Below are 247500 nucleotides of genomic sequence, written 5' to 3'. Positions count from 1 at the left end.
CGATCCTGAGTGTTGGCGGTTCATATGACATTTAGGCAGCGATCATTCCGTATAAATCAGTCCAAATGCAAAAAAGCAGTGACTGTGCAGCTGGCAGATTGGCAGCGCCGCTTCTGTCAGTCGACCCAGGGCAGCTTTGGCCTCAGCGGAATAATGCGCAAATCACTGAAGCAGCCCTGAGCACCTACGATCTTGGACTGGGCAAAATGACAAAAATGATTCCCATTTTCTATTCCTCACAATGAACAATCACAATTTTCCATTTGACTTGATTTTAATTAAATATATACATATATATATATATATATATATATATATATATAAGCTTAATATATTTTTTTCCTGAACATACAATTTAAAAAATAAAATAATTTTAATGTTCATTATTTTTATTTTATTATTATTGTAATTATTTTATGAATGTTATGATTATTTGTATATTTTTTATAATTTATTTTTATTATTATTGTTATTATTATGATTACTATTATCATTATTTCTTTTTACAATAGTATGTCATTTTCAGCACAAATGAATTGTAGTTCTAAGTAATATCTTACGATTATTCAAGACGCATCCAAGTTTGTCCTTGAGTAATTTTCTGTATCGATATTTTCCAAAGTAGTTTCAATTAGTACGTGGCTGTTGTACTGTCCAAATGGACTGTTAGGATATCACTGCGAGTATGTCCTGTACTTCAGAGCGTGTATAGACTCTTGTTCTTTTCTTTCCTGGAGTATTTTGAGTCTGTTGAGGACAGTGGACAAAAGCCTCGGCTGCTGATAACGCCCTCATCAAATCTCCATTTAATATGTCTCGAAAGAGCCGCTGTGCATGAAGAAGAAATAGAAGAACGAACAGTGAGATAAAAATGAATGAATAGAAATTGCCGGTTTTTAATACACTTTGTAATGTCTCATAATTCCCCCAGTGCGATTTCGCCGAAGAGGAACACTATTTAATAAGCCAGGCAATTGTGCGATTGGCCTAATGTGAAATTAAAATTCAGCAGCGCGAACCAATGCAGCACAAAAGACGTCCTGGAGACGCAATAGCTCCGAGTGAAGGCTCTTTGGAACGACTGGCGTGGAGCGAAGTGCGAGGTGGAGTGGACGTATCGTGGGGGCCGTCGGGGGCCAATAACCCGCCTCGAGTCCAAAGGAACATAAAGGAATTCTGTCTCGATTTATGGATTCATCAAATTAGAATTGGGCGATATGTCGCACAGAAAAGCCTTGATCACTGTTTACATTTTATCCCAATTTGTGCTCTAAAGAAAAGCTGGAGCCATTAATTGGAATAATTGTGACTATTACTACAACAATGTTATTTTTTTATATATATATATATCCCAAAAAACATTTAAAAAACTACTACTACTACTACTACTACTACTACTACTACTACTACTACTACTACTACTACTACTACTAACCTACTAACCACCACCACTACTTACCACCACTACTTACCACCACCACTACTTACCACCACTACTTACCACCACCACTACTTACCACCACTACTTACCACCACCACTACTTACCACCACTACTACTACTACTACTACTACTACTACTACTTACCACCACCACTACTACTACTACTACTACTACTAACCACTACTACTACTTACTTAGGTAAAAAAAAACATAAAAAATGTACTGTTTATTCATAAGTATTAACTATCTAGAAGCTCTCAAACACAATTTGAACCTTTATTTGGTTAAAAATGTGTTTAAAAATATCTATGTGCAATAGAAATAACAGTTTGACTAGTCACAGCACAATGTGGCTGACCAGTCGACCACTATACAGTATATTTCCACTCACACTACAGTGACATCTGACCAGATCCACCTGTTACTCACTCATGACTCATGAGGCCAAACCCATAAAAAACACTGCATCACAACATAACAGGGTGGTCCCGATACTGGGATATATGCAAACACTTCATCACAATGTTCAGATATTGTGAAGCAGGAGGATCAAAACTCAAAATTTAATCCAACGCCTTTTTCTTTTTCACTCTGCGCTAATGCTAAAAGCAAGAACTGCATCCAATTAAAATCCCGGTCCACTCCTGCTGTTACATATTCTATCTGCGAGTTCCAAAGCAAACACATTCATCAAGCAAACACCGCACTACATTCTCCTGAAGGATCTGTATTCGAGAGCTGCAGCTGTTTACGGTCGCAGCTTGAATACCGTATTTTCCAGAGTATAAGTCGCACCAGCCAAAAAAAAGCATAATAGAAAAGAAAAAAACATATATAAGTTCCACTGGAGTATGAAATGCGGTTGCAAGTGTGAAAATAACAAATAATATCACATATAAATCGCTCCGGAGTATAAGTATAAGTATAAATATAAGTATAAGATGCACCCCGATCAAAACTATGAAAAAAGACTCATAGTCCGGAAAATACGGTACAGAATTCGGAGGCTCTGCAGACACAAAAGTAATGACGGGAAAAAAAAGAAAATTCCCGTTTGCTTTTCGGTGCTTTTTCATTTAGCCTTTAGAGTAAACGGAGACAGAGCTTTAACGTCAGAGACTTCCCAACGACGGCGCTAACGCAGACGCCGTTAATCCTGCGTAATCGGTGTCGTTTTTATCTGCACACTGCGGTATCGGACGCCAAGTATCGGATCGGCCCCGGCTGCATCGCGTATTTCGACCGCGCCCTAGATTGTAGATGATTTGCTTTTATTCTCGTTAGCCGAAGTAACGACGTGACGAAGGAACAGATGTTATCGTTTTATTGTTCAGCTTCAAAAAAGGAAGAGAAAAGAAAGAGATTGTACTCGGGGACATCGTGATCCGCCAAGACGCGCCGAGGCCAAGTGTCAGATCGGATCCAAAAAAACAACAAAAAAAATAAAAACGGTATCGGAACAACGCTAATTATCACTGCAAGAGCATTTTGTGGCAGGGATCAGATCACAAATTCCAGTTTAGCGCCATTTTTTTCCCACAACCGTACACAGGCCCTGCCATTTTTCCAATCACCTATTAGAAAATCTGGAATCTATTTTTTGCACTTGATTATTTTCTCTCCGCTACATATTCTTGCTTTCAATAAATGCATACATTCTGTCTTTCAAATGTCCAAATAAACTCCTAATTAGACCTGTCGCTACTTCGATGCTTCGCTTTCATTGTTGTTACTTCCGTTATTTGAAAAGCAGGATAGCAATGAAAATACAAATTAGCGAGCGTAATGGGAGCGATAAAAAGGAAAGATCAATGGTTTTAAACGTTCACTTTCACAAAAAGGAAATGAGGTAATACTGAGGGACATCGTTATCCGCCAAAGACCCAATCAACCGCACGCTGGAACGACTCTGTGGGCTCTGTATCCGTCGATAATGAATTAAAAGCAATGTTTTCCGCAGCCTAATATACGGTTAATAAGCAACGGTCGGGCCAGATTTCTGTTTGATGACCGATTGGATCATGGTTGGTAAATATTGAGAGTAAAAGTGCTGCGTTGATGAGAATGTGTATAAATGTCCTTTAAATATTTACTGGTACTATTTTTTTGTGATTCTGGACTGAAAGTGAACGTCCGCGTCACGTGCTTTAGGTGAACTGGTACAGATGGTCGCGTCCCGCCATCGATCCAGACGCGATCCCAGACTGCGGCCGCTCGATAGTGGCCTTTGCCTTGACAGATTTTCGATGTCGGTGCAAAAAAGCTGTCACTGTATCCGACACGAGTTTGACAAATAATGAGCCCCAAAACACTAAAGTTATAAGATATTCATGGGTTTTTGTTCAAGTCTTTTCTTCGGGGCTCTGGCAGGCGAAGTTGAAGGTGCGCAAGTGACTTTTACTGCTGCACGACTTGGCTTTGCTTCGCCCGAAATGTCACGCAGCCTGGCATTAAGTGCACCCGTCGCCATAGAGACAAGTGGGCGACGCAGCCAGAACGTGTTAGAGTCGGACGAGAATGAATGTACGATGAAAGGTGAAACTTTTTGGCCACTTGCTTTTACCGTATTTTCCGGACTATAAGTCGCACCTTTTTTCATAGTTTTGGCCGGGGTGTGACTTATACTTATATTTATACTTATATTTATAGTTATATACTCCGGAGCGACTAGTATGTGATATTTATTATTTTTACACTTGCAACTGCATTTCATATTCCAGTGCGACTTATATATGTTTTTTTCTTCTCTATTTATATACCGACTTCTACCTTTTACAGTTTGAAAATTGGTTAATACAGCTGCAAGAGAAGTGAAAGACGACATTTTTCTATTATAAATTCCTCACATTCAGAGACGGTTTTGGGGTCACTTTATAATGACTCGCATTATTATAAATATTCACATCTTTTTTGCTATCGCTTCCTCACTCCTTTCTGAAGCTGAACTTTTTTTACTTTCTTTGCCAAACGCAGCATGGTTATTTAAAATGACCCTGTCTGTTCTCCCTGTGAGCGTGCAGGCTTTTGATTCCCTGTCCCTGTCGCTATCGTTACCCGGGAGACGCAAGCTCAGGTGCTCGTGACGTTCACATAAAGTCCTCCTGCCCCGCCCCCGTCCCGCAGAGAGAGAGGGAGCCGTGTTCGTCAGAGGTCGCTCTCCTTACGCAATCAAATCATCCTCACAATATAATCAAACTATTACTTTTTACAGTACTTACATTACTTTACAAACTCTTCCCTCGTCAAAAACAAACCCAGAGTTACATTTAGCTTGATTTGCGCTAGTTTGACGAGTCCTCTCCGCCCCGAGCCTCAGAAAACACTTCCAACTTTGCGATGTCAAAGGTGGAAATACAGGTTGCCATAGCATTTCCACCGTCCATTACGACTCAGTTACTATGATGTCGGGGGTAAGCTAGCTTTTGTTTAATTCCCCTCGGTAATACCCTCTGCTGCCAGTGGATAGAGCGCTAACGCCGATCCCGATGAGGGAACGCCTGAATGACATAAAGTAACGTGTGCTTTTCCACGTATACATTATTTTAAATTCTAAAACAGAAGTCGCCAAAGTAAAGTTATGATGTTTAAACAGAGCATAATATGTGTCCTTTAAACTTTAAAGGACACATATTATCAATTAAAGTTTAAAGGACACATTATGCGCTTTGAAGTTTAAAGGGTTTATATTCACAGCAGAAAGGAGGAAGCACAGGGCTGAATTATCTTGAGATTTAGTTGTGAAATGTGAGTTTGATCTGCCTTTTTACAGATAAAGACAGTAGTTGTGTGTTTAAATATGTAACTGCATGATCTCCTGTAATCTTGTTGTCTTTGGTACAGGGAGTTATGTTCTTTTATCTGTCCAACCGACGCACAGCAGAACATGTCTTTATTGGACCAAGAATTAATTAAAGGCTAAAGAATATGCATGCACGTTAGGAACAGCATTTACCCCGCAAGTTATCTTTATTATCATTGCGAGTCTTGAACCTTTGCTAAACTAAGTGCTTTGTGGATATACGAATACTGGTATTAGTTCCAAGATATCGGTTTAGCCAATGTCCCGTCTTGGCCACTAAGATTATGTGTTGACCGGCTGATGTTGACCCAGAATGTCTCATACACTTTGAACCTTTATTTACACAAAGCTGTTCCGTAGCTATTTAAAAGACTGCATAATGTTTCCGTAGCGTAACCGGATCGATCTAGCTGTACGTTTATTGTGTCCCAGTTGATATCGGGTGTTTGCAGATACTTAAACCCAAAGTATCTACATTGGAATAGGAACAGAGGGATCCAAATCGGTGCATCCCTAACCGGACTGGCAGCCACACACAGCCCGTCGGTCCGCCCCGGGGCAGGCGCGGCACGGCACGGACACCAACTCGTGAAAAGCAAGCAGCGTGTGAAACCGTTCGTAACTTTGAGCGTCCGGCAAAGCGATACGCGCGAGACGTTTTCATTTACATTTCTTTCATTTGGTCTTTGTCGTCACTGTTGTTGTTCGTGTCGGTGGTTTATTGACGCGTAACTTGCCCTTTGCGGCTGAACTGTAGGTAGTTTAGAGGGTCCGATGAACAAAGAAGGGACCCGTATCTCCGATGATGGATTTTACCCCTGGGAAAATCAATGTGGGCCAGATGCATTGAAGGTGTATGGAAAGAGAAGGCCCAGTAAATTAAATGGTATAGCGAGCGATTGCGCGGCGTTATTGGGTGGAGGATTCCCCTGGAGGGCTTTGGGGTGGTCCTGTGATAGAACTAGTGACTTATGGGCTTGGCAGTCGATTAGCTTCTTTGTATTGACTCGGCTGATATTCCAATGGACTCGGCCCGGAGAGAGCGAGCGAGCGAGGAAGGTAAAAAAAACAAAATGCACTGATTGCATTGACTTGCTGTGGACCTAATCTCGCTCGTTTCACACGGATTAAAGCAAAGAACGATATCAACAAAAGCCACAAAGTGATTACGTGTAAACCCCCCCCCGTAATGTGCGCCGCAAGTTAGCGTTAGCGGTGAAAATGGCTATTTGGAGATAAGAGGACAATCTAATGGGAATTTAGCAAGTTAATCTTTCTATTTGGTTTACGGTTTATAATGTATTAAGATGCTGAGGTTTCCCCACACTAAACATTTGCAATTTTAATGTTAAAAGCTTTATTAAAAGAGGAAATATTATGCAAATCAAATGTTATTGAGCTTTTAATCTTGAGTGCCTCCTCATTATTAGTTTATACAAAGTTGTCGGTGTAATCCCTCATTCGTCCAGGCGTGTTCCATAGTAGAAAAAGCTTCAGTTGTAGTCATCTGGACTCAGTTAGAAAAAATAGACGTTTCGACTCTCATCCAAGAGTCATTGTCAATAACAGAATTTAGGTCGCGAACTCCGATATTTATACTATTCCGTGGTAAGTCCAGCCCATTGGGCGGAGCCTTCCTGAAGTAGAAAGAGTTGTTTGTTTCAACAGAAACTTACCCTCTTGGTATCTACCGAGCCTATTCAACCCTTTAATGGGCTATTAGTCTCCCCTTTGTCTTTGTGAGACCCTGGCTCACCCACCTTGAGTACCTGATTAGCATCTAAATGTCCTGGTACTGGTCCTCTACCTCTCCAGGGGTTCAGGATCCCATTGTAGACTACAGGAAGATTGAATCTTAGCCCTCCATTCCTGTTTAAAGAAGGTCTTTCTTTTTTAACAAAAATAGCTTCCTTGACTCCTCTTTCAAACCATCTTTTCTCCCTGCTTAAAATCTTCACCTCACCGTCTTCAAACGAGTGATTAGAGGCTTCAAGATGCAGATGCACGGCGCTCTGTGGTCCTGAACTTGTATTTCTTCTGTGCTGATAGAGCCTCTTGTGTAGAGGCTGTTTTGTCTCACCTATGTAACGTTCTTTACAGCTTTCTTCACTGCATTGGATCGAATAAACTACATTGCTCTGTTTTTGAGTCGGCAACTTGTCTTTAGGGTGAACCAGTTTTTGTCTTAAAGTGTTTCCTGGTTTAAAATAAACAGGGACTTCGTGTTGTCTAAAAATTCTCTGCAGTTTTTCCGACAGGCCAGAGACATAAGGGATAGAAACACCCTTCCTTCTCTGTTCAGTTTCCCTTTTGTCCTGCTTCTTGGTTCTCTTCACTCTGTTGACAGCCCAAGCGGGGTAACCACAGGCAGAGGGCATTTCGGACATGTTTTTCCTCTTTCTATCGAAGTTCTCGACCTAAATTCTTTTATTGACAATGACTCTTGGATGAGAGTCGAAACGTCTATTTTTTCTAACTGAGTCCAGATGACTACAACTGAAGCTTTTTCTACTTTATACAAAGTTGTATTTTGATTCCTGCTTGATAGATGTATTGTCCTTCAACTTAGGCTCCTACCCCCCACCCCCTATCCCCGCTCACATCCCTGTACTTATGTGGAATTATTTTTTGTTTAATTACAATGCCGAGTGACACATCAAAAGTCGTTTTTGTAAATGACAATCCACTGCTCGTTACGGTGAAATGTCGCTCTGAAGAGGCGGAGCTGATTAGTTCTGCAGTTTTGAACAGGAAGTCAACGGAACTGTTTCTATTAAGCCATTTTAGATCAATATTAAGGATTACACTGACTAAAATGTAAAACACAGTAAGGATCTACTTAAAGCAGAACTAGGTAACATTTTCATCTAATTTAACGTTTTTATAAGTCCCTGCGATGGTTAACGATATATTTTCGGGGCGTTTGAAGTGTCCGCCGTCGCCCCCTGCTGTCTCTGGGTGGAAAACCAGCCTTGTAACATTAGCCAACTCTGCTGAGAAACCCTCGCTCTTTCTTTCTTTTCTTTTTTAAATGAAAAACCATGTGTTGTGTCAAGGGAGCTGCAGGGGGATCTCTATTGTCAAAGTTTCTTAGTTCTGCTGTAAGCTATTGTTCAATACTAAATTCAGGGGTAAAAACACATATGTCTCCTCCTTGTTTGCCTTTAGCCCTGCAGTCAACTCTCCAGCCTGTGACTCTGGAAATCAAGATGGAGGAGAGCACCAAGATCTCCGTGATGCTGACCCCGGAGTCTGAAGCGTCGTCTTTGGAGTTGGTCACTCTCTCTCCCCCTCAAAACTCCCCCTCGTATCAGCTCTCCGAGACGGCCTCAGACACCAGCGCCCCCGAAGGCCAAGAGATGGAAGAAGCCACGGATCCGAGCGGCCAAGGCGAGTCGTCGAGCGTCACCGAGGAGTCACAACCGGACGAGGAAAGCAAGAAGAGCAAATTGCATCTCCACTGTCCCGTCTGTAAAGTCACCGTCAACTCGGCCTCGCAACTGGAAGCACACAACAGCGGTACGTTCCCATGTTGAGCTTTTTCCATCATTTTGGATACATTTTCTTTATTGATTCAGCTTTTTATACAGGTCCACTCAACACAGATTTCCAGTATTTTGTTGCTGATAATGATATTTTTCAATACATTGTAATGGCCCACAGATTGACACAAATATAACTCTTCTATTAAAAAAAAAATGTATGTGTGACTATATTTTTATGATAATTATGTACAAATACAACCACCTCTTTAGGTGTGATTCCTTTTCTTTATTTTCACTCACATATAAAGCCTGGGGGGGGGGCACAAATTGAATGTCATGGATTTTTTTTCAATATTGGACCTTTGCCAATAATAGAAAAATCTCCCCCCAAAATGACCAAAATCACCGACACCAACATATTGTCCAATGAAATGTGTTATTTAGGCGGCTGCTCTTTTTACATTACATCATTTATACCAAGTTTATGTTACACTCACCACAACAGTTCACAAGAAACAATCATTTGGGATTAGATTCCCAACTTTTCTGGTCTCAGCCATAACTCGGAGGTCATTCTTAGTCTTGTTTTATTGTCATTTTCTTTAAAACATTCACTATGGAATTATTGGAAACGAGGAGCATCAGGAACAAAAATGACTACAAACCAAGACAAACTTTTAAGTTAGCTACTTTAGTCAAGACTGTAGCCTACCCAATTTACCTGTCTTAAAAACAGAAAAAGAAGCTGTAATTTTCTAATGCGTTCCTAATTAGTCACCGTGATGAGTTTATGAGTTGTGCAGTTACGCCACTGCTAACAACAACCAGCTAGCATGCTAATAGCGCACACCAGTGTTACTTCCTGGTTCAAGGATGATACTAAAATGCTATAGCTATATGAAAAACACACGCTCTATTAGAAGCACTGTGTGTAATTTTTGGGATGAAATGGCATTGGTATCGTAAAAAATACAAAAAAATTGGCTAATTTTTATACTGACAGTGGAGGGCGATTATGCTACAGAAACAAAAGTAGGCAAAAGAAAATACGGCTGTGCAATTATACAAAGCTAATCCTCTCGTTGTCAAGCATATGGTTGGGAGCATCAGACTTTGAAGGGAGAAATGTAAAGATTTTTTTCATGTTAAATGGCTCTATGTATGAATTTATTTTTCCCATATTGCCTTTCTCTTCAAAAAGACTTTCTCTAGAAAAGATTTTTGAACAAACTAAAGCCATATATGTATTTGACACGCTGTGCAGCGTAGTTCCGATCCAATTCCACCCCCAGATGAACCCCTCTTGCTGCTGTCGTCCTCAGGTACAAAGCACAAGCTGATGCTGGAGGGTCAGAGCGTGCTGCCGCGGCGGAGGGGCAAAGTGGCGTCCGCTCGGGCCGGCTGCAAGAGCAAGCGGCTGGGCACCAAGGGCAGCGTGGGCGTCCCCAGCAAGAACTACCAGTGCGAGGTCTGCGAGATCTCCGTCAACTCGGAAACACAGCTCAGCCAGGTGAGAGGACGCCGGTCTGATGTCCCGCAGCAAACTGACGGACACCTTTGCATCTGTAGCGCCAATTTTTATACAAACGGCATTGTAATTCAGTTATTTAGTCAAGTTATTGTTTTTTTATTACATTTAGATTTTAGGTCAATATTGCGGATTATTATTATTAATTAATGAAAGGCATTTTACTTTTTCACCTTGTTGAACATCTTTCTAAATCCCTGTGATGGTTAACTGTGTATTTTCGGGGCGTTTGAAGTGTCCGCCGTCGCCCCCTGCTGTCTCTGGGTGGAAAACCAGCCTAGCGACATTTGCCAACTCTCCTGAGAAACCCTGGCTTGTTTTTTCTTTTTAATGAAACATTTAATAAAGCCAATTGTAAAGCCAACAATGGTATTTGTATAAAAAAATATATACAAACAGCATTATAATTTAGTTATTTAGTCTAGTAATTGTTTTTTATATTACATTTACATTTTAGATAAATATTGCCAATTACACATAATAATATGTACAATACAGGAGGATTTACTTAAGCAGAACTAAGTAACATTTTCACCTTGTTGAACGTCTTTGTAAGTCCCTGTGATGGTTTAATATGTGTTTTCGGGGCGTTTGAAGTTCCCGCCGTCGCCCCCTGCTGTCTCTGGGTGGAAAACCAGCCTAGCGACATTTGCCAACTCTCCTGAGAAACCCTGGCTTGATTTTTTTTATTTTTTTTTATTTTTTAAAGAAACAACATTTAATTAAAGCCGCAAGCGGCATCCAACGGCCCTCGCGGGGCGCCGGCCTTCCGACTCTGCGCTTTCGACTTGATAAAGATGGCGCCCTTATTGTGTGTTGAATTAAAAAAGAACTTGACAGACGGCGACACATTGGACATGGCAAATCCAGTGCAAATGAACACAAATGTCGGTCAAATGTGCGGGTCCGCCACACAGAGACCGTAGCACCTAGAATCAAAATATGGATAAGTTTTGATGCCCCGCTTGTGTAGATGGTTTTCCCCAAATATGAGCTTGATCGGGCAATCGCCCTAGGAGGAGTTCGTTAAAGTGTGAAGCGTAAAAATGTGGTGATTTGAGCGATTCTACGATTTTCCCATAAGGATAACATGGGATGTTTCTGTCATCGCTACGGTTACGCCGTACAAAATATGACTTTGGCTCTCATACTTGTATGATCAGGATGGCAAATTAGAATTTTGTTCAAAATATCATGTCATTTGGAAAAACTCTATTGTTTATAGGCCACTCTGAAGGCCAAATAGTCAGAATTCTGGGAAACGTTTGCGGCTCCGTCGCACAGAGACCGTAAAAGTTATCCTTAAAATTTGGATAACTTTAGATGCCCCACTTGTCTAGAGGACGTACACCGATTTTGAAGTCGGTGGGCAAAACGCACTAGGAGGAGTTTGTTAAAGTGTGAAACATAAAAATGTGGATATTTGAGACATTTTGTGGTTTTCCCATAGGATAACATGGGAGGTTTCTGTCATCGCTACGACTACGCCGTAAAAATTAAGGCATTTGTCTGATAAGCTTTTTTTATCGGGACGGCAAAATAGAATTTTGGGTAAAGTTTAGAACATTTTGGTAAAACAAATTTTTGACCTTCAATGTTAATTTAAAGGTCACACTGTAGGGGGCGCTATCGCGCCCATTTCAATTTTGTCATCCTAAACTGGTCCAAACTAGAAAGTTTAACAACTGATTCAAATTAGGTCCTAATCGGACTGGTTTTGATCAAATGGGAGCAATTTTTAGATCTGCAATATTCCAAAATAAGTTGTCCAACTTTGCGGCTGCGCCGCACACAGACCGTAAAAGGTAACTCAAAAAATTGGATAACTTTAGATGCCCCACTTGTCCAGAGGACGTCCGCCGATTTTGAAGTCGGTGGGCAAAACGCCCTAGGAGGAGTTCGTCAAAGTTTCACGTGAACAAAATGGCTAACACAGCGTGTTTTCATTTTCAAAGGAAGATGGCGGCCATAGGGTAAGTCTGGGGGCGTGGCCACAATAATATATTTTTTTTGTCCTCACGAGAGGAATGCGTGTCCCTAATTTCGTAGCTTTACGCCCAAGTTGACCTCGGGGCGTCTCCCATAGGCGCAATGTATTTTGACTTTTGTCGGTGGCGCTGTCGCGCCATTTTTTAACGAAAAAAAAAATGGCCCAGAAAAAATCAAATTTTTCGCCGATTCAGAATTTTGGGCAAAGTTTGGTGAGTTTTTGAGCATGTTCAGGGGGTCAAATTAGAGCTCAAAAAGCAGAAGAACAAGAAAAATAATAATAAAAATAATAATATTTTTAGCAAAAACAATATAGCCGTTTCCACTATAACAACAAATTATACATCGTTTGAAAGCTCTAAGCCTTCCCGATGCCGCCATGGGGTGGAATCATCATTACGAGCGCTTACGCGCTTACGGGATGCCCCGCCCACTCCCCATAGACTTCCATTGATTTGAGCAGATACAAGCATGGCCCATGCCTGCGGCATGGATTTTCGCGTACGGGACGATGCCAGGAGGGTTTTTGGAGGAATGCAGCGCTTCGTGCTGCTGTTGTCAACAATTAGTGAATGGGCTACGCCCATTCACTAATTGTTGACTATTTCTGTCATAGCAGGAGTAAGTATGCATGATCCATGCCTTCGGCATGGGCTAGTTCACTGTACTTGCCAGGGGCGACGGGGCACCAAACATGCGGGCTGCGCCCGCATGTTTGGTCAGACAGTTGCAACGCTGCCTTTGGCAGCGTTGCGGGAGCAATAGGCCCTCCGCCCTGCTGGGGCTCGGGCCTAAATAATAATATTTTTAGCAAAAACAATATAGCCGTTTCCACTATAACAACAAATTATACATCGTTTGAAAGCTCTAAGCCTTCCCGATGCCGCCATGGGGTGGAATCATCATTACGAGCGCTTACGCGCTCGTTACTCCCTATTCCGTCGGGATGCCCCGCCCACTCCCCATAGACTTCCATTGATTTGAGCAGATTCAAGCATGGCCCATGCCTGCGGCATGGACTCTCGCGTACGGGACGATGCCAGGAGGGTTTTTGGAGGAATGCAGCGCTTTTTCTGTCATAGCAGGAGTAAGTATGCATGATCTATGCCTTCGGCATGGGCTAGTTCACTGTATTTGCCAGGGGCGACGGGGTACGGGGTCAGACAGTTGCAATAGGGAGCAATAGGCCCTCCGCCCTGCTGGGGCTCGGGCCTAATAAAGCCAATTTTCATTAAAACTAAGTTATTTAGTCAATTTTTTTTTTTATTGCGCATATAATTACAATGACAATTTACTGCATGTTCTCCCTTCTCTCCCATCCCCATTTCACACAATGAATATTTCTAACAAAGCCTACAGGCCAAAAATCCTTTAAAGAAAGAACGAAAGAGATATGCCAAGACCTAAAATTGTATATAAAGGCACAAACTCGCTGTGTCATTGTTTGTTTCTTCACAAACGTGTCTTCTTCATCGGTACACAGCCTAAAGTGCTATTGTCATGTATTTTATTATGTAAGCACCAGAACACGTTTGAGTGACACATGACAGCTTTTCTGCAGCTGAGTGATGCTCTTACTGCACAAACAGAGCAGCCACGCAGAGATGCTCACAATAACGGTGCACTTATCAGACAGAGGCACTTATCAGGCCACAAACGTCGCCTTGAAAACAGCTCTGCCTTACAAAAGCCGTGATAAAATGTAGCTAGAGCGACATGAACAATGACCAAAAGATGTGGGAAGCAGAGACTGAGCAGAGGGTTTTTGTTTGTGTTTGGCTAAATGTACAAATGTTTAGATTATATATTCCTAAATGTGGCCTCTCGCAGTTTTCAATTTAATTTTAATAATTATTTTTTGTTATGTTCTGCTTTTTGTTTAAATTTGTAAAAATATATTCAATATTAGATTTTTTTACCATACACTTTTTAAACTATAGACTGTAATAACTAGACTGTATTAAATAAACTAAGGAATTATTAATTGGTTGATAGTCATTTGGTTGAACAACATTTTTATTAGTCAACATTTTTTATTTAGTTTAAAAGGATTTCTACGGAGCAGAAGAAAAAATTTGAAGAAATGAAGTGAGTTAGTTGACGATTTGGGAGTGAATCATGAGTTTAATCTATTTATATATATATCCAACAAACTATTAGTACTTTTCTGTATACATAGTGTACTTTGGGTTCAATACGTATATTAACAGATATTTCATTGTTTTGCCACACCCCCTTTTAGTCGACTAATCGGTCAATCGGGCGTGTCTTTAGTCAACCAACACTAACCATTTTTGTTTACTTTTTTTTCTTTTCTTCATAAATCACTCAATAATTAAAGAAATACAGAAAGTGCGGAGCAGAAGTGCTTTGATCTTTCAGGAGGGACACAGGATAAACATGCTGGAGTGTATTTTATTCTTAATGAAAATACACTTTTGATCCCTTTGATCTCTATAACATGTTCTGAAATGCGCCTGATTAATATTCCTTTTAGCGATTCACGTCAGTGCAACGCAAAGTCAATCACAGATCTGTTGCCATTTTTATCATCATCATCATCATCATCATCATCATCATCATCATCATCATCATCATTATTATTATCAGTTTTACCCCAAATCACTAAATCCATTGAATTCTTCTTCCTCTGTGTCACTTCTAAACAACTCCACAAACTCCAGAGGTAGAGGAAGTGCAGATTCTTCTTCTGCGTCGCTTAGAGCCTAGAGCGCCCTCTTGTGGTTGCCAGTGTGAAAATAATCAACATGTGAAATGCGGTTGCCAGTGTGAAAATAACGAATAGTATCACATATACGTCGCTCTGGAGTGTAAGTCACACCCCAAAACTATGAAAAAAGGTATGACTTATAGTCCGGAAAATACGGTAAATAGCTTCTTCCCCTGCCTGAAGCTCTCTCTCACACACTTTTACTCCAGCACAAGGTTTCAAACACTGCCATTTCGCCAAAATGTTTCAATGGTTTAACATTTGAACAGTTCGTCTGCACACGAGCCCCATTAGTTGAGGACCAGAAACCAAGCGTGGCCGTTTTCACACCTCGAGATGACTTTCCCCGGCTCGAGCAAACACAGAAGACTCGCCGGCGTGCCATTGTCCGTGACTTCATCAATCACGGAGCCAATATTTGGATCTCAATGGCCTTTCTTTTTCCGAGCTTCACCTTGATGAACGAATGTCTCTCGAATCAACGACCTTTTTCCCGCCGCATGAAAGGACATTAATGGCCGCTGTGTGCGAGTGCGGCGAACACTCGAGCCGCAGCCGTTTCCATGCGCGTGATAACGACGCGATCAGCTGTTAAAACGGACCGCAAAGCCTCGTGGGTTTAGATTTGTGGTTGCATCGCTGCCAAACCCTGTACGCAAAGTCGTTTCTTTTCACATTGATCATTGTACATTCAGTATAGTATGATAAAAAGGGATATTTGGAAAGTTGGCTGGAAAGAAGTGGGAAATTAGCCCAAGCCGGTCAAATTATTATGATATTATGTTATATTTTATGCCCTCAGAGGGGGGAATGAAAGCGAGGCACAAGGGTTGGGATTAGAAATTGACAGATTAACCATTTCTAGACTATAATTGAAGTTTAATATCACTGAATGCGCCTTTTCATAATCGATCCGTCTGGTTTATTGGTTTATTTTGTGTTTTTAAACACTCAAATTCGCCTCAGATTGTATTATTCTCTCACTCCGCAAGTAAGAGGAACGTTACCTCAAAATACCAGTGTTACTCGAGTAAACGTACAAAGTAGTCAACCAAGAAATAGAGAGTAAAAAGAGTCAAAGTATTTGGGCGAAACTTCGACTGTATTTATAATTTGCAGTTAATGTAATTGGAAGGAGAATTATTGGTAACACTCTCGAGAATAATGCATAGATACAAGGCATTTATAAATGTTTGTCAATCATTAACTAATCACTGACAAAAATAAACTAATAATGTATAAAAATGTAACATTATTCTCTAATCATGAACAAAAATGGACTGATCATTAACTATAAGGCAATGATACAAAGCATTTATGAATGTTTAGTAATAAATAACTAATCAGTGAACAAAGATAAACTAATTATTACCATGAACTAGCTCTAATCTTAATCCTAACCCTAAAGGATTATTACATTTGTAGTTTGGTTGTCAATCATTAATGCGTATTTATAAATGTGTTGTGTTTGTGCCTTATTCTATAGTGATGCAGAAATATTAAATAATGCACAAAATCTGTTATTTTAAAAAAAATTAAATAGAAAAGACCACAAAAATTAAACAGAGAAACGTAATCATATCAGAAGGAACGTTAAAAACAAAACAAAAAACGTAAACGTGTGCGGAAAGAAAGTCACTCAAATAAATATAACTGAATAAATGTACTAAGCTCTGTACTGGTCCTGGTCTAGTCCTGGTTTAGTCCTGGTTTAGTCCTGGTTTAGTCCTGGTTTAGTCCTGGTCTAGTCCTGGTTTAGTCCTGGTTTAGTCCTGGTTTAGTCCTGGTCTAGTCCTGGTCTAGTCCTGGTTTAGTCCTGGTCTAGTCCTGGTTTAGTCCTGGTCTAGTCCTGGTTTAGTCCTGGTCTAGTCCTGGTTTAGTCCTGGTTTAGTCCTGGTCTAGTCCTGGTCTAGTCCTGGTTTAGTCCTGGTTTAGTCCTGGTCTAGTCCTGGTCTAGTCCTGGTTTAGTCCTGGTTTAGTCCTGGTTTAGTCCTGGTCTAGTCCTGGTCTAGTCCTGGTTTAGTCCTGGTCTAGTCCTGGTCTAGTCCTGGTCTAGTCCTGGTTTAGTCCTGGTCTAGTCCTGGTCTAGTCCTGGTCTAGTCCTGGTCTAGTCCTGATCTAGTCCTGGTTTAGTCCTAGTTTAATCCTGGTTTAGTCCTGGTCTAGTCCTGGTCTAGTCCTGGTCTAGTCCTGGTCTAGTCCTGATCTAGTCCTGGTTTAGTCCTGGTTTAGTCCTGGTCTAGTCCTGGTCTAGTCCTGATCTAGTCCTGGTTTAGTCCTAGTTTAATCCTGGTTTAGTCCTAGTTTAATCCTGGTCTAGTCCTGGTCTAGTCCTGGTTTAGTCCTGGTCTAGTCCTGGTCTAGTCCTGTTCTAGTCCTGGTCTAGTCCTGGTCTTGTCCTGGTCTAGTCCTGGTCTAGTCCTGGTCTAGTCCTGGTCTAGTCCTGGTCTAGTCCTGGTTTAGTCCTAGTTTAATCCTGGTCTAGTCCTGGTCTAGTCCTGGTTTAGTCCTGGTCTAGTCCTGGTCTAGTCCTGTTCTAGTCCTGGTCTAGTCCTGGTCTAGTCCTGGTCTAGTCCTGGTCTAGTCCTGGTCTAGTCCTGGTCTAGTCCTGGTCTAGTCCTGGTCTAGTCCTGGTCTAGTCCTGGTCTAGTCCTAATATCGGTGTGATGTGATGCAAATGTGAAAGGCAGAACTGGAATGGAGCCGCTCACTATAACTCTGCATTTCAAGAAGCGTGACACACGGTTTTGCCTAATTTTTGGTGTTTGACTGTTTCAAACAAACAGAGGAAATCTGCGCGACGCACAAACTTGTTATTTGAGGCAGCCGGAGTGGAAAAAAAGCCCCAAACAAAAGCCAACGCTAATATAACGCTATTGCAACGCTCCTCAGTCACTCCCAGCGCCATTATTAATTCAGCAGATAAGATTTGAAGCGTTCCCACGGCGCTTCAAACCGATCCTCGCCATCTAATCACTGATGTTGTTTTTTCCGCTCGGCAGCACATGAACAGCAGACGGCACAAGGATCGGCTGGCCGGAAAACCGCCCAAACCCAAATTCACCCCGCACAGCAAGACCCCGCCCGGCTCCAGCTTAGCGGTAAGTCGGCGTAAAGACCACGGCGCAAATAAACAGCGCGCGCACGCAACGGGGGGAAGACAAATAAAACGTAATTGGCTTTTCCCCCGAAGCGGACGAGGCGCTCGAACGCACCGCGCGCACGTCCCAAATTGGAACGCATTCGGCTCAGCTTGTGAGCTAATGCATTTTTAAACAGCGGTTTCTGTTTATCCGCCGCTAAGTGATTTAACCCCGCGGAGTCCGAGTGCGTTTGTCCCGGTTTTGGGCCCGACTGCAGACGCGTGGCTCAAGTTCAGTCCTTTGAATGTAACTATTTTGCCTTTTGATCACATTTAAAAAAAACAGCCTTTTCAGAATTCATAATTGTGGAAAAGTACGACGGCTCGAAGAGGACGGATCAAAGCAACGTTAGAATGCGGAATTCAAAGACGACTTCAAACGCGATCTCACGAAATACAGACTTTTACTTATTTAAATGATCTTTTTTTGTTTCTGTGTTTTGATCAGCTTAAAGGTACGCTCTGTAACTTTTCTGGGGGAGGGTCTTTGCCTGGAATGTTCTACAGGACGACGGGTTTAAGGCCTAAACTCAGCTGTCAAGATTATTAGACCATAATCGATGATTGTGATTATTCTTAACAATATAATCGTAAAGGCAAAACAATTATAATCACAAAATTTTTTAGAAGATTTTTTAATTTAATTTATAGAAAAGTGAAGATTTTTAAAAATAAAATTCTGTATTTTTTTAGTTCAATTAAAAGAAATATGACCATTTTAGAAGCAAATTTAAGTCCTTTCTGTTCACTCTTTCATCATAAAGTTAAGTGCTTTTTTATCTTACCGTTTATGTCGAATTCCTCATTTAGATTGATTTCATGAAGAAAGTCACATATTGATCTCCTCCTTCTTCTGGAGGAGAAGGACAGAACATTTGGGATTTTATTGTTGTTCCCTTTGCAATGTTCATAATCGCAATGTTTATTCACACAATCAAATTCTAAACGTGACATCCGTACTTGCTCGTAACCATGGAGATATGTAAGTTTAATGCCATATCGTGGTACATTCCAGGCACCGGAAGAGTTTGCACCCTTTTAATTAAATGTCCAGCTGAACACGTTCATGAGCGCGAGTCAACATCAACGACTGCAAAAATTAATAAAAATAATCGTGAATAGTTGACTTTTAAAGAAGAGCTGTTGTACTTTTTACTATACAGTTTAACACACGATAGCGGTGGTGTTTAAAAATGACTCCGATATGCTAGAATCTCTTGTTTAAATACAATTAAATACAAGAAGAAACACTCTTGATGTGTTTAAACGCTCCTAAAAGTCGTCATACAGACTCTAAATCACACAAAAATACCTAATAATATTATCAAAAAGAGCAAAAGAGAATAAACACTTAGTCATTGTCCACAGTAACAGACTTTACTCATGAATATTCTCTATTCTATTATTCTAGAAAGTTTCCAGCACCATATTTCAGCCTTCAAAGTACAATAGAAATAGTCCCTTAAAAAAAAAAAAAAACATTTCTGCCTCGTCGATTACTGAAATAATTGTTAGCTGCTGCCCAAACCGGTCTTCTTTAGCTGCCGTGAGTGTTGTCATGGCGGCGCGCTGGTCCGGCTGTCACAAAGGTTAACCTCACAGTAAAGTCCCCCTCGCCCTGGGCCCCGAGACAGGTCTGGAACTGTCTGAATCAGCACTCAGGACTAATCTCTTCTCCGCACCTGTCATAACTCTCTCTCTTTTCCATCGCTCCCGGCAGCAGAGCGTGAGGTGGAGTGGCTATGCGGGCGTGGCTGTGTCTGCCATGAAGAAAGCTTACGGCCAGTTCACCCTCAACTCGCTCTCATCGCAGGTCAGTGTCTGTGGGGAGAGACCGGGGGACTTCTTTTGTGTCGTTTTGACTTAAAGTGTCAGGTTGGACCACTCATTGAACTAAAATGTAAAATAAGACAAATATATGTTTTATTTTTATTTTGTATTTTATTTTGTATTTTATTTATTTTAATATTCGTATTTTATTCATTTTATTCATTTTATTCATTTTATTCATTTTATTCATTTTATTCATTTTATTCATTTTATTCATTTTATTCATTTTATTCATTTTATTCATTTATTTATTTTTATTTTATTTTTTTAATTTATTTTATTTCATTTTTATTTATGTGTTTGTTTGTTTATTCTTTTTTTTTCCTTTCTTTTTACATTTTGCAACAAAGAAAAATTAGAATAGCAAATTTTTTAGGTCCATAATTTGACTTCCTGTTTGGATCAAAACAAACTCTTTTGCAGATTTAGTTTTCACACCTCGACAGCAGATAATTTAATTGGAAGTCGCTTGTAACCGGTCTGAACATGTATTTATAATCAATTTACTTGAATATAATAAACATGCCAGAGAGAGAGAGAGAGAGAGAGAGAGATTTGCGGAATCTAAAAGACTGTGAACTCATTATTGTCCTCTCTTTCCTTCTCCGTCCCCCTCTCCCCTGTCTATCCCTCCCCTCTCTCCCTCTCTCCCCTCTCCCCCTCTCTCCTTCTCTTTCCTCTCTTTCCCCTCTCTCCCCTCTCCCCCTCTCTCTCCTCTCTCCCCCTCTCTCTCCTCTCTCCCTCTCTCTCTCTCTCCCCCTCTCTCTCTCTCTCTCTCTCCCTGCCTCCTCTCTCCCTCCCTCCTCTCTCCCTCTTTCTCTCTCTCCAGACCAAACTGGCGTTGCAGAAGCACCTGACCAAGAGCCTGAGCACGTCCAGTTTCCTGCACAGCCCGCTCTCCCCGTCGGCTCTGTGCACCATGGCGACCACCAACCCGCTGGCCCTGCGTCACCCCATGGGCACCGCCGCCTTCTACCAGACGCCCTTCCTCAGCCCCGCCCTGTTCAGACCCGCCCCGGGACCTCTGCGCGCCGCCCACACGCCCATCATCTTCTCTCCCTATTAAGACGACTGGCCTCAGCTCCACGTGTTTCCACTGCGCGGCGCGGCGCGGTTTAGCTTGGCGTGGCGCGGTTTAGCTCGGCGTGGCGCGGTTTAGCTCGGCGTGTCGCGGTTTAGCTCGGCGTGTCGCGGTTTAGCTCGCCGTGGCGCGGTTTAGCTTGGCGTGGCACAGTTTAGCTCAGCGTGGCGCGGTCGAGACACCTAGCCAAACAAGCCAATACCGTAATTAAACGCGTACAACTCAACTTTTAATCAGAATTGTAATTTTAATTTGGGCAGTGTAGATGTATTTACTTCAAAGACACATATCATGCATTAGTCGTTGACCTTTAAACCTCGGCTTTGGCTTCTCGCTCCGTCGTCAGGATTGGTGTTACCACTCCATCTAGTGGCAGCAGGGGGAAATAACAAGCTACACCTGCTCGTACAAGCACACGGTTTTAATGAGCGTGATTTGGAGGCGGAAATGCTCCAAACAAGTCGGATTTATAGACTTAAAAGAGCGCGTTAGACCTCAGGATGTCTTTGTGACGTCACGGATCCGAGAAGTCTTAAACCAAGTGTTTTTGTGAGGCTCGGAGCGAGAGACAATGGGACGAACGAAACGAGAAAAAGACACAACTCCAGAGACGTTTATGCCGAGGGAACGACGCTGTCAAATGTGCCTGATTTGTGTCCTTTAACTGCTTTTGATTCGTTTGAATTTCAGTTTAAACCTCGACGTGTTTAATCGGTTCGATGTAGGCACAATTTGATCATCTTCAAGGAATTAGCGCCGGAACAGTGCGTAAAATGTTGTCCAAAAGCACTTTTTTTTACCTCAGATCTGGAGACACAGGTATTGTTTAGTCAAAAATAAAGTAAAATATTCAACAATACTATTCCCGATTTAAATGTCTTTCCAAATCATCGTCGTACGGCCCACATATGTCGTAAACCGCGCCGCGCCTCCGCAGTGGAACCGACCCTTCACCTCTAAACTATGCACCCGCCGTCGACTTTGCGATCACAGCGAGACCTGGACAAGTCGCGACGCTCCGGAGACGACGACCCCGTCAAAATAAGGCCACGACTCCCATCATGCCTTGCTTCCTGCTCCTCGGCGGCGACCGTGTACGGGGATGCGGACTGGGACACAAAGAGGCCAGTTTTATAGCCATGTCACGCCCGTTATTGAACTACGTGTGTAATTTATTAGAGAGGCGACGGTAGAAAACTCTAGATGTACGTTTAGTGTGGTTGCCGCCAAAATAAGGTCCCTTTACTCGATGCTGTGCGGTGATTTTTAGCGTAAAAGGTGATCGGAGCGGTGCGATAGCTCGAGGGTCGTCAAGGCGAAACGTTTCCGCTCGTTGAAGGCCAGTAGTTTTAGGCAATTTATGGTTTATTTTGCTCAGCCTTATGACGCCGTTTCAGTATTGAAAACTATATTAGAGCTTTAATTTTTATGAATAAGCGAAGCCAATTTTTCATTAAAAAAACCCACATCAAAATAAAAGTTTTTGACATACCGATGTCCATGTTTTAGCAATATAGTTGATCAAAATGCACATAAAACAATACCGTATTTTCCGGAGTATAAGTCGCACCAGGTAAAAAATGCATAATAGAGAAGAAAAAAACATATATAAGTCGCACTGGAGTATGAAATGCGGTTGCAAGTGTGAAAATAACAAATAATATCACATATAAGTCGCTCCGGAGTATAAGTATAAGTGTAAATATGAGTATAAGTCACACCCCGACTTTTCACTATGAAAAAAGCTGCGACTTATAGTCCGGAAAATACGGTATGTTTTTTAAGATTTTTTGTCTAAATTTTGATTTTGTGTTGTTTTTGTGCAAATTTTTACACGTTACAAAGTTATAGACAAACAAATATGCCGGTATTCAGGATAAACTTTACCATCAGTGGGCTATTTAACCTTTTAATACTTAATAGTTCTACCTTTTAGGCAATTTCCACGTCGCCAAACCACGCCCTCTAGTGGGTATAATCTCCCCTCGCGTAAAATCCCCAGACGAGCGCAATTTGCTCTCCTGAAACATTTCACCGCTGCCGCTTTTCGTAACACGAGATCTTCTCCGCGCTCGTAACCGTCCGACATATTTTCCTTTTTTTCTCTCTGACTCACAAGCGCCGCTCACATTTTCCTCTCCGGGACGAGGCATTAATTAAAGGCGCGCGAAAAGGTCAACCCGTCATCTCCACTTTGTCTCAATCCGCGAACGTGTCCCTTGGATCGCTCCTGTAACGCGCTCGGTAACGGCGCGCGGAAAAGCCGTGTTTTTTTGGAATACCTGTGGTTTGGAATCAGTGACTGTAAATAAATAAAAGTAAAATTATCATTATTATCATCGGGGTGGCTTCAGAAGGTGACGACGTTCGACCACAGAGACGCACTCGTCGTCGGGACAAAAAAAAAGGATTTCAAGCCATAAGATTAAGTTTAGGAGCGTGGCAACTAGCGTTAGAAGGCGGCCATTTTGGGGATCGCGCGTGTGGATAATGCGCTCAAAAACAGTGGAGGACGCAACTGACAAAAAGTAGTGGCAAAAATGTGGACTAAAAAAGCAACAAAGAAAATCGATTTTGTTACGTTCATAACATTGAAAATACACATATAAACATAACCAAAATGTGTTGCTAATTTGCCTTGTCAATGTTTTTAGTTCCCAAATGCTTTATCCAATAATTTCTATATTTTTTTTACTCACTTCCCTACTTTATTAGATTTTTCCAATTTTAGCTTTTTAAACATTTTATGCTGCCATTAATTTAAATATTTCCTCAAATCGATAATTTCCGGCGTAAAGATGACATCACAACAACCGCTACTTTTTCAATACTCTGATCACTATTACGACTCGAAGCTGTGATTCGGGTTCGCTCGACGGCGGGCGGACGGACTGGCATCTCGTTGTGGGCGGGAACTAAGCACAGTGCCATGGCAACCACATTAAAAAAGCACCTTAAAACTGATTTTTTCTTTTTTCTTCGTACAAAAGCAATGAACATGTGTCGGTGGCTGTGGTGTAGACGTGTACTCTCCAACCCGGTGTTTAGTGACTAATATTTTCTTGAACAATCAGGGTGAGAGTGGTGACCGTTGCCATGACGAAGCTCACGTTTAAAGCAATACGTTTGGCGTTTTACGGTGATTTCGGTGTGTTTCGGTGGCTTCTTTTTGACCTGTTTTTCTCTGAACCTGACCAGCCATCCAGCCACGTAGTCTACAAACGATTATAATGGATTTGTTTTGTGTTTAAGGTGGAAAGAGTGTTGAAAATGTGTACTTAAGTTAAAAATATAAGCGCTAACTGCTGCCAAATCTGTACTTAAGTCATAAGTACGCATGAAAAATACAACTTTTTGATGTTATTTTAAACCCTACAAAACTCATCCAGCTGGGGTAATTAGGTTAGCTTTTTTTTTTTAAATCCCCCACACTCAAAAACGTGGAAAACGACCTCTTGAATCCTGACGTCGTTGGCGTTGGGTTGAATGGCTGGACAGGCTTGTGTTTTGTATACCCCCCCCCCCCCCCTTGTCAGCGTGGTGTAAAATGACGGGTCGCCCTCGTGTCCCCGGGTCGACCCTCTCCAGCGCCGTGATCCGGGGGCCACCGCTGCTCCTAATTTTAGCCGCCTTTCTGTCTCGAAGGGCATCCGCACGACTTTGCTGCCTTTCTCGTTGTGTTCGGAGTGGGGATAAAGGACGCTTTGGAACCTGCTGGGCAAAAGAAAGCGTGTGGGTTTCCTCGCCACATTTTACTATTCTTCTCGCCCCCGTTGACCCGTGAAAAAGATTTTTAAAAAAGGACAAAAAAAAAAAAGGACTCTGCATCAACACCTTCATTGTCACGCCGAAATCGCCACTGTTTCGGAGCCCAATCCTATGCATTTCCATCGTGCGATCTCTCCCGCGTAGTCGTCTGTGATGCAGCAGTGTCACCTGTTGTGCGAACCGTGTAAATGCAAGTCATGTGGTCCTCCTCTCCACGACTCAGTGAACCAGCCAGCCTTCTACTGTTTGGCTCTGTGGCTCAGTGGGAACTTCCCTCAAGCTAATTCTTAATATAATAATGATGCTAGAAGAGGCAGATTATGTGTAGACGTTAGTAACTATAAAGATTTTATTCAAAGTGTTATATGTACCATAGGAAACTGCTATAGTAGAAGAAGAGAGTGTGAAGAGAGTCAAAAACGCTTTGCTTTCTAGTCATTTTCCTCATTATTGTCATTTTTTGTAAGAACATATTTAAAAACTTGAGTTATATGTTGTTGTTTTTTTTTGTGTGTGATTTGTTATTAATCAGATCAAATTCAAGGCCTTTTTTTTTTTTAGGAGTTTCTTGTTGACATTAGCAGGGCCTTCTCAGGGGCGAAAGCTGAACCATGACATTCAGGGTACTCTCCACAACACTGTACACGCCAACGGTCCGACCTTTTACAGTGCTGTGCCATAGAACGGACAAGGAAAGGATTTTGGAAAATAAAGCTTTTAGAACTTGTTGTAATTGTCTTTATTGATGTGTTTATTGACGTGTGGGTCATGTGTGAGCGGGGCGTGCTTTGTGGGGGCCAAACATCACGAGGTAAACCCTTCAATCAAAACGTAAAGTCAGGTTTTGGGTGGATTGGGGTTCAGGAGTTGGAGTTAAAGTTAGTTGTAATTATGGTTTGGATCAATCTCTAGAAAAGAAAAGAATCAATGTAATTCCCCCCAAAGCAGGTGAATGTCTGGTGGCTGAAGATGAAATGCATTTAAAGAACATTCAAGAAATATATAATAACTATATGAGGTCCAGTTTATACATTAGAAGAGAACATTATTTGCTTAAATTTCAGATGTGCTTGTATAAGTTTGAATTCTACTGCATTTATTACCATTTTGTCCTCTGATAAAAGAGAAAGATCAAGGTTTGTCCAGTAAAAAACTAAAAATCTGGATTTTTGCCTGAAGTTTGTCTATTATTATCTCCAAATAATGAGAGAGAAAGAGAGAGATCATTTTCAGTCAAATCAGTTTGTACTCCAGGCTCATAATAAGAAATAAGTTAAGTCTGACAAGTCCTTAAATACATGGTTTTGTGATGTTGGCCTCAGCTTTGAAATAAGAATTGTCAAAGCTCAAATACTGTCCGTCTTTTCCTCCCAACAGCTGCTTTACTACTCTTTATATGTACAAAAAATACTAAATAAATGGGTTTTGACCTTTCCTCTGTGCGCATTGTTACCGCTTACGCTACAGTTGGAGTCGAGGGTTCAGAAACGGCTTCAGTTTGAACTCATTTCAGTCACGCTTTACGGAAAATCAGTCAGAGCGCTAAGGTGACTGTTACTGCTTTTGACCCATCCTTCACCTGGAGCAGCCGGTTCTTGAACGTACTTTTACATTATAGGCTGCACTTCATGTTTCAGGTCAATGGCACATGCAATAATATCACAGTTGTCACGCATTAGAAGTACAATAAGAGTGATGGAAAGTGAAGGCCGGCTGCAAAATACAACTTCTCTATTAGTTATTTTTATCGGCAGTGATGTTTTCTGTTGTGTCTACGCTTTATTTCATGGCACAAATTAAATCCCCTTTTATTTATTGATTTATGTTAACACAGTTTATCGATCTGTTGAGTCACGCCTCTGACAATCACGCCTTTGCTGTGGTTTGAAGTGTGAGGGTGAACACGCCGGGGTCACCGGGTCACTCCAGGCCGACGAGTCACGACACGACGGACCGGGACTCAGGAGTGGAATAGAAAAAAAAAACAGAATGTGGCGAGGAGCAAATATCTGCGTGTGTTTTTCTCCCCGCGCAGATGGCTGGAACCTGCTGCCTTCTCGGCTCCACTCCAGATCTGGCGGAAAAGATGGTGTTGACAACGGATCGTCAGAATAATGCAGCAGCTGTAGTTTGAAGTCCTCTGTGCGCGTCCCAAAGAGGATCTGTCACCGCGAGCAGTGTTTATTCAACAGACTGTGTTTTAAGGGGCGTGGAGGGTCCGTCACCTGCTCGTCTGCGCGCAGGTGTTATATCGCTTTGTCTGGGATGCTGCGACGTGACATGACAAACTGATATTTATTCATTTTTCATATATTTGATTTTATTTTTGATTTTAATTTTTATTTATCTTTTAATATATATTTTTTTTATTTTATGTTTTCATTTTATATTTTTAATCATTTATACAGTTGAGCATTTTGCAAAAACAAAAACTTGAAAAATCTACATTGTCGTCATAGAGATAGATTTAATGCCAAACTGTGGAGCATTCCAAGTACTTAACCTTCATGAAAACGACCCCAGAGCAGTTACATATTGCACCTTCAATGTTGGGAATAATTCCTTGCGCATCAAGTGAAACCAAAAAACTCTGGATTTTTGCCTGAAGTTTGTCTATTATAATCTAATAAACAAATAATGTTAAAAAAGAGAGAGAGAGAGACTTATTTTCAGTCAAATCAGTTTGTTTTTCAGGCTCACAATAAAAAAAAAAAAAGCCAGAAATGAATAAAACTATACTTTGTGTCAATAAATACATGGTTTTGTGATTTTGGCCTCAGCTTTGAAATAAGGATTGTCAAAACTCAAGTACAGTTATTCTAGTTGCATACTTACAATACTTTCACATCGAGTTGCGTTGTATTGTAGTATAGTAATGCATGAAACATTAAAATTCAATGTATTCCTTTGATTTTAAGAAAGTGACTGAATACACTGAATACCACCAAACTGTACCAGACAGTTACTCAATTATTGTGAATGCGTATTTTCCGTACATGTATTAAATTACTTCCCAACACATCTTTAATGAGCTTTTATTTTCCCCTTCGGTTCAGGAGAAGGAACACACTTCATATAATCCAGTAAAGGGTCAATGACAGGTGTTTACGATTTTCCAATTTTGACTTTATTGTGTGTATTTATACCTGTCGTACATATAAATTATAATTTTACACCAATCGAGTCAGTATTTGTGGAGAAAAGTCGAAAAATCTGTTGAAAATGACAGGAAGTGACATCACACTAAGTTTATGCAGAATATACACAAAAATAAATTACTAAACATGAATTCAACAAAATAAAGTCACTCTCATACATCTTAATTCATCAAATCAAAACAATTGTGACGTTAGATGAGTTTTTGCCCCGTGCTTGCTGGGTAATTTCCTAGTGTGATGTCATCAATGTGATGTCATCAATTACAAAAAGGAAGTGAAATCAAAAAGCTAAAAAATGAGCTATTCTGGGACAACATTTTTATAATTTTTCGCACCATTTTAGATATATAAAACCTAACTGCATTTCAGTTCAATGAGTCGTCCGACCTGTAGGGGGCGCTCCTTCTCTGACCTTTAGTGTCCATCCTTCTCCTTCATCTGCCTAAACGTGCAGAGCCCTAAAGGTCCCACAAATCTCCACAGACACCAACAGCACCATATCTGCCCAAAATAAAAGCTCTGCCTCGCACTCTATTCTGAGATGATTGTCCTCGACTGTGACCTTGTTCTTATCTCCTCAATTCACATAATGCACTCTCTCTCCTCTCCACACGTGACGCAAACAGCTCCTCGGCTTTGACTTTACATATAGTTTGCCTTAATTGAGAAAACATCACAAAATATGTTTAATTTACAATGTGTGCGAAGGGGAAAAGATACATCTACCTGCTGTTTTTCCTTGAGGTCAGTCGGAGTTTTTGTTAATCCACTGGAGGGACAGGACGACGGTGTGACCTTGCGCTGAAGTGACAGACCAGTTTCCTCCGTGTTATTGATTCGTTTTATCTGTGCGAGGAGGCCAGGCTTATCTGGTGTCAGGAGGAGGCAGAACCTTCAGGCGAGTGTCTGTCAGCGCAATGCGGGGGCACTTTAACGTACCAGTGATGGAGCGCTCATGACCTAATTGGACAGATTTGCATTATTCTCCATCTGCCACGTGGAGCACAGAGGACACCAGAGCCTTACAGGATATTTGGCTTAACAACATTGCGAACTGGGCCTAATTTGGCATGTTTTGTGATGAAACTGTGCCACATATAGTCTAATGTGTGTTTGATGAGATGAGATAACCTTCATTTGTCCCACAATGGGGAAATTTCAGTGTTGCAAAACAGATTAGACAGATAAGGAAATGAAGTATAATATTAAAAACAGATCATTTAGAAAAAAAAATCTCTTATAATCTTCATATCATTCTTATTTACAGCTTTTGTGTGGACAGAAATATTGCACCAGGGATGATTGGTATTATGTCACAGTATTGCACATGATTATGTCACAGTATTGCACATGATTATGTCACAGTATTGCACATAATAATGACAGCATTGCACATGATTATGATAGTATTGCACACAATTATGACGGTATTGCACATGATTATGACGGTATTGCACACGATTATGACATTATGACGGTATTGCACATGATTATGACGGTATTACACATGATTATGACAGTATTGCGCACGATTATGACAGTATTGCGCACGATTAAGACAGTATTACACATGATTATGACAGTATTGCACGTGATTGTGACAGTATTAGACATGATTATGACAGTATGTGCACATGATTGACAGTATTGAACATGATTACGACAGTATTGCACATGATTATGACAGTATTGCACACGATTATAACAGTATTGCACACGATTATGACAGTATTACACATGATTATAACAGTATTACACATGATTATGACAGTATTGCACATGATTATGACAGTATTACACATGGTTATGACAGTATTGCACACAATTATGAAAGTGTTACACATGATTATGACAGTATTGCACACAATTATGACAGTATTTCACATGATTATAACAGTATTACACATGATTATGACAGTATTGCACATGATTATGACAGTATTACACATGGTTATGACAGTATTGCACACAATTATGAAAGTGTTACACATGATTATGACAGTATTGCACACAATTATGACAGTATTTCACATGATTATGACAGTATTACACATGATTATGACAGTGTTACACATGATTATGACAGTATTACACATGATTATGACAGTATTGCACATGATTATGACGGTATTGCACATGATTATGACAGTATTGCACACAATTAAGACGGTATTACACATGATTATGACAGTATTGCACGTGATTGTGACAGTATTACACATGATTATGACAGTATGTGCACATGATTATGACAGTATTGCACACGATTATAACAGTATTGCACACGATCATGACAGTATTACACATGATTATAACAGTATTACACATGATTATGACAGTATTACACATGATTATGACAGTATTGCACATGATTATGATGGTATTGCACATGATTATGACAGTGATTATGACAATATTGCACATGATTAAGACAGTATTGCACATGATTATGACAGTGATTATAACAGTATTGCACATGATTATGACAGTGATAATAACAGTATTGCACATGATTGTGACAGTGATAATGACAGTATTGCACATGATTATGACAGTATTGCACATGATTATGACAGTATTGCACATGATTATGACAGTGATTATGACAGTATTGCACATGATTACGACAGTATTGCACATGATTATGACAGTATTGCACATGATTACGACAGTATTGCACATGATTATGACAGTGATTATGACAGTGATTATGACAGTATTGCACATGATTATGACAGTATTGCACATGATTATGACAGTGATAATGACAGTATTGCACATGATTATGACTGTATTGCACATGATTATGACAGTGATAATGACAGTATTGCACATGATTACGACAGTATTGCACATGATTATGACAGTGATTATGACAGTATTGCACATGATTATGACTGTATTGCACATGATTATGACAGTGATTATGACAGTATTGCACATGATTATGACTGTATTGCACATGATTATGACAGTGATTATGACAGTGATTATGACAGTATTGCACATGATTATGACTGTATTGCACATGATTATGACAGTATTGCACATGATTATGACAGTGATTATGACAGTATTGCACATGATTATGACTGTATTGCACATGATTATGACAGTGATTATGACAGTATTGCACATGATTACGACAGTATTGCACATGATTATGACAGTGATTATGACAGTGATTATGACAGTATTGCACATGATTATGACTGTATTGCACATGATTATGACAGTGATAATGACAGTATTGCACATGATTATGAAAAGCTAATTTCATAATCATGAAAGACACATGTTCAGGGCTAACAGTGTTTGTTGGCGTTTGACACGTATTACAGAGGTGAAGGTGGGAGAAGTCAACATACTCCTGGAGCAAAGACATCACGAGGGACGCGGTCAAAAGCCTTCTTCAGATCCACAAAGCACATGGCCCGGTTGGACAAACTCCCATGAGCCCTCGCTCCCCCGATCGAGAGTAAAGCGCCGGTCCAGTTTCCCACCACCAGAAGGAAAACCACACCTCCAGAATCCGAGGTTCGATTGTCGGTCGGAGTCCCCTCTCCAGTGCCCTTCAAAAGACCCTAGTCCTCGTGGGGTCTTGTGAAATGTTTATTTAGAGGATGTTTGTATATTTAAAGCAAAAGAGAATGAAACATGATTCTTTGATGAAAGCTTTTGAAAACTCATTTATGCTTAACAAATTATAGTCCAATCATAAGTTTGTATTTTATAGTCATGAGGAAATGAGTCATCTGCAGTCGAAGTGGCAGGTTGATGAAGACACGTCACATCAGTGCAGTCCATACACACAGCATAAAGTCACACTGAGGATCATTGAGATACTCTGTAAGTATAAGTACAGGGTGACCAGACGTCCCTGTTTACCCGGGACAGTCCCAGTTTTGAGCCCCGTGTCCCACATCCCAGCAGAGGCATCCAAAACCACTGATTTGTCCCAGTTTTAGACAAGACATGACCCAGTTGTCCTGGTTTTTTGACAGTAAAGAGGGAAATATATTGTTGTTTCTTTAGCTAAAATAGAGAAAATGATTGAAGTCTCTCATAGTATAAACTGACTCGCAACTGAAAGAGGTGTGAATAAGCCGTGAATGCACTTTTTTACCACTCGCTTTGTACAATTTTATCATTACCCCCAGCACAGCCCGGGTTTGTCCCAGCTTTTAATTTGAAAAATCTGGTCACTCTATATTATTAACACAATTAGAACATGTCAAAAGCGCACACGTCACACACAACATAGGATGAAGAGAAACATGACAACCGAACAAAAACACAATCTCCCACACAGGAGCGGCATCTGTGAGGCAGTAGTGATTAGTTCTTGGATCTATTTAGTTCTCATGATGGCTTCTGACATGGACATTAATATGAACATGAGAATATGAATATGAAACTGATTAACGCCAGTAGCAGCTCAGTGTAATAATAGAGCTAAGAAGGTGGTTTTAATTCTGTCCCTCGTTTTGCATCCTCAGAGTTTGTGGGAGACAACGACCTCTGCTGGCTGTTCAACCTTCAACCATAGAATAGAAATGTGCCCTGAATAATCTATATTGTCCTTTAAAAATGCTCCAATGGCCTAAGGAAAAGTACAGATGTAAAATAATACAACGAGCGGCTGTGTTTTTATATTTCAGTCTATTTCTAATACAGTTTAAACACTGCTTACAATAGCCCCTCCCACTAACTGTACTTGTAAAATGTGTGTGTCAAATGAGACCAGACCACGTGTTCAGGAATGTCATTCGTTTAATCGGACGGTAATTCAGTACATTTTCAGGTAACAAATCTCCAGCAGAAACAATAAAAGATTCAAAATTCTGTACAGAAAAAACACAGCACCTTTTCTCACTCCGATTGTACGTGTAGCGTGTACTTTACAGCAAATGAGCACAAGTCTCTCACAGTGCGGAAGTGTGTGACCCGGAATGTTCATTGTTAAGTTATTCAGTTATGATCCCGTCACGTGTTGTGTCAGATTTCACTGTGATCTCAGAATTTCATTTGGACTTCATGTCCAAATGTGCTGCTCTGGTACTTTCAAGTTATGACACAAACATTTTAAAGTGCCTATGACGGGTTTTGACGACTTTCTAATTTTGACTTTTTTGGTGCGTTTATACCTGTTGTACATATAAATGATAGTTTTACACCAATCGAGCAGGTATTTGTGGAGAAAAGTCAAAATGTCAGTAGAAAAATGACAGGAAGGGACATCACACCAGGGACACTCACTCAAGTTTATGCAGAATTTACACAAAGAAACAACTTTTTTGACCCTTTAAATATTAATTCAAAAAAATAAAGTTGCACTCATTTATTTTTAACTGTCAAATAAAGAAATTTGTAACATTAGATGAGTTTTCCCCCAGTGTTTGCTGGGTAATTTCCAAGTGTGATGTCATCAATTACAAACAGGAAGTGAAATTATAAACCTAAATAATGTGCTATTCTGGGATTTTGTTTTTTTTTCTTAATTTGAGCAAAATTCTAAATATATTTATCTTAACTGCATTTTACTTCAATGAGTCGTCCGACCTGTAGGGGGCACTTTAATAAAATTTATGTCAAAGAAGTGGGCGTTCTTTTATGCACGTGGATGAATGGACTTTTCCACCGTTTTTGATTCAGGGAATTGAGTCTAATTTAAAACGTCCAGGTAAATCTTTGATCCCAATTTAATTGTAGTTTAATAATATCTCTAGTACAAATGGCTCACGTTGTTGGCACGGGAACGGACACAGCAGATTCCATGCATATACTTTACAGTTACACGTGACAGATCCGGTGATGGCGTCATATCCAAACGCGGACAAACAGCCAATCAAATGTGTGTAGATTTCGTTGCAGTCGTTGCATTGCACAATTAACTCGTTCGAAGTTCAGTGAATCGACAGGTTTGACAGTTTGAAAAGCCAATGACATAATCTTTCTACGGAATCGCGAAAGTGTAAAGTTAAAAACATAAAAGGTATAGCGAACGTCGTATTTCACTTAAATGCCCTTATTCGTTTTGAAGTGTGCACCGGACTCGCAATCACATTATAAATATTTCTGATATGTAAAGATATTTGAACAGCGACAGTGTTATCGTCCCGCGTAATTACAGTGTTCTTATATACCGTATTTTCCGGACTATAAGTCGCACCGGAGCATAAGTCGCACCAGCAAAAAAAATGCATAATAGAGAAGAAAAAACATATAAGTCGCACTGGAGTATAAATCGCATTTTTGGGGGAAATTTATTAGATAAAATCTAAGACCAAGAACAGACATTTGATCTTAAAATGCAGTTTAAAATAATAACAGATTAGAGAACATGGTGAATAGGTGTACGTATGCTAACGCTAACACCTTCAGCTACATGACGCACAGACAGAACTGTGGTAAGTGTCTGGTATGTTAACGTAACATATGAACAGTTATTCAGATAACTATAGCATAAAGAACATGCTAACAAGTTTACCAAAGCATCAGTTTTACCCCAAATCACTAAATCCACTGAATTCTTCTTCCTCTGTGTCACTTCTAAACAACTCCACAAACTCCAGAGGAAGAGGAAGTGCAGATTCTTCTTCTGCGTCGCTTAGAGCCTAGAGCGCCCTCTTGTGGTTATCAGTGTGAAAATAACGAATAAAATCACATATAAGTCGCACCCGGACAAACTATGAAAAAAGGTACGACTTATAGTCCGGAAAATACGGTAATCCCTTTAAAACGACGCTCACTCTTTCCCTCGCCTCACTGAGACTACGCGTTTCCCTCATCGTTCAGCTGTCGGTGGAGCCGCTCGCTTTGTTCTTATTTCGACTGAGGGGGAAAGTGGACTTGCTCTGAGGTTGTGACATTTTACTGGCCAGGAACACGAACGGGTCGATCAAAGTGCGCCGGTCGACCACGGACACCTCCCACAGGCGGACCTTCTCGTTCTTGGCCCAGTTCTGCGCCACGTTCGCGTCCACCCTCCGTTCCTCCGGCTTGTCCAGCTTGTTTCCCAGCACGACGATCGTCACCTGCGAAGCAAACGGAAGCGTCAACGCGCCGGACCAAGCTCAGCATGCCGCCGCGATGACGGTGAGTAACGAGCGTAATTACAATGCGTCACGTGTAGGGATGTCGACGATGTTTGGCGTTACGATTATTGTGAGGAAAAAACATGGCGATTCAACGATTATTCGCGATTAGTGAGACTGTGACCAAACAACAGTGAAATCTTTCATTTTCCTTCATTTTTGTGGTCTGACGGAGAGCTTCTCAAAGTGTGGGGCGCGTCGGTTTGTCCGTCACGCGTGTTTTGAGCAACGGAAAAACGGCCAGTGCCAATTTGAGTAGTAAAGTAAAGTGAGCTACGGTTAACGGTGAAAACATAGAAAAACCACAGTGCACGTTATGAAAACCCAAACACCCTACAACCGTCAGAGGAACAAGGTTTGTAAAATGAATTAATGTATTATTGAGCTATTTAAAATGTTTATTTTACAAATATATGGAAAACAGTCAAGGTAACATAATCCTTTATTGTCCACACATGGGGAAATTTCATTGTTGCAACGCAGGTAGATACAGAGGAAAAGGACAGATAACTTATAGGAAGTTTAAAAAACACTTGAAGAACAAGAACTCTTATAAACAAAAACTCTTATAAACAAAAACTCTTATAAACAAAAACTCCTATAGACAGAACCTCTCATTTCCTAATAAGGAATGGAAGGGAAAAATAAGATAATTAAATTAAAATAAAACATAAAATAAAATAAAAACAGCTAGCGTAAGACAAGATAATACTACTACTAATAATAATAATGGTAAAATATTTTCATCAGTTATATGCACATGAATGTGACACTATTGCATGGGAGTACGACAGTAATTGCACATGAATATGACAGTACTGCACATGGTGAGATGTGAGTTTAGCCAGGACCCTCCTGTCCCCCACCTCCTGCACCGAGTCCAGAGCACAGCCCAGGACGGAGCTGGACTTCTTGATGACTTTGTCCAGCCTCTTCCTCTCCCTCTCTGTGATGCTGCTGCTCCAGCAGGCCACACCTACAGGAGCTGATGCCACCACAGAGTCGTAGAAGGTCTTCAGGAGTGGCCCTGTCACTCCAAAAGACCTGAATCTCCTCAGGAGGTAGAGCCGACTCTGGCTCTTCCTGTACAGTGCGTCTGTGTTATGAGTCCAGTCCAGTTTGTGGTTCAGATGAACACCCAGGTACTTGTATGAGTCACTCTCTCAATGTCCCGTCCCTGGATGTTCACTGGTGAGGGGGCAGTGGGGTGGCGTCTGCGGAAGTCCACCACCATCTCCTTGGTCTTCCCCGCGTTGATGAGGAGGTGGTTTCGCTGACACCAGTCCACAAAGTCCTACTCCAGTCCTCTGTACTCCGCATCATCGTCGTCCGTGATGAGTCCGATGATGGCAGAGTCATCAGAGAACTTCTGCAGGACACAGCTGTCCATGTCATGTCTGAAGTCTGCAGTGTAGAGGGTGAAGAGAAAGGGCGCGAGGTAATGAGCTAGTAACAGTGATCATACGGACAGAATGTAATTATTCTTTATTAGTTCTTGCCTCGCTCTGACGTTAGTTGAATGACACGGAATGGAAACAATAAAAACTCATTCATCACTTCTTCTTCTTCCTCTTTGGTGCGTAATGGCCGTTGGTATCCAAGTGTTACATTACCGCCACCTACTGACTTCGACTGGACGCTACACTTCCCTTTTAGAATCTAACTTTTGAACTTGCGCTGATTCTGACCGCTCATGTGATGTAATAAAGCAGTGATTACTTTCCGTTTGATACTGGACGGCATCTCTATCACATACAGGGTAGTGTCGGTCCTTGCAGATCCATGAGCAGGAACGCGGGGGAGGAAAGGGCCTGTGCTCGCATGAGGATTGGCCATACTGGACTCAATTGGTCACTGAGTAGGATAGGCAAACATCCGACCGTCTGTGTGGTCACTGTCGGGTGCCAGAGACTGTCGAGCACGTGCTAATTCGCTGTAATGGAAGAGAAAGAACCGGGTTTGCCTTGTGGTTTCGGAATAATGGGCGGGAGTTCAGTCTGCGGAACGTTCTTACATTCCAGTCACAGGGTTTGTGTGAGGCTGTAGTTGCTTCCTTATATAGCACAGGGTTGGGTAGACGTTTATAGAGTTGGGGTTGGAGACTGTGCCGAGGATGAGGAGCAAGAGGATATTCTAACGTACTTTGAACTCATGAGCTTTGAAACACCAAGTAATGGAAGGAGAACATCTTTGGTGAAGCCCTGGACTAAAACTGTGAGGAGACCTTGCTCAACACCCGGTCTGGAGAGACGGGAGATGGCGGAGGAGAGTGGATCGGGGATGGAAGACATTCTGGACGGCGTGGAGGAGCAGCCTTTTCTGCCTGCACGTGCCCGGAAACGTAAAAAGTCCCTTAGCTCGTCCGAGGGTTCTGGGAATGAGCAGCAGGATGAGGCTGAAGCTATTGATATCCGGGGTGAGAGCAGAGACTGTAAGGTGATCATAAAGCTTGCACAGGATAGTGCATCCTTTAAGGAGTGGAATTCAGTGACATTGTCAAAGAGCCTAACTGTAGCTGTGGGAGTGATCAAGAGTGCGAGTGTCCTTAGAGATGGCTCGCTGCTGGTCGTGTGCAAGGACGCGGCTCAGCAACGGAAGGCAATTGGAACTAAACGTCTGGGTGGAAAGGACATTCTTGTGTCTGATGCTGAAAGAAACACGGTCAGAGGAGTTATCGTAGGTGTCCCTACGGCGACGTCTGTGGATGAAGTTAAGGAGAATTTGACTGGAGTTACGGTGGTGGACGCTAGGCGTTTGAAGGTGACCCGGTTTGGGGTAAGATGTGACAGCTTGTCGGTAATGGTAACACTTGAAGGGAGGTGCCTGCCTAGTAAGGTGTTCATTGGGTACATGTGCTATAGCGTCAGGCCATATGTTCCGCCGCCCCTGCGTTGCTTTAAGTGCCAGCGCTTTGGGCATATTGCAGCGGTCTGTAGAGGGAAGCAAAGATGTGGTAAATGTGCAGGAGATCATGAGTATGGGAAGTGTGACGTGGGTGCAAAACTGAAGTGCTGTAACTGTGGGGAAGAACATAGCTCTGCCTACGGGGGATGCAGGTTTAGCAAAAGAGCTGCTGAGGTGCAGAAAATAAAGGTCTCTCAAGATATATCCTATGCAGATGCAGTCAAGAAAGTTTCAAGTAACGAGTTTAGAGTAAATACAGAGAGAGGAGCCAGCGCTGCTCCCAGCCAGGGCGAAATGAGAGAGGCCAGCGTGGCTCCCAAGAAGTGTGAAGGTTTCAAGAGTGGAGGTCCCAAGTGTGCAGGTTCCAGAATTAATGAGAATACCCTGGTTGTGGATAGAGAGGATTTTGTACTCTTTATGGTGGATGTTGTAAACTGTGCTGCTCAGACTCAAAGCAGAACTGAAAGGATCAGGATCATTGCTAAAGCTGCAGGGAGATTCCTTGGAACAAAGGAGCTTGATTGGGCAGATATAGAAAACAGGCTAAAGGCGCTAAATGGGAGTCGGAGTGATGGGGGTCTGCTTTTGGGGAGTCAGAGTGATCAAAGTGACGAGATGGGGGTGGGGGTGGTCTCCTGTCCTCGTCCAGTCTCGTAGACGCACGGCTACCAAGCAGCGACATCAGTGGAAATATTAAAGCCTGTAGAATGAAGCCTAAAGAATAAAGCTGTACGGTGGAAGCACCGAACGTCAAAGAAGGAGAGGAAGATGAAGAAGAGTCTCCCTGGAATAAAGCCGGTTGTTGTCTGAAACAACAACAACTATTCTAGTCACAAAGACATATCATGACCTCATGGGCTTTGTAACACCAAAGCAATGGAAGGAGAACTTTTACGGACTACGACAGAGTCTGAGGAATAAAGTCTGGCGGTAATGCAACACTTGGATGCCAACCGCCATAAAACAACAACAACAACAACAACAACATCTAAAGAATTCGACAAAGTCTGAAGAATAAAGTCAGTCTGAGGAATAAAGTCTGGCGGTAATGCAACACTTGGATGCCAACCGCCATAAAACAACAACAACAACAACAACAACAATAAAGTCTGGCGGTAATGCAACACTTGGATGCCAACCGCCATAAAACAACAACAACAACAACAACTTTCTGTTTGATCCCATAGGCAATGAAACAATCAATGTCTAAAAAGTGAAGTCAAAAGAATGACGTCTAAAGAAAAAAGTCTAAAGAACAAAGTCTAAAGTCTAACTAAAGTAGGTGGCGGTAATGCAATGCTTGGATACCATTCATTCAGTCATTTTCTACCGCTTTTTCCCATTAGAGGTCGCGGTACCAACTTGGATACCAACCGCCATAAAACAGCAAAGAAGAAGAACAACATAAGCGCAGTGGTACGAGTCAGCTCCGTGCTAAAAGCAGTCTGTGTGTGACTGTTGTGGACCCGCAGTGGTGAAAGTGACAAGCAGTAACGTGAGTGCATCTTCTGCTTGATACTTTTGTTATCTCCTGGGGGGGGGCGCGCCAGAAAAGGTTTGAGAACACATACTGTTCCTCAAGTTTGTGACCAGCGTTACAAAATGTTACTCAAATGAAACATCAAGTAAAGTTAAGTGTGGCAAAAGCAGCAAGATAAAATATATTTCTTAACATTTATGTCTAATTTTGGGCTGTATCTTTTACAAAAAATAATTATATTAGCTTCTAAAAGTTTCATGATTATTATATTTAGGTTCTTACAATTATATTGTGACCTGAATAATCACGATTATTGATTAACAAAACAACCTTGACATGAAAATCTACTCAAAATCTACAGTAAGTGAGGCTCAAGCTTGGTTGCTTTTTAAGACGATGCTATAGAATCAAATTAGAATCAAAGTGTGAATAATACATTAACTAGGGCTGGACACTACATCATAAAACTATCATTAAAAATTAACAAAAATGTAACCCATAAAGCAAAGGTTGTCAAGTCTACAATAAAAATATATTTTATCGTGGTGTATCGCAGTAATCGTGGTGTATTGTAGTAATCCTGGTGTATTACAGTAATCGTGGTGTATTACAGTAATCCTGGTGTATTGTAGTAATCGTAGTGTATTGTAGTAATCGTGATGTATTACAGTAATCCTGGTGTATTACAGTAATCCTGGTGTATTGTAGTAATCCTGGTGTATTGTAGTAATCGAGGTGTATTACAGTAATCGTGGTGTATTACAGTAATCGTGGTGTATTGTAGTAATCCTGGTGTATTGTAGTAATCGTGGTGTATTGCAGTAATCCTGGTGTATTACAGTAATCCTGGTGTATTACAGTAATCGTAGTGTATTGTAGTAATCGTGATGTATTTCAGTAACTGTGGTATATTGCTGTAATCGTGGTGTATTGCAGTAATCGTGTATTACAGTAACTGTGGTATATTGCAGTAATCGTGGTGTATTACAGTAATCCTGGTGTATTACAGTAACTGTGGTGTATTACATTAACCGTGGTGTATTACAGTAATATTGGTGTAAGATAAGATAAGATGTCCACACAAGGGGAAATGTTATTGTTACAACACAGTAGAAACAGGAGGAAAGGACAGATTATAGGAAGTTTCAAAAAACACTCTTAATAGAAGAACTCTTATGAACAAAACAAAAAAAACTCTTTAACAAAACTCCTCTCCTATCTTAATAGGGAATGGAGGGGGGGAAATAAAATAAAAAGATAAATATAGCCGCAAGCGGCAATGATCGGCCCTCGCCACGCCGCAAGAGGAGGGGGCGCTAACGCGCCCCAATTGTCCTTTTAGTACGCCTACTGCTGAATCTGTGACGCTGTCACATCTTCTCCCCTTTGTTTTACCATCAAAAAGCAATTTTATTTTGAATTCTTGGCAAAATGTGCGGCTTTGCCGCACAGACACCGTGACTCTTTGAATAAAAATGTGGATTTGATGGTCCACCCCTGAAGATGAGTCTCACCAAATTTCAGGTTAATAGGGCAAACGCCCTGGGAGGAGTTTGTGAAAGTCTAAAGTGTAAACATGTTCTGGCGATTTCCCCATTGGAATAACATGGGAGGTTTTGGTCATCGCTACGGCAAAACCATAACAATATGACATGGGTCTCATTGACTTTTTTGATGGGGATTCTAAAATTGAGTTGTGTGTCAAATTTCATATAATTTCGCAAAACTAAACATTTAACCTCCATATAAAATCTGTAGGGGGCGCTGTGGCTCCAAATTAATTTATTTCACTTCTACTAGGTTTAGGGCAAAGAGTTTAACAACTGATTCTAATTTGACGCAATTCGGACTTTATCTGCGCAAACGGCAGAAATGTTAAATTTGGGAGATTTTTGAAATTCTTGCTACAGTTTGCGGCTTCGCCGCACAGAGACCGTGACGGGTATCAATGTAATTTGAATAACTTTTGATGTCCCACTCCTCAGTAGCATTTTCACCAAATTTCAGCTTTTTAGGGCCAACGCCCTGAGAGGAGTTCGTAAAAGTATTATAGTACTAATAATAAAAGTAGTAATAATATTTTTTACTTCTCTTGTCACCATCTACCTCTGTGCCAAATTTCATGATTCTACAATCAGATTTTTTTTGGGTCATTTCCTAAGAGGAGGAAGAAGAAGAAGAAGAAGAAGAAGAAGAAGAAGAAGAAGAAGAAGAAGAAGAAGAAGAAGAAGAAGAAGAAGAAGAAGAAGAAGAAGAAGAAGAAGAAGAAGAAGAAGAAGAAGAAGAAGAAGAAGAAGAAGAAGAAGAAGAAGAAGAAGAAGAAGAAGAAGAAGAAGAAGAAGAAGAAGAAGAAGAAGAAGAAGAAGAAGAAGAAGGTCAAGAAGGTCAAGAAGAAGAAGTCAAGAAGAAGAAGTCAAGAAGAAGAAGTCAAGAAGAAGAAGTCAAGAAAAAGAAAAAGAAGTCAAGAAAAAGAAGAAGAAGTCAAGAAAAAGAAGAAGAAGTCAAGAAAAAGAAGGAGAAGAAAAAGAAAAAGGAGAAGAAAAAGAAAAAGGAGAAGAAAAAGGAGAAAGAAAAAGGAGAAGGAGAAGAAGAAGAAGAAATGGGAAACAATGTTTCCCATTTTTCTTTTCGGAAAGCGCTCGCGCTTTCCTACCTCATGGTGTGGGTCCCTGGTCACTGACGGGTACTTTCGTTAATTTTGAGTGGGCTCCGCCCACTTTGTGTTTTTGGCCCTCTATACAGTAATAATGTTCAATTTTTGCATTACATGCTTTTGCATTACACGGAACATGCAAGAGATGGGGAACGTATTCGTGAGCTACTTAGGGCAAATGAGTGCTTTATATGGGGATGATGACCGTGCTCGTTTAGTGCGCACTTTTGCACGGGCTTCGCCCGTTTACAACGGTAATGTTCCATTTTCCTACTACTAATTAGTATGCACGGGGCGTGCGTGAGTGAAGGAGTGCGTTAGTGAGTGTTTGGAAGTGGGCGAGCGCATCGCGCTCGATTTCGTGCGCACTACGTGCGCACTTTCGCAGCCGTGCTTTGCACGGCCTTACGAGATTAATAGGCCTCTCGCCAGCTTGTGGCACTCGGGCCTAATAATAAAATAATAATAATAGAATAAAATAAAGTAAAGTAAAAATAGCTAGCATAAGACTAGATAATACTAATAGTAAGTAAGTAAACAAAATGAAAAAAAAATAATGTCTTATTTACATCAGTTATATGCACATGAATATGATGGTATTGCACATGGTTAATTCAGTATTGCACATGATCAGGACTAACAGTGTTTGTTGTAGAGTCTGACAGCAGCAGAAGGAAAGACCTGTGAAACGTCTCCCTCCCACAGCGAGGGTGGATCAGTCTCTCACTGAAGCTGCTCTCCAGAGTGGACAGAGTGTTCTGCAGGGGGCGACACTCATGGTCCAGCATAGATGTGAGTTTAGCCAGGACCCTTCTGTCCCCCACCTCCTGCACCGAGTCCAGAGCACAGCCCAGGACGAAGCTGGACTTCTTGATGACTTTGTCCAGCCTCTTCCTCTCCCTCTCTGTGGTGCTGCTGCTCCAGCAGGCCACACCTACAGGAGCTGATGCCAGCACAGAGTCATAGAAGGTCTTCAGGAGTGGCCCTGTCACTCCAAAAGACCTGAATCTCCTCAGGAGGTAGAGCCGACTCTGGCTCTTCCTGTACAGTGAGTCTGTGTTGTGAGTCCAGTCCAGTTTGTGGTTCAGATGAACACCCAGGTACTTGTATGAGTCACTCTCTCAATGTCCCGTCCCTGGATGTTCACTGGTGAGGGGGCAGTGGGGTGGTGTCTGCGGAAGTCCACCACCATCTCCTTGGTCTTCCCCGCGTTGATGAGGAGGTGGTTCCGCTGACACCAGTCCACAAAGTCCTGCTCCAGTCCTCTGTATTCCGCGTCATCGTCGTCCGTGATGAGTCCGATGATGACAGAGTCGTCAGAGAACTTCTGCAGGACACAGCTGTCCGTGTCATGTCTGAAGTCTGCAGTGTAAAGGGTGAAGAGAAAGGGCGTGAGGACAGTGCCCTGGGGCGCCCCCACACTGCAGGTCCGAGTGTCAGACACACAGTCCCGGGCTCTCACAAACTGGGGTCAGTCTGTGAGGTAGTCCAGGATCCACTCTGCCAGGTCATACTCCACACCAGCCGTCTCCAGCTTGTCCCTCAGGAGCAGCGGCTGATGGTGTTGAAGGCGCTGGAAAGATCAAAGAACAGGATCCTCACAGAGCTGCCAGGCTTCTCCAGGTGAGAGAGAGAGCGGTGCAGCAGGGAGATGACGGCGTCCTCCACTCCGATGCCAGGCCGGTATGCAAACTGCAGCGGGTCCATGGCTGAGCTCACGGTGGAGCGGAGGTGGTCCAGGACTAGCCGCTCCAGTGTCTTCATCAGGTGGGACGTGAGAGCCACTGGCCTGAAGCTGTTGAGGTCTTTGGGGTGCGGTGTCCTGGGCACAGGTACTGCATTGCAGTAACTGTGGTATATTACAGTAATCGTGGTGTATTACAGTAATCCTGGTGTGTTGTAGTAATCCTGGTGTATTACAGTAATTGTGGTGTATTGCAGTAATTGTGGTGTATTACAGTAACTGTGCTGTATTACAGAAATCGTGATGTATTGTATTAATCGTGGTGTATTACAGTAATCGTGGTGTATTACAGTAATATTGGTGTGTTGTAGTAATCCTGGTGTGTTGTAGTAATCCTGATGTATTACAGTAATCGTGGTGTGTTGTAGTAATCCTGGTGTATTACAGTAATCCTGGTGTATTGTAGTAATCATGGTGTATTACAGTAATCGTGGTGTATTACAGTAATATTGGTGTATTGCAGTAATCCTGGTGTATTGTAGTAATCCTGGTGTATTGTAGTGATCATGGTGTAATACAGTAATCGTGGTGTATTGCAGTAACAGTAATCATGGTGTATTGCAGTAATCCTGGTGTATCGCATTAATCGTGGTGTATTACATCAACCGTAGTGTATTACAGTAATCCTGGTGTATTACAGTAATCCTGGTGTATTGCAGTAATTGTGGTGTATTACAGTAGTTGTGGTGTATTACAGTAATCGTGGTGTATTACAGTAGTTGTGGTGTATTACAGTAATCGTGGTGTATTACAGTAGTTGTGGTGTATTACAGTAATCGTGGTGTATTACAGTAGTCGTTGTATATCACAGTAATCGTGGTGTATTGCAGTAATCTCGTGGTGTATTGCAGTAATCGTGGTGTATTACAGTCATCGTGGTGTATTGCAGTCATCGTGGTGTATTGCAGTAATCGTGGTGTATCGCAGTAATCGTGGTGTATTGCAGTAATCGTGGTGTATCGCAGTAATCGTGGTGTATCGCAGTAATCGTGGTGTACAGCAGTAATCGTGGTGTATCACAGTAATCGTGGTGTACAACATTCAAATATAATCCACCGCTGTTACCTCCTTCTTGTCTCTGTGGCGGTCGATGTCCTTTTTTAGCGCCTCCATCCTCTTGAAAGACTCTTTGCTGTCGATGCTATAAACCAGCACGAAGCCGTCTGCAAACGTGTAGTAATGTCGAGGAAACTCCATCCCCTCGCGCAGCCCCCGCGTGTCATAGAAACGGACCTGCTCCCGGGTTCCTCTGTCCGTCTCTATGGAGCCAATGTAGATGTCTTCAAGGGTCTCCATGGGCTCCGAGCCTATAAGCAGTTTACACATTTGTTAAAGACGACGTTGTTTATAAGACTGATTAATCATAAGGTTTGGATTGACAGTTCATTATATTGCAGGCGTATATATACGTATAGTAAACCTGGGGGTAATTCAGCTTTAATAGTGTAGTAATGTTAAAACTGTGCAGTATAAAAGACTATTTAATATTATACACTTTCTACAGGAGATTATGAGAATGTCATACCTGCTACATGATTGTTATAGAGCAGCTGTTCCAACACCGCAGTTTTACCCACTGCAGACTGTCCACACACGACTACTTTACAGCTCTTGCCCATGATGGGATCCTCAGTCACACAAATGAACCTAGAGGGAAAAGAAAATGTAATCATCAAGATGCACCATATTGTTGACCATGTTGCTGTTAGTTTGTTTCATACTTATTAAGTGTAATATGTCTCTTAATGAGGTTAGTGTCACAACAGGATTATACTTAAGATGGGTTCTTTATGGCTCATATGTGGAACACACTTCTCTAGCAATTAAGATCTGCTCCAACTTGACGTGTTTCTAAATCTGGTCTGAAAACATTAATGTTCATCCCCTTATTTGCATTGTTACTGTCTTGCATGATGACCTGCTGCACTTTGGCTTGCTTGTGCATACACTGGTCTTCATAAATAGACCATGTGCCTTAAATATCCCACAGCAAAAAGCGTTTTCTCCTGTTCATATCAAGTAGAAATAAAAGGAAACATGCTAACGTGTCTTAGCAAGGGAAGTAGTTAGCATTAGCGTTGCACAGCCGTAATCAATCATATCACAAATAGGTTCATTCAAACATATTCATCCCGATAGGACTACACTTTATATACTCCGAAACGAGGTCGAATCACGTGCACGACTTAAAGATCGTCCCCGAATGATTGGGGGGGAAATATCCGCGCTTTACCTTCCGAGTGACACTTCCTGTTTACAGTCTTACGTAGTGACGTAACCACTGCAGTCCGAGGCCACGGCCCTCGTCGTTGACGGCAAAATGGCGGCGGAGCAGTGTGATGCTGTGAACATGGACCCGGACTTGGACGTACTCAGCGACGAAGAACTGGAAAGGTGAGGCTTCATTTCAGCCGCGGTGTCAGCGGCGGACACGGACGCGCGGTCAGTCACGTCGGCGGCTCGCGGCGTGACACGTCCTGACACGGTCGTGTTTTTGCCGCATAGTGAGAGCTCGCGCGACGGAGGCGAGCCACCGCTGCTAAGGCTAAATCTGGCCTCAGACTGGAGACGGTGACACGCCAAGTCTTTATCGTTTTTATGTCATTTTAACACGCAAACGACTCCGTACGTGTCGTTTTCCTGCACAAACGCCGTCTGATGGCGTGTGCCGTCCGCGATGTCGTTGCGGTTAAAGCTCGCGCGCGTGTTTCTTTCTGTTTCTGTTCGTGATGCAAACGGTGGACTGGTTCCAAAAAAAGAAAGTCATGGCAGTTTCCCCGGGGCCGGTGTCATATGTTCCTGGCTCTGCTCCGACAGAAGTAACGTGTTCGGTCGGACCACCACCACCGCTGCAGCTGCTGCTGGGGCTCTTTCTATGTTTAGTTCGCCCCCGATGCCCCCTCTCTGCCACTCAACTCAGACACGTGGTTGTCATTGGCAACAACTGTTTTCAAAAATCAGATCGTGGATTGTCCAGTCTCTGGGGTTGTCCGATTATTTACATGACGTGCGTTGACAAGTGCGTTTATGTAGCAAGTAGAAATCTAGACTAGAGTAATCGGATAACATAATATCTGATTTGTTGTGTGTGTGTGTTGACATGTAAACAGTTAATGCAATCAGTAAAAACACCTGGTGACACTCTAAAAACCCACTGATTAACGACACGTAACTGTTTATCCCAAAAGTGATGTGTCATTTTTTAATAGTTTTCCTCGTCAAAACCTGAACAATCAGAAAGAAATCTGATTTTTTTTTTTTAGTTTTAACGGTTTCAATCATCTGAAAAGAGAGAAATCATGATCAGATTTGTTCTGCGGTGTGAGTAATCTGGAGGGTTGTTAAAAAAATTAGCGGCAAAGTCAGAAAAGTACTAAAAAAAAAGTGATAATGGGTAGAAGAACATGTAAACTTGCATCTGAAGTAAACATGCACTAAAATTCTGATTGTTCTGATGATGTTATCCATTTGTACCGGCCACGTAAATGCTCCCAGTGACTTCAGGTTCTATTTAGGAAAGGTGACATTTGGAAAATATGTATCCGTCGACACAACAAGGGCTTTAACACTGGTTGTTTGCATCTCTCACCAGCCTCTTGTTTCTGTTCTTTCACAGGGAGGCTGAGGGTTTCAAAGAGCAAGGGAACGCCTTTTATGTGAAGAAGGACTATGCAGAGGCGTTCAACTTCTACACTAAGGCAATTGGTAATGGATTTAATTTAATTTCTAATATATCCTCTTTTTTTCCTTTTTTTTCTTTTTATTGAACAACAACAATTAAAGGTGCAATGGGAGATTTTTCGGCGATTTGAGAACGCAGGTGGAAGTGCGCATCTGCACTCCCCCGTGCGGACTGATAAAACACACACGTGCGTTTGTTTATTAGCGCGACGGATCGCATCACATCTCTCGTCTCCCGTAGATTTCCGTCTTCTTCTGCGTCAGCTCGAACTGTCTTTCTCCGTCTTCATTTTGTTCCGTACACTGAGGGAACTATATTATGATAGATCAATTCATGCGGAAACGTGCTGCTTTCAGGGGACGAGCCGACGCGGCTGCAGGTGAGCAGTAGGTGCGTTTTATGATTGATACGTGGCAGGAATAATTGGCAGTCCACACCACGAGGAAAAGAGATTCGGATTTTGGCCCAAGAAATCCTCCATTCAACCTTTAACATAACAATACAGTCACAAAACTAATCTAACCACATCTTCACCGCATATTTACACACAAAAAAGACGGCTAAAAAACAATAAACTAAAAAACTAAGTAACATTGATACATCATACATTAAAGGTTGAATGGACGATTTTTTTGGCACAAATCTAAGTCTTATTTCCTCGTGGCGTGGACTGTTGATTAGTCCTGCCACGTATGAATCATAAAACGCAGCTACCGCTCATCTGCAGCCACGTGTAGCTCGTCCCCACATTTCCGCGTGCCTAAGCGCATTGATCTATCATAATATAGTTCCCTCAGTGTACGGAGCAAAATGAAGACGGAGAAAGACAGTTCGAGCTGACTCAGAAGAGACTGAAATCTACGGGAGACGAGAGATGTGATGCGATCCGTTGCGCTAATAAACAAACGCACGTGTGTTGTATCAGTTCACACGGGGGAGTGCGCATGTGCACTTCCGCCTGCGTTCTCAAATCGCCGAAAAATCGTCCATTGCGCCTTTAAAGAAAGAAAGAAATCGAAAACAACACCAGTATTTCAATGTGTTTTAGTAGGCCATATATCTCTTTCCAAAGTGATTTTATTTATTTATGAATACATGTATTATTGTTTTTTTTATTATAATTTACAAAAAAATATTTATTTTTTATTTAACCACAACAACAATTAACATAACAATATAGTAGCTAAACTAAACTAAAATATTCTACCTTCACCACATATTCACACAAAAAAAAAACTAAACTAAAAATTAACTAACATTGATACATCATACATAAAACATTTTTTAAAACAAATAAATGTAAAACAACACGAGTATTTAAATGTGTTTTACTAGGCCATATTTTTCTTTTCAAAATGATTTTATTTATGAAACATGTATTATTTTTATTATTATTAAATCTATATATATTTTATTTATATATGTATTATTTATCCTGTTAAAAATGCTAACAAAACACTTGTAGCTGAGACAAAAGTGTAAAATATTGTTGACGCGTGTAATAATAATCGCTCTTCAACATAAAAAAGTTCACATTTTTTGTATTATTTGCATTTCAATTTAATATACGAGTAATCCTTATTTTTTTGGTGAATCTTGAAATTCCAAGTTTCCATAACAATGTCATTTTGGTTTTAAACGCTGCAGACGTTTCTTCCTTTGTATGAATCGATAGACATTTGTCATTTTGAATAACTTCTCCGTTTCGTTGCAGACATGTGCCCCAAAAACGCGAGTTACTATGGAAACCGGGCGGCCACGTTGATGATGCTGTGTCGATACAGAGAGGCCCTGGAGGACTCACAGCAGGCCGTGCGACTAGACCAAAACTTCACAAAGGCGCGTACAATAACTGCTTTTCTCTGTCTGATTTTTGTCCAGTTAATGAGGCTAATTAAGTGTAGCATCATGTTTGTATCATGACGTATTTGTGATACTTTTCTGGCTGTACTATATTAATTTATTGATTTATTGGTATTATTGTAATTTAAGTGTATTTTTGTGACTGTTTTCTGTCACCACTTTAGTTTAGTGTCACATTTGGACAAAGGAAACTGAAACACACTTGAAACTTAGAGGTTATCAAATGTAATAAACTGGTAATTATTTTAGTGTCTTGATTAGATTTTATTTGTGCCCTAAGTCAAATTGTTTTATTTCCAGTCTTTAAAGAAGCGTGTTTAAACGATACACTTAATGGATTAACGCTTCCTACATCGGTGTTTCTCAGGGACGTGGAGAACTCCTGCGCTGGCCTCATTTTGTGTCTATTTTATACAAATGTTTGACCTCCTTTTGTTAATTCTTAGGTTAGATTTTAGGCCTGGCTTGGGTCTTAATTTAGACCTGGAATAGTCCTTTTATATAGGGCTGGTTTGGAGGCTGTTGGAGACGTTTGAGTGGCACGAATCTTAGCTCCTTGTACTGTATGCGTGCTGTGCTAAAACACCCAGCTAAGCACCAGTTACAGCGTATAAGTACCGTATTATTTGGACTATGTGTTGCACCTTTTTTCCTAGTTTTGGCCAGGGTGCGACTTATACTCCAGAGTGACTTATATGTTCTTTTTTCCTTCTCTATTCATTTTTTTTTTTTTTTTTTGCTGGTGCGACTTATACTCCAAGTCCGACTTATATATGTTTTTTTTCTTCTCTATTATGCATTTTTCTTTGGTTTGTGCGACTTATACACCAGTGCGACTTATAGCCCGGAAAATAAGGTACTAATTCCGTAATATTCTGCTGCGCGTTCTTGCCACAGGGGCATCTGCGCGAGGGCAAGTGCCACCTGTGCCTGGGCAACGCGATGGCGGCGATACGTTGTTTCCAGCGCGTGCTGGAGCTGGAGCTGGAGAACAGCCAGGCGCCGCAGGAGGTGAGTTGGGGAGGGGGGGATGCACCGGCGTACCATCATCAGCATCACCACGACGACTGCCGTCCACCGTCACCCGACCCCAAGCTTCGGCCAGAGTGCGTGACCCGGCGGTTTACGAGGAGATTAAGTAGAGTAGAGTTTTGGCCTCGTTCTAAGCCCACGATAAGGACACGGGTCGAGTCTTTTCTCCCCGATGCAAATCCAGATGAACTGTGCGAGGAATAAAATGATGTAGCCGCAGTTTAATGTGTCGCGTTTCCTGTTAAATTCACTTAATGTAGAATGTTTGGGTCACATGTCTTTGCACAACTTCTAAGCGTTACAATACTTTTTATATTTCATACGTATAATTGGCTATTTCATGATGAGTTTTATTATCAATCAATCAATCAACCTTTATTTATAGAGCCCTTTACAACACATAAAGTGACCAAAGTGCTTCACAATAAAATCAAGGTAATACAAAACTTAAAACTAATTAAAACAAAAAAACTGTACAAAATAAAGTGTCATTACAGAGTGTTAAAAGCCAGTCTGAATGTTTTTAGCCTAGATTTAAAAAGGTTAAATGTCAGGGTTACTATTATAAGGTTTACTGTATTATTTCTGATAAATAAAATCAAATTAAAATTGTGAATTCTTGTTCAAATAATCAGTTAAAATATATAGATTATGTTGACTGTTCTATCAACATTTTGGTTTTATAAAGTGACACAAAAAAAGCAAACAAATGACACATGAATACTGTTTATATATAAAAACGTGCTGTGACTTTTTTCAGATCAAAAACGCAGAATCCATTCTTGAATACGAGCGAATGGCGGAGATCGGGTTTGACAAGAGAGACTTCAGAATGGTAAGTGACATTTCTGTGTGTGTTTATTGTGTGTTGCCGCCGCAGATTCACCATATTTGTCATGTGTGCAGGTCGTGTTCTGCATGGACCGGGCCTTGGCCACGGCCATCGCTTGTCACAGGTTCAAGATCCTGAAGGCCGAATGTTTAGCCTTATTAGGGCGATACCCGGAGGCTCAGTCTGTGGCAAGGTGAGGCAGAAAATATGTGAATATGTGAGCAGTACTACACAAAAGGTGAGAAAGTGTGCGGGAGGTGTATCGAATTATTGTTATTTTAAATCCATTTTTAATTGCAATTGTCATTTTTTGGAGACATTGTGCAAAATTGAAATATTGAGCTAGTTAAAACGATTGAAAATGACCTCCATAAAGTTATATTTCTGCTCTTTTAAAGTCACGTTTATGGTCCATTCATGATTTTGCCGATGCTTGAACCGTAACCGAGACAAATGCAGGCACAGTTTAGCACGTTTCTGGATGCGTTTGTTGAAGTACCACCTGAATATTGTTGAAGACGGTGCAAAAACGTTATAGATACTGTTAACTTTTGTTGTATTTTTGTCCATATGTGGCTTTTGTCCATATGTTTTGGGTTTGTGCATGGTTATAGTCGTTTATATGTTTTTGAGGGACCTTTTTTGAACATGTATGTAGCTTTTCTGCAGTAGGACAATATCAGAGCGGAATATTTAAAGCTTCTGATTGCATTTCAATGGATTTAACTGGCTCAGATGTCGTATGTTGTACGTCAGGGTCACTGTTGTTGAACCGTGTCTTTTTGCCGTTAGACATTCGGCGCACATGTTTGTCGTTGTCACCATTTGGCGTAATGAGTATTTTTGGGGGTCACGCTCGGGGTTTGAACACGTTTTCCTCTTGCTTCCTCCCAGCGACATCTTGCGCATGGACTCCACAAACGCCGACGCCCTTTACGTGCGAGGGCTGTGTTTGTACTACGAGGACTGCATCGACAAAGCCGTGCAGTTCTTCGTCCAGGCGCTGCGCATGGCCCCGGACCACGACAAGGCTCGACTCGCCTGCAGAGTGAGCAAACACACACAAACACACGAAGCAAACTATTTTACCTCTCAGCCCCGTTTCCTCAACTGAAAAGCGCAGATGTCTTATGTTTATGTTGTCACACTTCAGTCTAGTACATTTGTCTATAATAGTAGAAAAAGCTTCAGTTGTAGTCATCTGGACTCAGGACTATTATTTTTTCAAACTGAGTCCAGATGACTACAACTGAAGCTTTTTCTACTATGGAACACGCCTGGACGAATGAGGGATTACACCGACATATTTGTCTATAATAATAATAATGAACATAAACTGGGGAATATGGCAACGAAAAAGAAAGACAGTGGTTAGTTGCGTCTGAAACTATCTTCATAATGAGTCAAATTTATGTTTGATTTGTTTGTACCGTATTTTCCGTAGTATACGTTGCACCAGCCCAAAAATGCATAATAGAGAAGAAAAAAACATTTATAAGTCGCATTTTCAAGTCATTGTGAAAATAATCAACATGTGAAATGCTGTTGCCAATGTGAAAATGACGAAAAATATCGCATACAAGTCACTCCGAAGTCTCACCCCGGCCAAACTATGAAAAAAAAGTGCGACTTATAGTCCAAAAAATACGGTACTTTCAATTTGTTCTAAAGTACTAAAAGTGGCAAAAGTGGATTGAAAGTTGCAATTTCATTTCTCGAACAAATGATTCAAAATGATAAATATCCAGATATCTAATTCTACTTTTGGCTGCTATATATTTGTGCAATTAGTTATTGTTTTGAAAAAAAGAACTGCTGAAGATTAAATAATGACAATGACAATAACAATGTTTCAATAATGGTGTCGTAAAAAGGACTGAACTGAACAAGAATCGTCTGTGACTCCAAAGTCTCATGAGAAATCTGAGGGGAAACATCTTTTAAGTGAACAATCCACTGTTATTTTGATCAGATTTGCAGATTTTGAGTATGATATGATTAAAACGTGTCTCGCCCGCTAAAGTCGACATCGCTCTTTGTCGCAGAACGCCAAAGCACTGAAAGCCAAGAAGGAAGAAGGAAACAAGGCTTTTAAAGAAGGAAGCTACGAAGCGGCCTACGACCTGTACTCGGAGGCCCTCACAATAGACCCCAACAACATCAAAACCAACGCCAAACTGTACTGCAACAGAGCCACGGTGGGGTCGAAGGTGAGTGCGAGATGTGGGAGCGACACGAGGCAAAGCGAAGGCCACAAACGCAAGCTTTCTCCTCAAAGACTGATCGAGCTCTGGGCTTATTCCAGCGTATTTATAGCACCGGCTGTTCATTCAAACTCTTCAAACAAACAAACATAAATACATGGAAAAAGAAACAATATGGGCATTAATGGAAAGCAAAACAACTATATTAACTACATATAAATTGTCTCGTCGTGGAAACCTCTTAATTCTGTTGAGATATTTAGAGATTCTTAAAGCTGCAGTGTCTTAAAGGGCTTATGATGGGTTTTTATGATTTTCCAATTTTGACTTTATTTGGTGTATTTTTACCTGTTGTACATATAAATTATAGTTTTACACCAATCGAGTAGGTATTTGTGGAGAAAAGTTGAAAAATGTGTAGAAAATGACAGGAAATGACATCACACTGGGGACAGTTTTTGCATAATTTACTCAAAATAAACAACTTTTTGACCCTCTAAACATTAATGTAGCAAAATGAAGATGATCTAACATATTTTTATTTGAATTTTTTTATTTGTTAATTACTGAATTTTTTGAATAGTTTTTTCCCAGTGGTTGCTGGGTAATTTCCTAGTGTGATGTCACCAATTACAAACAGGAAGTGAAATTCAAAACCTAAAAAAATTGCTTTCCTGTGACAATTTTTTTTATTTTATAAATTTTTAGCCAAATTCAAAATGTATTCATCTTAACTGCATTTTAGTCCAACGAGTCGTCCAACCTGCAGGGGGCACTTTAAAGGAGTGTCTCAGATCAACACAAACTTTTGAGCACAATCCAAAAGAACTAATTTAGCATTTAATATTTAATACATTAGGGTTCTTGCAATACATATACAGTAGGGTGTGATCATTTTGACTTTTAATATTGTACTGTAATGTGTTTTGCATGCGTTTCCTGTGGAGTTATTGTCTGTGGTGTGTGCGCTTGTGATGTGTTCTGTGTTTTAAATGTGTCACCCTCATGTCCCTTTTCTAAATGAATAAAACATGATTTCTGCCTTTTTTTCCCAGCTGAAGAAACTCGACCAGGCCATAGAAGACTGCTCCAAGGCCATCAAACTGGACGACACCTACATCAAGGCCTATCTGAGGAGAGCGCAGTGGTGAGTCTGTGAGCGGGACGGTTACATGTGTGTGATCGAGACAATAACGCGATGTATAAAGTGATGAATACCGTATTTTCCGGAGTATAAGCCAAAAAATGCATAATGGAGAAGAAAAAAACTTATATAAGTTGCACTCCGGCCAAAACTATGAAAAAAGGTGCCACTTATTGTCCGGAAAATACGGTAATCAAGACAATTGAAAGGATTTATGTGGTTAAGAAGTGGTTAATATTTTAGTAATAAATAGAGTTGAAGTAATTTATTAAAGTCACTGGGAATTGCACTGGATATTTCATAATTAGTCGATGGTTCTTCATTATGATTCCGTTGCCTTTGTGCGTCTTCTGTTGCAGCGCCATGGAAACGGAACAGTACGAAGAAGCGGTCCGAGACTACGAGAAGGTTTACCAGACGGAGAAGACAAAAGGTGAGAATCGAAAGTGCGCTCCGAGGCAAATGACGGAAGAAAAATATCGTGCCTTTTACACAGCGGCGGGAGGTGTATCGAACAATTTTGAATTACTTTGAATGATTACTGTTCTTTGAAATCCATTTTTAATCGCAATTGGTGGAGGCATTGTGCAAAATTGGAATATCGAGCGCGTCGTCTTAAGTTAAAGCGATTTAAAAATGACCCCATAAAATTATATTTCTGCTCTTGTAAAGTTTATGGTTCAGTCATGATTTTGTCGACGTTTGAATCGTAACCGAGACAAATACAGGGACATTTTAGCACGTTTCTTGATGCGTTTGTTGAAGAACCATCTGAATATTGTTGAAGACAATAGAGACAGTAGATACCGTTACATTTGTTGTTGTTTTTGTCGATAAGTGGCTAAGTTTTGGGTTTGTGCACAGTTATAGTCGGTTAAAGTCAATGCTCTCAGAAATATAATGATGTGTGTTTTTGAGGGTCCTTTTTTGAACATGATTATGTATTTAGCTTCTTTTTAGCACTAGGACAAGATCAAGTTTATGTTTGCAACCTTTTAAACTCTATCAGTATACTTTGGAAAGAATAATTGCAGCAAGAAATGCAATATTTGTCCTTTAGAATTTTGAGATACATTTTAGTTTTTATGTTTTTGCTGTTTCGTATTTTTTTTCTAATCCTTTTTCTTGTTATATTTGTTTTGTTATCTATTAGGGATGTCACAAAATCAAATTCTAGTGTTACGATTATTGTGAGGAAAAAACATCAGGATTTAACGATTATTCACGATTATCGAGACTGTGACCGAACAACGGTGAAATCTTTAATTTTCTTGCATTCCCGTGGTCCAAAATGTCACTTTTCCTAAGTTTGTGAGCGGCTTTACGAAAATACACTTTCTAAAACTCAAAATAAACGGCCGGATAAAAAGATTTTTTTTAATTTTGCTTTTGAAATTGTCACGATTATAATTTTTTTGGTTCTTACGATTAGATTATCGCCTGAATAATCACAAATATCAATTTACATAATAATCTTGACATCCCTATGATCTACCGTTTGTACGAGTGTGATGTGTGGCTTTTGTGAGGATTTATTCTAAAATATGTTAAATTTCCTTTAGTTTTGTGTAAATAAATTAATAAAAGAAATCACATGGGTATTACACTTACCGTTTTTTCCGGACTATAAGTCGCACCTTTTTCATAGTTTTGGCCGGGGTGCGACTTATACTTATATTTATTCTTATACTTATACTCTGGAGGACTTATAGTTAAGTGTGAAAATAACAAATAATATCACATATTATGTGATATTATTTGTTATTTTCACACTTGCAACTGCATTTCATACTCCAGAGCGACTTATGTGTTTTTTTCTTCTCTGTTATGCCTTTTTTGGCTGGTGCGATTTATACTCCGGTGCGACTTATAGTCCAGAAAATACGGTAGTTAGTTTTATAGTTTGATTGATAAACTTTCCTTAACAGACGGTTTATTGTTTTGTGGGGCGTGAAAAGCGCTCTATATAAAACAAACGTATTTTCCAAAACTTATAGTCCGGAAAATACGGTATTATCATTATTGGTCAAGTGGTCGTAAAGATGTGCGATTGAAGTGTTTAGTCACCGTTATTTGTTATTTATTCAAACGTTTTACTCTTCTTCTTTTTTGAATCCCTGCAGAACACAAGCATCTCTTGAAAAACGCACAGCTGGAGTTAAAGAAAAGCAAGCGGAAAGATTACTACAAGGTGCTGGGCGTGGAAAAGAACGCCACGGAAGAGGAAATCAAAAAGGCCTATCGCAAACGGGCGCTTTTGCATCACCCAGGTCGGCCAAACCAGCATTTTGAATAGTCTTTTTTATTTAAATCACAAAGTCTGTAAAAGTGTGCGTGCGGTTTGTCAATTTTAGACTTTGGAGGGATTCATCAAGACAGTTTTCGTGTTCAGTTGCGGCAATTCAAATGTTTTACGTGTGAAAGTAGCGGTGGGAGATGCAGAATATGAAAATACTGATATCTCATCAATGTTGGTTCAGAGATGGGCAAAAATTTGAATATTAAGCGTATTTATTGATAAAATGAGGCAGAAACATCTAGTTTAATCTCCCCAACAGCCGTGAAAAGTGATATTTCTGCACGTTTTAGCTGATGCTTTGTTAAAACATTGTCTGATTACAGTTTTTTGCGATAAAATGAAAAAATATTTTGTGCGATATTGACAAAATCCCAAATTGAAAGCCGTTTAAATTTGTTTACAGACCCGTTTTAGCTGATGCTTTGTTAAAACATTGTCTGACTATAGTTTTTTTTTTTTTTGCGATAATATGAAAAATATATATAGCGATATTGACAAAAATGCCCACTTGAAAGCCGTATTCATTCATTTGAACGATTGTGCGCTAAACGAAACGTGCGCTTCCGCCCCCTGCAGACCGCCACAGCAGCGCCACGCCCGAGGTGCAGAAAGAGGAGGAGAAGAAGTTCAAGGAGGTCGGCGAAGCGTTCAGCGTCCTCTCGGACCCAAAGAAGAAGTCCCGGTACGACACGGGGCAGGACCTAGAGGACGACGGGATGAACATGGGAGGTCAGTCAGTTTCACTCATAAACGTGCTGATCCGGGGGACGTTAGAGGCTGCTGCAACGTCCAAGCTCAAAACTGAACTTCTACCGACAAAATATCCCAAGTCAAACTCTTATTTCTAGACTTCATGAAGTAACAGACAAATATTATGCATTATTTGTATTATGACATGCCCTCGAGTATTTTTTCGTTTGGCGTTTCGAGTTTTGGAACCAGAGAAACAACCGCTTTGGATCTCTGCCGTTTTGCACGGGACTAACTGAGTTTGAACGTCGTCTACTGGGCGCAGGGGGAATTACAAGCGGCTGGGAAGTGTTCGGGGAGATGCAATGAAGCGCGCGGTTTGTTACTGATCGGGTTTAGACAGGAGAAGCGCGAGTCTGGCGATGGTTTATGGGAGATTCTCAGCGTCACAGATCGAGAAAACGTCACGGATCGAGAAAAGATTGAGCGGATTTTCCAAACACGATTGAACAAACTGGCGGGGATGAAGCTAAATGCTACTCCAGTGTGTTTTTGATGAGGGAACAGCGTTAGAACATGGTTAAAAGCTCAAAAAGCAAATGGAACTCTTTTGAAGTGGATTCTATAGTGTTTCCGTTGGTCTTCCATCGCTGTCAAACTTAAACCATCAAAAATATTTCACATATTTTGCATTGTTTTGTATTTGCCAATAAGTCTTACCACAAATTTAAAATGATATATACTTCAGTGTCTCCTTAAGTCTTTGCATAAACAGGCAATACTTTTATTACATCAATGCAAATTTGTGAAACGATAAACCTTTTTTTTTAATGATATTTAGTTTAAAATATATACTTTTCTCCACTAGATTTTGACGCCAACAACATCTTCAAGGCGTTCTTCGGCGGCCCCGCTGGATTTAGTTTCGAAGGTGGTTTGTTTTTGTGTCCAACCTATCGATTCTCAAACGCTTTACGGCTTTGTATATGTACGTTTATCGTGTATTCTTCTTTCCTTGCAGCGTCCGGACCAGGCAACTTCTTTTTCCAGTTCGGCTAACGGGATCCGACGCTTCCACGACAAACACTCCGGCAAAACAAAACAAAAAACGACAAACTCACTATTTGTATTTGATATCGGCCTGTTTACAAGTCAGACCCCGTCTCTTTGCCGTGGACTGAATGAATGCGACCCCGTGACCACCACCACCACCACCACCACCTGCTGCGGCCAAAATGATTTAGCGCCCCCTATAGGAACGGCTGGCGATGATGATGATGTTGTCGTCGTCGTCGAAGTCAAAATCCGTTCCGTTCGCTCTTGCTCAAACTTGAATAGCCGCCGTAAACGATCAAGAAGGAGGACGTTTGTGCAGCTAAACTTTCAGACCAGACGATTGAATTCAAGCCTTGTTTTTTGTTGTTGTTTAGACTTTAAAAACCGCAAAGTCCCGATTCACGTTGGGGGGGTTTGCATGAAAGTTACTGGCTCACTTTATGCTTTTTTTTTTTTAAGGCTAATGGACAAACGACACACTCACTGTTCTCAAAGAATGCTGACAGTGCCTCCCCAACAAACAAACAAACAAACAAACAGGAGCGTTAGGACATGTTTTGAGATCGATAAAGCTGAAACTACACTTGAAAAAATCACAAATGTTGGCTTTAAATACAGGCGCAGTTGTGTCGTCGTCAGTCGAATGAAGAATTGTTTAAATTAACACGCTGGGGGGGGGGGAAGGTGCAATGCATTTATTTAAAGTCAATATTTCATTTCTTTGAGCGTAAAAGCACATCGCGCAGGCCGCGCCCCCTTTTCCGCGCAGCGTTTTATGTTTGACGTTGCCATCCACCAATCGCTGCAATGTACATTTTACTGGGTATGTAAAGTGTGGATTTGTGATAGTTTTTTCTCTCGCTCTCTCTTTTTTAATTTTATTTTGTATATTTATTGTAAATTCGCAGCGTACGACGACACTTTATGTTTTTTTGATCGAGATCGCCACGTTGGGCGTTTCGGGCGGCGACCGTCTCCGTCCGGTGTGCGAAATGTAAAGCGATTTTGGAGAAAACGAACAAAAACGAAAACGCGTTACGACAGACGCAGTCGCCTCCCGCGGACGTCGGCGGTTTGGGGTCAAAGCGAGGACGCTGTGGTCATCTTAAGCTCGCCGTTTTCGCTCTTACAGTGGAAACCATCTTCTCTTCACCTTTTAAAAAGTACCTGCCATGTCAATAAAGTTGGCCTCTTCTGGGTTTTCCCCAAAATGCTTCTGTGGATTATTTTTAGACGGCTACAATTCCGTTTGTTCCTTTTACATTAATCATAGTAGTGGTAGAAATAATTGGTAATTGTCTCAATATAACGACAGATGTACAGATTGTTAATTCATTTTTCATTAATATTTGGCACTTTAGAGCCAGGTTTGCATGTCTAACGTTTTATGAGTGTAATGCAGGATGAAATAAAGGTTTTTATCTGTCTAACAATGGGGAAATTCCAGTGTCGCAACAGAACAGAAGTATAATAAGCAGATAACTTGATACAATAATAAGAACACTCTTATTTCCAGCTGTTATATGGGCAGAACATATTGCACCAGGGATGATTGACATATTACAAATATAAATTTAGAAAATAAGAAGGAAAGAAAATAATAGAAAATGTTTTCGTAAATAAAAGTACAATAATTATTGTATGAATAAATCAATACATTTCCTTATGTATCTATTGTGTAGTAAGCATTGGGTACAGTGAAATTCCAGTAGTAGTGTAATACTAGGTGAAATCATGTTGTTTTTTAGACTTTGAAGGATAATTAATTAGTTGATCCTGAAAATGCATTTAATCATTTAATTCTTAAGTATTCAATTTTCTTTAGTTTTATACTGCTGCAGTTACACAGTTTGGCCGCATGAGGCCGCAGCTTCCCCTTTTTCTACTCTGTCTTTGTTTGTTCCGTTGCTAGGAGACCACTGAGCAGAGTTTCATGCTCCTGTTTCTGGTCATTTGTGCAGCTGAAATTCAAACTAAACTGCATAACTCTGTAACTACGAAGCCAAAATGTCGGACACAGATTTAGGCACCGAGGATAAAAGCGCTAAAGGCGTTTTGTTCTCTTTGGTGTCGGACGGAGACTGGATGTTTCACAAGGGAGAGTACAAAAAGGCCATCGACAGCTACATGAAGGTAAACGTTACATATGCAGTCTGCTCCAGCTAAAACGCCACCGTCTAATGTGTGTGTGGTGGTGTTTTTAGACCCTGTCGGTCAAGCCGGACGACAGAAGCTGCTACGTTGGTATCTCCAAATGCCACTTGTTTATGGGGAACCCTGAGATGGCTTTGAGGGAAGCGGAGAATTCACTCAGGGGAGACCGGACATATTTCGAGGTAACGTTAATGTCGTCGTATTATTAGCATATTGATCGTGCTGATTGATGGAACTTTTAGTGTGTTTATTTTAAAGAACGCACAAGAACACGACCAGAGAGCAATGTACAAAACAAAAAACGGTAGAACGGGAGGAAAACAGAAAGCAAAATCAAGGCCACACTAATTTTTTCCTGCCGCCAAATGTATGCTCCAAAGGTATCCATCGATCGTGTCCATGGGAGCAGCCCTAAGGCCCAAATACATCGGTCTGAAGTCAAATGGAACAGCAATGTCAAGTAGTCAACAGCTCTTTTCGGTCCACTATTTCTTAGCAACTGGACAGTCCCAAAACACCTTAAGATGGTTCGCCTCCCACCGACCACAGCCTCTCCAACAGCTAGACTCTCCCTGTAAACCAGGGGTGGGCAAACTACGGCCTGCGGGCCACATTCGGCCCGCCGGGCCTTTCAATCCGCCCTCAGGCATCTGTCTGCACTTGTATCCTTAATAAATATGACTTGAAATGAATTAAACAATAGATTCAATAGCCTATGTTTGACAGAAAAGTGATATTTTATTTGCTATTTAATTTTTGGAATTTTTTTTTTCACACCAATGATTGCGGGCCGGCCCTCCGCTACTTGCCTGGATTCGAATATGGCCCTCGGAGGAAAATAATTGCCCACCCCTGCTGTAAACAACGAATGTCTCACACCTCTCCAACACAATTCTTTGACTTTTAGTTTTCAATCAGGGCTGTGCAATTAATCCAATTTTAATCAAGAAATTCTGACTTTGGAGGAAGAAATGTGACTATTTTGCATCAAAACGGCACTGATTAAACGTCTGTGCCGTCAATGTTCAGGAAGTTTGATATAGAAATTATTATTTTTTTGTGTTTTTAGGAGGATAAAGTCAAAACAAATTGAAAACTGAGTTAAAATACGTAAAAATTGTGGAGTATAGAAGTCACTTAACACCTTTTATCAGTCATTTTTAGTAGAATAGTGTACAGCAAAGAGCATCGAAGTGTGATTTTCCTACGCCAAGTTCTTGTCTAGTTTTCATACTGTGGAGGAGAACTTTAGATGATTAACTTTACACTTCACACGCGCATCAACACTCGCTCTTTGTTTTCCTTTTGCAGGGCTTGTACCGGAAAGCCGAGGCGCTGTATTACATGGGCGAGTTCGAGTTCGCCAAAGTGTGCTACCACCGCGGGCTCAAGATCCGGCCCGAGGTGCAGGAGTTCCGAGTGGGCATCCAGAAAGCCCAGGAGGCCATCGAGAACGCGGCGGGATGTACGTCTGCGCCACAAACGAAAAGCAAACGTCCTCCTCGGCTCTCGAATGAATCCTTTCCGTTATTGTCCGATTTGTCCAGCTCCGGAGTCGGTGAAACTGGAAAACAAAGGAGGCCTCGGCTTTTTCCGGAAGGACGACGAGGTTTGGCACCCGGCGTTACTTGTTCTTTTTCTCGATACACGCTTTTACGAGGCTTCTTTGAGCCGTCCGGTCGCACGTTACTGGTGATGTATAGAATGTTTTAGAAGAACTACGCTGCGAAACGCTCCCAAATGTCGTTGTCGTTCGTGTCGTAGGTGAGGAGGAAGTATCCGGCCACGGCGATTCAACAGATGATGGCGGAAAAGAAAGTGCAAACGACGGCGAAAACGAGAAAAAACGAGAAGAAGCACAAGCAGGTTTTGGGGGAGTTTTACGATGACAAGAAATATCTGGAGGATCTGCTGAAAGATAAAGGTACTGAAGGTCTTCTATTTACACTCGTTCGGGAGTACAAATGGACGGAAGGTTTCGCTTACAGATCTGAGGAAAGTGATCACGAAGAAAGGGCAGAGTCTCGCGGACGTGATCGAAGGCTCCCTCGGTTACCTGGAGACGTGCACCGAGTTCAGGAGCAGCGAGAAGCCCATCGCTCCGCCGAAGGTCCGGAAGCCGCCCAGGTCCAAGTCTGGGTCCAAGTCCGGCTCAGAGCACGTGCGGCTTTTCAGGAAGCGCCTGGACGAGATCGAGTCCGGTAAAGACAATAATGCATAACAAAAGCGGATTAGGGTGTGACTTTGGTGTTTTAACTCTTGTGTTGTTAGCTACAAACTTTACACACCGAGTAGTAGAACATTTTGGGTTTTTCAAGTATCACCGGGTCAAAAACGCGACTATTTTGGGTCTTAACTTGGGCTAAAACGAATCTAAATCAGAACTAAACCCTTGCTACACTAGTTTATAACGCCAAAGGAGGACAAATAATATGTAGATTAAACTGTTTGAAAACACTGATCTAGAGACATTTATTATCAATTAAATACAGTTGAGCAGTTAAAATAATAATACTTTTAGCAGGTGAGTTTTGATCCTGAACATAAATAAAGGACATCAACAATATGTAACCTTTTTTAAGTTATTTTTGAACAATACTACAGGATAGAATACATACAATCAGAAATGTTCCTTCCTCTGTGTAACTGTAGAGGTTTAGATCTAGAGCCCAAAGACCTTTTTATTTTTATTAATTTGTATTTTTTTCCAATTTTTATTTATTTTATTTATTATCATATATATTATTATTATTATTATTATTATTATTATATATTATTATAACACCTGTAATTGGGAAAAGAAGCGTAATGCCCTTCTGCGGCGCATCCCAAGCCGGTTGCGTATTCGTTTGGCCGTTATTTCAGGCCGTAATCGCTGCGTTGTGTATTTTTCTCAGAGTTGGCGTGCGGCGATGCCAAAGCCGCTCTGAAAAAGGCCGAAGACGCCATGAGAGCCGTGCGGGCCTGGCCGGCGAAAGGCGTGGCAGACAGGGACGAGTTTGTACAAATGCTGCACAGGTGCATGGGAAACGCCCGCTACAAACTCGGCGACACGGAAGAAGCGCTGGACCATTATCGCCGCGATCTGGAGCTGGCGACGCAGCGGTGAGACACCAAACACACGGGTCACAATATGGGTCACTACACGGGTCACAACACGGGTCACAACGCGGGTCACAACACGGGTAACAATATGGGTCACCATACGGGTCACAACACGGGTCACAACACGGGTAACAATACAGGTCACCACACGGGTCACAACGCGGGTCACAACACGGGTAACAATACGGGTAACAATATGGGTCACTACACGGGTAACAATACGGGTAACAATATGGGTCACCACACGGGTCACAACACGGGTCACAACACGGGTAACAATACGGGTAACAATACGGGTCACCACACGGGTCACAACATGGAACACCACACGGGTCACCACGCGGGTCACAACGCGGGTCACAACGCGGGTCACAACGCGGGTCACCACGCGGGTCATAACGCGGGTCACCACACGGGTCACAACGCGGGTCACCACACGGGTCACCACACGGGTCACCACACGGGTCACCACACAGGTCACAACGCTGGTCATAACACGGGTAACAATACGGGTAACAATATGGGTCACCACACGGGTCACAACACGGGTCACAACACGGGTAACAATACGGGTAACAATATGGGTCACTACACGGGTCACAACACGGGTAACAATACGGGTAACAATATGGGTCACCACACGGGTCACAACACGGGTAACAATACGGGTAACAATATGGGTCACCACACGGGTCACAACACGGGTCACAACACGGGTAACAATACGGGTAACAATATGGGTCACTACACGGGTCACAACACGGGTAACAATACGGGTAACAATATGGGTCACCACACGGGTCACAACACGGGTAACAATACGGGTAACAATATGGGTCACCACACGGGTCACAACACGGGTCACAACACGGGTCACAACACGGGTAACAATACGGGTAACAATATGGGTCACCACACTGGTCACAACACGGGTCACAACACGGGTAACAATACGGGTAACAATATGGGTCACCACACGGGTCACAACACGGGTAACAATACGGGTAACAATATGGGTCACCACACGGGTCACAACACGGGTAACAATACGGGTAACAATATGGGTCACCACACGGGTCACAACACGGGTCACAACACGGGTAACAATACGGGTAACAATACGGGTCACCACACGGGTCACAACATGGAACACCACACGGGTCACCACGCGGGTCACAACGCGGGTCACAACGCGGGTCACCACGCGGGTCATAACGCGGGTCACCACACGGGTCACAACGCGGGTCACCACACGGGTCACCACCGGGTCACCACACGGGTCACCACCGGGTCACCACACGGGTCACAACGCTGGTCATAACGCGGGTCACAACGCGGGTCACCACATGGGTCACAACGCGGGTCACCACACGTGTCACCACACGGGTCACCACACGGGTCACAACGCGGGTCACCACACGGGTCACCACACGTGTCACCACACGGGTCACAACGGTGGTCACAACGGGGGTCACCACACGGGTCACCACACGGGTCACCACACGGGTCACCACACGGGTCACCACACGGGTCGACGGGCGGTCAGTAACGTCTGTGTTCTATGTCGACAGCAAACATCACGGTGACCGGTCGAGGGCGCTGGACAACATGGGACGCGTGCATGCAGAGGCGGGACACTGGGAACGGGCCATCGAGTGGTGAGGAAATGAGTCACTTTCTTAGGGTTCATCTGAGTAAATGATTGAATATAATATTAATATAATAATATATGCCGAATGCACAGATTATGTTTTGTGTTTGCGAGTGTTTCAGGGCAACTGGTCATTTTATGTATTTGTTGTTTATTTCTGAACCTTTATTTAAGCCGGTGGTAACACACTGAGACCGAGAGCTCTTTTTCAAGGGTGAAAATGTAACGACACACAAAACAAAAACACGTTAACGAGACTTTAAGCTTGCGTTTAAAAGCACAGACACCTTCAGATCTAGAGCGCTCGGTCCCACGGCATGTTTAGGGTCGATGAGTGAAACGAAAACACCTGGAGGAAACCACAGCCTGCAACTCAAACCCATGACCTTCTTACCACGAGGCGCCGACATCTTAGCCCACCATGTTTGTGCACAGATCAAAAATGTAGAAAAGCTTTGATCTTTTTGACCCGCACCTAAAACACGCACCCGGGCCGACTGATACTGAATGCAGATGTATAGATTTTGTCAGAAGTATCAAAAATTTCCACACTAGTGCGAAAATATAAAAACTTTACAGCCAAAGAATGCAGTTTTTTAAATACATTTTGTAATTTTTTTTAAAACTATAAAAGGCATTGTTTATAGTTTAGGGTTACTTTTCATATTAATAATATGATATATGTCCATCCATCCATCCATTTTCTACCGCTTGTTCCCTTTCGGGGTCGCGGGTGACTGGAGCCTATCCCAGTGACTTCGGGCCTTAGGCGGGGTACACCCTGGACAGTGGCCAACTTGTCGCAGGGCCAACACAGAGACACAGACATTACAGACAGTTCGCGCTCACATTCATTCACTAGGGCCAATTTAGAGTCACCAATTTCACTTAACACATGCATGTCTTTGGACGGTGGGAGGAAGCCGGAGAACCCGGAGAGAACCCACGGTAACACGGGGAGAACATGCAGACTCCACCCAGAGAAATCATGTGATGTTGGTCTGGTCCGGGAATCGAATCCATGATCTCCTTCTTGGGAGGCAAGAGCGCTAACCGCCTTTGCCACCGTGCACCCAATATGATATATGTTCTAAACAAAATCGGTTTACTACTTACTACAATGATTACTTTTTTGAACTTGTTGTTCAAACTAAAATGTCTTTATGACAAACGTCACATCACCCAAACATTCTGCATTGATCAATAAAAGTTGAGAAAATGATCCATAAAGCTAGAAAGAACCCTGTGATTATTCTTGATCCTTCTGGATTGTTCTTTCCGTGGAGTCAGGAGAAGCGACTTCCCCTGGTCCACGAGGCGGCCGAGCGAGCCTGGATGTTCTACGAGCTGGGCTGCTGGCACCTGGAGCTGAAACGCTTCCAGGAAGCACGTAAATATGGCCTCCGCTGCGTCGCCGCGGCCGACGACGCGGGGGACGTCCTGTGGCAGATGAATTCAAATGTTCTGGTCGCACAATCTGAAGGTAATCGGCTGTTGTTTATTTCTTTCTTTGTGAAAAAGGTGAGACGTTTTGCCGTGAACGATTTTTCTGTTTGACTCTAGTGAAACTTGGCGACTGCGAGTCCTCGATCCGGCATTTTGAGAAAGCGTTGAGCTACGCCAAAAAACAGGACGATGACTCGGCCACAAACGCTATTAAAGAGGTAAATTATTATTATTAATTCATATTATTAAATTATTTTTAATTTCAATTATGATTATAATTTTATCATTATTATTTCAATTATTTTTTTTAATTATTATTTATTTGTATTATTTTTATCATTTTGTTATTATTATTATTATTATTATTTTATTGTTATTTTAATTTTACTTATTTTTACATTATTATTATTATTTATTTTATCATGATTATTTACATAAAAACAAATTCTGTATATTTTTTATGTTTCCATTTTCATTGTCTCACTAAAAAGCAAAAATATAAAAAATAAATTAATACTACTACTACTAATAATAATAATAATAATAATTAAAAAAAAAACAGGTAAATGCACTTAAACTTTCCTACTTAAAGGCGTAATGGACACAAGAGCATCGCGGCTAGACATGTGTTTGTTTATCAGCGCGACGGATCGCATCGTCTCTCGTCTCCTGTAGATTTCTGTCTCTTCTGAGCTCGAAGTCTTTCTCCGTCTTAATTTTGTCCCGTATACTGAGGGAACTATATTATGATAGATCCATGCGCTTAGACACATGGAAATGTGCTGCTCTCGGGGGACGAGCCGACGAGGCTGCAGGTGAGCGGTAGGTGCATCCTATGATTGATATGATTGACTCAGATTTGGGCCGAAAAAATTGTCCATTACGCCTTTAAAAACACATAAACACTGACATTATTTGTTCATGTTTCGCAGGCCCTGGATGAAGCAAAACGGCGCCTCACACAAAATGACGTCCCTCTATAATAATATAAACATAGCTGGTGTTTTCTTGACATTAAAAGTGTGTGTTTAACTTTTCTGTTCCGTTGTAAGGCTGGACTTTTTTTCTGTGTCGTTGTGGCGTCTGGGAAATAACAGACCAAACCATTGTTATTGGCTCGAGGCATTCCATGGAATGGGACGAGTTTGTTCTTGCCATGTTTCTTATTATTAGGCCCGAGCGCCACAAGCTGGCGAGAGGCCTATTAATCTCGTAAGGCCGTGCAAAGCACGGCTGCGAAAGTGCGCACATAGTGCGCAGGAAATCGAGCGCGAAGCGCTCGCCCACTTCCAAACACTCACTAACGCACTCCTTCACTCACGCACGCCCCGTGCATACTAATTAGTAGTAGGAAAATGGAACATTACCGTTGTAAACGGGCGAAGCCCGTGCAAAAGTGCGCACTAAACGAGCACGGTCGTCATCCCCATATAAAGCACTCATTTGCGCTAAGTAGCTCACGAATACGTTCCCCATCTCTTGCATGTTCCGTGCATATAAGCATGTAATGCAAAAATTGAACATTATTACTGTATAGAGGGCCAAAAACACAAAGTGGGCGGAGCCCACTTAAAATTAACGAAAGTACCCGTCAGTGACCAGGGACCCACACCATGAGGTAGGAAAGCGCGAGCGCTTTCCGAAAATGTATAGTTTATGATATTTGAAAAATAGGAAACATTGTTTTCGCATCGGAATATTATTCTTTCTTTCTTTCTTCTTTCTTTCTTTCTTCTCGGGACCAACCTCCCTATTTTTCACCCAGTGAACATTGACGAAAAGTCACAAAAATTTGCACACCTCTAAAAATCGTGCCTCTCTACATTCTGGCTATTTCCCTTTTCTAAAATAAAAAAAATTGGCGCATCAGGCCCCCAAATGTACCAAAAATGCATTGAGAGATAGGAAATGACCCAAAAAAAATCTGATCGTAGAATCATGAAATTTGGCGCAGAGGTAGATGGTGACAAGAGAAGTAAAAAATATTATTACGGCAACGCCGTCCACCCAACCAAATGTCGGCCATATTGGTTCAAAAATGGCTAAGCATGACTCGGGAGTTTTTCCAAACGTCGTACTTTTACGAACTCCTCCCAGGGCGTTGAAATTTGGTGAAAATGCTACTGAGGAGTGGGACATCAAAAGTTATTCAAATTACATTGATACCTGTCACGGTCTCTGTGCGGCGAAGCCGCAAACTTTAGCTAGAATTTCAGAAATCTCCCAAATTTTACATTTCTGCCGTTTGCGCAGATAAAGTCCGAATTGCGTCAAATTAGAATCAGTTGTTAAACTCTTTGCCCTAAATCTACTTGAAGTGAAATAAATTAATTTGGCGCCACAGCGCCCACTACAGATTTTATATGGAGGTTAAATGTTTAGTTTTGCGAAATTATATGAAATTTGACACACAACTCAATTTTGGCATCCCCATCAAAAAAGTCAATGAGACCCATGTCATAATTGTTATGGTTTTGCCGTAGCGATGACCGAAACCTCCCATGTTATTCCAATGGGGAAATCGCCAGAACCTGTTTACACTTTAGACTTTCACAAACTCCTCCCAGGGCGTTTGCCCTATTAACCTGAAATTTGGTGAGACTCATCTTCAGGGGTGGACCGTCAAAAGGTATCCACATTTTTATTCAAAGAGTCACGGTGTCTGTGCGGCAATGTGCGGCATCTGTGCCGCACATTTTGCCAAGAATTCGAAATAAAATTGCTTTTTGATGGTAAAACAAAGGGGAGATGATGTGACAGCGTCACAGATTCAGCAGTAGGCGTAATAAAAGGACAAGTGGGGCGCGTTAGCGCCCCCTCCTCTTGCGGCGTGGCGGCGGCGGCGTGGCGAGGGCCGATCATTGCCGCTTGCGGCTTTAATTATTATTATTCTTTCATCGTCATTTTGCCACAACTCCGGCATTTTTGACCCCCCGAACATTGATGAATGTCACACATGGGGTCATAGGTCACACATGGGGACATAGACGGCTCGGCCCAAACTCCAATAAAATGGAACTAGTCGCAACAGTGCCGACTAGTTCAAAAAAGAAAAAACATGAAACTCTTAATCTTTGGCCTAGGCACATGACAGTTGGGACAGTGATAGAGCTACCTTTGACTAATTCAAGACTTCATTCTTTTGACTATATTCTTTAGACTTAATTATTTTGACTTTATTCTTTAGACTTTATTCTTTAGACTTTTAATTCTTTAGACTTTATTCTTTAGACTTTATTCTTTAGACTTTATTCTTTCTGGCACATCTCGGGTATTTTTGACCCCCTGAACGACAGAGTCTGAGGACTACGAAACGTCTGAGGAATAAAGTCTGGCGGTAATGCAACACTCGGATGCCAACCGCCATAAAACAACAACAACAACAACAACAACAACATCAATGAAAAGTCGCGGGTCATCGAGGCTCTCTCTCTTTCTCCCTGCTCAGGTCTGCGTTCAGCACAATCTTGCGGAACTACTATTTGAATCGTAAAGAACACAATCATCAACGGTGAATTACTGAGCTTCGTTTGGTATGCGGCAGAACGCAGCAGAAAACATGGACGGGCGGGAAGGCGGTCGCTCTGGAAGCGAGAGCCATCATCATTTAATTCAGTCATTTTATTCTGATACATAAACATAGCGTGTACTTAAGTTTACTGTACACTACTTTTTTATGGCCTGGCACTTCCTCTTCTCTTTACAGCAGTCCTATATCTGTACGGGGAAGATGATTTGCATGTTATTCAGAGGGCTCTTCCAGTTCATTAAGTCTAGAACGTACTTGTATGTAAATGTGCCAAACGCTGACAAACGGCACTGAGACAAAAGCTTATGAAAATGAGTTGAATTTGCAAAGAAGCAGCTACCGTCCAACGCACAACGCCCTGATGCATACAACAAGCTGTGTGCAGTGTCTTGCCAAAGAGCGCCACGGCAGTGCCAACTTATAGCCTCAGAAAGGTTTGGACGCCTGCCTACGAGTACAAGTAATATTACTGTTACTTCTACAAACTGCTTCTAAAAGTGTTGATTACGTTTACCGGCTGTGGGGGAAGTCCTTGTGTTTCCCATGTATTAAGTTCCAAGTCTTTTCACGTCAAGTACAGCTATATACGAGCTGTACTTCCACGTACAGCTTGCTAAATGCTAAATGCTCCTGCTTTAAAAAATGTTTTTGTCACAATGATTCTACTATAAAATCAAGCACTGAAAGAACATCCATCTATCAACTAAAGAAGTGTTTAAAACTAAATACTGTTTTTCTACATAAAGTGCATATGACAGGTTCGACTACACATTTATGTGATACAAATTTAATAAAAATTTTGCCTATTTCCCCCAAGTATCGCACTTTTGGGGATGTTTATTGTAGGTGCATTTGAGTTTAAGCTGCGCCTCGTCTGGAGGATTGACCACAGTGGAAGTTTCCAATGAGAGCGTTTTTTCCAGCAGGCTCCTGAGGACCAACAGAGTTAAACCGCAAACTCTACAGATGATCTGCACTGACCGGAACTGCGCAAATGTATTCATTAAATGTATTAACCTTTAATTAACCAGCTAAGAAACCCATTGAGATCAAGACCTCTGTTACTATGGTAAATGTGGCATAAGCGGAGGTAATGTTATCTAGCAACCATATATAAACCATACTATAAACAATGGCAAAAACCTAAATTGCACAAAAGTTATGATTAGACTAATAAAATGGAATGCCAACCCCTTTATTGTATGAAATAAGTGTTTAACTTTCAGTCGTTTGTAAATTGCCTCTCAATAATGGAATGTCGCTTATTGATGACATCACAGGGCCTCTATAACTCAGTTTTACTTCCTATAATTTTAAACATTTATTTTTCAATGTATCTTTACAAACTGCCACATGACTGATGTAAAACTACGATAAATATTTACGACAGGGACGAGTTCATCAAACAGCGTAATAAACAAAGAAACATGAACACCTGTCATTTAGCACTCCTTGAAATGACAGCATAATATTTGTACAGACCTGGTTAACAAAACAAATGAGCCTTTCACTTCATTACTAATCTATTTTTTGGTGAAATTAGCCTCAGTATTGAAAAGGGAATGCCACTCCATCCCTCCCAACCTGTAGCTTTACTCGTTATATCTACCAAAGAAATTCTGGGCGCATTTTAAATCTGATAATCCTGTTTATTTCCACTTAGAGTAAATCAGACGACAAAACTACCAAGTCTCATCTTCGAAGAGTCCAGCCATTTGACAGTGCCCCAGTTTACTCCAGCTTCAGTTTTGTCCTGTTTTAGAAAAAAAATGCACGAATTCAAAGTTTTTATTCATTTATGTTTTTATTTTTTAACGTCCAAGTCAGTATGAAGGTTATTTTGTGTTTTTATTACGATTTTTTGTTTTACATTGAATTAAATGTTTTTGTTTTTTTACATCGAATTAAAGAGTAAATAAATTCGATGTCAACATTTTTATTAATTCCGTGTAAGAAAAAAAAATCATAATAAAAACACAAAATAACCTTCATAAATCAGTAAATCCCACCTCTGATCGTATGACTCAGGGGTGCAAAAACGCTCACAACACCCCCACGCGCACCGGACTTCCGCCTCTGATTGGGCGTGTCCCCCTCGCTCTCTCTGTTATTAAGCCCTGCCCACTCTACGGCACATTATTTTCTTGCAGAGGAAACGCGCGTGTGGTGGATCTGCCTTGTCACTGCTCGACAAACGCGTGGTGTCACAACTGGTAAGCCCCTTTTGCGTTATTTTTTAGACGACAACGACCTCTTTTACACTCGTTTTAAACCTTTTTGTCCCCGCGTTGGCTCGCCGGTTTTGTGTCACTTTCGGACGCGACGCTAAAATTGGGGTCTAAAACGTGGCATGTGCAATCTAGTGTTTTTTTTTGTTTTGCGCCACTCCCCGCGTGCTTCGGCATCAAACTCCTTCTTTACAACAATGCGCAATTATTAAACACATTTTTTATTTTTTTTTTTACAACACGGCGTGGTGATAAATCAATTAAGGAAACGACGCGTTATTTTGAGTTTTCGAGGCGATAAACGTAAATTAAATTCGCCCTTTTTTTGTCTTCTTAATCCCGTGACAGACTTTTGGTTTCAGTTCATGTTTTGGCCAAATAAATACGCTTTTATTTTTGAATCGATTACTTTCCCCTATTTCGCCGCTGCCCTTTGTTTGCAGATTACCCACAATGCCAGTGCCCCCCCCTTCGCGTTTTTTTTTTTTTTTTATTACGACAGTTTTTTGCCAAGATTCTGCCCCAGTGTTTGGACAGACGCGAGTGGCACTAAAAATACGCAGTTAAAAAAAAAAAAAAACGATCTCACGTGACATTGCAATAATTTACAACATTTTAAACTTAAATATTAACTCTGAGTTGTGTTTTTTGTGGTTGTAAAAGAGCAACTTTGCATTTGATGATAAAGGATTCTGAATTTACATATGTATCACTTCCTCCTTTTTGTGAATTGGGTGCAGACAAGTGGTTTTTAATCTTTATTTGGGATTTGTTTGGACTTTTATTGGAGTTCAGTACGTTTTTTAAAAAGTGTACTTGTTTATGGATGCATCAGTCTAATGGTCCACTCGTACGACAAAATCCTTCTATTGCAGCGTCTTTAATGAAGATCGTCACATTGTCAGTGTTTTGGTTGCGTTTAGACTATTCTCACATCTGCGACTGACTTCTTCTGTTTGTAGGGTGCCTTGTAAATGACACGCGTTCCGCTGGTAAAAGTGGAGTTGTTGGAAGAAATGGCAACTGCCAAAAGGAGAAACTATCGCAATAATTAAACATCACATGGTTCCGTAAAGTTGTGCAACTTTAGATCTAAATCTGTCAGTCTTCCTCACACTGCGGCCGACGTTTACAGTAATCTTATTGAATTATAGCTACAAACTTGAGTAGCACAAAGTTGATAAGAATATGTTGTACATGTGTGTGTGATTTTCAGTTCAGAACTCAAAATAATTTTGACGCTTCAAAAGACATTTTACATTTTTTCAATCAAAATATCAGAATAACCAATTTTAGTCAATGATTCACTTTATTTGAACAAATCTATCTTAAAAGCCTTTTGTTTTCCTATTATCTTTTTTATATGGATTATGCAATAGAAAGTCTCACATGAGTTATCGTCAAATCACGTGACTAGGCGTGTGACTATAAAACGTGTGGAAACAAAATGTTGGCTCTTTTTCTCGTATTAATTCTGCTTTGTTTTGTTTTAGGTGACGGTTTGTGTCTCGACTTGCACGATTAGACAAAATGGACGCCGAGCAGAGTGTGGAAGGAGCCGACTCTCCACAGCAAGAAACCCAAATCCAGAAAGACGTGACCCAAGCGGAGAGCCCGGCCGAGATGGAAACGCCGGCCGCTTCTGCCACAAACGGAGAGCGCGAACATGTTAATGGCCACGCTGAGGATGAAAACGAGGCCGAACAAGCAGAAGGCGACGCCAAAACCGAGGAGACTGTTCCCCAAGAAGATCCAAAAGCAGAGCCGGTGCCAAATGTCCACGATGAGGATGGAGTGGAAGCAGATGCAGGCAAAGAAGCGGAAAATGACCAGATTGAGCCAGAGAAGCCGGTGGAGACGCCAGTAAATGAAACAGCACCTGAGCCGGCCGTGGCGCCAGAACCGGTCGAAACGCCACCGCCAAAAGAAGAGAAAGTGGCTGAGAATGTTGAGGCGCAGAAGGAAAAGGAGCAAATGGCAGAGTTGGTGAAGGGAGGAGAGACTGAGGCGAAGGAGGATGGCAAAATGGAGGATGGGGCTAAGGGCGCTGGAGATGAGAAAAAGAAGAGCGACAATGCTAAAGAGTTGAAAGAAAACTCTGACGCTGTTGAAGTTGAAGTGGCTCCTGCTGCTGCAGCTGCAGAGGTCAAAGAGCAAGAAGAGCCGACCCCTGCCCCCGGCTCTTTAGCGTTCCCCATTTTAGAGCACGACAAAACCAAAGAGGCCTTTACAGCCGCGCGCACCCTGGTGGTCCTCAGAGGTTTACCCGGAAGCGGCAAGTCGTTCCTCGCCCGCGCCATCGCCGATGCCTACCAAGACCAGTGCGCCGTCGTCTCCGCGGACGACCGCAACGCCAAGGCTTTCGACGAGGTGATCGTGGCCAAGTGCGGCGGCGACACGTGCCCGGCGCTCGTGGTGGTGGACGACTTGAATCACACCCAGGATCGGTTGGCTCAGTTGCGGGGGATCGCCAAACAGCACAACCTGGTGGCCGTCTTCCTGGAGCCGCGCACGGAGTGGAGACGGGACGCTGCGCAGCTCGCAAAGAAGACCAAACGGGGGCTCGAGCAGGCCAAGCTGGAGGCGATGAAAAAGGCGCACGAGGAAATGTCGGTTCCTCTGTATTTTGGGTGGTTCCTTTTCTTCACGGTTCAGGACAAGGTCCGGGAGACGTCAAAGAACTTTCTCAAAGCGCTGGAGGTGTTGGAGAGCTTCAAGAAGCACACAAGTGACTGTAAGTAACTGTTTAAACTGTGTGCCATATCAGTCTCTGCCTACAAACATGGTCTAATATTTTACAGTCCACTTTTTGGTACTAGATGATTTATTCAGTGTTAATTGTGCCACTGTTCCTTCAAAAGAGTCTTTGAAATGTATCATTTTATCTTGTTTATAGTCCGTGGTGAGGGGGAGGAGGAGGTAGACCTGGAGCAGTACTTTAAAGCCAAAGGAACCCTTCACTGCACCGCCAAGTTCACAAACTACGGCAAAGCGGAAGGGGCCAAAGAGTACGCCGAGAAACAAGTGAGTGCAACAATAAACCGTGTAAACGACAAACCTGTGACGACGTCTGAAGAGTTTAGACGAATGAGTTTCCTCCAATCTTTTTTTTTTAAAAGCTGGTCAAAGCTGGCCTAATTTTGAAAGTACAATAATAAATGATTGGTGATTTATGAGGCCAGAAGTGTGTTTCCAGTAACCCGACCGGCCTGATTTTCAAAATAAAGAAATCCCGACCTTAAACATTTTATTGCATTTTTACTGGCCTTATGTTTCGAGAGAATCAAAAGCTGCGGGGAGAAAAAAATAATCTGTAGGATCGTAAGAAATTAAAATTGCTGCACTTTTTATTTTTGTTTTACCTACGGGCTCATCCATGTCTGCATAACCTGTGAGGATTTTAGAATATTTAAAAAATGTGTATATATATATATATTTATATTTTTTATAAAATTTCGACCTACCTGAATTTTTCAATGCCTCCGGAAACGCACTATTTTATTTGGCCTGAAGATTGTAAAACTTTCATTATAACCAAAATGTATAGCTCAAGATTTAGTTTATTTGTAGGGCACAATTCATACACAAGACATTTCAAAGTGACTCAAACAGGGAAACAATGCATTAAAATCACAAAGACATGACAGAAAAACCTTCATTTCTATTGATTTCAATTTAACTCTTTCAGACACTCCTGACGCTCTTTCCCATATTTATTTGACATTGCCAGCGTGTCGGGCATCTCCTGGACAGGTGCATCGCTTTTAGATTGATGCTTTCCCGTCCCTAGACGTCAGCGCGCTATCAGCCTCCCAGAGCAGTTTCCCCAGTGGGTCAAATGTAGCAAATTAAAGTAGGACTATGCAAGGGTTCAAATTTTGGTCGAGATGACAAAAGTAAATACTCGGGTCTTAATTGAAGTTGACAGTCGATTGTCAATAAAATCCTGTTTGGAGTAAAACATTTGACTATTTTACTGAAATGGCACTGATTTTTAAACCTCTTTACCATTTTATGAGCAGGCATTGTTTTAGAGTGAGATGATACATTTGTCATTGCTCAGCTCTATAACTGACTACTCTTTTGAATCCTAAGCTTGATAATCTGATCATCATTGAGCTGTGACTTTAACTGGTCCTGGTGCTCTTCTTCAGGTGGTGCAGGATCTGTACGGCTCCGTCTCTGAACTGTCCCTGACCGCCCTCTTTGTCACGCCGCGCACCGTCGGCGCTCGCGTGTCTCTGTCTGACGACCAGCTCCAGCTCTGGCCTGACGACGCAGAGAAGGAGGCCGAGCCCATGGTCCCGGGCGCCAGTGCGTTGCCCCGGGGCAGCCGCGCCCACGTCACCCTGGGCTGCGCTGACCTCATCCAGCCGGTCCAGACGGGCTACGACCTCCTCCAGATCCTCCTGCTCCAGAAAGACGGCCAGCAGGAGCAAGCGGAGATCGACTCTGGCACGGTCACCTACTACGGGGAAGGGAGGTGGTATCTCGCCCTCAAGGAGCCAATCAGTGCCACGGCGTGCTTCTCCAGCACCTACAAGCCCAAAGCGCCGGGCCCGGCCAAAAAGGAGAAGAAAAAGGCTAAATGCACCATTCTCTAGAACCGGGGAAACGACCCGGTCGAGTCTGCGGAAAGGCCAATGCGTTTGTGCAGCGACATCACAAACGCCAAACCATAAAATGTGCCTTTTTGTCAATATTTCGACCCACGATGCCTTTTTCGACCATTTTCAGGCTTGTCGAAACTTCTTTGTCGTTCCCTTGTTCACCTGCAAGTCTTGTGAGCCGCTTTGTTTGTGTATTTGGCACTGCGATTACAACTCTAGTGTAGCTATCTCACTCACAATATTACTCTAATAACCTGTCGGACAAGCCTTTCACGTCACATATTTAGCGCTCTGCGTCGTAGATCGTGTCATGTTACGCTAGTGGTCGAAACGGATCAAGATTTGTGATTTCTGTGGCAGCTTGGGAGGCGAGGGGGGAGTAACCCGCCGGTAGCACTTGGGCCAAAGTTTAAGTTAAAAGTATTCGAAACGGCCTTACGATATTGTAGGACCTTGTTTTGTAAAGTCTTTGCACTGCCTTGTTAAAGGGACATTTTCGATTCCTCGCGTTGCAACATTGAGCACTTATGAAACGCTGCGACGTCTTTAAACTCGGGCGCGTCACACCGTTTTCCACGGCGCTTCAGAAGCCGCGCCGTTTCCCCCGTAGACGATGAAATTGAATGCGTTTTATACTTTCTGAACGCCTCTGCCGCCTCTTACTGTTGTCACTGCTGGAAAAGACGAGGCCTTCTTTGTAGTTCTTATCAATCACTTTTTGCACTTGTTTAGTACACTTCATAATAATAAAAAGAAGTTGCTTTGCTCTACTGACGGCTGTGTGTTTCTTTAAACTTTTGTGTTCGGTTATGTGAGTGTTGTGCGGTAACTGATCAGTATAGGGCTAATTTACTGGTCCAAAACATGCCGTGAGCTGAGAAAAGGTTTAACGACTGAATTTGAGCCGTAATTCCTTAAATGGTGTGTAAATTTTGTGTAGTTGGAAAAACGCTTCACTTCATAATTGTGCTCCTCCACGATCCTCAAACTGCTTCACTTCAGCTTTGTCAGTGTCAAATTTGGCACAAATCTTTTCGTCACGAGACTACTTTATAAGCAAAATGATCGTCAGTTGCAGGCCTAGACCAGTATCAAAAATAAGTTGGGCTTTGAGGTTAAATTTTCTTTAACTTCTTGCTCCTATCGGACAAAAGTGGGAGTCTATTACATAAGTGGGAGACTAATCTTACGTAAAAATGACATTGCAAACTTCTAGAGTAAAATTAAGTGGTTTTTAGTATCCTGTTTTAATAATTGACCCAAAGACGCTGTGTCTGAGTACTTTTGTTTTGATAAAGATACATTTTGATGAGCTGGTTAAGAGGCCTTTATTTTTTTGATAAATCTCAGTGAAACCACAGTTTGCACTTAAATGTTCGTTTTATTTATAACTAGTATTGATTTGCGGAGACTAGAAAACTGACCTATCCAGGCCTTATGTTTTGTACCCATTGGCCAGCAGAGGGCGCCCATCACTTAGTTTGTCATTACCTCAGCTTCTTCAAACCTTTGTGTACATGCTCTAAATATATTTGTACTCGTTTCATCCAAAGTGCACTGAGCTAAATATAACCAAGGACAATGACGCCGTGTGTCCATGAACATGCCACTAAATGACCCAGAAACCATCTTGCTGACCTTTGCACCTGTGTGTGTGTCTGGTGCATGGATCTATTATATTATCTGGTGTGTTTGCTGTGTGTGGTGTGTGCTTTTCTATTGGCTGTGCGCAGATAAACAAAAGCTTTTAACCAATCACAGAAGGCCTGATTACCCCGTGCGCTTTGTACATGGTCAGTTTGGGCATTGATTTATTAAATTATCGTGGTGTTCTGCACGTTTAAATATTTGCAAGTGTTGTTTAATGCAATTTATTTGAAGCAAAGATTTATACTTTTAAATGAACATGTTTTTACTGCACTGCCCAAGGACAATATAATCCCAGTGGGTATGCAACTAATGAATTTATACTGAATAATAAAGTGCACGGTGGCAAAGGCGGTTAAAGCGTCTGCATGTTCTCCCCGTGTTACCGTGGGTTCTCTCCAGGTTCTCCGTCTTCCTCCCACCGTCCAAAGACATGCATGAGTTAGGCAAAATTGGTGACTCTAAATTGGCCCTAGTGAATGACTGTGAGCGTGAACTGTCTGTAATGTCTGTGTCTCTGTGTTGGCCCTGCGACAAGTTGGCCACTGTCCAGGGTGTACCCCGCCTAAGGCCCCAAGTCACTGGGATAGGCTCCAGTCACCCGCGACCCCGAAAGGGAACAAGCGGTAGAAAATGGATGGATGGATGAATAATAATTGTATTCTTCAAAAAATCAAATCATCAGATGTGAATTAATTAAAGGTGACATAAATAAAAACTGAGTAAGTCCCTAGAGAATGATGAAATAAATAAAACATAAAAGATAATGAATATTCCTGTTTATTTTTTATATTATACACTTCCCATAGTAGAATCACCACACTCTTGCCACTCTTGGTTCTGGAATAAAAATTGTCCATAATTGTCCATAACCGAATTTATATAAGAAGACAAAATGGACTCAAATACTATACATTTAGAGCAATGAATATGGTATTTTCATGGAATTAGAATCAAGTTTGGACGACTCTTTGAACTAAAACACAATTAAGATAAATATACTTAGAATGTAAACATTTTTATCACAGAATTGCAATTATTTTTAGGTTTATAATTGCACTTCCTGTTTGTAATCAATGACATCACACTAGGAAATTACCCAGCAAACACTGGGCAAAAACTTGTCTCTTGTCACAATTTTTAAAATTGGACAAATAAAAATATAAGAGAGCAACTTTATTTTGTTCAATTAATTGTTTAGGGAGTCAAACAAGTTCTTGACTCTTGACTGAAAAAGTTTCTTTGTGTAAATTAAGCATACATTTTGACTGAGAATGGGAATGAGTGTCCCTAGTGTGATGTCACATCACACTAAACGACAAACGTTTTCTCCACAAATACCTGCTTGATTGGTGTGAAACTATAATTCATATCTACAACAGGTATAAATACAGCATATAAAGTAAAAATTTGAAAATCGTCAAAACCTGTCATAGGCACTTTAACGGACCCAAGTTTTATTTTTTATTTTTATTGTTTTTTTTTTTTTCATTCACCGTTATTCTTTTTTGTAACATATTTATTATTATTATTATTATTATTATTATTATTATTATTATTATTTTCCTTTTAACGGACACAGCAAGTTTTTTTAATTGTTTTATTTATCTATTTATTTTTGATTCATCGTTATTATTTTATTTATCATATTTTTTATTTTTTTTATTTTCAACGGACACACAGCACGTTTTTTTACAAATTGTTTTATTCGTTTTGATCTATTTATTTTTGATTCATCGTTATTATTTTTTGTATCATTTATTCTTATTTTATTTTTATTAATTTCCTTTTTATTTCCTTTTAACGGACACATAGCAAGTTTATTATTTTTTTATTTTTCATTTTTTAATCTATTTTTGATTCATCGTCATTATTTTTTGTATCATATTTATTTTTATTTATTTATTTATTTATTAGGCCCGAGCGCCACAAGCTGGCGAGAGGCCTATTAATCTCGTAAGGCCGTGCGAAGCACGGCTGCGAAAGTGCGCACATAGTGCGCACGAAATCGAGCGCGAAGCGCTCGCCCACTTCCAAACACTCTCTAACGCACTCCTCCACTCATGCACGCCCCGTGCATACTAATTAGTAGTAGGAAAATGGAACATTACCGTTGTAAACGGGCGAAGCCCGTGCAAAAGTGCGCACTAAACGAGCACGGTCGTCATCCCCATATAAAGCACTCATTTGCGCTAAGTAGCTCACGAATACGTTCCCCATCTCTTGCATGTTCCGTGCATATAAGCATGTAATGCAAAAATTGAACATTATTACTGTATAGAGGGCCAAAAACACAAAGTGGGCGGAGCCCACTCAAAATTAACGAAAGTACCCGTCAGTGACCAGGGACCCACACCATGAGGTAGGAAAGCGCGAGCGCTTTCCGAAAATGTATAGTTTATGATATTTGAAAAATGGGAAACATTGTTTTCGCATCGGAATATTATTATTATTATTATTATTATTATTATTATTATTATTATTATTCTTCTTCTTCTTCTTCTTCTTCTTCTTCTTCTTCTTCTTCTTCTTCTTCTTCTTCTTCTTCTTCTTCTTCTTCTTCTTCTTCTTCTTCTTCTTCTTCTTCTTCTTCTTCTTCTTCTTCTTCTTCTTCTTCTCGGGACCAACCCCCCTATTTTTCACCCAGTGAACTTTGACGAAAAGTCACAAAAATTTACACACCTCTAAAAATCGTGCCTCCTTACATTCTGGCTATCTTCCTTTTCTAAAATTTAAAAAATTGGCGTGTCAGCGCCCTCAAATGTACCAAAAATGCATTAAGATAGAAAATGACCCAAAAAAAATCTTATCGTAGAATCATGAAATTTGGTGCAGAGGTAGATGGTGACAAGAGAAGTAAAATATATTATTACGGCAACGCCGTCTGCCCAACCAAATGTCGGCCATATTGCTTAAAAAATGGCTAAACATGACTTCGGAGTTTATCCAAACGTCGTACTTTTACGAACTCCTCCCAGGGCGTTAGCCCTATTAACCTGAAATTTGGTGAGACTCATCTTCAGGGGTGGACCGTCAAAAGTTATCCACATTTTTATTCAAAGAGTCACTGTGTCTGTGCGGCAAAGCCGCACATTTTGCCAAGAATTCAAAATAAAATTGCTTTTTGATGGTAAAACAAAGGGGAGAAGATGTGACAGCGTCACAGATTCAGCAGTAGATGTAATAAAAGGACAATTGCGGCGTGGCGGCGGTGTGGCGAGGGCTGATCATTGCCGCTTGCGGCTATATTTTATTATTATTAGGCCCGAGCGCCACAAGCTGGCGAGAGGCCTATTAATCTCGTAAGGCCGTGCGAAGCACGGCTGCGAAAGTGCGCACGTAGTGCGCACAAAATCGAGCGCGAAGCGCTCGCCCACTTCCAAACACTCACTAACGCACTCCTCCACTCATGCACGCCCCGTGCATACTAATTAGTTGTAGGAAAATGGAACATTACCGTTGTAAACGGGCGAAGCCCGTGCAAAAGTTCGCACTAAACGAGCACTTTACATTGAAATTTTAAATATGGGAGATTCGCGGTCGTCATCCCCATATAAAGCACTCATTTGCGCTAAGTAGCTCACGAATACGTTCCCCATCTCTTGCATGTTCCGTGCATATAAGCATGTAAGGCAAAAATTGAACATTATTACTGTATAGAGGGCCAAAAACACAAAGTGGGCGGAGCCCACTCAAAATTATCGAAAGTACCCGTCAGTGACCAGGGACCCACACCATGAGGTAGGAAAGCGCGAGCGCTTTCCGAAAATGTATAGTTTATGATATTTGAAAAATGGGAAACATTGTTTTCGCATCGGAATATTATTCTTTCTTTCTTTCTTTCTTCTTCTTCTTCTCGGGACCAACCCCCCTATTTTTCACCCAGTGAACATTGACGAAAAGTCACAAAAATTTGCACGCCTCTAAAAATCGTGCCTCTCTACATTCTGGCTATTTCCCTTTTCTAAAATTAAAAAAATTGGCGCGTCAGCGCCCCCAAATGTACCAAAAATGCATTGAGAGATGGGAAATGACCCAAAAAAAATCTGATCGTAGAATCATGAAATTTGGCGCAGAGGTAGATGGTGACAAGAGAAGTAAAAAATATTATTACGGCAACGCCGTCCGCCCAACCAAATGTCGGCCATATTGCTTCAAAAATGGCTAAACATGACTTCGGAGTTTTTCCAAACGTCGTACTTTTACGAACTCCTCCCAGGGCGTTGGCCCTAAAAAGCTGAAATTTGGTGAAAATGCTACTGAGGAGTGGGACATCAAAAGTTATCCAAATTACATTGATACCTCTCACGGTCTCTGTGCGGTGAAGCCGCAAACTGTAGCTAGAATTTCAGAAATCTCCCATATTTAAAATTTCTGCCGTTTGCGCAGATAAAGTCCGAATTGCGTCAAATTAGAATCAGTTGTTAAACTCTTTGCCCTAAACCTACTTGAAGTGAAATAAATTCATTTGGCGCCACAGCGCCCCCTACAGATTTTATATGGAGGTTAAATGTTTAGTTTTGCGAAATTATATGAAATTTGACACACAACTCAATTTTAGCATCCCCATCAAAAAAGTCAATGACTCATGTCATAATTGTTATGGCGTTGCCGTAACGATGACCGAAACCTTTCATGTTATTCCAATGGGGAAATCGCCAGAACATGTTTACACTTTAGACTTTCACAAACTCCTCCCAGGGCGTCAGCCCTATTAACCTGAAATTTGGTGAGACTCATCTTCAAGACCATCAAAAGTTATCCACATTTTCATTCAAAGAGTCACGGTGTCTGTGCGGCAAAGCCGCACATTTTGCCAAGAATTCAAAATAAAATTGCTTTTTGATGGTAAAACAAAGGGGAGAAGATGTGACAGCGTCACAGATTCAGCAGTAGGCGTAATAAAAGGACAATTGGGGCGCGTTAGCGCCCCCTCCTCTTGCGGCGTGGCGGCGGTGTGGCGGCGGCGTGGCGGCGGCGTGGCGAGGGCCGATCATTGCCGCTTGCGGCTATATTTTCCTTTTAGTTCTTCTTCCGCGACCGGGCATCCAAGTGGGCGGGACCTCCACGTCAGACCAATCGGGAGTGAGCAGACATCAGCCCAGCGTCTCACCAGATCCAGCGCCGGCACAAAACCGCGGACGCGCCGCTCTTCCCCCCGCACCTCCCCTCTGCTCCTCTCCGCGAGACGAGCGGACGAGACCCAGGCCGAAGGACACGCACCGCCGCCCGGTCACGCACACGCACACACCCCGCAGAGCTGTCGGTGAAGCGGAAAGTCACCGTAAACAAGGTAAACAACGTCACGACTGCCACGCGCGTGCAACTTCTGTCTACTGCTTACTTTCTGCGCAAACGCAATAAATGTCTTTACAAACCTCATTCATCTTGTGTCATGTTAAGTATATTTGGAAATGTTTGTTCGCCTTTTAATTTTGATTATTTTTTACCTTGAGTTTATACTTTGATTTTCCTCTCGATTTTGTGACACGTTTCCTCGTCTGACTGGTTTGTGAATGAATGGACATCACCAGGATCAACATGAGTCACTATAAAGCTATTATTGTTTAGTCCTGGTTTAGTCCTGGTTTAGCCCTGGTTTAGTCCTAGATTAGACCTGGTTTAGTCATTTTAGTTGGATTTATTCTTCGTTGGTTTAATTTAATACCTGTTTAGTCCTGGTTTAGTCCTGGGTTTGCCCTGGTTTAGTCCTGGGTTTGCCCTGCTTTAGTCCTGCTTTAGTCTTGCTTTAGTCCTGCTTTAGTCTTGGTTTATCTAGTCCTGGTTTATCTAGTCCTGGTTTATCTAGTCCTGGTTTATCTAGTCTTGGTTTAGTCCTGGTTTATTTAGTCCTGGTTTAGTCCTGGTTTAGTCCTGGTTTAGTCCTGGTTTAGTCCTGGGTTTGCCCTGCTTTAGTCTTGCTTTAGTCCTGGTCTGGACATAATCAATAAAAACACAGGGGGAAAATACCAGTTGGCGACAGATCTAATTGTAAAGGAAATTAATTGTGTTTTTCTTTTTATTTAATTTCCATATTCTGACTTAGAATTTTTACCAAACATTTTAACTATATGAAGTATATATAAAATAAATAGTTCATGTCTATTCGAGCTTCTAATTATCAATGAAACCAGCCTGGTCGTCGTGGTCTTTTTGTCACACCGTTGTTACCCTGTGTGTCATTGTTGACGCAGAAGGTGGAGTTGTTGTGATTTTGGCTCCGCCTCCACAGGGCCATCCGTCTTATCCCGTTTCCAAATGTCACGGCGAAATGTAATGGCTATTAAATGTCATCGATCCAGCTCCAAGTTTTTGACACCTGAAAGTGGATGACAAATAAACACGGGGAGAGAAAAAAAACATACTGTTGCTTGAATTCATTTGAAGTAAGTGTTGTGCTTGTGACTCGTGGTTGTGACTCGGTGTCGTCCGGGATCAATATTAAAGGGTCGTCATGACAGTCCAATTAACTGGACTAAGAAATGGCTCCGTTTGGTGCCAAGGACCGAAAGCTATTTTTAGCCTCGCACCATGAGGCTTTTAGCTTAATGAAGTGCAGCGCGATATGGACTGTAACGAGATTTATTATAGTGACAGACGTAATAGTATTGTGTTATTTTTTTTTTTTTTTTTTATGTAAAGATTAGTTATTAGTTCTGTATCTCAAAATGATGTCACTGCGAGAGGTTAAAGTGTCGGATAAATGTGAAATGACAGCAAATTTACATAGGATTTTTGTGCCTTATTTTTGTAAGTTATCTCTTTTTGGAGCATTTCAAAAAAATTATAAACAATATATTAAAATTTTTTTTAGTAGTTGTTGCAGTTTGTTTTTTTAGTTCTGTATCTCTAAATGTTGTCACTCCGAGAGAAATGTGCCAAATATATTGCTAATTGTATTCATTAAGGTTTAAGTGTCAGATAAATGTGAAACATAGGTTTAAAAAAAAAAAAAAAATTCTTCCCCAAATGACTTCCCATTTTTTTAAATTATAAACAATATACTCAATATTTACACATTTTGGCGTTACTTCAAATCAACATTCACAATTATTATAACACCAAAATTTTGATAATCTGTCCATCTTTGAGTAGTAACAGTAGCAGTAGCAGTAGCAGTAGCAGTAGTAGTAGTAGCAGTAGTAGTAATAGCAGTAGCAGTAGTAGCAGTAGTAGTAATAGCAGTAGCAGTAATAGCAGTAGCAGTAATAGCAGTAGCAGTAATAGCAGTAGCAGTAATAGCAGTAGCAGCAGTAGTAGTAGTAGTAACTGTCATTGAAATACATATTGTTATTGTATTGGGCCGACTACTTTTAAGATCGGTCTTTTAATTAATGAGTTGTTTGTCCCTTGCTGGCTCCTTGTGTAATCAAACACACAATTATAGCTCTTTAACTAATGAACATGGAGTGAAATAAATTGTTTTTGCGTCAGACAAATGCCGTTGCCGGGCTAAACGAGGGAGATATTTCGACTCGGTTGAGTGACCAGTGGATATTTGGCTTTGTTTTGAAAAACGCTGGTCATTATGGATTGGAACAACAGGGTCATTTTATGAATGGGTGTGCGTGTGTGTGTGCGCGTGTGTGTGTGTGTGTGTGCGCGTGCGCGTGTGCGTGCGTGCGTGTGTGTGACTGCTTGGCTCGGGGGTAAAAGGGGAAATGCTGTTATTGCACGGTGGATGAGAAGTACAGAATAAAAACTGAACCGGAGTGAATTAAATATTTAAAATGCTGCTATAGTGTTTTAAAGACGAAGACTATAAAACTATTTTGTTGTTGTTTTTAAGTTTCCGATGAGCTGTATAATTACATTTGCGTATTATGTATTGTTTTTGTTAGATATGACAGATTGGACGACTCATTGAACTAAAATGCAGCTAAGATTTTATATATTTAAGATTTTGCTCAAAATAAAAAAAGATCCTTGAATAGCACATTTTTTAGGTTAATAATTTCACTTCCTGTTTGTAATTGATGACTTCACACTAAGAAATTAATCCTTCACTTTTTTTTTTGAGTGACTTTATTTTGGTGAATTAATGTTTGAAGAGTCAAAGTAGTTTTAATTAGTGTAAATTATGCATTCACTTTGACTGGAGTAAACGTCCCTGGTGTGATGTCACTTCCTGTCATTTCCTACAGATTTTTCAACTTCTCTCATCAAATACCTGCTTGATTGTTGTGAAACTGTAATGTATATGTACAAAATGTATAAATACACCAAATAAAGTCAAAATTAGAAAACTGTAAAAACCTGTTAAAGGCACTTTTAAGTATATTCAAGAACGTTTGTGGGAATACTAAACTGATAGAAGAATCCCCTAGAGGTCAATGTCTGAACTACAGGTTAATACACGGGTCACAGGATAAACTTATGCTACTTAAATGATTGTTGGTGATTTGAAATTGCGATTCGAATACAATAAATTGAACAGACGTGACTTTTACTAAACTGAAACGACTTTAATCTCTGACCATAACGTGGTGTCTGATAACGCTCTAGGTTATTACGACCAGATAAAGTATGCGACGCAGTGTAATGATGTCATGGTGTGACTGGAGGCGAGTCATTCAATCACAATAACACCAAGGTTCTCCATCTGACACACGGTTTTTAAGATTGATCGATAATCGTGATGATTCAGGGCACAATATAATCTTTAAAGACCAAAACATGATTACTGTGACAGTTTTAGAAGCGAAATAAAGTGTTTTTTAGTTCAATATACAGCCCAAAATATAGATCTTAATAATAATAATAATAATAATAATAATAATAATAATAATAATAATAATAATAATAATAATAATAATAATAATAATAAGTCATTTTATTTAATCTGCCTGTTTTTGTCACATTTATCTTTATTTTGTCTTTCAGGAAGGTAATTTTTGTAAAGCCGCTCACAAACTTGATGAATTTAAGATTTCACTGTTGTTTGGTCTTAGTCTAAATAATCGCGACTATCATTTCCCCCCACAATAATAGTAACAATAACATTTGATATCGTGACATCCCTAATTTAGAGGTTTATTCATTTATTTTTTAATTTGGGCCAGGTTTGACTTCTGCATTAAACTATGAACATATTTCATTCAATATAAGTGAAGTAATTGTGTCAAAATGTAGATTCAAATACGTAAATAAAATCTTAAAAGCCATATCCCATAATGCAATAATTTCCAATATTGCGCCAGTCCAAGTATAGTAAAAAATTGTACTCGAGACCTACAGTATTTTACCTTTACTTTCCATGATAGTAACTCACAGTGACAGTAGTGAGTCCAGTCTATGTAAAACGTCACTCCTTGTGACATCTCATAATAACATTTATAGACGGCGCTATATAATCATATTTCCTTCCATATTTCTAATTCTCTCACATTCGTAGTGCAGTGTCGCAGATTTAAATGCAGCACAACCATTGTCACGGCCTTTTACTAATTATTAGAACGGTCATAAAAGCTAAAATGGGTCAAGCTGCTCTAGACTCTGGTGTCGTAAATTTGTATATTAAATTTGCGTATTTTCAATATCAATATGTATAAAATGGGTGCATACTGGTGAATTGTTTCTTTGGATGGGCTTTAATTTGGTTTTTATTTGGCAAATGTATTGTTTCATAGTTGCTGAGTAAAGTCAAAAGCTGGAAAAACGGGATCAAAATCAAATCTCATCATCGTAGTCCGTCTGAAACCAAATACAAGAAAACAAAAAGCAGACCACATACAATTGGACACAATCATTTTAGGATATTGCATTATTGACTTCCACGGGAAAAGACGATGATATCTTCAGTCTTTTTTCGCTGACAGCTTTTCAAAATAAGAGGCCTCAGTCAGACTATGATGAGACTATGTTGACTATATGAGTATGCTCCAATAATATCTGTTTATTGTGTCCATGGCAAGAGTTTTGAGGCCCAGAAGTCACGTCTGCGTTTTCATAAACGGTCACATTTTGTATTGTGTTTTTCTAGCTTCAAGACGCTCAAAGTGCTTTACATTAAGGAACCTCTCACACATTCACTCGCTCACATTCACACATTCACATTCACACACACATCGGATCATAACACGAGCTTTCCTTGCACCTCTAGCTCCTCCCATAACTGAACCCCCTCGGTGTTTCTTTCTCAGGTCAGTCATGTCAGCCAAAGCCATCTCCGAGCAGACGGGAAAGGAGTTCCTCTACAAGTACATCTGCACCTCGGCCGTGGTCCAGAACCGGTTTCGCTTCGCCCAAGTCACGGCTGAGACCGACTTGGATCGCTTGGCCCAGGAGCACCCATGGCTGCTGACCGAGGTGAGGGCGGAGCACACGGCCGGCTGAGACTCGGACCTCCGTGCACGTTTCAAACTAATTACACTGTTGAGAGATGAAGCCAATGCTAGAAGAAGAAACATGTTCTGGACTGGCTTTTTATACATCTAAAAAGAGTTTCCTAATGATATCTAATGATGTATAAATTGATTGAACTTTCCCTAATTTCCTTCCGTCAATATTTTGATTGTTTTGTATTTCAGAAGGTCTCATACTGTATTAATTATTGTATTAAGACCGGTATTTACCTGCACTGTTCTGTTTGGCTCTTCTGCTTGTGGCTTTAGTGTTTCTCTGAGCCGTATGTGAACAGTCTCCTCTTTATGGAGACGATTACTTAGGCAGACAGCAGAGTGGTCTCCCGGTGCTTGTTAGCGGATATCGTTGACCGCACAGCCATTTAGAGCAGCTTTAGCTATAGATGTGTACAGTATACCTAAAGATCCTGTTTAAAATTCTAAGGTATAGTCTAATGTTAGGCTCGCATAGTCATGGTTGTTAGGCAACTGAAGGCTAAAACAGGGCTAAGGCATGGGGTATTGGTACAGAAAAATATAGAAAATAAAGATAATATCAAAGTTCACTGTATGCAACACTGACTCTGAAGTATGATAAACCCAGGAAACCCTTTCTAAATGAACAATATTGTTAATTCATCAGAATCAGAAAAGGTTTATTGCCAATGAACAGAATTAAGATAAGATAAGAGATAAGATAATCCTTTATTGTCCCACATGGGGAAATTTCATTGTTGCAATGCAGGAAGATTCAGAGGTAGATACAGAAGAACAGATCACTTATAGGAAGTCTGAAAAACACTTTCAGTAGAAGATCTCCTATAAATAAAAACTCCCATAGACAAATAAATAAATAAATACATAAATACCATTGCATGTGATCACGACAGTAATTGCACATGAATATGTGTCACAACAGCACATAGATTGCACATGAATTTCACAGTAATTGCACATATGACGGAATTGCACATCAGTATTAGGTTAGGTCAGTATTTCGAGTGTTCAGTACTAACAGTTTTTGTTATAAAGTCTGACAGCAGCAGAAGGAAAGACCTGCGAAACGTCTCCCTCCCACAGCGAGGGTGGATCAGTCTCTCACTGAAGCTGCTCTCCAGAGCGGACAGAGTGTCCTGCAGGGGGCGACACTCATGGTCCAGCATAGATGTGAGTTTAGCCAGGACCCTCCTGTCCCCCACCTCCTGCACCGAGTCCAGAGCACAGCCCAGGACGGAGCTGGACTTCTTGATGACTCTGTCCAGCTTCTTCCTCTCCCTCTCTGTGATGCTGCTGCTCCAGCAGGCCACACCTACAGGAGCTGATGCCACCAGAGTCGTAGAAGGTCTTCAGGAGTGGCCCTGTCACTCCAAAAGACCTGAGTCTCCTCAGGAGGTAGAGCCGACTCTGGCTCTTCCTGTACAGTGAGTCTGTGTTGTGAGTCCAGTCCAGTTTGTGGTTCAGATGAACACCCAGGTACGTGTATTGAGTCACTCTCTCAATGTCCCGTCCCTGGATGTTCACTGGTGAGGGGGCAGTGGGGTGGCGTCTGCGGAAGTCCACCACCATCTCCTTGGTCTTCCCCGCGTTGATGAGGAGGTGGTTCCGCTGACACCAGTCCACAAAGTCCTGCTCCAGTCCTCTGTACTCCGCGTCATCGTCGTCCGTGATGAGTCCGATGATGGCAGAGTCGTCAGAGAACTTCTGCAGGACACAGCTGTCACAAACATAGTAACATAAAACAATGAACAATGATAATAATGACATTACGAGTGTAAGACTGGTGTAAGACTGGTGTAAGACTAAAGCAAGACTAAAGCGGGGGACTAAAGCGGGGACGGGGGGACTCTAAAGCGGCGGGGACTCTAAAGCGGGGGGGACTCTAAAGCGGGGGGGACTCTAAAGCGGAGGGGACTCTAAAGCGGGGGGGACTCTAAAGCGGGGGGGACTAAAGCAGTGGACTAAAGCGGGGACGGGGGGGACTCTAAAGCGGGGGGGACTCTAAAGCGGGGACGGGGGGACTAAAGCGGGGACGGGGGGACTCTAAAGCGGGGGGGACTCTAATGCAGGGGGGGACTCTAAAGCAGGGGGGGACTCTAAAGCAGGGGGGACTCTAAAGCGGGGACGGGGGGGCTAAAGCGGGGACGGGGGACTCTAAAGCGGGTAGGACTCTAAAGCAGGGGGGGACCAAAGTGGGTCTAATTTTCACATACAATACCTCTGCACCACTGGCTAGTTCCGAGCTAATACGGTTACTTCCTTGGCAGGTCTTTTCTTGCATCTCCCTCACCAAATCTTTTAATCTTGGAGGTTGGAGGAGGAGGACGCGGAGGGCAGATACAGCCAGAGATGTGCTGCAGTAGAATTGATTAGAAAATTGCATTAACTTTCACCCTGGGTCCTGTCTTTCCTTTGCGGACTGGCGTGGGCCCAGATACTAATGGCCCCGCCGTCATAAGCTATTCCCTTTATCGGAGCAACAAGACAGAGTTCCAGAGCGGCCAATTTGAGGCAATACAGGCCGTGCGTCATGCAGGGATGAGGGAAGAATCCTCTGAGCATTAGCATGGCTATTGTAACTGGTAATGCCAGAGACGGAGAGAATAAAAGGTGAAAGATATGAAGTATGTGGAGGTGGCGTTATTACTGATTCTATAATGTATAATAATCTGATTTTGTCACATAGACGTACACGGATCTGTACCTACTTTTTATTTATTACTATATTGTGTATATATAATCAATTTATTTAGCAGTGTTGCATAGCCATTTTTTGCACAAATTATAAACAAATCCCCTGCTTGCTATTGTGAACTGCGGCTCTCCAAAGTCTGAGCAGTCAGCCTGGTCCAGCAGCACGTTTTTTTGATCAAACATTTAAACATTTACAGTGATGTGACTTTAAATTGCCCTCCACAGGACGACTCATTGACTTAAAATGCAGTTAAGTTAAATATATTTTTGAATTTCAAATGATAAAAATGTCATTGAGGAATAGGTTTATAATTTTACTTCCTGTTTGTAATTTATATCATGCTAGGAAATTACGCCGCAAAGACTGGACAAAAACTCATCTAATGTCACAATTTTATTTAGTTTAACAAATGCAATTTTTTGTTGACTTTATTTTGTTGAAGTAATGTTTAAAGGGTCAAAAATAGTTGTTGCTTTGTGTAAATTCTGCATAAACTTTGACTGGAATGAGTGTCCCTGGTGTGATGTCACTTCTGTCATTTTCTACAGATTTTTCAACATTTTCTCCACAAATACCTGCTCGATTGGTATAAAACTATAATTTATATGTACAACAGGTATAAACACACCAAATAAAGTCAAATTTAGAAAATCGTAAAAAACCTGTCATAGGCACTTTAATAGATCCATGGATGTACTGTGAGGGAGACGGCGAGTCGAGTATCCTGTCTCCTTTAGTACTTTTAATGGATTTATAAACTCTATAAATATCTAAATCCATCAAAATATAACGATCCAAGAATGTCATAGATGAACTAAATTTGCTGGGCGTTGCAGTGACCATTGGCACTGGTTGATGGAAGGAAAGGAAGGATGGGTCAAATGCAGACGACAAATTTCCCTACGAGGTCAACAAAGGCTAATCCAACCTAATGGCCGACAATGGCATAACATGTCTTCTTAAACTAATAACGTGGTGGTTTTTCCGAGCGTCAAGTACAAATGAGCTGATTAATGCGTGTGGTCCGCAGGGCGTGAAAGGTACTCAGGGTCTCCCCCAGCTCCCTTCAACCACAGAGCAGTAATCGGCAGAGTATGATGAATATTAGTGTCTCCAAATGTCACATTGTACGCTTCCTTTGACGCATAACATGGACCGATTCTTGCTTTAATCAGATTTAAGTAAAGATTGTAATGATCCTTTTTGTTTTGTGTTTGTTTTCCGTCTGACTGGTGAATCTGTCTTTATACATCAGACGTTTTTTTAAGTAAATCTATAGTGAAAATGCTACTCCAGAGTTAATCTATATCTATATGTCGTGTCGCTCTCCTTTTTCAGAAACTGGTGGTGAAGCCGGACCAGCTGATCAAGAGGCGAGGGAAGCTGGGTCTCGTGGGCGTGAACCTGGACCTGAACGGCGTCCGGGACTGGCTCAAGCCCCGCCTCCAGAAGGAAACCACAGTACGTCACCTTCCCCCCATTTTTCATGCCCCCTAAACGACTCCGACTCCCTCTTCCTCCCTCTTCCTCCTCCTCCACCTCGTCTGGTTAAGTGCACTCTTTACCGAACACTTCTTCAATCAATATTATCCCAGCTGCAGTCGACCCCCTCCTGCCGTCCCTGCGCCTCTTTTCTTCTTCTGGTTTTCTGAATTACAACCGCGTTTTGTCTCGAATCTACTGCTCACGTTATTTACCGTCACGTTTTATGATAAGATTTACTGATAAGACACTGTTGTAGCTGAACGTGACGAGCGATGACCCAATCAAATGAGGACTGAACCGGGACGAAGCCTCTGACTCTGGACCCAGTGCTAAACCAGGACTAGACCCTAGACTGGACCTAGACCCAGTGCTAAACCAGGACTAGACCCTAAACTGGACCTAGACCCAGTGCTAAACCAGGACTAGACCCTAGACTGGACCTAGACCCAGTGCTAAACCAGGACTAGACCCTAAACTGGACCTAGACCCAGTGCTAAACCAGGACTAGACCCTAGACTGGACCTAGACCCAGTGCTAAACCAAGACCAGACCCTAGACTGGACCCAGTGCTAAACCAAGACTAGACCCCAGAAATGTTATATTTTCAGTGTTCTCGCTGGGCTGAGGTTGGAGGATGGCGGTGGGACTCTAGACGGGGCTCGATATGGAAAGCCAATATGATCACACTCCGCCGCTTAGGAGCGGCGTATTTTACGACGCTTTTACAAAATAAAGGGGCGCTTTTAACGCCGTGCGCCATCTGACGTTATGCCACACACCGCTCCTATGTGGCGGAGTATGATCATATTTGCTTTCCATATCTTTTGGGTGCTTTCCTGGTGCTTTTTGCGCGCGCCGCCTGCGCGACCTGAACAAACTCAAAATGAAACTCACCCATTTTAATCATCAAAACAGTCAAAATGTCACACGTTTTGCGTAAAAAAAAGTTTCAAAATGGAACAAAAAAGGAACATAATTGTAGCGCGGTTGCAAAATAAATTGGGGAAATTATACCAAAAATTACTCACGGCGATATATCGATACAGCAGCCCACGATATCGAATCACAATATATCGATATTTTGATATTTCGGCCCACCTGTAGTGCCAGAGGGTTTGTGACGGCTGTGAACGAGCTGGATCGATTTCAACGCATACTTTCTCCTTCGGCGGTTTGAACATCGAGTGACGCGGGCGTAAATACTGCGCACATCACGGCGGAGGCAGCTTGTAACCGAACCCGTTGCCGTGACGAAGCAAATGCAGCTCCTGCGTAGACGCTCGTGCCCAGTCAGCACGGCAGATCCATCACCGTGGCACCGGGAAGACGCCTCGCTCTGCACGGCAGCAGAGGAGGGGGCGGGGCCGGTTGATTTTGGTTTGAATAAAGTATATAACGAGGAGGCATGAGTCGCTCGCTGGGATTTATCACGGTCAGAAGTTGTAACGGGGAGAAACAAAATTTGTTTCTCCCCGTTACAACTTCTGACAAATGTTCTACAATGAGATGCAGAACTGTTGCTTACAATGTATTCTTTTGGAACTTATTAATTAATTTACAAAAGTTAGGTTGGACGACTCGTTGAGCTAAAACACAGTTAAGATAAATATATTTTGAATTTAGCTAAAAAATTATGCACATTTTATCCCCGAATAGCAAATTTGTTAAGGTTTATAATTTTACTTCCTGGTTGTTATTGGTGACATCACACTAGGAAACTACCCAGCAACCACTGGGCCAATACTCATCTATTTACACCATTATTCCTTATTTGACAAATTAAAATATCTGCGAGTGAGTTTATAGAGTTTATTTTGTAGAATTAATGTTTAGAGGGTCAAAAAAAAAGTTGTTTCTTTGTGTAAATTCTGCATAAACTGGAATGAGTGTCCCTGGTGTGATGTCACTTCCTGTCATTTTCTACAGGCTTTAATACCTGCTTGATTTGTGCAAAAGTATAATTTGTATGTACAACGGGTATAAATTCACTAAATGAAGTCAAAATTAGACCATCCTAAAAACCTGTCATAGGCCCTTTAATCTTTGCTCTTTGCGCGTCGTGGAGTTTGAACATTTCCTCCATAAAGCAAGTGCAAACACAAGTGATCAAATTTAAAAGAGAACTTGTGGCTTTGGCTGTCATTTTACATCTATTTATGCCGTTTCCTTCCACTTTAAAGCGCGTTTGCCATTCTCATGTCGACTTGTGAGATCGCCATTAGAAGCAGAACAAATTCATGTTTTAGAGAGTCAAAATAGTAGTTTCTCTTGCGTAAATTCTGCATAAACTTCTGGATGGAATGAGTGTCCCTGGTGTGATGTCACTTCCTGTCATTTTGAACTACAGGTATAAATGCTCAAAATAAAGTCAAATTAAAAGGGAGCTTTGACTATCATTTTACATCCACCTCTCTTTCTCTCTCTCTCTCTCTCTCTTTCTCTCTTTCTCTCTCTCTCTCTGTGTCTCTCTCTTTGTCTCTCTCTCTTTGTCTCTCTCTACTTCTCTCGCTTCTCTCTGCCTCTCCTCTCTATCCCTCTCTGCCCCTCTCTCTCTCCCTCTCCCCTCTCTCTGTCTCACTGCTCTTTCTTTCTCTCTCTCTCTCTCCTCCCTCCCTCTCTCTCTGTCTCACTGCTCTCTGTCCTTCTCTCCCTCTCTCCTCCCTCTCTCCTCCCTCTCTCCTCCCTCTCGCCTCCCTCTCTCTCTCGTTACGTTCTGCCTCGTGGCCTTTAAACAGCAACTCTTTCCTAAATGAGCTGAGGACCTGTTTCAGAGAACGGCCCCGAGAGAAACACGGACATTTCAAGTATTTTTTTCTACTTTTCGAAATGTCACAGCGTTTTTTTACGGGCGGCGCTTTGATTTGTGAGTGAATATTATTTCCCCAGACCGTACGCTGTATTTGCAGTGTGTTTTATCATGAATTGGTTTGTGTGTGAAAACAGGAGGAGAACCACTGTTTAAACTATGTCATATTTACTTCATTATTACACATTATCTGTCTGTAAAAAATCTTTGAAATTACAATTAAAAAAACAGTATCTTATATTATGTTTATGCATTTAAATCCACTAAATTCCCCAACTGAAATTATAAGGAGATTAAACTGATATAAAAGCACAAAGCGTACGGCAGATCTTTGGTTTGATTCATTTTTACCGAGAAAGTGTATTTTATTGACTGATCGTTGTTAAAATGGCGCTAGCATAGTTAGCATCTTTCACAAAAGCAAACGGGGTCAAAGTTCAGAAGTTGAGCATAGTTCATACTTGGTATTAGAGATGTTATTAAAGTATTTACATTATTCACATAGTTTTGGGTTATTGTCAAAAAACACTGTAAAAAGGTAAATTAAATACTGTACCAATAAATAAATTAAAGTGAATCAACCAATAAATCAATTAATTAAACTTTTTGGTTTATTGTAAAAAAATAAAAATGTTTTTTTTTAAAAGCATAATATTATAATAACTTGATAAATAATAAGATATAAACAAAAAAGTGAATTAACCAATAAATCAATTAATTACACTTTTTGGTTTAGTGAAATAAAAAGTAAAAAAACACTGCATAAAAATATAATAAATACTGCATGAATAAAATAAAAAAGTATCAACCAATAAATAAATGAATTACAAATTAACTGCATAAAAATGGTTGTTTATGCTAAATAAATGACATAATAAAAACAAAGCAACCCGTCTTTCTGGAGCCCCCCGTCCTCAGCTGCCCCAAAAAGCAATCCACATCAGTCAGGCCCAAGTTGTCACAAACATTTGACTATTTTCTGTTTATTTTCAGGTGGGAAAAGCAAAAGGCATCCTCAAGAACTTCCTCATCGAGCCGTTCGTCGCTCACAAACAGGTAAACGCTCGCCGTCCTCTCGTTACGCCCCTCCCTCTCCTTAAATCATGCCTAAACGACCCCTGTGATTGCCGCCCTAATCAGGAGGAGGAGTTCTACGTGTGCATCTACGCCACGCGCGAGGGGGACCACGTGCTGTTCCACCACGAGGGCGGCGTGGACGTGGGGGACGTGGACGCCAAGGCCAAGAAGCTGCTGATTGGAGTCGACGAGAAAATCAGCGAAGAGTCTGTGAAAGAGGCTCTTCTGACTCACGCCGCCAAAGACAAGAGGGAGTGAGTGCAGCGGCTCTTCAGTACAACAGATATTTGTTTAGAGCGAAGAGGCGGGGCTTACAAACGTGCTGTTTCAATATCGAATCGTGGTCCGATTTTACGCGATTCCAATGAGACCGCAAACATATTTTTGAACAAATAAGAAGCTGTGCAATATATCGCAAAAGTACCGTATTTTCTGGACTATAAGTTGCATAATAGAGAAGAAAAAAACATATAAAAGTCACACTGGAGTATGAAATGTGGTTGCAAGTGTGAAAATAACAAATAATATCACATATAAGTCGCTCCAGAGCATAAGTATAAGTATAAATGGAGGAGTTCTAAGTCGCACCTCGGCCAAAACTATGAAAAAAGATGCGACTTATAGTCCGGAAAATACGGTAATAATAAATATGTCGCAGTAACGCCAAGGTTCTCAATCTGGCAGAAGTGTACAGGTTTGTTTTAAAGGAAAAAGGCCGTTTTTGAATGCGTTATTTCCCTAAACTTCTAAACTATCCTTGTTTTAATCTTAGTTTTGTCAATGTTAAGTTTCGATTTTGACAGAATTTGACGTTTTAGCTTCAAAAGAGCAGAAATTATTGCGTGAACATTGTATTTTAAAGCTCAGAGCGTACAGAATTCAGTCGCAGAGCTTATTTTATCTTCTGTTTTTACTGTAAAATTATCGTATATTTATGGATCAACTCTAAATCTTTTAGTCTGAGTACACCGGGTTTCCTTCCATAAAACAAAGTCCACGTATAGACATTGGTATCGGAAAAGCCGGATTGGTTGGCGTCCCGATACTCAAACACGGTCCCGTGCGAGTGACAGGCGAAGTCGGCCAATCACAGTGAAGTGCGGACAAGCAGATCGCGAGGCATTAGAGATTATTGTACATTTCTTTTCTCAATGACAACATAAACGATGAACTTGCCAACGTAATGAAAAAAAGTTGCATACATTTTATTCTGTTATTAAAACGGTTCAAAACGAGCTAAAAAAGAGTCACAAAGTCGAGTGCAATATTGTCCAAATAAGAGTATTAAGTGATATTCCTGCACTTTTGGGGTTATTTCTATGGCCGACTCAAGTTTTGTGCAATACCTGAACGTAAACCGAGACTTTTACAGACACATTTTGCACATTCAAGAGAAAATTATTGCCTCAGAATAAATCCATTTGACCAAAATGGACGATTGTCACGGAATTTAGCTCACGATTCGACGCGATTGACCATAAACTGCAGATTGTGCGACAGAATAAATCCCCTTTTATACCACCACGGGCTGCTACGAATCACATTTTTTTTCATTCTAGACGGAGATAATAAATCCGCTCCGAAGCTCTGTACGTGTCACACTTTATGCCGCTCTTCCTCTTCCTCTTATTTTATTTATTCAATTGGTTATGGAAAGGTAAACCTGTTTCTTTAGCACGTACACGCACTAAACTTGAGTTAAAAAGACACCGCCCACTTTCTATCCACACGAATATCGACCGCTCTCATCAAAGTCGCCCGTTGTCTCCATTACGTAATTGAACGGGGCCGTCGTGAGAGCGAGTGCGGCGGTATCGCAGTAAACATGAGCGAGTATTTCCATTAGAGAAACGACCGGCTCCTCCTCCTCCCCCCCTCGGCTCCTCCCCCGGTTCCTCCCCTCGCGCTGCATTTGGGTCACGTCCGTTTTTATTCTGACGGATGCGACGTGACCTCCCCCCGGCGTCCATCTCCGGCGCGGTGACGGCTCGGTGCGCAGGCTGACATTGAAGACTACTGTTTATTTTTATCAGTTTTTTATGATGTTTATCGAGATGACAAAATGCCCAGTCGCGTGTTTATTTAGGTCCAGTTTTGTCGAGATGAGACGGAGGAATGGAGGAAGTTCAATACGTTCTGATGACATCTACTGCAACAATCACTTAATTATATAGAGTATAGAGAATATTGATAGATTATGGGATAAATAATGGGTTTGAATCGGAACTGAGCCACGTGCGGGAACAAAACTGAGACTAAAATGAAAGTCAACGAGGACATGAACCGAGATCAAAACCAGAACTAGAAACAAAACTAAAACACTCAAATTTACTATTGTGAGTTCAGTTTATTGCTCTATTGAAAAAACAGAATGTTGCGTTTGAACATGTAATTAGTTAAGGCGGCAACGAGTTAAACAGGTAATCGCAACAAGTCAAGGTTCAACATACAACAATGACTAATCATATTAAATTAAATTTAAATTATTTATTTTTTTAAAGGGCATGCATACAATTTGTTTGAATTTACAAATTGAATAAAATAGATTAAAATTAAATAAAATAATAAAATAGAATAAAATAGTTTTTTATTATTTTAAAATTATAGAATTATATATTAATAGAATAATCGAAAATAGAATGGAATAAAATAGACTGAAATGGTATAAAATAGTATAAAAGGGAATGAACTAGAGCAAAATTTAATAAAATATTAGAATAGAATAGTATAGAATAAAATGGATGAAATAGTATAAAATAGAATGAAATAGAATTAAATGGAGCAAAATAGAATGAAATAAAATAAAATGGAATGAAATAGAATAGAATAAAATTAAATAATAGGCTAAGTTGTATAAAATAGAATAAATTGGAACAAAATAATTAAATATTATAAAATGGAATAGAATTGTCGATTATAGTCATCAAATAATCGTTAACATGCTCTGTACACAGACTCCAAAACATGCCAGGATGTGAGAGCAGAGGTTTGTTACTCAGACAGAGCGTGAATCACTTAGAAATGACACGGGAAATGTGTAAATGTTGTGTTTTTGATGGAAACACTCTTTCGTCTGTGAATAATCTCCACCAGGACGTCCTCAGTTCAGCTCTAACCGGGTCAAATTTAGTAAAAATGTCATATGTCATAAAAATGCCTTCTAAACAAAGAATAAACGCTAGACTAATGGATTACCAGAACAATTGCCGGCTCTAAATTAGAACTAAACCAGGATTTAACAAGGAATAAATTAGAAGAAGTAGATCTTTATGTCACTAATATGTTTTGTTATTCAATCCTATTTGCCATTTCTTGTGTTTTGTGCACCGTGGCTTTTGAAATGGACGTTCTGGGGGGACATTTGGAGAGCGGCTGAGTCACAGAGTGTTTTGGTAGTCGCGGTGGTTTCCCTGGAGACGGGACCGGCCCCCGACACCAGACCTCCGGCTCTGATGAAGTGACAGCGGGGACAGGCAGTGTGCCCCGCTCTCTCCTCCTCCCACTGCTGTTGTGACAGTTGAAGCATGGAGTGTTTTTCATCCTCCTCCGCCGCCGCCGCCCGTCCCGCTCCAGACTAACAGTATCTCAGCTTTTATCACCTGCAGTTTGTCACGCTTTAAATTGGGTACAAAACACCGAGGCACATTACATCGTCCATCTTCTCATCTGCTGCTTGTTTCCTACTGTGTCTTCATTGTGGAGTCTCCAGTGCGTCGCAATGAGAAGTTGTAGTAACACAGAGATACATACAGTATATATATATTCTGGACTAAACCAGGACTCTTTTAGGACTAAATGGGGTCCAAAGATTTGTTCACACTTGTCCTCGTTGGGGCTTGGATTGAGGCCAGTGTTTTCCAGATATAGACTTGATTTAGTCCTGGTCTAATTCAGAATTGGCTCTGAATTTAATCCCATTTTGGATGTGATCTATGTGCAAATGTGAACGCACCGTAAATGGTTACTAAGGGGCGCGGTCACGCTTATCATCCACTTAACTTAATCCACACCAAAGCAGAAGTCCCTGGTCTGGTATGACTGGGCACACATGACGTGCAAGTGAACCGTACGGACAGGACAACTGTGAGCCGATCCCTGTGAGCCGATCCCTGTGAGCCGATCCCAGTGAACCGATCCCAGTGAGCCGATCCCAGTGAGCCGATCCCTGTGAGCCGATCCCTGTGAGCCGATCCCTGTGAGCCGATCCCAGTGGGCCGATCCCAGTGGGCCGATCCCAGTGAGCCGATTCCTGTGAGCCGATCCCTGTGAGCCGATCCCAGTGAGCCGATCCCAGTGAGCCGATCCCAGTGAGCCGATCCCAGTGAGCCGATCCCAGTGAGCCGATCCCAGTGAGCCGATCCCTGTGAGCCTATCCCTGTGGGCCGATCCCAGTGAGCCGATCCCTGTGGGCCGGACTAGGGGCCAGACTAGGGGCCGGACTTGATCTGCCCCTATTATCTCATTTGCTTTGTTAATTGCGTCCTCGATAAATCCAATGATATAATCCCAATCACGTGTGAAGCCTTGTTGTGTATTCAAACTGTAATCAAAGTTTTGACTGTATTTCCTGTTTTCTGTCGCCCAGTGTCTTGGCCAGCTTCATCGTGGGACTCTTTAACCTGTACGACTCCCTGTTCTTCACTTACCTCGAGATCAATCCTCTGGGTACGTTTCTGACCACACAATTGTACTGGGCACACATGAATAAAGACGCCGTCAGACGTTTCATGAATAATTTTGTAATAATAGTGTTGTTGGAACCATGAGTCACGTGTTGATTTAGGTTCATTTTTAACACTGACAGAGACTTAAATTAAATAATTGATGCACACGCTGTTTGATGTACTCACGATGTTATAATTGGGCTGCGGTTCTGGCCTCTGGCAGATGTTCTGAAAATGAGAGAGCGGCTTTTTCCTTTCATCTGAAACCAAACACTTCCTCGTGCACAACAACACTTCCTGCACCTTCAGCACAGCCTTTGGGACCTTCAGTATTTTACTACTTACCAAAGCAAAGTATTTAGTAGGAGTCACGAAGGAATAAGCAATATTCTGAGCAATATTTGTGTTAATAACTTGATTAATGACTAAAATCCACTGATCAATTCCTCCATTCTCACTTCACAGGATTCTAAAAAAATAAAATGATAATAAAAAAGCTGGAGCCAACTAGCATAAAAATACAAGTATGCTATGTTTACATGTTTTATTTGTACATAATTTGTAATATTTGATGGTGATTCATTTTAGGGTATTATTAATCAATATAATTAATCATAGGCTATTTTTTGGCATAATAATAGTGATAATATTTATCTTTTCTTTTTCTTTTTAATTTATTTACTCAAATTAATAGTTAACCCCATTTTTTATTCATGCCTTTATTTTTTTTTATTTTTTAATATTTTGGTATTTTTATTGTTTCATTTTGCACCTTATTGTTAAAGAACGTTCCTTGTTTGTGAGTTTTAGTTTTTGTCAATGGCATTAAACCTTTTTCTGATTCTGAAATACAGTTTATTGACATTCAGAAGTAAACAAAGGAAGTGCGATTTAGCTCATAAACAAACGGTCATTCCATTGGATCCTCTTCCTGTTTCGTTCCTCTCAGTGGTCACAAAGGACAGCGTCTTCGTGCTGGACATGGCGGCAAAGATCGATGCCACGGCCGACTACATCTGCAAGTCCAAATGGGGCGACGTGGAGTTCCCGCCGCCGTTCGGCAGAGAGGCCTATCCCGAGGTGAGACGACATGCGGCGCCTGATGTTTGGAAGTCAGAGTAGTTATTTCCACTTCTTACGCGAGATATGTAACAAGTTTGGACTTATGTGTCTCTCGTATTTCTGCTGAGGCTGAGACGACATAGGCAACACATGTTTTAATATTTTAATGCAATTGTTGAAACTATATTGGCGTTTGAAGTGAAAGTGCTGATATTGTATGTTTTTTTATTTTTTTATTGAATTGTTCTTAAAGCCTATGGACAGGTGTCATTGAAAGGTAATGTACATGTAATTGCTATGTCAATATCGAATAAATAAGGAAATGGAGATAATTTTATCTTTATTTCATCAGGAAATGGGGATGTCACGATATAACATTTTGTATTCTGATTATTGTGAGAAAAAACATCACGATTTAATGATTATTCACGATGACTGAAACAGTAAAATCTTCAATTTTCTTTCATTTCCATCATCTAACTTGTTACTGTTCCTCAAGTTTTGTCCGGCTTTATGAAATTTAACTTTCTGAAAGACAAAATAATGTTAAATGTGACAAAAACAGCCAGATAAAAAAACTAAAACATATTTTAGTCTTTTTCGGACGATAGATTAAACTAAAAAGACTTATTATATTGTATTGTATTTTTTGTTGTTGAGAAAATGAAAGGCTTTTAAGTACGCCTATAGTGTGCAAAATACGGTAGTTTTGGATTTTGCAGTAAAAAAAATATAAAAACACAACATTTTGTGTTAAAATGCTGGAAATGTCAAAGCTCCATACCAGTTTCGATGCCACAATTATAATAAATATCAGTTTTATGACCATGCTAATTCACACTAGCTTTATAATAAACTATTTAACCAATGGCTGACTCTGAAATTCCCTTATTTACCTTTCCAATGACGGTAAAAGCCCTTCTGACCATCTGCGTGTGCCATCAATCTCCTGCACACTTTGCCAATAACTGATTCCACCAGAATATCCCCTCCAGATGTTTGGGCTGGTTGTGGTTGATGTGTTCCGGGTGCGTTCTGGGCTCCAGACCGGCGCCTCTAATTGGGAAGAGGGCAGAGCGGAGATGAGGGACGGCCGGGGACTTCTATTTTACAGGACGCAAACAGCTGCGCCAAACAACAACAACAACAACCCAAAAGAGGGACTGAACGTTCAAATGGGCCGTAAACTAAACAGGAATTCAATATATGGCAGTTTTTAGCTTTACTTGAATAAATCTGATGTTAAAAGTGCCTATGACAGGTTTTTACGATTTTCAAATTTTGACTTAATTTTGTGTTTTTATACCTTTTGTACATATACATTATAGTTTTACACCAATCAAGCAGGTATTTGTGGAGAAAACATTTAAAAATCTGTAGAATAATTACAGGAAGTGACATCACAGCAGGGACACTCATTCCAGTCAAAGTTTAGGCATAATTTACACAAATAAACAATTTTTGACTCTCTAAACGTTAATTGTCAAATAAAAAAAAATAGTTTTGAGTTTTTCCCCAGTGTTTGCTGGGTAATTTCCTTGTGTGATGTCATCAATTACAAACAGGAAGTGAAATTATAAAGCTAAAAATGGTGCTATTCTGTGATAAAATTTGTAAAATTTATTTTATAGAATTCTAAATATGTGATGGGTGATGTCACTTCCTGTCATTTAGTACAGATTTTTCAATGTTTCCTTCTCAAATACCTGCTCGATTGGTGAAACATTATAATTTATGTGTACAACAGGTATAAAACACCAAATGAAGTCCAAATTTGAACATCGAAAAACCCTGTCATAGGCGCTTTTAAGTATGTAAACTCTCGTCTCGTGGCTGATCCGTGGATGTCGTGTCCGTTGCAGGAGGCGTACATCGCCGACCTGGACGCAAAGAGCGGAGCCAGTCTCAAACTCACTTTGCTCAACCCCAGAGGGCGGATCTGGACCATGGTGGCCGGGGGAGGAGCCTCAGTGGTCTACAGGTACACCAGCTAAAGACAAAAAACACAAAACACAAAAGAAAACTCTACTGTGAATATAGTTCAACTGACTGACAGACTGAATGATGTCGACTAGAAGTGGGCAATGTGTCAGATGCTAGATAATATTGTGAATGTTGTTTAGAAGATTAGAATAAAATAATGCTACAAAAAGAGCTGATTAGAGATTATTCTTTTTTTGATTAAACTTTCAAATAAGAGCACACAGTGACATTTCTGCACTTTTGTGATTTAATTTTACAATTTTTAGAATAATTAAACCTTATTATGAAACAGATTTCAGTTGAATTGACATGATATTGTCCAAAGAAAATATTGATAATTAATTTATGTCACAATCGCCCGCTCCTATACCAGACTCTTTTGTGTGTTTTTTTTGTTTTAGTTTTTTGTATTATAAATCTCTAGTCTAAGTTGGCTCAAAATTGAGAAAGATTATTAGGCCCGAGCCCCAGCAGGGCGGAGGGCCTATTGCTCCCGCAACGCTGCCGAAGGCCCTGGCAAGTACAGTGAACTAGCCCATGCCGAAGGCATGGATCATGCATACTTACTCCTGCTATGACAGAAATAGTCAACAATGAGTGAATGGGCGTAGCCCATTCACTCATTGTTGACAACAGCAGCGCGAAGCGCTGCATTCCTCCAAAAACACTCCTGGCATCGTCCCGTATGCGAGAATCCATGCCGCAGGCATGGGCCATGCTTGTATCTGCTCAAATCAATGGAAGTCTATGGGGAGTGGGCGGGGCATCCCGACGGAATAGGGAGTGACAAGCGCGTAAGCGCTCGTAATGATGATTCCACCCCATGGCGGCATGGGGAAGGCTTAGAGCTTTCAAACAATGTATAATTTGTAGTTATAGTGGAAACGGCTATATTGTTTTTGCTAAAAATATTATTATTTTTAGGCCCGAGCCCCAGCAGGGCGGAGGGCCTATTGCTCCCGCAACGCGTTGCAACTGTCTGACCAAACATGCGGGCGCAGCCCGCATGTTTGGTACCCCGTCGCCCCTGGCAAGTACAGTGAACTAGCCCATGCCGAAGGCATGGATCATGCATACTTACTCCTGCTATGACAGAAATAGTCAACAATTAGTGAATGGGCGTAGCCCATTCACTAATTGTTGACAACAGCAGCGCGAAGCGCTGCATTCCTCCAAAAACCCTCCTGGCATCGTCCCGTACGCGAGAATCTATGCCGCAGGCATGGGCCATGCTTGTATCTGCTCAAATCAATGGAAGTCTATGGGGAATGGGCGGGGCATCCCGACGGAATAGGGAGTGACGAGCGCGTAAGCGCTCGTAATGATGATTCCACCCCATGGCGGCATGGGGAAGGCTTAGAGCTTTCAAACGATGTATAATTTGTTGTTATAGTGGAAACGGCTATATTGTTTTTGCTAAAAATATTATTATTAGGCCCGAGCGCCACAAGCTGGCGAGAGGCCTATTAATCTCGTAAGGCCGTGCAAAGCACGGCTGCGAAAGTGCGCACGTAGTGCGCACGAAATCGAGCGCGAAGCGCTCGCCCACTTCCAAACACTCACTAACGCACTCCTCCACTCATGCACGCCCCGTGCATACTAATTAGTTGTAGGAAAATGGAACATTACCGTTGTAAACGGGCGAAGCCCGTGCAAAAGTTCGCACTAAACGAGCACTTTACATTGGGATGACGACCGTTCGCGGTCGTCATCCCCATATAAAGCACTCATTTGCGCTAAGTAGCTCACGAATACGTTCCCCATCTCTTGCATGTTCCGTGCATATAAGCATGTAATGCAAAAATTGAACATTATTACTGTATAGAGGGCCAAAAACACAAAGTGGGCGGAGCCCACTCAAAATTATCGAAAGTACCCGTCAGTGACCAGGGACCCACACCATGAGGTAGGAAAGCGCGAGCGCTTTCCGAAAATGTATAGTTTATGATATTTGAAAAATGGGAAACATTGTTTTCGCATCGGAATATTATTCTTTCTTTCTTTCTTTCTTTCTTTCTTCTTCTTCTCGGGACCAACCCCCCTATTTTTCACCCAGTGAACATTGACGAAAAGTCACAAAAATTTGCACACCTCTAAAAATCGTGCCTCTCTACATTCTGGCTATTTCCCTTTTCTAAAATAAAAAAAATTGGCGCGTCAGCGCCACCAAATGTACCAAAAATGCATTGAGAGATGGGAAATGACCCAAAAAAAATCTGATCGTAGAATCATGAAATTTGGCGCAGAGGTAGATGGTGACAAGAGAAGTAAAAAATATTATTACGGCAACGCCGTCCCCCGAACCAAATGTCGGCCATATTGCTTCAAAAATGGCTAAACATGACTTCGGAGTCTTTCCAAACGTCGTACTTTTACGAACTCCTCCCAGGGCGTTGGCCCTAAAAAGCTGAAATTTGGTGAAAATGCTACTGAGGAGTGGGACATCAAAAGTTATCCAAATTACATTGATACCTCTCACGGTCTCTGTGCGGCGAAGCCGCAAACTGTAACTAAAATTTCAGAAATCTCCCATATTTAAAATTTCTGCCGTTTGCGCAGATAAAGTCCGAATTGCGTCAAATTAGAATCAGTTGTTAAACTCTTTGCCCTAAACCTACTTGAAGTGAAATAAATTCATTTGGCGCCACAGCGCCCCCTACAGATTTTATATGGAGGTTAAATGTTTAGTTTTGCGAAATTATATGAAATTTGACACACAACTCAATTTTAGCATCCCCATCAAAAAAGTCAATGAGACCCATGTCATAATTGTTATGGCGTTGCCGTAACGATGACCGAAACCTCCCATGTTATTCCAATGGGGCCAGAACATGTTTACACTTTAGACTTTCACAAACTCCTCCCAGGGCGTCAGCCCTATTAACCTGAAATTTGGTGAGACTCATCTTCAGGACCATCAAAAGTTATCCACATTTTCATTCAAAGAGTCACGGTGTCTGTGCGGCAAAGCCGCACATTTTGCCAAGAATTCAAAATAAAATTGCTTTTTGATGGTAAAACAAAGGGGAGAACATGTGACAGCGTCACAGATTCAGCAGTAGGCGTGATAAAAGGACAATTGGGGCGCGTTAGCGCCCCCTCCTCTTGCGGCGTGGCGGCGGTGTGGCGGCGGCGTGGCGAGGGCCGATCATTGCCGCTTGCGGCTATATTTTTTATTATTTTTCTTGTTCTTCTGCTTTTTGATCTCTAATTTGACCCCCTGAACATGCTCAAAAACTCACCAAACTTTGCCCAAAATTCAGAATCGGCGAAAAATTAGATTTTTTCTGGGCCATTTTTTTTTTCGTTAAAAAATGGCGCGACAGCGCCACCGACAAAAGTCAAAATACATTGCGCCTATGGGAGACGCCCCGAGGTCAACTTTGGCGTAAAGCTACGAAATTCGGGACACGCATTCCTCTCGTGAGGACCAAAAAAAAATATTATTGTGGCCACGCCCCCAGACTTACCCTATGGCCGCCATCTTCCTTTGAAAATGAAAACAAGCTGAGTTAGCCATTTTGTTTACGTCAAACTTTGACGAACTCCTCCTAGGGCGTTTTGCCCACCGACTTCAAAATCGGCGGACGTCCTCTGGACAAGTGGGGCATCTAAAGTTATCCAATTTTTTGAGATACCTTCTACGGTCAGTGTGCGGCGCAGCCGCAAAGTTGGACAACTTATTTTGGAATATTGCAGATCTAAAAATTGCTCCCATTTGATCAAAACCAGTCCGATTAGGACCAAATTTGAATCAGTTGTTAAACTTTCTAGTTTGGACCAGTTTAGCCTGACAAAATTGAAATGGCCGCGATAGCGCCCCCTACGGAGTGACCTTTAAATTAACATTGAAGGTCAAAAATTAGTTTTACCAAAATTGTCTAAACTTTACCCAAAATTCTATTTTGCCGTCCCAATCACAAAAGCCAATCACAAAAATGCCTAATTTTTTACGGCGTAGTCGTAGCGATGACAGAAACCTCCCGTGTTATCCCTATGGGAAAACCACAAAATCTCTCAAATTACCACATTTTTATGTTTTACACTTTAACGAAGTCCTCCTAGTGCGTTTTGCCCACCAACCTCAAAATCGGTGTACGTCTTCTAGACAAGTGGGGCATCTAAAGTTATCCAAATTTTAAGGATAGCTTTTACGGTCTCTGTGCGACGGAGCCGCAAACGTTTCCCAGAATTCTGACTATTTGGCCTTCAGAGTGGCCTATAAACAATAGAGTTTTTCCAAATGACATGATATTTTGAACAAAATTCTAATTTGCCATCCTGATCATAAAAGTATGACGGTCCCTCTTCTGCCTGAAGAGTGGGTCCAGCTCGACTCAGACGGTCCCTCATCTGCCTGAAGAGTGGGTCCAGTTCGCCTCAGTCGGTCCCTCTTCTGCCTGAAGAGTGGGTCCAGCTCCAGTCTCCTTGTGTCCGTCTGTCCGTCTGTGAGAGTCGGATCTCTCCTTCACTGGAACTCCTCCAGGTTTCTACGGTTTTTTCCCAAAGAGGTTTTTTTTTGTAGTTTTTCCTGGCCGAGAAGGAGAGTCTAAGGACAGAGGACCCTGGGACATCGTCCCTCGCCACCACAGACATTGTCTGACTTCATCGCCACCACAGACATTGTTGATTCATTTCTCCCTGTGGCCCTCAGAGGCAACTGTTGTTGTGATTTTGGGCCTTACAAAAATAAATTGATTTGATTTGATTTGATTATGAGAGCCAAAGTCATATTTTGTACGGCGTAACCGTAGCGTTGACAGAAACATCCCATGTTATCCTTATGGGAAAATCGTAGAATCGCTCAAATCACCACATTTTTACGCTTCACACTTTAACAAACTCCTCCTAGGGCGATAGCCCGATCAAGTTCATATTTGGAGAATATCATCTACACAAGCGGGGCATCAAAACTTACCCATATTTTGATTCTAAGTGCTACGGTCTCTGTGTGGCGGACCCGCAAATATATGTCAGAAATGGGAAAACAGCGAAATCTCTAAAATGACCACATTTTTACGCTTCACACTTTAACAAACTCCTCCTAGGGCGATTGCCCGATCAAGTTCATATTTGGAGAATATCATCTACACAAACAGGGCATCAAAAGTTAGTCATATTTTGATTTTAAGTGGTACGGTCTCTGTGCCGTGGAGCTGCAAATATACTGTCACAAATGGGAAAAACGCCAAATCCTTGAAATGTTCACATTTACGCTTCACACTTTAACAAACTCCTCCGTGGGCAATAGCTCGATCAAGCTTTACTTTGGGAAAAATCATCTACACAAGCGCGGCATCAAAAGTTATCCATATTTTTATTCCAAGTGCTACGGTCTCTGTGCGGCGGCGCAGCAAATTTGACTGACACTTGTGTTCATTTGCACTGGATTGGCCATGTCCAATGTGTCGCCGTCTGTCAAGTTCTTTTTTTATTCAAGACACAATAAGGGCGCCATCTTTATCAAGTCAAAAGCGCAGAGTCGGAAGGCCGGCGGCCCGCGAGGGCCGTTGGATGCCGCTTGCGGCTTTAATTTTTATTATTTTTCTTGTTCTTCTGCTTTTTGAGCTCTAATTTGACCCCCTGAACATGCTCAAAAACTCACCAAACTTTACCCAAAATTCAAAATCTGCGAAAAATTTTGTTTTTTCTGAGCCATTTTTTTTTTTCGTTAAAAAATGGCGCGACAGCGCCACCGACAAAAGTCAAAATACATTGCGCCTATGGGAGACGCCCCGAGGTCAACTTTGTCATAGAGCTACGAAATTCGGGACACGCATTCCTCTCTTGAGGACAAAAAAATATATATTATAGTGGCCACGCCCCCAGACTTACCCTATGCCCGCCATCTTCCTTTGAAAATGAAAACAAGCTGAGTTAGCCCTTTTGTTCACGTCAAACTTTGACGAACTCCTCCTAGGGCGTTTTGCCCACCGACTTCAAAATTGGCGTACGTCCTCTGGACAAGTGGGGCATCTAAAGTTATCCAATTTTTTGAGATACCTTTTACGGTCTGTGTGCGGCGCAGCCGCAAAGTTGGACCACTTATTTTGGGATATTGCTAATCTAAAAATTGCTCCCATTTGATCAAAACGAGTCCGATTAGGACCAAATTTGAATCAGTTGTTAAACTTTCTAGTTTGGACCAGTTTAGCCTGACAAAATTGAAATGGCCGCGATAGCGCCCCCTACGGAGTGACCTTTAAATTAACATTGAAGGTCAAAAATTAGTTTTACCAAAATTGTCTAAACTTTACCCAAAATTCTATTTTGCCGTCCCAATCACAAAAGCCAATCACAAAAATGCCTAATTTTTTACGGCGTAGTCGTAGCGATGACAGAAACCTCACGTGTTATCCCTATGGGAAAACCACAAAATCTCTCAAACATCCACATTTTTATGTTTCACACTTTAACGAACTCCTCCTAGTGCGTTTTGCCCACCAACCTCAAAATCGGTGTACGTCCTCTAGACAAGTGGGGCATCTAAATTTATCCAAATTTTAAGGATAACATTTACGGTTTCTGTGCGACGGAGCCGCAAACGTTTCCCAGAATTCTGACTATTTGGCCTTCAGAGTGGCCTATAAACAATAGAGTTTTTCCAAATGACATGATATTTTGCACAAAATTCTAATTTGCCATCCTGATCATACAAGTATGAGAGCCAAAGTCATATTTTGTACGGCGTAACCGTAGCGATGACAGAAACATCCCATGTTATCCTTATGGGAAAATCGCAGAATCGCTCAAATCACCACATTTTTACGCTTCACACTTTAACAAACTCCTCCTAGGGCGATTGTCCGATCAAGTTCATATTTGGAGAATATCATCTACACAAGCGGGGCATCAAAACTTACCCATATTTTGATTCTAAGTGCTATGGTCTCTGTGTGGCGGACCCGCAAATATATGTCAGAAATGGGAAAACAGCGAAATCTCTAAAATGACCACATTTTTACGCTTCACACTTTAACAAACTCCTCCTAGGGCGTTTTGCCCACCAACCTCAAAATCGGTGTACGTCCTCTAGACAAGTGGGGTATCTAAAGTTATCCAAATTTTAAGGATAACATTTACGGTTTCTGTGCGACGGAGCCGCAAACGTTTCCCAGAATTCTGACTATTTGGCCTTCAGAGTGGCCTATAAACAATAGAGTTTTTCCAAATGACATGATATTTTGCACAAAATTCTAATTTGCCATCCTGATCATACAAGTATGAGAGCCAAAGTCATATTTTGTACGGCGTAACCGTAGCGATGACAGAAACATCCCATGTTATCCTTATGGGAAAATCGCAGAATCGCTCAAATCACCACATTTTTACGCTTCACACTTTAACAAACTCCTCCTAGGGCGATTGTCCGATCAAACTCATATTTGGAGAATATCATCTACACAAGCGGGGCATCAAAAGTTACCCATATTTTGATTCTAAGTGCTACGGTCTCTGTGTGGCGGACCCGCAAATATATGTCACAAATGGGAAAACAGCGAAATCTCTAAAATGACCACATTTTTACGCTTCACACTTTAACGAACTCCTCCTAGGGCGATTGCCCGATCAAGTTCATATTTGGGGAAATCATCTACACAAACGGGGCATCAAAAGTTATCCATATTTTGATTTTAAGTGGTACGGTCTCTGTGCCGTGGAGCTGCAAATATACTGTCACAAATGGGAAAAACGCCAAATCCTTGAAATGTTCACATTTACGCTTCACACTTTAACAAACTCCTCCTAGTGCATTTGGCCCACCGATCTCAAAATCAGTGTACCTCCTCTAGACAAGTGGGGCATCTAAAGTTATTCAAATTTTATTGGATAACATTTACGGTCTCTGTGCAGCTGAGCCGCAGACTTTTCGCAGAATTTGGACTATTTGGCCTTCAGAGTGGCCTATAAACAAGAGTTTTTCCAAATGACATGACATTTTGAAAAAAATTCTAATTTGCCATCCCGATCATAAAAGTATGAGAGCCAAAGTCATATTTTGTACGGCGTAACCGTAGCGATGACAGAAACATCCCATGATATCCTTATGGGAAAATTGTAGAATCGCTCAAATCACCACATTTTTACGCTTCACACTTTAACGAACTCCTCCTAGGGCGATTGTCCGATCAAACTCATATTTGGGGAAAATCATCTACACAAGCGGGGCATCAAAACTTATCCATATTTTGATTTTAAGTGCTACGGTCTCTGTGCTGTGGAGCTGCAAATATACTGTCACAAATGGGAAAAACGCCAAATCCTTGAAATGTTCACATTTATGCTTCACACTTTAATGAACTCCTCTGTGGGCAATAGCTCGATCAAGCTCATATTTTGGGAAAATAATCTACACAAGCGGAGCATCAAAAGTTATCCATATTTTTATTCCAAGTGTCACGGTCTCTGTGCGCTGGAGCTGGACATTTGACCGACATTTGTGTTCATTTGCACTGGTTAAGCACAGCATTGTACATGTCCAATGTGTCGCTGTCTTAGTTCTTAGACAATTGCGTTAGCGCCATCTCTGTAAAATGCAGAGAGCAGAGCCGGAAGGCCGGTTGGATGCCGCTTGCGGCTTTAATTTTATGGTTGCTTCCTTATCTTAAAAAACATGTCCAATTGCTTTAAAAATCCTTATGGCGATATGTTTTATTCCAAAAGCGAAACATGATGATATGTCAAGCCACTTATAGATAAATTTTTGTGTAAATATATGAATTAAATGTTGTATAACTTTGTTTATGTATTTGTCATTGTTGAGCTAACACATCCAAATTTCAATGAACATATGGAGAAAATGTATATAAAGTGTGATGAGGTTAGTTGATGTTGTAGAAGTGGTTCCACTGGTTGGATATAATTAAACTTTATTTCAAATACACTTTTCACAACAACAGAATAGCCCCATTTCGTATGTCAGTAAACCAGGATAGATTTTTTTATGCAGCTTTTAAACTCTGCTTCTCCTGTTTTTTGTATTTATGACATAGTTTGGTGTTATAGAAGCTGTGGTAAATGTTTATCATAGTTGTACTTACGTTAAGCAACAGTTTGTGAAGAAAGTTTGAAAATCAAAAGTTTAAAAAGACAGGAAGTAGAGCTGAATCCCTCTGTGATGTCATCAATGTGCGACGTGCCATTGAACACACTCTTTGCACTTTTCTGACGGTTAAAATGTGCATTCAACAAAATAAAGATGTTGCATGGTATTATTGTCAAATCATAACTGCTGTGTCATGTTTGTATGGATTTTGGCTCTTGTTTACAGTACGGTTGCTCGGTAACAGTTGTGGAATCACCTGTACCATAGCCATATTTGCTGCCCGTGTCCAACCAGGAAGTATGATTATAAACTTTAGAAAAATTGTCTAACGAGGGACAAATGGGCAAAATGTTGAGTGAAATTTGAAATAATTGTGCGTTTTATTGAAATATATCGTCTTGTTTTACCATTTTAGCTGTTTTATTTTGGCGGTATGAGCAGGCCTTTCTCTTGTGTGTGGAATCGTCTGACGTGACAGGCAGACGCACGAGCCGTTACTAATTATTCCCCACAGTTTACGTTGTTTACTTCAGCGCAGATGGTCGGAGACTTTCCTTAAACCTTTTGTAGAAATGTTATTCAGTCGGCACGACAAAAACTGCACAATGCACAAATAAAAAAACATCGGTAAAAACGCATTTACGCTAATATCGTTAATAGTTTTTCTTTGACCCTATTGTCCTTTGGTCGCATTCGCAGCGACACCATCTGCGACCTGGGAGGAGTGGACGAACTCGCCAACTACGGGGAGTATTCCGGAGCGCCCAGCGAACAGCAAACCTACGACTACGCCAAGACCATCCTCTCCCTCATGACCAGGGAGAAGCACAAAGACGGTAGGAGGAGGTCACGCCGCTCCCGACATTTGTGAGAAATACACAAAAATCACACGTGCGTTTGACATCTCGTCCAGGTAAAGTTCTGATCATCGGCGGAAGCATTGCCAACTTCACCAACGTCGCAGCGACATTTAAGGTACTTCATCTACACATTGACTTAAAGTGCCCGTGACAGGTTTTTACGATTGTCTAATTTTGACTTTACTTGGTGTGTTTATACCTGTCGTTGGGAAAATCTGTAGAAAATGACAGGAAGTGACATCACAATAGGAACGCTCAATCCAGTCAAAGTTTATGCATAAATTACACAAAGAAACAACTTTTTTGACTCTCTAAACATGAATTCAACCAAATAAAGCTGCTCTCATGTATTTCTATTTGTCAAATAAAAGTATTCGGTAATACTGGGTGATTTCCTAGTGTGATGTCATCAATCACAAACAGGAAGTGAAATTGTAAACTTAAAAAATGTGCTATTCTGTGATAATATTTTCATAATTTTTAGCAAAAATTCTAAATATATTTATCTTAACGGCATGTTGGTTTAATGTGTCGTCCGACCTGTAGGGGGCACTTTATTGTTAATTATTCATATTTTTGCTAATATACAGTATAATTGACCTCTTATTTGTGCATAGGGGATCGTAAGAGCCATAAGGGACTATCAGCAGCAACTAAAGGAGCACGAGGTCCAGATCTTTGTGCGACGTGGAGGCCCAAACTACCAGGAGGGGCTCCGGGTGATGGGGGAAGTCGGTACGTCCGTCTACGTTTTATTATGTCCCGCCATTTCGCCACCACAATATTATGTCACTATGTCACATTTTAGTGTCACAATTATTGCAAGAAAAAAGCATCACAGTTTGACGATCATTAAAAATCACAAAATAAAAGCAAACGTGACAAAAACGGTCTTGAATAATTCCGATTACCGTACTGCACCAGCCAAAAAATGCATAATAGAGAAGAAAAAAACATATATAAGTCGCACTGGAGTATAAGTCGCAGTTTTGATTTGATAAAATCCAAGACCAAGAACAGACATTTAATCTTGAAATGCAGTTTAAAATAATAACAGATTAGAGAACGTGGTGAATAGGTGTACGTATGCTAACGCTAACACCTTCAGCTACATGAGGCACAGACAGAACTGTGGTAAGTGTCTGGTATGTTAACGTAACATATGAACAGTTATTCAGATAACTATAGCATAAAGAACATGCTAACAAGTTTACCAAAGCATCAGTTTTACCCCAAATCACTAAATCCATTGAATTCTTCTTCCTCTGTGTCACTTCTAAACAACTCCACAAACTCCGGAGGTAGAGGAAGTGCAGATTCTTCTTCTGCGTCGCTTAGAGCCTAGAGCGCCCTCTTGTGGTTGCCAGTGTGAAAATAGCGAACAATATCACATATAAGTCGCTCTGGAGTATAAGTCGCACCCCGGCCAAAACTATGAAAAAAAAGGTGCAACATATAGTCTAAAACATTTTGACATTAGGGTTGTGAAATTACCAAAAACAAAAACCGTGATATTTAAAACTGTAATACATTTCTCAATCCCTCTGTTTTACTGTAATTGACTTATAATTTATCATCTGAATAATAATCTTAATACCAAAATAAGTTTTTAAACAAATTTGGTATGTTTCCGTTTTTCAACGCTCTTGCTATTTTCTTTAAATACTTTATTGGATTTTATTCATGTGTCTCAATATAAAATTTCCCATAAACTTTAAGCCCAGTTTGTATATTTTTCACTCTTTGCGAGACGATAAATCGCTGTATAACGTGGAGTCTGAGCCGGTCCTCTGTTTTGTGTCTAACTGCGCTCCGTCCTTTGTCCTGTGCAGGGAAAACCACAGGGATCCCCATTCACGTGTTTGGCACAGAGACTCACATGACGGCCATCGTTGGCATGGCGCTGGGACATCGACCAATCCCCAACCTGCCCCCGGTCGCCGCCCACACCGCCAACTTCCTGCTCAACACCAGCGGGGCCTCATCGGTAAACGCGCAAGCTCGATGAGACCAGCGATCGCACGGGGTGGTCCGGGGAAGTGTGTTCAAATGGAGTCGGCCATTATGGAGCGTAAAAGAGTGTAAAAATAGGGCTTTGTTTCTAATTAAAACTCTTACAATAAATCACAAACAATACAGTACTGTTGGGAGCACATAATAAGGGTCGTTGGGCTCAATTTAGGACTGAAAGTGAGACTATTTTGGTGCTGATGTGGACTTGGTTTTGTCCCGTTTTTATCCTTGTCAAGTCCTGGTCCAGCCCAGGTTTTGTTTCAGGTTTAGTCCCAGTTTAGTTCATACAAAAACAACTATTTATACAGGAAAAGTACCAGAAGACAGTGTATTTATATGTAAAAATCTCACGATTCGCTCCCAAATCTTCAGCTTTCTCGCCCCATACCTTTCCTATGTCTTTATAATCAAAATAAAATAATGACTTTATCAATGCAAATTTTGGTCGACTAAGAAGCTGTCGACTCATTAATCAATTGAACAACTATAGACCGTAATTACTGAAGTGGACAACCTCATCAACTACTGCTAATTCCATTTTTTTTACTACTTATTATACACTGCAGGAACTAGTACTAGTACTACTACTACTATAACGTTGTAACGACTAGTATTCACTGTAACTGCTAAAAGTACACAAAAGACTGGGTATATATTTATAAATCAGATACTGGAATTTTCAGATAAACCAATAATTAGATCTGATTTTGGCGGTTTCGTGCACAAGAAATGGTTGCATGTATTAGTTAATTTGTGGATTTTCAGAGTGAATTTAATCTTTAATCTTTCAATCTTTAACATGTTCTATTTCATTCATGTCTTTGCCACTTTAAAACTTTAACTTTTGGATTTTTTCTCGATCAATTAAACGACTACAGACAGACAGCCATAGTCATTATCAAAGTGGAAAACCTCAACAACTACTTGCAAATAAAAAATGTTCTTCCACTTATTATATATACGTCTTTGTCACTTGAATACTTTAGCTTTTGCATATATTTTTTTCTTCTGAACAATCGGAAATCCAAAGTCCAGAAATCAAATAATGATCCGGTTTTTGATGAAAATGTGGTGTGAAATGCACGAGAGAAACGCAGTGACTTCTTCTGTGGATAAGTGCAGCGATCTGACCGGCTCCCGTTATCCCCAAGGCTTCCATTAAGATTGTGTAACAGGAAGGCTCTTAACAAAGTGGATGTGTGCACATACTGTACCTACGTCTAACTGAAAGTAGAAATAACATGTGCACTTTGGCCCGCCGTCGTCAGTAGTAATCAAAACACGGTGGATTGAGACCGCTGGGTTTGGTTAAGAATGTATTATGTCATTATATATGTAATGGAATAATGAATCTGTGGTGCGAAGCTTGTATAATTGATTAAAGCCTTGTTTTTTTGGCGGTTAATATCAAAAACTGAATGACTTATTTCCTTTTTCTTCTCGCTGCCAGACCCCAGCATCGAGCAGAACGGCCTCTTTTTCTGAAAATCGAGCCAAAGGTGTCGAGAGACCTTCTGCTGATAAGTCTAAGGCGGCAGGGCCTGTAGGTAAGAAATGAACGAATTGTACGGATCTTCAATATGAGGAGAACAGTGCCCCCTGTACACTAAATACAGACATTGCAATTACGTGGCATTGGTTTAAAAATAATGACACGTAGTTCATGTTTTATTTGCTGTCTGATTTGTGCCGAAGCAAAGGAAACTGAAAGTGATGTTTTTCTCCCATGTTTTTTGTTCTTCATGCATATTTTCGTAGCCAAGGTGACGACGCTCTTCTCCAAGCAGACCAAGTCCATCGTGTGGGGGATGCAGACGCGGGCCGTGCAGGGCATGATGGACTTTGACTACGTCTGCTCCAGGAGCGAGCCCTCCGTCGCAGCCATGGTCTACCCTTTCACGTACGTGTTAATGCAAAACAAACGACGGTTAGGCATGTTAATGTAATCAAAGACATCCTTTTATTGTATATGCACAGTACCGGCAAATGATGGTTGAAAATATTGACTACAGGAGTAAAACGGGCAGATTCATATATTTAAGTCAATTTATGTTTTCACATTTTATGTTCTCATATTATTTATTTTATTTATTTAATTTTATTTATTTTATTTATTTTATTTATTTTATTTATTTTATTTATTTTATTTATTTTATTTATTTTATTTATTTTATTTATTTTATTTATTTTATTTATTTTATTCTTCTACTTATTCTTCTACTTATTCTTCTATTTATTCTACTTATTCTACTTATTCTACTTATTTATTTATTTAGCATAGTTTTTTTATTTAAAGCAAGTTTCTGCTTTATTTTTTCACTTTTCTGATTCTGACCAATAAAAAATCTTAAGATATTCATTCAATCTTCCTCATAAACAAATGTGTATTAAGAGGTTAAAAGCTTTATTATTCAGTATTTATCATTTCATATAATAAATGTAATCTTGTGTTATGTCTAGAAACGCCGCTTTCACAACACTGTCATATTTCAAGCCTTGAAGTTGGGCTGCAAATATTAATCGAAATAATAAATCAAAACTAATGCACTAGAAAATCGCAATCATATTTTTTTTATAAAATAAATAAATTTGATATTAAATCAAATCAAAATGTCAAAAAAGTATACATTTCTGAGTACACGTCATCTGTAAATGTTCAGTCATCATATTTCAACCTTTATCTGGTTAATAATGTATTTTAAAAGTCTCAGTTTACAAAATACATGATAATTTCCTCTGAGTTGTTGACTACTGAAACAATTGTTGTCATTATGTTTCATTTGATCCACCCATTTCAGTTTAAATTCACAAGTTGCTATTTTACTTAAACTATATTATTTGTATGTCTGTTGTTTACAGCGGGGACCACAAGCAGAAGTTTTATTGGGGCCATAAGGAGATCCTGGTCCCCGTGTACAAAAACATGAGCGATGCGATGAAGAAGCATCCCGATGTGGACGTCCTGATCAGCTTTGCCTCGCTGCGTTCAGCCTTCGACAGCACCATGGAAACCATGCAGTACCCTCAGGTGCGTTCTGGGAAACGTATATTATTAAGACAGGTTCTACTCTGACAATGTTCAAATCTAAAAACTGTTTTGTTTAGCTGTGCATATGAAAGGATTCTCTTTGCACTCTTCTCTTTCAAGTCTTCAACTGTTTTGTGATTTCTGTCATGTCTTTGTGATTTTAATGCATTTTTTCGTGTTTTGTGAAGCACTTTGAATTGCCTTGTGTTAGAAAATGAACTCGTCTCGCCTAATTGAGATTCTTTCATGGAGTAGTGAGATTAGATTTGAGATTTACACAATAACGCTTGAGAGAAGACGTGGAACTGCTCATGTTTTTATCTAAAGTAAACAAGTCACAGTGGCACGTGGCATGTGATGAGTCAAAGTAGAATAATCCAGCGCGACGTGTATATTTCCTAAACCCAACATGGAGTGGAGTGGCAAACATACATGACTACGTTAAACTTGTGCTAAACTTGTACAAAAGTGTGTGGAGAGAGTCTGCGGTCTTTGCAACGTGCCTTTTTCCACCGTTCATCTAAGAGCACGTAGAATACAGCCTCTGATGAAACGAGGAGTTCAAGTTTACTCAAGTAGGGCATCTTATTTACTGAAGCAGCTGCTAATACCAATACAGCAAGTGCAAATACTGTTGTTTTTTGTACACACAGACTTATAAAAATAACTGCTATGACCACAGGTACTACAACTGCTGCGTAAAACGTCTACAGTAGTTTAAGTTGCATTATTATGACCATTGATTTAAGTTGTAGTAAAAAGAAGGGACACTCACCAACAGGCCTTAAAAAGAAACAAAAAATAATTCAAAAAGTCCGATAGATGGATTAAGTTGATTCATATTATTACCGTATTTTAAGTCGCGCCAGCCAAAAAATGCATAATAGAGAAGAAAAAAAATATATAAGTTGCACTGGAGTATGAAATGCGGTTGCAAGTGTGAAAATAACAAATAATATCTAAGTATATAAGTATAGATGTAAGTATAAGTCGCACCCCGGCCAAAACTATGAAAAAAGTTGCAAGTTATAGTCCGGTAAATACGGTAGCTTATCTTAATAAACAGTCAAATGTTTTATGTCTGTAGAAGTGTCGTATTAAGCTTTTTTGTGTCTTTTAGATTCACACCATTGCCATTATTGCCGAGGGAATCCCTGAAGCTCACACCAGAAAGATCATCAAAGCGGCGGACGAGAAAGGCGTTACCATCATCGGACCGGCAACGGTAAGTCGTGTATTCACCGTTATCGCACCGTTTCTTCTGCGTTTATTTATTCCTCTGTGTGTGTGTGTGTGTGTGTGTGTTGTGCAGGTGGGCGGCATCAAACCCGGCTGTTTCAAGATCGGGAACACGGGGGGAATGCTGGACAATATCCTGGCGTCCAAACTATACCGTCCCGGGAGCGTGGCGTACGTGTCCCGCTCCGGGGGCATGTCCAACGAGCTCAACAACATCATCTCCAGGACGACGGACGGCGTGTTCGAGGGCGTCGCCATCGGGGGGGACAGGTGGGCGGGGTTACGAGACAAAAATGATGAAAGCGCCAATCTGAAATGGCATAATGAATGAATATGTGCTTGGATTATGTGGTATTTATCTTGATTTAAGTACATTTTGACTGTCTTAAAGTAAGATTTGCCAACGGAACAAGCATTAAATGTATTGTTTTACGGAAAAAAAGAAGAAAAAAAAAAGCATTTCTTACTTGAAATGAGAATAAAATGCTCCTGTTCTTGAAATGAGATGAAACATACTTTTTTTTATTGACAAATCATACTTTAAGACGGTAAAAATGTACTAAAACCCGGATGAAAATTACTTAATTCAAGCTATTTTAATACCGGATCACACTTAAGATTGTCAATTTTTCCAGTGTGTAAAAGCGCAATTATTTTTTTAAATATAAACTTGACCCTAAAGGTTAAAATTATTGTCATTTTACTTTCTTCCCTCTTATTAGTTCGTCTCAATGTAAAGTAGGGCTGAAATAAGTTAATCGCAACTAATTGACTATTGAAATACTTCTGCATTCTACACAAACTATAAAACATGTCAGAGAAGAGTTGTTGTGATTAAAACTGAGCTGTAATTACCCCAAAATGGTAACGAGAAGCTGTTGCCTTTTTTGCTCTAAACAAGTTTATCCCCTTAAAGAATCGTTAGTTTCAGTTCTAATGTAAAGAAACTAGAAGTACAAGTCCATGTTTGCCATTTGTTCTGATTACAGCGCTCTAAGACTTACTGTTTTCATAGATACCCGGGTTCTGTGTTCACGGACCATGTGCTGCGTTACCAAGACACTCCCGGAGTCAAAATGATCGTGGTGCTGGGAGAGGTAAGTCGCACCCACCCGCACTGCCCTCTGCAGGTTGGACGAGTTAAGTGCAGTTAAGCCAAATCTATTTAGAATTTTGCTAAAAAATTATACAAATGTTGTCACAGAATAACACTGGGCAAAAACTCATCTAATGTCATCATTTATTTCAATTTAACAGAGAAAAATACGAGAGTGACTTTATTTTGTTGAATTAATGTTTAGAGAGTTTAAAAAAATGTGTTTCTTTGTGTAAATTATGCATGAACTGTGACTTGTGTGATGTCACTTCTTGTCATTTTCACAGATTTTTCCAAAAATGTCAAAATTTTCTCCACAAATACTTACTCAATTAGTGTAATTTACTATATAGTTGTACGACAGGCATAAATACAGCAAATAAAGGTAAAGTTTGAAAAGCGTAAAAAACCTGTCATAGGCACTTTAAGCTATAAAACTACTACTGTGAAATATGAACGGTAAACTGCAATTTGAAAATGAATAAAGAGCAAGCTAAATCTTCCATATTTTTGCCGTTTAACCGTTGCTTTCCCCCCTCACTTCAGATCGGGGGGACGGAGGAGTACAAGATCTGCCAGGCGATAAAGGACGGCCGCATCACAAAGCCCGTGGTGTGTTGGTGCATCGGGACCTGCGCCACCATGTTCACCTCCGAGGTAAGACGGGGCGAGGAACGAGACGACCGGACACTCGAAACTTGTGCCCTTCTTTGAAATTGCGACTCGTAAACGTAGGTCCAGTTCGGCCACGCGGGCGCCTGTGCCAACCAGGCCTCCGAGACGGCGGTGGCCAAGAACCAGGCGCTGGCCGAGGCCGGAGCGTTCGTGCCCAAGAGCTTCGACGAGCTGGGGGAGCTCATCAAGTGAGTCGGACGCATTGTTATAACACGGTAATAACGCGGTAAAAAGCAGGGAGGGGCTACGTAACCTTAGGACTATGTTTTAGGAGTCAACTTAAAAATAAACAACAAATAAAAAAGAAACAATGGACAAAATGGGACAATTATTCAGAGCTTAATATACTTGACTAAACGGGGACCTATAACGGGGACCTATAACGGGGACCTATAACAGTGACCTATAAAAGTGACCTATAACGGTGACCTATAACAGTGACCTATAAAAGTGACCTATAACGGTGACCTATAACAGTGACCTAACAGGGACCTATAACGGTGACCTATAACAGTGACCTAACAGGGACCTATAACAGTGACCTATAACAGTGACCTATAACGGTGACCTATAACAGTGACCTATAACGGTGACCTATAACAGTGACCTATAACAGTGACCTATAACAGTGACCTAACAGGGACCTATAACAGTGACCTATAACAGTGACCTAACAGGGACCTATAACAGTGACCTATAACGGTGACCTATAACAGTGACCTATAACAGTGACCTATAACAGTGACCTAACAGGGACCTATAACAGTGACCTATAACAGTGACCTATAACGGTGACCTATAACAGTGACCTATAACGGTGACCTATAACAGTGACCTATAACAGTGACCTATAACGGTGACCTATAACAGTGACCTATAACGGTGACCTATAACAGTGACCTATAACAGTGACCTAACAGGGACCTATAACAGTGACCTATAATGGTGACCTATAACGGTGACCTATAACAGTGACCTATAACGGTGACCTATAACAGTGACCTATAACAGTGACCTAACAGGGACCTAGCAGTGACCTAACAGGGACCTATAACGGTGACCTATAACAGTGACCTATAACGGTGACCTATAACAGTGACCTATAACAGTGACCTATAACAGTGACCTATAACGGTGACCTATAACAGTGACCTATAACGGTGACCTATAACAGTGACCTAACAGTGACCTAACAGTGACCTAACAGGGACCTATAACGGTGACCTATAACAGTGACCTATAACAGTGACCTATAACGGTGACCTATAACGGTGACCTATAACAGTGACCTATAACAGTGACCTAACAGGGACCTATAACAGGGACCTATAACAGTGACCTAACAGTGACCTAACAGTGACCTAACAGTGACCTAACAGGGACCTATAACGGTGACCTATAACGGTGACCTATAACAGTGACCTAACAGTGACCTAACAGGGACCTATAACAGTGACCTAACAGGGACCTATAACAGGGACCTATAACAGGGACCTATAACGGGGACCTATAACGGTGACCTATAACGGTGACCTAACAGGGACCTATAACAGTGACCTAACAGGGACCTATAACGGGGACCTATAACGGGGACCTATAACGGGGACCTATAACGGTGACCTATAACGGTGACCTATAACAGTGACCTAACAGGGACATATAACAGTGACCTAACAGGGACTTATAACGGTGACCTATAACAGTGACCTAACAGGGACCTATAACAGGGACCTATAACGGGGACCTATAACGGTGACCTATAACGGTGACCTAACAGGGACCTATAACAGTGACCTAACAGGGACCTATAACGGGGACCTATAACGGGGACCTATAACGGTGACCTATAACAGTGACCTAACAGGGACTTATAACGGTGACTTATAACAGTGACCTAACAGGGACTTATAACGGTGACTTATAACAGTGACCTAACAGGGACTTATAACGGTGACCTATAACAGTGACCTAACAGGGACTTATAACGGTGACCTATAACAGTGACCTAACAGGGACCTATAACAGTGACCTATAACGGTGACCTATAACAGTGACCTATAACAGTGACCTAACAGAGACCTATAACAGTGACCTATAACAGTGACCTAACAGGGACCTATAACAGTGACCTAACAGAGACCTATAACAGAGACCTATAACAGTGACCTATAACAGTGACCTATAACAGTGACCTATAACAGTGACCTAACAGAGACCTATAACAGTGACCTAACAGGGACCTATAACAGTGACCTATAACAGTGACCTATAACGGTGACCTATAACGGTGACCTATAACAGTGACCTATAACAGTGACCTATAACGGTGACCTATAACAGTGACCTAACAGGGACCTATAACGGTGACCTATAACGGTGACCTATAACGGTGACCTATAACAGTGACCTAACAGTGACCTAACAGTGACCTAACAGTGACCTAACAGGGACCTATAACAGGGACCTATAACAGGGACCTATAACGGGGACCTATAACAGTGACCTATAACGGTGACCTATAACAGTGACCTAACAGGGACCTATAACAGGGACCTATAACGGTGACCTAACAGGGACCTATAACAGAGACCTATAACAGTGACCTATAACGGGGACCTATAACAGTGACCTATAACAGTGACCTAACAGGGACCTATAACAGGGACCTATAACGGTGACCTAACAGGGACCTATAACAGAGACCTATAACAGGGACCTATAACGGGGACCTATAACGGTGACCTATAACGGTGACCTAACAGGGACCTATAACGGTGACCTAACAGGGACCTATAACAGAGACCTATAACAGGGACCTATAACGGTGACCTATAACAGTGACCTAACAGTGACCTAACGGGGACCTATAACAGGGACCTATAACGGGGACCTATAACGGGGACCTATAACGGTGACCTATAACAGTGACCTATAACAGTGACCTATAACAGTGACCTAACAGGGACCTATAACGGTGACCTATAACAGTGACCTATAACGGTGACCTATAACAGTGACCTAACAGTGACCTAACGGGGACCTATAACGGGGACCTATAACGGGGACCTATAACGGTGACCTATAACAGTGACCTAACAGTGACCTAACGGGGACCTATAACGGGGACCTATAACGGGGACCTATAACGGTGACCTATAACAGTGACCTAACAGTGACCTAACAGTGACCTAACGGGGACCTATAACGGGGACCTATAACGGGGACCTATAACGGGGACCTATAACGGGGACCTATAACGGGGACCTATAACGGGGACCTATAACAGTGACCTAACAGTGACCTAACAGTGACCTAACGGGGACCTATAACGGGGACCGCTCAAGTGTGAGCAGTTCAGTCCCGACTTTAACGTGGCGTGTGCTTTCGTGTTTAGGTCCGTGTACGACAACCTCGTTGCCAACGGCGTGATCGTCCCGGCCGAAGAGCTGCCCCCCCCCACAGTGCCCATGGACTACTCCTGGGCCAGAGTGAGTATTTCAAAACACAAATCTAAAGCACGATTCAACCCGTCAATCGTTGTTTATACCTCTCTTTGGATTATTTATTGATGATTGACATTATTGATCATACATTTGTTGTTAGATTAGGAACAGAAGTAGAATAATAAATAAATAATAACCGCGAGGGTGGAGAAAAGGCTAAAGCTCATCAACTGTAAAGCTAAATTTACCCTAATTAATCAATGTCATTTTGAAGAATAAACAACTAACCACCAAATGTGCCAAATATTTTTCAGCTATTTCAAAACTCCACTTTACTCTTTAAACGTTTTCAAGGCTTTAACTTCTGCCACCTTTAACCCAGTAATATGTTTACCATATTTTCCGGAGTATAAGTCGCTACGGCCTTTAAGCCAAAAAATGCATAATAGAAAAGCATATATACGTTTTTGGAAACATTTATTTGATAAAATCCAAGACCAAGAACAGACATTTCACCTTGAAATGCAGTTTAAAATAATAACAGATTAGAGAACATGGTGAATAGGTGTACGTATGCTAACGCTAACACCTTCAGCTACATAATGCACAGACAGAACTGTGGTAAGTGTCTGGTATGTTAACGTAACATATGAACAGTTATTCAGATAACTATAGCATAAAGAACATGCTAACAAGTTTAGCAAAGCATCAGTTTTACCCCAAATCACTAAATCCATTGAATTCTTCTTCCTCTGTGTCACTTCTAAACAACTCCACAAACTCCAGAGGAAGAGGAAGTGCAGATTCTTCTTCTGCGTGAGCCTCGAGCGCCCTCTTGTGGTTTCCAGTGTGAAAATGTTCAACATGTGAAATGCGGTTGCCAGTGTGAAAATAACGAATATCACACATAAGTCGCTCAAAACTATAAACGACTCCGGAAAGTACAGTATTTGTTTAAACATGGCAAAAGTTAAATTTTTTGCGCTAAAACTCTACAAACTCATTGTAGATTGTCGTATCCTGTGTCTTTAAAACCTGCACAATCCCGTTTTAGATGTTGAGAGAGGTCCTAGCTCACGGCATTATCTAAACCTTTTGTTGCGCCGGTGGATTTATTGGTTCGGTTTGAATTGGTTGGACTTCAGAGCGTCGTGAACCTTGAATTGTTTCCCGCGCTAACTGCTTCGCCCCGTTCTTTCCGCAGGAGCTCGGTCTAATCCGTAAACCGGCGTCCTTCATGACCAGTATCTGCGACGAGCGAGGTCAGGAGCTGATCTACGCCGGCATGCCCATCACCGAGGTCTTCAAGTCCGAGATCGGACTCGGGGGAACGCTGGGCCTGCTGTGGTTCCAGAGAAGGTCAGTCGCTCGCGGAAATGTGGAAATACAAACAAAAGTGGCCGAAACTTTGCTTTTGTTCTTTTTTTCCTTTTTTTGAATTTACAAATATACAGAACACAAAACAGAACAACCAGAGAGTACAATGAGAAAAAAAATAAGTTGTCACAAGCAGATCATCTACTAAACTTAAATGCATTTCAAATCACTGCATAATTCAATTTAAACATAGGCCCATTTAGTCCAAAGTCTAGTGAATTTGTCCATTTCCAAATTTGGTCTGAAAGTCATTTTTCTTCCATTCCATCCAGTCCAGTCCATGTCATCCATTTCTTTGCGATGGCCTTTTTTCCTGCCACCAGAAGTATACGCTAAAGGTAGCCGTTGATCGTGTGAATGGCAGGAGTTCTGAGGCCCAAAAGCAGTGTTTTATGTGGGATGGAAATGTCGACAACTGTCCGCAGTGCATTATCCGTTTCAGTCCAATAACCCCGGACGATGGGACATGACGCATGATGGTGGTTTGCCTCCTGGCTGCCACACTTTCTCCAACAGTCACGTTTGCTTTTTTCCATCGTCATCAAAACGTTGTCGCATACCCGTAGACAACGAGTAAAACGTTCCCAATTTAACGCATCTTTATGACATTTCTTGATCTTTTACAAACCAGACGCAGCCCTTTTTCACGCCGTTACAATAGTCACAAAATGTATGCGGTTTTATAGTAAAGTCTCATACTACAGCAAGTTTACCAAAGCATCAGTATTACCCATAATCACTAAATCCATTGAATTCTTCTTCCTCTGTGTCACTTCTAAACAACTCCACAAACTCCAGAGGAAGAGGAAGTGCAGATTCTTCTTCTGGGTCGCTCAGAGCCTAGAGCGCCCTCTTGTGGTTGTCACTGTGAAAATAATCTGTGAAAGTCTCATACTACAGCGACATCACTATAACCTAACGTGCGTAACCGTGACAGCGCTGTGACTTGAGTTGTTGTTGTTGCTCAGGTTGCCGCGCTACGCCTGTCAGTTCATCGAGATGTGCCTGATGGTGACGGCGGATCACGGGCCCGCCGTCTCCGGAGCCCACAATACCATCGTCTGCGCTCGGGCCGGAAAAGACCTGATCTCCAGCCTCACCTCTGGACTTCTCACCATCGTAATGACGCGCGGAATCACTTTGCGCTTCATCGTTTTGCAGATAATTGATCCCACATTATCTGCATTTTTAGCGCCTGTGCTCGTTCTTTGTCTATTCAGTTGTCATTTCCATAAAAAAAATGTCTAACCTCTAAGACTCTTTTGTTACTCGATTAGTCCAGTTCTTTTGATTTAGTTTTTGATCCCAAATCACTAAATATATTGAATTCTTCTTCCTCTGTGTCACTTCTAAACAACTCTGCAAACTCCAGAGGTAGAGGAAGTGCAGATTCTTCTTCTGCGTCGCTTAGAGCCTAGAGCGCCCTCTTGTGGTTGCCAGTGTGAAAATAACGAATAATATCACATATAAGTCGCTGCGGAGAATAAGTCGCACCCTGGACAAACTATGAAAAACGGTGCGACTTATAGTCCGTAAAATACGGTAGACACTTTTGTCGTTTCTCTTCTCAGGGCGACCGATTTGGTGGCGCTCTGGACGCGGCGGCGAAACAGTTCAGCAAAGCCTTCGACAGCGGCATGTTACCGATGGAGTTTGTGAACAAGATGAAGAAAGACGGCATGCTGATCATGGGCATCGGACACAGAGTGAAGTCGGTCAGTATCTGGTCAAATGTATGCAAAATCACACTATTAATGATGTAATAATATAGTCTGTAGAAGGAAAACTGCCAAAGATATAATGAAAAGAAATCATAAAAAATAATACAAATATAAATAATAATAATCTTATCGTTTTTGACAGATTAACAATCCCGATATGAGAGTCCAAATCTTGAAGGATTTTGTGAAGCAGCACTTTCCGTCGACACAGCTCCTGGACTACGCCCTCGACGTGGAGAAGATCACTACGTCCAAGGCAAGAGTCGTTACCTCTCACACAACTGCTGTAAATAAATGCATAACCAAATCAATATTAAAGTCGCCGTCTTTGCGTTCTGTATCAGAAACCCAACCTCATCCTGAACGTAGACGGCTTCATTGGTGTGGCTTTCGTGGACTTGCTCCGGACGTGTGGAGGATTCACCAGGTTAGTCTTTTATTTTTGACTAGGTTTGATGTTTTACTGAATATAACAAAAGAAATACAAATTAAATTATGATTATATATATTTTTTTATTAAGTTTGGGATTTATTTACTAATTAAAAACATATTCCCAATTAAATTGTTTTTTATTTTTTATTACGTAAAAAAAAAAGTCTAATTCAAACGATATTAATCCAAATTAAATTATGATTTTCTTTATTTGTTTTTGTTTGTTTTATATTTGAGCAACTAAAATTTCCCTGGTGAATCAGTAAAGTTTGTCCATAAGTCCAAATAAGTGTTTTTTTTTAACCTACAACATTAATGCTAAATGATTTCTTTCCACAGGGATGAAGCGGATGAGTTTGTGGAAATTGGAGCGCTGAATGGCATTTTTGTCCTTGGACGCAGCATGGGCTTCATCGGTAAAATGTCAAACTTGTTATTATCATAAAGGGGAGGTGGCTCTGATCGCTAGGTTACAGTAATCAATGATATTATAACATTTACAGACAGACTTGCCATTATTTATGATTACATCCAATTTGAACATTTCTTCTTGGGCCCAAATCAAATTGAGCTTTTAACTATAAAGCATGATCTCAATACGGTTTAAAAGTATAAAGATTACATTCTCCTGCTGCTATAGCTGGTGTTTTGGACTAATGATTTTGCTCCTGTAGTTCTAGTATTTGCAGAATTTAATTTTGTCATTTATAAAAATGACAAGTTTTCAAGTTCTTTAAGTCCTTTTTTAGACCTGGTTCAGCCCCAATCTAGAGTTAAATTGTTCTTATTTCTATAACTATTTGAGATCTGGCTGTACTTGGAAAGCCAAATGTGTGAAATGTGTCAGAGCCAATGGATTATTATATCTAAATATATAATATATATATATATATATTTTTATATTAATATATAATATATATATATATATATATATATATTTTTATATTAATATATAATATATAATATATATATATTTTTATATATATATATATATATATATTTTTATATATATATATATATATATTTTTTTTATTATATATATTTTTTTATATATATATATATATATTTATATATATATATATATATATATATATAAAAATATATATATATATATATATAAAAATATATATATATATATATATATAAAAATATATATATAAAAATTTTAACAAACACATAAAACAATCAAAAAGGACAATACAGACAGGTGTAGCTTGTACAAATCCTTAATGATATGCTCTCCAAATATCTAAGGTGAAGTGATAAATGTTATTTGTTGTAAAGATTCTCTAGAACAATGCAAAGTTTTGTGTGAAATGACTTGTCATAATCACTGTTTTTCTTGGTCATGTGAACCAGGGCACTACTTGGACCAGAAGCGGCTGAAGCAGGGCTTGTATCGCCACCCGTGGGACGACATTTCGTATGTGCTGCCTGAACACATGTCCATGTAATCTGCCAAAAACGTGTCCCGCCACTGTGAAAAATGAAGTCAATAGAGCAAAAACGCAAACATGTTATTATATTATTGTGTACATATCTTTTTAGGCTTTGCGAGAGTAGATACCGTATGTAATGTAATCTCCGTAATGGAGAAGAATAAAAACATATAAGTTGCACTGGAGTATGAAATGCAGTTGCAAGTGTGAAAAATTACAAATAAAATCACATACAAGTCGCTCCAGAGTATAAGTACAAGTATATAAGTATAAGCCGCCCCCCTGCAAAAACTATGAAAAAAGGTGCGAGTTATAGTCCGAAAAATACGGTATGTTTATTTTGACTACAAGATTATAAGTTGGTGTAAAAGGTACTGAGTGGACCACCACATTGTAGACTTTGTTTTCAGATATATTCCTTGTTTTTTGTGTCTTTTTTTACAGATTTTAATTGATCAGAAATATAACTTTTGTCCATGAGCTTCAAACTTTTAGATGCTGCTTAAAAAATAAATAAATAAATAAATAAAAAAAAAATATGTATATATATATATATATATATATATATATATATATATATATATAATTAGTTCAATCATCTTATTCTAGCTTAAAGGGGAACAGTGTTTGTGTCTTTATCTATAAATAAAGTGTGATGGTCTAAGTACGTAAAACTTTAGTCCAGAAGCTTAAAACATTTAGATGCAAGAATAAAAAGTAAAATGATCTTATTCCATCTGTAAAAGGGAACAGTGTTTTTGTCTTTAATGACCAAGTTTGTTGTCTATAAATCAAACTGTGCAATTCACTTTGTGCCATTTAAAATTATGTTTTTCATCAGATTTGCATATTGAAAAGAACATATAGTTTGTTTGTTTGATTTATTTATAGATGTATAGATATTTAGATTATATTATTAAAAAACTCAAATATATAGTACATTTACTCTGGTATTTTTATTATTATTATTATTATGTATGTCACTAATGGAACTAAAATAATATGTTATCATTTTAATCATGGCAAAACTGGCATTCTGTGTGTAACTGCGCATAAACTTGAAATATGTTGCATTATCATTAATATAAAAAAATGCTGTTATTGTTTCACCCAAATGTCATGTAAAAGGTACTGCAATATTTGTCACGGTGAGACTTAACTTAACTTGGAATTCTTGTTAGTACTTAAACCGTAGTGGCATAAACTCAATGTGCCGTGTGTGGATCGATAAGCGAAGCTACTGTACAGTGTTCTCGCTGAGGGGTTTTGGCATGGCGGGTTGCCATGCTGCGGCGGGCCCCCACCATAACCGCGCTCCGTGCGGCGAGCGCGAAAAGCCCCACGGTGCTTGCACGGTACCCAAAAGATATGGAAAGCCATTATGATCACACTCTGCCACTTAGGAGCGGCGTATAGCGTAAATTACGGCGCTCGTTTACGGCGCACGGCGTTAAAAGCCCCGCTTTATTTTGTCAAAGCGTCGGAAAATACGCAGCGGAGTGTGATCATATTGGCTTTCCATATCGAGCCCCGTGGGCGCAAATTTTTAAAGTACTTTTTGCGAGCGCCACCTACGGCGGTGAGACAATTTGTCCAGCGAGAACACTGCTGTATGTGTGTAACTGATTAAAATAAATAAAATATGCCAAAACACTGCTTATCAAACGTTTGTACCGAGTGTGCCTGTTGTGAAATTTTTGGGGCGGTTATTACACCCGTCTGTGGTGGATTTAAATTTAACTTATGCATCTGGTTAGTTCACATCACACACTCTAGTCTCGTGGTTTCATTGCCAATTACTCATCACACTTTGCATTAATAAGACGCTAAAATGTACCTTAATTCTTCACGAGAAAATGTAAAACTTTTTATTCTAGACTTTGAAATGACTTTGTAAATGGATGGACTGCTCGAGCTAGTTTTGGCGGCATACAATAAATCCACTTTATTCATACTATATATAACAAAACCATAATATAATAGATCCACTAAATTGATACCAAAGTGCTGCACAATGGCTTTCTATGTTTAATGATGGTGCGTCACAACATGTCACTGATTGGAGCGTGACCAGCCAGAGCAGGGCGGCATCTTTTGGGCATGGCGGTGACCAGCCGTAGCATGGCGGCCTGCCATGCCAAAGCCCCTCAGCGAGAACACTGCCGTTGCACGATAGATAGCTTCCTGCGCAGAGATATCTCGATTATGAAGATAAACGCTGCCTGATTTCTTTTAAAGGCCTCTTTTGCATTAAGATTACCTTTACCTTCTTTTTGCGCACAACTTAAGCGCAAACCCATTTCTTTTTCAGACTTGGAAATATATGAAATAATGTACACAACACAAGCCCACGCATCTACAACAAACTGGATATCCATGTTGGCATTCCAGCAAATTAATCCCCTCTCGTAGTTATTAATCCAAACTTCGTTGAGTTCCCTCGCCAAAACTATGTGTGTGTGTCTACCTAAAATGCCGTACACTTGTTTAAAAGTGAACTGCGATAACCCCAAGGAGGCAAACAAATCTTAAGCGCAGTCATAATAACTTTAGCTTGTTCCCTTGTAACAAGTGGGGCAGATTCAGGGTTCAGCTGTTTAATAAACGTATAAGTCGATATCGGGCGGAGAAAATTAAAATGGCACATCTTTTTACCTTTCCTACACATTTTTGAGTGACGTTTGGAATGCTGCTGCACCGAAGTAACTTTTTCCAATAAATTTGGGTCAGAGGGTTGTTTACACGTGACATATTGATCCACAAATTTAACAACCTCCTCTTCAGTGTTGACACCAAGTTTGGGAGCGTTCGCTAAGCAAAAGAGGGCATGGCAATGTGGGCTGCCTCTCTGCTGGAATTCTATGCAATAGAAATAATCTATGACTTTACCGCTGGAATGAGCTGGTGACATAATAACTTTACACAAAAATCGGCGCCAACGGGAGTCAAACATGCGAGCTGCAGTTACAGGGCAGGCCCGTAGCCAGGGGGGGTTTGGGGGTTCGAACGAACTGCCCATTTGGGCCGAAAAGGTCCGTCCATCATGGGCGGAGCCAGGCCCTGGCTTTGGGGCTTGAGCCCCGGATCTCCATCCAAAAGCCCCGGATCTTTTAACCTTTTTTGTTGAACTGATGTATGATTGGCTGCATGTAGAAAGTGGGCGGGAGCGTAGAAAGTGCGCGGTGTTTGCAGCACGTCACGCAATCTGACCAATTTGGCCTTTTCTATCATTTAACTGAGGTTTTGCAAAAAGTGAAGGGCATAAATAAGAGCAGATCGACTGGAAAAAAGAGACATTCAGAACATGTGCTGAAAAACAAAGTTTATCTAACGTAGAAGAGACAATAGCACATGATCGTTCAAACCATGAATTCATTGTGGTTGTCGGTGTAGCAGTGGCTCAGGTTTTATTCATCTACAAAGCTAAAGCAGAGAAACTACAGGACAAACAGCACACTGAGGAAGGTGTCTGCTAAAGGTAAGACTGACTTTTACTTTCAATAAAGATCAGTCTAATTCTAAAACAGCCCTTCATCCTTTAAGGGCTGACTAGCCTAGACAGCAGAGCATCAGCATTAGTGTTGTGAGATCGAGCCCTGTCGGGGGCATGTTTTTCATATTTGTTTTGTCACTGATTGTTTTAAAGAACATCAAGATGTACAATTTCTTGAATAACTAAATGTCACCTCTGCTGTTCTGTTCAACGTTTTTTGGAGGGAGGAGCTCTCTCAGAAGGCAAAAAGTCTGTCTTTGCCTTTGGAGGGTTACTGTCTCTAACTGCACTAAAACCACATCATATTGGCCAGAATGAACCCACTCCCTTTCTTTTTGGGCTAAGCCCCGGATGTTTTGAATGTCTGGCTCCACCTCTTCCGTCTATAGCAGTAACTTTCAATATTTTGTATCGTTTTTCACTTGAGGGACCACAGATATTAGAGGTAGTGAGCCTCACCAGCCAGGAGGACCAATCAGAAGCGAGCACAAAACGAAACTAGGTCATTTTTGCACACGGTTACCGTGTGCAAAAATGACCTAGTTTCGTTTTCTTCCTGAGTTTCGTTTTCGCTAAAACCGGGTTGATACTTGATACTAAAAATACTAAAACGGTCCACCATGACACAAAAAGAACCTCCCCATAGAAATCCTGGCTAAGGGCCTGCAGGGTGACGACGCAAAAGGTCACATCTCTCAGCCCAGTCCAAATCTGCAACCCTCCGGGTACTACCTTCCTGCTTTAAGAGTGTTTTCAGTAGGCTTGGCCACTGGAGATCTGCAAAACTAAACGAACAAAACCACGTCGGAATACCGAGCTGACGAATGCTTGCAAAAAAAGAAAAATTGTGCCAATTGCCAGAAGGGCGGCGTTCCTCTTATAGCCGTCATAAATCGATAACCATTATCAAACTGTAGTAAATTCTGTAAAGTTCCTTCACCTGCAGCAGCAGCAGCATTACCAGAACCCGAATGTCCCTTATGCAAAGCTAGGGACACTTTTGACACAACCTGCTCAACTTCTATCATGTATAATGCCAAAAAGAGACATTTTCTGCAGATTTGCCATCCACATAACACAAAAAAAAACACAACAAAAATTCGGCTCAAGGTTAAACGTGTTTTCCAAGGGGTATGAAACGTATTGCGTCCAAAGGGAAACTCTTTTTGGAAAGCATTTAGCTTAATTTTCTTTATCCTTTAACAAACTTACCGGGCTGTTACCCTCAGCCGAAGCTAAATTTAAAACACCCTCAAAATAGTGGTCAAGAGCCTCCTGAGCAGACATGAAGAATGTGTCCTGGTACATGCAGTGCCGCTGTCGATCATGGAGAAGCTCATCATCCAATTCTGCTTGCTCCTGCTACGTTAACACTCCCGTATCCTTAGCCACTACGTTAACGTCCACTCCCGTGTCCATAGCCACTACGTTAACGTCCACTCCCGTGTCCATAGCCACTACGTTAACGTCCACTCCCGTGTCCATAGCCACTACGTTAACGTCCACTCCCGTGTCCATAGCCACTATGTTAACGTCCACTCCCGTGTCCATAGCCACTATGTTAACGTCCACTCCCGTGTCCATAGCCACTACGTTAACGTCCACTCCCGTGTCCATAGCCACTACGTTAACGTCCACTCCCGTGTCCATAGCCACTACGTTAACGTCCACTCCCGTGTCCATAGCCACTATGTTAACGTCCACTCCCGTGTCCATAGCCACTACGTTAACGTCCACTCCCGTGTCCATAGCCACTACGTTAACGTCCACTCCCGTGTCCATAGCCACTACGTTAACGTCCACTCCCGTGTCCATAGCCACTATGTTAACGTCCACTCCCGTGTCCATAGCCACTATGTTAACGTCCACTCCCGTGTCCATAGCCACTACGTTAACGTCCACTCCCGTGTCCATAGCCACTACGTTAACGTCCACTCCCGTGTCCATAGCCACTACGTTAACGTCCACTCCCGTGTCCATAGCCACTATGTTAACGTCCACTCCCGTGTCCATAGCCACTATGTTAACGTCCACTCCCGTGTCCATAGCCACTACGTTAACGTCCACTCCCGTGTCCATAGCCACTATGTTAACGTCCACTCCCGTGTCCATAGCCACTATGTTAACGTCCACTCCCGTGTCCATAGCCACTATGTTAACGTCCACTCCCGTGTCCATAGCCACTATGTTAACGTCCACTCCCGTGTCCATAGCCACTACGTTAACGTCCACTCCCGTGTCCATAGCCACTATGTTAACGTCCACTCCCGTGTCCATAGCCACTATGTTAACGTCCACTCCCGTGTCCATAGCCACTATGTTAACGTCCACTCCCGTGTCCATAGCCACTACGTTAACGTCCACTCCCGTGTCCATAGCCACTACGTTAACGTCCACTCCCGTGTCCATAGCCACTATGTTAACGTCCACTCCCGTGTCCATAGCCACTATGTTAACGTCCACTCCCGTGTCCATAGCCACTACGTTAACGTCCACTCCCGTGTCCATAGCCACTATGTTAACGTCCACTCCCGTGTCCATAGCCACTATGTTAACGTCCACTCCCGTGTCCATAGCCACTATGTTAACGTCCACTCCCGTGTCCATAGCCACTACGTTAACGTCCACTCCCGTGTCCATAGCCACTACGTTAACGTCCACTCCCGTGTCCATAGCCACTATGTTAACGTCCACTCCCGTGTCCATAGCCACTATGTTAACGTCCACTCCCGTGTCCATAGCCACTACGTTAACGTCCACTCCCGTGTCCATAGCCACTATGTTAACGTCCACTCCCGTGTCCATAGCCACTACGTTAACGTCCACTCCCGTGTCCATAGCCACTATGTTAACGTCCACTCCCGTGTCCATAGCCACTATGTTAACGTCCACTCCCGTGTCCATAGCCACTACGTTAACGTCCACTCCCGTGTCCATAGCCACTACGTTAACGTCCACTCCCGTGTCCATAGCCACTATGTTAACGTCCACTCCCGTGTCCATAGCCACTACGTTAACGTCCACTCCCGTGTCCATAGCCACTATGTTAACGTCCACTCCCGTGTCCATAGCCACTATGTTAACGTCCACTCCCGTGTCCATAGCCACTACGTTAACGTCCACTCCCGTGTCCATAGCCACTACGTTAACGTCCACTCCCGTGTCCATAGCCACTATGTTAACGTCCACTCCCGTGTCCATAGCCACTACGTTAACGTCCACTCCCGTGTCCATAGCCACTACGTTAACGTCCACTCCCGTGTCCATAGCCACTACGTTAACGTCCACTCCCGTGTCCATAGCCACTATGTTAACGTCCACTCCCGTGTCCATAGCCACTATGTTAACGTCCACTCCCGTGTCCATAGCCACTATGTTAGTGTCCGCCCCCGTATCCTTAGCTTCCTGTTTAAAGTTGCTATTTAACATGTTTTCTAATCATTAACAGGGCAAATAAGGGATGTACGATATTGGAAGAATAACTAATTGCAACATGTCGGATAAGAATTTAGTTAGATTTACAATTTGTTTAATTTATGTTTCAACAATAGGATTGTGTTAATAATTCACATTTAAACCTAAAGACTGAAATATGCTGATGAGCTGATAATCTACAGGGTTAGGGTTAGGGTAGGTGAGCCTTGTCTCACCTCCAGACGGGGAAAGGAGCGTGATAGCAGCCACCACAAAACACCAAAGAAGAAGAAGTAACTACAGTAGGTGGTGGTAATGTAACACTTACTGCCATAAAACACAAAAATTAAGAAGGAAAAAAGTCAAAAGAATACAGTCTAAAGTCTAAAGAAGATGCCCGTAAATGCACCTTTGCAGTTGGCTGCAAGCCGTCATTAAAAGCAACACAACAACAACAAAAACAGCAACAACATAGATATACTATAAAGCAGGGGTGGGCAAACTACGGCCCGCGTTCCACATCCGGCCCGCAGGGCCTTTCAATCCGGCCCGCCAAGCTTGTCCAAGTAATAGTAATTTTTTACCCCTTTTTTGTCCTCAGGCATCTGTCTGCACTTGTATCCTTAATAAATATGAGGTGAAATGAATTAAATAATAGATTCAATAACCTATATTTGACAGAAAAGTGATATTTTATTTGATATCTAATTTTTGGGATTTTTTTTTTTCACACCAATGATCGCGAGCCGGCCCTCCGTTACTTGCCTGGATTTGAATATGGCCCTCGGAGGAATATAATTGCCCACCCCTGCTGTAAAGTATGATTAAAAAATGTCCAGAGCATCAACTTCTAGAACGTAAACTCAATGAGAATGATTGATGACTTTATGATGTCATAGAGCGATCATTTAATAACTTGTTCAAAGCTTCACTTGCTGACTCAAAGTGTAAAAAATTACGCCTAAAGAATAACCCTAAAGAATAAAGTCTAAAGACTAAAGACTAAAGAATAAGCCTAAGATGTACGGCGGAAGCGCCAAAGAAGAAGAGTCAGCTCTGGAATAGTCTAAAGAATAAAGTCTGGCGGTAATGTAACACTTGGATACCAACTGCCATAAAATACCAAAGAAGAAGAAAACGAGGCTCCAGCTCACTTCCGGTTTTACGTCTTCAGTCACTTCCAGCTTCAAACTGTGCGGATCATTTCTACCCGAATTTTATAGCCACGGTACATAAAGGCAAGTGCGTGATTCCGACAGCCTTCAACGGAGCCATGTCGTCCACATCCCAAAAGCATAGGAGATTCGTGGCAGAGCCCATGGCAGACAAGACTGTGACTGCTATTGCTGGCATTGGAGATGCCCAGGGTCGAAGACTGGAGAACAAAGGCTTTGACAAGGCATATGCTGTCCTGGGCCAGTTTCTAGTGCTAAACAAAGACGAGGAGCTTTTTCGTGATTGGTTGGAGGATGCCTGTGGAGCCAATGCCAAACAGCAAAGGGACTGCTACAACTGTCTAAAAGAATGGTGTGATTCCTTCCTATAAGCTGTGCTCATGATGTTTTCTAACTTTGCCGCAATGGTTGTCGGGAAGTTTTGTGAGGGTGGTCTCAGTTGTAGGACGGGGAAGTTGAGTTGTTGTTGAAAAACCCCTGTTACTGACTGTTCTAGAGAATGTTGTCATAAAACATTAAAGCCTAAAATGAGCAAACTTGTTTCTCGTGACTTTTTCACACACCGCTCGTTACAATACATTACCTCTTCTATTATTTTAATTCACATTAGCTACTACTACACCCTAAATACACCATATATATATATATATATATATATAAGTATTCACATCTCAAATGTAGAATTTGAAACTTTTTAGCCTTTTGTAAGTGTCATTGAAATGTATTCAACTTCTGCATGTTTGAATGGAAAAAAATAAGGCTTTGTTTGTTCACATTTCACTTGGAATTTTAAAACAAATGTCAAAATTAAAGTAACTTTTTGAACTTTCTTTTTGTAGAATGTATTCAACTAGATAATGTGCAATGGCTGAAGCCATTGCGAGTGTCTGCATTCTTGCATAAAAGTACTACATGTGTGTAGTAAAGACATTGGGCATTTTTGACCCCCTGAACATTGAAGAATGTCACACATGGGACATAGACGCGATCGGCTCGGCCCAAACTCAAATAAAATGGAGCTTGCCCGTCGCAACAGTTCAAAAAAGAAAAAACATGAAACTCTTAATTTTTGGCCTAGGCACATGAAACTTAGGACAGTGATAGAGCTACCTTTGACCTCTGATCTTTGACGAGTAAAACACACCTGGCAGCATCACTCTATGATAAACAGGAAGTCAGCCATGTCGAATCGAAGTGGCATTGCCACGTTTGACTTTCTTTTTTCAAAATCGTACTTGTCCTAGGTTTTTTGTCCGATTGACCTCAAAACAACACTTTTTGCATCTAGAGACATTGAAAATTAATAAAAATCCTCCCTAATTTTTTTTTTTTGTGAATGGGAAAAAATACTGATACTTTTGTAAATACTGCCAAAAGTACAATTTGTACAAATGTCAAAAGCAATAGCCCCCCTAAGACGGTGAAAGCGATCGTAAAGAGGTATAACTTGTTGAAATTAGTGAAAGTTAAGGAGTTGAAACGCGTCAAAAATCAGGAAAATCCTGCAAAAATACAAGAACATATAGTGTCTGCTTTATGACATAAGCACACACTCAATTAGAACCCTTAAATGTATTTCCCAATTTACAACGCAAGCCAGATGCAAATCTGGCTCAACAGCCTTGCACTTAAATCCTGCACGGGCCGTTCACAGACGCCGGCGAGTGCATGTCTCACCCCAGTGTCTCGAGTCCCTGTCTCAGTGGCGAGACAGGTCCTGGATAGAGCAGGGTGTTCCTTTAGACTCCCTTCCGTCTCGGAGGGAGATGGCGCACACCGATGCATCTCTCACAGTATGGGGTGCGACATGGCAAAGGCGCATGGCACAAGGAACGTGGTCCCCACCAGTCAGCAGAGAGCACATAAATGTGCTAGAGCTGATAGCACTGCGTCTGGCGTTGGACTACTTCCTTCCAGTTCTGCACGGAAGACATGTCATGGTTCGCTCCGACAACACCACGGTGGTTCATTACATCAACCACTTGGGGGGCACCAGGTCGGTGAGACTGATGGACTTCCATCCTCGTTGGGTGAAGAAGAGGTTCTGCAGGTCTTTCCTTCCTGCTGCTGTCAGACTGTATAATAAACACTGCTTGCCCTGAACACGTGCAATACTTGACTGACTTAATCATGTTCAATACCGTCATATTCATGTGCATACAACTGATGTAAATAAGAGTGTTTACTTACCATTAGTATTAATATTATTAAGTCTTATGCTAGCTATTTTTACTTTACTGTATGTTATCATTATTTACTTTATTTTAGTATTATTTTATTTTTGTCTTTTTATTTTATTTTTTTCCTCCAATAAGAGTTTTTTGTTTTGTTGATAAGAGTTCTTCTATTAAGAGTGTTTTTTTTAAACTTCCTATAAGTTCTGTCCTTTCCTCCTGTATCTACTGTGTTGTAACACCGAAATTTCCCCATGTGTGGACAATAAAGGATTATCTTATCTTCTCTTCTCTTCTCTTATCTTGACTTGACAACTCCTTGTGTGGGCTGCTCCCCCCTTTCTCAGTTTGAGAGCGTCCTACATTCCCGGCCCACGGAATGTGGAGGTGGATTTTCTATCCCGTCAGTGTCCACTGCCTGGGGAGTGGAGACTTCACCCAGAAGTGATAGACAACATTTGGGGAATATTCGGCAGGGCAGAGGTAGACCTCTTTGCGTCCAGAGAGGCAACTCACTGTCCCCTATGGTTTTCCCTGATGGACGATGATTTTCCCGACCCTATTGAGGGCTCATCAAGGGGGACACAGCCTTCTCCTGGTGGCTCCGTTTTGGCCGGCCAGGGTTTGGTTTCCGCTGCTGCACAGCCTCTGCTGAGGCCCTACGAAATCCTTTCCCCACAGGAGGGATCTCCTCTCCCAACTGGGAGGGAGGATTCTGCACACTGATCCAGGACGTCTTCAGCTCTGGGTGTGGCCGCTCCGGGGCCTTCTCAGAGTATGGTGAGGCGATAGAACACACAATCTCCAGTGCACGGGCTCCATCTACACGCCGGTTGTACGCAAATCGATGGAATCTTTTTAATGGTTGGTGCCAGAGGTAGGGTCTGGACACAGTACACTGCCAGGTTTCCACCAAACTGGGACGGTCTCCATGTGGCTGCAATATCTTGCTGGCATGACCCTGTTGATGGTGCCTCAGTGGGAAGTGACAGGAACATTTAACTTTTCTGGAAGGGGGCGCGGCGGCTTCACCCTCCTAGACGCCATGTGGCCCCGTCTTGGGATTTGGATTTGTCCCTGGTGTTGGACCCACTACAAACCCTTCCATTTGAACTGTTGGATCAGGCAGATCTTAAATGGATTTCATTTAAGACCGCCTTTCTCCTGGGTATGGCTTCAAGTAAGCGGGTCAGTGAACTACAGGCCTTGTCTGTTTGTGAGTCCTGCTGCAGGCGGAATGGTGAGGACTCTCGGGTCACTCTTTGGACAGATGCCTCTACCCTTCCTAAGGTGTTTTCTTCAAATAGCACTCAGCCCCTCCAACTTGCACGGTTTGACACTGGGGCCCCTGGTAACACATTCTGCCCAGTCCGGGCCTTGGAGGTGTACATACAAGCCACAACAACTGTTCGGAAGTCAGATTGCCTCTTTGTGTGATATGACGGCCCAAGAAAAGGTCAAGCGCTTTCTAAACAGCACCTTGTCCGATGGGTGGTCGAGGCCATTGAGCAGGCTTATGTTTCTCAGAAGCGCCAGCCTCCAGATGGTGTGAAATGCCACTTAACCAGAAGCCTGTCCACCTCCTGGGCAGCCATGAGCAGAGTACCCCTGGATGCAATTTGCGCAGCGGCCTCCTGGACTTCACCATCTACATTTGCTCGATTCTATAGAATCAATGTGGCAGTCCCCAATCCACTAGAGGGGATTCTGAGACTGCACTCTTCCTCGTCGTAAGGTAGGCGTGTTTTATCTCACATTTTGTATTGTCCTATGGGATCCCTCGGGACATTGTTGATATTTGTCATCCAGTGCTTAAGACACCGCCTCTGGCGCTCAGAAGGGATGAAATAGAATGAAAGTTACAGATGTAACTACGGTTCTATGAATCCTGGATGACAGCCAGAGCGATGAGTCCCTCGGAATCTGCGTTGCTTGCGAGAAGAAAAGTGACAGGGCTCTCGGTGTCACTTGACTATATAGCTTCACGTGGGGGTCACAGGTGACTTTGTTGTCATTAGTTAATCGACCTGCACATGCGCAAAAGATGATCATTCAGTGCTTAAGGCACCGCCTTTGGCGATCATCCGGGATTCATAGAACCGTAGTTATATCCGTAACTTTCATTTTACGCCTGTAGCTCACTCATGGCATCTCGGCCAGTTCACATCACCTACACACGCTGATTGGTCTAGACGGTCACCGCTCTGACCAATCAGCGCACGAGCTGGGCTAGAGCAGCGCTAGAGCGTAGCCGAAGCTTACAGCTTAAAATGCAAGAAGAATCTTAAAATTAGAAAAAGTCAATGAACCGCCGCCATATCTGACATTTTTGAAAGCTCTAGGTGCTCTTTCAGCCGAACACGAGCAGTTTTTTGTTTCATTGCGCTCTAGTGAAAAAAAGGTTTCTGGGCCACCGGATTTCTTTGGCTGCAGTACCAATGGAGTGGCCACTGGGGGTTGTAACGACATGCTGCGGCGAGCCATACCCTATCCATATAATATAATAGATCCATGAGCCACACATACATAAAGTCAGCGGAGTTCGCAGCTTCTTTCGACATCTGTGGACAGCGCGAGGGGGCGTGGCGAGAGACGCAAACGCGGAAGTGACTGAAGACTTTGTGTGTTCTAATTGAATACATTCTACATAAAGAAAGTTTAAAAAGTTTCTTTAATTTTGACTTTTGCTTGTTGTATACCATGTTTTAAAATTCCTAGTGAATTGTGAACAAACAAAGCCTTAGTTTTTTCCATTCAAACATGCAGCAGTTGAATACATTTCAATGACAATTACAAAAGGCTAAAAAGTTTCCAATTTTACATTTGAGATGTGTATATTAACCATGGCAACTTGTGAATGCCTTTGAGCAAGTATATAACTTCATATTTAGGGTGTAGTAGTTGTTAATGTGAATTACAATAATAGAAGAGGTAATGTATTGTAACGAGTGCGTGAAAAAGTTGCGAGAAACAGGTTTGCTCGTGTTAGGCTTTAATGTTTTACGACAACATTCTCTAGAACAGTCAGTAACAGGGGTTTTTCAACAACAACTCAACTTCCCCGTCCTACAACTGAGACCACCCTCACAAAACTTCCCGACAACCATTGCGGCAAAGTTAGAAAACATCATGAGCACAGCTTATAGGAAGGAATCACACCATTCTTTTAGACAGTTGTAGCAGTCCCTTTGCTGTTTGGCATTGGCTCCACAGGCATCCTCCAACCAATCACAAAAAGGCTTTCTTTTTTCTTTAGCACTAGAAACTTGCCCAGGACAGCATATGCCTTGTCAAAGCCTTTGTTCCTCAGTCTTCCACCCAGGACATCTCCAATGCCAGCAATAGCAGTCACACCCTTGTCTGCCATGGGCTCTGCCACGAATCTCCTATGCTTTTGGGATGTGGACGACATGGCTCCGTTGAAGGCTGTCGGAATCACGCACTTGCCTTTATGTACCGTGGCTATAAAATTCGGGTAGAAATGATCCGCACAGTTTGAAGCTGGAAGTGACTGAAGACGTAAAACCGGAAGTGAGCTGGAGCCTCGTTTTCTCCTTCTTCTTCTTCTTTTTTGGTGTTTTATGGCAGTTGGTATCCAAATTGTTGTTGTTGTTGTTTTAGGGTGGTTGGTATCCAAGGGTTACATTACCACCAGATTTCATTCCATAGATTTTATTCCAGACTGTATTCTTTTGACATTACCCTACAGACTCCATTCTTAAGTTCTTCTTCTACTACTTTGTTTTTTTTCAAAGCCCACGAGTTCAAAGCACACGAATTCAGACTTTTTCTTCAAACTTTATTCTTCAGACTTTATTCTATTCTATATTATAAAGATATTTACACAACAACAACATAACATGTTTGCGTTTTCGCTCTATTGACTTCATTTTTCACAGTGGTGGGACAGGTTTTTGGCTAAATTTACATGGCTAAATGTCATATACTTTCGAGGAATTTTAATGTAAATAAAAAAATGCCAAATTCCTACATTTGGTCCAAATGTGTGTCCAAATCATGGTTCACAAAAACTGAGCTCCTGTCGCGGATGTGCTAAAATAAGGCTCGGTGGTGGGTGGGGGCTGAGGTAATAAAGTCTAAAGAATAAAGTCTGAAGAAAAAGTCTGGAATTTGTGTGCTCGGAACTCCTGTGCTTTGAACTCGTGGGCTTTGAAACACCAAAGTAGTAGAAGAAGAACTTAAGAATGGAATCTATAGGGTAAAGCCTAAAGAATACAGTCACAGGCGTGGGAGAAGGCCAGCTGGAATAAAGTCTAAGGAATAAAGTCTGACGGTAATGTAACACTTGGATACCAACCGCAATAAAACACCAAAACAACACGACAGCCATAAAACACCAAAGAAGAAGAAAACGAGGCTCCAACTCACTTCCAGTTTCACGTCTTCAGTCACTTCCAGCTTCAAACTGTGCGGATCATTTTCTACCCGAATTTTACAGCCATAAAGGCAAGTGCGTGATTCCGACAGCCTTCAACGGAGCCATGTCGTCCACATCCCAAAAGCATAGGAGATTCGTGGCAGAGCCCATGGCAGACAAGACTGTGACTGCTATTGCTGGCATTGGAGATGTCCTGGGTCGAAGACTGGAGAACAAAGGGTTTGGCTCGGCATATGCTGTCCTGGGCAAGTTTCTAGCGCTAAAGAAAAAAAGAAAGCCTTTTTATGATTGGTTGGAGGATGCCTCTGGAGCCAATAACAAACAGCAACAGGACTGCTACAACTGTCTGAAGGAATGGTGTGATTCCTTCCTATAAGCTGTGCTCATGATGTTTTCTAACTTTGCCGCAATGGTTGTCGGGAAGTTTTGTGAGGGTGGTCTCAGTTGTAGGACGGGGAAGTTGAGTTGTTGTTGAAAAACCCCTGTTACTGACTGTTCTAGAGAATGTTGTCGTAAAACATTAAAGCCTAACACGAGCAAACCTGTTTCTCGCGACTTTTTCACGCACTCGTTACAATACATTACCTCTTCTATTATTGTAATTCACATACTACTACTAAACCCTAAATATGAAGTAAAACACTTGCTCAAAGGCATACACAAGTTGCCAAGGTTACAGTTTTTCACAATTATTAACACCCGTTTCGCAAAACAATAACTGCTTTTTTCAAACTGAACACACAGATCTGAAAACCTCACACACAAAATGCTAAAACTGACACTCCCTTTGCAAGATGACTCTTTGCCATCAAATCTCTTACCTGTTCACAAAATGGATCCAGTGTTTTCATTTGGTACACACAGCCATTTTTTCAAATGACACACACATACCATTCATTGAGTACACACAACTAAGCATTTGTCTGCACACTACCAAGCATTTACAGCACACTTAGGTGCAAAGCTGAAAACACAATTATAGAAACAGAACACACCATATGAATGACAATGTGGAAAATGTGCCATTTCTCCTTTTGTAAAATGTCTGTAGGCCTACTTTTGTAAACTTTTGTAGTCAGCCAAAAAAAGTTTACCGTCATTTTAGCACACACTGAACAGTACAGTACAGTACAGTACAGTAAACCGTCCCCCCCTCACAAAAAAAAAATGAGCCATCATGCCTCCGGTTCCTGTCAGGCCAGAGGGCCTCATCGACATCGCCTTGAGTGGCGCATGAAGCCCTGACAGGCCTCCACACTGACGTCGCCACAAGCCTCCTCCAGGGGCCTCCTCCATGGCCTGGAGCAGTGGGCAGGATTTTACTTGAGAAGTGTGTTCAACGACTGAACATTGTGTGTAGTGTTTTGACAGAAGGTGATTTGTAATAGACATCAGAGTGTAAAGAAGGAAAGTCAGAGTCTAATGCAGATAAGGGAGTGTGAAGTGCCAACTTGGGGCGAGCGATTGGTACATGAAGTGAAGGTTGTGCAAATTGTGCCAAATTTTTGCTTTTTGGGTGTTAGCAACTGTGAAAAACTGTAATGTACACAAGTATTCACATCTCAAATGGAAAATTGGAAACCTTTTAGCCTTTTGTAATTGTCATTGAAATTGATTCAAATTAATTTTAAAACATGGTATACAAAAAACAAATGTCAAGTAACTTTTTAAACTTTCTTTTTGTAGAATGTATTCAATTAGAACACTTAAATGTATTTCCCAATTTACAATTTGCCTTATTTTCATTTACTCTTCATTATCACAGAATAGCGGGTGTTAATTCTGTACATTTTCATTCACAGATTATTTAGTCACCCTTTGCAACACTGTTTTATTGATTGTGTTGTAGGTTTTAGGAACCCTAAACAGAATAGATTAATATTTATATTTGCGTCTTCATTTTAACGTTTGGTGCAAATAAAGAAACTACATAACCTGAAAAAAAGAAAAGTCTTCAGTCACTTCCACGTTTGGGTCTCTCGCCACGCCCCCTAGCGCTTTCCACAGACGTTGGAAGAAGCTCCAAACTCCGCGCCCGGCCACTTCATTGGTACTTCAGCCAAAGAAATAGTGTGGCCCAGAAAGGTTTTTCACTAGAGCGTAATGTAACGAAAAACTGCTCATGTTCGGCTGACAGAGCATCTAGAGCTTTCAGAAATGTCCGATATAGCGGCAAAAAGTCAATGACCCCCTATTTTTGGTTCATTGACTTTTTCTAATTTTAAGATTCTTCAGTTGTCTTTTTTTTTGAAGCAGCAACTACAAGTTTGAAGCACATGGAAAAAAGTTATATTTCTGATCAATTAAAATCTGTAAGAAAAGACTAAAAAAATGGAATATATCTGAAAACAAAGTCTACAATGTGGTGGTCCACTCAATACCTTTTAAGATAAGATAATCCTTTAATGTCCACACGAGGGGAAATGTCATTGTTACAACACAGTAGAACAGGAGGAAAGGACAGATTATAGGAAGTTTCAAAACACACTCTTGTGTTCAGGACTATCAGTGTTTGTTATAAAGTCTGACAGCAGCAGAAGGAAAGTCCTGCGAAACGTCTCCCTCCCACAGCGAGGGTGGATCAGTCTCTCACTGAAGCTGCTCTCCAGAGCGGACAGAGTGTCCTGCAGGGGGCGACACTCATGGTCCAGCATAGATGTGAGTTTAGCCAGGACCCTCCTGTCCCCCACCTCCTGCACCGAGTCCAGAGCACAGCCCAGGACGAAGCTGGACTTCTTGATGACTCTGTCCAGCTTCTTCCTCTCCCTCTCTGTGATGCTGCTGCTCCAGCAGGCCACACCTACAGGAGCTGATGCCACCACAGAGTCATAGAAGGTCTTCAGGAGTGGCCCTGTCACTCCAAAAGACCTGAGTCTCCTCAGGAGGTAGAGCCGACTCTGGCTCTTCCTGTACAGTGAGTCTGTGTTATGAGTCCAGTCCAGTTTGTGGTTCAGATGAGTCACTCTCTTAATGTCCCTTCCCTGGATGTTCACTGGTGATGAACTTATGATCTTTCTAGTCAAAATAAACATACCGTATTTTCCTTACTATGAGTCGCACCTTTTTTCATAGTTTTGGCAGGCGGCTTATACTTATATTTATACTTATATGTGATATTATTTGTTATTTTCACACTTGCAACTGCATTTCATACTCCAGTGCAACTTATGTTTTTTTCTTCTCTATTATGCATTTTTTGGCTGGTGCAATTTATACTCCGGAAAATACGGTATCGTTTGTGTCTTTATCTATAAATAAAGTGTGATGGTCTAAGTACGTAAAACTTTAGTCCAGAAGCTTAAAACATTTAGATGCAAGAAAAAAAGTAAAATGATCTTATTCCATCTGTAAAAGGGAACAGTGTTTTTGTCTTTAATGACCAAGTTTGTTGTCTATAAATCAAACTGTGCAATTCACTTTGTGCCATTTAAAATTATGTTTTTCATCAGATTTGCATATTGAAAAGAACATATAGTTTGTTTGTTTGATTTATTTATAGATGTATAGATATTTAGATTATATTATTAAAAAACTCAAATATATAGTACATTTACTCTGGTATTTTTATTATTATTATAAGATAAGATATTCCTTTATTGTCCCACATGGGGAAATTTCATTGGTGCAATGCAGGAAGATACAGAGGTAGATACAGAAGAAAAGAACAGAACACTTATAGGAAGTCTGAAAAACACTTTCAGTAGAAGATCTCCTATAAATAAAAACTCCCATAGACAAATAAATAAATACATAAATACCATTGCATGTGATCACGACAGTAATTACACATGAATATGTGTCACGACAGCACATAGATTGCACATGAATTTCACAGTAATTGCACAGCAATTGCACATATGACAGAATTGCACTTCAGTATTAGGTTAGGTCAGTATTGCGAGTGTTCAGTACTAACAGTTTTTGTTATAAAGTCTGACAGCAGCAGGAAGGAAAGACCTGCGAAACCTTTCCTTCACACAGCGAGGGTGGATCAGTCTCTCACTGAAGCTGCTCTCCAGAGCGGACAGAGTGACCTGCAGGGGGCGACACTCATGGTCCAGCATAGATGTGAGTTTAGCCAGGACCCTCCTGTCCCCCACCTCCTGCACCGAGTCCAGAGCACAGCCCAGGACGGAGCTGGACTTCTTGATGACTTTGTCCAGCTTCTTCCTCTCCCTCTCTGTGATGCTGCTGCTCCAGCAGGCCACACCTACAGGAGCTGATGCCAGCACAGAGTCATAGAAGGTCTTCAGGAGTGGCCCTGTCACTCCAAAAGACCTGAGTCTCCTCAGGAGGTAGAGCCGACTCTGGCTCTTCCTGTACAGTGCGTCTGTGTTATGAGTCCAGTCCAGTTTGTGGTTCAGATGAACACCCAGGTACTTGTATGAGTCACTCGCTCAATGTCCCGTCCCTGGATGTTCACTGGTAAGGGGGCAGTGGGGTGGTGTCTGCGGAAGTCCACCACCATCTCCTTGGTCTTCCCCGCGTTGATGAGGAGGTGGTTCCGCTGACACCAGTCCACAAAGTCCTGCTCCAGTCCTCTGTACTCCGCGTCATCGTCGTCCGTGATGAGTCCGATGATGGCAGAGTCGTCAGAGAACTTCTGCAGGACACAGCTGTCTGTGTCATGTCTGAAGTCTGCAGTGTAAAGGGTGAAGAGAAAGGGCGCGAGGACAGTGCCCTGGGGCGCCCCCACACTGCAGGTCCGAGTGTCAGACACAATCCCGGGCTCTCACAAACTGGGGTCAGTCTGTGAGGTAGTCCAGGATCCACTCTGCCAGGTCATACTCCACACCAGCCGTCTCCAGCTTGTCCCTCAGGAGCAGCGGCTGATGGTGTTGAAGGCGCTGGAAAGATCAAAGAACAGGATCCTCACAGAGCTGCCAGGCTTCTCCAGGTGAGAGAGAGAGCGGTGCAGCAGGGAGATGACGGCGTCCTCCACTCCGATGCCAGACCGATATGCAAACTGCAGCGGGTCCATGGCTGAGCTCACGGTGGAGCGGAGGTGGTCCAGGACCAGCCGCTCCAGTGTCTTCATCAGGTGGGACGTGAGAGCCACCGGCCTGAAGCTGTTGAGGTCTTTGGCGCGCAGTGTCTTGGGCACAGGTACCAGACAGGAGGTCTTCCAGACCTGTGGTACCACCCTCAGCTTCAGGCTCATGTTGAAGACATGCTCCATAACTCCACACAGTTCATCTGCGCAGGACTTAAGGAGCCTGGGGCTGATGCCGTCAGGTCCTGCTGCCTTCCTCACTTTAATCCTCTTCAGCTCACTCCTCACCTGTGCTGCTGTGACAGTCAGTGGTTGGCAGGGGGACCGTGTGCTGGGGGGATGGGTGAGTCCAGGCGAAGTGGGGAGCTGATGGTCCGGGGCAGATAAGCGAAGAGGAACAGATGTTCCACAGATATTATTATTATTATTATGTATGTCACTAATGGAACTAGAATAATATGTTATCATTTTAACCATGGCAAAACTGGCATTCTGTGTGTAACTGCGCATAAACTTGAAATATGTTGCATTTTAAAAAATTTTAAAATGCTGTTATTGTTTCACCCAAATGTCATGTAAAAGGTACTGCAATATTTGTCACAGTGAGACTTAACTTAACTTGGAATTCTTGTGAAGCTAGATCGATAAGTGAAGCTACTTTATGTGTGTAACTGATTAAAATAAATAAAATATGCTAAAACACTGCTCATCAAACGTTTGTACCAAGTGTGCCTGTTGTGAAATTATTGGGCGGCTCTCACACCCGTCTGTGGTGGATTTAAATTTAGTCAAGATATTTTTCAGTAATTCTTATGCATCTGGTTAGTTCACATCACACACTCTAGTCTCGTGGTTTCATTGCCAATTACTTATCACATTTTGCATTAATAAGATGCAATGTACCTTAATTCTTCACGAGAAAATTGAAAACTTTTAACTCTAGACGTTGAAATGACTTTGTAAACGGATGGACTGCTCGGGCTAGTTTTGGCGGCATACAATAAATCCACTTTATTCATATATACATTTAACAAAACCATAATATAATAGATCATGAACCAAATTGATACCAAAGTGCTGCACAATGGCTTTCTATGTTTAATGATGGTGCGTCACAACATGTCACTGATTGGAGCGTTCAGCGAAGAAGAGGCTAAATGTTATATAGTTTCGAGGAATTTTAATGTACATAAAAAAATAGACAATTGGACAGCCCAATTCCTATATTTGGTCCAAATGTGTGTCCAAATCACGGTTCACAAAAACAGGATCACGGATGTACTAAAATAAGGCTCGGGGTGGGTGGGGGGTGAGGTGCAAGGGGAGAGGAGGAGAGGAGAGAAGAGGAGAGGAGAGGAGAGGAGAGAAGAGGAGAAGAGGAGGAGAGAAGAGAAGAGGAGAGGAGAGAAGAGAAGAGGAGAGGAGGAGAGAAGAGGAGAGGAGAGGAGAGAAGAGGAGAGAAGAGAAGAGGAGAGAAGAGAAGAGGAGAGGAGAAGAGGAGGAGAGAAGAGGAGAGGAGGAGAGAAGAGAAGAGGAGAGGAGAGAAGAGGAGAGGAGGAGAGGAGGGTAGAGGAGGAGAGAAGACAAGAGGAGGGTAGAGGAGGAGATAAGAGGAGAGAAGAATAGGGTAGAGGAGGAGGAGGAGAGAAAGAGGGAGGAGAGGAGGGGGGGAGGAGGCGGTGGAGGAGGGGAGGAGGGAGAGAGAGAGAGGAGGAGGAGGATGAGGAGGAGGAGCGTTGATTTCACCAATAGAACCTGAAGAAAAGTCAAAGACTGTGATTGGTCAATAATTAGAACATGAAGAGGAAATAAATGAGTGTCTGTCCCAGAAGAATCAGACTGAGCCACGAAAACAGAGAAAAGCAGAGTTTGGACCTGGACTAAATGAAGCGTTTGCACTTCTATAAGAATATATTTAGTATTTAAGTCTATTTTAATACGATTTACGATTACAATTACGATTTAATACGATAAGATTTATTTCATCATTTAGTTTATATTTTTACTATTATTATTACTCTCATTAATGTTGCACCAAATATTTTCACAATTATTAAAATTAACTAAGTACTGAATGTATTTATTTATTTAAAGTTGAAACAATCCAAAGAGAAAAAATGAAATAAAAAAGCCTTAATTCTTCTTCTTGAAGAAAACAAAACATAAATAAATTATAATAACAATAAACATAAATTAAAAATAAATAAAATAATAAAATAATATAAATAAATAAAATAATATAAATAATATAAATAATATAAATAAATAAAATAAATAAAATAAATAAAATAAATAAAATAAATAAAATAAATAAAATAAATAAAATAAAATAAATAATAATTCAAAATGAATAAATAAATGACATATATTTTTGCTGTGCTCTGTTCATTATTGCTGTCTGTTGTAGGTCTGAACGGGGCCAGCAGGGGGCACTCTTGACACATGCACGGTGCATGTGCAGTCACGCGCTGGTCGTGGTGAGAGAGAACTCACAGCAGCCACAGATTCTCATCAAATACACTTTGATTATTATTTGGCCAAACTGATTTTCTAATGAGTGAGTTGACCTGACTTCACTGACCACACGAGCGGTCAGAGGTTTATGAACACACAAGCCTGTCGAGCAGTGCCAATCACAATCACAGTCACTGTCACTGTCACTGTCACAGTCACAGTCACAGTCACAGTCACAGTCACAGTCACTGTCACTGTCACTGTCACTGTCACTGTCACTGTCACTGTCACTGTCACTGTCACAGTCACAGTCACAGTCACAGTCACAGTCACAGTCACAGTCACAGTCACAGTCACAGTCACAGTCACTGTCACTGTCACTGTCACTGTCACTGTCACTGTCACAGTCACAGTCACAGTCACAGTCACTGTCACTGTCACTGTCACTGTCACTGTCACTGTCACTGTCACTGTCACTGTCACAGTCACAGTCACAGTCACAGTCACAGTCACAGTCACAGTCACTGTCACTGTCACTGTCACTGTCACTGTCACTGTCACTGTCACAGTCACAGTCACAGTCACAGTCACTGTCACTGTCACTGTCACTGTCACTGTCACTGTCACTGTCACAGTCACAGTCACAGTCACAGTCACAGTCACAGTCACAGTCACTGTCACTGTCACTGTCACTGTCACTGTCACTGTCACTGTCACTGTCACTGTCACTGTCACAGTCACAGTCACTGTCACTGTCACTGTCACTGTCACTGTCACTGTCACTGTCACTGTCACTGTCACTGTCACTGTCACAGTCACAGTCACAGTCACTGTCACTGTCACTGTCACTGTCACTGTCACTGTCACAGTCACAGTCACAGTCACAGTCACAGTCACAGTCACTGTCACTGTCACTGTCACTGTCACTGTCACTGTCACTGTCACTGTCACTGTCACTGTCACTGTCACAGTCACAGTCACAGTCACAGTCACAGTCACAGTCACAGTCACAGTCACAGTCACTGTCACTGTCACTGTCACTGTCACTGTCACTGTCACAGTCACAGTCACAGTCACAGTCACAGTCACAGTCACTGTCACTGTCACTGTCACTGTCACTGTCACTGTCACTGTCACTGTCACTGTCACTGTCACTGTCACAGTCACAGTCACAGTCACAGTCACAGTCACAGTCACAGTCACAGTCACAGTCACAGTCACTGTCACTGTCACTGTCACTGTCACTGTCACTGTCACTGTCACAGTCACAGTCACAGTCACAGTCACAGTCACAGTCACAGTCACAGTCACAGTCACAGTCACAGTCACAGTCACAGTCACAGTCACAGTCACTGTCACTGTCACTGTCACTGTCACTGTCACAATCACTATCACAATCAGAAAAGGTTTATTGCCGTTGTCAATGAACAGAATTCACAAACACAGGAAGTTGCTTTGGTGATTCAACATAAAACAATGAACAATGATAAAACAACCTGAATAAAGTCAAGAAAGCGATATAGAGATAAGAGTTATGTGTAAGAAAAACAATTTAAATCTCTTATAGGCTATATGAAAATAGGCTTATACTCTGTGCACAAAAAACACCAACAATACAAACATGAAAGAAAATAACCTGTATGCAAAAAAAGGATATGATGGCAAAAAATAAGTCCATTGTTTATTGGATGTATCTATTTTATTTATGTATTTATTTATTTTCCATGGTGCGATTTTTACACAACAAAAACATTGTTTGGCATGACCCACATAGTGTCAATGGTCATATTACACACCTGTAAACATACAACATACATAACACACAACATACATAACATGCATAACACACAACATACACAACATACATAACACACAACATACATAACACACAACATACACAACATACATAACACACAACATACACAACATACATAACACACAACATACATAACACACAACATACACAACATACATAACACACAACATACACAACATACATAACACACAACATACATAACATGCATAACACACAACATACACAACATACATAACACACAACATACATAACATGCATAACACACAACATACACAACATACACAACACATATAACACACAACATACACAACATACATAACACATAACATACATAACACACAACATACACAACATACATAACACACAACATACACAACATACATAACACATAACATACATAACACACAACATACACAACATACATAACACATAACATACATAACACACAACATACATAACATGCATAACACATAACATACACAACATACACAACACACATTACACACATAACACACAACATACACAACATACATAACACATAACATACATAACACACAACATACACAACATACATAACACACAACATACACAACATACATAACACATAACATACATAATACACAACATACATAACACACAACATACATAACACACAACATACACAGCATACACAACATACATAACACATAACATACATAACACACAACATACATAACACATAACATACACAACATACATAACACATAACATACATAACACACAACATACATAGCACACAACACACAACATACACAACATACATAACACACAACATATATAACACACAACATACATAACACATAACATACATAACACATAACATACATAACACATAACATACACAACAGACATAACACATAACACACAACATACATAACACACAACATACATAACACACAACACACATAACACACAACATACACAACATACATAACGAATAACATACATAACACACAACATACACAACATACATAACACACAACATACATAACACATAGCATACATAACACATAACATACATAACACAACATACATACCACACAACATACATAACACACAACATACATAACACACAACACACATAACACACAACATACATAACACATAACATACATAACACACAGCATACACAACATACATAACACATAACATACATAACACACAACATACACAACATACATAACACATAACATACATAACACACAACATACATAACACATAACATACATAACACACAACATACACAACATACATAACACATAACATACATAACACACAACATACATAACACACAACATACACAACATACATAACACACAACATACACAATATACATAACACATAACATACATAACACACAACATACACAACATACATAACACACAACATACACAACATACACAACATACATAACACATAACATACATTACACACAACATACACAACACAGATAACACATAACATACATAACACACAACATACACAACACACAACATACACAACATACACAACATACATAACACACACCATACACAACATACATAACACACAACATACACAACATACACAACACACAACATACACAACACACACAACATACACAACATACATAACACATAACATACATAACATACACAACATACACAACATACACAACATACATAACACATAACATACATAACACACACAACATACACAACATACATAACACATAACATACATAACATACACAACACACAACATACACAACACACAACATACACAACATACATAACACACAACATACATAACACACAACATACATAACACACAACATACACAACACACAACATACACAACATACATAACACATAACATACATAACACACAACATACACAACACACAACATACACAACATACACAACACACAACATACACAACATACATAACACACAACATACATAACACACAACATACACAACATACATAACACACAACATACACAACATACATAACACATAACATACATAACACACAACATACACAACATACATAACACATAACATACATAACACACAACATACATAACATGCATAACACATAACATACACAACATACACAACACACATAACATACATAACACACAGCATACACAACATACATAACACATAACATACATAACACACAACATACACAACATACATAACACACAACATACACAACATACATAACACATAACATACATAACACACAACATACACAACATACATAACACACAACATACACAACATACATAACACATAACATACATAACACACAACATACACACATAACATACATAACACACAACATACACAACATACATAACACACAACATACACAACATACATAACACATAACATACATAACACACAACATACACAACATACATAACACACAACATACATAACACACAACATACACAGCATACACAACATACATAACACATAACATACATAACACACAACATACATAACACATAACATACACAACATACATAACACATAACATACATAACACACAACATACATAGCACACAACACACAACATACACAACATATATAACACACAACATACATAACACATAACATACATAACACATAACATACATAACACACAACATACACAACATACATAACAAATAACATACATAACACACAACATACACAACATACATAACACACAACATACATAACACATACCATACATAACACATAACATACATAACACACAACATACATAACACAACATACATACCACACAACATACATAACACACAACATACATAACACACAACACACATAACACACAACATACATAACACATAACATACATAACACACAACATACACAACATACATAATACATAACACATAACATACATAACACACAACATACACAACATACATAACACACAACATACATAACACATAACATACATAACACATAACATACATAACACACAACATACACAACATACATAACACATAACATACATAACACACAACATACATAACATGCATAACACATAACATACACAACATACACAACACACATAACACACATAACACACAACATACACAACATACATAACACATAACATACATAACACACAACATACACAACATACATAACACATAACATACATAACACACAACATACATAACACATAACATACACAACATACATAACACATAACATACATAACACACAACATACATAGCACACAACACACAACATACACAACATACATAACACACAACATATATAACACACAACATACATAACACATAACATACATAACACATAACATACATAACACATAACATACACACCATACATAACACATAACACACAACATACATAACACACAACATACATAACACACAACACACATAACACACAACATACATAACAAATAACATACATAACACACAACATACACAACATACAAAACACACAACATAAATAACACATAACATACATAACACATAACATACATAACACACAACATACATAACACAACATACATACCACACAACATACATAACACACAACATACATAACACACAACACACATAACACACAACATACATAACACATAACATACATAACACACAACATACACAACATACATAACACATAACATACATAACACACAACATACACAACATACATAACACATAACATACATAACACACAACATACATAACACATAACATACATAACACACAACATACACAACATACATAACACATAACATACATAACACACAACATACACAACATACATAACACATAACATACATAACACACAACATACATAACACACAACATACATAACACACAACATACATAACACACAACATACACAACATACATAACACACAACATACATAACACACAACATACACAACATACATAACACACAACATACATCTCGACCCTCTCACCCTCAGGACCACCAGAGCAGGACTTCCCTCAGATCATCAGGCCCCTCCTCTTCTCCCGTGACGCGGCCCTTCGCCCCGCCCCCTCCGGCTGGCGTCTCCTCTTTTGCAGCAGGTTCTTCTTCTTCTTCTTCTTCTTCTTCTTCTTCTTCTTCTTCTAATTCTTCTTCTTCTTCTTCACTCCGGTTGGATCCACGCGTCAGGACGCGGCGCGTTCCTCTGTCAGAAGGTCAGAAAGTCCACGCGGGATCAGAAGAAGAAGTTTTGGACCTGTTTTGCGGCTTTCTCCGCGTGATTTTGGCTCAATTACGCACCGGAGACCGCTTCTTCTGGGGAAACTTTAAGGTGGAGCGCGTCTGGAGCAGTGATCTGAACATATCCGCGGTCACGTCCCGAACGGATTAAACTCGGGCCAAAAATGTCTCGTTTTCCGTGCGTCATTTGTCCACAAACACAGGCTTTTACGCGCGCGGGCGGAGAGGACGCGCGCTTCTGACCATCACGACAGCTCCAGCAGCACAAGCAGCAGTTCTCAGGTGGTTGTGTTATGTTTGGGTGGATTGAAGGAGCGCGAGCATGATTTCAGAGGAGAGGAACAGTCCCGTGGGGAACAAGCAGAGCCTGAACCTGTCCGTGGGTTTGTTGATCCGCTCCCCGAAGAGACGCCTCGCCAAACTGGGACGCAAAGCCAGCAATGGATCCCTGCAGTGAGTATCTGCTCAGGAGCTGCTCAGGAGCTGCTCAGGAGCTGCTCAGGAGCTGCTCAGGAGCTGCTCAGGAGCTGCTCAGGAGCTGCTCAGGAGCTGCTCAGGGGCTTCACGGGGAACATCACTCTACTGCTGTTAGTTTAGTGATGTCAGTTCAAGTTAGAGAGAATACATGTGGGAAATGACTTTTAGAAGTGGGATTTATGTCGGATTTGTGCAACAGTTTTTTGTTTTTTTAATGGTTCGAATTTGTAGGAAAGGTTTATATGAAAATACAAATTAATTATACAAAAAGCACTGTAATTATACAAAAAGCACTGCAGCGTGTCGTGCAGTGTGAGGAGAGTAAGGGCCCTCAGGACAAACGTGTCGTGCAGTGTGAGGAGAGTAAGGGCCCTCAGGACAAACGTGTCGTGCAGTGTGAGGAGAGTAAGGGCCCTCAGGACAAACGTGTCATGCAGTGTGAGGAGAGTAAGGGCCCTCAGGACAAACGTGTCATGCAGTGTGAGGAGAGTAAGGGCCCTCAGGACAAACGTGTCGTGCAGTGTGAGGAGAGTAAGGGCCCTCAGGACAAACGTGTCGTGCAGTGTGAGGAGAGTAAGGGCCCTCAGGACAAACGTGTCGTGCAGTGTGAGGAGAGTAAGGGCCCTCAGGACAAACGTGTCATGCAGTGTGAGGAGAGTAAGGGCCCTCAGGACAAACGTGTCATGCAGTGTGAGGAGAGTAAGGGCCCTCAGGACAAACGTGTCGTGCAGTGTGAGGAGAGTAAGGGCCCTCAGGACAAACGTGTCGTGCAGTGTGAGGAGAGTAAGGGCCCTCAGGACAAACGTGTCGTGCAGTGTGAGGGGAGTAAGGGCCCTCAGGACAAACGTGTCGTGCAGTGTGAGGAGAGTAAGGGCCCTCAGGACAAACGTGTCGTGCAGTGTGAGGGGAGTAAGGGCCCTCAGGACAAACGTGTCGTGCAGTGTGAGGGGAGTAAGGGCCCTCAGGACAAACGTGTCGTGCAGTGTGAGGGGAGTAAGGGCCCTCAGGACAAACGTGTCGTGCAGTGTGAGGAGAGTAAGGGCCCTCAGGACAAACGTGTCGTGCAGTGTGAGGAGAGTAAGGGCCCTCAGGACAAACGTGTCGTGCAGTGTGAGGGGAGTAAGGGCCCTCAGGACAAACGTGTCGTGCAGTGTGAGGGGAGTAAGGGCCCTCAGGACAAACGTGTCATGCAGTGTGAGGGGAGTAAGGGCCCTCAGGACAAACGTGTCGTGCAGTGTGAGGAGAGTAAGGGCCCTCAGGACAAACGTGTCGTGCAGTGTGAGGGGAGTAAGGGCCCTCAGGACAAACGTGTCGTGCAGTGTGAGGGGAGTAAGGGCCCTCAGGACAAACGTGTCGTGCAGTGTGAGGGGAGTAAGGGCCCTCAGGACAAACGTGTCGTGCAGTGTGAGGAGAGTAAGGGCCCTCAGGACAAACGTGTCGTGCAGTGTGAGGAGAGTAAGGGCCCTCAGGACAAACGTGTCGTGCAGTGTGAGGGGAGTAAGGGCCCTCAGGACAAACGTGTCGTGCAGTGTGAGGAGAGTAAGGGCCCTCAGGACAAACGTGTCGTGCAGTGTGAGGGGAGTAAGGGCCCTCAGGACAAACGTGTCGTGCAGTGTGAGGGGAGTAAGGGCCCTCAGGACAAACGTGTCGTGCAGTGTGAGGAGAGTAAGGGCCCTCAGGACAAACGTGTCGTGCAGTGTGAGGGGAGTAAGGGCCCTCAGGACAAACGTGTCGTGCAGTGTGAGGAGAGTAAGGGCCCTCAGGACAAACGTGTCGTGCAGTGTGAGGGGAGTAAGGGCCCTCAGGACAAACGTGTCGTGCAGTATGAGGGGAGTAAGGGCCCTCAGGACAAACGTGTCATGCAGTGTGAGGAGAGTAAGGGCCCTCAGGACAAACGTGTCGTGCAGTGTGAGGGGAGTAAGGGCCCTCAGGACAAACGTGTCGTGCAGTGTGAGGGGAGTAAGGGCCCTCAGGACAAACGTGTCATGCAGTGTGAGGAGAGTAAGGGCCCTCAGGACAAACGTGTCATGCAGTGTGAGGAGAGTAAGGGCCCTCAGGACAAACGTGTCGTGCAGTGTGAGGGGAGTAAGGGCCCTCAGGACAAACGTGTCGTGCAGTGTGAGGAGAGTAAGGGCCCTCAGGACAAACGTGTCATGCAGTGTGAGGGGAGTAAGGGCCCTCAGGACAAACGTGTCGTGCAGTGTGAGGGGAGTAAGGGCCCTCAGGACAAACGTGTCTTGCAGTGTGAGGAGAGTAAGGGCCCTCAGGACAAACGTGTCGTGCAGTGTGAGGGGAGTAAGGGCCCTCAGGACAAACGTGTCATGCAGTGTGAGGAGAGTAAGGGCCCTCAGGACAAACGTGTCGTGCAGTGTGAGGAGAGTAAGGGCCCTCAGGACAAACGTGTCGTGCAGTGTGAGGGGAGTAAGGGCCCTCAGGACAAACGTGTCTTGCAGTGTGAGGAGAGTAAGGGCCCTCAGGACAAACGTGTCGTGCAGTGTGAGGAGAGTAAGGGCCCTCAGGACAAACGTGTCGTGCAGTGTGAGGGGAGTAAGGGCCCTCAGGACAAACGTGTCGTGCAGTGTGAGGAGAGTAAGGGCCCTCAGGACAAACGTGTCATGCAGTGTGAGGAGAGTAAGGGCCCTCAGGACAAACGTGTCATGCAGTGTGAGGGGAGTAAGGGCCCTCAGGACAAACGTGTCGTGCAGTGTGAGGGAAGTAAGGGCCCTCAGGACAAACGTGTCATGCAGTGTGAGGAGAGTAAGGGCCCTCAGGACAAACGTGTCATGCAGTGTGAGGGGAGTAAGGGCCCTCAGGACAAACGTGTCATGCAGTGTGAGGGGAGTAAGGGCCCTCAGGACAAACGTGTCATGCAGTGTGAGGAGAGTAAGGGCCCTCAGGACAAACGTGTCGTGCAGTGTGAGGGGAGTAAGGGCCCTCAGGACAAACGTGTCATGCAGTGTGAGGAGAGTAAGGGCCCTCAGGACAAACGTGTCGTGCAGTGTGAGGAGAGTAAGGGCCCTCAGGACAAACGTGTCGTGCAGTGTGAGGGGAGTAAGGGCCCTCAGGACAAACGTGTCGTGCAGTGTGAGGGGAGTAAGGGCCCTCAGGACAAACGTGTCGTGCAGTGTGAGGGGAGTAAGGGCCCTCAGGACAAACGTGTCGTGCAGTGTGAGGAGAGTAAGGGCCCTCAGGACAAACGTGTCGTGCAGTGTGAGGAGAGTAAGGGCCCTCAGGACAAACGTGTCGTGCAGTGTGAGGAGAGTAAGGGCCCTTGTCCTGCAGTGTGAGGGGAGTAAGGGCCCTCAGGACAAACGTGTCATGCAGTGTGAGGGGAGTAAGGGCCCTCAGCACAAACGTGTCATGCAGTGTGCGGAGAGTAAGGGCCCTCAGGACAAACGTGTCATGCAGTGTGAGGAGAGTAAGGGCCCTCAGGACAAACGTGTCGTCCTCTGTGTCCTGCTGGAGTCAGGAGAACTCTGGAGACACACGCTGGTTACTGTGATATTATGGATTGTACTGTAGTAGAAGTATGTGTCCTGTTCAGTTTGGTCTGGACAGTGTTGGGAAGTAACTGAATATGAACAAGTGTACAGAGAATACTTACTCAGAGTACTATAGTTTACTCTGTATTCAGGAACAGTAACTCTATCATTTGGTGAAGTACAGTTACTTTTCTAAACTCAGAATAACTCTGCTCTGAAATAGTGAGAAAAACAGAAAACGCAGCTCTTAAAGTGAGAACGTTTGGTTTTTCCTTCTGGAATTTACGATAAACGTTCTTTAATCTTAGAATGAATCCAAAAGCAAATGAAGAAACAAAGACAAGAAGATTTTGTGTTTTTTAAATTCTAATATAATAGAACTCAACGTAAAAGTATTCTCAGTGTTCTAAAAACTAAACTAAAACTAAACTTTAAACTAAACTATAGACCAAACTGTAAACTAAACTGTAGACTAAACTGTAAACTAAACTAAACTAAACTAAATTGTAGACTAAACTGTAAACTAAACTGTAAACTAAACTGTAAACTAAACTAAACTAAACTAAACTGTAGACTAAACTGTAAACTAAACTGTAGACTAAACTGTAAACTAAACTTTAGACTAAACTTTAGACTAAACTGTAAACTAAACTGTAGACTAAACTATCCATCCATCCATTTTCTAACTAAACTAAACTGTAAACTAAACTATACTAAACTGTAGACTAAACTGTAAACTGAACTAAACTAAACTAAACTGTAAACTAAACTGCAGACTAAACTGTAAACTAAACTGTAAACTAAACTGTAAACTAAACTGTAGACTAAACTGTAGACTAAACTGTAGACTAAACTGTAGACTAAACTGTAGACTAAACTGTAAACTAAACTGTAAACTAAACTGTAAACTAAACTGTGAACTAAACTGTAAACTAAACTGTAAACTGCAGACTAAACTGTAAACTAAACTGCAGACTAAACTGTAAACTAAACTGTAGACTAAACTGTAGACTAAACTGTAGACTAAACTGTAGACTAAACTGTAGACTAAACTGTAAACTAAACTGTAGACTAAACTGTAAACTAAACTAAACTGTAGACTAAACTGTAGACTAAACTGTAGACTAAACTGTAGACTAAACTGTAAACTAAACTGTAAACTAAACTGTAAACTAAACTGTAGACTAAACTGTAGACTAAACTGTAAACTAAACTAAACTGTAGACTAAACTGTAAACTAAACTAAACTGTAGACTAAACTGTAGACTAAACTGTAGACTAAACTGTAGACTAAACTGTAGACTAAACTGTAAACTAAACTGTAAACTAAACTGTAAACTAAACTGTAAACTAAACTGTAAACTAAACTGTAGACTAAACTGTAAACTAAACTAAACTGTAGACTAAACTGTAAACTAAACTAAACTGTAGACTAAACTGTAGACTAAACTGTAGACTAAACTGTAAACTAAACTGTAAACTAAACTGTAGACTAAACTGTAAACTAAACTGTAGACTAAACTGTAGACTAAACTGTAAACTAAACTAAACTGTAGACTAAACTGTAAACTAAACTGTAAACTAAACTGTAGACTAAACTGTAAACTAAACTAAACAGTAGACTAAACTGTAAACTAAACTCTAAACTAAACTGTAAACTAAACTGTAAACTAAACTGTAGACTAAACTGTAAACTAAACTAAACTGTAGACTAAACTGTAGACTAAACTGTAGACTAAACTGTAGACTAAACTGTAGAGTAAACTGTAAACTAAACTGTAGACTAAACTGCAGATTAAACTGTAAACTAAACTGTAAACTAAACTGCAGACTAAACTGTAAACTAAACTGTAAACTAAACTGTAAACTAAACTGCAAACTTAATTGTAAACTAAACTGCAGACTAAACTGTAAACTAAACTGCAGACTAAACTGTAAACTAAACTGCAGACTAAACTGTAAACTAAACTGTAAACTAAACTGTAGATTAAACTGCAGACTAAACTGTAAACTAAACTGTAAACTAAACTGTAGACTAAACTGTAAACTGAACTAAACTAAACTAAACTAAACTGTAAACTAAACTGCAGACTAAACTGTAAACTAAACTGTAAACTAAACTGTAGACTAAACTGTAAACTAAACTGTAGACTAAACTGTAAACTAAACTGTAAACTAAACTTTAGACTAAACTGTAGACTAAACTGTAACCTAAACTGTAAACTGCAGACTAAACTGCAGACTAAACTGCAGACTAAACTGCAGACTAAACTGCAGACTAAACTGCAGACTAAACTGCAGACTAAACTGTAGACTAAACTGTAGACTAAACTGTAAACTAAACTGTAAACTAAACTATAGACTAAACTGTAGACTAAACTGTAAACTGTAGACTAAACTGTAAATTAAACTGTAGACTAAACTGTAAACTAAACTGCAGACTAAACTGCAGACTAAACTGTAAACTAAACTGTAAACTAAACTGTAAACTAAACTGCAGACTAAACTGTAAACTAAACTGTAGACTAAACTGTAAACTAAACTGCAGACTAAACTGTAAACTAAACTGTAAACTAAACTGCAGACTAATCTGTAAACTAAACTGTAAACTTAATTGTAAACTAAACTGCAGACTAAACTGTAAACTAAACTGTAAACTAAACTGTAAACTAAACTGCAGACTAAACTGCAGACTAAACTGTAAACTAAACTGTAAACTAAACTGTAGACTAAACTGTAAACTAAACTGTAAACTAAACTGTAGACTACACTGTAAACTAAACTAAACTAAACTGTAAACTAAACTGTAAACTAAACTGTAAACTAAACTGTAGATTAAACTGTAAACTAAACTGTAAACTAAACTGTAGACTACACTGTAAACTAAACTGTAAACTAAACTGTAAACTAAACTGAACTTGACATTGACGAGAAATGCACTGACTAAAAATCATTGCAAAATCTGGGTCATTACATCCACAGATCCACTGTCTTTTGAAACATGGAAATAGAAGAGCAATGAAGCTAAAAAAATTATATTCGATTTGAGAAAATATATTATGATTTTTACAAAAGGAGAAAGTTAAATTGAGAACTTGGCGACAATTTTACTTCAATTTATCAGCCCTAAATATTGAAATAGGCAAATATCAAAGAAACAAAATACTTATTAGACCTGCAGTGTGGGGAAGAATACTACAAAAAAATGTATTAAGTTATAGAATTATGTTAAAACGCATTATATTATAGTGTAGTATTTTACCAGTACAGTGCAGTACATGATCAAACCCTTCAGTGTACAGTATATTCCTTCCCAGAACACAAATACTCCAAATATTCTGTGTATTTTGGGTACTTCAGTATTCACTTCCAAACGCTGAAACCCCCTTGTGTTTTCGCCCTCGCCCTCTCCGCAGATCCACCCAGTCCGACAGCGCCGCCCGCCCCTCGGAGAGCGTCGGCGTCCGGCAGCCCGCCAAAAGCAAGATCCGTCGCCACAACAACCGCCTCTCCAGCGTCTTCAACCGCAGCCCCAACCTCCGGGACTCTAGGGCGGGGCGGCGGGGCGACGGCGGCGGTCCGGACGGCGGCAGCCTGAGCGGCGACCGGCACGCTCCCGACGACCCCGGCGAGCTGTCCCATCGGAGGTCGGCGCCGGGGATCCTGAAGGTGTTCGGCGGCGACATCTGCCAAGGGACGCACTACAAGAGCGTCCTGGCCACGGTCCAGTCGGAGGCCAAGGAGCTGGTGAAGGAGGCGCTGGACAGGTGAGTCAGGGGTTGTCACGGTAACGATGAGGGGATGGGACGACGCGGACCAACTTTCGATGGCGTTTGAGAAAGAGAACGTTAAAGGCCATCACAAAAAAATGGATGACACACACTGCACCAACAATAATGGACTGGACCGACTCAGGGCCAGCCCAGCCTATAAGCGAACTAAGCAGCCGCGTAGGGCCCCGAGGCTTTAATAGGGCCCCCAATCTGGCAACCCGTTTTATGCGAAGTGCAAGCGCAGCGTGCACCACTAGTGTAGTAGCGCTGCTGGCGCGGCAGCGCACACAGCGGTAACATATAACGCACAAACCGCATTTATTTGTAATGACAATCTGGCAACCAAGGCATCAAACCTGCGCTGATTGGGCAACTTCATTGTGCGCGAGCAGAACGAGAGCAAAACATAAACACAACAGAACGTGGTCCTCATGTCCAGAGGAATATATCCCCCCGATGCCGAAAAACGAAAGAAGAAACTTCTTGACGATGTAAAGAAACTGCAAACTCAACAACACTCTCCAGGTATTGAACTTCTCTTACAAAGAGACGGTTAATGCTGCTGTTTGAAACAACACGATTCTGTCACGTTAGTTCGCTCAGGCTGGAGGCGACGAGAGCTCTGCCCCGCGCATTATATGTGTCTGAATGAAAGATAATAAGCTTAACATTTACACCAGCCCGGGAGTGTTAGCTGCAGGTGAGGCCGGGGAGGGGCGTCTATGCCCCGGTCACTAAGAGGCGGGGATCCGGTCCGGACGAGCGCCGTCTCGTCCAGAACCTCTGATGTGAGACTTTGGAGTGAACAGTGTGCGGCCCCTGTCCCGGGCCCCTGTCCCGGGCCCCTGTCCCGGGCCCCTGTCCCCTGTCCCGGGCCCCTGTCCCTGTCCCGGGCCCCTGTCCCGGGCCCCTGAGCAGCCTCAGTCAGAGATGAGCGGGTTTGAGTTTGCGTCCCTCTCTCTCACATCACCATGTGTGAGATCAATCGTGACTCGTGGTGTCTGTTTTACTTTGACTTCTTAAAGTGCAATAAGAGGAACGTAAAGGTTTATGCACGTAAGTTCCATCAGCCAATCACATCGCAGCATTGTTTCACGCAGGAGTCCAGTGTGTGATGTTCTGATCAGAACAAACATTTATATTGTAATTAACTTTTAATAGAGCAATAAAACATTTAAATTTATTTAAAAAGCATCATTAGACTATTTGTTATAATAATATATTTTTATACAAAAGTGGCAAAGTTGCAGAAACGCAGTCTCTTCACTATAGCGAGGTTTGGACCTTCACTTCTAGTTCTGTTCATTCTCTGGGAATAATATGTTTGCACTGTTTTATCAGTGTTAATTGTTAATCAAGCAATGCTTATGCCATTTGTTTAATTTAATATAACTTGTTTTGTCACTTTAGCAAGAAGGAACAGTTGGGAGCTGTAAAAGATAAATTAGTAAGGATAACTATTACTTTTACATTTTCAGTTAAAATGAATCAATTTGACCGTAAGTATTTTTCATAGCCAATATTGTATTGAGTAATTAAGTACACTAATGTATTAATAACTGGCTTTAATCATTTTCTCCTGGCACAGTTTCATCACATCATCATTTTATAGCATTACAACCTCAACATTTTACTCTTACTTTAGCCGGCCGGACCACATTAAAATGCAGCTGAAGACCCAAAAAAGGTCTGAAAATCTCTGGGGGAGGGCCCCCAGACCCCCCTGTTCATTCATTTAAACTAATGTGCTAATGTGGCTGTCGACCCTTAACGCCCACAAATACGCCCAAAAACATATCTGGGATGTGTGTTATTTGTACAGGGAGTAGAGGTGATGTCAGCGGAATACCAAGTTGCATTGTGGGATTTAAGTTAGCAATATTTGAGCTTGTGAGGTGTTGAGAATAAACTAACTGGCAAACGGATGCCCTGGAGTTTTGGTGCTCTTTGTTTGCGTTGAAGAAAGTTCCCATATGTGAATTGTTTACTGACAATGGCAATAAAACTGATTCTGATGACGTGGTGAGGGGCCCCCAAAAATGTTTTCGCTTGGGGCCCCCTGAAGGCTTGGGCCGGCCCTGGACCGACATCATAATGGACATACGGAAAATGGAAAAAACATATGGACTGAACTTAGAAATGGACAAATTTGACATAAACTGGACTAAATGGGACTCACATTATGGATCAGGTGTGCGTTACTGGATGCATTATTCTAAAAACACTCATCTCAAACAAAACACTCATCTCAAACAATACACACTTAGTATTTTCTCTGGTACCGCCCACTCCGCACTTTTTTCTTTTTTTCTTTTTTTTTTTTTTTTTTCTTTCCTTTTTTTTTTCTTTTTTCCTTTTTTATTTTTTTCTCTTTTTTTTTCTTCTTTTTCTTCTCCCTGCCGTTGCTGTTTTGATTGGTCTGTGTTTTTTCTTTCAACAAAAAAAATAATAAAAAAAAAAGAGAGAGAGAGAGAACGTGATCAAAGTGTCGCGTTCAAGCTTTGATGTTCAGGGTGAAGAGAAAGCGGAAGGATTAAGCGCGAAAAACAGGAAAAATACTGCGATTAGACTTGAATGTGTTAATTGTGTTCACGGTGGGGAAGTCCCGATTTTTAGTGTGCAGTGATTATTGTGGGAATAAACGCGATTATTTGACGATTATTTGCGATTATTGACCAAAACGACAGTAAAATCCTAAATGTTCTTCTCTCTTTGTTTTCTTGACATAAACAAGATTTACATTTGTTTTTAATGAGGAAAGGCTGAGCAGAACAGACTTTATTTTGCTTCTGAAATCGTCACATATATTTGAATTTAACTAAAAAATACCTTATTTAGTTACAAAATTGCTACTTTTCTATGAATTGTAGAAAAAGGTTCAGTTGTATCATCTGGACTCAGTTTAGATCTTTTTCTAAACTGAGTCCAGATGATACAACTGAACCTTTTTCTACAATGGAACACTCCTGGACAAATGAGGGATTACACCGACACTTTTCTATAAATTGAATAAAAAATGAGAACGACTGAAACTAGTTGTTTTAGTAATCGACAAGTTAGACCCCAATGAGACTGTGCAAGATATTTATTGATACTAAAACTAGAACCGATACTGAAAAGAATATGAAAAGGACTAAATTATTATTTAGAATTGTCTTTATCCCTGAACTGGTTTAACGGAGCGCACACACAATTACCACAGCAAAATAAACCAGGACTAAGCCAGGATTAAACCAGGACTAAACCAGAACTAAACCAGAACTAAACCAGGTCTAAACCAGGTCTAAACCAGGTCTAAACCAGGTCTAAACCAGGACTAAACCAGGACTAAACCAGGACTAAACCAGGACTAAACCAGGACAAAACCAGGTCTAAAACAGGTCTAAAACAGGTCTAAAACAGGTCTAAACCAGGACTAAACCAGGACTAAACCAGGACTAAACCAGGACTAAACCAGGACTAAACCAGGACTGAACCAGGACTAAACCAGGACAAAACCAGGACAAAACCAGGTCTAAACCAGACAAATGTGAACGCCCCCTAAGACCAGTGGTAATTTTAAAGAAAGTACTATTATTTTAAGTATTTTCAAAACCAGGCACAAAGTATCAATATCAAGTTGGAAATGTTCATATTTTTTATAAAAAAGGGCAGTAGTCTTTGGAATTTAGACATGTCCATCGACCAACTGACCCAGCGATAAAGACCTGCCGCTCGATGAAGCGGGTGACGGACCCTCCACGAGCCTCTGAACACGTCCATGTCCAGGTACTCTCTGGAGACGGAGGACCCCGGCGACTACGTGCTGTGCGACGCCATTGGCCGGACGGTGGAGAACCAGTGGGCGAGGGAGTGTTCCCGCGCCGTCGGCGACTCCGAGAAGCCGCTCGTCCTCCAGTCGCTGTGGAAACCCAAAGACGGTTTCTCCCGACGCTTCGAGCTCCAGCGCCGGGTGAGCGTGGAGGAGCGGAGCCCGAAGAACCGAGACGTGGTGACGGCAGGTGAGGACGCCCCTTTTAAACTCACGCCGCGACGCTTAAATACAGGTTCAAACCGCCACAAAAACGTGTTCTCGGCACAAAAGATGCTCCCGTTGGTTTGGAATTTCGCGGGGTTTCTCATTTGGATCGACGGACGCATGTTTAACGCAGGTTTTATCTTTTGCAAACAATGTAACGTGAACAAGAAGAACATGAAAACCTGCTTTATTTTACCGTCGCTCCTCAGGTCGCAACTCAGGAGTTCGGGCAATCAATGGAAAGATCCTACGAGTCCTACGAAATTGTCCGTTGGCGGTTTTCGAGCCGAGAAGTCCAAAGTCGATCCTTTGTCAGTAAAAAACTAAAAGAAATCAGACTTTGGAGGAAGAAATATGAATATTATCTGTGTTAAATGGCACAGATTAAAGAAATGTACAGTTGATGTTCATGAAATCATTACCAAAAGCAATTTTTTCCCCCTTTGTTTTTGGAAAGACCAAATTAAATCGAAAAACGAGATTGATCAATATAAGTTGAAAAAAATGTATTATTATTTTTTTCCCATATCGCTCAGGCCTAGCTAGAGTTTTCTGTGTAGCTTTGGCACAGCAAAGCATATGCTAATCAGAATAATCGCTCGTTTTAATCATCGGTAATCGTTTTCGAACTGCGAACAGACTCTGACGCAAACATTGCCGCTATTTCTGCAACGATACGAGAGCAATTTCAATTATTTCCCCCCAAATTTCAATCTTTCCAAACCCGTTCCACTTCAAACCGGACAAAGGGAGCGGTGAAGTCCCATTTCGCTTCACGCTCAACAAAGAGTTACGGGAACATCCTTCAGCCCCAAACGGAATAACGGTCGACACCGGAGCCTTTGTTTACATTTCAACGCAAACGTACGTCCAGTTCTATGTATATTATGAGCGTGTTCTGCCGGACGACGCCTGTGAAAGGTTCTCCGGGAGTGTTCCGTGCGATGAGCGAGCGCAGAACGTCTCTGTGATCAGTCACTCCAGTCTTATCCTCGTCTCTTATTGCGGCCTCCATTGTTGTGCTTATCACGGAGGCGGGGCCAGAGCACAGTGGGACGGGAACGGGGGGGAAAGAGAAACAAAGACGCCGAATCTTATCTTGGTTTTATGCCTCCGTTTAGCTCCGTTTAGCTCCGTTTAGCTCCGTTTAGCTCCGCGGCAATCGAGAAAAATGCCGGTCCTTTAAACGGTTATTTTTTGGCACTTTGTTTGTGACCAGCTTTTACATGTTTTTTCTCCACATATTTTTGGGGGATATAAACAGGAGCAGAGAGAGAACAGACAATCAAACGCCAAAATGAACGACCAGATTAGACTAAATTAGGCTAAAGTCGATGAAATTTGTCCAATTTTAGGTTAAATCCAATGCGTTGGTGAGACGCTTTCTGAAATTAAACTTATAACTTAATACGACATAAACATCTGCATTTAACATTTATTTGTCCTTCTTTTGAGAATGTTTGAATTTAAATGACTTACCGTATTTTCCGGACTATAAGTTGCACCTTTTTTCATATTTTGGCCGGGGTGCAACTTATACTTATATTTATATTTATACTCCGGAGCGACTTATATGTGATATTATTTGTTATTTTCACACTTGCAACCGCATTTCATACTCCAGTGCAACATATATGTTTTTTTCTTCTCTATTATGCATTTTTGGTGCGACTTATACTCCAGAAAATACAGTATATTTGCTGACAACAGTAAAACCACAATTAGGCCTATGGATTAATTAACCAAATAGTCTTGACTTCTTGATCATTGGGGACAAAGAAACGTCTTGAATTTTACTTCCTTATTTATTCTTTTAATTTATGTTATGCCTAAAATATCAGTTTTGCCCGACTTAAATCAGACTTATTGGACCCATGGACGACTATTGTGTGAGCGATGTTACTTTGGATATAAAGATTATTCTGTCAATCGATACTCGCGATGGTCCCGGTCACGGTATATAACATCAGAGTGAAACTAATTATTATGGATATGGAAGGACGATATTGAAAAATCTCAATACATTTTGGAGCGAGTGTGTGTTAAAATGTGTCTTTAAACGTATTAGTTGAGGTTTAATTATCAGACAAATGTGAAATGTTTGTCAAATGAATCACTAAAGTGCAGAAATGTCCCCTCACACACTCTTTCTGTGCCATTTTTCACTATAAACGATAGTAAACAACACAATATTATCTACATTTTAATATATAACGCCCACCTCTTAACATAGTGAGAATGTAAAAAGCAAAATGAAGTTATCTAAATTCAATCTATACATAAATCTATACATAAAATAGATAAAATAAATAAAATAACAATTCAAAAAAATATAATATATATAATATAATAAAATAAATAAATAAATAATATAAATATAGTAGATAATAATTGACTGCGACACCAACATGTGATACGGCGACGGCCTCCATGTTTGTTTTACCGAGCACGTCGAACTGTTCCCACCTTTGTTGTGTCACTTTGGGTCAAACGTTCCCAGCGCTGATAAGAGCCGCTCGCGTGACTGTGATTCTGGGACATTCCTGAGCCCAAAGCCACGAGCCGTTGCCGTGGCGCAGCGAGAGCGGCGTGAGAGCGAGCGAGGAAACATGTGACCGACTGTTACCGGATGGTCGTTTCTCTGTCACGGTTCAACATCGAGAGCGAGAAAAAAGAGAGGTTCGAGCAGGGGCCAAAAGTTCAAGAAAAAAGCTCGATACTCGATATTTAAATATCTGTTACCGCGGCGATGAAAAATGCACATCACCTTAAAGTGCCTGACAGGTTTTTATGATGACTTTATTTGGTGTGTTTATACATGTTGTACATATATAGTTTTACATGACTTAAGTGGCTGTTTGTGTAGAAAAGTTGAAAAATTGGTAGAAAATTACAGGAAGTGACATCATATTAATTCCATCCAAAGCTTGTCTATAATTTACTCAAAATAAACTACTTTTTTTGAGTAATTCAACTACATAAAAGTGCTCTCATATATTTTATTCGTCAAAAAAATAGAATAAAAAAGTGATAGTAGATGGGTTTTGCCCCAGTGATCCTTGTGATGTCATCCAACCAGGAAGTCAAATGATAAACCTTAAAAAAAAATGCTGTTCTGGGATCAAATGTGTATAATTTAAGGCAAAATTTTAAATATGTTTATCTCAAATGCATTTTAGTTCAATGAGTACTCCAACCTGTCAGAGGCACTTCAATGCCCGCCAAAAAAATCACTATAGGTTGAAAATTTAAACATTAAGTGGTAGCCAATATTTAAAACGGTCAAAAAAAGACAGAAACGTAGAGTGTAATCTCCCAAATAAGAGTATTAAGTGATATTTCTGCACTTTTGGGGTTAATGTTGTGGTCGACTCACGTTTTGTACAATACTCGAACTTCAACCAAGGCATTTACATATCACACATTTTGCACAGAAAACTATTGAATCCCAATACATTGATTTTACCATCAGAGATCGTCGGAGAAACGAGATCACGAGTCACTTTCTATCGCCGTATTGCCCATATTGCCCTACCATAAACAACCTTTGCCCTCGCCATATTATTGAGAATACGGTACTCAAAACACACTCATAGTAGTTTTATCATGTGGTTTATCCAACTAACTACCGTAATAAAGAGTCAGCGTGATCCATCGTTCGTCCAGGGGTGGTCCATGGCGGCAGAGGTTTCAAAAGATTGTCGTGCGATTGCGTTTCAATCTAAAGGCACCGGTCGGAGATGCTAAAATGAGCCGTCCGTCTCTGCTTTTCTCACTGTTGTTCATCTGTTCATCCTCGCATTTGGATCAGTCAAACCTCTTCTGATTTGCATTTGACTGGCTTAATCTTTCACTCGACCACATGGTTTGATGATGCTATTGTAAACGGGAGGTAGATTGTATCCCAGTTTCCCGCCCTTTCTGTTCGAAGAAGGATTGGCTTTATTGACAGCATACACTTCACATACTTTCACCCCTCTTTAAAAAGACAAACCGCCACGGCACAAACCACTATCAGGACAGAAAACACTCTAACTCAGGTTTACAATCAGCTGTCCGCCTTTATCTCGAAGCCGCAAATCGCTGAAGTGCAGATGTGAGTGGAGAGAAAAGGTGGGCGGAAAGAGGTGTGAAGGAGGTAAAGAAAATGCTTCTTTGAGTGTCAGGATGTACTGTATTTTCTGGAGTATAAGTCGCACCAACCAAAAAATGCATAATAGAGAAGAAAAAAACATATATAAGTCGCACTGGAGTATGAAATGCGGTTGCAAGAGTGAAAATAACAAATAATATCACATATAAGTCGCTCCGGAGTATAAGTATAGATATAAGGATAAGTCACACCCCGACCAAAACTATGAAAAAAGGTGCGATTTATAGTCCGGAAAATACGGTAGACATTTGAAACCTTTTCTACCTCAGCCAAGATGATTCTAAAGTCATTCAAATTCAAAAGTATTAGTATCGATTAGTATGAGTATCAACTGCACCTTGCTAGTTCTTTTTCTGTTTAGTTCTGTTTGGATCTAGCCTCTTGACCACTCACGAAGCGCTCAGGTCTGTTGAAATTGCGATTTGATGACTCACTCGGCCGCTATCGCTCGCAGAAAAGGCCTCGCGGGCACTTTCCCTCCTCCGCTTCCTCCGCTTCCTCCCGGTTTGTTGCGTTTGACTCGCGGCCAGCGCTCTGAGCTCCCGGCAGCGGAGTCGCTCTGATAAAGTTTACGGTGTGGGAACTCGGCCCTGACGCCGTGTTTTTTCGCGCGCGTCGCTTTTAAGTCCGCGCGCTAATGGTATTTGAACAAGTAATGCTAGATAGCCGTTAGATAGTGTTTGGTGGAGTGTTAAAAGCGATTTGTCGGTTTGATTGGGATTGTGATTGCGTAAAACTCGACTTGGACTGAGTTTAGATTTTGTTATAGTCAGTTAAAGAAAGGTTTATGAGATTATTATGACGAAAACAGGATAAACAGTCTAAAAAGTCAGTGTTTGTGGCCAACGAATCTGAGGATCACTGACCTTCAGTTGCCTTACTTCACACTTTACAGCTTCAAAAACATCAGAGATTTAATCCAAATGACTAGGAACCAAATTACGGGGGAACTATATCGTCAAAAGTGTCTCAATAAAGTTATGGGCCGTCGCATTATGTCAAACTACAAGCTCCTTTGCATTGGAACTACGGTACATAGACCATGATCCTTTGCTCCATTTAAGTGCAGAGAACATGAACTGTTATTTAGCACTTTTATATCTTCCTTCTTAGTAACGTTTTCATTTTGAACAATATGCTATTTCATATTGTGTATTTTTTTATCTACTGACCTTGTGTTTGCTCTCTGTGTCCTTAACAAAGATTAAAGTTGGGCTGCAACAATTAATTGGCCAATTATGTGTGTTCGACTATAAAAGACTAACGGTATGTATAATAGTGATCTGGACAAAACAGACTCTACGAAAACGTTTTCGAACAAAGACGGTGGACAGTTATTGAATCAAAATTTCCAAAAAGATCATTTCTCGAGATCAGGATGCGATGCACGTTGTTTTTAACATGTTTTTAGACGTGTTTTTAGACATATTTCCCTCGCTAAACAGCCTGAAGACGCTCCATTGACGCAGAAAATGTGTTCAACTTAATTTCAGCGACACATAGCGCAGTTACACTTGTATGACGTCGCTGGTGTAGATCGTTCGACCTTGAGGGTCAGTTGCCCCCAAAGTTGTATTGTAGTATTTGTAAAACATTGTTGTCTTCTGGCTCCTCCTCAGGCCTGAACGCTCAGGTCCGGCGCCTGCACAAGAGCCGGGCGCGCGTGGCCTCTTTGTTCGTGGACGGCAGCGGCGACGACGGCGTGGACGGCGGTGGCGACGGCCCGGGCCTGTGGAGGAGCCTCAGCGACATGGACGTGTCGGCCATGGGCAGAGCGGCGCTCCGGGCCCAGCAGAGCCAGCTCAGGGAGGCCCCGGAGGCCGAGGCCCCGGAGGCCGACAAGGACGAGCTGCGACTGGGACAGGAGAAGGAGGAGACGGAGAGCAGCGACGACAACACCACCCAATACTCCATCCACCCGCCCTTCGACTTCCCGTACTTTCTCCTGCTGCAGGGATACAGCCACAGACAGGTGAGTGGAGTGTTGAAACGGGTCTTTAAAGGTGCAATATGGAGCTTTTCTGGAGGAAGCTCTGTCTCTCTATAGAACGAGAGGGGTTTTTGCACTTTGCACAAAAATCTTCAATTCAAGTCAGAGTTTTCTTTAAAGTGACGTATGACAAGTTTTTTGTCACAATTTTTACCATTTTTCAATTTTCAAATTTTGACTTTATTTACTGTATTTATACCTTTTTTATTTTTTTTATTTAAGAACCAATAATTCAAAAAAATATAAAATCGTGGCCTAGAAAACCTAAGAAAAACGTCCCATTTTGTCCAAAGTCTGTTAAATTGATACATTTTCAGGTTAAGTCCGAATGTAATTTTTTCCATATTACGAATGTCCATTATAATGTTAGTCCAGTCCATGATTGTCAGTTTTTTTTTATACCCGTGGTACATATAAATCATAGTTTTACGCCAACCAAGTGGCTATTTGTGGAGAAAAGATGACAAATCTGTGTAGAGCATGACAGGAAGTGACATCACACTTGGGAGTCCCAGTGTTTGCTGAATAATTTTCCTAGTGTGATGTCATCGATTGCAAACAGGAAGTGAAATTATAAACCTTAAATTGCTATTCTGGGATAACATTTTATGATAATATTTATTCCGCTTTTTAAAACATATTCTTTATACCGTAACCTCCTTTTGTGTCAACCTAGCTTTACCTGTGTGAGAAATGCACATGAAAATAGACAGGATCAGCTCATTTTATGCGTCATTGCGGTCTGAAAAGTACTGAATAAACCCCAACCTGTCAATCCTATGTCCAGCTATGATATTTACTCTTAAAACGAGGCCATGAGGAGCAGCTCATGAGGTAAACAGGAGGCACAGGAGGTGCCGGAGTCTTACGCTAAGCTCCTTGTGTAGCGGCTAATTCCCCGTCAGAGAGCAGGCTGTTCCCGGGAAGAGACTCTGGAAAAACGTGACCTTCACTGCAACGATACAGCACAAAAATAATGTCGATTTGCATCATTTTGACAAGTTTGGACTCATTTCAATGGCATGTCTAAATTGGCGGACCTGTTTTGATCTTTTTTCAAGCTAAATTAGCCGCCGCGATCGGACATTCTGCAGGAAATGAAGAAGAAAATGTCAAAAACCACAGTCAAATAATCTTGGCTTATCAACTAAAGGAAAACAAAAAGTCTCTCTTACTTTTGCAGTGTTTAAAAAATGAACTTTGCAAACAAAAAACTGGGATTATTTGGTTCAGAAACACTTCCCTTTGCACTGTAGTAGGGCAGGCACAATATTCACATGTCCAACTTTGTTTTGATACTAAAAAAAAAAGACTCAATACTCAAAGTTAGACAGTAGTTTTACACCAATTTTTAGTTTTAATACTAGGACAGCACCTCCTTCAGTATCATCTTCGTCCCACGTATGTCCCGGTGTCCTGTGAGGAGGACGAGAGCGAGCAAACGTACGGGACAAAGTGATTACAGTGCGACTGCTACAGGATAAGAGCAGACGCCGTTCTGATTGCGGCGTGTGAACAGGGGAACACGAGGCGAGACGACGGAAGGATGTCGGTTGTCCCTGGCAACCGTTGACACGTTTTCTGCCGGAGCGAAAGTTGCCGGGCGGAGGAAACGTGAAAACGAGTGCCGGCGACGCTCCCGGACAGTCGTTTCTCTGTCACGGTTCGACCTCTGAGGGGGGAGGGGGAAGACGAGGTGGGCGGCAAATCCCCGGCTCAGACTGAACGTGGAGCTGGAGGAGGGGCTGGAGGAGGGGCTGGAGGAGGGGCTGGAGGAGGGGCTGGAGGAGGGGCTGGAGGAGGGGCCAGAGCTTCGGATTCTTACTGTTGGGTGTCTGCCTTCCACAGGTTGTTTTCCTACAGGTTGTTTTCCTATAAATGGTTGGCAAACATCATCTCACCCAAAAAAAAATCATGATTATAAAAACATGAAAAGACTGTAAAGCGCCCCCTACAGGCCGGACAACTCATTGAACTAAAATGCAGTCAAGTTTCATATATTAAAAATGTAGCTAAAAATGATAAAAAAAATTTTTATCCAAGAATAGTTCATTTGTTAGGTTTATAATTTCACTTCCTGTTTGTGATTGATGACCAGAAAACACTTGGCAAAACTCATCTGATGACTTTGTTTTGTTGAATGAATGTTTATAGTCAAAAAAGTTGTTTCTTTTGTGTAATTTATGCATAAACTTTGACTGGAATGAGTGTCCCTGGTGTGATGTCACTTCCTGTTATTATCTACAGATTTTTCATCGTTTTCTCCACAAATACCTGCTCGATTGGTGTAAAACTATAATTTATACGTATGTCAGGTTTAAATACACAAAATAAAGTCAAAATTAGGACATCGTAAAAACCTGTCATGGGCCCTTTAAACCATGTTGTTGATCTAATGATTAAGTTTTGAGCTCAAATGTCTGAGTGAAGTGCAAACTGATCCCCCATAAAACAATAAATACCAGATTACACATGCAAAACATGCAAAATGCAAATATGTGGTCAGTTAACAGCATCAACAATCAGCTCTAAACCAGGTGTGAAACATTCTCGACAGACTCTTTCTCTTTCTCGGCCCGTTTTGCCTTGGTTAGAGCCGATGCCCCGGAGTCTGCGGCTTCAGCTCAACCCGTTTACAGGAACAGGAAGTGCCGTTTTGTCTGAGCCGCTGCCTTGGAAACGCTGAGCGGGCGGGACGGCGATGACAGACGGGGCTCGGGGACAAGCGAGCGCTCCAATCCGACAACAGTCCGACGAGATACAGGCGCGAGCAGGAAGTCAACATAGAGAGAACACAGAGAGAACACGGAGAGAACACGGAGAGAACATGGAACACAACACAGAGAGAACATGGAACACAACACAGAGAGAACATGGAACACAGCACAGAGAGAACATGGAACACAACACAGAGAGAACATGGAACACAACACAGAGAGAACATGGAACACAACACAGAGAGAACATGGAACACAACACTGAGAGAACACTGAGAGAACACAGAGAGAACACAGAGAGAACATGGAACACAACACAGAGAGAACATAGAGAGAACATGGAACACAACACAGAGAGAACATAGAGAGAACATGGAACACAACACAGAGAAAGCATGGAACACAACACAGAGAGAACATCGAACACAGCACAGAGAGAACACGGAACACAACACAGAGAGAACATGGAACACAACACAGAGAGAACACAGAACACAACACAGAGAGAACACGGAACACAACACAGAGAGAACACGGAACACAACACAGAGAGAACACGGAACACAACACAGAGAGAACACGGAATACAACACAGAGAGAACACGGAACACAACACAGCGAGAGCACGGAACACAACACAGAGAGAGCACGGAACACAACACAGAGAGAGCACGGAACACAACACAGAGAGAACACGGAACACAACACAGAGAGAGCACGGAACACAACACAGAGAGAGCACGGAACACAACACAGAGAGAGCACGGAACACAACACAGAGAGAGCACGGAACACAACACAGAGAGAGCACGGAACACAACACAGAGAGAGCACGGAACACAACACAGAGAGAGCACGGAACACAACACAGAGAGAGCACGGAACATAACACAGAGAGAACACGGAACACAACACAGAGAGAACACGGAACACAACACAGAGAGAACACGGAACACAACACAGAGAGAACACGAAACACAACACAGAGAGAACACGGAACACAACACAGAGAGAACACGGAACACAACACAGAGAGAACACGGAACACAACACAGTGAGAACACAGAACACAACACAGAGAGAACACGGAACACAACACAGAGAGAACACGGAACACAACACAGAGAGAATACGGAACACAACACAGAGGACACTGGACACAACACTGAGAGAACACGGAACACAACACAGAGAGAACATGGAACACAACACAGAGAGAACATGGAACACAACACAGAGAGAACACGGAACACAACACAGAGAGAACACGGGACACAACACAGAGAGAACACGGAACACAACACAGAGAGAACACGGAACACAACACTGAGAGAACACGGAACACAACACTGAGAGAACACGGAACACAACACAGAGAGAACATGAAACACAACACAGAGAGAACACAGAACACAACACAGAGAGAACATGAAACACAACACAGAGAGAACACAGAGAGAACATGGAACACAACACAGAGAAAGCATGGAACACAACACAGAGAGAACATCGAACACAGCACAGAGAGAACACGGAACACAACACAGAGAGAACACGGAACACAACACAGAGAGAACACGGAACACAACACAGAGAGAACATGGAACACAACACAGAGAGAACACGGAACACAACACAGAGAGAACACAGAATACAACACAGAGAGAACACAGAACACAACACAGAGAGAGCACGGAACACAACACAGAGAGAGCACGGAACACAGCACAGAGAGAGCACGGAACAAAACACAGAGAGAACACGGAACACAACACAGAGAGAGCACGGAACACAACACAGAGAGAACAGGGAACTCAACAGAGAGCACACGGAACACAACACAGAGAACACGGAACACAACACAGAGAGAACATGGAACACAACACAGAGAGAACACGGAATACAACACAGAGAGAACACAACACAACACAGAGAGAGCACGGAACACAACACAGAGAGAGCACGGAACACAACACAGAGAGAGCACGGAACACAACACAGAGAGAGCACGGAACACAACACAGAGAGAGCACGGAACACAACACAGAGAGAGCACGGAACACAACACAGAGAGAGCACGGAATACAACACAGAGAGAACACGGAACACAACACAGAGAGAACATGGAACACAACACAGAGAGAACACGGAATACAACACAGAGAGAACACAACACAACACAGAGAGAGCACGGAACACAACACAGAGAGAGCACGGAACACAACACAGAGAGAGCGCGGAACACAACACAGAGAGAACATGGAACACAACACAGAGAGAACACAGAGAGAACACAGAGAGAACATGGAACACAACACAGAGAGAACACAGAGAGAACACAGAGAGAACACAGAGAGAACACAGAGAGAACATGGAACACAACACAGAGAAAGCATGGAACACAACACAGAGAGAACATCGAACACAGCACAGAGAGAACACGGAACACAACACAGGGAGAACACGGAACACAACACAGAGAGAACATGGAACACAACACAGAGAGAACACAACACAGAGAGAACATGAAACACAACACAGAGAGAACATAGAGAGAACACAGAGAGAACATGGAACACAACACAGAGAGAACACGGAACACAACACAGAGAGAACATGGGACACAACACAGAGAGAACATGGGACACAACACAGAGAGAACACGGAACATAACACAGAGAGAACACGGAACATAACACAGAGAGAACACGGAACACAACACTGAGAGAACACGGAACACAACACTGAGAGAACACGGAACACAACACAGAGAGAACATGAAACACAACACAGAGAGAACACAGAGAGAACATGGAACACAACACAGAGAAAGCATCGAACACAACACAGAGAGAACATCGAACACAACACAGAGAGAACATGGAACACAACACAGAGAGAGCACGGAACACAACACAGAGAGAGCACGGAACACAACACGGAGAGAGCACGGAATACAACACGGAGAGAACACGGAACACAACACAGAGAGAACATGGAACACAACACAGAGAGAACATGGAACACAGCACAGAGAGAACATGGAACACAGCACAGAGAGAACATGGAACACAACACAGAGAGAACATAGAACACAACACAGAGAGAACATGGAACACAACAAAGAGAGAACATGGAACACAACACAGAGAGAACATGGAACACAACACAGAGAGAACATGGAACACAACACAGAGAGAACATGGAACACAACACTGAGAGAACACTGAGAGAACACAGAGAGAACACAGAGAGAACATGGAACACAACACAGAGAGAACACAGAGAGAACATGGAACACAACACAGAGAAAGCATGGAACACAACACAGAGAGAACATCGAACACAGCACAGAGAGAACACGGAACACAACACAGAGAGAACATGGAACACAACACAGAGAGAACATGGAACACAACACAGAGAGAACATGGAACACAACACAGAGAGAACACGGAACACAACACAGAGAGAACACGGAACACAACACAGAGAGAACACGGAACACAACACAGAGAGAACACAGAATACAACACAGAGAGAACACGGAACACAACACAGAGAGAACACGGAATACAACACAGAGAGAACACGGAACACAACACAGCGAGAGCACGGAACACAACACAGAGAGAGCACGGAACACAACACAGAGAGAGCACGGAACACAACACAGAGAGAACATGGAACACAACACAGAGAGAGCACGGAAGACAACACAGAGAGAGCACGGAACACAACACAGAGAGAGCACGGAACACAACACAGAGAGAACACGGAACACAACACAGAGAGAACACGGAACACAACACAGAGAGAACACGGAACACAACACAGAGAGAACACGGAACACAACACAGAGGACACTGGACACAACACTGAGAGAACACGGAACACAACACAGAGAGAACATAGAGAGAACACAGAGAGAACATGGAACACAACACAGAGAGAACACGGAACACAACACAGAGAGAACACGGGACACAACACAGAGAGAGCACGGAACACAACACAGAGAGAGCACGGAACACAACACAGAGAGAGCACGGAACACAACACAGAGAGAGCACGGAACACAACACAGAGAGAGCACGGAATACAACACAGAGAGAACACGGAACACAACACAGAGAGAACATGGAACACAACACAGAGAGAACACGGAATACAACACAGAGAGAACACAACACAACACAGAGAGAACACAACACAACACAGAGAGAGCACGGAACACAACACAGAGAGAGCACGGAACACAACACAGAGAGAGCGCGGAACACAACACAGAGAGAACATGGAACACAACACAGAGAGAGCACGGAACACAACACAGAGAGAGCACGGAACACAACACAGAGAGAGCACGGAACACAACACAGAGAGAGCACGGAACACAACACAGAGAACACTGAACACAACACAGAGAGAACGTGGAACACAACACAGAGAGAACGTGGAACACAACACAGAGAGAACGTGGAACACAACACAGAGAGAACGTGGAACACAACACAGAGAGAACACGGAACACAACACAGAGAGAACACGGGACACAACACAGAGAGAACACGGAACACAACACAGAGAGAACACGGGACACAACACTGAGAGAACACGGAACACAACACAGAGAGAACATGAAACACAACACAGAGAGAACACAGAGAGAACACAGAGAGAACATGGAACACAACACAGAGAGAACACAGAGAGAACACAGAGAGAACACAGAGAGAACACAGAGAGAACACAGAGAGAACACGGAACACAACACAGAGAGAACACCGAACACAGCACAGAGAGAACACGGAACACAACACAGGGAGAACACGGAACACAACACAGAGAGAACATGGAACACAACACAGAGAGAACACAGAACACAACACAGAGAGAACATGAAACACAACACAGAGAGAACATAGAGAGAACACAGAGAGAACATGGAACACAACACAGAGAGAACACGGAACACAACACAGAGAGAACACGGGACACAACACAGAGAGAACATGGGACACAACACAGAGAGAACACGGAACATAACACAGAGAGAACACGGAACATAACACAGAGAGAACACGGAACACAACACTGAGAGAACACGGAACACAACACTGAGAGAACACGGAACACAACACAGAGAGAACATGAAACACAACACAGAGAGAACACAGAGAGAACATGGAACACAACACAGAGAAAGCATGGAACACAACACAGAGAGAACATCGAACACAACACAGAGAGAACACGGAACACAACACAGAGAGAACACGGAACACAACACAGAGAGAACACGGAACACAACACAGAGAGAACACGGAACACAACACAGAGAGAACATGAAACACAACACAGAGAGAACACAGAGAGAACATGGAACACAACACAGAGAGAACACGGAACACAGCACAGAGAGAACACGGAACACAACACAGAGAGAACACGGAACACAGCACAGGGAGAACACGGAACACAACACAGAGAGAACACGGAACACAACACAGAGAGAACATGGAACACAACACAGAGAGAACACGGAATACAACACAGAGAGAACACAGAACACAACACAGAGAGAACACGGAACACAACACTGAGAGAACACGGAACACAACACTGAGAGAACACGGAAAACAACACTGAGAGAACACGGAACACAACACAGAGAGAACACAGAGAGAACATGGAACACAACACAGAGAAAGCATGGAACACAACACAGAGAGAACATCGAACACAACACAGAGAGAACATGGAACACAACACAGAGAGAGCACGGAACACAACACAGAGAGAGCACGGAACACAACACAGAGAGAGCACGGAATACAACACAGAGAGAACACGGAACACAACACAGAGAGAACACGGAACACAACAGAGAGAGAACACGGGACACAACACAGAGAGAACACGGAACACAACACAGAGAGAACACGGAACACAACACAGAGAGAACACGGAACACAACACAGAGAGAACACGGAACACAACACAGAGAGAACATGAATCACAACACAGAGAGAACACAGAGAGAACATGGAACACAACACAGAGAAAGCACGGAACACAACACAGAGAGAACACGGAACACAGCACAGGGAGAACACGGAACACAACACAGAGAGAACACGGAACACAACACAGAGAGAACACGGAATACAACACAGAGAGAGCACGGAACACAACACAGAGAGAGCACGGAACACAACACAGAGAGAGCACGGAACACAACACAGAGAGAGCACGGAACACAACACAGAGAGAGCACGGAACACAACACAGAGAGAACATGAAACACAACATAGAGAGAACACAGAGAGAACATGGAACACAACAGAGAGAGCATGGAACACAGCACAGAGAGAACACAGAGAGAACATGGAACACAACACAGAGAGAACATGGAACACAACACAGAGAGAACACGGAACTCAACAGAGAGCACACGGAACACAACACAGAGAGAATGTGGAACACAACACAGAGAGAATGTGGAACACAACATAGAGAGAACATGGAACACAACATAGAGAGAACATGGAACACAACACAGAGAGAACGTGGAACACAGCACAGAGAGAACACAGAGAGAACATGGAACACAACACATTGAGAGCACGGAACACAACACTGAGAGAGCACGGAACACAACACAGAGAGAACACGGAACACAACACAGAGAGAACACGGAACACAACACAGAGAGAACACGGAACACAACACAGAGAGAACACGGAACACAACACAGAGGACACTGGACACAACACTGAGAGAACACGGAACACAACACAGAGAGAACATGAAACACAACACAGAGAGAACACAGAGAGAACATGGAACACAACACAGAGAGAACACGGAACACAACACAGAGAGAACACGGGACACAACACAGAGAGAACACGGAACACAACACAGAGAGAACATGAAACACAACACAGAGAGAACACAGAGAGAACATGGAACACAACACAGAGAAAGCATGGAACACAACACAGAGAGAACATCGAACACAACACAGAGAGAACACGGAACACAACACAGAGAGAACACGGAACACAACACAGAGAGAACACGGAACACAACACAGAGAGAACACGGAACACAACACAGAGAGAACATGAAACACAACACAGAGAGAACACAGAGAGAACATGGAACACAACACAGAGAGAACACGGAACACAGCACAGAGAGAACACGGAACACAACACAGAGAGAACACGGAACACAGCACAGGGAGAACACGGAACACAACACAGAGAGAACACGGAACACAACACAGAGAGAACATGGAACACAACACAGAGAGAACACGGAATACAACACAGAGAGAACACAGAACACAACACAGAGAGAACACGGAACACAACACTGAGAGAACACGGAACACAACACTGAGAGAACACGGAAAACAACACTGAGAGAACACGGAACACAACACAGAGAGAACACAGAGAGAACATGGAACACAACACAGAGAAAGCATGGAACACAACACAGAGAGAACATCGAACACAACACAGAGAGAACATGGAACACAACACAGAGAGAGCACGGAACACAACACAGAGAGAGCACGGAACACAACACAGAGAGAGCACGGAATACAACACAGAGAGAACACGGAACACAACACAGAGAGAACACGGAACACAACAGAGAGAGAACACGGGACACAACACAGAGAGAACACGGAACACAACACAGAGAGAACACGGAACACAACACAGAGAGAACACGGAACACAACACAGAGAGAACACGGAACACAACACAGAGAGAACATGAATCACAACACAGAGAGAACACAGAGAGAACATGGAACACAACACAGAGAAAGCACGGAACACAACACAGAGAGAACACGGAACACAGCACAGGGAGAACACGGAACACAACACAGAGAGAACACGGAACACAACACAGAGAGAACACGGAACACAACACAGAGAGAACACGGAACACAACACAGAGAGAACACGGAACACAACACAGAGAGAACACGGAACACAACACAGAGAGAACATGAATCACAACACAGAGAGAACACAGAGAGAACATGGAACACAACACAGAGAAAGCACGGAACACAACACAGAGAGAACACGGAACACAGCACAGGGAGAACACGGAACACAACACAGAGAGAACACGGAACACAACACAGAGAGAACACGGAATACAACACAGAGAGAGCACGGAACACAACACAGAGAGAGCACGGAACACAACACAGAGAGAGCACGGAACACAACACAGAGAGAGCACGGAACACAACACAGAGAGAGCACGGAACACAACACAGAGAGAACATGAAACACAACATAGAGAGAACACAGAGAGAACATGGAACACAACAGAGAGAGCATGGAACACAGCACAGAGAGAACACAGAGAGAACATGGAACACAACACAGAGAGAACATGGAACACAACACAGAGAGAACACGGAACTCAACAGAGAGCACACGGAACACAACACAGAGAGAATGTGGAACACAACACAGAGAGAATGTGGAACACAACATAGAGAGAACATGGAACACAACATAGAGAGAACATGGAACACAACACAGAGAGAACGTGGAACACAGCACAGAGAGAACACAGAGAGAACATGGAACACAACACATTGAGAGCACGGAACACAACACTGAGAGAGCACGGAACACAACACAGAGAGAACACGGAACACAACACAGAGAGAACACGGAACACAACACAGAGAGAACACGGAACACAACACAGAGAGAACACGGAACACAACACAGAGGACACTGGACACAACACTGAGAGAACACGGAACACAACACAGAGAGAACATGAAACACAACACAGAGAGAACACAGAGAGAACATGGAACACAACACAGAGAGAACACGGAACACAACACAGAGAGAACACGGGACACAACACAGAGAGAACACGGAACACAACACAGAGAGAACATGAAACACAACACAGAGAGAACACAGAGAGAACATGGAACACAACACAGAGAGAACACGGAACACAACACAGAGAGAACACGGGACACAACACAGAGAGAACATGGGACACAACACAGAGAGAACACGGAACACAACACAGAGAGAACACGGAACACAACACTGAGAGAACACGGAACACAACACTGAGAGAACACGGAACACAACACAGAGAGAACACGGAACACAACACAGAGAGAACACGAAACACAACACAGAGAGAACACAGAACACAACACAGAGAGAACATGAAACACAACACAGAGAACACAGAGAGAACATGGAACACAACACAGAGAAAGCATGGAACACAACACAGAGAGAACATCGAACACAGCACAGAGAGAACACGGAACACAACACAGAGAGAACACGGAACACAACACAGAGAGAACACGGAACACAACACAGAGAGAACACGGAACACAACACAGAGAGAACACGGAACACAACACAGAGAGAACACGGAACACAACACAGAGAGAACACAGAATACAACACAGAGAGAACACGGAACACAACACAGAGAGAGCACGGAACACAACACAGAGAGAGCACGGAACACAGCACAGAGAGAGCACGGAACACAGCACAGAGAGAGCACGGAACACAACACAGAGAGAGCACGGAACACAACACAGAGAGAACACGGAACACAACACAGAGAGAGCACGGAACACAACACAGAGAGAACAGGGAACTCAACAGAGAGCACACGGAACACAACACAGAGAGAACACGGAACACAACACAGAGAGAACATGGAACACAACACAGAGAGAACACGGAATACAACACAGAGAGAACACAACACAACACAGAGAGAGCACGGAACACAACACAGAGAGAGCACGGAACACAACACAGAGAGAGCACGGAACACAACACAGAGAGAGCACGGAACACAACACAGAGAGAGCACGGAACACAACACAGAGAGAGCACGGAACACAACACAGAGAGAGCACGGAACACAACACAGAGAGAGCACGGAATACAACACAGAGAGAACATGGAACACAACACAGAGAGAACACGGAATACAACACAGAGAGAACACAACACAACACAGAGAGAGCACGGAACACAACACAGAGAGAGCACGGAACACAACACAGAGAGAGCGCGGAACACAACACAGAGAGAACATGGAACACAACACAGAGAGAGCACGGAACACAACACAGAGAGAGCACGGAACACAACACAGAGAGCACGGAACACAACACAGAGAGAGCACGGAACACAACACAGAGAACACTGAACACAACACAGAGAGAACATGGAACACAACACAGAGAGAACGTGGAACACAACACAGAGAGAACGTGGAACACAACACAGAGAGAACACGGAACACAACACAGAGAGAGCACGGAACACAACACAGAGAGAGCACGGAACACAACACAGAGAGAGCACGGAACACAACACAGAGAGAGCACGGAACACAACACAGAGAACACTGAACACAACACAGAGAGAACATGGAACACAACACAGAGAGAACGTGGAACACAACACAGAGAGAACGTGGAACACAACACAGAGAGAACACGGGACACAACACAGAGAGAACACGGGACACAACACAGAGAGAACACGGAACACAACACAGAGAGAACACGGAACACAACACAGAGAGAACACGGGACACAACACTGAGAGAACACGGAACACAACACAGAGAGAACATGAAACACAACACAGAGAGAACACAGAGAGAACACAGAGAGAACATGGAACACAACACAGAGAGAACACAGAGAGAACACAGAGAGAACACAGAGAGAACATAGAGAGAACACAGAGAGAACATGGAACACAACACAGAGAGAACACGGAACACAACACAGAGAGAACACGGGACACAACACAGAGAGAACATGGGACACAACACAGAGAGAACACGGAACATAACACAGAGAGAACACGGAACATAACACAGAGAGAACACGGAACACAACACAGAGAGAACACGGAACACAACACAGAGAGAACACGGAACACAACACTGAGAGAACACGGAACACAACACTGAGAGAACACGGAACACAACACTGAGAGAACACGGAACACAACACAGAGAGAACATGAAACACAACACAGAGAGAACACAGAGAGAACATTGAACACAACACAGAGAAAGCATGGAACACAACACAGAGAGAACATGGAACACAACACAGAGAGAGCACGGAACACAACACAGAGAGAGCACGGAACACAACACAGAGAGAGCACGGAACACAACACAGAGAGAGCACGGAATACAACACAGAGAGAACACGGAACACAACACAGAGAGAACATGGGACACAACACAGAGAGAACACGGAACACAACACAGAGAGAACACGGAACACAACACAGAGAGAACACGGAACACAACACAGAGAGAACACGGAACACAACACAGAGAGAACATGAAACACAACACAGAGAGAACACAGAGAGAACATGGAACACAACACAGAGAAAGCATGGAACACAACACAGAGAGAACACGGAACACAGCACAGAGAGAACACGGAACACAACACAGAGAGAACACGGAACACAGCACAGGGAGAACACGGAACACAACACAGAGAGAACACGGAACACAACACAGAGAGAACATGGAACACAACACAGAGAGAACACGGAATACAACACAGAGAGAACACAGAACACAACACAGAGAGAACACGGAACACAACACTGAGAGAACACGGAACACAACACTGAGAGAACACGGAACACAACACAGAGAGAACATGAAACACAACACAGAGAGAACACAGAGAGAACATGGAACACAACACAGAGAAAGCATGGAACACAACACAGAGAGAACATCGAACACAACACAGAGAGAACATGGAACACAACACAGAGAGAGCACGGAACACAACACAGAGAGAGCACGGAACACAACACAGAGAGAGCACGGAACACAACACAGAGAGAGCACGGAATACAACACAGAGAGAACACGGAACACAACACAGAGAGAACACGGGACACAACACAGAGAGAACACGGGACACAACACAGAGAGAACACGGAACACAACACAGAGAGAACACGGAACACAACACAGAGAGAACACGGAACACAACACAGAGAGAACACGGAACACAACACAGAGAGAACATGAAACACAACACAGAGAGAACACAGAGAGAACATGGAACACAACACAGAGAAAGCACGGAACACAACACAGGGAGAACACGGAACACAGCACAGGGAGAACACGGAACACAACACAGAGAGAACACGGAACACAACACAGAGAGAACACGGAACACAACACAGAGAACACGGAACACAACACAGAGAGAGCACGGAACACAACACAGAGAGAGCACGGAACACAACACAGAGAGAGCACGGAACACAACACAGAGAGAGCACGGAACACAACACAGAGAGAGCACGGAACACAACACAGAGAGAGCACGGAACACAACACAGAGAGAACATGAAACACAACATAGAGAGAACACAGAGAGAACATGGAACACAACAGAGAGAGCATGGAACACAACAGAGAGAGCATGGAACACAGCACAGAGAGAACATGGAACACAACACAGAGAGAACATGGAACACAACACAGAGAGAACACGGAACTCAACAGAGAGCACACGGAACACAACAGAGAGAGAATGTGGAACACAACACAGAGAGAATGTGGAACACAACATAGAGAGAACATGGAACACAACATAGAGAGAACATGGAACACAACACAGAGAGAACGTGGAACACAGCACAGAGAGAACACAGAGAGAACATGGAACACAACACGGAGAGAACACGAAACACAACAGAGAGAGAGCATGGAACACAGCACAGAGAGAACACAGAGAGAACATGGAACACAACACAGAGAGAACACGGAACACAACACAGAGAGAACACGGAACCCAACACAGAGAGAACACGGAACTCAACAGAGAGCACACGGAACACAACACAGAGGGAACGTGGAACACAACACAGAGAGAACGTGGAACACAACACAGAGAGAACGTGGAACACAACACAGAGAGAACATGGAACACAACACAGAGAGAACGTGGAACACAGCACAGAGATAACACAGAGAGAACATGGAACACAACACAGAGAGAACATGGAACACAACACAGAGAGAACATGGAACACAACACAGAGAGAACACGGAACACAACATAGAGAGAACAGGGAACTCAACAGAGAGCACACGGAACACCACACAGAGAGAAAGTGGAACACAACACAGAGAGAACGTGGAACACAACATAGAGAGAACAGGGAACACAACACAGAGAGAAGAACTCGCTCACAAACTTGAAGAACAGTAATGTTTTAGACCGCGAGAATGAGCAAAAATTAGCGATTTCGCCGTTGTTTGGTCGCAGTCTCAATAATAATCCTGAACAATCGTTAAATCGAGATGTTTTTTCTCACAATAATCGCAACACTAACATTTGATATTACGACATCTCTAAACCCAAAACATTATCTATTCATTCTTGTTCATTGGCTACATTTAGTTCAGTCAAAACAGAGATAACTGAGATGTTAGATATATTTATTGAAGATTTATTATCTCACAACTACGAATGTATTACTGTTCATCTAGGGATATAATACATAAATGGAAAAAGGAAGGAAATTGTGTTATAACAAATGAAGAGTGGGAACAAACATGTACAATCCCAATGGAGAGGCACAAAATGTCAGGCCTGGAAATACTTGTGTTGGGAAAATGTATCACAGTATTTCATAACACCAAGTGCGTATTATTCACGGGGCAAGTACCGACTCATCACAAGCACTGCCCTCTAGTTCATAAACACCGGACTGAGATTAACGAGGCTCTGCCAACTTCAACCTCGCCGTCCCGTTCCACTTTAAAACCACATAACTCGGACGTAAAACTCCGACAATGGAAACTATGGCTGGATACTTGGGGAACGCACTTTTGGTTGCCGCAAAAACAAAGCGATAATGACAAGGAAATGGATGATGGGGGCGTTAACCAGCCAACCAACCAACCAACCAATCAACCAACCAACCAACCAATCAAGGACGGGTTTGATGTCACATTAGACATTTACAAAAGGATGGAAAATTTGACATTTACTGTGTATATTTTTGCTTTTTTCACTTGTTCCGTTTGTTATTGCTTTATAAAATTATGGGAATGAGAAAGTGGAGGTGGTTGGATGAACTTTGACATCCAATGTGAGTAAAACGAACCTCCCCTTGCTCATCAGATGTCAGCCCTGCACGAAACAAGATGTAATTTTACGTCCATTTGTTTGTACAGGCGTATAATTACCGTCTGTCTCGCTGCGAACGGAGATCATCACTAGCATCGCGGGCGTTCACTCTCTTAATCCCGCCTGGCACCTCCACATCGCCCTCGGTAATAGCATTAGAGCCAGAAGGTGCTTGGCGTCGCTGTAATCGTGTCTGGTCAGAGCCGCCCCGCCCGTGGCTCGTCCGCGCGCCCAGACTCGGTGCCAGGCCGACATGTTGCGCAAGGAAGCTAAAAGGAGTCGGCATGTGGTGTTTGGACGATGGGCAAAGGGTTAGATATCTTTTACTGCGTCACAACGCCAGGAGGAGCCGACGCAGGTTTATAACTGCTGCGTGGCGCCCCTTTCGTCGTGGCAACTGCTTCTGTCTTTTGTTAGTTTAAGTTTGTGCTTGTACGTCGTAGCTCACAGTCGTATCCGTGCAACACATTTGGGATTTGGATTAGCAGTTCAAAAGTCCTTTTTAAAACCTTTTATGTTCATTCTAAAGTTCCGGCAAAATCATCACATTTTAAAATAAATAACTGCAAATTAGGTTGGGGTGCACGGTGGCAAAGGCGGTTAGCGCTCTTGCCTCCCAAGAAGGAGATCACGGGTTCGATTCCCGGACCAGACCAACATCACATGATCTCTCTGGGTGGAGTCTGTATGTTCTCCCCGTGTTACCGTGGGTTCTCCGGGTTCTCCGGCTCCTCCCACCGTCCAAAGACATGCATGTGTTAGGCAAAATTGGTGACTCTAAATTCCACTCCTAATGAATGTGAGAGTGTAATGTCTATGTCTCTGTGTTGACCCTGCGACAAGTTGGCCACTGTCCAGGGTGTACCCCGCCTAAGGCCCGAAGTCACTGGGATAGGCTCCAGTCACCCGCGACCCCGAAAGGGAACAAGCGGTAGAAAATGGACAATGGAAGATGGACGGCAAATTAATTTTTTACAACTCAATCGTGCTTCATAACCATTTCTTGAGAGATGTTCTGAAGCATCATGTATATTGGTGTAAATTGGTGTAAGTCTTTTTTCGTGGCCGAGACTGACACGACTGATGAGCGCCGGCGATATTTTTGGGTTGCTATGGGCCAATTTAGATTTTTTTTCATCATGTGATTGAATTGACTTTACTGCAAACTAACGGTAGCCCTGTTTTGCACTAAAGTCTTCAGATAAAACCGCATACTTTAGACAGCAGGTTGGCCCAAAGAAAGTACCGGCCTGTGTTTAATGCATACTGGCCCAGCGTTTAGTTTCCTCCCTCATCATTAGCTCACCTCAGTTGTATTTGGATGATTCATACATGTTTGAGTAACCCTGTATTGCACTCCCTCCTTGCGACGCTTGAGCGCTCAGTAAAATTCCGAGGAAGTCTGATTGACGGCAAACCGACTTTTTGTTAAGGTGTGGCTTTGATCAATGCTGCGGTTCATTTCCTGTTATTGATTGAGGAACATTTACAAGACCAGTAAACATCAGATAACTAGAACAATCAAACAAGCTAATCATTACCAGGCTTTTAGATAGAATTTGAAAACACCTCGTCCAAATAATTTTGTCTGGGGGTACGGGGGACTAGGCGAAAAAAAACGAGTAGCTTCTGCATTCTCCGGACCACGCCTTGGCAGCCGATCAGAGCCAGGCACACAAATTTTGTCGACCAATCAGCGCGCAGCATGCAAATTTTCACTTGTAAACCGTAAACTGTGATGGCAGACTATTGTCAAATGCTTCCCGGCCCGATTTAATAATGATATTCCCTTTTTTTCTAAGATGTATTAATAAAATAGCCGTCCCTGTACTCGAAAATGCCCGTCCACGTTTTAAAATACCTCGTCCAAAATACGGGAAGACGGGTCTCTATCTAAAAGCCTGATCATTACGTCTGATTAACCGTTCTATTTGGAAGTACATTCTCTTTGTCCAAAACTGCATTGGTGTGAACTATCAGAAAGAAATCAGATTACTCTTGACTGTTTCCATGACATCAGCATTCAGTAAGCAGACAACAATCCTATTCTTGACGAGCAATCGCTGTTGTCTGATCAGCATCATCTTTCTCTCTCCAGGATTTCGTGATCTACCTGATGAGCGGCACCACCACCATCTTTGGCCGCTGCAGGGAGCACAGCAACGGCGACGACGAGGAGCGACTCAATGTGGACATTTTGTTATTCGCGCCGGACGTTTTTCCGCAACACTGCTGCGTGAGGCGACTGGACTGCACTGGCTGCGCCTCCGAACCCAAGAGGACCACCGCCACCATGCTGAAACCTTTACACGGCGCCCCCGTCACTCGAAACGGCTTCCTCCTCAAAGACGAGGTCGAATTGAGCCCTGGCGATCTAGTCGGATTGGGGAAGGACTATTTGTTCATGTTCAAAGACCCGACGAGTTCCTCCGCGTTGTCGCAAACGCCTCCGTGGATGACCAAACTCTGTCCCAACTCCGACCCGAAAAACGCCCCCCGCTTCCCTTGCGACTCCCCCAAAAACCTGCCGAGCAAACCGTTGGCGCCGCGTTGGAGGGATCTGGACGGGACGGAGGCTGCGCTTAGCTACGACCTGCACCAGGAAGAGCGCATTTTGGGAAAGATCTTGACGATGACGGACGCCGACGGGAGCGAACCGAAATTGACTCCGGCGTTCCTGCTGAGTCTGTGCGTCCAGCATTCGGCGAACACGTGCGATCTTGCACATTTGAGACAGCTGCTGCTCAAGATAGCCGGCCAGATCCAGCAAATTATGTGGGTGAGTGTAAACCCTATATTTCTTTCGGATAAGCGCGCTATTGTACACAGAATCCGACCCGCTTTACTCTTATCTGTTCACCGCCAGATCTGCTTATTGTGTTCGGAATAATGTCCCGTAATCAAGTGTGCCATCAAGGGTGTAGGAACGCACTCGGAGTCGCTCGAAGTTTGCAAGTTTTGCGCACGGGCGTGAACTGGATCGTTTTCTTTCATTATGTCTTTTGCACGTTTCAGGACAAGACAAAGGAGCTTGCAGCGATCCAGCCAGAAACGTGAGTAGAGCGACCGCGACAAACTTCCCGGAGATAAACAACAATGTCACGCTGAACAGCAGAAAGGGCGAGAGTGACGAGGGGGGAGGCTTCTGGCACTCAGCACCGTTTTGTCTCTGACACTGTGGTTTTACATGCAGTTCTACCTGAGAAACAAAAATGTATTTCAAATCTGTCCGAAAATAACCGCTATAATCTCAAAAGTAGGTAACTATTGTTTCATGGGTTCAACAGCAGTAAGTTTTGTTGACAATTTAAGGCAGAGGAAACATTTGAAAGTCACTGATTCCAGTCCTGATGCAGGCTTGGGTTGGTCCTGTTCTAGTCCTTGTTTAGTCCTGATGTAGACTTGGGTTGGTCCTGTTCTAGTCCAGGTTTAGTCCTGATGTAGACTTGGGTTGGTCCTGTTCTAGTCCAGGTTTAGTCCTGATGTAGACTTGGGTTGGTCCTGATCTAGTCCTTGTTTAGTCCTGATGTAGACTTGGGTTGGTCTGTTCTAGTCCAGGTTTAGTCCTGATGTAGACTTGGGTTGGCCCTGTTCTAGTCCAGGTTTAGTCCTGATGTAGACTTGGGTTGGTCCTGTTCTAGTCCAGGTTTAGTCCTGATGTAGACTTGGGTTGGTCCTGATCTAGTCCTTGTTTAGTCCTGATGTAGACTTGGGTTGGTCTGTTCTAGTCCAGGTTTAGTCCTGATGTAGACTTGGGTTGGCCCTGTTCTAGTCCAGGTTTAGTCCTGATGTAGACTTGGGTTGGTCCTGTTCTAGTCCAGGTTTAGTCCTGATGTAGACTTGGGTTGGCCCTGTTCTAGTCCTTGTTTAGTCCTGATGTAGACTTGGGTTGGTCCTGATCTAGTCCTTGTTTAGTCCTGATGTAGACTTGGGTTGGTCTGTTCTAGTCCAGGTTTAGTCCTGATGTAGACTTGGGTTGGCCCTGTTCTAGTCCAAGTTTAGTCCTGATTTAATGGCTGTGAATGTGCAAGTGAAAAAAAGAACCCTCAGTCATTTACATTCTTCACACTCGCGTTAGAATGACAGATGTTTCTTGATTCCTCGTGTAATTACCACTTACTACCATAATTACAGTTTTAGTTGCCATGTTATTTCCATCCTATTATCGTGCTATTCCTATTACGTGAAGCGCTATGAGCAAGTCCTTCGACTTTGACCTGTCAGATGTAAAGTAACTGATGTAAAGTTTGGAATACAGTAGATGTATAAAGCGTTGCATGTTCTGAGCATGTCTTCCTGTCCTTCAGTGACGGTGGCGCAGAGCAGGAGCTGACACCAGACATTCTGATCCCAAGTCTGCGTCCTCTGGTTCTGTGGATGTCCAACTCCATCGAGCTGCTTCACTTCATCCAGCACGAGGTCCCGCAGCTGCTGCCGTACACTCGGGACCGGGACGACCAAGGTACTCCCGAACTGCAGATGAACTCATGTACTCCAAACACCGGTGAAAAACAAGCATCGAGAAACACTGTCGTTTTAAATATCTATAGTGATATTTCGGTATCGATCGGAAGTTTTGGTTACATTGTGGTTTAGAACAATAATGAAGTTCAAGATTAGGGCCGCATTTACGCTTATTTTAGCAGTCAAAATGGTTTCAATACATTTTAACCAAATGAAGGTTAAAATAAAGGCTTCCAGACAGAGAATATGTCTGACTTAAGTGTAATCATGTTGAAAATCAGAAAGTGTTTATTCTTTTTTGAGATCTTGATATGATAATGACATAATGATATTTTGATATAAAACATCTTTTTGTACACTTTTACAGTCTGTTTAGTCCAAGCTATTTTTTTTTTCGTCAAGGGGATTAATTGTCGCAGCCCTATTATTATGTTGCTTTGAAGTTACAGTCTAGAAAGCAAGGCAAAAAAGTAGCGTAATCTTTCAAAAATTTCATTCACATTTGCGAAACTCTCCAATCACGACATTTGCCGACATGTTCAGCACATTCCTCACTCAATTCAATTTATTTTTGTAGAGCCTGAGCCCCAAAAAGAAACAACTGCTGTCATAAAGTTAGAAAATCACACAACGAAACTGGACACTGATCAAAAAAACATCGATCTGTGTCTTCCAAATAACCGATGTAGCCAAGGCAGTAAAGTTAGCACATTTTAAACGACAGGCATTGCACCAAAATGCTTTACAGATCTTTACAGAGAGCGTGAAAAACTCTTCTGTTGCGAAGACAAGCGAGGAGGACAGCGAGGAGATGCTGGGAGTCTGACCCGAAGGAGCGGGGGGCAGCGTGAGGGGTCAGGAGGTCTGAGCCATGAAGGGCATGGCACGTGGGGTGACCACGTGGGGTGTCCACGTGGGGTGAACGGGAGACTTACCGTATTTTTAACGGTCGACGTGTCGTTTCAGCTCTCCTGGACGCGGAGTTGTCGTCCACTCGAGCGGCGTGCGAGGAGGCCATGACGGTCCTGGAGGAGGTCATCATGTTCACCTTCCAACAGTCGGTGTACTATATCACCAAGGTTAGCGCAGCATGCAGCCGCATTACGGGTTCAGTGGTGGAAAGACGATGCGTGAGATGATGAAGTCAAGTCTTTTCTCTCGATCTGATGATGAACCATGACAGAGAAAACGCTGTGTTCAGATCAGTGTTCAGTCGTTTGTAATGGTCAGTGAGCACGTTGGGTCTTCAGTCAGTAAAAGCATGTTCAGAACTTGGAGCAGGTCAAACGTTGGAGGAATACAGTTGTTTATGTTCAGGAAAATACATTTTGAAAGGAATTGTATTTGTTTTTAGACAAAATTATTTTTTTCAAATTATTATTTTTTGTTCATATTATTATTATATTATTTTTGTTTTATTATCATTATTATTAATTAATTTATGTTTCATTTATTTTTTTGTTTAAATTATTATTATTTTGCTTATTTTTTCCTTTTTCTTCTCCTTTTAATTTTTTTTAACCCAGTTTGTCATGTCTCCCAGACGTAGATTGAAGGGAAAGTGATCCAGTTTGTCTGTTTTCACACTGGGTTTGGTCCTGATCTAGTCCAGGTTTAGTTCAGGGTTTAGTCCCCAGACTATTAACCAATTAAGAGGTTTCTAGGTTTAATTTGAAGATATTTCAAATAGTGTTTAATGTTTGACCCAGACCAGGAGGACGGAGTGTTATTGGTGAAAATGGGATCCCTTTATTTTTCCAGCTGTGAAAATGGAAGGTATTTTTGTTTATTTTGGATTCAGGGCTCGTCTTCCTCAAAACACAGAACGAACAGGAATTTGGATTGTTTTAAGTGGAACTCTGGAATAAAATAAAACCACACCAATGGCAGGATTATTAAATTGAAGATAGTTTATTCCATCAGACTGTGATTTTTTAATGCTGGCGAATTTCAATCACTTTTTTTTCAACCATGAAAAAAAACATGTTTGAATAGTTTTCATTGTTTTTTCTATATGTTTTTCTCAGTTTATAAATTCAAAATAAAAAAAAAAATCACCTTATGAATATTCCATACTGAGATTTTCAAGCTTTCAATTTCAACAGTTTAAATCCAGAGTGTAAATTTCACAGTGAAAATGTTTGCGAAACCAAGTACCGGTACTTGAATCCACTGTTAACGCTAAACTCTGAATTAAAACTGCGGAATTTGGGCTTGAACATCTATGCACTGAAAGTTTCAAAGGTTCATTTGAAATTTTTACTGTGAAAATGTAGACAGAAATCTAAATTTAAAAAAAAAGTGAGAAATTTTGCCAGCATTTAAAATTCCAATGAATCCAATGAAACAAATGACATTCCAAAGTATGGCCACACAATTTGGGGAAAAACATCTATTTGTAATTTTTCTGACAATTCAAGTTGCGTTTTGTCTTTTACTCGTGTGATTCTGTTCAAAGTCCACAATGTAAACGCAAATTGACAAAAAGTCTGAAATATACACGTATACTGACAAACTACTCAAAAACTCGCACGTACGTATTTCAGAGCACGTTTGTACAGATCTAAACTACACTCAGCAGTTTTTTATGCAGAAATAGACAGCTGTTTGTGGAGGAAATTACGCCAAAATTGTGTCAGTTCAAAGTGCGTTTTCGGTTGTGTTGCACGCGGCGGTGGCGAGTCCAGTCGAGCTTCCCTGGCCCCGCTGAGCCTCGGTTTCCGGTCCGAGCCGATCGCCGCCTGTGTAAATACCTCTTCTGTTTGGATTTGAGAAACGTCCAGACACACAACACGAGCCGAGGCTGAGACACTGACCCCGGGGAGACCCTCCGACGCTCCCTGAAACATAAACACGCGCCGGCTCGTCCCCCGCGGCAACGGCCCGTTTGTTGACAGTACAGCGCCGAGAGAGCTAAGTTTTTTGGAGACGTGCGGGGGGATTTCACCTGATCACTGAGCACTTGCGGCGAGTTTATCGTAATTAAAGCGCGGCTAAAACAAGCAAACGAACCGCGCGACTGCAATTTACGTTCCAGCCGTTTCACGCGGTTCAATTAAGCAAAATTTATGACGCAATTTCACAGCGAGGGCGTCAATGTTTTTTTCAGAAGCGTCGACTATAATGAATACTCTTGCTTTTACTTTCTCGCACGTTGTTAGTGGCAAAGACGCATTAAAATAACATTTCATTTATTTCACAAATAAAGGACATAATATATTTTCTATTGTTAACCAGATAACAGGTCGAAATACTAAGGGTTTTATGTAATTGTGATAAAAAATAAAAAATAAAAAAAGAAGCAACAGATTTGATTTAACAAGGTAAAAAAACATTTTCTGGCCTCAAAATTGTGTTCAAGCTTCATAGAAAGTATAAGTTGTGATAAAGTGTATTGTAAAAAGTCTTTAGATAAAAAGTGAAAACAGTGACGTATTTGACAATCTTGGCTTTTACCTTCATAAAAACTACTAAATGTGAGTCATATTCTCCTATTAAATATATGAATAATGCAAAGTGCAATTTAAAAGTCTTTAAAACCAGGATCTGAAATCACCTGCAGGTTTTAATCTGACAAAACCACCTGCGTGTTTCATATTTTGTGATTAATCCGCGGCTAATTCAAAATTCACCCTTGAAATCACATTATTTTCCACTTTTACACATATTAATGAGGAAAATCTTTACAAAAACAGTTATCTCAATCAAATTTCAACTGTTAAATCATTGGAATTTGAAGAATATTTGATTAATAAATGTCCATCAATTCAGGCACACCGTAAAATAAATATAGCTCATTGAAACATTTGGAAATAGACGTTTTTCATGTATTTTAATTGATTCCAATACAGATTTTGTGTAAGTTCTTTTATGATTTTAAGTTTTTGTTTTCCTTCTCTAACGTCAGACAGGGAAAAACATTGACAGGGAAAAACATTTGAGCCTGTGTTCTCCAAAGTAGTGCAGCTACTTTTCGCAGGTACTTCTTGCAGGTACTTCTTGCAGGTACTTCTCGCAGGTACTTCTCGCAGGTACTTCTCGCAGGTACTTCTCGCAGGTCCTTCTCGCAGGTACTTCTCGCAGGTACTTCTCGCAGGTCCTTCTCGCAGGTACTTCTTGTAGGTACTTCTTGCAGATACTTCTTGCAAGTATTTCTTGCAGGTACTTCTCGCAGGTACTTATCGCAGGTACTTATCGCAGGTACTTAACGCAGGTACTTAACGCAGGTACTTAACGCAGGTACTTAACGCAGGTACTTCTTGCAGGTACTTCTTGCAGGTACTTCTTGCAGGTCCTTCTTGCAGATACTTCTTGCAGGTACTTCTTGCAGGTCCTTCTTGCAGGTACTTCTCGCAGGTACTTATCGCAGGTACTTATCGCAGGTACTTATCGCAGGTACTTCTTGCAGGTACTTCTTGCAGGTACTTCTTGCAGATACTTCTTGCAGGTACTTCTTGCAGGTACTTCTTGCAGGTACTTCTTGCAGGTCCTTCTTGCTCGTCCTTCTTGCAGGTACTTCTTGCAGGTCCTTCTTGCAGGTCCTTCTTGTAGGTCCTTCTTGTAGGTCCTTCTTGTAGGTACTTCTTGTAGGTACTTCTTGCAGGTCCTTCTTGTAGGTCCTTCTTGCAGGTCCTTCTTGCAGGTCCTTCTTCCAGGTACTTCTTGCAGGTACTTCTTGCAGGTACTTCTTGCAGGTACTTCTTGCAGGTACTTCTTGCAGGTCCTTCTTGTAAGTACTTCTTGCAGATACTTCTTGCAGGTACTTCTCGCAGGTACTTATCGCAGGTACTTATCGCAGGTACTTAACGCAGGTACTTAACGCAGGTACTTAACGCAGGTACTTAACGCAGGTACTTCTTGCAGGTACTTCTTGCAGGTACTTCTTGCAGATACTTCTTGCAGGTACTTCTTGCAGGTACTTCTTGCAGGTCCTTCTTGCAGGTCCTTCTTGCTGGTCCTTCTTGCAGGTCCTTTTTGCTCGTCCTTCTTGCAGGTACGTCTTGCAAGTCCTTCTTGCAGGTCCTTCTTGCAGGTCCTTCTTGCAGGTACTTCTTGTAGGTACTTCTTGTAGGTACTTCTTGCAGGTACTTCTTGCAGGTCCTTCTTGCAGGTACTTCTTGCAGGTACTTCTTGCAGGTACTTCTTGCAGGTACTTCTTGCAGGTACTTCTTCCAGGTACTTCTTCCAGGTACTTCTTCCAGGTACTTCTCGCAGGTACTTCTCGCAGGTACTTCTCGCAGGTACTTCTCGCAGTTACTTCTCGCAGGTACTTCTCGCAGGTACTTATCGCAGGTACTTATCGCAGGTACTTCTTGCAGGTACTTCTTGCAGGTACTTCTTGCAGGTCCTTCTTGCTCGTCCTTCTTGCAGGTACTTCTTGCAGGTCCTTCTTGCAGGTCCTTCTTGTAGGTCCTTCTTGTAGGTCCTTCTTGTAGGTACTTCTTGTAGGTACTTCTTGCAGGTCCTTCTTGTAGGTCCTTCTTGCAGGTCCTTCTTGCAGGTCCTTCTTCCAGGTACTTCTTGCAGGTACTTCTTGCAGGTACTTCTTGCAGGTACTTCTTGCAGGTACTTCTTGCAGGTCCTTCTTGTAAGTACTTCTTGCAGATACTTCTTGCAGGTACTTCTCGCAGGTACTTATCGCAGGTACTTATCGCAGGTACTTAACGCAGGTACTTAACGCAGGTACTTAACGCAGGTACTTAACGCAGGTACTTCTTGCAGGTACTTCTTGCAGGTACTTCTTGCAGATACTTCTTGCAGGTACTTCTTGCAGGTACTTCTTGCAGGTCCTTCTTGCAGGTCCTTCTTGCTGGTCCTTCTTGCAGGTCCTTTTTGCTCGTCCTTCTTGCAGGTACGTCTTGCAAGTCCTTCTTGCAGGTCCTTCTTGCAGGTCCTTCTTGCAGGTACTTCTTGTAGGTACTTCTTGTAGGTACTTCTTGCAGGTACTTCTTGCAGGTCCTTCTTGCAGGTACTTCTTGCAGGTACTTCTTGCAGGTACTTCTTGCAGGTACTTCTTGCAGGTACTTCTTCCAGGTACTTCTTCCAGGTACTTCTTCCAGGTACTTCTCGCAGGTACTTCTCGCAGGTACTTCTCGCAGGTACTTCTCGCAGTTACTTCTCGCAGGTACTTCTCGCAGGTACTTATCGCAGGTACTTATCGCAGGTACTTCTTGCAGGTACTTCTTGCAGGTACTTCTTGCAGGTACTTCTTGCAGGTACTTCTTGCAGGTACTTCTTGCAGGTACTTATCGCAGGTACTTATCGCAGGTAATTATCGCAGGTACTTCTTGCAGGTACTTCTTGCAGGTACTTCTTGCAGGTACTTCTTGCAGGTACTTCTTGCATGTACTTCTTGCAGGTACTTCTTGCAGGTCCTTCTTGCAGGTCCTTCTTGCAGATACTTCTTGCAGATACTTCTTGCAGATACTTCTTGCAGGTACTTCTTGCAGGTACTTCTTGCAGGTACTTCTTGCAGGTACTTCTTGCAGGTACTTCTTGCAGGTACTTCTTGCAGGTACTTTTTGCAGGTCCTGAATCGTGTTGAAATATGAAGTTGTTTCCCGGTGGCGTGTTCTGCTTCAGACTCGTGCTGAGCGTTCTCCCGTTTACGGCCCACAGACGCTTTATAAGACTTTCCCACGTCCAGCTCCGCCGGTAGACCGCACGTAAACCGCCCGTAAACTGCCTGCAAACCGCCCGTAAACTGCCTGTGGCTCCACGCTGTCCGGCTCGAAGGCGCGGAGGAATCACCAATCGAGTACAAATACGCAAAGGGAAACGTGGAGTAGTGTCATTGTGGATATTGTGAATACAATGCGCCGCAGTTGAACAGACGTCGGGTCAGGGTTGTGCTTGTCATGTGACCTCTGGAGCTGTGACGTCGAGCTGAGCAGAAGAGGAATCACAAGAACATTTCAGACAGTTTGGTGTTAGTTATTCTCTGAAACGTTTATGTTCCTGGATGTTTAAAACGTGCACTTTGAACAGAACACAACTGTTAAGAATAGTTCAGTCAAACTTACATAGTTGTTTTGGTATGTGTAGTATGGTTAGAGTAGTACAAGCAGTAATACTGAGTAAATGTACAGTTTATACCAGCGCTATTGAACATGAGGCCCGGGGGCCAAATCAGGCCCGCCAAGAGATTTAATACGGCTCACGACCCATCTACCAAATATGAAGAATTTAAAAAAAACTCTTGTTTTCTGATTTAATTCTGGGTTTGCCGAAGATTAGACCTGGTTTGGTCTTTTAGTCCTTGTTTGATTCTGGTTCAGACCTGGATGATGAGTGGCGTAAGCCTTTAGTCGCTTTGTCGATTAATTGGTCGATGGTTTCTGAGTCGACCAACATATATTTATATAAGTATTATTATCTTTTCTTTTTTTTATTCCTTTTTTATTATTATTATTATTATTATTATGATATTGTCATTTTATTAATTGTATGAATCGTATTAATTGTATTCATTTTATTATTCGTCTACTAATTATTTTATTGGTGGAAGAAACAATTTACCTGGAACCAAAGCAAAAAAGATACGGCATAAACGAGTTCTCCAAAGATTTGTGGATTTATTTGTGAATTTATTTAACTTTTTTACATTTTTACAAACAAATGCACAACGTCACGAGTACTTTTCTTGTCTTGCACTTTGAGTCAAATGTTTGGTCGTGTCACAGCCCGTTTAATCGATCAATCGAAGCACGGGGCGAGTCTTTGGTCAATCACAAACCTCGTTAGTCCATTACATTCATACTAATGATGATTTTGCATTATTTGTCCCGTTTAAAGCTATAAGATTGCTGGACGGGTTTCAGTTTTGTTGTTGTGGAGACTCTGCTCGTGACCGTTTCTCGCACTTTTTGTTGAATTTTTGGGAGGCGTGTTTCCTTCCCTCGCTGTCCGGAGAGATACGCCTGAAAGAGGAAAGACAGGAAGGGAGGAGGATGTTTTAAGATCTTAATTTCCGACGAGAAATGAGCCGGTGTCGATTAAGTGGAGGCATTTTTCTTTCCTTTCCTTTCTTTAGCTGTGTAATATAACTCATTATGTAACTCGCTCCTTTTTAGTGCGTCGAAACAACATAAATCAGAAAAACTTCAGTACGTTTTAGCTTTTTGAAAGAACAAAAAAAAGACAAATAACGCATTTTGTTTTAGTCAAACTCGAAAAAATAAAAAAACTAAGAGACAAAAACAAGACCAAATAAAGGCCAATTTAGATGAATAAAGAAAATCCACCTTTTTAAAAAATCTTTTTCCTGCTAAAAACTACATCATGTTATTGTGATATATTTAAGTTTGATATGAATTATTGTGATATATTGTGCAGCGCTTGTTCGTTTTGTTATGTTTTTGCAGCGTGGCGATAACGATAGTCCGACAATGTTATGTAAATCCAACAGAAATGTGTCTTTAAACGTATTAGTTCAAGTTTTATTATCAGACGAATGTGAAACGTTGGTAAAATGAATGACAAAAGTGCAGAAATATATCACCTTATTCCCTTATTAGAAAGGTTGCACACATGACGTTATTCATTTTTGGAAAAAGTCTTACATAACTCAATACGTGAATGAATTAAGTAGTATTTGTGAAGATTTACCAGTTGAACAAGCGTAAAATGTATTGTTTACTAAAAATAGGAAAGAGACAAGCATTTTCTAAATTTTTGACTTAAAAATTAAAAAATACTAAGAAAAATATTTAGAAAAATACTACTTATTTTATTGGTAAATTGTATTTTTTAGACAGTCAAAATATTAAATCATATCAAGATAAATACTACTTAGTTCAAGCTATCTTTAATACCGGATCTTGTACATTTTTTCCTGTGCAAGTAATCTTTTTATTATCATTTTTTTTCTAATTTCAAGTGAGAAAATGCTTGTCTTTTCCTTATTTTCAGAAAACAATACATTTTACGCTTGTTCCACTGGCAAATCTTTGAGACTCAAATCAAGATAAATACTACTTAGTTCAAGCTTGTATTTTTTTTCCAGTGCAAGTCATCTTTTTATTATTCGGCCTCTGCTCAGTCTTATCTGTGAGAAAGCCCCGTTGGCTCCTCATACTTTCTCTTCTGTCACGTTTTGAAGTGCAGGTGATGTCATCGTTCAAACAAACGTGCCTCTTCCCTTTCCCCCCCTCGCACGGTCAGATCGCCCCGGCGATAAGAACCGGATCGAAGTCAGAGCCAACGGTCCACGAAACGCCACGAAACCCGAGTCTGCAGCTTTAGCAAAACTCCACCTTGTTCTAATTATGTTCTCAGCGCCGCCTTTAACGATAATTCAGCACGTTTCAGCCATAAACAGATTTACAGCTGCAGAAGAAGAAGTGCAGAGCTGTTTTAATAACACTACAAAGTCAAGCACAGGCGTTTACAAGGTTTAATTACATCGTTTGTGACTTGTGGGCTCATAAATTAAAGCTCCGTCGTGGGATATTACATTGTTTGTTCTGCAAGTTTCTGAAAAACACTTTTGTCTGATTTTAGGGTTTAGTCTTTCTTTGATCTAGTCTTAGATTTACAGGTTCTGTCTTAGATTTAAAGGTTCTGTCTTAGATTTAGAGGTTCTGTCTTAGAGTTAGAGGTTCTGTCTTGGATTTAGAAACAGCTCGTGTCGCTGCCGTACCAGCACTTGAACGTTTTTTCTTATTTAAATATATTTTCTATTATTTTTTTATTCTGTTCATACATTTTTCCCTGTTTATTATTTTTTTCCGTACATTTTTTTTTTTACAGTTTATTTTTTTTGCAATTTCTTGTCATTTTCTTTTTAAATCATTGTAATGTTCAGTTTTTTTCCGAGCGCCACGCCCCTTTAGTCGACTAACCGCTGCACCGAGCGCGTCTTTAATAATAATAATAATAATAATAACTTTTATTTATATAGCGCTTTTCAGTGACCCAAAGACGCTGAACATAATAAAAAAAGGGGGGGTATTTACAGACAGGGGGGACAACACGTACAGAACACATTAATATACAGATAAAATGAACAAGACAGAAGAAGTAGAGAGAAAAAGATGGGGATATAACTTTTTAAACCGACTACACCCCTGCAAAAAGCCTCATAATAAACATTGTAAAGTACAGATTTAGACACCTGCTTTTTGCCGTCAGAGTCGTAAATGTTTCAGCCAGTCACCCGTCATCCCTGGTTAAACGTCTGAGCTCGTTTTAACTCCAGCCGTGACGCATAAAGGTTTAAGATGACCGCGTGTCCAAAGAATCCCGGCGCAGACACTGGGCCTTTGTGTTACGCAAGGCACAATTTCCTGTATATTCTGAGAGTGCTTTCCTCTTCGCCTCCACTGAGAAAACACAAACAATCGCTCCACCGATGTTTTAGGAATGTTCCAAATGAGGCGTAATATTAGCACTAGCAAACGATTGACGCAGTGACGGGGACAAAACTGAGACACAATGAAGAAAAAAAGGAGTAAACTTGGATTATACCTTTGCACAAAGCAGTGACTTACAGTTCAGACCAGAGTACTGTTAGATATGTAAGAAAAAACGGATTAGAAACAACTTTGCACAGTATTTAAAATTATTGTGATATTAAGTACTTTATGACATTTTTTTTGTTATATTAAATCAAATATTTTCATGCCAAAATGTTTTGGTAAAGTCTGTCAAAATAAAACTTAAAGCAGAACTAACTAACTTTAACGATTATGTTTTTTTTATTATTTTTTTTTCCTGTTTTATTTTTAAATAATTATGTTCTTGTAGTTTTCTGTTTAAATTATTGCAATTTCTAGTAAAGAAAAAATTCAGTTTAAATATTTTTTTCTATACATTCTTTTCATTTTTTTCTGTTTTATTTTTTTCTGTTTTATTATTTTTTCAGTTTAAATTATTTTTCAGTTTAAATGATTGCAATTTCTTGTTTTCTGTTTAAATGATTGCAATTTCTTGTTTTCAATCATTGTAATTTTCAGCCCCTTTAGTCGACTGACCGCTGCACCGAGCATGTCTTTAATCAGCCGATAACGTTTTAAATCAACTACATCCCTACAAAAAGCCTCATAATAAACATTTTAAAGTATTTAGCGAGTATTGCTGCTCCATGGTAAGAATACACTGTCAGAGAACGGACGTAAAAGCTTTTTTAAATTTTTTTATTTTTTAATAACACAGTATTTATTTATAGGAGATCTTCTACTGAAAGTGTTTTTCAGACTTCCTATAAGTGATCTGTTCTTCTGTATCTACCTCTGTATCTACCTGCGTTGCACCAATGAAATTTCCCCATGTGGGACAATAAAGGAATATCTTATCTTATCTTATCTTAATCATATTCTGCTATAACACTTAAAACATTTAACATCGCCAAAAATCACATGTAAGATAAAAAATAAGGAGCCAGGGTTTCTCAGGTGAGTTGTTTTCTGAAATACATATTTAACAATCATTTACAAAGACGTTTAATTAGGTGAAATTTAGTTCTCTTTTAACAGATCAACCAAATCAAGCCATGAAAAAAATCACAAATAAGTAAAAATAAGTAAAAATGAATACGTAAAAGAAAGTCTTTCAAATGGAAAACCTTGGTGTTGTTGAGATATATTTAATTTGTTGAGATATTGATTATTTTGCCCACCTGTTTCGCAATATCGATACTTTTTGCGACTGTTGGAATCTAACTTTTTTTCTTTTCCTCGCCTCTCGCCCGCAGAGCATTTACCCGGCACTGCCCGCTCTGCTGGAGGGGAACCCGTTCTCTGACATGGGGCAGCTGAAGGCGCCGGAGGGTCTCGGCCGCGTCCTGGACGTCCTGAAGGAGGCGCTGAAGCTACTCACGGCGTTCCAGGTCCATCCCGACATCTCGCTCCAGCTCTGCGCGTACTTGTTCTTCTTCATCAACGCGTCGCTCTTCAACGCCCTCATGGAGCGAGGTGAGGCGCTCCTCGTCGCCGTCGGAGACCAAAAGCGATCAAAGCAGATGATCAGAAACGTATTCCAGAGAGAACAAGTCTATTGTCCATGTCAGGTTCTCAGTTTTAGAGCATCTAAGCAGCTGTCATTTTTCACTTTTATTCACATTTTTGCTTGTTTTTGTGAGTAAAAACTACCGTATTTTCCGTACCATAAGTAACACCTTTTTTCATAGTTTTGGCCAGGGTGCGACTTATACTTATATTTATACTTATATACTTTATTTTCACACTTACAACCGCATTTCATATTCCAGTGCAACTGTTTTTTTCTTCTATATTATACATTTTTTGCCTGGTGCGACTTATACTGGGCGGAGTCTGCATGTTCTCCCTGTGTTACCATGGGTTCTCTCCAGGTTCTCCGGCTCCTCCCACCGTCCAAAGACATGCATGTATTAGGCAAAATTGGCAACTCCAAATTGGCCCTATGGACAGGTGTTAAAAATTAGCATATTCTGCTATAACACTTAAAACATTGCATCTGGTTAGTCCAATGCTATGTCCATATTAAATTAAAAAAAAAAGAAAAATACTCCGGTAAATATATTTAGGAAAGAAAATCTAGACAGAATTTAAAATCTCAGTTCCTCTGCTGATTTCTACTTAATTAGAGTAAAACAGATTTTGGAGTCCAAAACTCACGAGTCTCAGCTCCAGAAGGATCAGGAACAGCTTTAGATTGAAATTACGTTTTTTGAAGCACGAGGGGTTAAAAAGTATTGCATTTCGACCAAATTAAACTCAATCATCTTTACATAATCATTACTTTGCAGGCTCCGTGGTGGGCTTTTACCAGTGGTCCCGCGGCGTGCAGCTCCGCGCTAACCTGGACCTCCTCACGGACTTCACGCAGAGCATCGGCCTGTCCGACGTCGCCGCCGACTTCTTCCAGAAGCTGTCGGCCGCCGTCAATCTGCTGGCCACGCCCAAAGAGACCCTGCTGCAGGTCAGCGAGCGTTCACTTCCTGTTTTGTCTTTGGCGGAGGCGGGAGCGTCAAACGGGCCCCGCATCGTGTTTTGGCTGTGTAACCGTAGAAGCGGAGCGCGACCAATCGAAACTGACCTGCGCTTGATCCGTTCTGGTGGAAAAAATTTAAGTTCGGGCGCGTCAAAAAGAAACGACAATCGATGAATAAAAATGCGCGTTGATCCATAAACGACACATTAAATTATAAAAGAAATAAACACTAGACGCACTGGAGCTCTGTGGTCTTATCTCGCAATGGTAAACGTGCATTGACCCGGCGGAGGATTAGATTATATACATTTAAAAAACTGTATTTAATATTACAGTAATAAAGAATAAAAAGGTGTAAGAATATAAGAATGTCCTGAAATAAATTAAAACTTGAAAAAAGGTTAAAGATAAGGTCGAAATAGACCAAGAGTTTATCGAAAATTGCTGGAATGTACCAAAAACTACTTTTCTGTAGAATTAGATACAAACAATGTAGAATTTAATCCAAAACATAAAGCCAAATATTAATAATTTGGCCTTAATATCCTTTGTGCACTTTGAGACATAAATTGGATACTTTTAGTAATTTTATTTAGAAAATTTTGAATTTTAAAATTGAAATGTATTTATTTATTTATTACTCTATATTAAATGTATATGTAACAATAACCAAAATAGGAAATATAGGGTTAATGTTAAGCTGTATTGAAATATTGTGATACTGTGTGGTCTCAGTAATAATATGTTAAAGATTAAATGTTTATTTGCTTAAGTATTTTTTTGTTGCAGCAGCCTCTGTTTCAGTTATTTACAGCTTTTATTTCTTAATTATTCAGACGGTAATGATTCGCACTAAAGGTTTGTCAAGACTGTTTCCAAGACTTTTTTTTTTAAATATTGTGTTAACAAATACGGCATTAGATTTGCATATTGTTAGATCATTAGTCCCACCTCCACAGGGACATTTTAAAATGGTGTTTTTTTTAATTTTCCTCACAAAAACAAACAACTTGACAATATTTTGGCTTCAGCTAAAATGCCTCATTTACCGTTGTCCGTTTCCATGGAGCTAAACAAAGACAGCGTAATGACTCCCCAGTGAGACTCGGAGGCAGGTCAACGGCGCTCCATCTGATTTGTCTTATCTCGCTGGAAACGAGTTGGAAACAAACAAACAAACAAACAAACAATTACAAAGCCAAAATTCAGGAAGAAGTTATGCAAGTGTTTTGTGGGTACTTTTGTATTATTTAGTAGTTTTGTGAGTATTCATTACGATTGACGTTCAATTTTAAACACCTAAGATGTTTTTTTGATTTTTTTGCTTAATTTAAATTGCATTAATAGTTTTATATGGGGCATTAAAAGTCCCATAAACACATACAACAAACTGTACATGTGTATTTAGCTCTAGTTTGAACCAAGAAATATAAACCTTGCTCAAGCCTTTTTTCCAATTTATTGTACTCATATTTGCACAGACAATAATTTCCACATTTATCTGTTTTTGTAAATTTTGTGATCTGGTCATGTTTTAGTAGTTGGTGGGCCGTGTAATTTTTTAAATAAATAAATGAAATAAAGTAATTCATTATACATGATATGATGCATTTACATGGCATTTAATGTTTTTTTCCTTCTTTTTTCAAATAAAGTAAAAACTAACAAACACAAAAACAGACAATAAAATAAATAAAAGTAGACAGTATTATATCTGAAAATAAGAATTTAGGAAAAAATAAATTACATTGGCTTGGACTGCCGATTAGTCCTGCCACGTATCAATCATAAAAGTCACCTACTGCTCACCTGCAGCCGCGTGCGGCTCGTCCCCTTGAGCAGCATGTTTCCCTGTGTCTTAGCGCATTGATCTATCATAATATAGTTCCCTCAGTGTACGGGGCAAAATGAAGACGGAGAAAGACAGTTCGAGCTGACTCAGAAGAGACGGAAATCTACGGGAGACGAGAGATGTGATGCGATCCGTCGCGCTAATAAACAAACGCACGTGTGTGTTGTATCGGTCCACACGGGGGAGTGCACATGCGCACTTCCGCCTGCGTTCTCAAATCGCCGATTGAGAATTTGCGCCTTTAAGTCACATAAAGTCCATGATATGAGTCCCATTCAGTCCAGCTCCTGTTAAATGTGTCCATTTCTAAGTTGAGTCTGTTAGTGATCTTTCTCCACTGTCCTTGTGTCAGTTGTGGTGTCGGTCCAGTCCTTCGTCGTCGCTGCAGTTTCTGTCATCCATTTTTTTGTCATGTACTTTTTCCAGCCGCCATAAGTAAACTCCCAAAGGTCTAATCTTTTTAACCCTAAAAATGTGATGTTGACTCTAAAAAGGAGTGAAAGACGCTCTTGTTCTCTGTCGGTGTTTTACGATCTCTAATTAAGTTTATTGCTCATATTTGAGTGAAACTCTTATCGGGTCTGAACTTTCACATTCCTCCTGCAAACACAGAACATCCTCATTAACACATTCTTACAAGTGAGAAGAACGAAGAGTCTGGCCCAAGGGCACGCTCCAAAGAATACAACTCTAACATGAGCATAGAGAGTGTGGAAAACTCTAACATGAGCAGAGACTTGTTGGAGTGCAGAAAACTTTTTGGGCAGTTTAAAAGCCGTAATGTGCCTGGATTTATTTAAAAAAAAACAATAATATACAGTAGAAAAGGGACAATAAAAGATAAATGACAAGTTAGTGGTGTTGAATACTAAAAAAACACACACATAAAAAACACACACTTGTAAATATAATCCTGATTTGTTCAAAAATCCTTTCCATGTTTTACAGTGTGTGCAGTGGTGTGCACAGTGGTGTGCGCAGTGGTGTGTACAGTGGTGTGCGCAGTGGTGTGCGCAGTGGTGTGCGCAGTGGTGTGCGCAGTGGTGTGTGCAGTACAGTGTGTGTACAGTGGTGTGTGCAGTGGTGTGTGCAGTACAGTGGTGTGCACAGTGGTGTGTGCAGTGGTGTGCACACAGTGGTGTGTACAGTGGTGTGTGCAGTACAGTGGTGTGCACAGTGGTGTGTGCAGTGGTGTGCACACAGTGGTGTGTACAGTGGTGTGTGCAGTACAGTGGTGTGTACAGTGGTGTGCACAGTGGTGTGCGCACAGTGGTGTGTACAGTGGTGTGTGCAGTACAGTGGTGTGTGCAGTGGTGTGTACAGTGGTGTGTCCGGTGGTGTGCACAGTGGTGTGTCCGGTGGTGTGTCCGGTGGTGTGCACGGTGGTGTGTCCGGTGGTGTGTCCGGTGGTGTGTCCGGTGGTGTGCACGGTGGTGTGTCCGGTGGTGTGCACAGTGGTGTGTCCGGTGGTGTGTCCGGTGGTGTGTCCGGTGGTGTGCACGGTGGTGTGCACAGTGGTGTGCACGGTGGTGTGCACAGTGGTGTGTACAGTGGTGTGTACAGTGGTGTGTACAGTGGTGTGCACAGTGGTGTGTGCACAGTGGTGTGCACAGTGGTGTGCACAGTGCTGTGTACAGTGGTGTGTACAGTGGTGTGCACAGTGGTGTGTATAGTGGTGTGCACAGTGGTGTGCACAGTGGTGTGCACAGTGGTGTGCACAGTGGTGTGCACAGTGGTGTGTACAGTGGTGTGTACAGTGGTGTGTACAGTGGTGTGCACAGTGGTGTGTGCACAGTGGTGTGCACAGTGGTGTGCACAGTGCTGTGTACAGTGGTGTGTATAGTGGTGTGCACAGTGGTGTGCACAGTGGTGTGCACAGTGGTGTGCACAGTGGTGTGCATAGTGGTGTGTACAGTGGTGTGGGTGTGTACAGTGGTGTGTGTATAGTGGTGTGCACAGTGGTGTGCGCAGTGGTGTGCGCAGTGGTGTGCGCAGTGGTTGTTTACAGTGGTGTGCACAGTGGTGTGCACAGTGGTGTGCACACAGTGGTGTGCGCACAGTGGTGTGCGCACAGTGGTGTGCACACAGTAGTGTGCACAGTGGTGTGTACAGTGAGCGCCTTTGTGCCTCTTAATCCCCCGTTAGCTCACGCTGCACTGTTCACACTCAGACGCTGTTTACGTTTGGAAACTCTGAGGCGAGTGTTTCCTCCTCCACCTGAACGTCTGCGGGAGCAGGAAACACTCGCCTGTCGCTCTTACTTCAAACTTAAACTGCACATTTCTCTAAAACGCAACAAACACAATTATATTTCATATTTTACTTAAAGGTGGTATGGACGATTTTTTTTCAGCAAATCTTTTATCATATTTCCTCGTGGCGTGGATAAATCATAGTCCTGCCACGTATCAATCATAAAACGCACCTATCGCTCACCTGCAGCCGCGTCAGGCTCGTCCCCACGTTTCCGCGTGCCTAAGCGCATGGATCTATCATAATATAGTTCCCTCAGTGTACGGGGCAAAATGAAGACGGAGAAAGACAGTTCGAGCTGATGCAGAAGTGGACAGAAATCTACGGGAGACGAGCGATGCGATGCGCTCCGTTGCGCTAATAAACAAACGCACGTGTGTGTTGTATCAGTCCACACGGGGGAGTGCGCATGTGCACTTCCACCTGAGTTCTCAAATCGCCGAAAAATCGTCCATACCGCCTTTAAACATTTCACCCATTCGTCCCCAGTTGGACCATTTTTCTAACGTTTATAATTGTTCTTCCTGGTTGGACATGAGCACAAATGTGACACAGGTAGAGCTGGACTGTTACCTAGCAACCAGACTGTAAACGATGATGTGACAATGATGTGATAGTAAATATAACCTGATAGCGTCTTTATTTTGTCGAACGATCGTTTAAACTGTCAGAAAAGTGTTGTTAAAAGTTAAGTGTTGTTGTTGTTGTTGTTACTTTTAATGGCGGTCGGCAGAAAAGGTGCATTGACCGCCACCTACTGTAGTTAGTATAGTTAAAAAAAGGAGAGAGAAAGTGTGTTTTCAATGGCACGTCACACCCTGATGACATCACAGAGAGATTCTGTTCTGTTTTAGACCTCGGCTCTACTTCTTGTCATTTTAAACTCAGATTTTTCAAACTTTCGTCACAAACTGCAACTTAACGGAAGTAAAACTGTGATAATTATTAAGTCTCAAATTCTAAATCAAAAACCAAGACTTAACAATTATGACTAAAACCTTACTTTTAAAAAATATTACTTTAAAATGTCATTCTACTGCGACTGCTCCTCTGCTGCTCCACTGCTCCTCCTCCACTGCTGCTCCTCCTCTGCTGCTCCTCTGCTGCTCCTCCTCTGCTCCTCCTCTGCTCCTCCTCCACTGCTGCTCCTCCACTGCTGCTCCTCTACTGCTCCTCCTCTGCTGCTCCTCCTCTGCTGCTCCTCTGCTGCTCCTCCTCTGCTCCTCCTCCACTGCTCCTCCTCCACTGCTGCTCCTCCACTGCTCCTCCTCTGCTCCTCCTCCACTGCTGCTCCTCCACTGCTGCTCCTCTGCTCCTCCTCCACTGCTGCTCCTCCACTGCTGCTCCTCTGCTGCTCCTCCACTGCTGCTCCTCTGCTGCTCCTCCACTGCTGCTCCTCTGCTGCTCCTCCGCTGCTGCTCCACTGCTGCTCCTCTGCTGCTCCTCCTCTGCTCCTCCTCCACTGCTCCTCCTCCACTGCTGCTCCTCTGCTGCTCCTCTGCTGCTCCTCCTCTGCTCCTCCTCCACTGCTCCTCCTCCACTGCTGCTCCTCCACTGCTGCTCCTCTGCTGCTCCTCCACTGCTGCTCCTCTGCTCCTCCTCCACTGCTCCTCCTCCACTGCTGCTCCTCCACTGCTGCTCCTCTGCTGCTCCTCCACTGCTGCTCCTCTGCTGCTCCTCCACTGCTGCTCCTCCACTGCTGCTCCTCCACTGCTCCTCCTCCACTGCTGCTCCTCCGCTGCTGCTCCTCTGCTGCTCCTCCACTGCTGCTCCTCTGCTGCTCCTCCACTGCTCCTCCTCTGCTCCTCCTCCACTGCTGCTCCTCTGCTGCTCCTCCTCTGCTGCTCCTCTGCTGTCTCTGAAGGTTTGTCCATCGTGAGGTCATCTTGTGGCTGATTTAACGAGGGCCACACCCACTGGACGTTTCAGGATTTTCCATCTGGATTGTAAACGACTCTGAATGACACAACATTACTTTACTGCGACGAGGCCTTTTTGCTCGTGTTTAATATTTAGTCCAACTCATAAGACTTCAAATTAGGCTTTGTAAAAAAAAAAAAAAACATATGTAAATGCAAATATTGTTTTTTATTTCTTGTATTTTTATTTTTTTAAATAGACGCAGTTTAAATTCAAAGACATTTCAGAATATGTGAATAAAAGTCCACCAGCGTTTTTTAAGGTCTAAACTACAAGATTAGCACGTTTTATACAAATAGCAATACATTTAGCTCTATGTAAAAGACAATATTATCAAAATAACTCCAGCTTTTGTCAATTGTGTTTCTTCAAGTTTAGATTATCGTATTTTCCGGACTATAAGTTGCACCTTTTTTCATAGTTTTGGCCGGGTTGCAACTTATATTTATACTTATACTCAAGTGCGACTTATATATGTTTTTTTCTTTTCTACTATGCATTTTTTAGCTTGTGCGACTTATACTTGGGAATTTTACAGTACTTTGCGACAAACCATTGCTCCTTAGTTTGAGCTATTGTTATATTGTTATATTTGCTGCCAGTGATGACATTTTGGAGTTTTCAATTTGTGCTAATGCTCGGTTTAAGGTTATGAAGGTTCACAACATTTAGCATTTATGTTTTTTGGCCCCTGGCAGTCTGCGCAGGATCCCACTTCCACCAATTCAACGTGGCGCAGCGTTTGTGCTGTTTATCTTTTAATTTTCACATATTTCTCTCCATAAACAGCCCCGCCGGTTTGTGTGACTCGCCTGTTTCCGCGTTCACGTTAGTAATTCGAATATTTCAACACGATTACTGTTTATCGAACGCTTAGCGGCGATTTACCGAAATAATATGTCAGGGATTGTGTAACAGTTAAAGGTGCAGTATGTCACTTTTCGTCTCTGTTTGTCTCCATGGAGATGCTATTTTTTTCCTTTAAAGTTCCACAGTATGACATGATCTCTGGCATTTATTCAGTGATAGCATGTTTCATCGCAAGAGCCATTTTTGCAGTTTATTTTTTATGTTTTGGTGGGGGAATTTGTACTACCGTATTTTCCGGAGTATAAGTCGCACCAGCCAAAAAATGCATAATATAGAAGGAAAAAAAAAATATATTAAGTCGCACTGGAGTATGAAATGCGGTTGCAATTGTGAAAATAACAAATAATATCACATATAAGTTGCTCCGGAGTATAGGTATAAATATAAGTATAGTTGCACCCTGGCCAAAACTATGAAAAAAGGTACAACTTATAGTCCGGAAAATACGGTATATATTTTTTGAATGTACTTTTCAAAATGTCCTAATTAAATATAACTATAATCCATTAAAATTTGCTAAAAAAAAACTTTCAGAATATTATTATTATGCATTTTTTTTAATTATAATTGTTTATTCTACAATACATCGAGCCAGCCATTTTATTTCTTATTTCATTCTTTAATTAACCAATAGAAAGCCTGATTTCCTTCTTGAACTGTCTATAGATCATCCATCTTTCATCAGAACAGAACTTATATTTGCATAATGTGTGATTCGGTCTCAAAAAAACATGTTTCTGACCAAATGTGACTGTTGTTTACATCATTGTTTGTGGGCGGGTCCTCACATACACTGCTCTATAGTTATAATCACCGACCTTTGGAGTCCATCTCTCAGTTCTTCTAACATTGCCGTCCCTCCACCGCCCTCGCGCCGCCGTTGCCGCAGTAACACGTTGTTTTGTCTCGTTCCCCAGGCGTCGTGGTCCGGCCTCAGGTCCGAGTTCGCCGCCCTGAACCCGGCGCAGCTCCACCACATGCTGCAGGAGTACGGCTCCGCCCGGACCTGCCCCCCCTCCTGGAGCCCGGCGGGGGACGACAGGGGGGCCGCGCACAGGACAGGTGGGCGGGGTCAGGTGGGGGGTCGGGTGGGCGGGGCCGGGCAGATGTTGTTTGTGGGAACTTTTCAAAAACAAGCCTGTCTTTCCAGGTGCTTCTAATCGTCTCGTGCTTGTTTCCTCAGTTGTCTCCTTGTCTCCTGCTTGTCTCCTGCTTGTTTCCCTGTCTCCTACTTGTCTCCTTGTTTCCTCTGTTGTCTCCTGCTTGTCTCTTTGTTTCCTCTGTTGTCTCCTGCTTGTCTCCTTGTTTCCTCGCTTGCCTGACTTGAGAGAGGTTGATGTCATCTACTCACAGACGGGACCAGGAGTCAGTCCTGAATCATGTTTGAAAAAAAGTGATGATAGAATTTCAGATGGAGGACTTGAGCAGTCATCAGACCTCCGGCCACGTGTCTTGGACACTCGGGTGAAGAGAGGGGCAGAGTTGTCAACCGATCACCACCTGGTGGTGAGTTGGATCCGCTGGCGGAGGAGGAAGCCGGACAGACTTGGCAGACCCAAGCGCATTGTGAGGGTCTGTTGGGAACGTGTGGAGTGGAGCCCTCTGTCAGTAGGGTATTCAACTCGCACCTCCGGGAGAGCTTCTCCCATGTCCCGGGGGAGGTTGGGGACATTGAGTCCGAGTGGACCATGTTCTCCGCCTCCATTGTTGATGCGGCTGCTCGGAGCTGTGGTCGCAAGGTCTCCGGTGCCTGTCGTGGCGGCAACCCCCGAACCCGGTGGTGGACACCGGAAGTAAGGGATGCCGTCAGACTGAAGAAGGAGGCCTATCAGGCCACTCTGGCTTGTAGGTCTCCGAAGGTCATCGACGGGTATCGGCAGGCCAAGCGAGCCGCGGCTCGTGCTGTCGCAGAGGCAAAAACCCGGGCCTGGGAGGAGTTCGGGGAGGCCATGGAGGAGGACTATCGGTCGGCACCAAAGAAATTCTGGCAAACCGTCCGGCGCCTCAGGAGGGGGAAGCAGTGTCTCACCAACACCGTTTACGGTGCGGGTGGAGGCCTGCTGACCTCAACTGGGGATGTCGTCGGACGGTGGAAGGAATACTTTGAAGATCTCCTTAATCCCTCAGTCACGTCTTCCGAAGAGGAAGTAGAGACCGGGGACTCGGAGACTGGCTCATCCATCACCCGAGCTGAAGTCACTGAGGTTGTTCGCAAACTCCTCGGTGGCAGGGCTCCGGGGGTGGATGAGATCCGCCCTGAGTACCTAAAGTATCTGGATGTTGTAGGACTGTCTTGGTTGACACTTCTCTGCAACATCGCGTGGCGTTCGGGGACCGTGCCTCTGGACTGGCAGACCGGGGTGGTGGTCCCTCTGTTCAAGAAGGGGGACCGGAGGGTGTGTTCCAACTACAGAGGGATCACACTCCTCAGCCTCCCGGGTAAGGTCTATTCCAAGGTACTGGAGAGGAGAATCCGACCGATAGTCGAACCTCGGATTCAGGAGGGGCAGAGTGGTTTTCGTCCCGGTCGTGGAACACTGGACCAGCTCTATACCCTCCATCGGGTGCTCGAGGGCTCATGGGAGTTTGCCCAACCAGTCCACATGTGCTTTGTGGATCTGGAGAAGGCTTTCGACCGTGTCCCTCGGGGTGTCCTTTGGGGGGTGCTCCGGGAGTACGGGCCCTTTGCTCAGGGCTGTCCGGTCCCTGTATGACCGGAGCAGGAGCTGTGTTCGCATTGCCGGCAGTAAGTCAGACCTGTTCCCAGTGCATGTTGGACTCCGCCAGGGCTGCCCTTTGTCACCGGTTCTGTTCATAATTTTTATAGACAGAATTTCTAGACGCAGTCAGGGGTCGGAGGGTGTCCGGTTTGGGGACCACAGGATCTCATCTCTGCTGTTTGCAGACGATGTTGTCCTGATGGCTCCATCAAACCCGGACCTGCAACATGCACTGGGACGGTTTGCAGCAGAGTGTGAAGCGGCTGGGATGAGAATCAGCACCTCCAAATCCGAGGCCATGGTTCTCGACCGGAAAAAGGTGGCTTGCCCTCTCCAGGTGGGTGGGGTGTCCTTGCCCCAAGTGGAGGAGTTCAAGTATCTCGGGGTCTTGTTCACGAGTGAGGGAAGGATGGAGCGTGAGATCGACAGGCGGATCGGTGCAGCGGCTGCAGTGATGCAGTCGCTGCATCGGACCGTTGTGGTGAAGAGGGAGCTGAGCCGAAAGGCAAAGCTCTCTATTTACCGGTCGGTCTACGTTCCTACCCTCACCTATGGTCATGAGCTTTGGGTAGTGACCGAAAGAACAAGATCGCGGATACAAGCGGTCGAAATGAGTTTCCTCCGCCGTGTGGCTGGGCGCTCCCTTAGAGATAAGGTGAGGAGCTCGGCCACACGGGGGAGCTCGGAGTAGAGCCGCTGCTCCTCCACGTCGAGAGGAGCCAGCTGAGGTGGCTCGGGCATCTGTTTCGGATGCCTCCTGGGCGCCTCCCTCGGGAAGTGTTTCAGGCATGTCCCACCGGGAAGAGGCCCCGGGGAAGACCCAGGACACGCTGGAGAGACTATGTCTCTCGGCTGGCCTGGGAACGCCTCGGGATCCCCCCGGAGGAGTTAGAGGAAGTTTCTGGGGAGAAGGAAGTCTGGGAGTCCCTGCTCAGACTGCTGCCCCCGCGACCCGGCCCCGGATAAAGCGGCAGAAGATGGATGGATGGACTTGAGCAGTGAAATTAAAATAGAATAAAATACAAATATTTAATTTAATTTAATGCAAATTCAAACAATAACAAAATTACATACAATTAGATACAATTTAATAACATTTAATAAATCAAAGAAAATTAAAAAGAAAAAAATGAAATATTGTTTCAGTTTTGGTTTGTTTTGACTAGTCAGCGATTATTATTTTGATTTGTCCAGTCAAGGGATTGCACATCAAGGTTTTGTGAATACATTTTTAACCAAATAAAGGTTGTAATATGGCGACTGAAAGCTTCTGTATGTAGAAGATTGACTAAGACTGTTGCCGATGAAAGTCAGTCAACAAACAAAACAACCGCATGCAAAAACATTTATTTATACAGAAAAGTATGAGGAAACGTCGTATTTATCCGTAAAAAATCTAATCTTAACAAAACTCACCCCATGTCTTCTTATTTTGACTCAAACAACCAACGAATCAACTAAACTACTAAAGGACTACACCTTTAATATTTAAAAATACAATGTTTTTTCACATTTTAATCTGATAATGCCTCTGTTTGTGTTACAAAAGGTCTTTGGCATGTGTTTTAGTCCTTTTAGTCCAGTTAAACATTACAATGATCAAAATACGATTATGGTTATTTTAATGGTCGACCTGGTCTCCATTATTCCAATTAATTCCAGTACAATTACACCTTTTCGACTGAATACTGCAAACACATTTTACTATAAGAAAATTATTTAGAAAAAGAAGATGTTTTTTATACTGTGAAGAATTTTGTGCCATTTTAGTTTATTAATAACAGATATATTAAGCATAGACGAGGAAGGAATACGTTTGGAGAAGGCAAGATTACTCAAAGTGAAGCAACATTTTTTAAAAAACTATTAAAATAGAAGATTGTTAAATATTGCTGAGAAGAATGATCAGCTTAAACATTTTTGTCATATTTGGCTGTATTTTAAAGTTGAAACAGTTGCATCCAGCCTTTTCACAAACGACCTCCCCAGATCTCAACAATCCTCTCCAGTATTTAAAAAAGTGCTGTTCTTCTAGACTTCCGTCATCGCTCTCACAGACAGATGTCAGCTGCTTTTCCAAGCTCCAAGGCTGTAATTTCAGATGACGTTTTTTCAGACGACAGGTCCTGGCAACGACGACGCGGCTCTATTTACTGTAAATGGCAGTAACTCGACTCTGAACAATGTGTCTGCGTGTTCGGACCTGATCACCAACGTCCTCACGCTTCCGCCCGTGTCGCCTCGTTTTTGCGTAAACACAGATGTCCTCTTAGTGTTCACAATGTCTCGTGTTTTTCAACTTGTCAAATGTCATAAATAACCCCCAAAAACAGATGTTAACCCGGACTGAACAATGCCATGTCTCTAACCAAATTTATATCTGTTTTATACAATAGCCAAGGGTACGTTCACGCCACATCAGAATTGGAACTAAACTGGATCTAGAGCAGGGCTTAACCATGAAGTCCGTCCACTGTAATGTAAAGTTTACTGCAGGGATCAATTTAACAAATCTAAAATGTGGAAAACATTTTAGATTTGTTTTTGAATGGTTATTTGTTCAGTTTTTTCCCCCTTTTCTTTCTTTTTTAACCAATTTCTTTTTGTTTTATTATATTTATTGTATTTTATTTATAATATAATTTAAAAATAGATTAGATACAGTATAATATGCTTCTCAACTCCCACCAAACATAGATTACCTTCAGACTTAAACAATCCCCACATCAGGACTGGGCTTTAACTGGGACCAGACCCCAAAATAAATCAGGACTAGAACAGGATTAGAACGTGACTCAACCTGGAACTAAACTAGACCAGACCTGATCGAAACCAGGACCAAACCAGGACCAAACCAGGTCTAAACCAGGTCTAAACCAGGTCTAAACCAGGTCCAAACCAGGTCCAAACCAGGACCAAACCAGGTCCAAACTAGGTCTAAACTAGGTCTAAACTAGGTCTAAACCAGGTCCAAACCAGGTCCAAACCAGGTCCAAACCAGGACTAAACCAAGACAAAACCATGTTCAAACCAGGACCAAACCAGGACCAATGTGACCCCCTCATATAGCTGCATAGATTTGTGCTCACTAACCCAAAGGTTGGTGGTTCAATTCCCTTGGGTAAAACCATGTGTGTATGAACGTCATTACAACAACGTCATTACAACAACGTCATTACAACATTGTCATTACAACAACGTCATTACAACATTGTCATTACAACAACGTCATTACAACAACGTCATTACAACAACGTCATTACAACAACGTCATTACAACAACGTCATTACAACAACGTCATTACAACAACGTCATTACAACAACGTCATTACAACAACGTCATTACAACAACGTCATTACAACAACGTCATTACAACATTGTCATTACAACAACGTCATTACAACAACGTCATTACAACAACGTCATTACAACAACGTCATTACAACAACGTCATTACAACAACGTCATTACAACATTGTCATTACAACAACGTCATTACAACAACGTCATTACAACAACGTCATTACAACATTGTCATTACAACATTGTCATTACAACAACGTCGCCACGGTGTCTATCAGCCCGAACCCCGTGTCTGTGCTCCGGGATGGTGATGACGCCCTCGCCCAAACCGCACGTCGTCTCACCCATGGCGTTCTTCATATTAGCAGAGTTTGTCGCTCAAAATGAGATCAACCCGTTGCTTGTCGATGCCACAGTTATTGAGCATTTTTCCTTAATCTGTGTGATGCGCTCTGCTGTGGCAGGATCGCACGCCGCAAAACAAAACGATCCATTCATGCATTATACGGAGGTGAGAGATTAATAATATGCTTGAAATTTATTGCGCTGATCAAACTAATAAGAGTAAAACTTATTTCACCCTGGAGAGACGCAGAGACGACAAAGAAAGGACTGTTTAGCAAGCTTTATTACGTGGGTTATTTGGCGCTCAGACCCCGACGGAAGACATTGCGTTCATGGGCACTCCATGATCTATTTGTATTAGATGTCTCCCCCCAGGGCCTGGAGACTGGTGGTGGTAGATATGGTGAGAGGGTAGAGGATTAGGATGAGAGGGATGCAGAGGTGGAGGAGGGGAGGTGGTGGGTCGCAGTACGTCTGAGCGGCCGAGCCAACTTAGTGATGTTGATATTGCACCGGCTGTGCGCTGGGAGCAGAGGTGCGACGTGCCACGGGGAGGAGTAACTTGGTGCGTTGATTGAAGATGGGGAGCAGGAGCGAGGGGCGATGTCCTGGGAATCCCCTGTCCTTGGGACTCTCCTTCTAGGCCAGGAAAAACTACAAATCACAAATGTGATCAGGCCAGATTTCCGATCACGTGATCAGATCGAGACATCCCGGAGTTATTTATTTATATTGTCATTCATTATATTTCTCATTTTTTAACCATTTATGCGTTTTTTTGCCCTGTAGCTGACATCTTGGAGAGTTTTGACAACCACCCTCCGCTGATCCTGCCCAGCACGACCTTTAACCTGGAGCTGGGGAAGCCCATCGTGGACCAGGGCCTGTTTGAGCAGCTCGCGGCGCTACAGCGGTTCATCCGGCAGCTTCCTCCGAACGACACGACCGAGACCGAGGAGGGCGAACGGGTAAGACCGAGGAGGGCGAACGGGTAACGTGCATGACAGATGTATGTGGCGCTGACGAGGCTAAACCGAAATGTAAAAGTATATGTAAGGTATAAACACACTCAAACACAGACCGTGTAAGCGGGTTAAAGTCCATATCACAGGTTAAACTACACATTTCACTAAAACGTTGTAAACACAATTATATTTCAGATTTTACTAAGACATTTTGTTCATCACGATCATGTTTCTTCCCAGTTTGACCATTTTTCTAAAGTTTATAATTGTACTTCCTGGTTGCACACGAGCAGCAGATATAACATAGACATAATTCTGTCACTGTTACCTAGCAACCAGACTGAAAACAAGAGCCAAAATGACACAACAATTACAATTTGCCAAACAACAACACCATGTAACACCTTTTAGTTTGTCAAATGATGGTTTAAACTGTCTAAAATGTGTGTCAGTCAAGTGTAAACCATCTCATGTCATGTCGCGCATTGATGACATCACAGAAGAACCCAGCTCTACTTCCTGTATTTCTTAAATTCCTTTTTTTGTTCACAAACTGCAACTTAACAGACGTAAAACTGTGATAAATATTTACCGCAGATTCTATCCCACCAAACGAAGTCGTAATTAGACAAACAGAGGAAGGTTCGTGTGTGGACTTTAAGCTCTTCAAGGGTCACTCACTGCTCCTGACCGGCATTCAAATATCAGGGCCAAGAGTTTGCATGTTCCTCCCGTGTCAGTGCGTGTGGGTTTCCTCCTCGTGCTCTGGTTTCTCTCAGAACATGCACCAGAGATAAAAAAAAAAAAAATCCTCCCGCACACGCTCTGACGCCGTATCCCCGGGCGCCGCGCCGCAAAACGATTCTGTTTCACGCGTACGCTAGCGATAAAACATCGTGCTAATGCTAAACTATTACGTTACAGTTTAGCGAGCGAACGATGAACTATGATTTCGAATGACGCAGTTCCTCACGGTTCTGCACAATACACAATGAATGACTCACGATGCGACAATATCACAACTTTAGGTGCAATAATGTTATATTGTACGTGATATTCTGAGATATATCACGAGTTTCTAAACAAATACATTTTATTTTAATTTAACTAACTTAATTATTTTAATCATCAAAACCACCACATTTTGTAAAATATACCAAAAAATACTTGATATATTGATACAGTAGTCCACAATATATTTGTTTTTCAGGAAACAAGTGTTGAAATACTTGTTGAATTTGTTTTTTGAGTTCATATAATTAATGTTTTCTTTCTTTGTGGTGGCATTTGTTTAGAGCTATACTTAAAGGCGCAATGGACGATTTTTCGGCGATTTGAGAACGCAGGCGGAAGTGCGCATGCGCCCTCCCCCGTGCGGACTGATACAACACACACGTGCGTTTGTTTATTAGCGCAACGGAGCGCATCGCATCTCTCGTCTCCCGTAGATTTCTGTCCACTTCTGCGTTAGCTCGAACTGTCTTTCCCCGTCTTCATTTTGCCCCGTACACTGAGGGAACTATATTATGATAGGTCCATGCGCTTACGCACGCGGAAAAGTGGGGACGAACCGCACGCGGCTGCAGGTGAGCGATAGGTGCATTTTATGATTGATACGTGGCAGGACTATGATTTATGATTTATCGACGCAACGAGGAAATATGATAAAAAAAATTGCTGAAAAAAATCGTCCATTCCACCTTTAATATTAGAAGATTTAGTCCTGGTTTAGTCCTTGTTATGAGCTGGTTTGGATCTGGTGATACTAGAAGAGGACAACATTGACAAAAATTGATATCTCGATTCATCTTTCCATTATCTCAATAACAATGCTTTGATAATATTTTAACAACGCATCTGGAATGTGCGACTCCGGCATATTCTGTTCACTCTGGCTACACCGTTTTCGTACCTCGCAGCGTAAAGACGTATGGCCGCTGCGTTGAAGTTGACATTTATGGCGTCGTCAGAAAGGCTTTTCCATCTGCTTCTGATCGCTTTTATGCCCAGTCGCCGCAGACGCTCGCAAACGCTCGCGGACGCTAGCAGACGGCCAGTCTACGACACCGGGATTCACATTTTGGATTATCGTTCCTTTTCACTCCACAAAAGCTTTCTAATGTATGTTTACTTTGGACTTTTAAAGAGATTCGTCTTGTTTTTAATCATCATTATCGTCATTATCTGGACTATACACGCAGTACGGAGCTGTTAAGACAAAGAAAGTGGCATTATTAAATCTAAATATCAAAAAAGGATAAACATTTTCCTCAATTTTGCATTTTATCAACTTCTATTATCGTATTTCAATCTTTTTTGGGTGATAATGTATTTAAACAGTCTGAATACTGAGGCTACCGGGCTACTGTATCAATAAATCAAGTATTTTTCGGTATATTTTACAAAATGTGGCGGTTTTAGATTATTAAAATGTTTGTATTTCATATTAAGTTTAATGCAGGAGGGGCAAAGAAACACTATTATTAAAATGTATTTGGTTCTTAGAAACTCGTGAGCCATTCATTGTGTCTTGTATAGAACCGTGAGGAACCGTGTGATTCCCAGTTCTAGTCGTTCAAAATCATAATTATATGAAATAAACGTTGCTTAGGCAGAGCAAAAAAATATGTCTGTTTGCCGTAACCCGACCGACAAAAAATATCAGCATTTTGTCAAAATTATATTTTTAAAAAAAAGTATTATATCTCGCCGCCGTTTTTTTTAAAAGGGTCACAGCGGGTCATTGGCAAAATCAAAAAATGGCGACAACATGTGTGTCGGGGAAACAGAGTGAGTATTAAGAATAAGTTGATGGTTTTAAGACTGATACGTGGCGTGATGTCGTAGTGGACTTGGAGGTCAAAAAGAGGAGATTGATTGCTATTCTGTGACGCTGAGCGCCAACCGAGCGTCCGAACATTCAAACGAAGTGGCGTTAATTATCATTAAATGGGTGGATTTTATAAATACAAATTTGGATTTTTTTATGCCTTCAAAGTAAAAAAAATAATAATAATGTACCTACCTACCCACTTGAAAAATGTTGGGTTGGGTTACAGCAAACACACAATATATTTGGGGCAAACTTAAGTGGACATTTATGACATCTTCTCAAAGGCTTTTCCATCTGCTAATGATTGTCTTTACGTCTTCCCCGCAGACTCTCGCCGACAGCCGGTCTACGTCCCAGGCCCGTTCAGAAGTACCTCCGGATCCGGACAGCCCCCCCGCCGAGCCCAGCCACGCCCGGGACCCTCGCTCGGACCTGAGCAGCTGCGAGGCCGAGCTGACCCACAAGCTCAAGAGTCTGGAGATACAGAACTCCCTCCCGGGACCGGTGGACCTGGTGTCCCACAAGAGCCTGGCCTTGGACCCCTCGTGTTTGCTGACGCCGCCCAACACGCCTCAGGGCCTGGAGCTGAGCGAGCTGGAGGCGGGGCTGAGAGAAGGGGCGCGTCTCCAGAGGAAAGGTAACGCAATCAACTCAAGAATTATGAATATTGGTGGTTTATTTAGGTGATAAAAATTATTAAAATCCTGTGACGATTTGCTATTTTGCTCAAATCGACGTTCACTCATTTTTTTCTTTAATTTACTTTTACGCTCAACTTAAAGCCCCGCCCACATGAAGCTAAACTCAGGCAAATACGCAAATATATTTAGTCTAAAACAAGTGTTATCCACATGGAGCGTTTCAGGAGTCTAGAACTTTTAGAAACCAGTGCAAAGATGTCAAAGCTGTGGTCTGGCGTCTCGGCTGTTACGCCACAACTTTTCCATAGGTATCGCAACTCTTTCAGTGTGGATGCACGCGTTTAAATGTTTAAATGTTTAAATGTGTGAAACGATCAACACTTTTTCTCACCCACTCTCCCACTGCACACTTGAAGGTATATAGAATATTTTAATCATATTTTGAGTTTAAAATGCTGGTGAATTTATCACTTATTATTATTTAACCCAGAAAAAACACTGAAATAATAGGTTTTGAGATGTATTTTTGCCAGTATTCCCCAGCCCGACTTGCAAATATCAAGCTAATTCTTTTATTTGGATTATGATGGATTTGAATATAGAAAGTAGAAAGCATGGAGTGAGTTTTCTCTGGACAGTTTCATTTGCACTTCGAAAAATGTTGTTTACCACGTTTTCTGGACAAATTTTTTTTGCCCTCTCATAATCTTGCTCCAAACCCATAAAGAATACAACATACCTTCACTACAATAGTACCGTATTTTCCAGACTATTAGTTGCACCTTTTTTCATAGTTTTGGCCGGGGTGCGACTTATACTCCAGAGCGACTTATATGTGATATTATTTGTTATTTTCACACTGACAGCCACAAGAGGGCGCTCTAGGTTCTAAGTGACGCAGAAGAAGAATCAGCACTTCCTCTTCCTCTGGAGTTTGTGGAGTTGTTTAGAAGTGACACAGAGGAAGAAGAATTCAATGGATTTAGTGATTTGGGGTAAAACTGATGCTTTGGTAAACTTGTTAGCATGTTCTTTATGCTATAGTTATCTGAATAACTGTTCATATGTTACGTTAACATACCAGACACTTACCACAGTTCTGTCTGTGCCTCATGTAGCTGAAGGTGTTAGCGTTAGCATACGTACACCTATTCACCATGTTCTCTAATCTGTTATTATTTTAAACTGCATTTTAAGATGAAATGTCTGTTCTTGGTCTTGGATTTTATCAAATACATTTCCCCCCAAAAATGCAACTTATACTCCAGTGCGACTTATATATGGCTTTTTTCTTCTCTATCGTGCATTTTTTGTCTGGTGCGACTTATGGTCCAGAAAATACGGCACTTTATTTTATGATCTTGTGTATTATCTTTCCTTGAGTCCTTGCACAACACGTCAACCGGTGATGTTTCAAACGGTCGCGTCTGTTCGTGTTCACGTTGTTCTTCTGAGGCCGCGAAAACAGCCGGGACTTGACACCGACGACCTTCTCATGCCTTAAAAGTAAAAGCCCCTTCACGTTCTGTCCACATCAGGTTATAATTCAGCCGACGCTCCGTCACCGCCAACGCCGCCGACCCCGCTCCCTTATCCCCCGACCTCCCCCGCAAAAGCACCTCGTTTCGCTTCTTCCCCGACCGACGGCAGGACCTATTAAGGCGAGTATTTAGTGGCTTGACCCCGTCGCCCGGCCACATACTTCTCGTCCGGGTCCCGCGCATGAAAGATGGCCCCGCCCTCTTTGGCCTGAGTCGTCGAGTGAGGAATTTGAGGTGGGAAAAGGCCGCGCCGGTGACTGTGCGCGTAGAGGAAGGAGTGTTTCCGCTCGCCCTTTTGTTTTCGGACGCCTCCCTTTTTATGAGCTCACGGGTGGGAGTGAGAAGAAGAAGAAGAGGTGGTGATAAAGTGAGTGGGACCACCGCGAGTTCCTCAAAACGCCGTCAAACGAAACGTGATTTAAAAGACCAGACTCTCTCTTTGAAGTTTTAGTGGTTAATTTTCGACAATCGATCAGATTTTTGTCATTTCTAATCGTCAATGATCTGTCTCTGTTCAAATTTATCGATCTTTTGCCGGTAAAAGAATGTGTTTAAAGCAGAGTTCAGACTTTGGTGGAAGAAATTTGACATTTTATGCGTTAAATTGAGATAATTAGAAAGTCTGTATTTTTGTTTTTCAGGAAATCAGTGTTGAAAGACTTGTTGAATCTGTTTTTGAGTTCATATAATTCATGTTTTCTGTCACTTTGTGGTGGCCTTTGTTTAGAACTATACTTTAGATTAGAAGATTTAGTCCTGGTTCAGACCTGGTTTAAGAGGGCAATTTGACAAAAAATCATATCTCGATTCATCTTTCCATTATCTCAATAACAATACATAGACAATATTTCAACAATGCATCTGGAATGTGTTAAACGCGCCTGTAAAATGTCTTTGTGGAGGTTAAAGTCGAGCAAAAAACGTGAATACGACGTCAAATTAACCACAAAAGTGCAAAAAAATCTCACTTGACGTTTCAGTCTCTTTTGGGGTAATTTAAAAAACGTTTTAATCATCGACAACGTATACTCTATATTTTCAAATCTCCAAAACAACACATCCAAATGAGTAGAACTAGCCATCAGAAAGCTATTTGAGTAAAAATATTAAAATGTATTGAAACTGCAGTGAAAAGACCACTCAATAACTTATGTCACTTATGAAGCGTTGACTTGATATTAAAGGTGCATGACGTAACTTTTTTCTGGTGATAGACATGTTATTGCTCTACCTTGCATGTTCCACAGTATAGCATTAAACTATCTCCATGGAGACGAAGGAGGCGGAGCTAACAGGCCAGGTTTACAGTTTACAGCAAGAATGCAAGGTTTTTTTCCCCGCATTTTTGAGCCATAAAAACTGTTGCAACCACACAAATAGATACATATGTTTATTACCAAACTTTGGAGAGTCGAGGCAAAGGCAAGAACATCTCCATGGAGACCAGCAGGGCTTTCATAGAGCACCTTTAAATCATCAATCATGAATATACCAAGAGTAAAAGTGCATTGTTACGTCTGTTTGTTCTGTGATGGAAGGTGTCGCCTCCAGCTTTTTAAAACCCTTCAAACAAACAAAAAGGTTCAGCGTGTTCCCTTCGCCGCTGAAGCTGACCACATTTGGACACTCGCATTCGGACGTTTAGCTGCCGGATTCCGTCTCAATCAAACGGCGTTACCTTCAATGGGCACTCGGCGTGTGGAGTTCCCCCTTTATTTGAAGCCATTTGCTCTGATGGTCTGAGGATTACATTGGAACCAGCTGGGCCTCTCTTTGAACCTATGTGCGCCGTTTAAAGCTCTAAATCTGGAGCCTGAAGTCACCGCTCTGCTCCTGTCGTTCCTGCACTTGATTAAGGCGCTAAGTCAAGACGAATGGCCTTTTTCGGAGCAGTCACGCCAAAAAGAACGTCGGCAAACGTTAAAGGGCCCATGACAGGTTTTTACTGTGTTCTAATTTTGACTTTATTTGGTGTATTTATGCCTGTTGTACTTATAAATGATAGTTTTACACCAATCAAGCAGGTATTTTTGGAGAAAATGTTTACTAATCTGTGGAAAACACAAAGAAACAACTTTTTAACTCTCTAAACCTTAATTCAACAAAATGTTCAACAAAACCACAACAAAGTCGCTCTCATATATTTTTATTTGTCGAATTAAGAAAAATAGTGACATTAGACGGGTTTTTGCCCAGTGTTTGCTGGGTAATTTCCTTATGCAATGTCATCAATTACAAACAGGAAGTGAAATCATAATAAAAAATTTAAAAAGCGCTATAACATTTTTAAATTATTTTTAGCAATATTCAAAACATATTCATCTTAACTGTTCAATGAGTCGTCCGACCTGTAGGTGGCGTTTTAATTGTCAAATTTGAAAAAAAACTACGATAAAACACCTGCATTTACATTTATTTATGGCAACAACAAAAACACAGCGACTTAATTTTCATCAGGCGTTTTTCCCACTTCCGGGTCAAGTGACTCCCACTTCCTACACGAGATCAACAGCGACGCACAACGACCACGATAATAACCACAAATGGTAGTTTTAAGTGTTTTTTTTACCGCCGCATAAACACGGAAATTACAAGTCAAATCCGACAATGTTCTGATCTTTAACACGTTAGCTTAATTAGTTAATTTCTTTAGCCAACAGATTAGCATTAGCCGAATTGTTTACATGGGAGTTCATTCAGTCGGAACTCGGAACGCAGCATTAGTCCTGGTTGAACCCTCGTTTAGACTCGTTTTAGACCTGGTTCAGTCGTCGTTGAGCGTTCTCTTTGCTATCTCCTCCTCTTTACCACCGCTAGGCCCTTTTTAGCCACCGAGGGACACGCCTTTCCACCTGTCGGGGTCTAAGCGTCCAAACAAAACGCCGCCTCGAGGCCGTTTTCACCGACGCGCTCGATACCACTTGACGTAATCCCACATGAAACGTCCCGAGCGCGTCCGCACCGCCGGAGCTACGGGACGGCGGCGAGCGTTATCTGGAAAGTCTGCTAAGCCTTTAATCCCAGCCCAAGAATCACAGAGTGGAGGTGATGTCAGGAGAGAAAGGGGTCGTCATGGGAATTTACAGTTGGCTTGGCCGGAGGAATCCCGCCGGAGAGAGCGGGGCATTGTTCCGAGCGTCGGGGTCCGAGAGGGAGGGGCGGGGCGGACGGAGGCAGGGCTGGGAACCGGAGCTGCGGCGACGTGGGCGGGGCAATAAACAATCGCGTCGTCGAGCGCGATGGGAAAACGGCGGACAACGATCGGTCGCGGCGCGTTTTGTGTCATCGCGGCGACGCATATGCATGTTCTCCTCGTCTAGATCATGGTCGTTTTCATTTACAGAATAGTGTAATGCGGTAATGGGTGTTTGAACATTATGTTTGACTGAAATTAATATCCACAATATTCAGAAAAGTTCTCTGTTCGGGCATGTGGACATGAAAATCAGTCAGAAGCAAGTCAACGTCTGAATTCACGTCAGTTTCAGTCTTTAAACTTTATCTATTTATTGTAACTCAATGACAGAGAGAAGAGACCTTTATTTTCTTAATCAAATGGCTAAACTGACGGAAAATGGGATCTTTGTGCATTTTTCTTTGCTGCATTTTGTATATCGACCGCTACCTGTATTTATTTATAATTTTTCCTTTACATTTTCATCTTTTTTTCTCACTCTTTTTCTTTTCATACTTCCTTTCTTCCTCCCTGACCCTTTCATGTACAAAGGTCCACTTGACTGAAGTAAAACCGTGATAACACACAAGCGAAAAGCAATAGGAAATAAAAGGAAGTAAAAGGAAGTAAAAGAAAGTAAAAGGAAAATAAAAGAAAGTAAAAGGAAGTAAAAGGAAGTAACACGTAAACTCGTCACATGGCTTACAACCGAAACTCTATTTTTTTCTCTGAACTTTCAGTAAACGGCGGCGCGGAGAGGAAGCCGGAGGACGAGGAGACAGTGGAGGACAAGGAGACGGCGGAGGACAAGGAGACGGCGGAGGACAAGGAGAGGCGGAGCGCGAGGAGAGGGCGGAGCGCGAGGAGAGGGCGGAGCGCGAGGAGAGGGCGGAGCGCGAGGAGAGGGCGGAGCGCGAGGAGAGGGCGGAGCGCGAGAAGAGGGCGGAGCGCGAGAAGAGGGCGGAGCGCGAGAAGAGGGCGGAGCGCGAGGAGGTGTTCGCTGTGGAGCTGCAGAAAGGACCTCAGGGTTTGGGACTGGCCCTCGTGGACGGGACGGTAAGGGTCTCCTGGGTTGTGGACGCGCCGGGGTCGTGATGCTAACGTTATTTGACCTTTGCGTCGCACACAACCGGACGACATATAATTAAAAATAAACTGTTGATCTTATAAAGCGTTCAAACGAAAAAAAAAAAAAAAAAATTAAATACTGGATTGGGATGTCACAATATCAAATTTTAGTCTTACGATTAATGTGACAAAAAAAACAAAAAACGCACGATTTAACACAATTGTTACAGAGACTGAGACCGAACAGCAGCGAAGTCTTTCATTTTCTGTCATTCCCGTCGTCTAAAATGTCACTCATCCTCAAGTTCGGGACATTTTACTTTCTGAAAGACAAAATAAAGTTAAACGAACAAAAAACAACAAGATAGAGACAAGTTATTTTCATTTAGATCTATTTTTTGGACCTTAGAACGAACTAAAAATACTTAATTTTGCTTCAGAAATTGCCACGATGATTATTTTTTGGGTTCTTATGACTATATTGTGCTCTGAATAATAAAACCCACATCTCACTCTTAAACCGAGAGACCGGTAGCACAAAATGGATTTAAACGGCTTTGGCTTTGCGGCTCGAGACTTTTAACTTTTATAAACCGGGTCTTACGACTTCAAAAGGTTCACTAATGTGTCAGTTTGTGCTTTTCTGGGACGGAAATGACCTTTTATGGCTAAATCCGACATGTTTAAATGCATTCAGCGTGATATACTGGGCCTTTAATATTTCTTAGCATTGCACTGGATTGTGTCTTAAATACCTAGAGTTCTTTTCTGGTTGTTTTATTCTTAGTTCGTCTCCTCGTATTTTACCGTTAGATTTTTGGTATATTTATAACGCTCACTTTTATGGGAATCTTTTTTCTTTCTTTTTTTTTTGGATGTTGTGAAATCAAGATTATCTTAATGTCAATCTAAACTCTAAATTATGGATGTCAAGGTCATCCAGGTCGCTGTATAACTATAACAACTAAAAAAAATAAGCAAAAATAATGAATAAACAGCTAAATTAAGTATTTTTAAGTCAATTTATTGTCCAAAAAATACATGATACGTAAAGTACTTTTATTCTCTGGCTGTTTTTGTCACATTTATACTTTTGTCATTTCTGAATGTAAAATTTTAAATTCGTCACTCGTCCTCAAGTTCGTGACCGGCTTTGTGACATTTTACTTTCTGAAAGACAAAATAAAGTTAAATGTACCAAAAACAACCTGAAAGAAACAAGTTATTTAAGTTATCTAAATTTATGCATTTAGATCTATTTTTGGACCGTAGAATGAACTTAAAATACTTTATTTTGCTTCAGAAATTGCCACGGTGATTATTTTTTACCCACATCTCACTTCTAAACTGAGCGACCGGTAGCACAAAATAACTAACAACAAAAAAACAATAAGCAAAAATCATGAATAAAAAGCCAAATTAAGTATGTTTAAGTCAATTTATTGTCCAAAAAATACATAATACCTAAAGTACTTTTTTTCTCTGGCCCATTTTTATTTGATTTTGTCATTTCTGGATGTTAAATTTTGTAAATTTGGTCACAAATTTGAGGAATAGTATGAGAGATTTCACTGTCGCTCTCTGTAATCGTCAATAATCGTTACATTTTTATGTTTTTCTCACACTGTTTTTTTCTCTTACTGTGACGTCCCGGATCTAAATTTACTTCGGGGGGAAATGTTGTTTCCGTCTACGCCCGCTTCGCACATCTTTCTCGGCGCGCGACCGAAACCTCTTGCGTTCTCGCGTTCGCCGGGCACACATAACGACCGCGCCTTCTCTCCCGCAGAAAACGCCCCTCCGGATGAGCGGGATTTACGTGAAGTCGGTGGTCCCGGAGTCCCCGGCCGCTCGCTCCCTCAGACTGACGGTCGGCGACAGGATCCTGGCGGTGAACGGCATCAGCCTCGTGGGGATGGACTACAGCATGTAAGCGGAGCCCGGCGGGTTCTTTATCGCCGGCGCGGAGACAAAATGGCAGACAATACCTGGTGCTGTTGGCGCGTCCGAGACTCGGGTTTCCCACTTTTACGATCACGTACTTTTATACATCGGAAAGTCTGGAGTTTTGATGTCGCATAATCTAGAAGCTCAAAGGCGCCGAGCTGTTGCAAAAATAAAAGAGCAATGATAACAATATCTGCTGTATTTAAACTTAAAACAGTGCTCAGTTTTGTTTCTACAGTAAAAGTGCAGATACAGGAGCAAAAAATACTCACGTAAAAGTATAGTAAAAGTGCTAAAGCTAAAACCTTAAGATAATATACTTACTTTTCAGTCCTGTTCAGAAATGCAGTGGAGTAGAAAGTATAGATACTGCTCTGAAGTGTAGTGAAGTAAAAGTGGACTGTAGCAGAGTTCTTTTCCCGACTTGTGCGAGCGTTCGTCTGCATTTAACATAATAAGTGACTTTATAATAGCATATAAAAGTATAACTGCTCTCACTGTCAGCATTTCAAAAGTAAAACAAATCAATATTGGGTTGATAATATCTTATGTCTTAATTATTTCTTTTTTTCTTTTCTTTTGTAAGCAGAAGTAACTCCGGCACTAGAGCTCCCCCTGCCTGCAGCTTGTGAAAATACATAGACGAGGATTATTTTCAATTTGTTTTCTTTTTTTTTTCCAAATGTTTTTCAAATTTTTTTGTCCATTTTTTGTCATTTTCTGTCAATTTTTTTCTTTTGTTTAAAATCAAAATAAGACAGTAGAATCACATTTAAAAAAAGAAAACATTTACATTGTCAAAAAAAGAGCCAGGGTTTCTCAGGAGAGTTTTCATGACGGGAAACGTTACAAGACGTTTCCGCTCGGAGACAGCAGGGAGCGACGACAGACACTTTAAACACCCAAAACCACACATCTAACCATCATAAGGACTTACAAACATGTTGAATAAGATGGAAATCTGATGTAGTTCTGCTTTAAATCGATACACAAATTCCCCAATGTTATTGACAACTATATTAAAGCATTCAACTGGTTTATTTAGAATTCACTGTGAAAAAATCAACATATAGTGAACATGACAGTTATGAGAATCCAATCTTATCCTACTTGTCCTGCGCAGATATCCTTACAACGTTTAATAGTCTGTAGTGCTGTAGATTGTCCCCAGTGTGATATTAACGGCATGTTTTGTGTGTGTGTTTTTCTCCTGCAGTGGGAAAGAGCTGATCCGCTCGTCAGGAGACACGCTCAAGCTTCTGGTGGCCAAAATCGACCCCAAAACGGTCAACACAACCAGCGTCACCACCAAATGCTGAGGAGAGAACATTTTTTCTAGCGTTTTTTAACGCATCCGGAAGCTTTCACGTCGTCTCAACTTCACTTTTCAGCCGATTTCCAAAGCCAGTATTTTTTTAACACATTTTTATTCCAAGCCAAAGACCGATGGACGAATGACTTATATCTTCCTCGTGAGACAATCGAGAGAACTTGCTCGCTTAATTCCGACGACTGAAAGCAGACATTTGCGGGGTTTTTTGGTCAAGACGAGTTTATACACGCTATAAACAAAGTCAAGCCTGGCTCCGAGCTCATTACCTGTGGTCGGAGCAAAGACGGTTCGTAAACATGAGGCTTTCCACCAAAGAAAAGACTCGGCGTTCACCTACAACACAGAGGAAAAGCAAAATACTCAAATAGATTTCTTCATGTTCATGATTTTTTGGGAGAAAGTGGAAAATGACGCCACAAAAACGATGTTGGATTTGGCCAAAGAACATTGAAAATCCTTGCGTTATTTGTCTTCGTATTGCGCACTGCATTACCACGTGTCACCACAAGGTACTCGACGCGTGACGCATTCAGAAACGAAGCCAAAGAAACCGGTGTGGACCTCTGTCGTGTCGCCGTGAGATCATTTTAAAGCTACACCATGTAACTTTACGAGGCGTGAACCAAACCGACTGCCTTTCGTCCAACAGAAGACACAAAGATGCTCCATTCAAACTGTTTCCGTCGTATTGTCTCACGAAGCCGCACCCTTTTGGACGTACGTTTCCTATTCATTTGCATAAAACTCCCAGTGAGGGGTCTATACTGTACGTTGATCTTGCCTTATTTCATTTATTGCTAGAACGTTTGGGGAAACGCGAACAATAACATGATTAAACAGTAAGAATTATTCATAAAGTCCATTTAAGAGAGCAAACAACCAATTATTTATGAGATCTAAATGATTGAAATGACAAGATCTTATGAAATTACAAACACTCTCCAAGTTGTTCTCGCCAAGACCTGATCGTCAGGACAGCAGGGGGCGCCACCTCAACAAACAAACACAACACATTTCTATATCTTTAAGAAACAGTTAAAAGCAAATCAAATAATATGAATTAAAGACGCAGCCATTGAAGTGTTTGTAAAATGTAAAAAAACAAGTTGTTGAAGTAAAATGTGTCCAAAAATGTGGTCAAATTCAAGAAAGGGGCAGATATTTATAAGATTTTATGTTAACACACGATTGAAATTAATAAATAAATCAAGTTATTGAACATTTCACATCATTTTAAGTCTGAAATATGCACATTCTGTAGCTGTTTAGTGTCCATCGGACCTTTTAAAGTCGTAATATTTACAGTTTTTGAAAAGTCTACAGGGAAAATGACTGGGAAATGGAACTGTCGAGCTTCATAGATAAAAAATAATAAGAAATATAGCCGCAAGCGGCAATGATCGGCCCTCGCCACGCCGCCGCCTCACCGCCGCCACGCCGCAAGAGGAGGGGGCGCTAACGCGCCCCAATTGTCCTTTTATTACGCCTACTGCTGAATCTGTGACGCTGTCACATCTTCTCCCCTTTGTTTTACCATCAAAAAGCAATTTTATTTTGAATTCTTGGCAAAATGTGCGGCTTTGCCGCACAGACACCGTGACTCTTTGAATGAAAATGTGGATAACTTTTGATGGTCCTGAAGATGAGTCTCACCAAATTTCAGGTTAATATGTCTAACGCCCTGGGAGGAGTTTGTGAAAGTCTAAAGTGTAAACATGTTCTGGCGATTTCCCCATTGGAATAACATGAAAGGTTTCGGTCATCGTTACGGCAACGCCATAACAATTATGACATGGGTCTCATTGACTTTTTTGATGGGGATGCCAAAATTGAGTTGTGTGTCAAATTTCATATAATTTCGCAAAACTAAACATTTAACCTCCATATAAAATCTGTAGGGGGCGCTGTGGCGCCAAATGAATTTATTTCACTTCAAGTAGGTTTAGGGCAAAGAGTTTAACAACTGATTCTAATTTGACGCAATTCAGACTTTATCTGCGCAAACGGCAGAAATTTTAAATATGGGAGATTTCTGAAATTCTAGCTACAGTTTGCGGCTTCGCCGCACAGAGACCGTGAGAGGTATCAATGTAATTTGAATAACTTTTGATGTCCCACTCCTCAGTAGCATTTTCACCAAATTTCAGCTTTTTAGGGCCAACGCCCTGGGAGGAGTTCGTAAAAGTACGACGTTTGGAAAAACTCCGAAGTCATGTTTAGCCATTTTTGAAGCAATATGGCCGACATTTGGTTGGGCGGACGGCGTTGCCGTAATAATATTTTTTACTTCTCTTGTCACCATCTACCTCGGCGCCAAATTTCATGATTCTACGATCAGATTTTTTTTGGGTCATTTCCCATCTCTCAATGCATTTTTGGTACATTTGGGGGCGCTGACGCGCCAATTTTTTTTGTTTTAGAAAAGGGAAATAGCCAGAATGTAGAGAGGCACGATTTTTAGAGGTGTGCAAATTTTTGTGACTTTTCGTCAATGTTCACTGGGTGAAAAATAGGGGGGTTGGTCCCGAGAAGAAGAAGAAAGAATAATATTCCGATGCGAAACAATGTTTCCCATTTTTCAAATATCATAAACTATACATTTTCGGAAAGCGCTCGCGCTTTCCTACCTCATGGTGTGGGTCCCTGGTCACTGACGGGTACTTTCGTTAATTTTGAGTGGGCTCCGCCCACTTTGTGTTTTTGGCCCTCTATACAGTAATAATGTTCAATTTTTGCATTACATGCTTATATGCACGGAACATGCAAGAGATGGGGAACGTATTCGTGAGCTACTTAGCGCAAATGAGTGCTTTATATGGGGATGACGACCGCTTCGCGGTCGTCATCTCAATGTAAAGTGCTCGTTTAGTGCGCACTTTTGCACGGGCTTCGCCCGTTTACAACGGTAATGTTCCATTTTCCTACTACTAATTAGTATGCACGGGGCGTGCATGAGTGAAGGAGTGCGTTAGTGAGTGTTTGGAAGTGGGCGAGCGCTTCGCGCTCGATTTCGTGCGCACTATGTGCGCACTTTCGCAGCCATGCTTCGCACGGCCTTACGAGATTAATAGGCCTCTCGCCAGCTTGTGGCGCTCGGGCCTAATAACCACCATTAAACTGAACGGCCCTTCAATATATTTGTCTTCATTCTGTCTATTATTCTGACCGGGAGGAGAATCTCAGGTCTACTTTAAAGGCAACGTCCGTGAAAAAGGCTGTAGCTTTGATCTTTTGTCCAAAACCGAACTGTTTCACGACCAAAATAACTCGTTTGTGAATGTGTCCTTTTCGTGACGCGTTCAACGGCAAGAAACGGTTGGAACTTGCCGGATGTTTGAACTGTAAACGGCGTATTCAGTTCTGAAGCGCGACGAGACGCAGTTTGTAATATTTATATCTGTCAGTATTTTGCAAAATAAAAACATGGACTTATTTTAAACCACTTGTTCTGTTGTCTTTTCTACGGATTTGTAAACATTGTAATTGTTGACAGGTTTAAATGGGTGTAAAAAGGATATAAAGGTGAATAAAGTACCAGCTAATGCGACTCAAACTCTTCACACGAGCCCTGTAGACGGGGCCCAGTTGAAGGTTGTTTATTATATACCGTATTTTTACCTGTTTTCACGACGTCAAAGGTCCAGATCCAAAGACCTTCTATTATATGTTATAAGTCTGCAGATCATCATCAGAGTATTTCTGCTTGCTTTTGTTTGTTTCCCTCTGAGTGATTTGCAGACGCTTAGAAAGTACCGTATTTTCTGGAGTATAAGTCGCACCAGAGTTTAAGTTGCACCAGCCAAAAAATGCATAATGGAGAAGAAAAAAACATATAAGTCGCACTGGAGTTTGAAATGCGGTTGCAAGTGTGAAAATAACAAATAATATCACACATACGATGCTCCGGAGTATAAGTATAAGTTTAAGTCGCATACCAGCCAAAACTATGAAAAAAGGTGCAACTTATAGTCTGGAAAATACGGTAATGAAAGGGTTTCAATATATACATTATTTTGTGTTCTGAAGAGGTAAAAGTACTTAAGAGCATGTTTAAATGTTTGTAAACTAATAATGCGTGACAATATGTGTCCTTTAAAGTGTCATCTTCTGGTTGTTGTTGTTGTTGTTCTTGTCGTTGTTGTGGTTGTTCTTCTTCTTGTTCTTGTCGTTGTTGTTCTTGCTGTTGTTGTTCTTGTTCTTCTTGCTCTTGTTTTTCTTCTTTTTGTTGTTGTTCCTGTTGTTCTTGTCGTTGTTGCTTTTGTTGTTCTTGTTGTTGTTCTTGTTCTTGTCGTTGTTGTTCTTGCTGTTGGTGTTGTTGTTCTTGACGTTGTTGTTCTTGGTGTTGTTCTTGTTCTTTTTGTTGTTCTTGTTGTTCTTCTTGTCGTTGTTGCTGTTGTTCTTGTCGTTGTTCTTGTTTTTCTTCTTGTTGTTCTAGTTAGGCCCGAGCGCCACAAGCTGGCGAGAGGCCTATTAATCTCGTAAGGCCGTGCGAAGCACGGCTGCGAAAGTGCGCACGTAGTGCGCACGAAATCGAGCGCGAAGCGCTCGCCCACTTCCAAACACTCACTAACGCACTCCTTCACTCATGCACGCCCCGTGCATACTAATTAGTAGTAGGAAAATGGAACATTACCGTTGTAAACGGGCGAAGCCCGTGCAAAAGTGCGCACTAAACGAGCACTTTACATTGAGATGTATGCATCCCCATATAAAGCACTCATTTGCGCTAAGTAGCTCACGAATACGTTCCCCATCTCTTGCATGTTCCGTGCATATAAGCATGTAATGCAAAAATTTAACATTATTACTGTATAGAGGGCCAAAAACACAAAGTGGGCGGAGCCCACTCAAAATTAACGAAAGTACCCGTCAGTGACCAGGGACCCACACCATGAGGTAGGAAAGCGCGAGCGCTTTCCGAAAATTTATAGTTTATGATATTTGAAAAATGGGAAACATTGTTTTCGCATCGGAATATTATTCTTTCTTCTTCTTCTCGGGACCAACCCCCCTATTTTTCACCCAGTGAACATTGACGAAAAGTCACAAAAATGTTCACACCTCTAAAAATCGTGCCTCTCTACATTCTGGCTATTTCCCTTTTCTAAAATAAAAAAAAATGGCGCGTCAGCGCCCCCAAATGTACCAAAAATGCATTGAGAGATGGGAAATGACCCAAAAAAAATCTGATCGTAGAATCATGAAATTTGGCGCCGAGGTAGATGGTGACAAGAGAAGTAAAAAATATTATTACGGCAACGCCGTCTGCCCAACTAAATGTCGGCCATATTGCTTCAAAAATGGCTAAACATGACTTCGGAGTTTTTCCAAACGTCGTACTTTTACGAACTCCTCCCAGGGCGTTGGCCCTAAAAAGCTGAAATTTGGTGAAAATGCTACTGAGGAGTGGGACATCAAAAGTTATCCAAATTACATTGATACCTCTCACGGTCTCTGTGCGGCGAAGCCGCAAACTGTAGCTAGAATTTCAGAAATCTCCCATATTTAAAATTTCTGCCGTTTGCGCAGATAAAGTCCGAATTGCGTCAAATTAGAATCAGTTGTTAAACTCTTTGCCCTAAACCTACTTGAAGTGAAATAAATTCATTTGGCGCCACAGCGCCCCCTACAGATTTTATATGGAGGTTAAATGTTTAGTTTTGCGAAATTATATGAAATTTGACACACAACTCAATTTTAGCATCCCCATCAAAAAAGTCAATGAGACCCATGTCATAATTGTTATGGCGTTGCCGTAACGATGACCGAAACCTTTCATGTTATTCCAATGGGGAAATCGCCAGAACATGTTTACACTTTAGACTTTCACAAACTCCTCCCAGGGCGTCAGCCCTATTAACCTGAAATTTGGTGAGACTCATCTTCAGGGGTGGACCATCAAAAGTTATCCACATTTTCATTCAAAGAGTCACGGTGTCTGTGCGGCAAAGCCGCACATTTTGCCAAGAATTCAAAATAAAATAGCTTTTTGATGGTAAAACAAAGGGGAGAAGATGTGACAGCGTCACAGATTCAGCAGTAGGCGTAATAAAAGGACAATTGGGGCGCGTTAGCGCCCCCTCCTCTTGCGGCGTGGCGGCGGTGTGGCGGCGGCGTGGCGAGGGCCGATCATTGCCGCTTGCGGCTATATTTGTTGTTCTTGTTGTTGTTGTCTATAGATGAAACCGTCCCGTGCAGTGTTTGGGTGGCCTCACAAAAACACAGCTGTTTTTGCAGTGCACACGGAGGCTGGGCGTGTCTCAGTTCGGCACGCTTTAGCGGTCGCACCGATCCGTTTATAGCTTCTCTGTGGTTAGCTTTAGCGTTAGCCTTTTCCACGACCTGAATGGCTGAATGGCTGCAGTCATGAGCGCAGCTAGCCCCGCCCCTGAACCACAAACACAGCTGTATGTCCCAATTAAGAGCCTTTTGGAGGTATTTTTACTTCAATGACTTCAGACCGGGCCCCGAGACGCTGAGACGCTGGCCCCCGCGGCTGAGATGCATTAAGCTGCTGTAAAACCATATGCTATGTTTGTCGTATATAGCGAGGACCGGGACACAGATGCTATCAAGGCTACGTTGAGATTAGCATCAAGGCACAAACTGTATTCCCATTAAACTAGACTTAAACAGACTCAGGAATCTTGTTGAACTGCTAAAGCGAAAGCAGAACCCGGCTCTCACAAACCCTCTGACACATCGTTAATATTCACGATTCATGAACAGCTTCTTTCAGACTCCCAAGCACAGCCAATCACAGCGCTGCTTTCGGCCCTCGCTGCCACGTTGAAGAAAAGCTCTGCTGTGGTGGAGATGGTGATGTGGCACGGTAGTTGGAAAGTTGATGTATTTATATAGGTTTTGGGGCGCTCCTGGTCTCAGAATCATTAAAACAGCAGCTGAATTAGACAAATTAAAGCCTGCTCGGGTCTAATTTTGACCAACAGGCGCTAAGACTTCTGTAGTAAACACGGGCACATGATTAGTAAACCTGACTCAAGGCAACCTCAGGAACGTGCACTGCCAAGGCCGCTCTATGGCTGGGAGGATCCACGAGTATGAATGAAACTCACCGATTACGTCTGACCACATCCCTATCCCACATCCCAATCAGAGAGCGACCGTGAGCGAACAGAGGGACGCACCACTCCCAGATGTTCGAGCACAATTCAAGGGACATCCATCCATTTTCTACCACGGGTGACTTCGGGCCTTAAGCGGGGTACATCCTGGACAGTGGCCAACTTGTCGCAGGGCCAACACAGACATGACAGACAGATAGTTCACGCTCACATTCATTCACTAGGGCCAATTTAGAGTCACCAATTTCACTTAACACATGCATGTCTTTGGACGGTGGGAGGAAGCCGGAGAACCCGGAGAGAACCCACGGTAACACGGGGAGGACATGCAGACTCCACCCAGAGAGATCATGTGTTGGTCTGGTCCGGGAATCGAACCCACAATCTCCTTCTTGGGAAAAAGCGCTAACCGCCTTTGCCACCGTGCACCCGAATTCAAGGGACGCTCTTGACAAACGTTTCCCTCCCTCTGCTGCCAGCGTACTGAGTTGCAAAAAACATTAAAAACTCAACGTACGTACAACTTTCACCTTAAGGGAAGAGTGGTCTTAAAAAGAAGCATCGAGTCGTCTCAAGTCGAGTCGCGAGCCTTCAAGTCCCACTTGAGTCCTGGGCCGTAGTCCATTTGATAAAGTCTCAAGTCTGACTCGAGCCTACAGCGTCGTTGCTATGATGACCTAAAACACTTGAATACCGACCCCTAGTGGCTGCAGTTAGTCTCTTTGAGCTCTATCTCCCTGACACCTCCTGACCTCAAAGCTCTTCAGGATTATCCTCATTATGCTCTGGTCAGTGGGGGCACAGGACCACCTCGGAGAACCCTGAGTGTGGAACCAGTCCAAGCTGGATCTAAATGAGTTCATAAATAGAACATGTCTGGTCGATACAACTCTTCACTTTTTCAGCAATAATTAAAATATTAAAGCTGCGTTACCTAACAAAAGCTTAACTTATCTTTCTTTTGGTAAATGAGACGTTTTTTTTTGACAGTGTGGCATCAATATGTGTCAAAATCACACCACTGCATGTATTTTTTCACGTTGTCCTGATTGATTGAGCTTTGTCCATCCCAGTTTCACATTGCCATCTGAAAAAAGCTGTTCTAATATTAACAATGTGCTCAAGACTCAATATATTACTGGTAAGGACTTTAAATGCACCATTCTTCTTCTGCGGTTTACAATGAGGTAACCCAGCTTCAATACCAACTTAAGCATTACTCATTCTCTCCTAAATATAAGAACTCAAATCACAAACTCGTGTATGTTTTCATTATTTTCCATCCATTTGATCCATTCGCTTCCAATAATCACTCATTCGTGTTCATAAGTATCGATAGAACCTTTTTACCAACTGCTTGTCCTGTAAAAATGGTCTCAAGGTGTGAAAACGACGCCCAACGCAACCCGTTTCACCAGCCGGGTTGCCACGGCAATAACGCGCAAGTTCAAAGGTCGCAGAGGTCATCGTGGGCGAGGGTTTGTTTACGGAGCGGCCATCTTTGAGCCGTCGAAGGTGTGATTTAGTGCTGAGGGAAACGGCGTGCGCTTTACCACAGACGGGCCATGCGAACTAGACAACGCTCATACTGTGGAACATTCTGGGCAAAGCTCGTCGCCACGGAGACGAGCAGGCGGAGCAACTCCAGAAACGACACGTAACAAGGGAACCCGTGGATGACGACGCTCGTTCTTAAAAGATTACGATCGATAAAATGGTTGGATAATGAGATGGAG

General features: G+C 41.9%; 8 protein-coding genes and 2 pseudogenes across 11 annotated transcripts in view; 8 read left to right on the top strand and 2 right to left on the bottom strand.

The window, feature by feature from the left end:
- Nucleotides 1-25523, top strand: part of znf385c (zinc finger protein 385C) — a 308447-nt gene extending 282924 nt beyond the window's left edge. For both annotated transcript variants that reach the window (XM_072442790.1, XM_072442791.1), the window contains 5 exons: nucleotides 8410-8760; nucleotides 10049-10236; nucleotides 17977-18075; nucleotides 19840-19929; nucleotides 20776-25523. In XM_072442790.1, the coding sequence (XP_072298891.1) occupies nucleotides 8410-8760; nucleotides 10049-10236; nucleotides 17977-18075; nucleotides 19840-19929; nucleotides 20776-21012 (965 nt within the window). In that variant the 3' untranslated portion in view covers nucleotides 21013-25523. The remainder of the gene's footprint in view (nucleotides 1-8409; nucleotides 8761-10048; nucleotides 10237-17976; nucleotides 18076-19839; nucleotides 19930-20775) is intronic.
- A 9192-nt stretch (nucleotides 25524-34715) lies between these two features.
- Nucleotides 34716-134158, bottom strand: nkiras2 (NFKB inhibitor interacting Ras-like 2). Of its 2 annotated transcripts, none has more exons than XM_072442776.1 (4): nucleotides 134152-134158; nucleotides 45357-45478; nucleotides 44897-45138; nucleotides 34716-34990 (listed from the first exon to the last, which is right to left on the bottom strand). In XM_072442776.1, coding segments are annotated over exons 1-4 (609 nt in total). In that variant the 5' UTR covers nucleotides 134154-134158; the 3' UTR covers nucleotides 34716-34747. The 2 variants fall into 2 exon arrangements, with proteins under 2 accessions (XP_072298877.1, XP_072298878.1); XM_072442777.1 differs by lacking the exon at nucleotides 134152-134158 and adding an exon at nucleotides 46065-46133.
- On the top strand, nucleotides 46096-59844 carry dnajc7 (DnaJ (Hsp40) homolog, subfamily C, member 7). 2 transcript variants are annotated; one of them, XM_072442775.1, is made up of 14 exons: nucleotides 46096-46225; nucleotides 47448-47536; nucleotides 49228-49352; nucleotides 50274-50387; nucleotides 51169-51243; nucleotides 51315-51433; nucleotides 52135-52288; nucleotides 53286-53450; nucleotides 54500-54591; nucleotides 54948-55021; nucleotides 56712-56858; nucleotides 57464-57616; nucleotides 58446-58508; nucleotides 58599-59844. In XM_072442775.1, exons 1-14 carry the CDS (start codon nucleotides 46152-46154, stop codon nucleotides 58634-58636), a joined length of 1482 nt encoding a protein of 493 aa, XP_072298876.1. In that variant the 5' UTR covers nucleotides 46096-46151; the 3' UTR covers nucleotides 58637-59844. The 2 variants fall into 2 exon arrangements, with proteins under 2 accessions (XP_072298876.1, XP_072298875.1); XM_072442774.1 differs by having other exon boundaries at nucleotides 58446-58511.
- Nucleotides 60612-67987, top strand: odad4 (outer dynein arm docking complex subunit 4). Its single transcript, XM_072442772.1, has 11 exons — nucleotides 60612-60766; nucleotides 60838-60969; nucleotides 62099-62252; nucleotides 62335-62396; nucleotides 62552-62711; nucleotides 62776-62988; nucleotides 63685-63892; nucleotides 65464-65550; nucleotides 66830-67026; nucleotides 67107-67207; nucleotides 67922-67987. The coding sequence occupies exons 1-11, from the start codon at nucleotides 60641-60643 to the stop codon at nucleotides 67970-67972; spliced, it is 1491 nt and encodes a 496-aa protein (XP_072298873.1). The 5' UTR covers nucleotides 60612-60640; the 3' UTR covers nucleotides 67973-67987.
- Nucleotides 72645-78126, top strand: cnp (2',3'-cyclic nucleotide 3' phosphodiesterase). Its single transcript, XM_072442771.1, has 4 exons — nucleotides 72645-72731; nucleotides 74240-75480; nucleotides 75643-75770; nucleotides 76901-78126. The coding sequence occupies exons 2-4, from the start codon at nucleotides 74277-74279 to the stop codon at nucleotides 77348-77350; spliced, it is 1782 nt and encodes a 593-aa protein (XP_072298872.1). The 5' UTR covers nucleotides 72645-72731; nucleotides 74240-74276; the 3' UTR covers nucleotides 77351-78126.
- aclya (ATP citrate lyase a) lies at nucleotides 84255-131625 on the top strand. The gene is made up of 28 exons (XM_072442770.1): nucleotides 84255-84292; nucleotides 89145-89311; nucleotides 93377-93499; nucleotides 97323-97385; nucleotides 97470-97660; nucleotides 101992-102071; nucleotides 103020-103150; nucleotides 104995-105113; nucleotides 114861-114997; nucleotides 115075-115136; nucleotides 115639-115756; nucleotides 116854-117008; nucleotides 118485-118581; nucleotides 118793-118934; nucleotides 119894-120062; nucleotides 121183-121287; nucleotides 121375-121571; nucleotides 122317-122398; nucleotides 122944-123054; nucleotides 123133-123260; nucleotides 126467-126560; nucleotides 127720-127874; nucleotides 128861-129011; nucleotides 129464-129607; nucleotides 129756-129869; nucleotides 129958-130040; nucleotides 130386-130462; nucleotides 131406-131625. The coding sequence occupies exons 2-28, from the start codon at nucleotides 89153-89155 to the stop codon at nucleotides 131498-131500; spliced, it is 3282 nt and encodes a 1093-aa protein (XP_072298871.1). The 5' UTR covers nucleotides 84255-84292; nucleotides 89145-89152; the 3' UTR covers nucleotides 131501-131625.
- Nucleotides 134159-139580: 5422 nt separating the features above from the next.
- LOC140358113 (barrier-to-autointegration factor B-like) lies at nucleotides 139581-139959 on the top strand. The gene has a single exon (XM_072442778.1). It carries the CDS (start codon nucleotides 139666-139668, stop codon nucleotides 139936-139938), a length of 273 nt encoding a protein of 90 aa, XP_072298879.1. The 5' UTR covers nucleotides 139581-139665; the 3' UTR covers nucleotides 139939-139959.
- A 4901-nt stretch (nucleotides 139960-144860) lies between these two features.
- LOC140358114 (barrier-to-autointegration factor B-like) lies at nucleotides 144861-145153 on the bottom strand (annotated as a pseudogene).
- A 1077-nt stretch (nucleotides 145154-146230) lies between these two features.
- Nucleotides 146231-146537, top strand: LOC140358115 (barrier-to-autointegration factor pseudogene; annotated as a pseudogene).
- A 13390-nt stretch (nucleotides 146538-159927) lies between these two features.
- Nucleotides 159928-239195, top strand: radil2a (Ras association and DIL domains 2a). Its single transcript, XM_072442779.1, has 17 exons — nucleotides 159928-160116; nucleotides 167039-167389; nucleotides 171164-171396; nucleotides 177186-177538; nucleotides 196634-197314; nucleotides 197551-197588; nucleotides 198843-198997; nucleotides 199966-200078; nucleotides 210692-210911; nucleotides 211727-211899; nucleotides 219724-219868; nucleotides 225966-226144; nucleotides 229302-229611; nucleotides 235072-235112; nucleotides 235316-235387; nucleotides 237189-237328; nucleotides 238563-239195. Exons 1-17 carry the CDS (start codon nucleotides 159986-159988, stop codon nucleotides 238663-238665), a joined length of 3438 nt encoding a protein of 1145 aa, XP_072298880.1. The 5' UTR covers nucleotides 159928-159985; the 3' UTR covers nucleotides 238666-239195.
- Nucleotides 239196-247500: the final 8305 nt, after the last annotated feature.

This window comes from Eucyclogobius newberryi, unplaced genomic scaffold (assembly GCF_026437365.1).
Source record: "Eucyclogobius newberryi isolate DKJ021-1_F unplaced genomic scaffold, fEucNew1.0.hap1 SCAF_13, whole genome shotgun sequence".
In the NCBI taxonomy this organism is placed as follows: domain Eukaryota; kingdom Metazoa; phylum Chordata; class Actinopteri; order Gobiiformes; family Gobiidae; genus Eucyclogobius; species Eucyclogobius newberryi.
The sequence above is the reverse complement of the archived record's forward strand: the minus strand, read 5'-3'. Positions and strand labels throughout refer to the sequence as shown.

Excerpts from the sequence above, each read along its gene's own strand:
- radil2a (XM_072442779.1), top strand. The coding sequence starts at position 159,986 with ATGATTTCAGAGGAGAGGAACAGTCCCGTGGGGAACAAGCAGAGCCTG. Across the intron at positions 171,397-177,185 it reads CCGAGACGTGGTGACGGCAG|GCCTGAACGCTCAGGTCCGG; the intron begins GTGAGGACGCCC and ends GCTCCTCCTCAG. Across the intron at positions 210,912-211,726 it reads CAACGCCCTCATGGAGCGAG|GCTCCGTGGTGGGCTTTTAC; the intron begins GTGAGGCGCTCC and ends ATTACTTTGCAG.
- odad4 (XM_072442772.1), top strand. The coding sequence starts at position 60,641 with ATGTCGGACACAGATTTAGGCACCGAGGATAAAAGCGCTAAAGGCGTT. Across the intron at positions 60,767-60,837 it reads CCATCGACAGCTACATGAAG|ACCCTGTCGGTCAAGCCGGA; the intron begins GTAAACGTTACA and ends TGGTGTTTTTAG. Across the intron at positions 60,970-62,098 it reads GAGACCGGACATATTTCGAG|GGCTTGTACCGGAAAGCCGA; the intron begins GTAACGTTAATG and ends TTCCTTTTGCAG.
- aclya (XM_072442770.1), top strand. The coding sequence starts at position 89,153 with ATGTCAGCCAAAGCCATCTCCGAGCAGACGGGAAAGGAGTTCCTCTAC. Across the intron at positions 102,072-103,019 it reads CCTCGAGATCAATCCTCTGG|TGGTCACAAAGGACAGCGTC; the intron begins GTACGTTTCTGA and ends CGTTCCTCTCAG. Across the intron at positions 129,870-129,957 it reads AGAAGATCACTACGTCCAAG|AAACCCAACCTCATCCTGAA; the intron begins GCAAGAGTCGTT and ends GTTCTGTATCAG.
- nkiras2 (XM_072442776.1), bottom strand. Across the intron at positions 45,139-45,356 it reads CTATAACAATCATGTAGCAG|GCTCGGAGCCCATGGAGACC; the intron begins GTATGACATTCT and ends AACTGCTTATAG. Across the intron at positions 34,991-44,896 it reads GCCACAGAGACAAGAAGGAG|GTGACGATCGTCGTGCTGGG; the intron begins GTAACAGCGGTG and ends TTTGCTTCGCAG.
- cnp (XM_072442771.1), top strand. The coding sequence starts at position 74,277 with ATGGACGCCGAGCAGAGTGTGGAAGGAGCCGACTCTCCACAGCAAGAA. Across the intron at positions 75,481-75,642 it reads CAAGAAGCACACAAGTGACT|TCCGTGGTGAGGGGGAGGAG; the intron begins GTAAGTAACTGT and ends TCTTGTTTATAG. Across the intron at positions 75,771-76,900 it reads AAGAGTACGCCGAGAAACAA|GTGGTGCAGGATCTGTACGG; the intron begins GTGAGTGCAACA and ends GCTCTTCTTCAG.
- LOC140358113 (XM_072442778.1), top strand. The coding sequence starts at position 139,666 with ATGTCGTCCACATCCCAAAAGCATAGGAGATTCGTGGCAGAGCCCATG.
- dnajc7 (XM_072442774.1), top strand. The coding sequence starts at position 46,152 with ATGGCGGCGGAGCAGTGTGATGCTGTGAACATGGACCCGGACTTGGAC. Across the intron at positions 47,537-49,227 it reads CTTCTACACTAAGGCAATTG|ACATGTGCCCCAAAAACGCG; the intron begins GTAATGGATTTA and ends GTTTCGTTGCAG. Across the intron at positions 55,022-56,711 it reads CCAGACGGAGAAGACAAAAG|AACACAAGCATCTCTTGAAA; the intron begins GTGAGAATCGAA and ends GAATCCCTGCAG.